The sequence below is a fragment of the Ascaphus truei genome, chromosome 5, assembly GCF_040206685.1.
Source record: "Ascaphus truei isolate aAscTru1 chromosome 5, aAscTru1.hap1, whole genome shotgun sequence".
Classification (NCBI taxonomy): domain Eukaryota; kingdom Metazoa; phylum Chordata; class Amphibia; order Anura; family Ascaphidae; genus Ascaphus; species Ascaphus truei.
In genome coordinates, this window is record NC_134487.1 from 135,009,438 (window position 1) to 135,297,795 (window position 288,358).

The following is a 288,358-nucleotide window of genomic DNA, read 5'->3' on the forward strand; positions in this document are numbered from 1 at the left end:
GTACAACTTACCCTAGCCATCATGTAGGGATTCCCCATCAGCATACTCCAGGTCTATGTCCTCCGTTGCCAGAAAGAATACAAGAAAAAATACAATCTAATCTAATGGCCTTTTCCTATGCATTTTATTCCCATGGTCATGTGACGTGGGACTTTTAAATGCACCCCATAATGGGGCCTGTATCTCGGGAAGCAGGGGTCCCCAGACCTCAAATTAACACGGTTCTGCTCCAGAGACCCACTACTCATCTACACTAGTACTAAAACTTATATTATAAAAGCTTCATTACCTTAGCGGCTAGCCGCTAATCAATGAAGGGGTTAAAGCTCAGAAGCTGTTTCTTGGGGCAGAGAGGGTGGATAAAGGGGGTAGTAGTCCCAGGGAGGATGATCAGGCCTGCCTGGAAGGATGTGGGAGGAGTAAACCCTTTCACTACCATTTCGGTGCTAACCGCTACGTAATGAAGGGTTTAACCAGTCCCGCCACCCCGCGGAAGGCCTAAACACCCATCCTTGGGGCTACTAACCCCTTCACCCAATCCCCCTACCCCGAAGAAACAAAAATCAACACAACAACCCTACTAATCACCCCCTCTACCCCCAACAACCCCCCCCCTTCCCCCTCCAAACACATATAGTACAGTAATGGGCAAAATTACTATTATCCACATATGGATAATAGTGCATTTGCCCATTATAAAATCAAATATTAGCCACCCAGCATAACTAAAATGTACAACTTACCCCAGCCATCATGTAAGGATTCCCCATCAGCATTCTCCAGGTCTATGTCCTCCGTTGCCAGAAAGAATACAATAAAAAATACAATCTAATGGTCCTTTCATTGCCTTAGCGGAAGTTGTCTGTAAATGCACTTTTATTGCATGGGATTCATGCCGGGGGCCTCCGGTGTTGATATTAATGGGTATCAGCATCAATCCGAGGCAGGAAAAATGCTTTTTTTTTCTAAGTCCTCTCTCGCTGCCTTATTGGCAGGTTCACACCACTTTCACGCCAACTTTTCCTGGCGGGAGGATTTTCAGAGCAAATCGCCATTCTAGAGCCTCAATTAGCCTCGATATCCTACTCGATGATATTAGAATTGCACAAATGTGAAATCTGCCAATAAGTGCCTTATCGCAGCTCGCTTGGAAAAATGCAGAAAAAGACACTTATCGAGGCTTACTGAACAGCAGTAGGCCTTTTTGGCGAAAAGGCCTCATTAAGTGGCTTATCAAGGCTTATAGCATAGGCCCCGCAGTCACGTTTTGGTCTTGGGTGCAGGAAGGAAGCAAGGCACGATCTGTTTTTCATATTAAAATTGTGTTTAGATTTTGATCCACAAAACCTTAGTATCTCGATAGGTTAATCATTTTAATATGTATATTGCTTCTAATGTTTCTTTAGAACACTGCATTTGGGCAGATTTCTTTAATATACGTCTTTGTCACCTACCAATACTGTATAACTTAGTTAAAAATTAATTTCCCCTATCTCAGTTTTTCACTACAATCCTGCAAATAATCCTGCTTTAAGTATTTGCAGGGAATATTTGGTTCTTGATATACTAATAAAAAATGTAATTTAAAAATGTTTAATGTCCCATGACACTTTGTAGCTCTTGATATATATATTCATACTCATAAATACTCTGTATGATACACTGTATGATGCTACAGACTGTTGATGTTCTCCTATAAGGAAAAGCACAGGAGATGCAGCTTGGCTTTAGGAATGTAAGGTTGAATATAGGGGTAATCTATATATACTAAAGTCTCTAAGCTGCAAAAATGTGTAAAAAAGATAAAACAAACTGCACACTATTTATTAAAGAAATGAAATCCCACTGAAAACAATTGGATTTGATAAATCTAATGCACTCCTTTTGACCTAGTTTTCCAGTTGAGAAGCTTTAGTAAATAACACATAAGATCTGCATCTTTGGTAGCTTCCCAAGTCTAATTTAAGTCTATTAAGATATAGTTACCATTAAAATAAAGTATTCTACCCTACAACAGTGTATCTTAAAATAAATACACGTAAGCATCTTATGAAGAGCTTTATTTTCTCTTTTCTCTTATGAACATATTTGTTTTTGCATCTTCTCATGTATGACCAGAGCATCCTTCAAGTTTGATCACAGAAAAACCATCTTGTCGTAAGTTATTGTACAGTACAGTATAATTACTGTGCAATAGATATCAGTTTAATGTTCATGCCATATTACAGTATTTACTGTTAGTCGTTTGAGGCAAAGCAGCAATATAGTTTCCAAAATTGATTCAGTTGGTTGTTTTAAACAAATGTGATGAAGTGAAGAGAGAGATTTCAAATATCTTACTTACATATTCAAACTATCTTGTTTCCCAGATATCTCAGTTGTGTTCACAGGTATTTCTCTACGTGTTTTAAAGCTGAGTGTTTTGGGAGGTATAGAAGTGAATGGTTACTCAGTAAACTGCTTGTAACTGTTTAAAAGATTAGATTGTACAGTAATTACAGTATATATTAAAGATTTAAGTTGAAAACCCACCACTATATTTAGCAAGGTTAGCAAATTTGGGTGGACAGCTTTTACATCTCTTGTTCTGCCAGTATTGAATAAAGCTTTAAGGAATGTTGCCATAAATGTCCCTACCAGGGTGAGAATTCTGGAATTGCACTTGAATATGCATTAAGGTACTCTGTGTCTTAGAACAGGGGAGCGCAAACTTTTGCTGCTGTGCCCCCGTCTTGCTGCCCTGGTGCTCGCGCTCCCCTCCACCCCCCACCTTGGAGTTGCATCAAATGACGCTGTGGGGTCATGAGATGTCATGCCACGTGGCGTCATTTGACATGTGTGACATCACATGACCCCGCTGCATCATTTGACGCCTCATTGCCATGGTGACGTGTCACATAGCCGTCTGAAGCACAGTAAGTTGAGAGTTGCAGAGGCCTCACACGATCCCCTGGCATGTAATTTAAATTACTTGGGGAAGACCGTGGGGTCCCTGCAACCGCCGAGCACCCCCAGAAAAATCTCCTGTGTGCCCCCCAGTTTGTGCACCACTGTCTTAGAACAGGGGGGTGCAAACTTTTTTCCCTGCGCCCCCCCTGCTGGCGGTCCCTTCACTCCCGCACCCCCCCTCCAACCCCCACTTACCTGCGCTCCGGCATCATGACGTCATGTTGCCAAAGCAACGTGACGTCACATGAACTCGTGGCTTCATTTTGACGCCGCGTTGCCATGGCGATGCATGAAGGAAGCCTACCGGAGCCTAGGTAAGTAAAGGTTTACAGAGGCCCTGCAGCTCCCTTGGCACGTAATTTAAGTGCCTTTGGGAAGCGCGCGGGGCCTCTATAAAAACCCGCGCCCCCCGCCGGCAGTCTCACGCCCCCCCTGGGGGTCGTGCCCCCCAGTTTGCGCACCACTGTCTTATAGCATCATGCAGACATTGCTGCTCTTGCTTCCCCTGTTGTAACTGTGGTTTCTTTCAGTCTCCCTTAATTGTCAATTTCTAACAGCAATTAGAGCCTGTTCAGTACTCTTGGAGAGGAAAGAGCAGTCACTGGAGTTAAAGAGGCTTCCGCCAATATCGAAGTCTTCTACAAAATTATGACAGAGTAAAAAATCACACACTTTAGAAAAAGCGTTTAATGTGTGTAGAAAATACACCAAGTACAGTAATAGTAGGGTATTTCTTGCGTGTAATAGCCAAATATCTACATACAGGTACAGTACTGTATTACCACCTGCATGGCACGTGCATGTAGACTTACTGAGCAAGTGGTTGTGTTTGTTCTACAGCGGTTTACTTTATTGTCAGCATCATAGGCAAAGTCGTTTGCATTAATTAGTGATTCTGACCAGTAGTGCCATTTCTTAAAGATACTAAACAACCAACCATGTAGAAATTCTCTCTTTGTTCTGTATATGGTATTAGTACCTAGAATCGTCTATTTGATAGCAGTGTCATGACTCATGAGAAGTACTTTGATTTATCTCTTTATCTTTCCTCTCTTACAGCAAAATCGTTCGCAGCTGAAGAGGCCCAAGAAGAAATAAATTGCCAGTGAATAAAAACTTTATTATTTTTTGCTGTTTTAGGCTTCACTGTTTCCCTGTTCAATAAAATTCATACTATAATTAATTCGGATTACATTTCTATCCTAATCCCTGTTTATCACTTACACATTAAATAATTGTGTTGCACAACAAAAACATTTCATTTCTTTATATATTAGGAAGTTTTTTTTTTTTTTAATGGAGGTTAAAATATTGTGGCCAGGCGGACTCTCAGGGTTCCCTCTGTCCCCTCTTTTCATGTGATAGGAGTTAGACGAAGTGCCCTTGCGGCGTGAAACACGTACTGTAGAGGGAGGACATGGTTTTTGCCTGTTCTATCTGTTTGCACTAATAAAGCCTTTATTCTGACTTTGGATTCATATAAATATCTTTGCCGGTTCTCTGCTGCTGCTCCGGTTGCCTCTCTCTTTTTTTCTGCCATCTAAGCCAGTTCCTGGAAACAGCAGCAGTGACCAGCAGACCCGGTGGCAGACCGAAAGAACTCCAGGCTGGCAGTTAGTTAAAGAGGCCAGGGTCCAGGTTCAGACAACAAGGTTTTACCACAATTTTGCCTCTTCCCTAGCACGGAAATTAAAGCCTCTGGCAAAAAAAACCTCAAATCCTGGGGTTGGTGTGTGTTGAATTCCAAAAATGCAGACTTGTTCATCTTTTACTTATAATATATGGCCAAGCCATAAATAACAACCGCATTTGCTCAGATACTACCTAACAGGAACTACAGTAGAAAATTGATACAGTACATTCAGGAGGTACTTCACAAGTCAATATTACAATCCCAGATTATTGAAAAACACAGAGCCACCACAATACCCAAGAAAAAAAAACCTTCCATAAAATACACAGAAATGGGAAAACAAATGAGAATGATAACTTTTCACCTACAGTATATTCCCCAATAGGAAGTCATGCACATAAAAGATAAAGATCTGCAACCACATATAAAGATAATTAACACTCCCAGGGTGCAAATTAAGAAAAAGTGAAGAGAAAAATGGATCGGAAAAAATACACATACATACATACACGCACACATACACGCACACATACACGCACACATACACACATACACGCACACATATATACATATATATATATATATACATATAAATATCTCAAACACACAAAAGGAAGTCACTCACACTATATATACAAAAGGCTAAACTAGGACCCAAATACAAATAATAATATCTTAGTTCTAAAAAACCAAGAGAACCAATAATGCAATAATATAGGGAAACTGGTGGTGCTAAGGGATTAGAATAATATGAAACACTCAAAAAAAGACAAACAGAATCAATTAATTCTATTTTTCTATTTTGACTCTGGTCCAGATTTTTTGTCTCTTATATATATATTTTCTTTTTCTTTGAGGTATTTTGTGAGTGCTATATTAAGGGATTCTTTTTGTCTTTTTTTGTGTGTTTCATATATATATATATATATTTGCTTTCCTGTGGAGGGTTTTTGTCACTTTTTTTACTCACCATAACTTAACTCAGTATGTATATATATATATATATATATATATATATATATATATATATATATATATATATATATATATAAATATATATATATATATATATGAGAAAGAATGACCTAGGCGCAAAAAAACCAGGGAGAGAGAGAAAAAAAGAGAAAAAAGAACCAAATATGTGTATTAGAGGACACACAAACATATATAACTAACTCACATGTAAGTAATTAAAAGCAGACTCCTCACAGCTCCGAGAGAGAGCTGCACTGACCGATGAAGGGGCTGCCATATTCCCAGTTGCTCAGAGTCCGCAGGATTACAAGAAATCAAATGGTGTTGGAGGAAGCCTTAAACAGAATGGCGGATCACTTTCGTGAAAGGGGATATGATGAGGGTGAGATAATGCTTGCCCTAGCTAAAGCCAGAAAACCTACTAGAGAGGAGTTGTTGGTGCCAGTGAGCAGACCTCAGAAGGATACTTGCTTCAATATTGTAACTACTTATAGCACGGCCTCTAAGCTTATCAACAATAGTGTGACCAGTCATTGGCATATCTTGGCCAATGACAAAAGATTGGTCAGCATTTTTCCAATCCTCCAATCTTTTGTTACAAGAGGGGTCGAAGTTTGTAGTATATATCATCAAGTGCCCCTGTGGATGATACTATGTGGGTAAAAAATACCTCTGACCTTACACCTGCTGTACAGACCAAAGTTTCTGAATGTCTCTCTGTGATATCATCCTGGATGGCCCTCCACCGATTTAAACTTAACATGACAAAAACAGAGCACCTCATTACTCCTCCCAAACCTGGCCTTACTACCTCCTTCCACATTACTGTTGGAAGTACCATCATTCACCCAGTATCACGCTGCCTAGGGGTCACACTTGACTCCTCTCTCGCATTCTCCTCTGACATTCAAACCGTCTCTAAAACCTGTCGCTTTTTCCTCAGCAATATTACAAAGATACGCCCTTTCCTCTGTTGCTCGACTGCTAAAACTCTGACTCAGGCCCTCATTCTTTCCTGACTCGATTACTGTAACCTCCTGCTGTCCGGCCTTCCTGCCTCTCACCTGTCTCCCCTACAATCTATCCTAAACGCTGCTGCCAGAATCACTCTACTTTTTCCTAAATCTGTCTCAGTGTCTCCCTTGCTGAAATCCCTGTCCTGGCTTCCTATCAAATCCTGCATATCACACTCAATTCTCCTCCTAACTTATAAAGCTTTACACGCTTCTGCTCCTCCTTACATCTCAGCCCTAACTTCTCGCTTTGCACCATCCGACTCTTGCGTTCTGCTCAAGGATGTCTTCTCTATCTAAAGCCCCCTCCTGCCTTATGCCATTCTCATTGACTGCCACACACCTCTGGAATGCCCTTCCCCAATACCCGACTAGCACCCACTCTATCCACCTTTAAGACCAACCTTAAGACACACTTGCTGAAAGAAGCATATAAGTAGCACCGTAGATACTACTAGACACATGATACATAAAGCTTGGCCCCCAGCAGAAGCACTTACCAAAATGCCCTCCTACTGTCTCTGTAGGTTCCTCCTACATACCAATTAGATTGTATGCGCCTTGGAGCAGGGACTCCTCTTCCTAAATGTTACATTTATGTCTGAAGCACTTATTTCCATGACCCATTATTTGTATTTGTTATTTATATGATTGTCACGTGTATTATTACTGTGAAGCGCTATGTACATTAATGGCGCTATATACATAAAGACATACAATACAAAACCACTAGAATGTGAAAGGACTGCATTGCCATGCACATGTGTACTATAAGAAAAGCTCTCCATGGTGCAGACGCAGGCGAGGATTTTAAACATCTACCTGTTGCTAGGCACTTAAAAGAGAAGATGTACAGCCTTGCAACTTTCAGGTGCATGCCCATATTACAAGCACATGTTCCCACTCGTGGAGGGGATAGGGGTGAACTCCTGCTGCAATTAGAAGCAAGAACTATATACAGTTTGGGAACCATGTAACGTAGGGGCTTGAATGAGGACCTCAATTTGCCTTGCTATTTGTGATTTGCCGTGTGGACATGCCCTGTGTACCTTTTGACATGTGTTCTATCAGTGTTTATGTTCAATAGACTGTGTCTGGATTCTCTACTTTGGTTCCGGTTTGCCTGGAGTTTACTGTGTTTGGTGCTCCCTGTGTGCATTCATAGTTCATTGTGTATCTCATTTTTACAGAGATCTGCTCCCTCTCCCCCTCCCTTTAACATTTGTGTTTCACTTATGCACTATGTGTCCACTGCACTCCCCCTGGTGGCTTGTATGTTATTGCAGATTTTGCATCTTGATGCCTTTCCTCAGACACTGGCGCAGCACTTGTACTGTGCTGCACTTTGCTCACTGATTTCAGGTTGTTGCCTAGGTTATGTGCTTGATCAGCTGACACATTCAGCAGCTGGGGTTCGCTCGGATCACTGACTTTAGAGCCAGCTGTGTTCAAATTGGTCATCGGCAGCAATTAGCATAGCAGGAAGGCTCCAATAAGCGTTTGCATTGTTTTCAGGTGATGGGTTCACAGGGGTTTAGGGTATTTAGTCACAGTAAGTCTTAGGCATCACTGCACATCTGAAGAAGGAGATCCCTCTGTGGGATCGAACGTCGGATTTTGTGTCTGTTACAATACAAGTCTTTGTACACTTACCTCTGAGTGCTGCTTCTCTTTGCTGTTCTGCTGCCCTGCTGGATGGTAACTTACTCTTTACATTATTTATGGGAGTAGCACCAGGCTTATTTGGATTCCAATGATGGAGTGCTTGCTGTTTTCCTTACCCTTATATATTATTTAAGTTATGAATGGTTAAAAAAGGGACAAAAAACCCTCCACTGTAATACTGTATAGCAAATGGAAATATTACTGTGGGCTCATTTGCATGTCTTAGACAAGTCTGCAACCCTGCCTTTCACCATTATCGCCCAGCATACAGTGCTCCCAATGCAGCAAGGGATTCTTGGAAATGACATGCAAATGAGCACACAGTACCACCTTTTGCTTCAAATCCATTTTCACATGGATCACTATGAGCTTATGCTTGCTGCATTGCACAGCTTTTCAGCACAGCCTGTGTTGAGATGTATAGCCAGTAAACCTACCAACAGACAGCTGTTGACCTTTTGGGTCTCATCAGTGTGAGGCTGGTTATACTGGCTTTGCCATTTGAAGCTTTGGACAGGCATCCACAACACATTATTTAAGTTATAGTGGGTAAAAAAAGCGACAAAAAAACCTCCACCGTAAAATATATATATACATAAATATATGGATATTTTTTTTTTCTCAGCACTGTATAATGTTATTAACCGCAAAAGTAATTAAGGGGTTAACCCACCCTGCCCCGATACCAACCCTTCACCCATTCATTTGTACAGTGGGTATAATATATATAACACCAATATACAAATAAATGGTTAAGGATTACACAAACATGCAGAAATAAAAACATGAAATCTCAATCTCAAAAACAGCACATTGCATCTGAAAATTAAACCAGCACATTGCATCTGAAAATAAAATGAGCACATTGCAAAATAAATTATCTCATCTCCCAACAAAACAGCACATAGACAAATAAATCTATACCAAATGGCAATCAAACAATTGCATTTTAGTGTGTACTGTACATGATGCAATTAATCTGTGCATCATGTAACACTATGCCAAATCAATGTTCAAAATAAAATAAACAATTACCAACAAGATACAATGCCATCCAAACAATCAAATAAAAACTAAGCAAGTAAACATAAAAAATATTTACCATCAATCAATTAATCAAATCAAAAATCAATTACAATCCAATTACAAGATTCACTATTCAATTCCTAAAACAAAACCATTGTGCAAAAAAGTTCAACTTCAAAGTAACCACTATCATACAAAATCTAACTACGAAAAATAAGCCAATATTAAAAAGCAAGCCCCTGAAATAAACTATTGCAGACCATGAAAAATTATATGTAACTAAATAAAAATTACATTACACACACCAATTTCTAAAGAAAGCTGCAAAATACATTTTAAAAACATCAAAGAACCTAAAGAAACATTTGCAAAACAATCATCTATCATCACTGTACGCCCATCTCATTGCCAGGGGGTAAGTAGAACTCTATTTATTTACTTTATTGATACTGTTTCATGTGTTTAATAATGGGCAAATAATCTATTATCCATATTACTGTACTGTTTGTGTTTGTGGTTTGGGGGGTATTTATTTAAATGTATATGACAGGTTTATTTATTTTACATACAGGGTTGGTTCCTTAGGTCTACGGGGACCTCTGGAGACCACCTGAGGGCCCATGGGTACCAGGCTGCGGACCCACAGGGGACACCTGCGGGGAAGAACCGTGGGCCCCACAAACCGCAGTCCCGTAGAGACCACCCGAGGGCCCCAGACCCCTGTGGGAACCTACTGATAACCCTCAGACACCTGTGGGGCTGACCCGGGGACCCCCAGATACCCACGAGCCCACCCGTGGAGGCCCCATTTGGGGCCCACAGTGACCCGCGGGGACCACCCGGAGGCCTCCAAACCCTGGAGTACTGGTACACTGTGGGGCCTGCAGACACCCACCAGGACCACCGGGGACTCCCGTGGGCCTTGGGTATTAACCCTGTATGTAAAATAATAAATCATGTATTTATGGGGGGCACAGGGGGTGGGTTATGTATTGTTTATTAAATATAGTGATGTTTATTGTGGGTAGCGGGGGTGGGGGAAGAGGGTATTGTCCCCAAGGGTAGGTGAATAGACCTCCCGGTGGGTAATGGGTGAGGGTCGTTAGGCCTCATGGCTGGGTAGTGGGGGAGGGTGTTTAAGCCTCCCTGTGAGTGGTGGGTGAAGGTGGTTAATTAATGACGCTAAGGTGATTAAGGGGTTAGGGGACATAACATTGGCTCTTTTTATTCTTGTGTATGTTTTGCAGCATCGGAGGGGGACATGGACGGTGATGAAGATGAGGATGGCCTTCATCGTGGCAGCCGGGCAAGAAGGGTGAGTGCAAGATGTCTTTATTTTATTTTATTTATTGTGATTAATGTATTTTAAATGTGCAAATGCATTATTATCCATATGTGGATAATAGTAATTTTGCACATTACTGTAGTGTATGTGTTAGGGGGCAGGGGGAGGGTTTTTTATTTATTTACAAATATTGTTTATTTTTTGGGGGCACACTATTGGTAACGCAGGCCCGCGGGGACCCTCAGATACCCGCAGGGACCCCCATAGTCCCACGGGGATCACCTGGTGACACCCGTGGTGTCAGCCGGGGACACCCGCCGGCCTGTTGTATGGATGGTGTGCCTGCAAAAATGTAAACAAATAAATAAAAGTCCTGCTCCTTTTGCACCTGCCTTGAGCTGGCGTGCTTTTTCAAGCGCGTTTTTAAAGTATGATCACTTATCGTAGCTTTGAAAATCGCATAGACTGGCAGAAATCAGCGCATTTAGCTGATCGTATGAGCTTTGTGGGACTTAGAAAATGTTCTTGAAAAAAAGCCGTTTTAAAGCGCAAAGTCCCTTTTATCACAGATCTCTAAATCGCAATGATCGCAATATTACGTTCTTAAAGCCTCTTATCACTGCTTAGTGCATTGCCCCCTTAGTGTCGCACTTTTTGGCTTTTTTTGGCACACAAAATCCTTCACATCTGATGTAGCGTAAATGTAACACACTGCATCGGATGTAATAATATGTTCTTACATACAGAATGCCGAAACGCTGCTCCAAAAATTGGAGCAGTTCATCCAAAGACCCTGTTCTTTACATTGATACATAAACCCTAGGTATTTGTATGACGTGTTCTAGTTTAATAAAAGCAATATTTCAAAAACCACTCCTGCAATCAAACACCAAACAACTTATCTTGAGGGTGGTAGAGAATAAAAAACAGCGCAAAAAACGCATATAGTGAAGTAAATTCAGTACAAATATTTCTAATAGTTAGGAAATATATCTGCGTACATCAGATCGAATAAAAACAGGCATTTCATGTACTATGACATGTGTTACCAGACACCACACGCCGAGGACAGCAGCAACAGTCTCACTGGCGACACCCTCTGATGGTATACGGCTGGCACTTCGAGATGGATCAACTATAGTAAGGTAACTGCTCACAAGTCGTCATCAAGGAGTTTCCCTCTGATGTTAGACGGCCACAGTCTCACTAGCAGTCCGGTAGCTCCACACGATTTGCGGCAAGCCACCAAGCAATGACGGCCATCAGCTGTTTCAGCGCCGCTCTTGGAGATAATAGGAGCCCGCTATCCCTCAAAGAGTGATTATATTGGCTGAGAATACCCTTAGATATTGTGTAATAACAATCCAACGCGTTTCATAGTGCAAGGCTACTTCTTCAGGGATTATTTTTTACTTAGAACACTGGAGTATTTATACCTCATGGTCACATCTGATTGGTTACGCGGGATGCCACGCACCTCCAATCACATCTCAGTCAGCACATTCACACACCTGTGTGATTATTGAGACCGTGCAGATGCCAGTGAAAAGGCCAAACGGAACCTACCACTTAACCATTCACATGTTGCTAGCAATTTATTTATAAAACAGAGTAACTAGATTAGACCTTTAATAAAAAAACAGCAATAACAATATATATAAACATTAAGTTGAGAGGAGCACTGAAATAAAACAAATAACAGTTAGTATATTGATAAGCAAGTCGATTTAGCACATAAAATAATATCACATACTATCGAAAAATAGTACTGTATCTGAAGACAATGCACAGGAAAGACATACAACAAATATAAATCATAGGTCCGAATTAGCTTTTAATAAAGACACCATATATCTATATCCTGATTAAGTCCCTTGGGGACCATGGTACCAAGTTTTTGAATCCAAAACGTCTCCTGTATTGAGAAATCCTTAACTCTGTCTCCTCCCCTTCTATTAGGTGGGACAAATTTTATCACCTTAAAGCTTAGGGAGGAGGGATCCTTATCATGGTGTGTAGCAAAACGACTTAAACTATGTTTTAGCAGGGCATTTTTAATATTTCTGACATGTTCCTGAAAGCGGATTTTCAGGCTGCGCTTAGTGCGGCCTACAAATTGTAGACCGCATGAGCATTCAAGGAGGTATATTACATGTGTAGTATTGCAATTAATAAACTCAGTAATGTCAAAAGATTTATGATTGCTTTGTGATTCAAATGTTTTCCTTACAGGGTGAAGATGTTTGCAGACTGAACAATTTCCACATGGAAAGCTCCCAGTTGGTTTGGTATTAAGCCACGAAAGACTGGGGGTCTGAACAATATCCCTGCCAATGTCACTGGGGCCAAAGCATCTTTCAGGCTTCTGGCTTTTCTATAGATTAATTAGGAAAACAACTTATGTGACCATTAAGTATAGGGCTGTTAGAGAGGATACCCCAATGTTTTTTGATAACTCCCTCAATCTGTTTAGTCATGGAGTTATAGTTCGTAATAAATGCAATATCTACTTTGTTACAGGTCTCACATGTCTTTTTGATTTTAGGTATAAGCATACTAGCACGATCCATGTTTCTGACTCTTTCCAAGTTGGCCATTCATTTTTTATAGTTATATCCCCTTTCCATAAATCTCAGAAGCAGGAATTGGGCCTGCTTCTCGAAATCCATGTCACTACTGCAGTTCCTTTTTACTCTCATAAATTGGCCTCCAGGTATGTTAATAATCCACGAATGCTTGTGGTTACTGGAGGCCAGTAGAAGATTATTAGTATCTACCTTCTTAAAGAATGTGACTGTGCTCACACCAGTTTCTTCTGAAGCTGTTAAGGTTAAATCCAGATAATCAACACTTTTTATATCCGTATTATTTGTGAACACCAAGTTAGATTCATTCTTATTAATATATTGAAGGAACTCATTAACTGACTCTTCATCACCTTCCCATACACAAATAATATCGTCTATGTATCGACGCCACACTATTATATTGGTACTAAACGGATTGTTGGACCAGATATTCGATTCTTCCCAGTTCACCATATACAGGTTTGCAAAACTGGGGGCAAAACGAGTGCCCATAGCAGTTCCGCAAACCTGCAAGAAGAACTGGGATAGAAATAAGCAATAGTTGTGGGTCAACACAAATTCAATTGCTTTTATGATGAATTGTCTATTCAAATCATGAAGCTGAGGATCCCCTTTTAGATAACAATCAACTGCTGCTAGTCCCTTCATATGCGGAATACTCGTATAAAGAGCCTGTACGTCACAAGTAAGTCACCTGTAGGTTTTTTTCCACTCAAAATTGGTAAATAAATTTAGTACAGAGGAAGAATCTTTTAAATAAGAGCGAAGTTTCCCAACAAGACTCTGTAAAAAGCAGTCCACATATTGTGAGAGGTTTGCAGTCGAAGAGAATATCCCAGATACTATTGGTCTTCCGGGTGGGTTATTCAGGGATTTATGCATTTTTGGAAGATGATAAAAAAACGGAATCTTTGGTGAATGTGTATACAGAAATGCATATTCCTTAGATGTTATAACTGTCAGAGATAAGGCCTCATCTAAGAGAACTTTAAGGAAGGTAAGAAATTCACACGTAGGATCATTCACTAGTTTTTTGTAAAAGATAGGGTCACAAAGGAGTCGGTGCGCCTCTTGTTCATAATCAGAACGATCTTGGAGTACCACACCTAGGTAAGACACCCATACCACATAGATATCAGGAGTAAAACATTCTAGACTCCTTCACTTGTGCCTCTTCCAGCATTTTACACCTGATAACATATACACAATCCCCGAATGGTGGATTTTATATAGGTAAAATAAAAATAAACAGTAGGAAAAAGAAAAAAACATAGATCATCACACCATACACTGTAAATCAGAATAAAATGATACACCTATGGGGAACAACTTTTGTATCCGTAATCATAATATCAAGGACATGCAATTAACAATTATCAAGGCAATTTTCAGAAAACAAAGAATATAAACGAATGCAAACTTTTGCTATATTGAATATTTCAACTCGACAGAAGTAAAGGGTTTATGTATTAACTTCAATGCAAATGGGATATGGAAGGAGGTGTCACAATATAGCCCCAGAGTCAAAGTTATTGGCAGGTATGGCCGATTCAGGAGTGATTCAGCAGGTTGCGCTTTGATGACTCCGGGGCATACTGTACAGTCTCCCTGTTCCCTATCATAGCCAGTAGCCTCAAACACCTCTCACCTCCATAGCAATTCCTGAGGCATTTTGCTTTGCTGTATTAAACCAACCATTTGTGCAGCTACCTCACAAAAACACACTAATTCTTGACCCATTTCTGCAGTGCTATGTCACTTCTTGTATAACACAAATTAACATCTGTATATCGAGTCTTACAAGGATGTAAACCATGGACATGCTATTTCAGCTTCTTTTAAAAATCTGCCTTAAGGGACCTTAGTAATCCTGAAATCTTGTACACATTTTAACCATTAGTTTAACAATTAAAGGTCTCACTTCTACCTTACTTTTGTTCAGTCTGTTCTTACGGATAACATGGTACCATCCTGACAATAGAATATTAATATCGAAGAAAATGTAAACAGCAGATATTTTTGGCTCTTGTCTTGATATGTTTTGTTTACTTATTGCATTTGTACTTTCAGTACATTTAATTTATTTTTACATTTGTATGCTGTGTACTGGAACTACAAAGTTGGATGAGCCTGTGTTTAATGTCCTTTCTGCATAACCACAATGTGTCTAATCTTTTACCAAGTATTTTTTTCCTTAAACGATTATTGCATTGTCTGAATCCTTAACTAAAGTATTGGTACGGTCACGTACGTTGCTATGTATTATCCAGGAGGCAGACCCGCTAGGCAGATGTGAAGAGAAGAAACCGACCCGTACCTAGGTTCCCAAATCCTGAAACAGTAGAAGGACTGAGGTCAGGGCAGGAGAAGGCAGGGTAGTCGTGGTCACAGTTCAGAGGTCAGGGCTAGAGAGAGACAGGATGGTCAAAGTACAATGCAGGCAAGAACAAGTGGGTCAGGAACACAGGCACAGAGAACCTTGAAGAGGCAAGCAGGAGAAGGGAATGAAGGGAATGAGGCATTGTGACAGGGTAAATAAAAGCCACCCGCTATATGCCTGGAAAACCTATGTCTAGTCTGCAGTGCAACACTGACTAGGTTAACTTCAGCTGGGAACCTCAGGACAATTAGTTGGATCCCAGCTGCCTAATCAAGGAGTGTTAAAACCCCAGGCTGTAGACACATGGAGCTGGCTGTTGAGGAGAGAGTAGTAAGCTACTGAAGAGATTACTGATACAAGGTCTGTTAGCAAAGTAGATGAATTATGAACTGTGTGTCCCCTGCATAGAAAAGGGTAGCTGCATTATTTTTAGACTGTCTGCTAAAGAGAAACTGTTTTGTTTGGTCTGCTGAAGAAAAAGCCATTTTCTTTTCTCTTGTCTGCTGAAGAAAAAGCCATTTTTCTTTTCTCTTGTTTGCTGATGAAAAGCTATTTTTGTTTTTGTGTGCTGTATATCTTTTAAGGCTAAATAAATAAGCCTTGTCAAGAAACCCGCTTGTGTAGTTGCATTTACTCTGCAACAGGCATGCATGCAGGCAATTGGCTCAGAAAGAGGCTGACTTCATGCCTCTGCGGCCATGTTTGTAGAGGCAGATGTCCTGCCTCCGCGGCAATGATGGGAGATCCTTATAAGTATTCAGCAGATGTTTTCATATTCTTTTAAATGTATATGTATTGTGAAAAATGTCAAGCAGCAATATGTGCTGCTGTTTTCTTATCTGAAATAGGAATTCCCATATAGCAATTTTTAGTAGCTACAATATATGGCACTGTACTTTAATTTTCTTACCAGGAGATCCTTTGGGATACATTTATGTCTACACACCATGCACCCCGGTGGTTAGTAAGGAGTTAACCAGCTGTAAATACCAGTGTCAAGTGTATTGATAGACATAATCTCTAGCCAATGGCTGAAAGGCATAAGCCCATTGGACCTTGAGGAGCTGAGATGTCATGGCAACAGGAGTATGGAGATACACAGGCAGAAGGAGTGAGCTGAGAGAGAGAGAAAGAGAGAGAGAAGAGAGTGGACCTGTCCCGAGGAGCCTGACAAACAAGACAGCGAGGTCGTAGAGACTAAAAGAAAAACTGTGCAAGCTGTGGTTCAAAGTTGAGTCAACGTCAGAAAGCAGATGGGGGATCGCTCCTAAAAAATACCAATATCCTTTCTATAGCCCTGGACATGACACCCCTTGTAAAGTTCCAGGCCTGCAACCATTTTAACTACTATATATAACAATAAATGAGCTCCAACACTGCCGGGACCTACGGTTGTCCTTTTAATTTTTACAAGCTCCACCGGGAATGAACAAGTGACTGTGAGACATTTGTACAGCAAGGTTTGTTATTATACTGTACGTACATTGCCTTAAGTGTTGTTTGTGGTCTACTGACATTTAAGGCCACTGGATGTGATTCCTTTGTTCCCTACCTGCAAAGTACTATTCTTTATTAGATATGATACATGTCCCACTGCGTGTCTGATGCCCCAGTTGTAAGGATTGGAGAGCCGTGCCATGAGCTGCACGCTCTCCGCACACTTCAAGGTACCACGCCTCCCTCACAGACCTCCCTTACCATGACCGGAACTCCCACGCTGGTTACCCGCCACCGCCGGCGGGATCGGATGAACGCCGCTCCACAGGACAAATGCGCGCACCTGCGCCGCCCTAAATAGATTGCCTCTTGCGGGCGCGTACACACACGCACGGATTCGGGAACACCACCGCATGCAGTCACTCCTACTCCTCTAGGTCACTCCCCACACATGCAGCCTGTCCTCTGGTGGGTCCTGCCTTGCACACACCTCTACTTAGAAGGGGCAGGTCGACTGGGTGCTCGACAGGCTCGCTGGGCACTCTTCTTCTCCCGATTCAATTATATCATTTCCTTTGTCCCGGACTCCAAAAACCTGAAGGCAGATGCCCCGTCATGGCAATTCTTTGCAGAGGATAGATCCGAGGAGCGGCTAGAGACGATAATCCCATCTAAATATATTGTATCAGCAAATTCCTTTGACGTCATGGACAATATCCAACTAGATCAGTCACAGGTTCCTATGAGTCTCAAGGACCCGGAGGGGTGCTTCTTCACCTCACCACAATATCAAAAGAAGGCCCTCAAGTGGTGCCACTCCTCTAAATTGGCGGGTCACCCTGAGACTTGGAGAACCTATGACCGCATTCAACAAACCTTCTGGTGGCCACAGATGCTTAAGGATGTGGAGGTATTCATCAAGGCATGTCGCACATGTGCACGCATCAAGGTTTTCCCGGGACAAACCAGCGGGTCTTCTTCATCCACTGCCAATTCCTTACCGGCCTTGGAATCACTTGTCGATGGATTTTATAGTGGACCTTCCAACCTCCAAGGGGATGAATACTATCCTCGTCGTTGTTGACCGCTTTTCAAAGCAAACTCATTTTGTCCCTTTGAAGTGTCCCCCGAATTCCTCCAGGCTCGCGGATGTCTTTGTCCAATAAATCTTCCGCCTCCATGGGGTGAAGCTAACCATCGTCTCTGACAGGGGGTCGCATTGGGCATTTCCTTGTGGTTCTCTTCGAGATACCACCTACAAACTAACAGGCAGACAGAGAGAGCTAATCAAACCCTAGAGCAATACCTATGGTGCTTCATAGCCGACACACAGGACGACTGGGTGGACCTTCTTCCTTGGGCTGAGTTTGCTCTCAATTCTCTACGTAACGACTCCACCCAGGAGTCACCCTTCTTCATAAATTACGGGTTCCATCTGTCCCATTTACCCCTGGTTTCCCAACCCTTTACCAGCAGTAGGCAATCATATCGTCCATTAACAAAACTCTTGTAAAAAAGATCCAGGAGAATCTGAGAATTGCTACTGGAAGGCAGAAACTCCAGGCAGACCACCATCGGCACCAGGTCCAGGAATTCTTCCCACGAGACAGGGTTGTGAGGATTCACCATCCTGATGGCTGGAACTCAACTCCCCATCCTACTCTTTCAGGCATTCAGGAAGCGCGATGCCACGGCAGTCCCTCTGCATGCGTGAGCGATTGGTCTGTCCCTCCGTTGGTTCCGTCTCCAATCTCCGCTCCCGCTCTGATGTGCAGCCTGCTTGTCCGGCCAGACTCCCCCCTGGATCGGTTCTCAAGCTCCGCCCCCACTCTGATGACGAACATGCGTGGTGCGCGGGTGACGCATGGTAAGGATACCAATCGCTGACGTCGGTAATGCGCACGGAGCAGGTCTCCTCTGGACCCGCCTCCAGACTCCACTTTCGCTCACGCAACAGGCATGCGTGATGCACAAGTGAAGTGTGATCGGATCGCCACCCCCTGACGTCGGTGACATGAGCGGGACGTAACTCCACCTCCAGGTCTAATCAGGCTGCACTAAAGGCACACCTGCGTGACCCAGCAGCCTATTCGTTTCTTCCTTCTGGTTCCGCCCTGGCTTCCCATTGGAGGGAGGTTCCTTAAATACCTGCCTTTCTCATTCTCTCATTGCTGAGCATAATCTTATGTGACACCGTGCCTTGCCATTCTGTCTCGTGCCTTGCTGCATCCTGTCTTGTGCCTTGCTGCATCCTGCCTAGTTCTTGCTGCTGCCTGACCCTGCTACGTTATTGGACTCCGCATCTCTCTTCTCCTGACCACCCCAATGACGTGTGCTACAGAGTATACATATTCCCACAGATTAGAGAGAGTCTGAATAATCTACATATATATCCGGAATATATCACACAATGATGGTATAATAAACGGAGCAGGTTAAGTCCAATGACATAAGCCCTAATGTGGGGGATAGTCTTGCGGTAAACGTAAAAGATGACCGGGGGAGGTTTTTCAACCGGCACCGGATCCCTTCAATATGAATTCGCATATAAGACCAATGCTCACTTCCGGTTAGTTGTTTGGGGAGGTACCCGGGCGCTATCTCTGTGTGTCTTATTTGATGTGTGGAAGTATGTGGAGAATGGTGTTATATTGCCTGTAAGTGATTTTCAGGTGATGTCCTCTTGTGACTCGGAACCCCAGCAGGATCTATCCAGGACCCTTATAGGCAATGAATATAAAAAGGGGGATGGGGGAGCACAATAGTTGGAAACAGGCAACGGTATGGATCTAATGAATGCTCTTGAGTATATACTGAAGTTGGTATCTTTTCTTCCCTCTATGGAACTCCAAAGCAAAACCTTCAGCTGAGTGTGGAAGTCACTCAGAGTGCCTTGTTAACACAGTGGAACACGGGTAAAGTGATCGTGATCTTTATTAATACAATCGATAAACAGAACCCCAACAAAAACGTTTAAAAAGCACTTAGTCAAAATGACATAAGAGCTGGGTGATCGTAAAAACAGCCAATCTTTCAGGAAAAGTTCGTGCAGGATACTTAAGTGCGCAGCTAACTTTCCGCGTCCGGTTGCTTTTCTGCGCTCTTATTTCCTGCTCCTGACGGTGGCTGAGGTAGTAAAAAAGTACTCAGGGATGCTAGCAACGCATTTCGCCCTTCTTGGTCTTCCTCATCTCAGCCACCGTCAGGAGCAGGAAATAGGAGCGCAGCAAAGCAACCAGACGCGCAGAGTTAGCTGCGCACTTAAGTATCCTGCACAAACTTTTCCTGAAAGATTGGCTGTTTTTACGATCACCCAGCTCTTATGTCATTTTGACTAAGTGCTTTTTAAACGTTTTTGTTGGGGTTCTGTTTATCGATTGTATTAATAATGATCACAATCACTTCACCCGTGTTCCACTGTGTTAACAAGGCACTCTGAGTGACTTCCACACTCAGCTGAAGGTTTTGCTTTGGAGTTCCATAGAGGGAAGAAAAGATACCAACTTCAGTATATACTCACATATGGCCGTGTGAGTTTGCTTATTATTTATGGTTATATTTCAACCTACCTCTGCCCCTTCATCTTTTTCCCACTCTTCAGTGTGAAAAACAGGAGGAGTGCATGACAGCCCTGCAGTGAAGTGCCATCAAAGACACTTCCCTCCAGAGGACACTCACGCTTGCCCGTGTGAGTGGATGCAGCATTTCTCTGCGTTTTGATTTAATATAACTGTCTACCTCAGTGATTATATACTTAATCTGTCTTGTCCCTCACATATTTGTTTTTTACTCTATTTCACTCTGAGGACAAACACCACAAGCTATCCCCGCAGAAAAAAACAGAGAAGTCTTCCTTTGGACCAGAGGAGAAGAAACGACCGCACGGAGAGAACATAGAAGAGAAAGAAGCACAAGTAAAGATACCTTGATGTGAAAGCATTTACACAAGGCCGTGTAAGTGTTTATGATATTTTACACTTCATTATACACAACAGTCCAAAACCATCACAATGTTTTAAATCTCTGTATAGTCCCTCAACTGTGCTACCCCTGTTTTCTTGTTTTCCTGTATTAACAAGGATCCTGGATAGGTCCTTTTGGGGTCTTGAGCAGCAGGAAGAGATTTGGAAGTAGATGGGAACCTTATCCACTTTTTAAGGTTGTTTTGTTCTATTTTAAGAATTTCATTCCCCCACATATTTATTTTTTAGGGTAGCGCCCGGGCATTTTCTTTCATCAACCTTATAATTTACACTGTTAAATTGCCCCTCAAGCTCACCCTCTTATGGAATCCTAGTTGGCAAATTCTGACTCCCATTTTCTATGCCCGTCTTGGTTGCTGGCATCTACCGCCCCCCTGAAGCCCCTTTACAGTCCCTGACTGATATCATCCAGTTTCTTGGCTCCATTTCCTCTCTGAATGAGAAGAGTGAACTGATAGTTCTTGGGGATTTCAACTTAAATTGGCTTGACCATAAAAACTACAAAATACAGATACAACTTGACAAAGTGAGAATATGACGTAAGGGGGGGGGGGGTCTGACATAACAACACTGGGATCTAAGCAACCATTTTAAGTCAGCATCCATCTTAGGTTTTGTCTGAGTGAACGGGTTATGAGATGAACGGTTTGAAAGGGATTTTTGCGTTCAATTTTTAAAGTGATAATAAACCAAGCAGCTAACTGAAAAAACCTTGAGCAATGGGCCAATGTTATGAAAATACGAGACTGATAGGCACAGTGTCTCATTCCGAAGGTGGGGGGGCCATTAGTTCTGTATGTAGAGTAAAAGTCACCGGCTTGTATAAGGAATATTGCTGAATCATTTCATTTAGGCATCCCATAATGTTATTAACTCGATGTGTTCATGTTCATATTTTGTTTACGTAGTGACGACACGCAACCTTGTATAGGGGGCGTGGGTTTAGTATTTTGTGTATAAATAAGGCCTGTATGCCACCATGCCGTTGGGAGGATTTTATTTTGAAACTCTCCTCTGCGTGTGCACCGCACAAAGCAATAAACTTATCTGTCATTCTGCAAAACATATCCTCAGACTTGTGTGTTTATTCACAACTTTATCAAACTCAAGTCACTTAACCTAATGCAACTCATTTCCCAACCCACACGAACAAACCTGAAATCTCACAACCATTCCTTGCTAGATTGGATTCTCTCCTCAAATCCCAGCAGAATCCAAACCTATGGCATCCTTCCTGACATTTTCAGTGACCATGCAATAGTGGTCTGTGTAAGGAAAATTAAACCATCCCAATCAAGCCCTAAAGTTCTCCTCACTAGAACATTTAGAAACTTTAACCCACAACTGTATCTAGCTGACCTTACCAAGTGCCCTTGGCACAGAATCGACTTAATTCCCAACCCTGATTCTGCACTCGACTATTTCCAATCAGAGTTCTTAAAACTCTGTGATACCCATGCTTCACTACGCAGAATAAGAGTAAGTGGGCCCACCTTCCGTGGGTTACATCTGACCTTATAGTACTCTACTATTTCAGGGATGCCATGTGGAAAAGCTACAAAGTAACTGGCACTACCAAGGATTTTAATCACTACAGATGCCTGCGGAGCATGTGCACAAGGCAAATAAGACATGCAAAGGCACAATATTACTCTGACAATCTTTACCAGAATACATCAAACCCAGAAAACCTGGAAGGTTATCAACAATATATTCCAGCCTTCTAGCCATTAACAACCAAGTAATATCACTAAGGAGGATATTACTCTGACAAACCCCAGTTACTTTGCAAATGCATTCAATGATTACTTTGTGGGGTGTGTTTCTAACTTATTAGCAAAATACTACCCAAACCACAAACATGAACCTCATCCTGTGAGTACCCCTATAGCCCCACCCTCTCCCAACACTGCTCATAAATTTCAATTTGTCCCAGCATCCGAAGAGGAGGTTACACAAGTGCTCTTCAAATTAAAACTAAGCAGCCAATCTGGACCTGATTTACTGCAATCTAAGTTCCTAAGACTGTGCCCCAACCATTGCCAAACTAATTGCTTCCATAGTCAACTCTATTATGTCTGCAGGCCATATCCCCAAGACCTGAAAAACTGCAAGAGTTGTCCCAATCTTCAAAAGTGGGGACATAAACAGTGTCTCAAACTACAGGCCAATCTCTCTTCTCCCAATACTATCCAAAGTCATAGAAAAATGTGTTCACTTCCAATTAAGCTATTACTATACCAAGACAAATTTCCCTAGCCAATTCCAATCTAGTTTTTGCCCCAAACACTCCATGGTAACTACCCTGCTAAAAGTTTGCAATGAAAACCAGTGTGGAATGGAACAGGGAGAACTTACTGGTGCAATATTCCTAGATTTTGCAAAGGCTTTTGATACTGTTGATCATGTTATCTTGCTTAACGAACTCCAATGCTCTGGAATATGGAAGCATGCTTTAAACTGGTTTCATTCCTACCTATCAGGTAGATCCCAACATCTGTCCATCTCAGGCTCTAACTCCAATTACTTGGATATCACCTGTGGTGTCCTGCAAGGCTCTGTCCTGGTGCCCCTTCTCTTCTCCGTGTTCATAAATGATCTTCCTACAGCTTGTAAGGGAGCTTCAATACACATGTTTGCAGATGACACTATCTTCTATGCACACAGCCATAGCCTCACCGACCATGAACAATCTTGAACACATACTACAATCTGACTTTTTTTTTTTTTTTAACTTCAAAGTTTTTAATTGGGTTTTACAGCTTATACTGTACATTGTTCCACATCCCATTGTTAAACATTCCTAAACCCACAGAGATTTTCCCCTTTCACTCTCACCGTTGGGGTAAAATCGCTCATAATCTGTGTAGGACGGACAACATGTACACACAAGACTAGACAAACAAGACAAACCTGACAAAGGACAAGACAACAAAGGGTGGAAACACCGGGGGGGGGGGGGGGTAGGACTTCCAGCGTGTGCACCGGGGTCGGTGGGCATTCGTCTGGTTAGTGCTTACTCTCCGGACGTCACGTGACAACTCTCCTTCATGTATCAGTTACTACTGGGAGTGGATTCCTACCTGTCTCGTAGCTATGGTATTGTATAGTCTGCTCAGTCACCAGAGAACGCACTTACAGTTATTATTGCAAGATTGTGCTGGCATCTATCCCGGGGATGTCTGTCTGGGTAATCCATGGATCCCAGACTTTTAGGAAATTTCGGCCAGAGTCGTTGACCCAGCTTGTCAACTTTTCCATCTGGCAGACGTGCCACATTCTGTTTCGAATTTTGGGGATTACTGGTAAATCTTGTTGTTTCCAAATTGCTGCGATCTCGCACCTGGTGGCGGTTGCAAAATGTGCGACCAATTTGTGTGCCGATTTCGGCAGACCCCGGATCCGCCTGCCCAAAAGGAACAGCCACGGGTCCAGGGGGATCTCTAAGTCGAGAATCCTTTGTGCCCATGCTCTAATGTTTTCCCAAATCGGGACCACCATAGGGCAGGACCACAGCATGTGAAGTAAGTCCTCTACCTCCCCGCACTGTTTTGGGCAGAGCGGGGAGTATCCGCTGACAAATTTAGAAAGTTTTAGTGGGGTGTGATACCAGCGCATCAGGACCTTATATGCGTTCTCTTTTAACATTGAGCAAATGGAGCTTTTGGCTGCCGCCTGTAAGATCCGCTCCCAGTCTTCGTCCTCTAGAGTCTCCCCTAAATCCGTCTCCCATTTAGTCATGTAGTTCAGTCTGGAGGCGTCAGGTCCGTTTGGACAGACTACTTCCCGGTACATTCTAGAGGTAAGTCCCCTTGTGTCCGTAGCTCTAGAACACAGCTGCTCGAAGTTAGTCCTAGCTGGCCTAATTGGAATTTTATTGTAAAATGCTCTGATCGGGAGGTAGCGGAAGAATTCGGTATTTGGTAGGCCCTTCTTTGATTTGATGTGTTCAAATGTTTTAATAAATGTACTCCCCTCCAGATCCTCCAGTCGCCTATATCCTGACTGTATCCAATTTTTAAAATGTCGTTCACCGGCCATCCCCGGGGCGAACTCCGGATTATCGAATAACGGGGTCATTAAGGAGTGTTTCGTCGTTAGGTTATGTTTAAATTTGGAACTCCTCCACACCGCCAGAGAGTTCACCATGGTCCGCAGCAGCATCACTGCCGTGTTGTCACATCGTTTTGGTAGCCAAATTAGGTTGTGTAAGTCTATTGGGGCACAGCAGGTTCTCTCCAGCGCCACCCATCTCCGCAGTGACGGGTCTAAGTGCCACTGGATAGTTTGACCTAATTGTGCTGCTTTATAGTATGCCATCAAGCAAGGTACCGCTAGTCCTCCTCTATTCGTTGGCCTTATTAGTATGCCCTTCGCAATTCGCGGGCTCTTGTTATGCCATATAAATTTCATGATTCTTGACTGTAAGGTGAGGATGTCGGCTCGCACCAACGGTATCGGCAGGGCCTGGAACAGGTAAAGCACCCTTGGCAGAAGATTCATCTTAATGCTATGAATTCTTCCAAACCAAGAAATTCCATACCCCGCCCACACCCTAAGATCCTCCTTAGCGTTCAGAATAGTTTGGGATAATTGGCTTTATAAAGGGAACCATAGGTCCTAGTAATGTGGATAACTAGGTATTTGATTGAGGAGGCTTGCCACTTAAAATTTAAATTTAGTTCGATTAATTTTTCTACCGGTCTTGGTAGGCTAATATTAAGGGCTGCGGATTTGGTCTGGTTAATTTTGAACCCTGAAATTTGATTAAATGTTCCCAGAATCTCGAAGACATTGGGTAGAGAAGTAAGAGGCTTTGACAGTGTCAGGATGACGTCGTCAGCGTATAGTGCCACTTTGTGGGACTGGTCCCCTACCTCTATCCCTGCTATGTCTGGGCTTAGACGGATAAGAGCCGCCAAGGGTTCTATACATAGTGCAAACAGCAGCGGGGACAGGGGGCACCCCTGTCGCGTCCCGCTACAAATTTTAAATTGCTCTGAGGGGAAGCCCTGATGGTGCACCCTAGCTGTGGGCCTTAATATAGGGCTAAGATGGCTTCTAAGATGCGTCCCTCGAACCCAAACGCTCCTAGTGTTGCCCTCAGATAGGTCCAACCGATCCTATCGAAGGCCTTCTCAGCGTCCAGACTTAACAACATAGACGGGATGTTTTTTTATTGGCCAGATCAATCAAATCTATTATCCGTCTCATGTTGTCTGCCGCCTGCCTTCCTCCGATAAATCCCACCTGATCCGGATGAATTAACCTGGGCAGGACAGTACCCACCCTGTTAGCTAGCAGTTTAGAAAAGATTTTCACGTCAGAATTGATCAGGGAAATGGGCCGGTAGCTCTTGCAGTCTACCGGGTCCTTGCTGGGCTTGTGGATCAGGAGATTGAGGCCTGGAGCATCTGGGTTGGGAAGGAGCCTCCCGCTAGAATTTCATTGAATAATTTCAGAAGCTGTGGTGCTAGTATTTTAAGATATTTTTTGTAGTACAAATTTGAAAAACTATCTGGTCCCGGTGCTTTAGCTGGTTTAAGGGATTTTATTACCTCTGACAATTCTTCAAAGGTGAAGTCTCCCTGTAGTTCCTCCCTCTCTACTCTACCCAATTTGGGAAGATGTGCCTCTTTGAGGAATTTCTGTGTTTTCTCTCCTATCTTTTGTGTGTGGCTGACCTTATCTCTGTCGTAGAGAATTTCATAGAATTGTTTAAATTCCTCTACTATTTGTCTAGAATTGGAGGTAAGGTCCACCCCCTTAGTTCGTATTGAGGAGATACTATAGTTAGGTAGTATGTTACGTAATTTGTTGGCAAGTAGGGTATCTGGCTTGTTGGCTTTGTCGTAGAACTTACGCTTAGACCAGGCCAACTCCCTCTCGCCTCTGGAGATTAGCAACAGATTAAGTTTAGTTTTGGTACCAGAGAGTTCCTTCAGGGTATCGCTCTGTTTGTTGGATATATGAAGTGCGGAGAGATGTGCTAGTCTCTCACGTAGTTCTTTTATCTGAGCCTCCTTTGCTCTTTTTGTTTGTGCTGCTAGATTCATTAGGAGTCCCCTCGTGGTCGCCTTATGGGCCTCCCAGAGTGTGGAGTGAGAAGATATACTCCCCGTATTAATCTCAAAATATTCCTTGATTTTATCTCCTATCGCCCGCTCTGATATTGGGTTTTTTAACAGCAGCTCATTTAATTTCCAGTTCGCCCCTGGCCTGTCCAGCGACCGCAGTGTGCACCGCAGCTTAATTGGTGCATGGTCTGACCATGAAATATCATGGATCCCAGAGTGGGAGACAATGGGAACCGCCTTATTAGAAACCAGGAAGTAATCTATCCTACTGTATCTGTCGTGGGGGTGTAAGTAGAAGGTGTATGCTCTCGCTGTGGGGTGTTGCTCCCTCCATATATCGATCAGTTGACAGTCTCGTAACCCTTGAAGTATGGTTAGTACGTCATGTTTCTGTGGTTGATTAGTCCCCGTGCATCTGTCCAGGTCTGGGTCTAGGGTGCGGTTCAGGTCGCCTGCTAGTATTACACAGCCTCGTGAGACCTGATGTAGCTTATCAAAGAATTTTGTGAAGAACTGCGGGGTTTGTTCACAGGGGGAATACATAGAGATTAAAGTGACATCTTGATTTTGGATTGTGCTAGTTACTAGATAGCGCCCGTCAGTGTCTACGTAAGACCTAATGACCTGGAAGGGCAGTCTGTTGTGGACTAGAATGGCCACTCCTCTTTTCTTAATCGCAGCAGAGGACAGGAAGACTGTTCTGAAGTGTTTGTCTAGGTATTTTGGGTGGTTAAGTTGGGAGAAGTGTGTTTCCTGAATAAACACTATATCTGCTTTTTTGCGGATATAATCTCGGAAAGCAAGTCTACGTTTTATTGGGTTATTGAGTCCTTTGACATTGTGTGAAATAAGGATCAGCTCATTACTCATCTGGGAGGTGGGGTGAACTTGCAATAGGGGGCATCGGTGTTCTCAGCTCCGCCGCCAACCTTCTCCTTTGCAGGATTTTGTCTGCACCGAGGGGCCCTCGGAGTTCCATGGCTGGTGGGTCCTGGGGACTGGGAGGAAACAGAAGGGAAACCTGGGGGGGAATACATATACAGCCACACACAATTAATGTCCTCAGAGCCGTGGCCCCGCCGTCTTGGCTCCAAGTCCAACGCCTTTGGGGTCTGGGGAACTGCCGCGGGACGCCCCCCGCTGTTACCACACCTCCTTTCCCCCTCCCCCCAAAGGACTTTGCTGGGTCTTCCCAACCCCAGCCCCTGGCCCATGTTGACCGCAGAGCAGGCCCAGATCCCGTAGACCCCGCCCCGCTCTTAACTAATTAATTTTATTACAACCTCTATAATTTGTAACTCCTCATTTTAACGCTAACCCTGGTATAATTTGCTACCCCTCGCCCCCGGGTCATGACTTTTCCTGGTAACCCCTGCCTCCTCACCCGTCCTCTACCTGGGACTCTGAGTTCTACGCTATCGTAATCTGCTTCTCCTGGTGTTCCTATCCCCTATATCGTCACCAGATCTCATCCTAGTGTCAGTCAGGGTGGCACATTTCTCATCCCCCTCCTCTGGTGCTCCCTCTTACAAGGAGCTTATCCCCCTCATTTGGCGCTTCTGTCCCCTGTCTTCTTCTGAGCCTTCCTCTTCTCTACACCACTTCCGACATACTCACCTATTCTGAACCTCTCATCTTACCTATCGTTCCTTCCTCTACATCCTGCTGCTCTCTGTTCACTTGCTGTACCCTCTCAACCGTTGTTGCTACACTTGATCTTACCTTCCTCTATCACATCCCCCCTTGCATACTTTCTCCTGCCAACTGCTTCTCTCCTTACTTACTCCCACCTCTTCACTCGTGCTACTGTCACTTCCCCTCCACCTTCTACTTATGTAACCACCCTTTCCCTGCCTATCACTCCACTCTTTCGTTGCCTTCGTGTCTGTTCTTGTCACTTCCCCCATCCGATCGACCTTGTATCCCTACCTCTCCCTTTCTCCTTCTCCTTCGCTTAACCTACTCAACCCTTCTTTCGCTCCGACCTCTACTTCTGCTCCCTATCTTATTTTCCTGTTCCCGGCTCACTACTGTCCTCTCCCCCGCTCATAGGCCTATGCTGCTGTGTAGTCCCTTTAATATTTGGTGATTATCCCGAGTCCCGCTGGCGCTGCATCGCTGGCCTCTTCGGTCGCGCCATCGATTTCTGCTCCGGTGTCACTTTAAGGCTGCCGCTGCGGTGGGCCTCCCATGTGTCACGTGTCGCCACATTGTGACGTCTGCTGCCGGCTTGTCTGCCCCATCCAAGATGGCCGCCCGCTCACTTCCGCTATTGGTGTCCGGACATCCGGCCGCCGCCATTTTGAGGTCGTCGTTCGTCCTGGGCGGTTGTGTTCGCGCCCTCTGCTCGGCTGGTGGGGACTTCCTGCTCCTGCATTCCAGCCTGGATCTCTGCCTCCCTCGTGGCTGCCACCATCTTTGGGCCTCCCGCCTCCATCTCTCAGGTAGGTAAGTCTTATTTTACAGGCCACCATGCGGAGGATTTCTCACCGAAGGGAAATTTGTCTTGGGCCCTGTAGAGTCTTTAAATTCCATTCCTTCTGGGCATGTTACCTCCTCAGCTATGTGTAATGCCAGCTGAGGTGGGGATGTAGCAGGGCAACTTTAAAACTTGAACTTGTAACCAGGTAACTTTGTAAACATTTGTTTTGTTTTATTTTAAGGGTCCCCCCCCCCTTCTAGCCCTCAGCTTTTATTTCTTGGTGTATGAAATTTTTTGTCTCCTCCCACCATCCAAGGTAAATATTGGCATAGGTTGGTGCACATGTCGTGCCCATCGCCGTTCCTTGTAGTTGATGGTAAAAAGTACCTTTCAATAGGAAGTAATTGTGTTTTAATAAGTAACTGAGGAGTTCAAGAGTTTATTCACTATGCTTTTGATATTCTGAACTTCTAGCCCTTAAAAAATAAGACACTGCTGCAATACCCACTGGATGTTGTATACTAGTATACCATGATTCTACATATAATGATGCCAAGAATGTGTTTTTAGAGATGTGTATACCATCTATTTTTCTCAATATATCCGTAGTGTCTACTGTGTGGGATGGAAGGCTGGTGACATAAGGTCTCAGGACATGATCCAGATAGGTGCTGGCATGTTCATTAAGGGACTCAATCCCGGACACAATTGGTCTTCCTGGGGGATTTTTTGCATTTTTATGGAGTTTTGGTATGCTTTAGAATGTCGCCACTTTAGGCTTCTCCACCAACATATATTTATACTCCTGCTGTGATATCACTTTATTCTCTAAGCCTTCCTGTAAGATTTTCCGAAGGTCTTTGAAATAAGTGATAGTGGGATCATGTGGTAATGCTTCATAACAGCTTTTATCACTAAGTAGCCTGGTGTTTTCTAACACATATCTATCTTCCTCCATAATAACAATGTTTCCCCCTTTATCAGAGGGTTTAATTATAATACCATTCATTTCTGTTAGTTCTTTCAAGGCACTCTTTTCTTTTTTTGTCATATTTTCCTGCCCTCCTCTTGAGGGTAATTGTTGTAAATCCCTTGTTACTAATTTTAGAAACATATTAATGTTGGTATCTGAGTTCATTGGTGGTGTAAAATGGATTTTTGGCCTAAGGGTGCTAAAAGGTCCATGACCCGGTTCCCTGTTGTTTTCACCCTCCATGGATATAAGGGTTCTAAGATGTTCAATATCTTTGTCATCTGCTAGCTCCAAAAATTATTGGGGTAATGTTAGTATTTCCCTCCTTTTATGGAATTTATGTAGAGCTAGTTTTCTACCAAAGAGGTTCATGTCTTTGACCCAATTGAATACATCAAAGTTACACGATGGAGTAAATTATAGGCCTTTATAAGAACCTGTTCTTGTGTGGGTGTAAGGGTAATAGTTGTTAAGTTTATCACTTGAAGTTCATTTTAATTTTTTATTGGGGCTGGCGATGATGCCTCCTCCAATTCCTTCCTCTTCCCCTGTAACCCCATATCTCTCTGTTTCTTAGTTTTTCTCTTGCCTCGTCTGGTTTTTCGCCCCTTCCTCATTGTCCACCACCCTGTCCACTCCTTCCCCTCTGTGTCTCTAAAAAAGAGCCCTGGGGATAAGTATTTAAAGTGTTGTCTGGATTAGTGGACTTTTCCTCAATATCTGAGTTTTCCCACTCAGTGGACGATTCCTGATACTCTTTATGTTGTTTTTTTATTTGGTTTGTAAATGTTGCCTGTTTTAAAATCATTAGCGTCTCTCAAAAATTTCTTATGTTTACGATCTTTAATTTCTTTTGTGAATTTTTCAATATTTTTCTTTAATTTTAATTCTAAATCAACGAAGTCAGATTCCTTAGACCACTTGTCTGTCTGTGCGATTTCTAAATCTAACTCCACAGTTGCTTTCTCCAACTTTGTAGACTCATACTGAATTAGCAAAGTCGTTAATTCGTTGGAACATGAAAAAAGTGCACTTTCCCACTTTTTAATAAAACTTTCATCTTTAACCCGAAACACTGGAAAGGTATTAATTCTTAAACCACGTGGTATTAATCCTTTCATTATATAGTTACGTAGACTGGTAGTCTCCCAGAACAGTCTGATTTCTTTTTTCAATTTCTTTTCTAAATTCAAAAAGTATGTTTTTATATAATCTGTTGTAGCGGGTGTATCATCTATATTAGGTTTTAATCAATTCATATGTTTACCTATCTTGATTAAAGATTTATTATTTTGATTAGTAGAATAGAGTAAATAAATGATAAACTATAGATATAAGAATAGGTATAAACAGTGTGCCCGCTTGAATTAATCTTTGCAATGTCTACTTGATAGAAAAAAGTTGGCAATTATGTATTGTTTTCTTTCATACTGTCAACATTTATAGGAATATTTTGGAACATTAAAGGTTCCTGTGGTTTGGACAATTTAATGCTGTTGATCCCATTTTTACTGTTTGATGATGTAGGTGTATGCTGTACCTGACTTTTTGCAATATAAAAAGAGTAGCTGGGGACTGAGGTTCATATACATCTTGATCTGAATGAGATATAGTAGTTGCAGACTTGAAAGTCAACAATCTACACTATGAAAGTTACAATTTTTGTTCTGGTGTTGGCTCTAAGCTCCTGCTACGGGAATGGTAAGTTATTACAGTAATATGTTAGAGACAAAGAATAAGTCAGTTTTGAACGGGCTGTAAAACCTTACGCATTCTTGAAGTAATGTATAACCTACATTTATTGGATGAAACTGATGTATAATATTATCTTTATCATTTGAATTAAACTGAAATGTATCTGATCTTGTTTAACTGTAATACATATGTTTATATTCCAGATGAACATTCTCTTGATGATGCATGTATCATTGACTTCTTTAAGGTATTATTATATAACAAATACATATATGAATTAGAGGGATTATAACAAAACTATTTGTACCCGACATATCATACAGTACACGATCTAGGAGATCTGAAAGATTATTAATTAAACATTACTCTTTGTTTTCCCCCCTCCCTGTAACACCTTGCTGTCTCTTAACAGCTCTTCCCCACTTTACTCTCTCCTCCGTCATGCCCTGCTCCTCTTTATACTGTACTCTCTCCTGCCCTCTTCACACTCCTTGCCTTACTGTGTCTGATCCTTACTGTGCCTTCTACATTCCCTCTTCTTACTTATCTCATCTGTCTCCTCTTCTCCTTGCGGTCTCTCTGTTTCCTCCTCCCACTGCCCTTGCTGTCTCTGCTTTCCACTCTATGCACTCCCTCTGGTCCGATGTGCACACTGCTCTCAATTCCCTTCTCCTTGTCATCCCTCTGTCTCCTCCTCTCCTTGCTGTCTCTTATCCCTCCATCATGCCTTGCTTCTCTTTGCACTCCCCTCTTTGCACTCCCTGCTTTACCATGTCTGCTCCTCTCTGTGTCAAGTGCACTTCTTCCTTTCATACTCATCTGTCTCCTCCTTTCCTTGCTGCCTCTGTGTCCTCCTAAACTTGCTGTCTTTCCTCCAAAATGTGCACACTGCTCTCTGTTGTGTCTCGTTACCACTCCTTGCTGACTCTCCTTCCCCCGCCATCATGCCCTGCTCCTCTTTGCACTCTCCCCCTCTCTTTGCACTCCCTGCTTTACTGTGTCTGCTCCTCTCTGTGCAAACTACAATTCTGTCTCTCCTACTCATCTCATCTGTATCCACTAGCATTACAATCCCCTCCCCCAGTCTCCTGGGTGAGTTGGAAACCGGTCAGTCTATCACAGAGGGGTATGTCTATTTATATAGCGCCTACAGTGTACTATGTGCTTTACCAAGACAATACAGTACAGGTTATTATAATAATACAATATGCGCAGCAAAGTCATACAATAGGAAAGGTAATCCCTGCCCCGGAGAGCTGACAATCTAAGTGGTACTTTGGGAAATTTACAGGGACAACAGGTGAGGCAATAATTGCAGTAGTAGGCTACGTTAGTTGGTAGGAGTGACTTTGGGTGTGGGACAGTAGCCACGAGTGCAGGCTATTGGGATGCTTTTGACAGGTAAGTTGTAAGGTTGGTCGGTTTAAAATTAGATGGTTTAACACCATTAGCAGGGAAAGAGTTGCAGGGAGGCGTGGGCGAGAGCAGGTGTGTATATGGCTGGGTCCAGGATTAGGAGAAATCCCCAGAAGCAAGAAGGAGGATTAGAGAGAGAGCAGAGGTGAGGATTTGTGGAGGTAGGTTTTATTGAGGGGGTGTAGAAGTTGTTGGGAAAGGTGTGTACATAGTAGTGTAGTGTATAGGCATAAGCATATGTGGAGGGAAAGAGAGACGAAGGAATGTGGTTAGGAGGAGTGTGTGAAAGTAGGAGAAAAGAGAAATGTTAACAAAGGAGTGGGAAAACGGCAAACAGATAAAGGATAGGGAGGTCATACTTTCTTTAGATGCAGGTAGAGACAGGTAGGAGGAGAGAGATCCCAGGTATTGGAGAATATCAGGCCTTGGAGAGCAGAGTAGTACTTAAGGTTACACGGTACAGTAGCTTACAAAGTTAAGTCTTTAAAGGTTTAAAAATTGTCAGAGCATTTACAAAGCCAAGTTCTTACATTTGCAGAGTTGATGACGAAGTGGAGAGTCCAATTCTTATTTTATTCTCCTCCAATTCAACTCCAATTGGATGCACCCCATACTGGGGCCTGTATCTCGGGAAGCAGGGGTCCCTGAGGCTGAGATCAACTTTGTTAAGCTCAGGAGACCCCTGCTCATGCAGGAGCGCAGGTAAAGTGACTGATTCAGACTCTCCCGTAGACCACAGTAGGATTCACACAGCAGGGACCCCAGCTGCGTTAATCCTATGGGCCATTTAGTATGCAGAGGACATTCTCGGACCACCACGCACTATAGAGCGTGATTCAACCCGATAAATGGACAGATAACGGCCGCTGCATCTGTAGGGCCTGGCAATACAGCCTCGCAGTAGGGTCAGAAACAGTCCAAACGGTATGTTTTAGGCTTTAACAAACCCTTCAGTGGTTTATTTCAATACATGCAAAAAATATAACTCAGGCACACTGTCCCTTTAAGGCAAACCAACTCATAAAATAAAAGCCTACTGTACTCAACAGTAGGAAGGCTAGCTACACAACAGTGCCCCTGACTATCCCACTGGGTAGCTAAGCTATCTTCAAGTTTAAACAAAACATTCAAATGTTTGGAACAAGAATATAAAATTAAGTCCTTATCTATGTTTTGGTATTTCTCTCCAAAGAGAATCCAGGAGATCCCTCTGGATACTGCAAAACTTTGACAGGACAGGGCAGCTCCCTCGGCAGACTAAGGACAGCTCCCTCGGCAGACTAAGGAATACCGGTTTCTCAGAGACAAGCCCTGCATCCAGCAGGCTTGTATAGTTTCAGGGAGAGTCTGTTCGTAGGTGTGGGTCCCAGGCAGGTCCAGCAGGCCTGGGGAGCAGTTCCAACCGGTGTCCTTCATGGTTGTGGAAAGTCTCTCTTAACTTGCAACTGACTGTCTTTTAAAACCCCTTTTCAGACAAGAGTTCTGCTTTCCTTAATTAGCTGCACCTGCATGTAGTATCTCCAGAGGAGTTTAACTTCCTGCAGGCTGAAAAGCACACATATTGCACCTCTTTATAACTAACAGACAGTGACTGTAACAGGTACTGAGCCGTAATGCACCTTAGGTGCATTCTTTTTGATGAGCTGTTAGGTGTCCTAAGGTTTAGCACTGCTTATTAAATATGGCCCAGTATGTCTATGCCCAATAGCACTGTGATGAACAATAATTACAATCTCTTGTTTCTTCCTTTGCATCTCGCTGCTTATGGATTTCCTTCTACATAAGCATAAACAAATCTAGCACATGAATACTGTTGCTTTATCATAGACCATTTTTGCTGCCTATAGTAAATCTTCACTTCAGTTTCTAAGATTTAATCATCTAAAATGTGTACTTGTGAATTTATACAAGATCATTTTTAAAAAGTCTGCTATTTACTTGCCGTGTAATGCAAATTTAGGATTGGGCTGTAAATGCTTATTTTGTCATTCGTAATCGGAACTAGAAAGAAAGATACATATCCCGTAATTATATGTTTTGAGCATGCTTTGTTTTGATGTGTTTTCTCCTCAACAGGTTCTGGTGGGACTGCACCTTTAAATGCCAGCAACATTACAGTATGAACTCATCACTAGTCCAATTAAATCCTTTGGAGTACTCCATTGCTTATTAGGATTATGACAAATATATGTGATGCACAATGCCTAAATATAATTGATTAAAATTGTAATTAACTATAATTATACATATTTCTAGAACAATGCGATTGAACATATTCATCATTTAAGAGACATCTTCTGCTTATACAAACGTGCACAGGTAAATAGATAAAAAAAACTTCATATCTTTATTATTTATCTGTATGTTTATATTTAAGTATTATTCCCTGAAGAACAAGGCATTACTGGCAAATAATGCCCTGTTCTGAGGGGATTATTACTATTATAGGTTAAATGTAGGCTTTTTTCATAAATAATAGACACTTTTCTGTAGTTAAGTAGATTTGTTTATTAAAATAAAATGGTAAATACATTAAACCACCTCTATATACACTCACACAGCATCTATCTATATCCACACACTGCCGCCCCCTCTGTGTACACACACACACACACACACACACACTGAAGCCACACACACACACACACACACACACACACACACACACACACACACACACACACACACACACACACACACACACACACACACACACACACACACACACACACACACCAGCTCTACACACAACACAGCAGCTACCCACACACACAAACTGCTGCTACACACAAACTTTGCTGCTGCTGCTGCTACACACACATACAACACAACAGCACACCACACGCACACACACAAACTCTGCTGCTACACCCATAAACACTGCTGCTGGCACACAAACAAACACTGCTGCTGCTGCGGACACACACACACTGCTGCTGCTGCGGACACACACACACTGCTGCTGCTGCGGACACACACACACACTGCTGCTGACACACAAATACATACACACAATGCTGCTGCCACACTGACACATACACACTGCTGCTGCTGACACACTGACGCGGAAACACACACACACAGCTACTGCTGCTGACAAACTGACACACAAACACACACACACACTGCTGCTGCTGACACACTGACTGACACACACACACACACACACACACACATACACACTGCTGCTGACACACTGGCACTGACACACACACACACTGCTGCTGCTGACATACTGACACACACACACACACACACACACGCTGCTGCTGACACACTGACATACACACACTGCTGCTGCTGACACACTGACACACACTGCTGCTGCTGCTCACACAGACACACACACACTGCTGCTGCTGCCACATTAACACACACAGACACACACACACACACACACACACACACACATACACACACACACTCACACTGCTGTTGCTGCTGTTGCTGATACACACACACACACACACACACACACACACACACACACACACTGCTGCTGCTGCTGCTGCTGCTGCTGCTGCTGCTGCTTCAGACACACTGACACTGACACACACACACACTGCTGCTGCTACTGACACACTGACACATACACACTGCTGCTGCTGACACTGACACACACACACACTGCTGCTGCTTACACACTGACTGACACACACACACACTAGACAGAAAGAAACTGTAGCTACACACACTGCAGACAGCCACTTACTTACTTACTTTGCAGCTATGCACTCTCTCTCTCCCTCCTTAACTCAACTAAGTCTGTCAGCTCTGTTCACGGAGGGAGGGGGAGGAGTCACAGCCTGCTGCTGCTTACTGACCAATCCCCTGCCCTGTCTCAGAGCTTTTCTGACAAAAGTAAAAGCTGATTGGCTAGAAATAAACACTTTGCAAGCAGCCAAAAACTCCGGGCATTACTGAATGGATAATTCCCGGAATTTTAACCAATCAGAGAGCAGGGATTTCAGTAATGCCCGGAATTTACTGATTTAGCCTATAATTAGACATATTGTACAGTAGATATATTTGGATAGTTTCTTTTTCTGTCAGCCCAAGAATATTGACAAATTCCTTCAATTTCTGTGAACAATTGTATTTGCTTTGATCTAGCGATTTAACACAAAAATAACAAAAGCGAATCTAGTGATTTTAGAGAATTTAAACAATTTTGCAAGACTCTTGGCTGCAAAACCAGAGGGGAAAAGAGCATTGTATCACAGGACACTTTGGAGCCTGTGTACCAAACATAACAAATGGCATCTGTGGCATAAAATCGATGCACGGAAATATCACATGTAATTGTCCTGTGTGTGCCTATGAACTAACCCTATTTGTATCAAGTACGCCTTAAAATGCGTTTATTCACAGAAAGGGAATGTGATTCTCACATAGATGTTATTGGCATGTACTAAAAAAATTGTAATCTGTGCACCAAAGATAAAGTTGAACATGAGTCAAACTCTTCCACCAAGTTGAATCTGGTGTAACTAAATCCTTTTTATCTATTTATATTATTAGTGCAAAATAAAGTTGCTATATATCAACCAAATATGTATTGATGCAGCACAATGTTTTTGTTACAAAGGTTAACAAAATGTACTATTTTTACAGTATGGCTATTATAAATAATATTCCAATAATAAATTCAATTTACTAACACTAGTTATATACACATACTAGAAAATACACATACTGCTGTTTTAATTTAAATTGCATCAATCAGTATTCAACATGATGCAATGCGTAAAAATTAATTTGAAGCAATGAACTATGCTTCATATGAATGAAATCACACGTCCTTCATACATCCATTGATTGCCCCTGTGGTTACCTGTGCCCTCAATGGGAGCAAAGATAACCCCAATGGCAATGAATGGACACCTTACTACCCTCCCCCTCTACCCCAACAACCCCTCCCCAGCACAATAATGGGCAAAATCCCTATTAGCCAGATATGGATAATGGAGCATTAGCCCATTAAAAATAAAACATTACCCAGCCAGCATATAGTAAATGAAAGTTGTACTTACCTCTGCCAGGATGAAGGCTGCCGTCATCCTCTTCCTCTTCTGTGAGCAGCAACATTAAATTAAAAAAAAAACGAACTATTTGCCACTAACGCCTTAATTAGCTTAGCGGTTAGTAACCGCTATAGTAATTAAGGGGTTAACCTGCCCATTAACCACCCTCCCCGGTGCAACTACCCCCACCACACCCCCTTCTAGCCATTGATTGGCACTGTAGTAAACCATGCCCACAATATGGGCATGGATTGCCACAATGTCAATAAATGGTCAACCTGAAATAAAACAACCGCAAAATAAAATACATTACATTTAAATAAAAACAAACATTTTTCAAAAAATGCATTGATTGTCAATGTGCTTATCTATACTTTCCAAGGGGCATAGATAAATACATTGCCAGTCAATAAGCATCCTAAAAAATAAATACACAATTAAATAAAATACAATCAATGTGTGTCTTACTTTTGCCGGGATGAAGATTCATCCTCCTCATCCAACAGCAGAACCAACTCTTGCCCCATGATGCAATGATCTTCAGCAGTATGATGCAAAGAATTCCATGATCCTCCGTTGATTGCAGAGGCGGCTTCCCATGTTAACCCTTCCTCCTCCCACTTTTACTGTGCTAGTATTTAGTGCTTTCAGGTTGTACTCTGTCAGTGTATACAGTACACTGACAGACTGTCTGACATGCCACACACACACAGACACACACACACACACGCACGCACGCACACACACACACACACACACACACAATTACACACAAACTCTCACACAAACACACACACTCCTGGGACCTCTTCTTTTCTCTAGTTGACCTTATCACATCTCTTCGGTTCAAATATCACCTCTATGCTGATGACACACTAATTTAACTTTCAACCCCTGACCTTACACCTGCTGTACAGACCAAAGTCTCTGAATGTCTCTCCGCTATAGCATGCATTACTGTTGGCAGTACTCGTACACTCAGTATCACAAGCATGCTGCTTAGGTATCACATTTAACTCCTGCCTCACATTCTCCTTTCATTTTAACAATGTAGGTAAAATCTGTTGATTTTCCTCCATAACATTGCAAAGATACATCCTCTCCTCTGTCACTCTACTGATAAAACTCTAACACAGGTCCACACTCTCTCCCTTATTTACTATTACAACCTTCTACCATCCAGCCTTCCTGCCTTTCATCTGTCTCCCCTACAAAGTACAGTATATTATAAATGCAGCTGCTAGAATCACTTTACTCTCTCCTAAATCTGTCTCAGCATCTCTCCTGCTGAAATACCTCTCCTAGCTTCCTATTAAATCCTGTATGTCTTATAAAAGTCTCCTCTCTTTTAAGGCTATACATTCTTATACCCCTCCTTTCATCTCAGCCCTAATTTCACGCTATGCACCTGCCCAACTCTTGCGTTTTGTTCAAGGATGTCTTCCGTCTAACTCTTTTGTATTTAAAGCCATCTCCCATCTAAAACCACTCTAACTCACTGTCCCACACCTCTGTAATGCCCTTCCCCTCAATATATGACTAGCACCCTCTGTCTCCACATATAATACCCAACTTAAAACACACCTTTTTAATGAGGCATATTGGGTGGCTTCGTTGACAGATACTATATATCTCATATGCATTTACCATGACCCCTCCTACTGTAAGGCCATGGATATAGTAGGTGTGCGTACGCGACGGAGCATATGGTGTCGCACATGACTTTCAACCGAGCGGACTTTCGCGTGTGAGCCACAGTGATGGGGAGGCATGATGGAGATGTGTCCGTAACACCACATGAGTGGTTCACCCTTATTGGCTGAACCGCTCACGTGACCCAGCCGTCGCGCGACAAACACAAAATTGTTTGTATCACGAAAATTGGGCCGCACCTTCACACTTTGTGTGTGCAGTGTCGTATGCTCTATGCCTGCCTCAGATGTACAACCTTTTGTTCGCGACACGCGCACGGTTGTGTGGAGTATAGATGCGGCCAAAGAACTGTAAGTTCCCTCTAGTTATCACTTAAATTGTAAGCTCTTAAGGGCGGTGGCTCTTTATCCTAATGTAACTTTTGTCTGAAGCGCTTATTCTTATTATGCCACGTGTATTACAGCTGTGAAGCACGTACATGAATGGCACTATATAAATACACTGAAGCAGAGGATCAAGAGCGCAAATACTCCCAAGATATATATCGTTTTGACCAATTAATTATTGGGGTGACAGTTCATAAGTATCTCACTCACAATTGTGAAGATGAATATAGGCGGTACAGTTGTTCAGAGTAACCAACTCACAGAAGATTTCTTCAAATGTTGAAGGGCATCCCTCAGGAACAGGATAATGATGGGTAGGTTCCCATGTGTGGATTTTGTGTGTTTATTTCCCATATTGTATGTGGAGATCAGAATAGAGAGGACACAGATAGTATAAATTGTTTTTATATTGATAAAAATAAAGGTAATATACTTACAAAAGTTCTGTAAGTACGGGCAAATGGACCACCCTGGGTCAAATGGTGGTTGAGGACTGCAACACTCTTTCCTGATGTTACACCTTTGCTGGCCGTCCACAGGGGATGATGTCCAGGTTCAGGAAGGGAAAGGGGAAAGAGACCAAAAGAACTTGGCCCAGGATCCTCAGAGTAGTTCACCACACAACTTGGGATCTCTAGAATGTCTGCACGCTCAACCTATGTGTTTCACTCATTGAGCTTCCTCAGGGGTAAAATCTCAGGATGCCCTTCAACATCATTTGAAGAAATCTTTTGAGAGTTGGTTACCCGGAACAACAGTATTGCCTATATTCATCTTTACAATTGTGAGTGAAATACTTATGAACCGTCACCGCAATAATTAATTGGTCAAAACGATATTGCACTATATATTCTTTTTCTTGTTTTTCACATAATCCTGGGAGTATTTGCGTTCTTGATCCTCTGCTTCTGTATACCTGATTGAATTTTGGATTGAGTCCTTCTGGAGCTGCACTACATTCATATGCAATATATTTATTTATTTGCATGACTATTGTGTTCACTGGGTTTATCACTGTAACAATATGTGCGTTTGAACCCCTTGCTGTATAAATACATACAATTAGTTTTTTCTCCATAATTTTCTAAAAATCTAAAACAAAATCCAAAACAAAAACTGCAGCCAAAGCACAATTTTTTTTAGAAACAAAACTAAAATAACAGTTAAAGTGCCGAAACTTAAATCATATGTATGAGTCACATAAAGAACTTCATACATAGGCTGCCCAGTTTATGTAGGTTTGTAAAAAACAATTTGCACTAAAACTCTGCAAATGTGATCTTAGTATATAGGCCCAATATGGTGTAGTTATTTTGCCCATTAAATTGGTGTCTTTTCACCCCCGGTTTGCAGCCAGCAGACAATGGTACTCTAAATAACCCTCTTTTTTATGGAATGATTTATGCAAATAGATTAAATACATTTATATCTACTCATATTTCAGGCTAGCTAATTTTCTATTAGATTAACTTACATATACAGCTCAACCCCATTATAGTGTGATCCGCTACATGCAGATCTGCTTCTAATGCTGTCTGAGCGTGGCTCCCGATTTAGAACATCTCCAAGGTTTTTTTATTTTTTCTATTCAACGCTTTATTGCTAATGGACACACACGAGACAGACACACACGGAGAAAGACACACCCATTGAGACAGACACACACACAGACACTCACATCATTCATTGTAGACCGTTTAACCAACTGCATATAAAAGTATTCTTAGTTGTGTCATGAATCTTGTACACGTGAGTGTGGATTTCTATCAGTGTTTTCGTTGATACAGATCATAAACTGTGAAATTGCTCTGTCTGCTCTACTGATGATCATCGACATTGATTCAATTGGTTTTACAGTTCTTTGAATTTGAAAAACTAATCAATGGGCAAATTTTGCAACCCAAACTGGAACCTTTAACTCTGCAGATCAAAAAAATAATGAACTCTGAGTCTATATCATGACCTATTGTAGTATTCTATGTACACACACACACACTTCTAGAACCAAAACAATATACCTACCCTCCAAGAACTCCCGACCCTCAGCAGCACCACTAGGCTGACCAATAAGCTTACTGCTGCCCTCCAACTAATCAGCGTGCAGTTTACTGCCACCCTCTAACTAATCAGCGCACAGCTCATTTACCAAACTCAAAATGGCCGCCATAGCTTCACGCCAGTACATTGTCACGTGTCTTCCAGAGGACAAGTAGGGACTCTGTACACATGAGCAAGAGCTGTCACTGCTCTGATTGGCTGTTCCTGATCACTTCTGGAAGCCTACCTGAGGCTGGGTAAGACCTGCGCGCACGGAACCCTTGATCGCGGCCATTTTTTCCCGCAATCCGGTTATAACGCAGTTGCATCAGGTGGACCCTGAGCACCACGTTATAATGGGATTCAGCTGTAGTTATAAAACAGCGTAGTCTGTATTTTATATGTACTATGGTTAAAGCTTGTTTGAAATAGAAATGACTACACAATCTTCAATTTTAATAAACAATTTATACTTCATTATTGTATTATTTGTGTACTACAGGGACAAAATAATGCGATATTATACAACAATGTTTCTGACGCGATCACAGAATTTGTGGTAAGATGAATTTTCTCTATATACTGTACCTGTCCAACTTTCTTCAGCATGCAGTACTATTACTTATTTCAATGATGGTATTTTAAAAAAAAATAGAACTGTTATGATTTTTAATCATAATAGCTACTTCTAATGTGACTGCATAAGTTTCATCAAGCACAATGTCTCTCTCAGTTTCACTTATTAGGTCCAATTTAGATTTTAATTTACCCTATTTTCTACTTACAATAATATCACTGTTGCTTTTTTCTCCCCATGTTGCCACGGGCTTCTTTTTCTCATAATATCTTTGCTTTCTAATGGCTTTACAGAAAACAACTGGCTGTCCCTTCAATGACCTTCTAGGACCCGCAGACACATTGGTAAAATCTATTAATGTTGTCCTTTATATACACAAACATTAAACTACTACAGTATGTTTACAAATGAAATCTAAGACTTTGAGTATGCTTTAACCATTATGACTGATATATATTTCGATAACTGTAGCACAGAAAATAATAGTACTGCATGCTACATGATGTTGTAGCCTTAAACTAGAAGTCTCTTTGAAACAGTTATGTCAGACAGAATCATTATTCTACATCTTCTTACCAATTTAATTAATTTCAGTGACACTAAAACTATTACAGTATGCTGCATGTTGTCTGTATTAATATTCTGCAATTCACCAATGTTTACAGTACCTCTTTCAAACACTGACTAAAAATAATATATGGAAATAAGCTATTGATTATTAATTTGTACTTGAATTTCTGTTATAGATAGACATTTTCAGAAAATTTATATTACGAGAGTGAAACACAAAAACTTTTTTTCTTATCACGAATGCGTAATATATTATGTTCTGTACTAGGTTCCCTGGGTCTTCATGAGAAATGACAGACAGGTAAACTCATCTCCTTGATGCAAATAGAGTCCTTCTTGGATTTCTGATAAACTTTATTATGCACACAAACAGAAATAAATAGGCATTTTGGGGATGCATAAATTAGGGGAAGGTGAAAAACAATATCACAGGGAGAGCAGTTTGGGGTACACCACTAGCAATGGCAGCAAGCTGGAAAGGACTGATGCAACAGCCTCACACCAGGAAATCAGGGAGGGCTATACCAAGTGCTAGGGATCTAGGAATATACCATACTCTCAAGGAACAGAGAAAGGATTCTCAGGCAACAGGCTGAAATTACAGCTAGGTACTTTTCATAGTGACAAGAACTAGGCCAAAAATCATGCGAGCCATAGGGGAAAGAAAACACATACAGGGGACAGGACACTCCCCATCTGGTATCAATAGATATGACTATAATAACATATGTGGAACATATAATAAACATACAATAAAACATCAGTATTAAAGTCCATAGTCCATATTAACTCCATTGTACCGGCCGGTACCACTGAGTCTCCAAAGTTATTTTTGGTGAAATGGGTGCAAAGGTAGGTGCACCAGTCAAGGATGGCTTGGTGCTCCTAAACGTCTCTTTAGGATTAATACAAGAAAATTTGTCAAATGTTCATTTTCTAGAGTCCAGGTAAGACATTAGAAGCATGGTCTCTGTAATGGGCCTGATAAAGGTTTTTGCTGTCCAGGTTTAGTAGTCTTTACTTCAACTTTATAGACCTTTCCACAAGGAATGGTCTTGACAATAAGACCCATTGGCCACTCAATTCACTCAAATTGTTTCTCTTTAGCAAGACAATATCTCCTTCTTTAATGTCTTGTTTGTTCGATTTGTGAATGAGAGATTCAGTCTTGCACACCTTTGATATTATTACATGAGTAATATACTTACGTTTAAAGTACCGGTGCTCCGTGGTTCAGGGAAAAAAACTGTCTGGTGTAATTTCTGAGTATATGGAAGTAAGAAGAAGATCCAGGGCACTACAGATTTGTAGAAAATACATTTATTCTTTCAGTGGCACACACAACGTTTCGAACTGCACAGAGTTCTTTTTTAAGAGACTGGCCACTTAGTATTTAGAGAACATTTTGTATCCTCATATTTGGTTTCACGCTCATTTGTGGATTGTTTACCTTGATATCTACATTTTTGATGCAACATTACATCTAACAACACCTTACACCCCACTGTCCTCTGTGTTCCTTTCCGTTGGAACATAGAGGTCAGAGTGTTGGTCACTCATCACCAACACTTGATGTTTGAGTGTACATATATGGGCTTTAATGGTTCGATTATTACTCGACTTAAATCTAATGTGTTGAGTAGACCTAACCTACATTGTTGCAGTTCACCATTGACATGACTTTATTAGAAGCATTTGTCAGCATGTATCTATTAAAGTTTTATTGTTAACTGACTTGTGCTTCTATTGGATCTTAGGCTATTGTGCTGATTAACCAGCCATTACTGCTAGATATCTTTTGCCCTTACAAGGACAAAGCACACCGTGCTATCATTAGATACTTTTATTACACTCACATCTTATAGTTTGGCTCCGATTTATTTTAATGTATATCAATAAATGGATTTTAACTTAATCATTAAACAATGCATATAGGACCAACATATTGTTTCTGACTACAAAACAGCTATTGAGTAAGGTTACTTTCCCTCTACAGACACTGAGTGCATCATATAGAGACTTATCCGGATGGTAGTGTCTATGCTCCATTCGGTGTTGCTTCTTTTCATTATTTATCATGGTATTCAGAAAGAATCTGAACCCCTCTCAAACCGTGAGGCAGGAAAATGCCAATACCGTTCGGCATAGCAGCAAAGTGATCTCAGTTTTTTTTTTAAGTTCTCCCCCTGCGATTTTTTTGCAATCTGAGCTGCAGAAAGAGAGCCACCTTTCCATGCACAGCTCTCATAGACAATTACAGTGTTTTTATTTAAATTTGAATACTGGTGTGCAGAAGCAGGCAGTCTATGGAGCTGAACCACATTAATTTTAGGTCTGGGGACACCCTGCTTCCCGAGTTACAGGCCCCAGTATATGGTGCCTGTATTTCCTATACATTTAAATCTCCCGGTCACGTGACCCAGGAGATTTAAACATTGCATGGGGATACCGGCACCCAATAATGGGGCCTGTAAATCGGGAAGCAGGGGTCCCCGGACCTGACATTAATGCGGTTCACCTCCGGAGACTCCCTGCTCCCGCACACTAATATTCAAATGTAAATAAAAACAGCTTCATTACCTTAGCGGCTAGCCGCTAAGGCAATGAAGGGGTCAAACCATAATAGCCTGTTTATTAGGGGAAGAGGGGGTGGATGAAGGTGTAGTTGCCCCAGGGTGGGTAGTTAGGCCTGCCGGGTAGATTGCAGGAGGAGTTAACCCCTTCACTACCATAGTGCTTGGAACCACTATGGTAATGAAGGGGTTAACCCTTCCCGCTACCCACCCGAGAGGTTTAACCACCCCCCCTTGGATCAACTACCCACTTTACCCAATACCTCTACCCCCAACAAACATTAAAAAAAACACAACCCTAATTCCCACCTTTTCTACCCACAACAGCCCCCCCAACAACAAATACAGTACAGTAATGGGCAAAATTACTATTATTCAGATATCGATGATAGTGCATTTGCCCATTTAAAATAAAACATTATCCAGCCAGCATAAAGTAAATAAAACTTCTACTTACCCCTGCCAGGATTAAGGCCGTCCTCATCACCGTCCTCTCATCCATGTCTTCCGTGGGCAGGAACAGTACAATAAAAGAAATACAAACTAATGGCCCCTAACCCCTTAATTACTATTGCGGTTACTAATCGCTAAGGTGATTAAGGGGTTAACCCTCTCAACGACCACACAGGTGGCCTAATCACCCTACCTGGGGCAACTACCCCCACCTATTGATTGGCACAGTGGTACATCATGCGCATATAAAATGGGCATGGTAAACCACTATTGCAGTCAATAGGCAACCTAAAAATAAAATCACCAAAAAACAAAAAATCAATCACCAAAAATAAACCACAATAAAAAAATCTATCGCCAAAAAAAAAAAGAATTAACTAAGCACCCAAAAAAATAATAATTAAACAAATCAATCAACACAAATAAGCCAGAATAAAAAAAACAATCACACAAAATAAATAAGAATAAAAACAACAATCAGCAAAAATACATACTGTATCAATTAAATAAAAACAAGCATTTGCCAAAAAATGCATTGCTTGTCACATTGGCAGTCAATTGGCACGTAAAAAAATTCAAAGGAAAAAAATACAATAAAGAAACCTGAAAAACAAAAATTACATACATTTAATGTTTTTCTTACCTTTAGAAGTCTTCACCCTTCGATTCCTGATGTATCAGAAAGCTCTCGATACACGACGCAATGATCTTCAGGTAAATTCTGTTCTTTCTTCAATCTTCTTTCTTCAATCTTCTTTTCTTGTAATCCATAGTAATCCACTAAAATGAAATGGGAAAGGCCTTATGTAAGGCCTATGATGTCACATTTTAGTGTAGATGGTACAGCTCCAATCCGATTGGATGCTATACCATGTGACAGGCTTCTCTTTTTTAAGGATGTGACATCATCTTCAAGGGAGGTACGTCACATCCTTAAAACCATGTGGCTGCCATCACATGGTACTACAACCAATCGGATTGTCCACAATCCGATGGGTTGAAGTACCATGTGACATGTTCCCTTTTTTTAAAAGGATATGAGATAATCTTTAAGGGATGATGTCACATCCTTTTAAACCACATGGCTGCTATCACATGGTACTTGAACAAATCGGATTGTGAGATATACATTTACCACGTGGTACACTCACAATCCGATTGGTTCCAGTACTATGTGATGGCAGCAATTTTCTTTTTAAAAGGATGTCACATCATCCCTTAAAGATGTCATATCCTTTAAAAAAAATAGAAGCCTGTCACATGGTACAGTATCCAATCGGATTGGAACTGTACCATCTGACTAAAATGGGATGTCACCGACCTTATATAAGGCTTGTCCCGTCTCATTTTAGCTGAAAATGAGACAACATCTACTAATGGATTACTATGGATTACAAGTAAAGAAGATTGAAGAAAGAAGATTCAAGAAAGAACAGACTTTACCTGAAGTGGAGAATCATTGCGCCTCGGATCGAGAGATTCCTGATACATCAGGAATCGGAGGGTGAAGACATCTATAGGTAAGAAAAACATTGAATGTACAGTATGTACTTTTTGTTTTTAGGTTTTTTTATTGTATTTTTTAATTTTAATTCTTTTGCGTGCCCATTGACTGCCAATGTATTTATCTATGCCTCCTTAGGGCTATAGATAACTACAGTGACAAGCAATGCATTTTTTGGCAAATGCTTGTTTTATTTCATTGATATGTATTTTTGTTGATTGTTATTTTTTTTCTTGTTTATTTTGTGTGATTGTTTTTTTTATTCTGGATTATTTTTGATTTGTGTAATTTTTGTTTTTGGTGTTTGCTAAGTTTAGTCTCTTCCTTGTGGTGGATGTGTGGTGGCTGTGCGGTGGCTGCATGTAAATATGAGGAAGTGTGTTTCTATGTGCGAGCGTACCTGGATTGTGAGCCTGGTGTAGTGCACCCATATGAGTGTGAGCATGTGGAGCACTGTGGTAGATGTAGCACATGCTGTAGAGGAACAGCATCTTCTTCTTGTGGACTCTCCATAGCTTTGTAGCCGTAGGAGAGAAGAGGAGCACAGCTCGCAGCGTTAATGAATGCAGAAGAAATAAGGGCAACTCCAAACAGGGAAAAAATATATTAGCCTTTGAGAAAGTCCTGAGGGATGAAACGCGTTGGTGCGTGGTCCTGTTATTGTTGCCAAGCTGACCTTTAAAGGCTAATATATTGTTTCCCTGTTTGGAATTGCCCTTATTTCTTCTGCATTCATTGACGTTGTGAGCTGTGCTCCTCTTCTCTCCAACGTCTTCTGATCTTCTCCTGAGGGCTGCACGCCGACGAATCCACTTACCTGGAACCACATCAGGAAGGTAAAGGGCATTAGCCCCTCATTCGTTACCTTCCTTTGCTGGACTGTTTTGTATCATACCCCAGTGGTGAATTTATGCTGATTGGAGACAAAGTTTTGGGGTAGCCGTGTGGGCACCACCAGGTCCCTGACTTTCACCCTGGTTTATTTATTCTACATACATTGTTCCTGTACTCTGGATTCTTCTTATGGATGTTATATCAAATGAGCTTTTTGTGGTGATGCACCAATACACCACACAATCTCCATAGCTTTGGCATTTATAACCTCCTCATCTGGTAGAGATGGTAGACTGGCATTCATACTGGCGTGACTTCTTACATAGTCTCTGATATGCTGGGCTGGATCTTCTGTAGCTATATGATTGCTTCTGTGCATCCCGCCATCTTGAATAGCTAGAATCTCCTTGCTCAGAGAGTGTACTGAAGTAATTAGACAAAAGGTGCACTAACAGAGCAGATAGAGATAATAATCGCAATAGGGAAAGTCTCTGTATATATTGCACTCCATTGTGGTATGGGTTAATGGTAACACTATAAAAATTAACTTTTCATACACAAGTTAAAATAATGTCAGTAATTAGAACATGAACTAAATAGTGAATACATATTTACAGTGAAGCACACTTAAAAATAAAAACTGTGTGCCTGCATCAAGAAGGATGAACCAGTAAAGTAATAATTTGCACAATATGGTATAAACTGGCTAAGAGGTTGCGGTAAGGGAGGACTCTGTCTATATATAAAACCCTGTGGGTAAAGGATGAAGATGACAAATATTGAACAGACTAATGCCAGATTGTATAACCTAGTGATAACAACCTGCAATATTCTGATGATGGATAGATAGACATCCAGTAAATAAACACCAGCATGAAGGAACCCCTGGCTAGTTTGCTCTGAGGGTATGCGTGGTGATAGTATATTGTGCAGTATTGTGGAGGCTGCTATAGGTATACATAAAAGCCCAGGATAGAGATGGAGGCAAGATAGAATATCTGTTTCATGGAGCGGCTGCAAATCAGCTGGTATACTGCACGGTAATCAGGACTGGCTTTAGCAATACTATTCTGGCTAGTTAAATGACCCAAATATCAGGCAAATCATAAATAAAATTCAACAATATAGCACTATTACATCTTCATATTGTGATGAGCAATAGATAGTGTATTACATTTCAAAGTAAACCGCCATTAGACCGTCGGTCTGAGTGCCAAACGGATCGGTTACTACTTGGTATTAGATCCTTAGACTCAAGCACGCTGACGCCTTGACGTCAGAATGGCGACCTGACACACGTTTCACGTCATACTGTATGATGCTTAATCTGAGGTAACCAGAGCCGCACCAATGAGCGTCCTTAAGTACCCTTCCTATCATCATGGAAACAGTTGTAAACACATTGCGTTAACCATTCAGGGTGCGGTTACAGCGGGTGTCACACTATTGAAGTAAACAGTAGCATAAAATAGTAATATCCTACATGCCACAGTGCAGCACAATGCCACCATGAGTAAACATACTAACAATTACACATAATGGTAATTAATATTGTGGACCTTGAATCAAAATGTGACAAACATTCATTGGTTTTTATTTGGAATGCAGATCAAGGTAAATCATGTTCTAAGATAATTCTAAAAATATTTAATAATAACTGCTATAGTATCCATACAGTAATGTGTAACACATGAACATAATTTATACAGTGAATAAATGCTTCGCATGTGTAATGTATCACACACAATACTGGTAATCAGTAATGCAGTCATCACTTTAAAACCAAGTAATTGACAAAAGATGGAAAAAAAGGAGAAAAATTGAAAAATAGGCAAGTAACTCAATGGTTGTTAGTCATTAGCTACTTATAGCCACTAGTACCAGAGTGGATGATTTCAATATTGCCAAAAGGAAAACCAAAAAGGATGCATATAGTGGGAGGACAAACATTATCTGTAACATGAAGGGCTAGAATGGGACATAGATGGTAAGAGACCTAGGAATGTGTGTTGCGTATGCACTTAAAAAGAGGCCCCAGTTATCAGTGGACCATTTAGTCTATAAAGGGAGAAAATTGGAAACCTTCATTGAGGCCTTGGGGGGGCAAAGTGCCTAGTTGGTAAATCCACCTAGTTTCTCTTTTTAGTATTTCTCTATCCCAGTCACCCCTCACTACTCTATCTATAGCTATACATTTAATAACACTGGTGTCACCATTGTGATAAGTGCTGACATGGTGAGCGACTGGCGTTTCCAGTTTATTTCTAATCGCTCCCAGGTGTTCCAACACTTTTCTGCGCAATTGGCGTATGGTCTTGCCTACATATCTTTTTTTAAACAGACACTGTGCCATATATATATATATACTGTATATATATATATATTATATATATATATATATATATATATATATATATATATAATCAATGCCGATTTTCAATTAAAAAAATGACAAATGTCAAATTCCATACTCATTTCAATTTAGGAATTTTTTAATTTGTAACATGGATGAACAGGCTTTACAGGTTGAACATTTAAATGATCAATTTACCTTAGATTTATTCAGCCAGGTACTAGTAGGTTCAATAGTTAGATGACTGTGTACTAGTCTATCATTAAGATTTTTAGCTCTCCTGTTGACCATAACTGGACGGTCCTTTAGTACCTCTGACAATTTCATCATTCAGCAAAATATGCCAGTGTTTATTACGTATAGATTGAATTAAATGACATTGATTGTTGTAAGATCATACAAAACGAATGACTTTCTGCTCTGATGCTTGAACAGGTTTGTCCCTCAATAGATTTTCACGTGGGGTGTACTTCGCTCTTCTATAAGCTTTTCTGAGTATTTTTCTGCTGTAACATCTTTGTATAAAGCGTTCGGTGAGTTCTAACGCCTGTTTCTCAAACTCATCACTGGTAAAGCAATTTCTACGTATTCTCAGAAATTGACCTGTTGGTATACCCCTAATTTGATAAGATGGATGATGACTGTTAGCCTTTAGCAGGCTGTTGGTAAATGTTTCTTTTCTGAAGATGGTTGTATGTAGAAGGCCTGAGGGATCATGTTCTATCTTTAAGTCAAGAAAACTCAAGGAGGTGTTGCTTACTTCAGAAGTTATTTTCAAGTTGAAACTATTGGAATTGAGTTTAGCGAGGAATACATAGTATATATGGCATGGCCCCTTCCACTGCAGAAGTATGTCATCTATATACAGTATCTGGACCATAATTCCCCATACTGTGTGTAATTTGCCATATTATCATTGAATACCACAGCCTCCTCCCACCAACCTAAATAAAGGTTGGCGTACGTAGGGGCACACGTGGTTCCCATCGCTGTCCCTTGTTCTTGATGGTAGATCTTATTTTTAAACCAGAAGTAATTTTTAGTAAGAACGTAATTCAAAAGTTTAATCATAAAGTAGTTATGTAATTTGAAATGTACACTTTCATGTTTTATACTCTGTGACATAGTCCAAAGATGTTAGGCAGCTTTCTGCCCCATTTTAGGTCAGAAAGTGCAGGAATAGTTAAAAATGATCCATTCCACAGCTTCACATTAACTCAGGCTGCTGGATGGAAAATCCAGACCACAGATTACAATGGACCTAGTTCTCCCTCACCTGCTCTTCTAATCACATGCACAGGTATTTAGAGCAGAGAGGTTTGCATTTCAGTCTCTCTCCTTAGAGCCTGGGGGCTGGAGGTGTCGCTGCTCCCCGGAATCCAGTTCGGAGTGGGCGGCCCCTTCAAGTATCACAGTACCAGAGGATTTGCCTGGACACTTGGGACCGAGTTCCCACCACGAACAGATAAGACAAACAAATCTTTATTGCTATATCTAAAAGACTATGCTTTATCTAGTGACCCTAAATGAGAGGGCATTCTTTTAAACTGGGGAACCAGGTTAGTTGGCCCAGCAGCAGTTAGAGGCTGATTCTGATGTGTATTTAGATCCCTGAATGGGATAGGATTTGGTTTATTTGATTTGGTTCTGAAAAGTGACACTGTGTGAAATGCTATAACACTGATATGAGTAAACCGCTGAATGAAAATGTCTGAGTGCCTCTAACCTACACATGTTAAAGCTGCAGTACCGTACTTGGATGAATATAAAGCAGGCAGAAGCCTGAGTTAAGCAACGTAACACTTTGCATGTTCCTGTTTGGTGTATAATTAACCCTAGAAGACTGTGTCGGGAAGAACCCAGACAGACGTCAGCGCTACAAAAGAGGGGCGTTTGTCACAACTCGTATAGAGTGATCCAACATCAAGTCCTATGATAAGAATTTTTTCGTCCACAAAGATACCATCTAGTTTTTTCAGAATATCCTTCGTATCTTTAAGATATGAGGGAAGAGTTGTTACAAAAGGGCTCAATATTGTATCAACATACAGTAGATGCTGACATTTTCTGTAATGCTGCCGATGCCAGAGACTATTGGATGTCCTGGCAGTGGTAATTTCTTCTTGTGTAGCTTAGGCTAGCTATTAAAAGTAGCTATCTTATAACTTTTATTGAGCATAAAAGTGTAAGCAGAGGGTGAGTAAGGGGATGACCCCTAAATTGGGTGCTCTAAAGAAAACCTTGCTGGCAAGTCTGAATTGTTTCTTAATATTAAGCAAGCGGAGTACTCTGTCACCTAAGGTGTATGGTAATGAAATATAGGCAGTAAGCAGTAAGTCTATCGCAATGGGTTAATTAACCCGCACACGGACGTGAAGCCGTCTAACCTGACCGGTGAGCGTGAATCCAACCGGCGGTCCCTTCTCTGGTGGGCCTCTCTGTATTCCGTGGTCTGCGATGTCCTGCAGCACTCCGTACAGCTGCTTCCTATCCGGGGATCCTGTCCTCCACTGGCGGTCTATTTTGGTAGCCCTCGCGGTACACAGCGACCTGTGACCCTCGGATGTTCCTGCTGCTGCTTCCGTATCCTGTGCGACCGAGAACAGCTCCGCTCCACTGCGTGCATCCGTCCCGATGTGAGGTATAGTAGAAAAAGGGGGGGGGATACGAGCACTGCAAAAATGACACTCTGGCTAGGGCATGTGCAAAAACATGAAAAAAGGCTTTATTGTGGCTTAACACGCCATTAAAATTACATGTCCACCGTCCTCTGACGCGTTTCGTTCCTAGCGGAACTTTATCAAAGAGTATTCCTTGTGTCTGCCAGACTCCTCATTTATAGCCCTAATTACTTAATTGAAGCAGGTGGAGGGTGTTGCCCATGTACGGCATCACCTGTTAAGTCATTGCACTATTGCAGTCCCATACCTTATGTGTTTGTTACCTTATATATGTATTGATGTGTAATTACAGCACTCGGGGGGTTAAGAAATACTGGAGAAGCATAACTATAAGTCCTCAAATTAATCTTGGTTCTAACTACAGGTTGCTGTGGCAGTATATAAACAAATATGATGGTACCTACACAGACATATAATGTTGGAGTCCGGTTTCTACAGGAATATGATACAAGGAGAATACATGAGTTTAAAACAATATAGGATACTTACAAAGAATCCACTATAAAAGACTTTCATATATATAGCTCCAGGTTATGTAAGAGGCATTTTTCTATAACCCCTACATGCAATTAAATGTAGCTCCTCACCTCTAAAACAATAACATAACAAATCTCCACTCTACAGTCTCTGACAAGAGCATTATTATCTGTAATAAGCTATAATAATGTAGTAGGGTCTGTTGTCCACAATGGTTTTTAATAATTTTTCTTATTATATATTTTTTTCATTTTTTTCATGTCTATGTTTATTTTGCTATAATATGTCTTTTTTCTTTGTTTTTTACTTATGCTTATATGTGCTTAAAATATCTTTATGTTGTCTCAATTAACAGTCTTGATGATTTGATTTTATTCTAATACGTGTCTTTCTCTGTTAAGGGAAAGTCTTTTATAGTGGATTCTTTGTAAGTATCCTATATTGTTTTAAACTCATGTATTCTCCTTGTATCATATTCCTGTAGAAACCGGACTCCAACATTATATGCCTGTGTAGGTGCCATCATATTTGTTTATATACTGCCACAGCAACCTGTAGTTAGAACCAAGATTAATTTGAGGACTTATAGTTATGCTTCTCCAGTATTTCTTAACCCCCCGAGTGCTGTAATTACACATCAATACATATATAAGGTAACAAACACATAAGGTATGGGACTGCAATAGTGCAATGACTTAACAGGTGATGCCGTACATGGGCAACACCCTCCACCTGCTTCAATTAAGTAATTAGGGCTATAAATGAGGAGTCTGGCAGACACAAGGAATACTCTTTGATAAAGTTCCGCTAGGAACGAAACGCGTCAGAGGACTGTAATTTTAATGGCGTGTTAAGCCACAATAAAGCCTTTTTTCATGTTTTTGCACATGCCCTAGCCAGAGTGTCATTTTTGCAGTGCTCGTATCCCCCCCCCCTTTTTCTAAAAGTGTAAGCAGACTGCGATATGACTGTCACTCAGGCCTTCATTAAGGATTGCTGTTAATTATTGTATTTACACTGCTGTGGGATCTCTCACCATGACAGCATAACAATTGCCATCAGAGAGGAACCTCGGATTTTCTTTAATATAGTCGTCAGTGTCAAGGACGACTATATTCCAACCCTTATCAGACTGCTTAATTGTTATGTGTCACATAGAAACAAGGTGGATGTGATGCTCCCAATTGTAACCAGTCCTGTATTGGATATCCGGTATTATTTAAATCCACAATGGGTTAATCCGTATTACGATAGAGTGCCCCCAATAGAGTTGATTGACAACTGGTGGGACAGACGTGGAATCAGCCAGACTCTCACTAGATTACAGTAAATCAAACCCAACCAGTGTATAAGAAATGAGTGGTCAATGACCATGGTAAGCAGGGATAAATAAAAGGCACTGCGGCTCTTTACCTGTACTACCAAGGGGGCACTCGTGTCGTAGGTGGCGTGCGATCCATCTGTTGAAGATCCACAAGAATAGAGAGCGTTGATAGCGCACTGCCAGGGAATCCTGTGAAAATCATTCAGGAAAAGGAAACAGCCAGGCCACTCCAAGAATGAAAAATGAAAATGAAAAAAATGCTTTGCATTTAATGCATGCTGAAAATTACACACAAAGAACGGACAGGTAAACGCACCTACGCGTTTCGTACTTAATGTACTTTATCAAGGTGACCACAGTGCATTAACGCTGCTGATTTATACTTTCCCAAACTGCATCCAAACCAATAGCGTGCCGCGTCACCTTCCCGCGTCTCGCAGAGTAAAGGCGGCTAATCCAGTCGCCTGTATCAGCGAAATCTCGCGAGAATGGTGCGCGCGCATCCACAGAGTGGGCAGTATGGGCAGAGGATAAATGGACATGGTAGTACTTCACGCTTCAGTCTACCGAGTGACGTCATTGCCGCGCACCATATAAAATGGTCGCGCCAATGTGATGTCATATTCAGTAGACAGACAGAATCTCGAGGAATATTTTTTATACAACAAAAACTTTATTAGACAAACAATGTAGAGTAAACGAATGAAATTGAAAGTATCCTGTTCTCTAACGTCACTGCGTGAGAACCCTCCTTCTGCCACTCGAAATGACTTCACCTCCGGAGGCTTTAACCCCCTCTTAAAGCGCTGATATCTGGAAAAACAAAATGGCGGATGAGCTCGGGAGAGGTTAGTAATTGAGTCAGACAACCAGTGAAGCTTTGTCAAAAACTGTTCTCTCATTTATTAAAGGGTTTACAGTCAGTTTATATAGCCATCTTGAACATAGAAAAAACACAGATACGAGTAATTTACTTCCCCTTTAAGTCATAGTCTGTCTACCTCAGCAAATGACAGTTAGACAGTTTACGATCTGGGAAGTGGCTTTGGGTACCGAGCTTGGAGGCCGTTGAAGGAAATGTTATTCTTCAGGACAGTAGATTGTGTAAGACATTCTTGTGTAACTCATGTTCAACATGGCTGGGGACAGTTCCTGTTTCTACAGGCCTAAATAAGTCTGAACAAACAGAGTTCAATTTGGCATTAAGTGGGTGAGAGGTCACTTTCTCACATCTGACTTGAGAAGACAATTACGAATGACATTAGGCATTTAGTTCGTTCCTGAAATCTAAAATGTTAGTACATAATGGTTATAGAGAAATGGTTATATTGCAATCAAAATGGAGTCCCCCCTGATATGCACATTATGAATCCCTCCTTTTGTCATCACAATGACAACCGTTTAGGAGATAGGGGTCTCGTACTGGATTTGAATATTATCATAATCCACTAAAGGTATCGGGACTCTAGTGGTGGTAGGTCCAGAGTCACGGATCATGTTTGGGAAACTATGAATGGGGGCATTAACGTTCAGGGATGCATATGAGTGATCAACTGACTTACCAAAAGGCATAATCATTTTACATAAAGATAAACACATTAATTTGCAGCATGAAAAAATAACAACTAATACTACAAATATGCAAACGATAAATATCAGTCCCATAACAATTCTCTTTCCCTCATTTTGTCATGGGTCCATAACCTAACAACTACTATATTGTTTTTGATATTGTTGATATACTTTGTCGTACTGAAATAGTGGTGCAGGTTTTGGGGGTCTGAAGAAAATAAATATATATATATATATATATATATATATATATATATGGCCACAGGAGTTCTTGTTTGTAGAGAGATATATATATTGGTGTGGCTGGTATGATATCTTTTCTGTTTACCAGGTTGACTATTACTACAAAACCTATTACCGATTTCTAAATTACTATTCACACTGCTCTTCTGTAACTACTAGCACATTATGGCGGCTAAAATTTGTGAAAATTGGTGGGAGCTAATTTCTACCGGGAGCGATTGCACAAATATCCATCTTTCACGCATCTTTCATACTGCATTTATTCAGAATGGCAAAACAGAAAAATGGCTGCTATGGTAAAAAATGGCTGACTTATGATCCTTTCCTTGTGGCTGACACACGCCTCTGGGTGACCTCCCACTTTCTTCATAGCCTCATATCCAATCTTCTTAGTCCCCTCTTATTCTTTAGAGACAGTTTATTTAAAGAACAGTTAACCATTGCATAGTCCTGCTGGACCAGGAGATTGTCCAATTGTGCCTTGTCATTCTTTTTCGGCCATTATATCGGCACAGTTGATTTCTTCTCGCTCTCTTCTTCTGGGGGACTGCTGACATCACCGAAAAGAGGCATAGCGTCGGTGGGGGTGCAACGCACTTCTGGATCAAAGTTTACTGCATATGACACATACATAGAGAGTGATGAGTAGGACAGACACACACTCAAAAGCATCCAATAGCTTCGCTTCCAGAGAACTAATCCAACCACCAAGTCCCAACAAATCCCATCCGTCATCTCTACCTTTAAACACTGGACTATTTTCCCCAAATAACATGACCTGTTCTAGTTGTAGGGTAATATTCTATCTGTCCTCCTATCACAGAGTCAATAACTTCCCTGGGGCAAACTCGTATTTCTACACCCTTCGTAACCAATTTCTTATAGATGGTTCTACAAATGTCTTATTTCATATTGTCTTTTTCTCAAGGGGTTAAATATAACACTCATTTTTCCTGGGGTGCAACCTATTGAATATAGATAATATATTGGGTTATATTATATATAAAATGGGCTTTGTTTACTAGGATTCCATTGTGTGACAAAAGGTGTGCATATATGCTATACAGTACACAAATCAATAAAAACAAAATAACAATTACTAAACAAAATATACCTGTTCCTACACTATCGTCTTTGTGTGCACATTATTTACACAAACCTAATAGACTATACATTTATAATTAAAAGAACAAAACCTGTAAAGAAAAAAGATTATTAAAAAGTTCAAAGTTCATATGTTGAGGCCTGGAATTTTGGCTGTGTCTCTAGGCTTTCCCACTTTGGATACAGTGTAGATTGAAGCAACTGTGGGTGGTGCTGGGATAAATTTCATATGCGTAACGTGGATCCAAAAAGAGACCTCTGCCATTTTATTTGCTGTAATGGTGATGAGTAGCACTTTTAATAGTAGTAGTAGCGCCTTTTCATCTGGGATGAAGAACGTTCTTGCGTAGGAAATGCTTGACCATTAACCCATCTCTCGTAGGTGCACTTTCAACTTTGACATGTGCCTAGAGAGACTCAAAAATATATTAGTTGCATTCAATACTTACTAATTGTTTTACTAAACAGTCACTGTGGTCTTGACTTTGCTACAATCTAAATTCATTCAAATTGGTGCCTCAGCTATTGCCAAACCAAAAGAAAAAATGGCTAAAATAATTCTGAATAGAACTCCAAACTAATTACTTGTAATATAATTTCTTTGAAAAGTGCCGAGCACACTGCCAACTTTAAAAGGCATTCAGCATTATTCTTAAAAAAAAAAAAATAATAATTTCAGATTTCGTTCATCCCGGGCACTAAACCATCTAACTTCTGGGCATAGACAGCTATATGATAAACAGCAATAATACCCCTCCTTTGTTCACATAATTTTTTTTATATGTGAACAATATTACAGAAAGGATAACAGCATTCAAAACATAACTAACTATTGTTGCTCGATCTGTAGCTAAACTAACTTGAATCCTTTGGGTATAAAATTTGCATTAAAAACACTGAAAACACTACTGAATATAAATATAATCAGCTATTGTCTTCTGACAGAAACATCCTGTAATATAAGAAATTATAGACACAGATTTAAAAACTTTTTTTTTTTTTTTCGGATTGGAAGAAGCTTGAAATAACTTTCTGGGCATCCTGCCAAAACCTTGGAACAAAACAGATAAGAAAAAAAACTGTTAATTACATTGCAATATAATTTGGGACATCTTAAAAATGCAGCTCCTTACACGGCCTGATTACAGAATAAAATGTGACACACAAAAGAAACAAAAATAATACAACAAAAATTATCAAGTCAAGGCAATGCAAAACTGTTTGATCCTGCCCGCAAACTATATTAATAAAACAGTTAAACCTAATTTATAGCTACAGAGCTTCGGTTAACTTTTGTGTCTCAAATGTATCTCCGCACATTTTTTCAACTGGAGAAGGGGGGCTGTCTGGGCTGCTATTCTGATTCTCTCTCTCCCTCTCTCTCTCTTGACATGGAAATAGAGAAGTTGGAAAAGGATGTCTTTCTGGTTTTAAGAAATCATCGTCTGGCCAGAACGAATAAATCCTCAAAATATACCAGTGACCGGGCTGAATTATAATTTTTTTTTTCTTTTCCTCACATTTGCCCATTCTTTGTCCTTTTCTCTATAACCAGTCAAACTCTCCCTTTCCCATTATTGATTAGTTTGTGTTATAGTGGGGGTGTTTCTTACCTTTAAAATTTACACTTAACATGAGCAATCAATTATGTTCTTATTTCAGAAACACTTGCAAGTACCTAGATAATACTTGTATATATACAATAAACCGACATTCATATTATTCAATGCACATTAAACTTTCACATAGTTAGGATTCACTCAGATTATACAAGCACACAGGGATTACTCAATCAACCTTTTTACCATATTTATAAAATTTAATAAAACATTCTGGGGAAAAACTAATTTTCCTACCTTGAATTTACATACAAAACATATTTTCCACTAAGATTTACAATACTTGATAATCTCAATACCGGCGGGAAAGATCGTCTGAATTTAGACAAAAATATTCTACTAAAAAAAATTCTCTGGTTCCCTTCTTAGGGGCTGGTTTGCAATTACTGGCAAAATATCTTGTCTCTTTACAATTATAGCACTTCCTGTCCTTTCTTTTCCCTTGCTTTCTTAGCTTCTCTGCTCTTTTTTTTTTTTTTCATTCTTACGTTATGTTAAATATAAATACAGAAGTTATAACACATTTTTTTTTTTTCCCTCCTCATTTTTTTTTTTTTTTTAGCGTTGTTTGACAGACCTGCATAAAACTGTGCCACAGTGTCAGTATCTGATTCTGATTCATCCTGTGACTTTTCCCTGTCCCATGAACGGTCTCTGACAGGGGTTCATTCCTGCCTAGAGTCCGTCTCTTCCCCATCCGTACCGATCTGCCTGGCAGGCATATCAATAGGGAGTGGTCTAGGGAGCCTATTGCTTCGGGTTCCCCATGAAGCCATAAGAACTTCTTTATCGGAGACTGCCTCAGAGCCTGTGACCTAGGAAAGGTTAAGGGCTCAGGGTTTGTTTTAGAACAGGGACACTGGGGTAAATTGGGGCTACCTATGGAAATGGTAATTGTCCCGATGCTATAGGGGCAGGGGGCAAATATGCATTTTGAGAGTTATATATATAAAAAAAAATTCAGTTGGCAGCACTTAAAAGATGCAATTTTGACACAGGCTGCAGCACATTCCTTATCAGTTTTAACAATGCTAAAATCAACCTCTGCTTCAACACAATCCTGTGTGTCAGCTTGTTCCCTTATTTGTGATGCCTGCCGTGTTCTAGTTGATATTGGGGGATCCTGTCTTGGAGAATTATACCTTCTGATTTCCTCAGAGAGTTTTATTGAATCAGCCAAAGTGTCAGCTAACACTGCTTCATATTCGCGTTTTTTTAGCAGTGTGAGTCACGTCTTTCCTAGTGGTATTTCTAGGTGTGAGAATGAATGATTGCGGTGTTGCAATAACAGGCTTGCTATCATGTGCGGGTGGTGATGTTATTGCAAATGAATCAGTCAATACATCTTTAAATTCCTTGAATTCCTCAGTCAGTACCCTTACAGAAGCACAGAAATCCTTAACTCTATTATTGCTGGCTCCTGCAGATGACTCAGACGTCACTGTAGCTGCTGAAGCAGTGGTTTCTTTAAGTTTACTTAAAGGCAATTGGCTAGTGGGTGATGGTATGTCGGAATGAGATGAATCCGAACTAGAATCTTCCCTTTCACTCTCCCCGGAGACAGGGGGTGAACCATGAGATGAAAGTCTTGTGGGGCTTACGACAGTGGGAAGCTGTCTTTTTTGGGCTTCCTTTAGAGGACGACATATGATGCTCAGATTCAGAGAGGTGTACCACCTCTGATTCTGCAGTGTTTCTCAACTCCCCATATGTGGGTTGAGAGGGTTGGGGGCAAATGCTATTACTCTCCTCCCTACGTAAGGGTGCAGGAGGTTTGGGGTGATGACTTGCAGCATAGTGTGATAAAGCTGCCAACATGGTAGGATCCAAACTTGGAAATAGTGGCACAGGTGTGATAGGAGTATACGGGGGTACTTGTAACATAACACAAGGCGGCGGTGTTGGGGGTAAAATATCTGGAGGTAAAAACTCCTGTGGGGGTACATTAGGGGCTTGGGAATAAACCATTGTAAGGTTTTTGGCTGGGGTGGCCAAATTGGCTCATCAAATTTTGGGTTATTATTTTGTTTAGCCTCATCAATGTGAGGTGCAACTTTTACCCAAATGCGGCCACATAATGCCATATAATGCATGTCCCACTCGGGATCTGGCTGAAACCATAGTCATTCAGGATCTCCCCCCAAACATAAGCCTTTTATCATTGTCATGTGAAATGGGGCAAAACTACCTTCCCTCTGGAAAGGGTTGGAAGATTGCATTTTCTCAGACCAGCCAGCCATATTATCCACAAAGGGAATTGTGTAAAAATCTGACGTACATGCACTTACAAAATCTTTAGGTGTTTCTATGTCAGGGTTATATTCTCTGTTAATGATAAGTGTAACAGTCGGTTTCTGCCTAGATGTCTTACATGCTGTGTCAACAACTTTCTTGCTCTTTTTACAATCATTTGTCCCTTAGGGCCACTTTTGCTATTTGCGCTTCCCATCATTTAGACAATACAATACACACTTGATTAAAATAACCAAAATCAAGCAAGCACTGCACTGTAAAAATATATGAGCAATACGGCTTAACCTTATGCAATTATATACTTATCACTTATGTACTTAGCACTTATATACTTAGCACTTAAATACTTAGCACTTATATAGTTAGCACTTATGCAGTTATATATCTTATATATCTTATCTTATATATATATAAAACATGCAAATGCACAATAATACAGTATTCCCTTAAAAATCCCTTACAATCCTCCTCCCCCCTTTTAAAAAAAATACACTTTTTCCACAGACACTTTAAGAGTATTTCAAGCAGATAAACACCTATATCGCTTTTTCCTTTCTCTCAGCAGGGACTATAACCATGTGTATACAACTCAGTCAAGGATTCATCTAATCCTGACTTCACCTTGAGTCCCTTACTCAAGTGTTTCTATATTTTTCCTTAACCTTGAATCATTCGGTGCAGAGGTAACACTAAAAACTTCTAAACCTTAAAACCTTAATGGGCTCTTTGGGCAAGGAGACACAGATGGATAATATACAGATAAAATGTATATCTTGTACACTGGCGACACACTTTATTCGAGCTCGGCTAGTCCCACGAATTCGGGTATACCCGGGTGTATTGAGGTTTGTGACTGTTTTCTGCCCGAGTGCATTGAGGTATTTTCCAGGCAGGGATTGAAGCATTTTATTCCCGCTGGCTGCAATACTGCACAGTATATATATATATATATATACTGCATTACAATTCATGAATTTATGCCATCTGGTAGACACGCGAAGCATTGCAGCCTATTAAATCCTAATCATTATCATTTAACAGATAAGCCGCCCGTCAGCCAGGCATGAACCCAGGCTGGGAAGGCAAACGCAACAGGGCTTGTCAGAGGTGAAGAGCAGCACATTCCAGGTATCTGCCAGGTACATACTGGGTATTTGCTCGAATAAAGTGTGTCGGTGCAGTATGCTTACCCACTGTGGCTTCTGTCCCAAATCTGACACCATCTGAAAGTATCCTGTTCTCTAACGTCTCTGCGTGAGAACCCTCCTTCTGCCACTCGAAATGACTTCACCTCCGGAGGCTTTAACCCCCTCTTAAAGCGCTGATATCTGGAAAAACAAAATGGCGGACGAGCTCGGGAGAGGGCAGTAATTGAGTCAGACAACCAGTGAAGCTTTGTCAAAAACTGTTCTCTCATTTATTAAAGGGTTTACAGTCAGTTTATATAGCCATCTTGAACATAGAAAAAACACAGATACGAGTAATTTACTTCCCCTTTAAGTCATAGTCTGTCTACCTCAGCAAATGACAGTTAGACAGTTTACGATCTGGGAAGTGGCTTTGGGTACCGAGCTTGGAGGCCGTTGAAGGAAATGTTATTCTTCAGGACAGTAGATTGTGTAAGACATTCTTGTGTAACTCATGTTCAACATGGCTGGGGACAGTTCCTGTTTCTACACTTAATATATAATAAAGTTCATATAATGTAAAACTTTGACATCAATACTGTTCATAACAGAGAAACACTTCAATGTAACAGATATTTTCTTTTCTATGTACACATATATTACATGTTCAGATTCATCTCATATAGCATGTTCATAACTATATAGTCATGAGCACCGAGTGGGAAATCTAGTGTGTTTCAAATATATATTAACATATGTATAAGACATAATAATGATTAATTATTAACATATTAAATTGTGATATAGACAATTTTTATTATTAATAGTGGTCTAATATCTATAAAGAATATATATGTGAAACTATTTATATTTAAAGATATCAAAAATAATTATATAAAAAGTGATACACTAATATATTAAAAATTATATATCTAAAAAATTCATAAATTTATAAATTTATAAAAAGTGACTTAAATCCCAATCGGTGTTCATGCCCAAGGGAGTTCTTGTTCTTAAAGTGAAAATCCAGAAGGATTCCCGTCTATCTAGCTGTTTCATCCTATCTCCTCCCCTTGTGGGCATGGGAACATGCTCTATGCCCTGAAATGTGAATGAGCCAGCACCGCCGGACGGACAACTAGAAAAATGTTTTGCGACTGGATGATTCTGATCTCCATTATTAATAAGTCGTAGATGTTCAAGAATTCTAATTTTTAAACATCTAGTTGTCCGTCCTACGTACTGTAGGCCACATCCACATCTCAGTAAGTAAACGACATAAGAGGAATTACAATTTATAAATGATTTTATAATATAATTCTTTCTTGTATTAGAAGAAGTGAAAGTTTTATTTTTGTTCATCTTAGAACAGGCTTTGCAATGGGAACATGGATATGTTCCGTGGGGTACTGTGGATCTATCCTCTCTTACAGGATCAAAGAGACTAGGGGACAAAAAATTGGACAAGGTTTTAGCACGTCTGAAAACAACATTGGGACCTGTTGCTATATAGGGTTTTAAGATGGGATCCAGGGACAGAACGTCCCAATGCTTTTTTAGAATATTTCTTATTGCTCCAGCTTGTTTACTAAAAGGGGTAATTAAGGAAGGACTTGTGTTCGTTCTTAACTGTTTTGGTTTTTTAATCAACAATTTTTTCCTATCCATAGAGGACACTTCTAGAAGTGTTGTATCTAAGTCTCTTCTATTATAACCTCTCTGTAGAAAGCGTGAATATAGATCCGATGCTTGTATCATAAAGTCATCTTCATTCGAACAATTTCTGCGGGCCCTCATAAACTGGCTTTTGGGTATCCCTCTAAACATGGCGGGAGGGTGACAGCTGCTGGGCCTCAAAAAAGTATTGCGTGAATTTGGTTTTCGATAAAGAGTCGTCTGAATGTTTAAAGTGGTGTCAATGTATAGGCATAAATCCAAATAATTAATGTGATGTGCATTGTATGTGTAAGTGAATTGAAGATTAAAACTATTTGTGTTAAGTGACAAAATAAATTCATCTAAAACCGTGACATCACCCTCCCAAATCAATAACAAATCATCAATAAACCGTTTGTAAAATAAAATGTGCTCCCTATATTTGTTCACTTCTCCAAACACGTGGAACAGCTCCCACCACCCCATAAAGAGGTTGGCGTATGAAGGGGCAAAGCTTGTACCCATGGCAGTTCCACGTGTTTGGAGATAGTGAACCCCATTGAAAAGAGAAAAATTGTGAGTGAGAAGAGAGTGAATTGAATCTAAAATAAACGTGACCTGTGCAGGTGATAAATCAGACCGGTTGAGGAAATACTCAGCAGCTGTCAATCCATGTTCATGGGAAATGACGGTGTAGAGGGAGGTGACATCTAATGTCACCCACAACAGATTGGGTCTCCATCTAACGCCATCCAGGGTACTAATTAGATGACTGCTGTCTCTAATGTAAGACAGCAATTTCTGCACCAGGGGTTGGAGAAAGTGATCCACATAGCGTGAAACACCATCTCCCAAAGATTCAATGCTGGAGACAATTGGCCTCCCAGGTGGGGAAACCAATGTCTTATGAATCTTTGGGAGATGGTGGAACACGGCAGTGGTAGGGTGGGGTCTGTATAAGAAATCCATGTCATCGTCGTTCAGTACTCCCAACATGGAGCCTAAGTCTAGTAAATGTTTTAACTCCCTTTGGTATTTTTGGGTGGGATCAGATGGTAGTACAGCATAGGAAGTCATATCTCCCAGTTGGCGTAATGCCTCTTTGAGATAGTCATCCCTATGCTGCACCACCACCGCACCACCCTTGTCTGCATTTTTGATTACCAATAATTTGTTGTTCTTTAATTTCTCTAAAGCTATAATTTCATCATTATTTAGATTATTATAATTGGTGTACCGACATGTTGAATCAAATATGAAGCCTTTTTGTAGTAACCTTAAATCCCTCTCAACCAGATTTTCAAAGGTGGAGAGGAATTTGCCCTTAATAAAGGTAGGATAAAAGATTGATTGCTTCCTCAGACCAGTGTTAGATCTACCTAAAAAATTGTTAGGGTCATAAGTGGATTCTATACCTGTATCTAATTCTTCAAGGTCCCGAATGGAACACTGTTCCTTAAATGAAAATGTATTGATATGTTCTGCCTCAATTCCAACTGACATCATATCTGTAGATGGTATGTCGTGTATCTCAACAGATATATTACTTTCTACATTATCCTTGTTGTTAAAGAATTTTTTTAAAGTACATTTCCTAACAAACTTATTAAGATCAATCATGGTCTGAAATAGATCAAAATTCGTATCTGGTACAAAAATAAATACCCTTATTTAGTAGTGACAGTTCAATGTTAGTGAGTTCTACATTTGATAAATTAATCACTGCATCACTTTCTCCTAAAAATTCTTTTTCCTCTTGCTCGGTGCTCCTTTGTAATGACTTCTTGTTTTTCTTACTCCGTCTTGTTCTTTTAAGTTTTTTGACCCAGATGGCTGTCCAGAGGGCTCAGAGGGATTATATGGACGGGTTTTATACTCTGTATCCCTATCCCGTTGTTTTTTCTCCCAAAAGGGACGTTGCTCTTTAGGAGCCTCTGTCTCAGATTGAGAGTGGTCATCTTCATGTGTATTAAAGAATGATACAGTGTCTCCCGTATTTTCCGTGTCAGATATATCTGAATCACCCTTTGATTTCAAAATGGACTTCTTATTCCATGAATTAGTAATTTTATCCTCTGGTGTAGAGTGAGTGGGAAGTGTACTGCGGCTAGATCTCCTAGTAGGTGTAACCCTCTCCCATGTATACACCTGATTGCGCTCATAATCGAGCTTGTCCCGGTCAAATTGTTGTTGTTTCCTAGATGTTATGTCTTTTTCAAGATCTTTAATTGAATTTGCAAGATTCATATCAAGGGCTCTAAAACCCTCCATTTTGGAAAATTTAGCCAAATGTGTTCGAGACATTTTAATGTCCTTTTCTAGATCGCGTTTCTCTTTGGTCTTTGCTTTCACAATCAATGCTATTAATTTAAAGGAACAGTCATTCAGAATTAGTTTCCATTCCTTTTCGAATTCTTGGTTAATAAAGCCAAACGTTGGTGTCTTTTTAACTCGTAGCCCCCTTGGAATCCTCTTAACCAGCAAGTAGTTTTCCAAAAATATAAGATCCCACCAAAGTCTTGTGTCATTGATAAGAAGTTTACTTAGTTTGAGAAAAAGGTCATGTAAGTCTGAAGAATCCTCACAATCTGCATCCGATTTGTTATCAAACAGTCTTTGGGCTTTTTTAAATCTCTGTGTATTATCAAGGTAGTTAAAAACATAATCGTCGGTGACATTTTGGGGATTAGTATCCTCTGTATCCTCAATGTCCATTTTAAACAAGTAAGGTGCTAATACGAAATGTATATATAATATATTTCAATTTGTAATTCAATATTAAAGCACCGGCTTGAAATGTACTACCCCTTGCAATAAAAAATAAGGGGTAAACACATATGTGTGAAATCAGTCATGCACAAAAAAATATTTTATATCCATAAATATTCTTCATAACGGATGGAGTGGTCAGGGTAATATGAAAGAACCAGTCCAATGAGCAATCACTTAGAAATACGTGTCACATAGAAACAAGGTGGATGTGATGCTCCCAATTGTAACCAGTCCTGTATTGGATATCCGGTATTATTTAAATCCACAATGGGTTAATCCGTATTACGATAGAGTGCCCCCAATAGAGTTGATTGACAACTGGTGGGACAGACGTGGAATCAGCCAGACTCTCACTAGATTACAGTAAATCAAACCCAACCAGTGTATAAGAAATGAGTGGTCAATGACCATGGTAAGCAGGGATAAATAAAAGGCACTGCGGCTCTTTACCTGTACTACCAAGGGGGCACTCGTGTCGTAGGTGGCGTGCGATCCATCTGTTGAAGATCCACAAGAATAGAGAGCGTTGATAGCGCACTACCAGGGAATCCTGTGAAAATCATTCAGGAAAAGGAAACAGCCAGGCCACTCAAAGAATGAAAAAAATGCTTTGGATTTAATGCATGCTGAAAATTACACACAAAGAACGGACAGGTAAACGCACCTACGCGTTTCGTACTTAATGTACTTTATCAAGGTGACCACAGTGCATTAACGCTGCTGATTTATACTTACCCAAACTGCTTCCAAACCAATAGCGTGCCGCGTCACCTTCCCGCGTCTCGCAGAGTAAAGGCGGCTAATCCAGTCGCCTGTATCAGCGAAATCTCGCGAGAATGGTGCGCGCGCATCCACAGAGTGGGCAGTATGGGCAGAGGATAAATGGACATGGTAGTACTTCACGCTTCAGTCTACCGAGGGACGTCATTGCCGCGTACCATATAAAATGGTCGCGCCAATGTGATGTCATATTCAGTAGACTGACAGAATCTCGAGGAATATTTTTTATACAACAAAAACTTTATTAGACAAACAATGTAGAGTAAACGTATGAAATACAAATAACTAGTTACTATATTAGCAGCAACCCTATGTAACTGTAAAATGTGACGCGGCACGCTATTGGTTTGGAAGCAGTTTGGGTAAGTATAAATCAGCAGCGTTAATGCACTGTGGTCACCTTGATAAAGTACATTAAGTACGAAACGCGTAGGTGCGTTTACCTGTCCGTTCTTTGTGTGTAATTTTCAGCATGCATTAAATCCAAAGCATTTTTTTCATTCTTGGAGTGGCCTGGCTGTTTCCTTTTCCTGAATGATTTTCACAGGATTCCCTGGCAGTGCGCTATCAACGCTCTCTATTCTTGCTTAATTGTTATGGACTTATTGTTCTCGAGTTTCCCGCCATCTTGTCTCACTGCTGCTTCCAAGATCTTGGCTTGGCTGTTTCCATTTCTTTATGTAAAGTTTGTTTCCAAATTTGCCATTCTGTAAGCAGAGTGTGCGGTGGCAGCAGTGGCTGTGGCAGCATTCCTTTGCTCCTCCTCTTCAATACAGACTCACTCCAATTTCACGGCTACCTCTTTGTGAGTATATGAAGCCCTTGCACATGCGGACCCTGTGGTAGCTCGCTCCCTGGTAGTGCCTGCGCTTACACTTGGTACGTTAGATCGCGCCTAGTTAAAGGACCTTGCCGAATGCCAGGATGCACTGGAGAGCTGTGATGCAATCTCCCGGAAGAGGTCCAAACTCCGAATTACAGCTTCTGTGATTCTGCTCTGAATGCAGCCGTCGCATTCAAGATTGTTTTTTTCTTTGTATGTCTCATTCTTGCAGGCTTTCACCGGTATTGGTTCTTGTCAAGTACAGATGTTGTGGCCGTTATCTGACCATTTCTCGAATTGGTTTTCGAGATCTCCCCAAAATTATGGTCACGTAACCCACAGGATTTTAATATGGCGGGTATACCACCATCCCATTACAGGGCCTGTAACTCAGTAAGTAGGGGATCCCCGGACCTGAAATCAATACGTTCAGCTCCGGAGACCCGCTGGTACAATACTGAAGTTTTAAAATTTAAATAAAACCCCCACGATCGCCTGTTAGAGGCGTGCAGGTAGAGTGACAGCCTCTCCTACTGCGGGTCTCTTAGACAGGTACACCTGGTAGGATTAACACAGCAGGGATACCTGCTGTGTTAATTCAATGGGCCATTTAGTCTGCAGAGAACCATCTCGCACTATAGTGTGTCATTCAACCCGATAAATAGTCGGATGACGGCCGCTGCATCTGTAGGTGCTATATGTTTGCAGCATTTAGTACCTTGTATGGCTGGACCTCAGTTGAGCTATAGCCTGCTTAAGTGGCTTTTCATGATCGCTAATATTTGTAACACAGCATCTGCGTCAATCTGATGCATGGTGTCTGGTGAAGGTTTAGGCTCTGCCATGCTGCAGGTGTGTTTCTGTTATCTGCATCAGAGGGGGATGACTGCCTCAGATAGTGCCGTTTACTGAAGTGGTCAGCATAGTGATAGCTGTACTTACATATGTCCGTTGCTCTGACCTGTGTCTTGGCGGATGTCCATAGCATGGCTTTTTGGTAGCCCTAGCTGTGGGGATATAGCATAGGGGTGGATCTGAGGGACTTCTCTGCCACTTGTGCTGCTGTGATGAGGTCTGTGTGTACTCACTCTGAAACTGACTGGACCCAGCCTGCCTCCAGTAGAGCTGTGTCTTACAGCAGCTGCTGTCTGTGACCAACTTCTCTCTGTAAAGCTGTTTTTCACAAGTCTGGCCTAGGCTCCCATGTGCTCAGTGAGATTTGACAGACAGGTAAACTTGTCTCTTTCTTCATGCAAATAGAGTTCTCTTTGGCTTTCTGATAAACTTTATTACTGTATAAACAAAAACAGAAATGAATAGGAACTTTGGGGATGCATAATTAGGAGAACTGTGAAAAAACAATGCTATCACAGGGAGAGCAGTTTGGGGTAAACCATTAGAAATGGTAGCAAACTGAAAAGGACTGATGCAATAGCGAACATTACTATTATTGAATCTTTATATATTGGCTTCATACTAGCTTTTTGTATATAATGCAAAACAAATATATGAAGGTGTGTGAATGACATGTAAAAGAAGGTATGCAGAAAGTACTTATGATAAACACTATCTGCCCTTTTTTGATATGCAAACATTATAAATCCACGATAATTAAATACTGAAAAACAGATTATTTTTGTCTCATACACTAAAGCACAGACACACTGATTCTGTCTAGAGATTTTTTTTATTTTGTGCACTTTTTATGTATTTTGTATACTGTATAAAGAGATTTGTTTTTCTTTTCTGTAATTTGCATGTTTACTCCACAGTGCAGAGAGACATTTTGGGTAAATTATTGCAAATTTTGAGGATTTTGTTACATTTTTGCAAGCCTTAAAAGTCTAACAGTTGCCGTTTCAAAAACTTATTTTGTCTCTAAAACCAAAAATATGTAAAATAAATAATATTACTGTAAGTGATCCACTGTAATTTATGAATGTATCATTTATTTGAACTCATCACATTTTTTAAAAAGGTTGAAGATAAGGCTGCCGATGTGGCAAATAAGTTGATAGAAGAAATTAGAAAAAACATTCTGGTAAGCTATGTTTATTTCTCCCAACTTCCTACTTGTTTCTTTTTAGTATGTTTTCTAAGTTCTCAAATGTGTAAGGTGGATACGTTACTTTTATTGATGATCTGCGCTTCTTGTCCCATGCGGGCAACACGGCTTGGCATATAGGGGTCGTGTCTAAGTTTCGTAAACAGGTTTAGCATCAGAATCCCTTTACGGTTCAGGTGTATATAAACAGGAAGTTTGATAGGTACAACAGATGTGAAATATTAATATTTTGTGTCTATTATCATCCTACTACATAAGATAGCACCAAATTAAAATGTATTTAATTGTAATAGTCATGCCATTTAAACTGCTGTATAACTACAAATACTACAAACAAAAAATACCACTCCATGTCACAAGATTGTGATCCTGTCCTAACTGTGGCCTAGTGAATTATTGTGCCAGTGCATTCTGATTTTTAATTATGCTACAATTCTATAGAAAATGCTATTGCTTTTTAGAATGTCACTGCCTTCTGGTTAACAGACTTGCATTTCTATAGAAATAGATGGAAGTCCAGTCTTATGACAAGGGGTTAGGTTTGCTATTACTGTACACACTGTACCAGAAGAAATGCACTGCTGAAAGTCCTGCTGAGTGAAAGTGATATAGTATACAGTAGTCATATTATGCATTGTACCACCAGACTTATTTGTTTGCTTTAAATTTATTTTTTAAATCTGTTATTGCAGGATAAACTGGAAATTACTGAAGACATTCTAAGTTTTCACTGTAGATTGGTAAGTTCATCTTTTTTTATTTCACATATAATTAATTGTGGAGGTCCACTCTGGTTATGGTTGTTGCCACACATGGAGTCAAAATGATTTATTGGACATTGATATATACAGTAGGATGTATAATCTATAATATGTATAAACTATAATATAGTATAATTAGTTGATTCCATTGATTAGCATTATATTATAGTTTCTGTTAGGTATAGTCTACATTAAATCTATACATTATATGTATAGCTCAAATTTTTGAAGTGAAACTTCCTTAGTGGCACCTCATTCGTGATGGGGCAAAAATGGATTGTGGAGACAGAAATGAAACGGATGTGACGTCAGTGCTGGCAGTTGAGGCCGGGCTGTGTTCTGGCTCAGCCCGACCCCAACACTGACATCACACCCGCTCCACAAATCAGATGCGGCGGCGGCGATAGCCGCCGGCGCCGCTCCTAATGGCCACCGCACCCCCCACACAGCCGCTGACATGCGGCGGCAAATCACATGCGGTGGCGGCGATAGCCGCCGGCGCCGCTCCTAATAGGCACCACTCCCCCCACACGGCCGATGACATATGCGGCCACCATTCCAACCATCCCCCCACACCATTCCCCGCCCGCTGCCCGCGCCTGCTGACATCTAACTGCCGCCGCATCCCCCACACAGCTGCTGACATGCGGCGGCGCCGCTCTCCCTCACCCGCTCCTCCACACCGGCAGCCGTCCTCCTCAACGCATGCGCAGAGGCTCTGTCCATATCCATGTTGTGGATGGCAGGTTTCGTGTGTGTGTGTGTGGTGTGGTTGGCAGAGGGCGCTGCTGCGAGGCAACCGGTGATTCGCTGTCACGTCCCGTCAGTTAAGGGGTCCCTTAATTCCCCTCATCCAGCACGGGCTCTGCAGTGCTGCCCGCCGTGGAGTACGCTGCTCCGTGGTGGGACAGCTCCGCCTGGGGTAGTGGGAGGGGGGGAGGAGGAGGGGTGGGGGGCACAACACAGAGAGACATTCACACAACACAGAGAGACATTCACACAACACAGAGAGAGAGAGACACACACTGACTGACACACACACACACTGACTGACACACACATACACTGACTGACACACACACACACACACACACACACTGACTGACACACACACACTGACTGACACACTCACACATTGACTCACACTCACACACTGACTCACACTCACACACTGACTCACACTCATACACTCACACACTGACTGACACACGCGCACACACACACTGACTGACACACACGCACACACACACTGACTGACACACGCGCACACACACTGACTGACACACGTGCACACACACACACTGACTGACATGCGCACACACACACACTGACTGACACGTGCAGACACACACACTGACTGACACACGCGCACACACACACTGACTGACACACGCGCACACACACTGACTGACACACGCGCACACACGCTGACTGACACACGCGCACACACACTGACTGACACACATGCACACACTGACTGACACACATGCACACACTGACTGACACACATGCACACACTGACTGACACACATGCACACACTGACTGACGCACATGCACACACTGATTGACACACACGCACATACATACTCACTGACTGACACACATTCACACACTGAGTGACACACACGCACATACATACTCACTGACTGACACATACACTGACTGACACATGTGTGCCGAGCACGCTCGTTATAAGTCAATTTCTGCGACAAAAGTCAAAGAAGTTTCACTTACTATGCGCGTGCACAGCACACACAGCTTTTTTTTGTCTGCATCCCCCTGCCTGCTCTCCACCCCCCCGCCCCTTACTTTTTCCCGGTGTTTTCTGACGTACAACGTCATGTGACCCAGCGGAGTCATTTTCCGCCGCATTGCCATGGCGTCGCCAAAAGCCGCCGGAGACAAGGTAAGGGTCTTAGAGGTATTTAATGGAAATGGGGAAGTGCGCTGGGCCTCTGTAAATGCTGCATCCCCCTCCCCCCAGAAAATCTGTCACCACCCAGTTTGTGCACCCTTGGTCTACAAAATACAGCTGGAAGTCTAAGTGTGCTGCTACTAGGGAGTAAGGAGTACAACTACTTTTTTAAATAATTAGTGTATCAATATTTTATTTACAATTTACAAACTTAGGGGTAGATCTTCAGAACTCCTGTTATTTTTATGTAATAACGTGACGTTCACAAAATTGGGAACTGACATTATTTTTCTTATTATTAACAGTATCCTCAGAGCTAATGAGGTGCAAAAATAATGTCAGCTCGTCACTGATTTTCATGTCTCAGACACATTCTTCCATAAACTGCACATGCACATTGTACAAATTTTAAGGCACGTAACTAAGGCAAGGCTATTAACGGCTATTTTTTGCGTTACCAAAAGCTTATGCAAAAATTGCTATAATAGAGAAATTTATATATTTTTTCACTTATAACGTTTTTCACTTAGTTATATGGTATATAATGCAATGACTGTTTAAAGTACAAACTCTATGTAGCCAGACAATGTCCTTGTGGAGACGGAAAAAAGGGGAAACCTGCTGCCTTAACACGGCCCCTCTGCGGCCACAAGGACAGCAAGTCATGCGGCCCTGAAGAATTAATGCTGCAGGGTCGCATGCTTTTGAATGGGACCCAGCAGTGTTAATCCTTCACTTGAGTGGGCCATCTGCAGAGAGAGAAATACTAGTACTCACCTTTTAGATGAGCTGTGCAGCATTCTGCAGCCATCTCTGTATCTCTCCGGCTGGATCTGTGTCTCCGCTCGCTGAAGGTAAGGGCAGCCGCTGGGGGATACAAGAGAATTGTATTCCCTAGCATCGACGCGTCACGTTGTGTGGCTGTGAGCCAATGAGGAGGGGAGGCTTCGGGAGGAGGAGAGGCTTCGGGGAGCTGGGAGGGATAGCAGTCTGTGTTTGTGTTTGTCTATGTGTGTCTGAGTGCCTGTCTGTGTTTTGTGTGTGCCTGAGTGCCTATCTGTGTTTTGTGTGTGCCTGAGTGCCTATCTGTGTTTGTGTGTGTGTGTCTGAGTGCGTGAGTGCCTGCCTCTGTCTGTGTCTGTGTCTGTGTGTGTGTGTGTGAGAGTGCCTGCGTGTGTGTATGAGTGCCTGCGTGTGTGTATGAGTGTGTGTGTGTGTTGCTTGTCAGCTCCAGCACGAGCCCGTGGAGGAGGGGGGGGGAAGAGTAGCGGGTCCCTCCGGTCAAGCCACACCCCCCCTCCCGCTCATGCCTCCCACTCCCGCCCACCTCCCGCTCCCGCTCCCTGCAGACACCATATCACGGTCTGTGTATGTCAGCGCCCCACCTGTCTGCAGCGCGGGAGCGCTGACGGAGGGAGCGGGGCCTTAGCCTTAGCAGGGCTGTGTTTCGACTATAGAGTACAGCAGTGTAAGGTTTGTAAGGATTCCCCTTTTCAGTTGAAAGTAAATACCTACAGGGGTAGCCCAAATCATTTTCCACAGAGCTGAGGGAAAATGTTTTCTTGTGCTCCAAGGAAGGTGAAACCACAGGCAGCTACAGCAGTTCCATGTTGGTGAACGGGCAGCCGGCATCTACTTTCCCACCAGCCAGGTCTGTTCCCCCTGGCTATTCTTAGCTGCAGGGAAAATAAGACAGCTATATCTGTATTCTGCAGTGGGTAGCACCGTTCTGGTAATTATACAATAGAAGAGAGAAGTAAACAAAAAAGTTATTTGAAGGTTAATTTAATTTGTTAGTGATGTTTGATAATATTACAAAAATTAATCTCAATAAATAGCACTGAAGGGAGAACTCAGGGGGTTGAAAAATTATCATAATAATATTTGTCTATTACAGTTAGATCCTCTGTTGCTCTCCGATTGTTTTGCTGAAATCATGAAGGTATGTACAGTATCATTCACTTTTTTTTCAGTTACAAATCCCTAAGGCTGCAAACAGTTTTTAGAAGACTGTTCTAAATCTTAAACGCCCTTATCCTTCCAAATCTCATCACATACTGTATGCTCTCTTCCCCTACCATCTCCACACTTTCTCTTCTGGTCTCTAAAATGTGGCTAGCTATGACAGTGACTTTAAGTATAAGGCTTTCTATAAAAAAAATTAAAAAAAATGAAACACTCCTCATTATAAAACACATACAATAAAGCCTTTTTCTCCATCAAATTTATGTTTCAATATTAATATTACCTTATGATTTATCTGTTACTTTGCATGAATAACAACATGAGGTAGTCCAGAGTATAGAAAACAAGTTCTTTGTCCTTATATTTGATGGTGTTTATTTTTTGGGGATATTTCTAGTCTCTCTACAAAGGCAACATACAACATTTATTTTATTGAGGGCATGGCCTCTAGTTGTACAGTATGTGCTTTAAAACTAAGTTACAAAATGATTTAACTCTTACTCCTACAATTTTGTATTCAAATATTGATAAATAGAATCAGTCATTGGTTACTATTCACTGCCTGATACCAATATTGTTGGGTTTAAACAAAATACAACTTGATACTACAGTACAGTGGGCACTAAACTATATGCTGTCTACTTATAATTCAAATAACTTGAAATGAATTGGTACCACTCTGGATACAACACTTATTTTGACTCAAAAATCTTTTTTGCCCAGGAAAAATTCAAGTGGGTGTCACCGGTGTATACTGTATACTGTAGGGCCTTATTTACTAATCACTATTCTGCTACAATGCACCTTCTGGCATTGCGCCATTTGCCCATATAGTTACTAAGTTGTGCTATTCCAAAATTCCAGCACGAGAAGACACCTTAGGGGTTATTTACAAGGTCTCCTGGTTACAAAACTTGGACAAAGTCTGTGCAATAGTATGATGAAAGGAAAAACTCCCATTGCTTTCAATGGGATTCCTTTTCTTTGTTGAATCTGTTTTTTGTAATTGGTTTTGACCTACTTTTAAAGCTTGGAGACTTTAGAAAATAGTCCCCTGACTCCCCTTTACTGTCTATTCAGTTGAAGGAGGTCTTCTGACAGTAGAAGGTGTCTTATAGGATAGGATCACTTTGTTAATATGGCTCATCATTTTTAAAATTAAGTAGCTCAAATTGATTTAATCCATACAAAAAAACCTTACATTTCAAATGTGCATTATAATGCACAAGTACCTGAGCCATGTTTGTGATTTATTTACGGTAAAAATCCTTCTAGAACCATGCAAAATGTATATGGACATTATAAAGGAAAATGCACTCTGTGCAGTGAAATACTATACTGTAAGTGGCCTGAAATGGTTTAATCAGCAAGAAACAACGCAGCTACGTTACATACATTTCACATGCATGTAAAGTGTATTGATACTTTTGCTAACACAGTAAAATAAATAACCAGAATGTATTAAATGTAACTTCTGGAGTACTTTGATTTATTAATAAAAAGCTGGAAGTCAAATAAGAATCTAACAGCAGCATTGTTTCAAAATGTTACCTTTTTTCTAAATCATAAAATCAAAGATCTAACCTAGTGGTTCCCAACTTTTTTTTTCTCTTGGGGCATCTCTAATCACGGTGCTCACCCATACAACAGGAGAGTCAGTCACAGAAAAAACAGGACAGTGAGTGACAGAACACACAGAACAGAGATAGACAGCCAATCAGTGACAGAAGACAAAGGACAGATACAGAGACAGTCACAGAACACACACACACGTCACTGCCTATAATGCTTCCTCCTCTAATTGACTACAAACCCCCATGCTCCGGACACTCCTCCTGATTGGCTGTTGCTGGGTAATGCAGCTAATTAGGATGAAGGAAACTACCCAGCCCCCTAGCAACTGCTCTGGGAGAACAAGGAGCAGGTAATTGGAAATCCCTGTAAGTGCTCCGTCTACATACTGTATCCTTCTTACGAACCTTTTTTGTTTTTATGATCGGTCCAGTTTTTTAAGGCCTTTAACTTCTTTTAATCAATATTATCTCCTCGACCAACATTGTGTAAATTAATTATGCAAGTTATGGCTTGCTAATTTTGTACATGATGCATTTATACTTACTACCAATGTTAATAAAAAATATATACTGTATTACATACATTAGACTATAAAATAAACACTGGATTATTTTGAATACCAAATGAATGCTCAAAATACTCTTGCTACAATATCTGCTGCAGTATTTTTTTTAATCATTCGTGTTTATTTATTTTTCTAGAATAATGATGCTGCCCTACATGATGTCTTGGCACCATATGCATGCAGGCATAACGAAGTTGTAAGAAATGTTAAAATATGAATGTATTATTTTAATATAATTACCTTAACAAATATATAGAAGCACATACCGAATGAACAGTGTAGTACTTTTTGTAAAGTGGAACAAATAACAAACAAAATGTACTCACAAGATTATCCAGTTAGAAAACATCAACAATCATGTGGAGAATGCTCCAAACAATTTTAGTGGCTGCATCATCCACTTCTGGAATGAATAAACACTAGTTCCACTGGATACGCCCCCCAAGCTGTGTCCTACTTTTAACCTACAGTAGCATCCTTTTCCATGCTTGCCCGTTAATTGCTCTGGTGATGCTCATCCCGCCACGACCTCCACGAATGTGTGCACCCATTTCACGCAGTTAGCCGCACTCTATCAGGATATAGGGACTCTGCATGTAAACATACTTTAATTAACATCCCCATATTCTACTTAATTAGATATTGAAATCATTGTATTATAGTATATTTCAGGAGATTCATCCAAACTCTTATTTATTAAGGGAAAAGGATTGTAATAATTGTGCATATAATTACATTTAAAGGATCAGTTAAACAACATAATGAAGACATGGAATGAATAAAGAACACCATTTTTGCATTACGACTATATATTATCTCAATAGATCTTCATTATGCAGCTGTAAAATACAGTCCTGCAATGATATATAATCTCAAGTAAAACATGTATAAATAAATATTTTGGAAAGATTAGATTGCAAAAAAACAAAAATGGTTCTATTACACCCACATACTGTAGATAGTGAAAAAATGGGTCAGGCTGCCTTAGTCAGAGAGAGAGAGAGAGAGAGAGAGAGAGAGAGAGAGAGAGAGAGAGAGAGAGAGAGAGAGAGAGAGAGAGAGAGAGAGAGAGAGAGGGGGAGATGGGGAGAAGGACATAAAGGGGAGAGGGGGAGCAAGGGTGAGAGGGGGAAAAGAGATCCTCTTCCTCTTTTTTATAATCATACAATTTAAGCGCACGTATATTACTTTTTATATTTGATATATATGTATACACACACACATATATATATTTATCATGCCTGCATGTAATCCAGTATATCTTTCTTCACCTACCGTTCACACATGCTCTGTCACTAAGCCTATGATTTATATATCATACTTTTATTTTGGATGTTGCATCTAAAAAAAAAGAAAGGTTTCTAGGGGAAGAACAGGGAAACTGATTTTATTAGAATGAATCAGAGAAAAAAGGCAATCACTAAACTGTATCAAATCAATTAGGAAATGAAAATATTCTGAGAGAGTTTCTCTAATCTTGAACTGGATAATCTGACTTTATGAATATAAAATATAAACATGAATTCACATTTTTAACATCAAATAACCTGGAATTCGAGGACAATATTAGAGGTACTGTAGAGAAAATAAAATGTTATTTTTGCTCACCATTTTATAATATATGTGATTACATTATGTATTGAACAACAACAAAGGAGAAAAAGGACCCCTATGGTGAGAGCACTCAGCGGCTGGTGATACTGATAACTAATGAACCTGATGGAGACAATAGGTCGAATAGTAACATGTAATGATGAATAGCTTAAAATCAATTTTAATCAGAGAAATCCTCAAATAAAATATATTTAAGTGGATAACTTCTGTGTGAGGTAATCCTGAACAATTGGCGAAAAATAAAATGGAGATAGGGGTAGGGATAAATTGTCCTATTGAAATAATAGGTGCTCTCTGAACAGCTTCACTATCCATGGTAAGTAAACATATGTTCAGTGATAGGATAGAGTAAATAGGAAGTTATGTGTGTAAGTGATAATGCTGTAATCATGCCTTAAAACTTAGATTGCAGACCATAGATAGAGTCTTACATCAACACACACAGCAAAAGGAAGTATAAGTGACTCAGAAGTCAGACAGGATTGTCCAGACCATTCATACTGCACACATGATAACTGATTGTAAAACATCCTACAGCTGAAGGAAATCTCTAAATCCAGAGCTGCGAGTCAGACAAATTGGCAGGCTATTAGTGTCTGCCAAGGTGTCTAATGACAACGTCTTGTGCCCGGAGCCCTCTCTGGTGCTAATGATGCAAGATCAGTGACAAAGTCCCAGGCAGGGACGAAACGCATCAGAGTTAGCTCTGTAGCACTTTTTTAGTGTATATGCACTCAAATAAAACAACCTTTTATTCATTCATTTTGCGTGGAGATATCGTTTCCTTTTAACCCTGATAGTAGCAGTGCACCGCCTTCTGTTCTATTTTTGTTGGATTTCCCCGGCTTGGAGCACGCTATACGTCACTTCCGGTCCAGAGATCCTGACGTCATTGCTGGATGGTGGACGCCGAACGCCGAGCGCGGACCAGTGACCCGTCGTGTCAAGAAAGTGAGTGCCTTTGCTCCTCCATCTATCCCCCGTGTATACCTCCGCTGTGAGGTCATCTTGCTCAGATATAGCACCGGGATCAGTGAGGCAGTGGCGGAGGGTGGCGGCGAACTTAGCTGTTTAGGTTCCTTCTCAGGGGACGCGGCGGTTTTGCTGCCACACGGCCTCCGTACCACACTCCAGCCCCTACCCGTGTGACGCTATGGGACTTGAGCAAGTGGGGTGATCATTAACCCATTAATTACACTTATATCACAATGGGACTCTGAACGGAAGTGTACTTTATATATGTTCATGCAGTTTATTCATACTGGACGATTAGTATTGATAGCACACAATTGGTAGCATCAGTATTTCCTTGAAGCAATTCTGTGTTTTTCTTATCCACTTAACTATATTTTATTTGAGGATTTCTCCGATTAAAATTGATTTTAAGCTATTCATCATTACATGTTACTATTCGACCTATTGTCTCCATCAGGTTCATTAGTTATCAGTATCACCAGCCTCTGAGTGCTCTCACCATAGGGGTCCTTTTTCTCCTTTGTTGTTGTTCAGTCATTTCCCCTGATTGTTGCACCTGTGTCCTAGGCAGTAGCGAGGTTTCCCTCTTCCCGTTCCTCTTCCCTCCCCCTTACCCTGGTTATATACATTATGTATTGATAAGCCTCATGTTGTTTATAACAAAGTGATAAAATGTTAACATATATATATATTTTTGTACTTTAGGAGTCTGTTTTAAAAAACGTTAGACAGCTTATGGTAAGATTAATTTATTTTGTTTAATCCCCACATCTCTTTTTTCTTATCACATTTTGAAGCAGATTTCCCAGTTCGTTAGAATTGATGATTTCCTTTGCTTATATTTCAATAGTGTATAGATCACTTCTTACTATTTCACAATGGTATTGCTTACCTCAAACACACTTCTTAATTATTACGTTAATATCGAAGACTTTTTACAAGAATTATTGGTGGACTTTGGCCATGTCATAAACTTGTAAATGTACACACTGTATCTCCATAACTCTGCCTCCTTGTGCTTCCTCATGCGTACACAAATCACAACTACTGGACTGCAATTCTCTGCAGGATGATACAGCTCAAGCCCGTTATAACGCGATCCGTAAAACGCGACTCCGCTTATAACGCGATGCCAGTGTGGCTCCCGATTTTCATATATATGTATACTTTATAACACAAATATTGGTATATTAAATTCTTTATTGTACAATGCACACAATTGTACATTATTTCTGACGCGATCCGCTTATAACGCAATGTGACTATGGACCCCAAGTACAGCGTTATATAGGGGTTGAGCTGTATCTACAATAAAAAAAACAGCGCTTTAAAGCACCAGCAATTCAAGCTGCCGTTTAAAAAAAAAAAATCTCCATTCAAAATGTGCATCAATACAATCTGCACACTGACAAGTGATTAGCTAAATTGCCGATCAACCCGGTCTCCTGTGATCGATCAGCAAAAATTCGGCTCAGGGGTTCACTAAATCACTGTCAGTGCTGTAGAAGAGTACCCAAGATGCAAAGTTCTGTTTGGAAGATCATGTGACCAGGCAGGCACCAGATACAATTGGTGCACTATTAGAGAGAGGGAAAAAGGTGTGTGCCATAGCCTGTCTCAGAAGATGAAGGGGATGTGACTGTAAATGGTTGCTATAGAAACAAAAATGCTTGTTACATTAGAATACATTAAAAATGTCTAAAAATTGTTAAATAAATCTCAATCCAAAAAAAATAAGACAAAATTAGAACCAATAACCAAGTAATAAGTCCATAATTCATTTTGATAAGAGGAATATACTCCACCCGTTCAAAATCTCCTTCTCTCAATGGTCTCGAAGATGAGAGAGACAGAGTCTGAATTAGGACGGTGTCAAAGGCCCCCCTCCTCCCACCCCCTCTTTTAATGTACTGTAATTGATCTTATCCCATATCAGACTCGAATTTGAATTCTATGTATAATTTGATGTAATTTTATATTATAACATTTGAGGGGGGGGGGGAAGAGACTGAAGTTAAGTTAATGTTGCTCTTTTGTTTATTTTATGTTGTTCCTAAATTGTTACTATACAATGTTGAAAAGCCAATACAAATTATTTTAAAAAAAATGCTACAAGTATTTTCTGAAACACATGTAGTTTATTGCTTGAACTGCAGCTTTAATATTGGATTATGTGACATTGTATTTGTGATATTGATCACTATTTAATGATGAAGTACAACACATTTAAAATGTACATCTTATGTATGAGGTAGACAATGTGTAATCTCACATCACACAATGTATAAACACTACTTATTTTTTAATCAAATGACCTCTATGTTGGCAAAGGTCAATTAGAGGCATTAGGATTTTTTTGTAATGTGAAAGCAGGCCTCTATCACACAATTCCTTGTTTTCTTATTGTTTTATAGAAAAATACTGACTGCGATGTGGATGAACTTCTAGGACCCGGTAGCATATTTGTAAGAATATTTTAATAGCTAAGCTGCCTCCTTAAAACAAATAAACACTAAAGGAGCCACAGTATGTATCAGTTTTGCGACTTCAAAAGTGTGGCAAAAAATTTAACATGAGGTTCAGCACAGAAACAATCTGTTCTTTTAATGTGATTTTTTTGCCTTTGGTAGTCTTAGGCCTTGTCCAGGGTTATTATAAACGGCACCCCATAACTGGGCCTGTAACTCGGGAAGTTGGGGGTCCCCGGACCTGAAATCAACTTTGTTCAGCTCAGGAGACCCCCTGCTCACACACACTATGAATAAAAATAAAATGTAAGCAGCTTCATTACCTTAGCAGCTACCCGCTAAGGTAATGATTTTTTATTTGGAGGGGGGGGGGTTGATATTAGTGTGGGGGAGCAGGGGGTCTTCCGAGCTAAAAAAAGTTTATTTCAGCCTTGGAGACCCCTACTTCCCGAGATACAGCCCTGTTATGGGGTGCCGGTATCCCTCTGCATTGTTTTGATTCGATCCCACAGGATTTTAACATGGAGGGTGTACCGGCACCTCATAACGGGCCTGTAACTTGGGACGTAGGGGTTCCCCGGACCTGAAATCAACTTTGTTCAGCTCAGGAGACCCCCTGCTACAAAACCGTAATTTTAGAATTTTCATAAAACACCCGTGATCGCCTGTGAGAGGTGTGCAGTTAGACGGGACTGATTCAGACTCTTTTTCTGCGCGTCTATTACACAAAGGCAGACGCCGGTAGCATTCACACAGCAGGGGTCCCTGCTTTGGGAAGCCAATGCGTCGCGGTCATTTAAAAAATAATAACGCGCCAAAACCGGGGAGAATTAGGGGATTATATCGTTTCCCAATTCGTGATCCGTTCGATAACGGCCGCTGCATCAGTATTCTACAGTAGTCCATATTGTATCATTTGCACACTTTAGGATTATATACTGTAGAAAGTCTCTTGGCATCAAAACAAGTCAAAAGTAGTGCAAATTAAGTGCACTAGATTTATCAAAGGAATATTTTTTACTACTTCAGTGGGATTCCTTTTCTTTGATAAATATGGTGCTGATTTTTGCAATGGGTTTTCCATACTTTTACTGCTGCGATAGTTTAGTAATAGATCCCTCCATGTAAAATACATGTAAAGTAATTTTTTATTTGCTCTTAACATAACATGTAATATGCTACAGAAAGAGACAATATGCTCTTCACCTGTAAATGTTCTTTATTATTGCTGTACGTGAAGGGTTTTTTATTAGTCACTTTTTACTCACCACTACATGAATATGTACCTGGTTTGTAGCCACAACTAGCTTTACAATGCAAGGCCAGCAGCTTTGTTAGAGGTAATGAAGGGGTTAAAACGAAAGTACCTGGTTTGTTGGTGGTATACTTCCACAAGGGGGTGGGTGAAGGGGTAGTTGCCCAAGGGTAGGTGATTAGGCCTACCGGAGGAGGAGGGAGTTAACTCCTTCATTGCCATAGCAGTTACCACTCTTCCCACTATCCTCTCGATAGGCCTAATCACCCACCCCGGGGCAACTACCCCCACCAATGGACAAATGCATAGTAGACAAATATGAATTTTGCACATTCAAATACAGTATACAGTACAGTAAATACAAATTAAATTAATAAATGTTTTACTTACCCCTGCCAGGAGGAAGTCATCCTCTTCATCCTCCTCTTCACCAGCATGGAGTTGGGTGATGCCCAACCATTAAAACACCAGTAACCACTTAATTACCTTAGCGGCTGCTAAGGTAATTAAGGGTTACTGGTATTTTAATGGGGTGGGTGAAGGGTGTACTGTAGTTGCCCCGGGGAGGATTTTTAGGCCAATTCCATGTTGGTAAAGAAGAGGAGGACGCCTTCATCAAGGCAGGGGTAAATAAAACGTTTATTATTTTAATTTGTATTTTACTGTACTGTATACTGTATTTGAATGGGCAAAGTGCTAGTAGCCATATTTGCCCATTCCTTTGTTGTGGGGGGGTTGGTGAGGGCCCCAGCATGGGGTGCCGGTATCTCTGCATGTTTAATTCTCCCACGTCACGTGATATTTACACTTGCCGGAGATACCGGTACCCTATACTGGGGCCTGTATCTTTAGAAGCAGGGCCCAGGGCTGAAATTAATATGGCTGATACCACCTGCTTCAATACTATGTTATTAAAATAAAATCAGCATGGTCGCCTGTTAGAGGTGCCCAGAGAGATTCTGTCTATTCACACTGTGAATCTCTTCCAGACAGATGTAGCCTGGTAGGATTAACACAGCGGGGGTCCCATTCAGAAGCAGGGACCCTTGCAGTATTAATCCTCATGAGAAATTAGCCCATTAACATTGCTGTAATGATTCGGCCCATATCTTGATGCAGGAATAAATGTGACCGTTAATAATGTAATACCACATTGCGTTAACATTTCTATCACAGGTTAATGTTATTTCGATCAGAGACTTCTGTAATAATAGAGATTACAGAAGCCTCTGATCGAAATAACATTAACCTGTTTGATACCGATGGTTACCAAGGTATATTATTATCATTAACCAAGGGGTTAAAGCATTAAAAAATTACACTATCTAACCCTTTTGGCTAGTTTAGTGCAACATTGTCTTGTTGAAAATCCATGACTAGTTGACCCGTGGGCTACAAAGGGTTTAATATTTACGGTAATGTGTTTAAATTTATAATTGTATAATCTATTTCAGGTAGGCTTAGATTATCTTGCCGTAGATATAAAGGCCACTATATTGGCCTTTATGTACATACTGTAGGAAAGATAGGGCTAACTCCAGAGTGGGTGATAAAATATGTGCAGTCTTTTTGGCAGTCAATTCTTTGAGTCAGGAAGGAATTAATGTTTCCCCTTATGAGATATCATTGAATGATATGACTCTGGGGTTTTTTGTTTGCCTTCCTCTGGATCAATACGTATAGATATAGGATAAAGTATCTGTTGTCTAAATTTAGCATAGGTTGAACTTGATGGACCTACGTCTTTTTTCAACCTCATCTACTACTTACTGGGGATCTGGGAGGGTGGGGGGAATCTACGCTTTCCTAGGCACAACCGCTACGTTCGATTTGTAGAACTTGCAAAAGATAGGAATTTTCTCTGCGAGGCAGACTTTCCTAGCTTCAAAAATGAAGGCGGTTGCTCTGTTATTTGCATCAGAGCAACTTTGAAAAGCCCACTTTAGCTTCATCGACACAAGTCACTGGATGGTCTGGTTCTCTGCCTCGGCCATCTTCTTAAATACCCTCCGCTAAGCTATCCTTAGCTTGGAGGAAGGAGGAGCGACCAATCAGAGCATGGGAATCCTATCCCACTAGCCAATAGAAACAGGAGCTAATTTCTTGGCTAATGTCAGAGGGGGCGTGCCAAGCCGGCGCGGGATGCCCATGGGCGGGACATATGAATTGACCAATGGAGAACGTGCCGACATTCTGCCACTTCCCCCAGTCAACCCATTGCCACCTACTGGGGAGGCTCCACTGAGTCTGGCAGACATGAGAATCCTCCCTGCAGGGGGTCTCTGTTCTCCAGACTCAGTACTCTGCCCTGTCCCGTCCGCATAGCACCCCGACACCTCTCAACATCCCGTCTCCTCTTTGAACTACGGACTTTATGCAGACTTGCAGGCACCTTAAGCAGATGCCCTGGCTGACTGCAAAGAGCCTTATAATAAAGTGCAAAACATATAAAACATATTTTAATACATGAGGGATCTTGGGGAGACTCATGACTGTAAGGGGCATAGGACTGAGATATTGGGGCTCGAAAACCAGGAGTCTGGGGAACACTGAACAGCCCCTGTGTAATTCCACCCACATACCGGCAAATCATGTCTGCTCGCCAGGTAGAATTAAGGTACTACCAGTAGCTCCAGTCCCCAAACTCCTGCAAACAAATAATTGTATTCTTACCCAAATATCCCACCAAAAAATTACAATCATAAGGTTTCATGAGTCTGGGACAAAGAGAATATGGAAAGTGGAAAAGCAGGGGTCAATTTAACTTTGCATGTTATGATACCTGGCCCCTGGCTTATAATGCTGGGTCTCTGCCAGGGACCTCACAGTTTCAGGGGTTATCAGCGGGCTTAATCTTTATTATATTGGTTGGTCACCCCCATCCCGTCACAAAATTATATTAAGTATCTCTCTATGCTTCTCACATCATATAAAGTTGACCAGATGCAGCCCTGAAGCAATGTTGTCATACTGAATGTATATTACCCTTAACGTAGTCGCCTACCCAGTGTTGTAACCAACACCACAGGTTATAAAAACAAAAAGCTGTGCATTGGGACACGTGCGTACATTGGAAGATAACCGATTGTATTTTACACCATAATAATTAGGGATACATATAAACAGGTTAATCCTAAAGGTGAGAAGAATTCCAGATACAGGGGAAGAGGAAGGGTAGGGTATCTGTTAGAACTACAGCAAAAAGGAGCAGGGGAAAAAATAACACGCAGAGAAAATGCAGTGGTGATCAATGTGCAGTTTTTCAATCAGCAGAATTGGGAAACCAACTCCTTGATAAAGCACTCATGTGCGAAACGAGTAGGAGGGTCCTTACCCCTTGTTTGTCAATTTGATTGGGCAATAAATCCTCATTTACTTTTTATCCACCTGTATTCCTTATTTTTGGCAGTGCGCTGCTGTGTGCTATTTGCACATTTTTTTTCTGAATTGGGAAACCAATACTGGAAAGCCTACTCTCCCAAGTGACAAATATATTCTTTCACTTTCCAGTTATTGGAAAGAATGTTTTTTAGGGATCATTCCAAAGAATCTTTAGGTGACAGCCACTTAATTTCAAGTTAACATTTGCACACTGTCAGTTTACTGTATATTGTTTACTTTGAAATATCACTATATATAACAATAACACAATTTATTTCAGGAGACTCTTGGTGGCAAGGTTGGAAAGGTTGTTGCTGAGAAACTGATTAACGGCCTGGTGGTAAACAGGGTTTTTTCCCCATCTCTTTGTTGTTACTAAATGTTTACTATTCAGGTTAAAAATGGGTTACCTCCGTCTGCATAATCTAGCTTTCCGTAGAACAATATAAACTAGGGTTTACTTCTGGGTTACATAAGTACTATATATTAGGGTTTAAGTGAGAGAAACTGAAAAAATGTTGTGTTAGAAAATTATGATTTATTATTCCCATATACGATCTCACTCACCGAGAATGCATTCCATAGTTTTAATTGTCTATTAGTTAATCTAACTGCATCAAAAGTAAACTGTTTACCACTCCTGATTTACTAGTCTGTTTCTCTCAATGTTTCTGTGTTGTAATGTATAAATGTGGCAGACGTTATTGCACCTGTTAATGCAATCTGATGCATTAATGCTAACATTGATCATAAGAAATACTGCATCTTTAAAGCACACAATATTTTCCACATTATTTCTTTCATAAACAAGTGTTACTTGGGTGGGGTAATAATGCCCGCTACATCTGTAGACACCTTCTGTATTTTAAATGTGCTTAATGAAAAGAATGTAAGGTAGTGACCAATCAAGTAGAAACAATCACAGAAAAGCATTGGTTGCAATTTAAGCATTTATTTCTGTTTTTTTTTAAATATTTTATCATGCTGTATTATGTAACCTGTTTTTTTTTGTTGCAGGACACATGGTTCTTTTCAGAAATATTTCTATGTGTACATACAGAGGTAAGTCAATTCTGCCTCTGCGCTTCAAATAAACTATATACTATATATTTTTGAAGGCCAAGTCAAAAACACAACAGAAAGAACTCAGAACTAGGAAATAACTGTAACCCTGTCCCCCCCTCCACCCCCCAATCTCACATAGGGCCTCTCATGGGGAAACCTGCACTGGTTACTTATGGTAGTGTGGTGCAGACCTGCTGGTAACAGGGGCCCTGAGTCTCCCGCATGGGGTTATAGGGGATGGTCAGGACAGACTTCTGGGGTCTTGCCCGAATGGTACTCACGGTGACAGGGCCTCCATGTCTTGCAGCCCCCCCATGCTCCAAACCCTCATCAAGTAACATATTCTTTCCTCTGTCTGGAAATCTGAATGGCTACTTTTAGAGCTTAAATAATCAATCAGTTTCTCGGAGCCAGGTCTCTCTCTGTTCTTCTATTTCTAACATAATGGGTTCTGGTACCTAGGGATACTCAAACCAGTGAGACAGACGGTACCTTGCTGTTACGCCGGTGCTGCCCGCAGACCAGACCCGTCCCCTGTGCTGAAGGGGGAAGTAGGAATACACGCACCCGCAGCAAAGGGAGCATGTCCGGAGTGTGGTGTTAAGCATTGCCAGGCCAGATGTAAGTAACGTAGACAATACTTGCCGGTACCAGGTATAGGAGTAGAATAGTGATTGCCTTGCCGAGGTCAGGGAGCAGAGAGATGAGGAAGGTTGAAGTCCAAGCCGTGATCGTGAGATGCCAGAGTATACGTAGTCAAAGGAGAGCCGAAGTCGGGAGCCAAAGGGGGTAGTCGTACGAGCGTGTCAGAACCTGTAGAAACACTGAGAGTACACCAAACAACTTCCATACAGAGAGCGATGAGTGAAGGCTCAGAGATGCTAGATAAGGCTGGGCTGACCAATCAGGGATGGGGGCGGGTCATGAAGACCGCAGGGAGCCACTCTGATTGGTGTGGCTGATACAACCCAGGTGAGCACTGGTTGTACTCTGATTACACCCGTGTAACCCCGTACGGGGGCATAGCTCACAGCAGGAGTGAAAGTAGAAGAGTGGATGCTGGGCGTGCGCTCTGTAAGCTGCGTGTGCACACGACCAGTGTTGGAGGAGGACACGTGTGCGCGCGGGACGGAGGACCCGCGTCTGCCACTGAGAAGGAGGAGGAGCGGTGGGACCACCATGGGGAGGGACCCTGCGGCGACGGAGGAGCTGACGGCCTGTGGAGGCAGGATAAGTGGAGGTTGCGCTGCGTGCCCTGAGCCTCCTTGAGGGTAGTCTGTGTGTTGTGCGGACGGCGCTGAGAAATCAGATTCCTAACAGTACCCCCCTCTTCAGGAACAGCCTCTGTAGGTCCTCAAAAGGCTTCTCCAGAAACCTCCTTCTGAAGGCTCTAAAAAAAGCCGGAGCGTGAATGTCCTTTAAAGGAACCCAAGACCTCTCCTCGGGTCCAAAACCTTTCCATTTCAACAGGAACTGGAGTTGACCCCTGACACGCGGGAATTCAATAGAGATTGAACCTCATACTCTTCGTTATTTTGGATGGTAACTGTATCCGGCTTGCGAGTCTGGTCCGGGAAGAAGTGACTGGTGATGAAAGGTTTTAAGAGAGAAACATGAAAAACATTGGGGATCTTCATACTGTGTGGTAGCTGGAGGCGAAATGCCCAGTATTAATCTGTTCTAAAATAGGAAAAGGACCCAGGAATTTAGGTGCCAATTTTGGGGATGGTACCTTTAAGTGGATATTTTTAGTGGAGAGCCATATCAAATCCCCTGGCCTGTACATGGGCGCAGGACGACGGCGGTGATCGGCCTGAAGTTTAGATCTGCGGGAGTAGTCGAGAAAGGTAGTCTGAATCCTGGACCATGCTTCTTGGAGAGAAGAAATGCGTTCGTCTACGGCCGGTACCCCAGAAGGAATGTTGGAGATGGGCAAACAGGGAGGGTGAAACCCATAATTTAATTTTAAAAAAAGGACGACTCACGGGTGGCTTCATTCTTGGCAGAATTAACAGCATACTCTGCCCAAGGAAGGAGTTGAGTCCAATCATCCTGGGAATCAGAAATAAAGCATCTTAGGTACTTTTCCAGGGACTGGTTGATTCTCTCCGTCTGTCCATTGGACTGTGGATGATAAGCAGAGGAGAAGGAGGAAGAGATGCCAATCTCTTGGTGAAAGTTCTCCAAAACTTGGACACAAACTGGGACCCTCTGTCAGAAACAATTGAGGAAGGAATCCCATGAATCTGAAAAATGTGATCCGGAAAGATATCAGCAAAGGCGGGAGTGGTGGGTAGTCCTTTCAGTGGAATAAAATGGGCCATCTTAGAGAATCTATCCACGACCACCAAGATTGTGTTCATTCCTCGGGATTTGGGCAACTCCGCGATGAAATCCATCGGAATATGGGACCAGGGACGGTTGGGGACTGGTAGAGGTAACAGAAAACCTTGGGGATTTTGACGGGGTGTCTTGTTCTGTGCTTGTAGGGCAAGCGCGGGTAAATTCTAAAATATTTTGGGACATTTTAGGCCACCAAAAATTCCAACGAATAAGGTCAACAGTCTTTTTAAAACCTGGATGACCTGTGGATTTAGAAGAGTGGCCCCAACTCACGACTTCAGGAACAAATTTGGGGGGTACGAAGAGTTTGTTGTCAGGAACCGCCAAGTGCTTAGGAATGCGTCTCTGAGAATACATAATCTTATCACGGTTCTTGATGGTAGATGTGGCGAGAATCTTCTCTCGTGGAAGGATGGTCTCCAAAGACTCCTCTGGTCTCTCCTCAGGGGAATTTTGTCTGGAAAGTGCGTCCGCCTTTACGTTTTTTGTCCCGGGAATATAAGAAAGGTGAAAATCGAATCTGGAAAAAAAAAAAAGAGACCAACGAGCCTGTCGTGGACCAAGGCGTCGGGCGTTCTCGATGTAGAGAAGGTTTTTGTGATCCGTGAGGATAGTAAACGGCTCTTTTGACCCCTCCAAGAGATGTCTCCACTCTTGGAGAGCCATCTTCATGGCTAGGAGCTCCCTGTTATCCACATCGTAATTCCTCTCAGGAGATGAGAACTTCTTGGAGAAGTATGCAAAGGGGTGTAACTTGTCTTGGGGCGTACGTCTCTGAGACAGAACTGCCCCTGCACCGCAATCGGAGGCGTCGACTTCCAACACGAAGGGAAGATCGATGTTAGGATCATGGAGGATAGGAGCAGATACAAAAGCTTCCTTGAGTACCTTGAAGGCGGGCAGAGCCTCGGGTGACCAAGCAGCTGGATTGGCCCCTTTCTTCGTAAGAGCTGTGAGGGGTGCCACAATGGTAGAAAAATTAAATATAAACTTACGATAGTAATTCGCGAATCCCAAAAAGCGTTGTATGGCCTTGAGGGTATTGGGTCTTGGCCATTCAGTCACTGCCTGAAGTTTACCAGAATCCATCATGAAACCCTCGTCTGAAATTATGTAACCCAGGAATCGAGTAGAGGTCTGATGAAAGGTGCACTTCTCAAGGTTGGCGTACAGATGGTGTTCACGGAGACGAGAGAGAACGTAGGAAGTGTGGCAAATATGATCCTGGATATCTTTGGAAAAAATCAGTATGTCATCCAAGTAAACTATTACAAAAATGTTGAGTACCTTACGAAAAACGTCGTTAATGAAGTCCTGGAAGACTGCTGGAGCATTACATAGGCCGAAGGGCATTACAAAGTACTTGTAGTGGCCGCTACGTGTGTTGAAAGCTGTCTTCCATTCGTCCCCCTGTCTGATGCGCACCAGATTATAGGCCTCACGTAGATCCAACTTGGAAAAGATCTTAGCCCCTTGTAATTTATCGAACAGTTCGGTAATATGGGGAAGGGAGTAACCATTCTTAATGGTGATGCAGTTCAAACCCCTGTAATCAATGCAAGGTCTTAACGAGCCATCTTTCTTTTTCACGAAGAAAAAGCCAGCCTCTGCTGAGGTGTTGGAAGGGCGAATGAAACCTTTCTTGAGGTTCTCCTTGATATATTCATCCATGGCCTGTGACTCTGTAATGACAAGGGGTAGGTCTTGGACTTGGGCAAGCAGTAACCTGGAACAAGATCGCTCAGGCAATCGTAGGTCCTGTGAGGCGGCAAAAGATCTGACTGGACCTTATTGAAAACGTCCCGGAATTGATGGAAGACAGGGGGAAGGGTAATCTCAGGGACGGAGGTATTGGCCAAGAGTTGGAAAGCCTCGCCTGACCTCAGATTCCAAGTGATGGGGAAGAGGAAGTCCAGTCAATATGCGGATTGTTAAGCTATAACCAGGGAAGGCCATGGGTTATGGGTGTTCCAGGAGCATGGATGGCATCGGGGACTAAGGTCTCCTTGTGAGGGTGTGAGGTCAGAAGGAGAGGAATTGTCTCTAAGGAGATGTATGCCGGGGTAAGAGGAAGTCCATCTATACCGACCAGTGCAATGGGACTTTTCTTTCTCACGAGCGGTATGTGGTTTTGCCTGGCGAATTCTTGATCCACAAAGTTTCCTCCTGCTCCAGAGTCAATGAACGCTGCGGTCGAGGTCTGAAATTTATCGCCTGTAAGAGAGACGGGTATGGTGAGGTTCTTAGGGAGTTCTCCCTTATGGAGGGGACGAGGAGACATGACACCCAGAGAGAGCCCCTTCGTACTCACTGGGTGTTCCCATTTCCCGGCCGCAGGTGGCATTCCCGGATCAGGTGTTCAGTGAATCCGCAGTAGAAACACAATCCCTCGGCATAGCGGAATTGCCGTAAAGGTGTGCGGATGCGTTGTACCCTCAATTGCATCGGCTCTGGTGTCTCCAGGGCAGGATGAAGAGGAGTGATAGCACTAGTAACCGCAGAGGTACTGCCAGAAGTACTGAGGAAGGGAGGTTGAAAATTATGAAAGCGAGTGCGCTGATGCTAGGAGCGGCGTACCTGGATACGTTGATCAACTTGGACTGCTAGTTCGAGGAGAACCTCCAATTGATCTGGCCTGGGTTGACGAGCGAGTACATCCTTGATGGGATCTGCCAGAATACAGAGACGAAAACCTCCTGCCCCCAGTTAGTCTCAGCTGCGAGGGTCTGGGACTCCACGACATACTGTGTCACCATTCGTTGCCCTTGGGTAATCTGTAGGAGAGAAACAGATGCCATCTCCAGGCGTGCGGGAGAATCGAACACTTGCAGGAATTCAGCATTAAAGGCCGGGTAATCCTGGGTAAGGTCAGAACGTCGATCCCAGCCCGGGGAAGCCCAATCCAGGGCGCTGCCCGTTAGGAGATTATAAATGTAGGCTACCTTCTTATGTCCAGTATCGAAGAGATGGCGAGCCATTTCAAACTGCACCTCACACTGATTGAGGAAACCCCTACATTCTTGCGGTTCGCCTGCGTAAGGCTTGGTGGCGGAATTTTTTTTCATCAGAGCTGCTAGCTGCGCTTGCGGGCTGGAGATTAACAGCAGGAGAGGAAGTGGCTGGTACTCGGGCCGAGAGTACGGCGACCTGACGTGTACACTGGCGACACACTTTATTCGAGCTCGGCTAGTCCCACGAATTCGGGTATACCCGGGTGTATTGAGGTTTGTGACTGTTTTCTGCCCGAGTGCATTGAGGTATTTTTCAGTCAGGGATTGAAGCATTTTATTCCCGCTGGCTGCAATACTGCACAGTATATATATATACTGCATTACAATTCATGAATTTATGCCATCTGGTAGACACGCTAAGCATTGCAGCCTATTAAATCCTAATCATTATCATTTAACAGATCAGCCGCCCGTCAGCCAGGCTGGGAAGGCAAACGCAACGGGGCTTGTCAGAGGTGAGGAGCGGTGCATTCCAGGTATCTGCCAGGTACATACTGGGCATTTGCTCGAATAAAGTGTGTCGGTGCAGTAAGTGCCACAATTTGATCCGCCATGGCCTGGTTTTGCTGAAGCAGATCAGAGAGAAACTGCCTTACTTCAGTCTGGTCTGCGTCTTGTGGGCTTGACATAATATTACGCCGGTGCTGCCCGCAGACCAGACCTGTCCCCTGTGCTGAAGGGGGGAGTAGGAATACACGCACCCACAGCAAAGGGAGCATGTCTTGAGTGTGGTGTTAAGCGTTGCAAGGCCAGATGTAATTAACGTAGGCAATACTTGCCGGTACCGGGAATAGGAGTAGAATAGTGATTGCCTTGCCGAGGTCAGGGAGCAGAGAGATGAGGAAGGTTGAAGTCCAAGCCGTGATTGTGGGATGCCAGAATATACGTAGTCCAAGGAGAGCCAAAGTTGGGAGTAAAAGGGGGTAATCTTATGAGCCGTGTCAGAACCTGTAGAAACACTGAGAGTACACCAAACAACTTCCATACAGAGACTATGTCGAGCGATGAGTGAGGGCTCAGAGATGCTAGATAAGGCTGGGCTGACCAATCAGGGATGGGGGCGGGTAAGGAGGACTGCAGGGAGCCTCTCTGGATTGTCGTGGCTGATACAACCCAGGTGAACACTGGTAGTACTCTGATTACATCCGTGCGGTGTATGGGGGCGGAGCCTCACAGCAGGAGTGGAAGTAGAAGAGTGGATGCTGGGCGTGCACTCTGTAAGCTGCGTGTACACGCGACCATCGTTGGAGGAGGACACACGTGTGTGTGCGGGACGGAGGATCCGCGCCTGCCACAGAGAAGGAGGAGGAGCGGTGGGACCGCCGAGGGGATGGACCCTGCGGTGACGGAGGAGCTGACGGCCCATGGAGGCAGGTAAGCAGAGGCTGCACTGCGCGCCCTGAGTCTCTCTGAGGGTAGTTTGTGTGTTGCGCAGATGGCGCTGAGAAATCAGATTCCTAACACTTGCCACTATGGCTCTATCCGCTCTACTCAATTTGGTGAGCTTCCTATTTCCAGCCGTGCCTGGCAGTACCCAGTGCAAGGGTTACTCATGAGCAATCTCATCATATAAAATGGACGGTCCCTTAGGGATCACAATTCCCTGCTTTATCCCTCGTAGACTTCTAATGAGCTCATTAGCAGTTTCCTCTTTTGAATAGGTGCCCTTGTCCCACCAATGGTCTACTATGTCACCATTCATTAAGATGAACCGGGTACAGTCCATAAATCTGGAAAACCCCTCAACAAAGGAGCCCACCATTTCTTACTGTGGTCTTCTAGTCCAGAGGAAGACACTGACCCTTCTGTGCCTCCCCGAGAAGAAACACCAGACGTACCACTGGAATGTGAACCCCCAGCTTTGCCTCTAATTACATTTTTATATACAGTAGGGTTCATTATTGGGGTTCCAGGATTCACAGAACCCTCCCTCTCAGAAGATGTCCCCTTGGGTTTATCCCTAGACACAGGTTTGAACACCGTAGGGTTTGACACTAGTATCCTACTTAACCACGGTTTTTCCCCATTAGACCCCTCATCACTGGTCACCCAGTCCCGCCAGTGCATGGAGAGTGTGGGTGTCTTACCCTTACTAGAACCCCTGTGACATGAATGTGACCCGGAACTGGATGGGGCAAGAGCAGTGGCCTTGGCAGTTGTGCTAAGGGCGGGGATGAGGGATTTATCAGAGTCCAGAACAGTGTCCTTAAGTCGAGCTATGCCACGACCGGTAGAAGTGTTTGGGGAACTGGAGTCTCCCGACCTTCCCTTTCCACAGCCCATAACAGCTTTATTGTACTGTTACATATCTTCAGCGGACAGGCTGGTACTAACGGGAACAGGAGCCGCATGCTTCCGGTTCACTCCACTGGTTGAACCGGATGTGATGTCATCATCCGCCGATGTAGCTTAGTCACGGTACAGATCCTGGTCCCACACCAGAAGCTCGTCATCCGCTGGGCTCTGCATCGGAATTTCTGCGTGCTTCTCAGACAGAAGTAGGCACCGGGTTGGGCCTCATCTTCGGACTCCTCCATCGTAGCCTGTCGGGAGTAAGGTGGTGGTTTCTCACCGCTCCGCTGACTCGCGATGATCCTTGGTTCCTCCGGAGCAGCCTCAATCCTCTCCTCTGCACTAGTGGGAGTCTCCACAGCCGTGGGACTTTGACGCGGCTCCAGCCGCACCAGCGCCTTCTGTCGTGGAGTATCAGGCTCATCTGCTCCACATCACAGGTAAGTGACTCTTTCTTGGCAGCACCGCTGGAGTGATCCGCCGGTTGGCGCATCACCACAGACAAGATACTGGCATACTCATCGTCCGACAAGGAAGGCATGGACATCTCTGCAGGGGAACGACAGCGGGGCTCCGCACTTTAACTGGAGATTTTGTGCACAAAACAGTAGTGATCCCCCTTTTCCCTGGGCAGTCACCTTCTGTTTAGCGAGTTCTGGCTGCATGGTCTCCACCTCTGGAACCAACTCTTGGACAACAGGTAGGGTTCACAAGGCCAGACTGGTATCCACCTCAAGGTTGTCCACCTCCGTCAACTTCGCTTGTGGGCCGTCCGGCTTGGCAACAACGGTAGGGAATGGATCTACCGACCATAAATAGTAGATCCCACACTGTGGACACTGGGCAGGGGTACTTGGCTCAGCCCCCAGGAAGTCTGCATTGTAGGCACAGATACCTGAGGTATTCTCGGCCTCCCACCTCCACCACCAGGAAGCACCATGGGAGTTGATAGGTGGTAACATGGCACGTAGCCATACTGCTGGCAGTGAGGATAGTATACAGCATAGGAGGTCGACAATTTGCTCTGTCTTGATCGCCAGCTCTGCAAGACTGAAGGTGCGACAGCTCACATTCTCTCCTCCTCTAGTCTGGGTAGAGCTTCGTGATTGGCTTTCACTGTGACCCCTGCCTCTGGTGGAGATTAGAGGAGGGTCACTTGGTATCACATTATGACGTGGACTCTTCTCTGAGCCAGTCACAAAACAGGGGGGCGCAGCTCCTGCTTTCGTGCCACTTCCCTTGCCACGGTGGGGCTCCGACTTTCACCTACCGCCATTTTAGATTCTTTGCACCACGTGGTGCACCATCAAGCATAGCAGCCGCCATCTAAACTCCACATAAATCTTCACCCATTGCGCTTCCTTGCTGGGCAGCCGCCATTTTAGCTGAACCCACAGTTTTCAACAAAGCACGACCCTCACGGTTTGGAAGGGGGTCCGCTCTCCTGTTAACACTGCAATCCAAATTAGCATCATCTCAGTGGTAATTCAGCATAACCCAGGCTAGGCAAACCTCTTTCTTATTGTACACTGCACACGATGACAGTCTAGTACAAGTGCTCTACGGTGACAGTCTGGCTAGTAGTGCTTTTGGGGCATTCCTGACCCATGTTAACCAGGCTACCCCCTTTAGGCATCATACGCCTCAGGGATCTAGAACAGCTATAGCCCTGTTGCCAGCTCTATTCACCTCTTTAGGGCCATCTAGGTCATGCTTTGCAAGGTGGCGTTCCTCCTGACTACACCTAGACTCCCTCCTTCCTCAGCACTTGCTCTGGAAGCATACATTTCAAACTTTCTGTTCTGCTTTGCTGAAAGCCTGTCCTGATTGATCTCAGCAGTGCCTCCATATGTAACCCTGTTTCCCCCCCACCCTCCAATCTCACATAGGGCCTATCATGGGGAAACTTGCACTGGTTACTTATGGTAGTGTGGTGCAGACCTGCTGGTAACAGGGGCCCCTGAGTCTCCCGCATGGAGTTATAGGAGATGGTCAGGACAGGCTTCTGGGGTCTTGCCCGAATCGTTCTCACGGTGACCGCGCCTCCATCTCTTGCAGCCCCTAGGGATGTGGGGAGAAGTCTCTGCAGCAGAATCTCTTTACCTTCTTCCCAATAGACTTCACTCTCAGGACAGAAGTATGGTAAAACACAGGTCTCTTTATTCAGCACAGCAGACAGTTCTCAGCTTTGCAGGGTTTTCACCCTCAGGATGCCCCTGGACATTCACTCCCAGCCACTAGCCACCAGGAGCAGTCCTAGCTCTTCCCTTACACCCTGATGGAGTAAGGGGAACAGTCTCCCACCTCTCCCCGGAGGGAAGGCACACAGTTTACGGAGCCCTGCACACTGTTCTCAGGTAGACTAACCTCTCTCAAGGGGGAGAGGCAACTGGCTAAATACAGGAAGTAAAGTGCATTAAGTACAGATCCAGTAATTACCACCCCTGTGCCTTTGATTGGACACAAGGCCTGATTGCAATACCTTCTCTGACTCACCGCACTGCAGGATTTGGGGAAACCCCATGATTACTCCTGGCTAACCTACCCTAACTAGGTTTTACTGCCAGGAGGAGGGCATACCTATAGCCCAAAACCAATCAGGGCTACATAACTATTAAACTTTATATGGCAGAGCAATGTGTTACTGGATCCTTTATAATTAAAGAACTGTACAATGTGTGATCACACACAGAGATGCTAACTGGCAAATATATTAATGTGGTGGCAGAGACTGGGACAGTGACAGACAGAAATACATAAGAAAGTAACTTAACCTGGTTAGACAGAAATATAAGAATAATGACATCAACACTGACAGAAATAGCAACAGTCTGCCTCAAACTCAAATGGTGATGCAGGAAAACAAGGGAATGAAGAGTGGGGGTATACCTGTTGAAGAGTGACAACTGGCCTTGTATAGTATGCTGTGGCTGCAGCGGAAGGTGTGAGAAGTCTAAGCAATTATAACAGGAAGACAGTAAATAGCACATTTGCAAAAAAAAGTGTAGATACTGTACAGATGGAACATGAATTATTTCCACCCTGCCCTACACTTGGAGCGAGTGGACCACAGATCAAGTGCAGCCTGATCACAGGCCTGATCACTGATAGAAAAAGAAAGGGAACAAGGTCCCAAAATGTGCTTGTCTCTTTAAGTGTAGTAACACTTCCAAGCATACAAAACAATAGAGAAGAGGCAGCACTTAATCCAAGGTGGACGTCACTCACAATTCGTAGCAGAATATCCGGATTCGTATCAAACAGCACACATGGCTTGTGATGTAAAAGGTTACCTTTATTTAAGAAAGAACCATACTGTACCACACAGCAAGCAATATTTCAGTCATGTACACTGTCTTTCATCATGATATATGGGCCAGAAACATTGCTTGCCGTGTGATATGTTCCTTTCTTAAATAAAAGGTAACCTTTTGCATCACTAGTATTACTAGTGATACACCCACCTAGGATTGCGTGCTACCTCTTCTCGATTGTCTGAGATACAATGATAACAATTAATGTATATAACATATTGAGACACAAATCCCTTATCCCAGTTGAGTAATGTATTTAATATATGAACCTTTGCAGTGCCAAGGGTCCATGCACTATACCCCATGCACTTCAACGACTGAAGCGATTACTTAATACTACAGGTGCCTGGATGCAGATTGTGCTAGTGACTTCAGAGCTGCCAACCCAATCTGACTCTACAAAGCCAGCAAGTACCCCTTACATGATATTCCTAGTACATCATAAGGGTCCATGCCGTAACAAGTATGTCATTAGGGCACACTAAAGGCTAAAAGTCTGCCAAAAGCTTATATTCCCATGTTTCTCTCTCTCTCTCTAACCTCAGTGATCTGAAATGTCTCTTTGCTAACTGGTACATTCACGACATTGATATTATAATGGTGCCTAAAGAAGAGTTGCCCTGTACTGTACGTGTATCTATTTTTTCCTGATTGATAGTGCTGCGCTGCACATTCATTATGTTTCTTACTGTTTGTCTTGCTTTGCTCTTAGAAAATCCACCATTGGGACATTGCATGCTCTAATCGTGGATAATAATAAAAATGATAATACAAATAAAAGTAATAATAGTAGTTTTAAAATACCATATCATCAGTTTTATTTTCTTCATTCTTTATAATGCTTTGCAACATTGAATATTGTTTGCCTGGGTGTGCATGTACAGATGCAGCGGTCGTTATTTGAATATATCACACGTTGTATACCTCGGAATACCCATTTCATGGTGCGTCATGACACGTGTTGACTCGTTTTTATCCAGTGCAGAAAATGGCATTTTAGTGTTCTGGTTAATAAACACCTGCAAATTGACACATTACTGTACTGTACACATTACAATTCATTTATTTCTGCCACGGAAACGTGAAGAATTGGACCCAAAGAAAACGGGATCCATGATATTCAAACAAAGCAACCGCGTGATTGGCCGCGTGGAGTACAGCAGCGCACAGGAAAACGGCTCCGTGATATCTTCGAATAATGGCCATTGCATCTGTATGTATAATTTTATTTATAAAGCACCAATAGGATACTGACACAGTAAAAGTAAAAAGTGCAGTATTAAAAGTGCAGTCAGGGAGGTAAGGTCAGTAGATAATTTAATGAAATGCTTCTTTTAAGAGGTGAATTTTCAGCTGGTCTTTGAATGTAGAAATTGAAGGTGCTTGACGAATGTTGAGTGGGAGAGATCTCCATAGGTAGGAAGAGATTTGTGAACCAAATGTAAGATGGGAGGCGGCTGTAAATGTAAAATGTGCAAATAATATGAGGCACTGTTGTTTGATTAAGAAATATTTAATTACGATATTGATGATCTCTGATTTTTTTTTTTTGGTTTGTATCACAGTAAATCTTCCTTTACAGAATGCACTTTTTCTTTCAAATAAACTTCTCTCATGTAGGAAACGCCTGTCACCATTGAGCAAAAATATAACACTGATGATGATCTTTTAAACCAATAGAAAAATGCATCTAAGTGTAAGTTATGTCTGCTAACAAATATATATTTATTAATATAGAGGTATGGCTGAACACCTACTGCTATTTAGTTTGTTATATTAAAGATCTTTTACAATATACCCAAAAAGAGAGAATGGCTTGTAATTGGAGAGGGTCACTTTTTTTTGCGGATTTGGATCCGCCTCAGTTTGGACGGTACCTTTGGTCAGCGGTTTTCCTCGCATCACTCTCCAAAAGAGTGATCCACAATTTAGGATTTTTTTTTTCAGACACAAAGAACAATCAGTTTCCATACACATTTGTTAGAATCCACATCTACAATGCCATAGGTGGATGCATGCAATATTTGCTACATACATAGCTACAATCTAGCCAAAAATGATAGTAAAAAGGCGCGGAGGCCAAACGCCATACGAACCGTCTCCTCGCCGGGAGACTCCTTCTGGTCCGTTCACTGTGTGGACGTCAGCGTCGTGACATTGCATGCAACCCATAGCAGTGACATCATGATGCGGACGTTCACACAGTGATCATTTATCATTTTTGGTTATTTTGTAGCCGTGTCTGTAGCAAATATCGCATGCATCCGCCTATGGCATAGTAGAGTTACACTAATGGTAGCAGCAGACATACTGTACAGTATAACGAGATGTGGTACTGAACTCTGCAGTTGCGGGCACTCTTTATTGAAATCACATGATAGATAACTCAGCTAGTTTTGATGTTTGAGTGCTAGAGGAGGGTTGCTTCTGTTTGAGTGTCTTAACGTCTGATCATTGATGGTAGCTGCATACTGTTAAACTATCTGATTAGGTGTTGTTTAACCCTGTCGTTTATACACCATGTGATGTTATGTAGTAAAAGAATATGATGGCCCCGCTCAAAACCACTCCTTGTCAAAACCCGTGGGCAGTCTAGGAGATATAAGCATTAAAAATAAACAGTACAAAGAAGTACCACAGAAAAAGCCTCCCAAATTGCGGCGCACTACAGTACATATACTTAATGAAATGATATAAAACGTAACATTTACTTAGAAACCCTCTAAAATAAAACAGCTTATGTGTAAACAAAATACATTCTAAAAAAACAGTACTAGGTGTTGACTGTATATACCTGTTTGGATATGTTTACAGGAAAAGAAACATCTCAAAAAATGATCATATAGTTATAGACATAAAGTTGTCAGTATGTAAACTCAAGAAACAATGATCAGGGTGAAAGTGTTCCTGGACAACCGGTGTTTAGATAAATTATCAAACAGCCTTAGTTCTTAATCACCTATTAGTGCTTCAGATTCATAGTCACAGTTGTATGTATCACAATCTATTATAGCTTTGTACACATCATGTGAATAATGTAATTCCACATTGAAGCTAATCCCTGTAAGTGCCTCGTTTAAGACACATCAAATACCTACCCCTAATAGATGCATCAGGTGACATATGAGTCAATGCTCAGCTTAATACTGTACCCATGGAACTCTTAGGTATGATTATAAACACACCCAGCTCATTAGACATACAGCACTAAATTAAGGGTTACAGTTTTAGCCATTTAAAATTAAAACCCTGTCTGAGTCTCTTGTGAAGCAAAACCTGATGATACTTAGAATCCTAATCAATGCATATGTTGCACACTCACAATTCTGAACAAATGTATCAGCAATTCATTAATAAACAAAAAAAGGTTCAAAATCAGCCAAACAAAACTCACATTGCCCGTAGTTTGTAATCTTTGGTCATTCTATATTCCTTAGAGATGCAAATATAACTTTATAAACCATAATGAGGCTAAAAATGTCCCTTTCAGTGTCCTTGATTATTGCTCATTTTTTGAGATGTTTCTTTTCCTGTAAACATATCCAGACAGGTATATACAGTCAACACCTAGTTCTGTTTTTTTAGAATGTATTTTGTTTACACATAATCTGTTTTATTTTAGAGGGTTTCTAAGTAAATGTTACGTTTTATATCATTTCATTAAGCATATATACTGTAGTGCGCTGCAATTTGGGAGGCTTTCTCTGTGGTACTTCTTTGTACTGTTTATTTGGGATGTTATGTAGTACACAGGTTTAGGGGAATAAGATACACTTCAACCATGTAGTGACCGTTAGTGTCCATTTCCTTTCCCAAAGCATCATACGACAGGTATATCATTACACTTTCAATTGCTGATATTTGTTATGATGATTTTACTAAGTCAGTGTACAGTACTGTATAACCATCAGTAAATACGATTGAAGGACAACACCTTACTCTACTATATACCATTTACCGCCTACTTCTTTATATAGCTGTTTTGACAATGGTAACATCCTAAATAAGTTTTTTTTGCCGCTGTTATATCAGTTGCAAATATATATTAGTGTTAGTGCAATTATGCACGAGATAGCCTAGATCAGCGTGGGTAACATCCTATTCTACCTTATAGGGCTACCTCAATTCTTATTGCACCACTGATACCACGTATATAGATGGTCCAGTTTCACTGTGGGGATTTTATTCACATTGTATATAATTTTTCACTTTGTCTGTTGATACTACATCTATGTTAATAATATTTTATTATTTTTAATACACCTAGTGGGGTCTCCCAGAGTTATCCATAGCTCTTATAGTCTTGATATAACATGTATCTGTTTGGCACTCTGAGCTACTATTGCCTAATTGAATACCTGAAGGCATGAGTACAATTTGAGAAGGACTCTTTTTTGTGACCCCTATTGGGATTCACAAAGTTGTTGCACATAAGTATTTAAAAACTGTTTGTTTTGGAAAATCCAGTTTCGAGTCTCAAAAAGTCAGACTGAAGTATGTGTTCAAGGTCAGAGAGGCTATGGCTGTGTGCATATGGGATTGTGTCATCTGCATGCATGTGTATTGAAGCTTCCTTCCTGGGAAGATCATTAATGAACACTGAGAAGAGTAGGAGCCAAGAACAGAGCCTTGTGGGACACTACAGGTGATATCCAAGGGGTTGGAGTTACATAGAGCATGAGATGGACACATGTCGGGATCTACCTGATAGGTAGGACTGAAACCAGTTTAAAACATGCTTCCCTATTCCAGAGCACTGAAGTTTGTTAAGCAGGATAGCATGATCAACAGTATGAAACGCCTTTTCAAAATCTAGGAATATTGCATCAGTGAGTTGTCCCCGTTCAATGCCACACTGGATTTCATTGCAAACTTTAAGCAGAGTAGTTACCGTGGAGTGTTTGGGGCGAAAGCCAGATTAGAATTGGCTAGGGAAATTTGTCTTGATATAGTAATCGCTTAATTTGGAGTGAACACATTTCCCCGTGACTTTGGATAGTATTGGGAGAAGAGAGATTGGCCTGCAGTTTGAGACAGTGTTTTTGTCCCCACTTTTGAAGATTGGGACAACCCTGGCAGTTTTCCAGGTCTTAGGGATATGGCCTGCAGACAGGATAGAGTTGACTATGGAAGCAATTGGTTTGGCAATGGCAGGGGCACCAAGTCTTAGGAACTTAGATTGCAGTAAGTCAGGACCCCATTGGCTGCTTAGTTTTAATTTGAAGAGCGCTTGTGTAATCTCCTCTTCGGATACTGGGCCAAATTGAAAATTGTGGACAGTGTTGGGAGGGGATGTGGCTATAGGGTACTCCCAGGGTGAGATTCATGGTTGTGGTGTGGGTTGCGTTTTGCTAATAAGTTAGTAGCACACCCCACAAATAATCATTGAATGCATTTGCAATGTCAGTGGAGTTTGTCAGAGTAATATCCCCCTTAGTGATATTTTTTGGTTGTTGATGGTTATAAGACTGGAATATGTTGTTGATAACCTTCCAGAAGTTAGCTGGGTTTGATGTATTCTGGAGGAGATTGTCAGAGTAATATTGTGCTTTTGCATGCCTTGTTTGCCTTGTGCACATGTTCTGCAGACATCTGTAGTGACTTAGATCCTTGGTAGTGCCAGTTACTTTGTAGCTTTTCCACAAGGCATCCCTGAACTGGTAGAGTGCTATAAGGTCAGTTATAACCCATGGAATCTGGCCCCCCTGTACCCTTATTCTGCATAGTGGAGCATGGGTATTACAGAGTTTTAAGAACTGTGATTGGAAATAGTCGAACGCAGAATCAGGGTCGGGAATTAAATTGATTCTGTGCCATCGGCAGTTGGTAAGGTCAGCCAGAAACTGTTGCGGGTTAAAGTTTCTAAATGTTCTAGTGAGGAGAACTTTAGGGCTTTATTGGGGTGGTTTAATTTTCCTTACACAGTACACTATTTCATGGTCACTGAAAATGTCAGGAAGGATGCCAGAGGATGCTACCAGATATCTGCCCCTAGAATGGGGATTGATACCAAGGGTTTTGTATTAGGAGTACTGTCATAATAATCAAAGCTCTGCATTAATGGACTTAATCTTCTTTTACAGGGGACACCTGATCTCATTCATAGCTGAAGAAAACCAGCAACGCATATACAACTAATTACTTTATTCTTCTACTTGCCTGCTGCAAGGAATTGCCTTCTCTATTCCGATGCCCCATACAACTTATTCTCTGATAACCTTTAATGATATTTCTGTCCCTTGTATCACTTTTGTAATAAACAAATGCATTGCAAATTAACTTTAACCTTCTATTGCGTATATATTACAATGTATTTATTGATTTTAAGGGTGTTTTTAGCAAGTGGGTTAGTCCAAATATATATTTTTTATGTTTTAAAGCTGCAGTTCAAGCTGCCTTTTTATTTTAATATATATTTTCCCATTTCAATATGTGCATCAATACAATCTGCACACTGACAAGTGATTAGCTAAGCTGCAGATCGATCCGTTCTCCTGTAATTGATCGTTTGTTCCGGGTTATTTAATTCAGTTCTTTCACAGCATTTTGGGCAATGTAATCCTGGAATATGATTGACTGGGCAGTTACGAGATTCAATTAGTGCACTGCCGGGGGGAGGGCGAGGCTCAAGAGCCAGAGCCTATCAGAAGGGGAAGGGGGCTGTCGCTTTAGAAATGCTTCCCACATTAGAAACATTAAAAAATGTCTTTAAAACATTTTTTTTAAATGCTACAAGTATTTTCTCATAGTACAGAACTGATTTATTTAAAAAAAAAACACACATGCAGGATATTGCTTAAACTGCTGCTTTAATATACAGTAAGTAGTACGGCTCTTAAAAACAAGACACGCATTTATACAGAGTTCAAGCAAATGTTACAAAAAATAATTTTTTGTAATAAAAAAATGTGAGTGATTAAAAATAATATTAGTAATGTGACACAGTGCACTCAAATACAGTATACATCAAACTGTGAAACTGCATACAAACAAATGACAACACAAATAATGGTATATTTACTGTAGGTGAGTCAAAAAATTCCTTTCCATAAGATGCCTTGCAAGATAAATATACTAACCATACAAGTGATATCTATATACAGTATTAGCACAGATTTATGTATACATAACTTGTGAGATACCGCTCACCATAATATACATATAGTCATAAAGCAAATTTTAATTCCTGCTGGTGCAAAGAGGATGATGCTAACAAACATAAACACATAAGAGGACAAAGTGCTGGGAGCGATTGCTTACCTGTACCTCACAGCTAATTTAATTATTCATGCAGTGGGTATTTAAACCCTGCTTAATATTCCTAGCTTTGTTGTGCAGCTAATGAGGATCTTTTCAGGAGGATTCTTTGTCCTCTTATGTGTTTATGTTTGTTAGCACAGGTTTAGCAAACTTGTTAATGTGTGGAGATGTGTGTGCATGGAACAAGTACAGTATGTGGATATATATATTGTTTGTATTACAGTATAATGATATTATTTTGATACTTATTGTACAAGTAAATGGAAGCAGCACAAATATCGCTCTTTCTGCTTGCCTTGATTAATCATGTACATTTATTGAGAGATATACAATGTAGTGTGTGGGCCATACCGATAAGAGACTAAAGTAAAATGCAAAATGCTTATTGAGTTGTACACACACATTTATGTTGGACAATCTTTCTTTTTAAATTGTTCAACCTTGATTTTCTATACATGGAGATAGTGTCTTTAAACTATTTATGTAGAAAACTCAAGAACCCAAAGAATGATACAGTGTAAAGATCAGATTGAGTTGACTCATCTGATGCACATTGTATGTGGTGTGGTGAAAGTCATTACTTCACAAAAAGATGAACTCCAGACATTTTTTAGTACTTCGGAATCTACAGAATTAGGGATACATTCAATATACTCCAATAGCATGCTCCATCGTCAAAAGTAGAGGGTAATTTATGCACATAGAAAAATCTTGCAAATACAGCTTCATATTGTAACGGCTGCTAGCCACAAACCAGGACGGGACCGCAGGACCGAGGTGGGGATAATGAAACACACGCCTGGAGCTGCGCAGCCGAGTCCGGATTGCGGGTTCCGTAGTCATGGGAAGCCAGGTCAGTGTAGGAGAGAGCAGCTTAGTCGTGATCCAGGCAGGAGGTCAAGGCAGGTGGCACAGGAGTGATGGTCAGGTCACAGGCTGGGGTCGGCACCAGAGAAGCTGAGGCAACAGAGAAGGCTTCCGCAATAGAGTCTTTAGCACAGTGAAGGCCTCAGGGACAGAGAAGGCTTCAGCAACAGGGGCTTCAGCACAGGGAAGGCCTCAGGAACAAAGAAGGTTTCAGCATAGGGAAGTTCTCAGGAACAGAAAAGGCTTCAGCAACAGAGGCTTCAGCATAAGCAAGGACTCCGGAACAAAGAAGGATTCAGCAACAGAGGCTTCAGCAGAGGGAAGGACTCAGGAACAGGCAAAGCTTGTGACAAGCACAGGTTACAATGATTATGCTCAGCCCCTTCCTTGTGAGAGAGTCTGACCCTAAATAGCAAGGAGAGCCAATAGATGCAGAGCTGCGCAGCAGGCAGCAACAAGGGAGACTGCAATTTAAGTCCAGGAAAGCTGTAGCCAATTACTCAGTTCAGGGAGGGGTTTGTCAGGAACCAAGATGGCAGCTACAGCCATGTAAGGGCAAGTTCCAGCCAAACCCCGGATTGGAACCCTTAAACATATTAATCTTCATATGGCTTTGGTGGAGGACCTAACTTTATTTGAGAGGAAATGTCGGGAAAGATATGTTATATACTAATGTATAAGTTCTTGTGTATATAGAACACTTTAGTTATAACAAACTGAAAGCAATTAACAAACTAATCTTAAAAAAATTCTTAAAGTTAAATTTATTGCTTAGCCTATATGGTCCCTTTAAGGGCCAGATCCACAAAGCTAATTATATGCAAAAACAACCATTCCTTATAACATATGCATAGGCTTAATGGCATATTACATTATTTCAAACAATGGAATGAAGTACTCAAAGTTGAAAGTTAAAAAATGTATATTTATTAATTGGACAATATACTGTACCCTGAAACTCTTACAAAAAACTATATGAAACAAACAATATGGTTAAGGTTAATATATATATATATATATATATATATATATATATATATATATATAAATAAAATATATGACAATTCCAATCTAGGGACAGTGATACAGTGTTAACAAAATCAGTAATAGGGAAAAATGGAAAAAAATCAAAAATCAAAGCTTTTCTTAGACAAAGAGAGGAAAAACATGACAGGACATAAAAACACGGACCAAGATAGCAGTCCCTATAAAATGTAAGCCCCCACCTATCCCACAGATCCTTATTATGCTAGAGGGGATAGGGAAAAACAAGACATCCTTAAAAAAAACATCAAATCACCATGAAATCATTTTTCTATCTATGCTCCAATTTTTAAAAGAATGATCGTCATCTAAATCATTCAAAACCCCAGCAGTGAACCAAAATTCAGTAAAACATACACATTGTGGAGAACCCACTGCATCAAATATATACTGTATATATTGGGGGGAAATCTCTATCAAACTTTATCTCTGAGAGTGCAAAGAGTCAAAATTGATGTTACCATATACCCTCCCTTACATGGCTATACTGCTATCCAAAATAGAGGAACTTATTCCCTGGCCAACCACTCTGTCTTAGTATATTTTAATCATGTCTGATGTCGCACTATCAATGGAGATATTAGCCACCACTTGGTTTAACTATGGGAAATGGTTTTCTATTTCCATCCCTTCTCTCTACACTGTCCCCACACTTTTTATAGGAAGTGTAGTAACTAAAAGGCCTCATTCATGCCGCTTGGTACTCTACAGTCTAGTTTATTGATCCATCTGGTTTCTTTTTGTTTTAATATTGTAAATATATCTCCGCCTCTTATAGGTTGGGGTAGATAATCAATTACTTGAAATTGTAATTAATATTATGCCCAGCAGACTCAAAATGTCTAGCAATCAGAAAATGTAATGACTCCAAATTGAGTAATTCCTTCCTTATAGTTGTTTTATGTTCCCCAATATGTTTTTAAACAACTCGTGTGGTCTCCCCAATGTATATCAAACCACATGGTCACTTTAGCAAATAAATCACACAGTCTGAATTATAAGTATATTGTAGTATCTCTAATTTTATATTTAGTCCCTCTAATTACACTATCATAATGTGAACATGCCAAGCATGGAAATGTCCCCAGTAGTTAGAAATCTTTGCTTCTTCTGCTTCCCTGTACCAGTCTCTGCTCATTATTTTATTTTGCATACTTTGATCATTTTTATAAGAAAATAATGGGGGTTCCTTAAAATTCAGTGGGAGTAAGTGATCAACCTCAAAGATCTTCCAAAGGTTTCTTTTAATTCCTTGTATCCTTGTGCTCAGTGGATTATAAATTGATATAAAAGTAATTTGTTCTCTATTTTCACAATTTTCGTTATTATGTTTATTCCTCAAAATACTGTAGTCCCCATCTAATTTGCCTACAGTATCTCTATGCCTATCTAGTACACTGTCATCATATCCTCTATATCGAAATGTAACCCTCATCTCTTGCGATCTTTCTATTCTACATGAGGGATCACTTACCATTTGCTGTTGGATATATGGGAGACTGGTTTTGACATGCCTGGGATGAAAGCGTTCATAATAGAATAAATTATTGCAATCGGTTTCCTTCATATACATCCGTCTCCAGCTTACCTGCCCTCACATATACTTTAGATTCCAAATAGTTTGCACTCTATGTAGTAGAAGTTCATGTAAAGTATACCAAAAAATCCTCTAAACGCACAACACTCCCAGCCCACATTACTAAAATATAACTGATATAGGGCACGCACATATGACAACGTATTCTATATGACTGTGATGAATAAACATATCAATCTTCAAAGAGATTCATGAACATGTTGGTGTAGGCAGGTGCCCCATTTGGACCTATCGCTGTACCCTGTATTTAATTGAAAAAAGTGTCCTCAAGATAATTGTTAATAATCTAAGTAGAAACAGTTTTGAATGCTCATCACAACTCAAGACTTCACTCCGTAAATAATGCTTAACTGCCCCAATTCCCTCATCATAGGTTTGTAAGACTCCTTGGTGAAGCCAGTTTCCTGAAGTTTATGGTTCAATACTATATCAACACCTCTGATCGAGGAGGAGTCTGTTCCTTCATGGCGAATAAAGATTTTTAACAATAAGAGTGATCAGCACGATGTGCTGTGGCGGATCCGATCTGGATACATCTGTATGTATCAAATTATCCACAGGTACTCACAAAAGGAATATGAAACTGTGGCAAATAGCGGGCTTTGGGGTTAGTAAGTCAGACCTAGATGGATAGACCTTTAGGAGGTGCATGTAGAGGTAGAAACAGGAGACTTGCTTTGGGAAAAGTAATAGGCTTTTATTTCACCAAAATGTAAAAAAAAAAAACACAGTCAAGGTGCAGCAAAAAACAGGGCAGTAATATAAAGGATGAGGTTTACTAGGCCAAAGCTCAGTTTCCCAAGCGTATGAAAGTCCATAGACATCTGTAGATGTCTATACTGTATTGATCTGGTGTCCCTTGGCATCAAGGACACAGAGATATGGTCTGCATGCCCTGGTATAACAATATGTCAATGACACACACATGAGGTCTGTACTCAGATCAAAGAGAGAAAGAGAAAAAGTTCCCTTTCCTGCCTTTTAAACCCTTTTCTAGTCTTACCTGGGCTCGTTAGTAGTTCTGCTAAAGCATTGCCTTTTCTCTCCATGTTCTAATAGAGATTACATAAAACACGTTTTCTGAGACACAATTAAAAACTAGGTCAAGCACAGCTGTGACAGTGATGCTATCCATCAGCAGGTTTAGCTCACACTGCTAGAGCTGTGGCCTACAAAAGTAGTGGTTGTGGTTTCTAGTCCTTTTGGTCCTAACACCATCCCAGTCATTAGGTTGGTGCATTAGGCTTACTATCAACTTTATATAGTTGGTAAGGAAATCATTTTGAGGAAGTGTGAGATGGGACTCATTTAAATATGTTCGCATAACCAATAGCATATCTCACATCCAGGTACCAAAGGTGTGCTCCTTTTTCAGCTCAGGCTTTGGAGGGACATTTGAGGGTATATCTATACACAACTGGTGATTGCTAATAAATTAGAAATTAGTCTCTCTCTCTCTCTTGTTCAGTCAGTCAGTCTGCCTTTCGGTCTTTCTCTCTCGTAACGGATTGTTCTTTGCCTCTGATATCCGCGTTCCAGAGGAACCGACGGATCCAAATCCAGAAAAAAAATGTCACCCATCTCTTGTACTTAGGACTTGAAGCACAAATATTTTGTGGCCATGATGTGTAGTCGTGTTTGAAGAGAACTCCTGTGACAAATTCCTTGTAAACTGTGTAGTAGAACAGTGTCTCTTCAAGTACTCGCTCTAGCTTGGCGCCCTTCAGTCGCTCGCTGAGGATTTCTTGCTCAAGCTTATCGTTCCGTTTCTCCAACTCTTCTTTTACTCTCTTGGCAACAAGTTCTTCCACACGTCGTGCAATATCCTCTTCCCCGTCACTAGTGTGACCATCTGCATCCAGCTCAAGCTTGGCGCATTTCTCAAGTACAGCAAACCATGGAGTTGCTGACAAAAGGCCCACCAGAATTGGAGATGAATTGTGACCCTTGATCCGAAACAATGACCTGTGGTGCCCCGTGAAGTCGGATAATCTCCCGGAAAAACACCTTGCATAAGGTGGCGGCGTTGGGAAGGCCCTTCAAAGGGATGAAGTGAGCCTGTTTAGAAAAAGTGAGCCTGTTTAGAAAAACGATCCACGACCACTAGGATGGTGGTAATGCACATGTAAAGGGTAGCTCCATGATGAAGTGCATCGATATGTGGGACCACGGACGGTCTAGAATCAGGAGAGGGTGTAACAGACCTGTAAGACAACTTCTAGGCATCTTTGTTTGGGCACAGACAGGGTAAGCAGTCACGAAAGTCCTCACATCTTTCCAGATCCCGGGCCACCAAAATGTCTGCTCCAAATCCACAGCAGTCCTCTCTTCAGGATGCCCAACTCTCTTGGAGCTTTGACCCCACTCCAAGACCCTACGTGAAAAGGGTAAGGGTCCCTCTGGGTTCTTACTGTGCCTGAACAATGTCCTCCAAGGCGTCAAAGGAGGCACCAGAAATGTGTGGATGTCATTGTTTGTTTGTTTTCCTGCTTAATGGTAATACAATGTTTGAGATTGGTGTTAGTTTGTAGTTAATGTTGTATTATGTTAGCTACTGCGTTTTATGGTTATTTCAGATATTGTTTGAATTTTTTCTATTTTAATGTTTAAAGTCATTAATGTAGTAATTAATTGGTTTGATTGGTTAGTGTTACTATTCATTTTGAGTTGTTTTAGGAATTAATTGATTTGATTGGTTAGTGTTACTATTCATTTTAAGTTGTTTTAGGAATTAATTGATTTGATTGGTTAATTGTTTAATTAATTCATTGTTGATGTTGTTATTGCTTGTATTGATTGGATTAGCTGGCTACTGTTTTTATTTAGTGAAGTGTGTTTTTTTTGGAGTTTAGTTATGTTTTATTATTGTGTATCTTGTGTATTAAAGTATTGTAATTAGGGTGCCCATTGAGTGCTATAGAGGCTTATCATGCCCATATTATTATTATATGGGTATGATGTACCACTATGCTACTCAATAGGTATAGGGTGGGTATAGTCAGTCCAGGGTGGAGTCAGTCCGGGGTGGGTGCTTAGGCCTCACAATGGGTGAAGGGGGTATTAGCCCTAAGGATGGGTGTCTAGATCATGCGGGTGGGTAGCAGTTGGGTTAACCCCTTTATTACCTTAGCAGTAATAACCACTAAGGTAATGAAGGGGTTAAGCCCCCCCGCAACCCCCCCGCAAGGCCTAAACAGCCACTAAGGGCCAAATTCCCCCTTTACCCACCCTCGCTAGCCACAGTATTGTATTGTATTGTATGTTTCTTACAGTAAGCCTGGCACAGGTGTTTAACCCCTTCATTACCTTAGCGGTTAGTCGTTAAGGTAATGAAGTTGCTGTAAATGCATTTTTCCTGCATCGGATACATGCCGGGGGGCTCCGGTGCTGCTATTAATGGCTATCAGCTCCGGAGCCCCCCGGCATCAATCCGAGGCAGGAAAAAGGACTGATTTTTTCTAAGTCCAGACATATCGCAGCTCATCGAGGCATCTCCCCACCAATTTACCAAAATTTTGAGGTGAATTGGATTTGGGGAGAAGATCGCCTTTTAGGGCTGTGATAGGCTATGATAGGCGGTGACAGCCGACTTGCGGGTACCTGAATCGCACAAATTTATGATCCTTCCGAAAATGGTCGATAAGCGGCTGATCGCTGCTCAATTGGCGATTTTCTTTGGATCATAAGATTTTGCGTCGATACAGGCTGTTATCGAGCAGTTATCGAGGCTTACTGAATACGAGTAGCCATTTTGGTCGATAAGTGCTCGATAAGTGCCTTATCGAGGCTTTCTGAATGAGGCCCATAGTGTCCATCACGAGTATTGAATGTCGTTTTCCACTCGTTGCCCTGGCGAATCCAAACCAAGTAGTAGGTTCCTCATAAATCCAGTTTTGTGAAAATGGATGCTCCCGGCAACCGATTGAACGGTTCAGCGATAAGGGGTAACGTGTACAGGATTTTAATGTGATCTTGTTTATGCCCCGGTTGTTGATGCATGGCCGTAGTGATCTTTTTTTTTATTTACAAAGATAAAAACAACCCTGGCAGAAGACGACTTCCAGATGATGCACCTCTGAAGGTTTTCCTGAATTACAGCTTCATGCCACGGGTCTCTGGAAGGGAGAGCGGATTGGAGCAACCCCTGGGAGGAACAGTCCCAGGTAATAGGTTGATGGGGCAGTCAAAGGACCGGTGCGATGGTATTTCATTGGACTGGACCTTGTCAAACACATCACGGTAGGTGGCATAGATCTTGGGCAGATCCGACGGTGTCACCTTCAGCGGTAGGGTAATCCCTAAAAGAGCATGGATCAGTACCGAGCAGGTGTCAGGCAGCGAGGACTCCAGTGAATGAGCCGGGACTCTGTCCAATCCATGGAAGGATTATGATGTTATATCCAAGGCAACCCTAGAATGATGTCAAAAGCTGGGGAGCGAATCACGACAAATCGTATGTCCGCCGTATGATCCTTGCCTGTCTTAAATTTTATCTGCAATACCGGTCAAAAATGATAGTAGGTTCTAGATTGCTATTTTGTCTTAAAAATCAAAATGCAAAGTAACCATCCCTTATTCACATTCATTTTCGTATGATCCGATATATCATACTGTATGTAATGTTATTAAAATGTAACCCACCACTTATTCCCCTAAAATCTTGAGATAACTATCAAGTAGTTTAAAATAAGTAATGTAATAACATATGAAGTATGATAATATAGATAACAGTAATTGGCTTTATGAAGAATACAATAATTCAAATTTCTAAACTCTTCTTTCAAATCTTCACCTGTAAAAAGAGAATATTCTATATTAATCACGCATAAATACAGTAGTGTACTGCACGAATTACATGTGGTGCAGTACATGTGTGTTTCTACACATGCACGTCTCTATGGAACCTGGGTGAAATGCATATGAGTCATTGAATTTCTGCACATGCGTGTCTCTATGGAACCTGCTCGAAACGCATATGTGTGTCTGTGATGGAATGGCCTGTAAGCGAGGGCAGTAAGACGTATAGACTGAGGTTAACCTTAACTGGATTGGTTTATTAACCAAAAGACAAATTAAAACCTTGGATACACTGTACCTTTAAGCAAAACAAATCATAAACCAAAATCCTATTCCCGTTAGGGAAACTAATTACACAAGCAGATCCCTAGCTAACAGGCTGTCAGCTAAGCTGGTTGTCAGCCAAAAAACATGTCATATTGTGTGCAAACAAAACAGTCTTTAGGCATAGTAGTATAGTTTTAGATCTTACCTGGTATGTGGCAGGGATTCCTTCACAGTGTCTACTTGTCGCTCCTTCACTCCATCAGGAACGCCGGTTCTGGGGAGCAATCTTTATCCTGGGTGTGATTCCCAGCTGGACCCCAAAGGCCTGCTTCCTTCAGTCCTAGGGTATGAACAGCCAGACTCTCTCCTGGCTGGGAGAAGTTTAACTTCCTTTTTCTCTCTGGAGGAAAGCAGTCTCTCTGTCTCTGACAGCTTTCTGCCTTTTATCCCTGCTTAATCAGGATTTCATTGTGCACACCTCCCAGTTAAGGTATGAAATCCGACACCCATTCAGTTTAACCCTCGACTCCCTTACATACCTTCCCCCTCAGAGTGTATCCCCGCGCACACTCGGCCATTTAAATGCCCCCCCCCCTTCTCGGGAAACAGCTCAGCCTCACGTGGGAGTCTTTTGGACCCCTTTTGTTCTTCTTCCTTGACTTCCAATTTTTACTACAACCAGTCGGTTGTTCTCTGCATGGCAATTACCGTGCTTTCTAGGCCTGCAGAACGGTATTTCGCACCTCCTCTTTCATGTCAGCCAATATACTCAACACAGAAGCAGCAGATTCTACCTCCATTTCCAGAAAACGTTCTATCTTTTCAGCTTCATCAGATAAGAGTTCTTTTGGTTTTTATTCTTCATTCATGCCTTTGTGTGTTGCCTGCTGGGCAACTGGAGGTTTAGTTTGTGCTTTCTCAAGCAGTTCTCACTTTGCAATCTCGTTTTGCAGTTCCCCGGTGTCCCCAGCTCTCACTGTACCCTTGTCTTCCTGGGCATTAGTCTCTGTGGGATACAGATGCTTGGGCAAGGCCAATACCTTTTCCTGTAATGGAGACACCTGTACTTTACTGGTCGGCAGAGCCTCACTTCTCTACGCCCATTTTTTCCATGGACTCCTGTGGCCCAAGTGTCTGTTTTAGGTTTGTAACCTTTTTCTCTAGCTTCACCTTTTTAGACTCCAACGTTTTAATTGTGGGCCGAAATGTTTTTGTAGACTCTTTCTCTCTCTGTAGCACAGTAATTTTATGTCTGTCTTTTGATCGCTTTTTTTTTCCCCGTCATCAAGGCACTGATGATGGCTACGGATTTCTGTAGAGAAACTTTTTCTTCCTCAAATGCTTTCTTAAGGGTTCTCTCTTTTCCATCTCTAGCAAATGACTATTGAGTACTGAGCTTTCCTCTTTGCTTTTTCCCAGTTACTGTGTAAATTTGAGTTTGTCGTCCTGCAGAGCTGTTGGGATGTTGATTTTGCTGCCAGTTTTAGCTCTTCCACTTCCCTTTTGAAGTTTTTCATTTTCACACAATCTGCTTCTAGTGCCTGGTGTAAACCAGATATCTGTTCATTGTAGGCTGAACGGATATGCTGATTTTCCTCCTCTAGTTTCCCAAACCCTACTTTTAGGTTCAATTCATCAGCGAGAGACCTCTATTTCTTGAGCGCATCTTACAGTTCTCTACTTACGGTCTCCACCTCTGAATTTGCATCGCCATTTTCGTCATATTTTGGAGCTCAGCCGATTTCGCCGCTAGGGTCACAGCAGCTTCAGTTTTCCATGCCTCTTTCTCTTTGGCGTACTGACTTTTGGGGATGGAGCAGCCTCTCTGCTCCTCCAGCTCTCGCTCCAGTTTCTGGACCGCCTCCTGCTCCCTCTCATACAGAGTTACCTGGCCTCTAAGTTCCTCCTCTAGAAATGCTCTGGTTATGCTCAGTGTGGCCTTCAGCTCGTCATGCTGCTCTGTGGGGACAAACTGGGTACTCAGACGATCCTGTAGCACTTGCTGCTTCTCCTCAGAATCTGCCTGTTTCTCATTGGCCTCCTGCAGACACGTGCTGACCTTGCAGCTGGCTATGCAGCTTCTGTTCTGCTTGTGTGCGCTGCTCCAAGGTGACACGTTCTCCTTGAATTACTCTCTCTCTGTATTCTGCAGTGCTTGCTGCATTTCTTGCTTTTCCAGGGCCAATTGTTTCTTTACCTTTTCTGCTTGGTGAAGCTCTAATCTCCTTCACTGACCTGGTTAGTCAAATCTGAAACCTTCTCTTGTTGGTTTTTCTTCTCTTCTCTTACAGTCTCTAGATTTTGCCCGACCTCTTCAAGGGCATAATCATATAAATGCAGCCCTGCAGTGGGACGGTGAATCTCCTTCAAAAGACATCCAATTCAGCCTTTACCTCTTTATCCCTGGTGGCAGCAGATGCATTTGCATTTGACCGCTCAAGGTTAGTCCTCATGTCCTGTACCTCGCTCTGCAAGTGACGCTTTGTATTCTTCAAAGTTACACACTTGGCGATCGCTGCGGACAGACTGCTCTGTAGCTCAGTCAGCTTCTTGTTCTTTAACCAACTGTATGTGGATGAGATAATAGTAATTCTTGGCACTTTGCAATCCATCTTTAACCAGGCTCAAGGAATCATCAACTTTTTTCTCATCTTTTTCCTTTGCTGTCTCATTTTGAATCCACGTCTTCATCACTGGAAATTCTGCCATTCCCAGGAGGGAAATTGCAATTCCGAAGGGAGCAAAGATGTCCTGCAGCCTATAGGGACTGGCGGAGTCCTCCTGGAATGGCGGAATATCCAGTGATGAAGATGTGGATTCAAAAGGAGATTGCAATGAAAAAGATGAGAAAAAGTTGATGATTCCTTGAGCCTGGTTAACCAACCATTTAAGCAAAACAAATCATAAAACAAAATCTGATTCCAGTTAGGCAAACTAACTACACAAGCAGATCCATAGCTAATGGGCTGTCAGCTAAGCATGTTGTTAGCCCCAAAACATGTCTTATTGTTTGAAAACAAAACAATCTTTAGGCATAGTAGTATAGTTTTAGATCTGATCTGGTATGTCGCAGGGATTCCTTCACAGGGTCTCTGTGTCACTCCTTCATTCCTTCAGGAACGCCGGTTCTGGGGAGCAATCTTTATCCTGGGTGTGATTCCCAGCTGGACACCACAGGCCTGCTTCCTTCAGTCCTAGGGTCCGAACAGCCAGACTCTCTCCTGGCTGGGAGAAATGTCACTTCCTCTCTCTCTCTCTCTCTCTCTCTCTCTCTCTCTCTCTCTCTCTCTCTCTCTCTCTCTCTCTCGCTCTCTCTCTCTCTCTCTCTCTCTCTCTCTCTCTCGGAAAGCAGTTTCTCTGTCTCTGGCAGCTTCCTGCCTTTTATCTCTGCTTAATCAGGAGTTCATTGTGCACACCTCCCAGTTCAGGTATGAAATCCGACACCCGTGAAGTTTCCTGCCCTGTAAAGGAAGTTTTGACCCCTTGACACTCTTACAGTGTCATTGAATTCCTGCACATGCATCTCTGTCAAAAATTAAATACTGTACTGTACATTACCTGACAGTGTCGCTGGATGTGCTTCTTGCACAAACACTGTGTTGTAATCGGCCCGCTTAATCTGCAAAACATGAATGTGCACAATAATTAAACAATGACTACATATATACCTTTATGAATATTTGCATTTTTTAAATACAGTACTAGAATAAGAATAAGAAAATCTTCTTTAACCGCCAACTGACATTTTATTGCTGTGTCATTTACATGTTTAAATGGTACATACCGTACTGTAGATGCGTGAATTAAAGTACAGTACATTACCTGGCAGTATTGATGAATGTGTTTCCTGCATGAACACAGTGCTTTAATCAGCCCGTTAAACCTGGAAAACATGAATGAACACAAGAATTAAACAGTGACTACAAAATTTTGGTAGTACATTTTGGCAATACAGTACTATTGTAGAATAAGACATTAATAAGAAATGTTAAATAATTAAATAATTAACCACAGAGACCTGCGGGGAGGAACTAGGGGGATACCCGAGAGCCCCCAGACACCCGTGGGAACACCCATAGACCACGTTGGGGCCCATGGACGCCTGTGGGGACCACATGGATGCCCACGGAGCCTAGCGGTCTCCCCTAGTGGGCCTAGGGTCTACGGTGCTGAAATCAATGGATATCAGCTCCGGAGACCCCGGTATCAATCTGATGCAGAAAAAATGCCTGATTTTTTCTAACTGCCATCTCGTCGCTCATCGGCAGCTTCTCACCACCTTCTTGACAACTTTTTGTGGCGAGGTGATTTGGAGAGAAAATCTCCAATTCTAGAGTGGCGATCAGCTGCGATAAGCTGATCGGGACTACTAGAACACAGCGAGTTTGAAAAGCTGGTGATGAGCGGCGAAAAGTGGATTATCGCCGAGCGTTTGGCAATTTTGATTTTCGGCAAAAAAAACCCGCGATTTTTGCTCTTATCGATAGTTTATTGGGGCTTACTGAATTACTGTAGGCTTTTTTGGCAATAAGCTGGTGATAGGGGGCTTATGCCTATACCATGAACTCCATAGTGATGTTATAACCTAGAGTGATGGTATACTCTCTTATGGAGATTAGATTGCCATATATATTTGGCTGGATGCGTGTGGGGGAACAGATATTGATTATGAGAGAGCACCTGCGATTCTCAAAGACTGCTGGCAAAATGGTGATCCTATTTCAAAAATGTTTAATCAAAAAGGCTCCCAAATCAATATCTATATTTAGACCTTTTTGGTGGAGTGTCTTTAATGTATGTATCCATCTTGTCCAACATTCACAATATCTCCTCCCCTCCAACTAGTCTGAACCTATGCAAATTAACCTTTGTGGGTCTTGTGAGTGATTTTTGGAAATGTTGTGCTGAAGAAACCCTTTTTAAATACCCTATTTCCTCGATTGTAAGACGCCATCGATTCTAAGACGCACCCTTGATTTAATAAAAAAAAAAATGGGAAAAAAATCCCACTATATTAAATGTGCAGAATTGTGTTTATTTTTTAACTAGCAGGGTCACATGACACTTCAATAAGCAATGGGGAGAGAGAGGCAGACACAGAATGGGGAGCAACAGGCAGAATGGGGGGAGAGAAAATGGAGGGAATGTGAGGGAAGGGGGGGAGTGTGAGGGAAGGGGGGGAGTGTGAGGGTAGAGGGGGGGAGGGAATGTGAGGGAAGAGGTGGGAGGGAATGTGAGGGAAGAGGGGGGGATGTGAGGGAAGAGGGAGGAGAGAATGGGAGGGATCGGGAGAGAATGGCAGGGATGGGGGAGAGAATGGGAGGGATGGGGGAGAGAATGGCAGGGATGTGGGAGAGAATGGCAGGGATGGAGGATGAAGATCCTTCTTTGTAGAGGTTCTGGTATCTAAGGTGTAGCAACCTTAGTCAATAAGAACACGGAACGAATTCTCTCCCAGATTTATTCAGAGACAAGTTCAGAGTACAGCATCACAGCGTCAAATTATACAGGCATCCTTAGCACAGGTATGGATGGAGAATTATTCAATTATAGGCAGTTGTAAATCCTAACGAGAGGATGATAATTCTGACAGCTTCTTAATAAATCTGAAGTCTCCTCCCACAAGTCCAAATCTTTATACCCCTTTATCGGATTTCCGATAAAGCCAAATAAGTACTTGTTTTTCTCAAAAGTGTTACTTTTCCAGGTGTTCCTCATCAAATTGTGTCATACATTCCTACTCTGTCTCATCCTCATTATTTCTTAACCCGTTTAACCTTTCTTGATACCTGGCAATATCCTGTTTTTCCAATTATCTCTTTCTTCTGATATGCTTGAACTTCATCCCAGAATTTTATCTCTTAATGGTCATACATTTTAGCATGATATATTTCTTTTAATAAAACCATTTTCCCTTTTTAACTTCATATGTACCAGATAGTTATAAAGAGACAATATGGCGTCTCTCTGGTTTTAGATATACATGTAAGAATAGTGTGCAAGATATATTTGTATTTCAGAATATGTGAAGAGATCTCATACTATATCTCTTTATGAGTTTCAGGTTTGGCTTTCTTTTGTCTAGTTAATATCACACCATTCTTCAGTCCCCCCTTTAGTTCATAAACGAACCTGCATTAATGAACTACCCTTTTGTTCCTCTGAATACAAGAGATCTCCGAGTCTCATGTGCGTCCGCTATAAGATTTCGAGTAGATCCCACCAAACCTTTCAACTTACAGTACAAATACAGAAGTATAACAAAAACTAAAATCATAGATAAAAAGAGTACGATTATAGGGTGCAACATAAAATGTAGTATACCTGCACCTATTCCCTTGTTTGGTCCTTTCTGTAGTACAGATGTCCACCAGGAAATGTCCTGTGACTCATATTCCATTCGTATGTGTAACAATTCCTTAGTATTGTGGTCTAGGACTACCTTGGCTTGTCCTAACTCTTTGTTACCTCTGTCAATCACTTCTTTCAGATTGTCGGCTTCAATCAACCATTGGTACATTTCTTTCCCAAAACCAAGATGTTCCACCCAACCTTTTGTTCTATAGTATTCAAGATTGTGTGTGCTATGTTTGTCATGTTACATTTCCCAATTACTTCAATATTACCCATCATATTAGCCCATATAACCACTCTTCCACTGCCGTTTCCTGTTGTCTGTATGCATACTCTGTCACCTTCAGTAATCGTTATTGTCCATGCAGATTCGTCAGTGGAGTTTAAATACGGTGGGTCACAGTGACGTATGGTGTACCAAAAGAGACCTCCGTCAATGTATTCACATCTTTCTCTGTCATCTAGACCTAGTCCTGCAATGTGTTCACACATAAGAATACATATTATGGTGTAACATAGTGTTAAATGTCCTTAAATTCGCTTTTTGTATAGATTTACGTCAGTATAACAGAATTCAGCATTCTTGTCGTTTTGCACATAAAAACAAAACGTTTATTTTGAAAATAATTACTTACATACAAAAATAGTAAGAATGACGATGATGTTTCAAATAGATTGATATTCTTAAGAATAGTTGCACATAGTAACCTTCTTTCTGTTAATCTCTCCAGGTATTAACATTTCTTTCTCCTCTTCATGATATCACCACTCTGGCCTGGTCTTTCTTCCTCTGGCCTATCTTCTCGTCATCCTTTCTTCCTAAACTCACTAAGCTCACTGCTGTATTTATCCATAAAGACCCACCCAGTCAGCCTTTAAAATGTTATATCCCAACATGGTATTCACCTACATTACTGATGTCATATGAACTACTTCTGAACATATAAGTAGTTTCAAACTTACTGAATTGAAAAGTCTTATGGCAGCATTTTTCCCAGTTAGGACTTGCAGCTGTTCAACAACTTGAGGCCACGAATTGACCTTTTGGGTCAATTCTGTCTGTCAGAATAGATCTGACCTTTTACTTAAAATACTGCACATGTAACAATAACTGAATATACAATCAGATATAATATATAGATATGAAGGAAAGTCCAGACTATTATACTGTATACTTTAACATTCTGCCTTTGATAACAGATTCATTCATTACAATATAATTATTGCTAAATTGGATTTCTTACAGCCCCCCTAAATTAGATTGTAATAGAATCACTATAAATCTTTCAAACAACCATACATATCACATTCAAAACTTATCAAACAGAATGTCAGAATAAAGCATACAATACATATTACCAATTGCTGAAAAACAATATATCATGTTATAACAACGTACAATGATGAAGACAAATGAAATATTTCCCAATACTGATACATTATAACAGATTTCTTTAAAACTTTGCCCATTGAGTCTGTAATTACTCATCGTGTTCTATCTCTTTTAGTTTACCTTCTTCATGTTGAAAAACAATTTCTGCTTTTTATTGTTTTTGTAACATCTGAAGTAAACCTTCATCTTTTTAAAGTTCTTCAGTCCATTTCTCTCAAGAGAACTCAAACTCATTTATTTGAGCTATATTAAATTGTAATGGAAGCATATTTACATCTCTCAAAAATGTGTAAATATATTCCTACTGATTTCCTCCAATACAATTTAATTCTTCAAACATTAAATGTTTTTACTGTTTCAATACAAAGTAAGCATGAATGATAAATAATCTTGACCTGGCGTAATAAACAAAGTATTTTAGAATAAAAATGTAAACAAGCGTAAAAAATCTATCCGTTAATTCTTGCTATAATTGTGTAAAAAATAAAAATCTGTATATTGGAGACTATAAAATAATAACTGAATATTATTACCACTATTTCTAGTACTGTTATAGGAAATAAAACTCTTTCTTTTCCCAATATGGACTTTTAAAGAAAAAATAATAATACTTGTACATACTGTACATCGCACCCATAAATCTGTATAATTTTGAACCAATAACAATTCTTCTAGCAAACTTTGTTGTACTCCTAGAGATGTAATTCCCCGTTGTACTTTTTCAGTATTGATTATTTCTTTCAATAGTCCCAGTAGTAATAAATATAATAAAAATAGTCATTTTGTTCTTTTTCCTAAAAAATGAAAAAATATTCAGTCCCATCGGTGATGACTCTTGTTGATTTTCCTCATTCTTCTTGACTCCGATCATCCAATCGTATTCTTTATTCATCACACAATTACATATGACCTGTAAAAATATAGCAGTATCATTATATTGGTAAATATATTTAACCTTAGTCCATCTGGACCATACACTTACAATCGACATATTACGTAAATAAATCACAAACATAACCTTTATCATAATGTTAATTATATCATAAGATCCTTCTCAATTTGTTTACCAAATACTTTTTTCATTAAAAAAAACGATCATAATTGTCATCTACTTCACTTCCCCCCTTTTTAAATTTTGGAAATACAGAAGATCTATTTTAATTCCTAAATTTTAAATCCTATTCTACCAACTGATTATGGATGATACTTTAAATCTTTATTTAATCCCTAAAATTTCACATGTAACTTTAATCACTAAACCTGTGAAATGAGAACCCTTATCTGACTCAAGAATGCGTGGAAAACCCCATCTGGAAAAAACATGATTCCAAAAAACTCGTGCTGTAGTAATTGCATCATTTTGCTTGACCAGAATGCTCTCAACCCATTTTGAAAAGACAGCTCTCGTAATCCAAGCATGTTATAACCTATTCTTCCCTGAGGGTAAGGAACCATTGTGATCAATTTGCAATGTGGACCCTGAGCCATCTGCTGGTGCAATACATTGGAAAGGTGGTTTTTGTCTTTTGAGCCTAGGATTTCCTTTTAAACTTTCCAAAAGTGTCTCTTGTCCTACGTGACCCAAACTTTCATGATTTATGGCCTTTTCTTTATGGACACGAGAAGGCTTTAAATCAACCCGGGAAATAGCAATGGACGTATCCTTTGCCTGTTTCTCTGTAAAGGAAAAGAGCTGCATATCTTTGTGTCTGACTGTCGCTGTGGCACTAGTCTCTGTAAGCACTACATTCTGTTCTGTTAAAACCTCTTCCTTAGCCAAGGAATCAAATATTGCATTTCCTTCAGTGAGAAAATCCTGTCCTGTTTTTTGTGTTATTTGGAAATCTTTCTTAAGTGTTGGCTTGACACAAAAATTATTACTGATTTCATGTAATTGAAACTCACTGGTGACCATTTCAATTGGACAAACACTTCTCTCGTTACCATATTCAGAAGGATTAATTAACACAGGCTTTCTTCCTTTAGAATCTTTCCAAATTGCCTTATTGCCTAAATCCACAATATTACAAAGAGGTGTTCCTGACAACATTGGTAACTTTTCTTTTGTTACACTTAACTGTGCCCCGGTATCTATTAAAAACTCTGTATCAAACCCCCCTAAGGTTCCTTCTTTATCCAAAGTTACTGGAGTTAATACTTCAAGAGGACGTGGTATCCGATAGTCTAGTCAGGATGAATTAACTCTTTCGTCTATGTGAGTTATGTTACAAACCTGTTTGTGTGTGAGATCATTAGTGTCTGTGTGCTGAACAAATACATTCTCTTTCCGCAAACTTTTTTGTAGATCTAAGAATTTGTCACAGTTTCTTCTATAATGCCCTATTTCTCCGCAATGAAAACATTTTAAACTTTGCAACCGCAAAGGCTTGTCTGTTCTGCAGTTGTCACTCCTGTCACTCTGACTGTTCCAAGAGCTTTTACCCCTCTGAGTGTCATAAAAGGCATTTCTATCATTAACAACTTCTGAGATTTTAAGTCTGGGATTATTCTGCAAAAGCTGACGTCTAATATTATCAATAAAAAGAGCAGCAACGTCTAATGATTCTTTCTCAGAAGCAATTGCTAATGTTACTGGATCTAAAAATGTAATTTTTTTTACAAATGCTCTAATCATTTTCTCTTCAGACTCTTGATCAGAAAACAGTAATTTGTATGCAGTCTGGAATTTTAACATAAACTCAAAAGTATCCTCTGTAATTTTGGGTTTAAGATCTTCCAAAATATCAACGGTAATGGCATGTCCGGTGGAAATGTAAATTAATTGATTAAGCCTGTCTATGCAAGACCCTTGTATAAAATCACCGTTATCATCCACTTGAGGCATGCTGACAGGCATTTTTAACCTTCGACTCATGTGAGTTGGTAACCACAGTTTGTAAATCTTATTTTTCTGTTCCTCAGTCAAATTAAATCGATCTGTATAAGATTCAAAAATGTCTGCATTATGAAATGCATCCAGGTGATTTTTATAATCAGGTATATCTTTTAATACCTTCATTAAATGATCGTGAATCTTTAAATTCAGTGTAGCTGCTTTATCATGGAACTTTTTCCTTGTCAGTTCTGTGCTGCTAATGTCAGTCATATCTACGTCTGCACTAGAACTAGGAATAAAAGACGCCCCTTGAGTATCTTTTTTCTTTTTGTCTTTACCAGCAGCGCATGCAAATTTGATATTGGATGTTTCAATTTGTTTTTCTAACTCATGTATGCGTTTATGTAAAATGTTACAATTTGAACATTGATCAGTTTTTACAACTTCAATTTTATGCGAATTCTCATCATTGAAAACCATCAAATTAAACACTTTGATCATTTTCATGACATTTCTTAATTTTTTCTTATCTTTATGCATAGTTAGTATTTTCTTATCTATTCTCTCATTTTCTATTTTCACCTGATTCCACAGAGAACTCCACAATTCAGTGTCAGTAGATGTATGAGGTAACACTTTTAACATCATATTACTGTCATTTGCATATGAATTAATAAATTCCATTACTTACGTTTTGTTAAGTATTTTCTTTCACCGAAAACTTGTGCTCCAAGACTCGAATTGTTCCCCCACAAACGTCGCAACGTTTCTTTGAAGAAATTCCACGCTATTTCATTCAGCGCATACAAATGCTCCAGACAATGCTCCCTGCACGTCCCGCAAATGTACCTTCTTCCTTGGAAAACTTGACCAGACAAAGGCAACCCCCGAACAGTCCGTCTCCCTCTAGGACATTCGTGAAACGTGGTTCTCTGTCTCTGATCTGTTAATCAACTGTAGTCAAATCTACCAAAAACTTGACACTTCTTTTTTTCTTCGGTTCGTTTCAATTTTTTCTCAAATCTTGGATCCAGGATGTATCGACCACACCCCCTCTAATCCAAATGTGATGAAAAAACTGAATGAAGGCTGGCTCGCCAATGTTAAATGTCCTTAAATTCGCTTTTTGTATAGATTTACGTCAGTATAACAGAATTCAGCATTCTTGTCGTTTTGCACATAAAAACAAAACGTTTATTTTGAAAATAATTACTTACATACAAAAATAGTAAGAATGATGATGATGTTTCAAATAGATTGATATTCTTAAGAATAGTTGCACATAGTAACCTTCTTTCTGTTAATCTCTCCAGGTATTAACATTTCTTTCTCCTCTTCATGATATCACCACTCTGGCCTGGTCTTTCTTCCTCTGGCCTATCTTCTCGTCATCCTTTCTTCCTAAACTCACTAAGCTCACTGCTGTATTTATCCATAAAGACCCACCCAGCCAGCCTTTAAAATGTTATATCCCAACATGGTATTCACCTACATTACTGATGTCATATGAACTACTTCTGAACATATAAGTAGTTTCAAACTTACTGAATTGAAAAGTCTTATGGCAGCATTTTTCCCAGTTAGGACTTGCAGCTGTTCAACAACTTGAGGCCACGAATTGACCTTTTGGGTCAATTCTGTCTGTCAGAATAGATCTGACCTTTTACTTAAAATACTGCACATGTAACAATAACTGAATATACAATCAGATATAATATATAGATATGAAGGAAAGTCCAGACTATTATACTGTATACTTTAACATTCTGCCTTTGATAACAGATTCATTCATTACAATATAATTATTGCTAAATTGGATTTCTTACACATAGTATTTGTGTTATGGTATGAGATGTGGCACCATATTGGGTGTTATATGATTTGTTTCGTGGCAGTGGTTTGCTTATTGTGTCAATCGGTATAGTCTTTTTCATTCCCGATTGGAATTCTTCATTCACACTTCTTGGTTGTGTTGTCATCACTGGTGTTGGTTCCAGTTCAGTTGTCATCTCTGGTTCCGGTTCAGGAATTAGTCTCTGTACTTCATGGAATGGAAAGGGTGGGGTCCCGAAGAGCCGTTGGTACCATGGCTGCGGTGGTACTTGTGGGGTACCTACATCAGATCGTCTGGGGTCATCTGGTACCATATGGTGAGGGTATCCAAAGAACTTTCGGTACATCCACTCCGGATCCATATCCTGAAAAACAACAAGTACAACATCACTCCTTATCAGTGGCAACCTGAAGTGGCAGAAGCCTGCCTTTGTACAATTTACATTGATCAATGTGTACCCACATAGTGGTACCTTTATGAGGTTTACAACATTTGCTGTGTCTCCGAGACACTTTTTCCACATGTATCACTGTAGAGCCCAATTTATCAAGAATTTTGTATGGGCCTTCCCAATTTGCCTCCCAGGGGCCTGGCTTAGGAAATGTCTTTATCATAACCACCCCCCCTTTGATAAATTTGTCAGCACCGTTGGCGGTAGTAGCAACTGGTTTTGCCATGTTGCAAGCTGCAAATTGAGACAAACTTTGAAGTTGTGTCTGTAAATCTTTCAACCATTCTGATCGTGCAGCCGCTGCGATCATTGGTCCAGATAAAGTTGGTTCATTAGGGAACCACACTGGCATTTTTCTTCCTGTCATAAGTTCAAATGGTGACACTTGTGTTGCCTGGGATGGTGTTGCCCTAATGCTTAATAATACTGCGGGGATGTGTAGGGCCCAATCTTTACCTTGGTCTAAAAGGCATTTGCGTATACGTGTCTTGAGTGTACGGTTCATACGCTCTACTATTCCTGCAGATTGTGAATGGTAGGGTATGTGGAATCTCTGTTGTATTCCCAGTAAACCACATAGGGCCTTTGTGATGTTTCCTACAAAATGTGGGCCATTATCACATTCCATTACCTTTGGAAAACCCCAATGACTGAAAATATGAGTCCACAGGGCCTTGGCTGTTGTTAGAGCAGTGCAATTACGCACAGGAATAACCTCAGGCCATTTAGTGAATACATCTACAACCACCAACCCATAGGCATACCCACCCTTAGCTTTTGGAAGTGGGCCTATAAAATCAATTTGGATGTTTTCCCATGGTCCACCTGCAATAGGTACTCTCTGTACCTGGGGCTTTTGACCCTTGGGTCTCGGATGTGTTTGGGCACAGATAAGACATTCAGCACAGACATTTTTACATATCTGCACTAGTGTGGCACTCCAAAACTTGTCTTGCATTACTTTAGTTAACAAATCTGTGCCAATGTGGCCCATTGTGTCATGATTGTACTTGACTAATAAAGGCTCTAAATGTGCAGGCAAAATGGGTAGTAAGCAACCCGTGTTAGTTTGTTTACACAAAATTCCTTCCTGATCAGATAATGAAATGTCAGTGGACATTGTGTTTCTCAAATGTTTGATGTTAGAATCTTTTGCCTGTTCTCCTTCAAATGCAACTGACTCAATAAAGATTGTGGGTAGGCCCTTACTCACAGAGCTAATATCCTGTATTCTCACTATAGGATATAAAGTTTCCCCATATCTGGCGGCATCCTTGGCTGCAATGTCCGCCTCAAAGTTTCCCATAATTATAGGATCCTCTGAAATTCCTTGATGAGCTTTTACTTTTAACACTGCTACTCTGTCTGGTGCATCAAGGCCTTCCTGGTACAGTTTTTCTAGTATGGCTGCATGTTGTAAGCCTTTACCTGATGCATCAACTAAACCTCGTTTACACCACAGAGGTAAAAGTTCTGTTAATGCTCGCACTACATATGAGCTATCACTGTAAATGTTTATCTTTCCTTCCACATTCTCAATAACCCATTTAACAGCTTCAAGCTCAGCACACTGTGCGGAGTATGAAGGTGGCAGCTGGAATTTAAACATTTTCTTTCCCTCAGGGTCGTTCACTGCAAACCCTGTCCAAAACTGCCCATCCTCCCAGTAACGAGCTCCATCTACAAATACAGCAGGAGCCGTCTCATCCTTTTCCTTAGAAAAGGGAGAGGCTTTTTCCCGCTGGACTTGAGTGTGACAATCGTGTAATGTACCCTCGTACTGCATAAGCTGAGGTAGAATGTACTTTCAATAGCATGTGTTTTTGTTCTGGAGGGCTGGACCCTCCAGATACATGTATTAGGATAATCAATAAGCCATCTTTCTCTCTGCATGACCTCTGAACCCAAGATAGTAGCATGCATAGCCTCCGTTTTCCACATTGCAACACAGATAACATGATCTTTTAAATAAACCACTACCTCCGGGCACAAAACAGCCGGGGTAGCTTTGCCATTGAAGCTCACCAAGACCGCTTCTTCAGCAGCCTCGGGGACCCTCAAAGGCAAACCTGTTGTAGAAACGGATGCCCCACTATCAATGAGTATTTCAACCTTTATCCCCTCTATCACTCCTAGGAGATGTGGTCTCCCGTCACCTGCTAAGGATATATTTGCAACAAATGACAGAGTGACAGGGGGGCCACACCCCTATGCTGAACTCACGGGGCTGCCCTTCTCCGTGTTTCCCATTCCCTGCTCCCCAGTCCCTACTATTGCTTCTAGCATTTTCTGTGCCTGGTGATAGGGACTTGTGTTTGGCATGGGGCTGTGTTGGTCTTTATATTGTGGTACTGATGCGGGGGTGAATACTGTTGTTGCATAGGGGGCATGGGTGGTGCTGTGGGCTGTGGGGGTCCCCTATGCTGTGGGTAAAGCCCATTCTCATTACCCTCTGATCCCCCTTTGTACCCTTCTTGTGCCTGATCATACATCAAAGATCTACAATCCCTTCTCATGTGTCCTGGCTTGCCACAATAATAACGCACAAAAGGAGCATTTTGTCCCTGTCCTCCCCGCCCCCTCCCCATACCTCTTCCTCTACCACGTCTGGCGTTTGGATTGTATGTGGGATTAGGGTAGGTCGGGTTGTAGTCATTACCATAGGCATCAGGACCTGTATTATTATACCCAAAAAGTTGTCTCAATTGTGTTCCCCCTTCTGAAACCAACCCTTTGTTTATCAAAACTTGTGCAGCTGCTTCTACACATGGGGCTGCCATAGCCAACACTTTTATGGCAGGGTCAAATTCCTTTATTTTCTGCAAAAACTCAATTATGCATAGCTTGTTATCTTCCTCAGTCATTTGTACAGACTCTTTACCCATAACCAATTTCCAAGCATTTTCCCAGCTTATAGCACATGCCTGTAGATCATCATGTGGACCAATTTTAAAGGAATCCAGGGCAGTATGTCCCAGTTGGGGTACATCCTGTGACAGCCTTTACAATGGTGTGCAATCTTTGACCTGCATTCATGTATGTATTGGTACCCAAACCTGCTGTACCTTCTTCTATGGGTTTTCCCACCTGTTCTACCTTGTTAGCAACATGCAATGGGAGCCACAAAATCAGTGCTTGGCAAGCCATCTGATCTGACCAATTTAGCCTGCGTCTCCATCCCTCAAAACATTCCATATTCTGAAAAGGTCCCTTAGCATTGTCATAAGGTGTTATAGATTTGACTGCCTTCATAATATTCTGACCCTCTGTCAGTGTGTCGATGTCTGGTTTAGATGAGGGTGTGGAAGACTTTCTAGGCATAGTGAATCCCTTGGGAGTTAAAGGAGAGGCAAGAAAATCTTTGCTTGCAAACCCTTTAAACTCAGACTCTGCATTAGTGGATTCCCTAAACCTTTTAATGCAATCATCTTTGTTTTGTAACTGGGCTTGCATTTCCCTCAGTTCATCTTGTAACTGATGTAAATGTTGATTGGCTCCTTCTCTATACTCAGCGTATTCTTTCATCGTAATCGTATGCTGTTGCCTTAAAGTTTCAAAGTCCTCATCCCTATCCACTTCTGCTTCCTCCCCCTGTTTTGCCTCTAACCCAGCAATGTTTCTTGTGTGTAAATTACTTCTACTAGTCATCTGATCCTGCAAGAATTTTAATTGCCGCCATAAATCAGGACATCTTGTGCAATTTGGATCAGTTTGTACAGCCTGCGCATAGCTTTGAATTAAAGCTGTACCTGTCATTTGCTGTTCATAAATAAAAACCAGTTTAGTCATTAGCTGGAATTTTTTTATGTTCTTATTCTTGCTTAATTTTTTTGCATCAATATCTTTAAAAGCATTCATAACCTGTTTCAACAGAGAGTACCACAAATCTGCACAACCCACATTCTCTGGGGGTGTGAGGGGTAATTTACTCTGATTAGCCTGTTCTTGGATAAAATCCATACTGTAAATTAAGTGAATCAACGTTACTCACGTACTGTTTTAGTGATGCTGCCTCTAGGAGCCCTGGCGCTGGAAGATCCTTGTCGACTAGGATCCTCACGAGCTATGCCAGGCTTTCAAAATGCAGGCGATCAACTCCTTGCGAATCCTTGATTGCACAGACCTGGAGTGTCTCTCCGTGATCGCGTTTGGTCTTGGTGGCCACCAATAAATTCCACTGGTCAGGGATATCCGTCCGATGCTTCTTTCTTTTCTTTTCCTCAGGTTCTTTTATCCGGACCCCTACTCACACGATTGTGGGTGAGAGGAAGAAGGACTCACCCCTCCTGGGGCTCACCCCTTCTCCCCCCCTTTGTGAGTAGAGTTAAGTCACGGACTCGGGCACTGGCTCACCATTGAAGATCCTTCTTTGTAGAGGTTCTGGTATCTAAGGTGTAGCAACCTTAGTCAATAAGAACACGGAACGAATTCTCTCCCAGATTTATTCAGAGACAAGTTCAGAGTACAGCATCACAGCGTCAAATTATACAGGCATCCTTAGCACAGGTTATGGATGGAGAATTATTCAATTATAGGCAGTTGTAAATCCTAACGAGAGGATGATAATTCTGACAGCTTCTTAATAAATCTGAAGTCTCCTCCCACAAGTCCAAATCTTTATACCCCTTTATCGGATTTCCGATAAAGCCAAATAAGTACTTGTTTTTCTCAAAAGTGTTACTTTTCCAGGTGTTCCTCATCAAATTGTGTCATACATTCCTACTCTGTCTCATCCTCATTATTTCTTAACCCGTTTAACCTTTCTTGATACCTGGCAATATCCTGTTTTTCCAATTATCTCTTTCTTCTGATATGCTTGAACTTCATCCCAGAATTTTATCTCTTAATGGTCATACATTTTAGCACGATATATTTCTTTTAATAAAACCATTTTCCCTTTTTAACTTCATATGTACCAGATAGTTATAAAGAGACAATATGGCGTCTCTCTGGTTTTAGATATACATGTAAGAATAGTGTGCAAGATATATTTGTATTTCAGAATATGTGAAGAGATCTCATACTATATCTCTTTATGAGTTTCAGGTTTGGCTTTCTTTTGTCTAGTTAATATCACACCATTCTTCAGAGGAGAGAATGGCAGGGATGTGGGAGAGAATGGCAGGGATGGAGGAGAGAATGGGAGGGATGGGGGAGAGAATGGGGGTGGGTACACACAGACCAGGGAGAGACAGATATGGCAGGGGCAGTGGCAGTGTGGGGGGGATTTTTCTTAACCCTTTTGCTGTCAGAGCAGCCAGCATCTGATTTCAAAGCAGTGAAACAGGGGAGCATGAGAGAGCAGTATGAAATGGATGAGTAGGAAGGTGTCCTGGATAAATAAACACACTAGCCATTTACATTTACTGGCCCTTATTATGATGTTTCCAAGTACCTTTTATATTCCTGTACTCATTGCTTTCCTTAAAGTAAAAATAACATGTTCTAACACTCTCCTATCTTGCTTTTGCTAGCAGAGACACACACACACACACACACACACACAGAGACACAGAGTGACACACACAAACACATACAGAAAGAGACACACACAAACATACAGACACACACAGACAGAGAGAGACAGACACAGACAGAGACAGACACATACAGAGACAAACACACACACACACACACACACACACACACACACACACACAGACACACACACAAACACATACAGAGACACAGACACATACAGAGACAAACACACACAAACACATACAGAGACACACACAGACAGAGAGAGACACGCACACAGACATACAGAGACAAACACACACACACACACACACACACACACACACACACACACACACACACACACACACACACACACACACACACACACACACACACACACACACACACACACACAGAGTGACAAACACACACAGAGTGACAAACACAAACAGAGACACAGAGAGAGACACACAAACACATCCAGAGAGACACAGCTACCTCTGCACCTCCTGCATTTCACATGGGGATTCGGGAAGGGGGGGGGGGGGCTTCTGGGCAATGTTGATGTGCCCTGACAGACCTTTCCGATCCTTCTGCACCTCATGGGAAGGGGAGGGGAGGGGAGGTGATTGCAGCCATGTGCTGTTCATGCACACTGTGAATATCCTGGCCGGCATCTGCAGCAGCGCCCCCTAGCGGATTTTTTGTAAAATACATGGATTCTAAAACGCAGACCTATTTCAGCCTGTGAAAATAGGAAAAAAAGTGCGTCCTAGAATCGAGGAAATACTGTATTTGTAATATGTTCCACTAATCCTGATTTTTAGTTTCCTGGTTGTCCGTCCTATGTATTCTTTGCCATATGAACATTCCAACAAGTAAATAATGTTTTCAGAATCACAGTTAACATGAATTTCTGTTTAATACCTCTTTTTTTAACTGTGAAGTAACATTCTTTGACATTTTGTTACATGTGACATTAATTTGCACATTTTGCATTTCAAACACTTATAGTATCCTTTTAAATATATTATGTTACTTTGTCTTTTTTCTACTTTTTTCAAACAACTGGATGCTATTTTCTATTTCAATGTTTCTGCTTTTTTGACCACTACTGTACTTTGGGATGACAGAATTTAATTCTATAATAAATGGGTCACAAATCTCCTTGTTTATGTAGTTTACCCTTTTTTAGTTTTATTAGCAAGGAGATCCTTCCTATCTAATTTCTTGAGCTTCTCATACTGTATACTTTTTCTACTAGTTTAGTTTGATTATTATTTATCTTCAAATATTTTCATAATAGTTTTTGCTTGTTCTTCAAAGATATCCGCTTTTGAACAATTTCTCTTTAGTCTTCGTAATTCTCCATAGGAAATATTGTTCACCCATTTCTAATTGTGGCTGCTCTTTGCCTCTATATACTGTAATTACAGCAGCTTACTAATTTAAACATTTTTCTGCAACTTCTATCCTGTTCTATATAAATTAGGAGATCAAAAAACTATTTCTCTACTACTTATTATGTATGTGAATATTAGATTATAAGGGTTGTTAAGCAAATATTTCAAAACATCCAAAGATGTTGTTTCGCTGCCATTCCATATAAACACCACATCATTAATGTAGCGTTTCCAGAGCACCAGGCCTGTGCTGAGCCCATGCACTGACAAAATATATTATGTCAATCCCTGAAGGAAACACACATTGAATTAACTGTCACAGCCATTGAATTCACACACAAACACACACAATTATTTTTGGTTTTATGAAGAATATTATTTAAAGATCAAGGGCACAGCGATGGACAACAGGTTTGCACCGAGCTATGCCAATCTCACCATCGGCATGTGTGAGGACCAATACATCGGTTTGGGGCATGAGCCGTTTTTTAACGACTCCATGTTTAGAAAAAAGTGTTAATAAAGAAACCTTGATTGAAGAAACAAATATGATGCAACACATTCCAAAAAATGTCTAAGATCTTGCAGTAACCTCAGCAATACTACTACTCCGGATGGTTATGACATTGTTTACAAAACAATAATGATTCGATTTTCTCTTATTTATCAAACTCTGTATTCTTAAAAAAATCTGTACAGTATCTAGACTAATTACATAGAAACAGTTCTATTTAGCATTTCATGTTAGGGCCCAATTTGTTTTTTTTAGTATTGTTTATTTAGTAAAATAAACAAAATTATTTTATGTAAAAATACTGTTTTTTTTTTTAACAATCCCTTTCATACGTACAGTAGCTATAAAAAATGAATTCAGTATTTATACAAGGTCAGCAAACAAAGGAATGACATCTGCTATAGACAATTTTGACAGAATACACTTTAGAAGGTCAGGTTACTTCTAAAGGTCTGAAAAGAGCACCTCAGAACAAATAACAAACAATGTATTCTCAATTAAATAAACAATATATTTAATAGATACTGCATGGTAAGATATTACGTGATAAGTAAAACTGTAAACAATGTGTGAACTTTTATGAATAAGTCAGTAATCTTGGAAGGAACCAGAAACAAAAAGGAATGTATTATGATTTGTGATCCTTTAACACTTGAAGTGTAATTAGAGGAACAACAAAGTTGCCTGTGGTTTGGCTAAAGTTTATGATCTTTATGTGTAATGTCTTCTAATGATGTAAGAAGATCATGCAGGCTTCTTCTTATAGTATAAATAGAGTAGCCCCGAATGGAAGGTTCACACCAGCTATTTACACTTTCCTGAATGTTGTACAGCAGTTGAAGACTCAACATATAACATTAATCAACATGACAATTGGCATTGTATTTCTGATGATGGTGACTCTAAATTTCTGCTTTGGTAAGTAAGATAGAAATGGCACTTTTTCAAAAATGTTTCCTAAATTGATAAAGAATAAGGGACAGAAACTGCAGTGTGGAATTGTCTAAATCTTATACAATAGTTCCATACCGTATAGCTACCATCATGTTTAATATGTAACACTTTTTAGATCAGCACCTGGAAAAAAAATATTATGGCCAAAGTGTCATCTGTCTTTCTGTATGCTAATTAGTTAATTAGGTGAGGTTTTAGCCATTCTACCTAGGCCAGAAGATGCTTTCTTGATTACCTGCTTTCACTAAATAACATGGCTGTAGGACAAACATTTACAGATAAAATCCCACTTACAGTACATCCAAAATAAAATAATCACACAATTTACTGTACTTTAAGAGCTCGAATATGGGTGCTTGTTGGTTTACTTAAGGTATTAAAAAAGTAGATTAATAAAATTAAAGGGTATATGTATCAATGTGATCATGAATGTCGTAAATGTGTACGTGTGCACAAATTGTGCGAAATATATTAAGCACTTTTTAATGGGAATGTATCATTACACATTGAACAGGTTTTAAACATTTCACATAGTTAAAGTGCAATTATTGGGGTTTAAGCATGAAAAACAAATAGACAGAGACCCATGTTGGATGTCACACAGTATATGCAGATGCAGCGTCCGTTATTCGAACAAATCTCGAAATAGAATTTTGAGATATGCCCGTGATCCTCACAAGTTTTGCCGTGGCAGACATAATGGCCTAATGGATTAACACAGCAGTGGTCCCGATTCCTACTGGGGTCTGCCATTCTGTAATAGAAGCGGAGAAAGACGTAGGTTGAATTAGTCACTCTAACTACGCGCCTCTCACAGGTGATTGTGGGGGTTTTATGAAAATGTTAACATTATAGTAATGTATCAGAGGGTCTCCTGAGTTGATCAAAGTTGATTTCAGCCTCGGGGACCCCCTATGTTCCGAGACACAGGCCCCGGTATGGGAAGCCGATATCCCCCTGTTGTGTTAACATACAGCGGTCACGTAACCCACAGGATTTTAACATGTGTATACCAGCACCAGTGTTAATCCGATGGGCCATTACAGTATGTCTGCAACTGACCATCTCGGTCCACCACGCGGCGTAACGCCATATGTACCCAGGTAAATGTTCGAATAACGGCCGCTACAGCTGTATAAAGCTAAGTACAGTATTACTGTATGTGTATCAAAACAGATGCAATCGGTTAACCTTAGCCTGGCAATTTATGTCAACTTAGCCTGGCAATAACACACTAATTCATGACAACAGCAATAACATTTTGTTGTGTTAGCTGCCAAATAAAAAGCTTTTTTTTTTCTCATCAAAGATATTCAACCTTTATGCACATTGTAGTTAGCATACAGATCCTATGTGTACTGTAAGTCAGACTGAAAAAAAGGGAAAACCTAGTAATTATTTTCAGGGATTATCTGTGTCCTATTTTAAATATTTTGTATAAATAAAAAAAGTAGCAAAGTATGTTATCAACATCATACTGTATTATTTGACCATAAATTGATACAAAGGAACATTACTTATTTATTGTACAGTGAGCAATAACAGTTGTGCAATATAAAAAGTCACACATTTGAAATTGGCTGTGTATGAAGAACAGAAAACAACATTGAAATTACTCAAGCATTTTTCTCATTCGTAGTATACTTTTCAATCACTGCAGCGGCAGCAGCAGGGACAGTGACTATGGCATTCAAATTATTTTAAATCACGTTTTAGCAGCCAAAGAAACCATAAAATGTGCATGCCAATAAATTAAATTCCCCTATGACAACTACAGTAGAGATGGGCGGATTTTCCTCCAAAATCTGAAACCACCTGGGATTGGCCAGTTCCTTTCATCTATGGAAATCCGCAGATCAGTCTCAAAAAGATAGATAAATGTTTCTTTACTATCCGTAAAAATACGACCAATGTATTGCAATAATTTGAGTGGATACTGTAAGGACACTCCGTCGCCGTAGTGCTCCTATGGGACTAGCACCCTGAAGCAAGATTGCCGAAGTGGCCTCAAATGCCCTCAGCCAAGATGGAGACTGAGATTGGCTATACCTGGGCTAGGCCTTTATAAGGAAGCTATTTCCTTTTAGCGTGTTGTCTGATCCTTGTGCTCCTTGACCCCCTCTCGTATCCTGCTTTAGTAGTTTGCCTTTCTTTTGACCACCACTTGGGTTCAGACTTCTACTTGCATGAAAACAGATGCAATGGATTAACCTTAGTTTAGTATGTCAATTTAACCTTGCAATAACACACTAGTTCCCGACAACAGCAATAACATTTTGTTGTGTTAGCTGCCAAACGAAAAACTTATTTTTTTCATTGAACATATTTCAACCTTTATGCATGTAGCCATGTCCCCCGTTGTTTCCCGGTCCTCCGGTGTTTCCCCCTTACCTCTGTTGTCATGGGAAAAGTGTGGGTGGCGGCAGGCTCGCCGGCGGCTCCCTCTGTAGGGCGCCGCCATCTTGCGCAAGGTTGCGCATGCGCAGGGCGAGCCGAGGTTCGCGGCGGCTATTACAAGGGTCGCGCATGCGCAGGGAGGATTGTGGCGGCCATTAGAGGTTGCACACGCGGCACCAATAGAAAGAAGGTTCCGCTGGGACTACAACTCCCAGCAGCCCCAGGGGCTGAGAGTTACATGCAGCCAGATAGCCAATAGGGCTCTAGGATTTCCCTGCTAGAGGATATAGTCATTAGATAGAGCCCACGCCAGTCAGTTGGAGCTGGGACACAGGTATTGGAGGTTAGAGTTGCACGGGTCTGTGACCCTCTGCACTAGGACAGAGATCCCCTAGGCCCCAGCTAGGCCCAACTCACCCTAAGATTGTTGCTGCTTTAGGGGAGGCCCATGTAGTTAGCGACCCTGTCCATTAGTGGTCAGCCAACTTAGGGCCACAACTGTTTCCATGAACATTTTGCTAATTGCAGTCTGGGACCAGACTGCAAAAGAGAGAGAGACCATCACCGCGGTGGTCATTCTAGTGGGAGGCGTTCCATTTGGCAGAGGCTATAGTCGGATCGGTGGATCCCCTGCTTCTCTTTGTCAGCACGCCCGGGTGTGGACACACCCGGCAGGTACCGTTCACCAAACGTGCACCATCATACTGTACAGTAAGGGTTAGGGTTAGGGTGTGACTGTGGAATGGGACAATAGCCATGCGTGCAGGCTATTGAGATGCTTGATTTGTAGGGTAAAAAAAGCCTGCCATGGGAGACCAGCACTTTTAACACCTTTTACCTTCTGGGATCATTCACTAGGCAAAACAAGGTAGTGGAATAAAATGTCGTTTATTTGGGTAAACCTGCGTACACATAATGAATATACAAAATACAGACGAAATACTGTACACACACCAGGGGTCTGTGGGTTAAAACTTGACTCACATATGTGCAGGGCGCCTGTTTTGGAAGGCTTACTCTGTCCGGGACCTAGTCCCGAGCTTCCTGGTACTCTTTTCGGGTAGAATACCCAAACCGTGATGTTCTATTCTGAGAACCTGGTCCTCGCGTCTGACTTGGTCTCAGCTGGACAGACTTTCCTAGCTCCAAAAATGAAGCCAGTTGCCCTGCTATTTGCAACGGAGCAACTTTGAAAATCCCGCCTTAGCATCACCGACTCAAGCCACCTGGGCTAAGTCTTTATGAGGAAGCTTTTCGCTCTCAGCCGTTGCCTGAGCAAGGTGTCTGATCCTTGTGCTCCTTGACCCCTTTGGTATCCTGCTTTAGTACTTTGCCTTTCTTTTGATCACCATCTGGGTTCAGACTCCTACATGAATGCCCTTATCTTGTAACCTGAACCTGATTACGCTGTTGTACCCGGTCTAGGTGTCAGCATGTGACTCTGACAGTCTACTCGATCAGGACTCTGTTCAACGGCCTGTGTGGTTGGTCTCCTATCCTAGAGCTGAGAAATGCAATATTTTGTTCAGGCTATGGACTTCTCTGAGGTAGGAAAGGCCAGTACAACCCAAGACTCCCTACTGGGAACTCTCAAGATGCATTTGTCTTGCCAGGACAAGCAAACCATCTCAACTTGCCTCAAAACTCTACAGACTGCTTCCCTCCCCCTCCCACAGGGGGCTCCACCCACTACCCCAACAAATCCGTCTATCACACTCCATGAACCTTGGAACCAGGTTCCACAGTGGTATAAAGGAGACCCATCTGCATACAGGGATTTCTAAACCAGTGTTCCATACAGTTCCAGCTTCATCCATCTAAGTTTATCACACATCGCTGCATTGTGGCATACATATCCCTCTTGGCTGACGAGGATTTTGTCATGGGCCTCTCTTATCTCCACATGAACCTTCTGATCCGAGAGCAACAGAGTAAGATGATCCAAACTCACGAAGTGTCCAAATTTTGAACAGCAATGCATCCTCAACATCCAAACACTTGCTGCCTGAATAGTACCTAGAGTTCAGGGACATCCTCACCAGAAGACAAGCCAAGAAACGACCCCCAAATCAGCCCTTTAATTGCCGCATAAACCGTCTCCCAGGCTCCGTTACTACCCGTGGTCATTCATACCCCTTCTCTCTGAACCAGAAATGAAGGCCATGTAGGAGATTATCCAGAGAACCTTGATAATGGATTGTGACGGTAGGGATAAATTTGACTGCTTTTAATAAAGGTCAAGTCTGCCATTACCCCTACCTGTCAATAATTCATCTGTATTATACATACACATACATATACATACAGTATATATAGCCTGGTTCCAGCACTTCAGGGAAGAGGGGTTAATTTTGTTTTCAGCTAGAATGTGGCCAAATGGTCTAATATTTCCAAGTAACTTTTTGCATGTAAATGGGTTTGTTGTTGCATTCCACGCACACCAATCAAGGAATGGGTCATATTACAAACACATGGGGAAAGGAGACAGATGAGATAAGCTCATCTCAGTTTTAGTTGTGGAAGAGACGCTGCACAGGGGAGACGCTGCACAGGATTTTACAGGGTAGGAAGCACAGGGTAAATCTCTTTAGGGAGATCCCTGCACCTAGATTTAGGGGTTCCAGTTTCCCAGTTGTGTGTGTGTGTGTGTTGATTTACTATATAAATAGGATTTCCTGGTGAGAAAAAGATTAAACGAGGTAATGTTAATGGAAAAACTGACAGCATTTCTCAACCATTCAACGGACCGGTTCTATACCATATGGGAGCCCTGGCTGACGCATTAATCTTTGAAAACGCCTCGATTTTCACCACTACTGACCGAGAATGAGGCCCGCCAGCGGACGGAGTGGACCCCCCCCCTCCCTACCGCCCCCCTCCCCTACCCCTTCCAACTCTACCCCCTCCTCCCTATGCTCCCTTCTTTCCCTCTCTTTTTCAGGAGTCTGTCACCTGGGACCACTGAGTGACCCGAGAGGTCGACCACACCCTCGGGTGGGTTATCAGTGCCCCTCCCACCCCATCTTATTCCCCTCTGTCAACAAAAAGTAAAAAATCAATGTTATGGTATTGTGTAACCACTACTCTATCTGTTTATTATGTAATGTATCAATACCTAATAAAAATGTTTGTGGAAAAAAAAATAGGATTTCCTTTTTCTGGTAAATTGATCCCTGGTGTGTTAGTCCTGTTCTTCCATGATAGGGATTAATAGCAAGTTCTCCTCACCAGCAGGGGCAGGGTTCATTTCTTACAGAAGACAGTCGAATCCTTGAGACCCTGCATTGACTACATAGTTTGGTGAAGGAATGGTGCTCAGAAGTTCTTTGGTCTGTGTACATTAAATGGAAGGGAGCACATACTGGGTAATGACTATTAAAATAATCACAGTAGTAAGCCTATAAGGGGCCTCCAGGATGACCCTGAAGGTTGGGGTGGGTTGCCCAGAGACTACATGGTATGAATAAAGTCACTCTTGTTATCCTCTTAAGAACTAATATCCTCTTCCCCTGATTTCCGAATTGTTTGACCAACTTTGAGGAGCTACACTCTTTACAAAACTCGACATCTGAAGCCAACATCCTTATTCATATTCAGAGAACAACAAATGGAAGATTCAATACCAGAGGTGGACACTATGACCATCTAGTCATACCCTTATGTAACGCACAAGCTGGGTTTCAGTTTTTCATTAATGAAGTATTCCAAAATCTCATGTCATTGTATATTTGGACGATATCCAAATTTTTTCTGGCCTACCCTGTGGGTCTTAAGCCAAAGATTCTTGTGCTTGATGAACTACTATTACTGGTACATCCAGAACTTCTCCCAAGTTACGGCTCCCATCATGGCCCTCAGAAAGAAGGGGATGAATTAGTCTCACTAATCACCTTATGCTTTCACTGCCTTCCAGAAACTCAAGACAACCTTCTCTACATCATCCATTTTAATTCACACTGATCCTACAAAATCTTTTGTCCTCAAGGTAGATGCTTCTGACATTGGGGCTGGTGCAGTTATTTCTCAAAGGACGCCCATACACAGGCAAGATTGACCTTGTCCTTCACGCAGTTTAACTTCATAATTTCCTATCGACCTGATTCAAAAAACATCACGGCCGATCTCTTCTCCATCAAGCAGAAATTGTCTGGAGAAAGAGAGACAAAGAAAGGACCTATTGTCCCTCCGACACACATCATCTCCCCTATCTATTTGGAATATATACTGCAAATAATTTCTGATCAGCTTGATAATTATGCAGTTCTTCCTGTGCCTCCGGCTAAACTTTTAATTCCCTAATGCATTGGGGATACAGATCAAAATATATAGGACACCCAGGTGAGAGGAAGACATAGGATTACATGTTCCCTCTATTCTGGTGACTTGAGATCTGTCAGGATGTCAGGAAGTTGGTTGTCTCCTGAACTGTCTGTGCTCAGACAAACAATCCCAGAGCATAACCATATGACTTACTCCAGCTCCTGACTATCCATGGACTCACATGTCCATGGATTTTATAGTGGAGCTACCCCTATCCAAAGGAATGACTACATGGTTGTAGTGAACTGTTTCACGAAGCAGGCCCACTTTGTTCCCCTGAAGAAATTACCATCTGCAGCAGAGCTATCTGACATTAATATTAACCAGATCTTCAGGATGCAAGGAGCTCTGTCAATCATTCTTTCGGACAGAGAATTTCAGTTTCTCACATTCCCCTTTTTTTCTTTGCCCACGGTTACCATCCCATGTCGCTGCCAACTTCCACTGCAAATTCAAGTTTACCTGCTATAGATTTGAGGCTCCATAAGCTTAAAAATTTCTGGAGGGAGATTCACCATAACCTCTAGATGCAGAAATCCCAAGCTGACTAGCAGAGGAGACCAGCTCCAAATATTGACCCTTGGGACCAAGTGTGGCTGTCAATAAAGAATATCTATCTAATGATGCCTTCAGCTAAGTTGGATCGCACGTTTATTGGGCCTTACAAGTTCAGGAGACAGGTTAATCCTCATTTTAAAATTTTCTGCCTCCAGACATGATGAGCCCTTGTGTATTCCACATGTCACTACTCAAACCTGTGTTACAAAACTTTGCCCCTCCTGTGTCCCTCCCTCCCCCTAGTCTTGAAGTAAAAGAGTATAAGGAGTTTGATGTGGAACACATCCTCGACTCCCACTAATCATGGGTTGGGGGTGCCCAGTTCCTTGTCCATTGGGTCAGGTGTGGCCTAGAGAAAAGGTGTGGGTAAGTAGCAGACATGTCCCTGTTTCCAATTTGGTGAAAGCGTTCCACCAAAGGTTACCCCTCAAACCTGGAGTTGAGTTTCCGGAGATTACTCCTGGAGGAGTGGATACTGTAATGACCCTCAATCATGGCCATGCTCCTTCAGCACCAGCACCAGAAGCAAGATGGGCTAAGTGGTCTCAAACACCCTCAGCCAAGATGGTGACTGAGATTGGCTACAGATGGGCTAAGCCTTTGTAAGGAAGCTATTTTCTCTCCACCAGTGCAGAGCATGATGTCTGATCCTTGTCCTCCTGGGCCCCCTCTGGAATACTGCTTTAGACCTATGCCTGCTTTTGACTGCTGCCTTGATTTTGACTTCTATTTGCCTTCACACTGGCCTGATCTTGGACTGTGACCCTGACTATGTTGCTGCCCCCTACCTTAATCTTGGCCCACGGCCCCAACTATGCTGCGGCAACCCGTCCCAACTTCGGCCTGTGACTTGGATATTCTACACGATCAGGACTCAGTCCTGAGGCCTATGTTTAGTCTACATATCCTACATCAGTCCTGCAGGTTGGCATCCTATTTAAAGATGAGCTGCATCACAGAAACCTCAGAATCCCTAATTGGATCCAAACTAGTCTGATTCTCTCTTGAATTCGAGTTCGAAAATTGTCTTGAATTCGAGTTCAAATTTTGTCTTAAATCAAAGTTTGGATTTGAGGAGGAAGACTTTTTAACATAGCCGGATCTCAAAATGTTAATTGTGACTGTACCGATATACTGTAGTGCCCACGGTTATTATAACACAAATCAGTGGCAATTGCCAAAAAGACCCAGGTACACCAAGGTACATGCTGGATACATGCCTTAAACTTGCCTTAAACTAGACCCAGCATTTCTGCATTGATTAATGGCCCATCAGATTAACAGCGGGGGTCCCTGGCAGTCCCATTCAAACTGAATGGGACTGCCAGGGACCCCTGCTGTGTTAATCCTATGGGTCATTAGTCAATGCAGAAATGCCTTAAACTTGCCTTAAACTAGCCAGGTTACACCCAGCATATACCCAGAATGTAACCGGGCTAGTTTAAGACAAGCTTTAGAATGCTCATGGTCTCGTCTGTAGCATTAGCTACATCTGCAGAACATACAGTAATAACAAATAGTTTGGAATAAATAAAAATCCACGAATGCACTGCCAGTGTACTATTCAAATGTAAAAATCATGGACATATTAGTCCGCTTCTCAGGATCGACTTATAATTCTCATTTTAAGCCAATCAGTATTATTCTACAGAACTAAATCTGAAGCTTACGCAAATACATAGTTATTAGGTTAAGCATTTTATATAGCTTACAATCATAAATATAGATAATGCATATTATTGGACATCATTTCACTGTTGAAAGAGGGTGGTATTAATTATTCCATTACAAGATGACTTGTATGCAAGGTTTACTTCATTTTACTATGTAGCTATAGTAAAGTTTCAGTCATATCACAAATTTACAACATACTTTATAGACAGATTAAGTTCACTGTTATACTTTACTTAATAGAACAAAACATTGAGTATACTGTATGTCCCTTAAAAGTTATGGTCACACAAGTATTCTTGTAAAACGCTGGTGACACACATAATGGTCATGTTCTTTATTTGTGCTTTCCGTAGGAGACAATGGACATGGCATTCAGCCATGGATACTTACTCCGCTTGTTAATCCAAGAACACGAGCAGATATAACATACAATACTTCTCATCATTCAACACCCACTGTTATTGTGCGTACTTTAAGTGTCTTAAAAGGTCACTGTAGATGTTTTGAGTATTCTGCAGGGATTATAAAATATAATCCGGAAAAAGTGTGCAAAAGTATTTTAGTATGCGGCATACTGCATCATATTGCAATCATGCAACATTTCCATATCAACTACATTGCTGAAGATCTACTTCCAAATCCTGAAGTCCAAGCTGCATCTATTGATAACACACAGGAAGAACATCTTGTTAGAGACCAGGTGATTCAAGATTCTTTTTCATGTAAGTTGTTTTGATATCATTATTAAAGATGGGTAACAGTAATTGAAAGAAACAAAATCGATAAAATAAAAAAATAAAACATTGCTACACATACTGTAGCCTTCAAACATCACATATTTCCCTCCATAAATATGTCTGTAAAATATGTAGTATTCTTGGACCTAAATTCTGAATACATTAATCTAACAGTTAGTGCAGCAGAGATTTAATATACAGATAATTACACCTAAGTGGTCAGCATCATGTCATTTTTTATATTGATATACTGTTACAGTAATGTTATTTCCCAAAGTACAAAGCACTTTCCATTCTGGTGCTTTGGATAGAAACTGTTCTGTAGATTGGTAAAATAAAAAAAATGGTGTCCATCATTATTATATTTCATGAGTCCCTATTGATACACCGATTCAGTAATGTTATATTTTTAGTTGTTTTATAGCATTAACAATGATAATCTAAGACACACAATTTGAAACTACTTACAACTGTTATGATAGATTCTACAGTATTTATAAATGCTTGTTCACGTAAAAAATCATTTTAAGCTTGAGTAAAACACAAAACATATGTCAAAGAAGAGCAACCCCAATGGAATCAATATTTTTGTCCTTCCTTTTATACACGTGGTGCTGTTTTTGCCACAGCCTAGTTTTGCTACCAGGATAGTGGAGACGGACTCCAAATGACTAAAATCTTTAAAGCAGCAAACCCCCTTTCTCGTTATTTTTATATACAGTATACAGGTTTTTTATACATGATGGAAATGGGAGTGCAGGTTTCCCCTGAGCTGAATCATGCCATCTTCAGCTCCGGACACCTTGTTTAATCCGAAAATTCCTAGATTATGCCAATTAACAAAAAAAAATCCTTTCATATGATGTTTTCTATCAGGTTTCAAATTATACTTCTGCAATACCTCTGTTTTGCCATCACTCTTCCAATTCTTTGAAACAGCACTTATTTTAAGAGATTCAAGTTGTCTTTTTTTGGTTTGTTGTACAATAGGTAAAATCTAAGCATTGTATGGGGGTACAAGTAGGTTGATTTTCAGGTGTTAAATGTACAGTAGGCCATCATGGTATCACAATCATGGTGTTTCAGTGCAACCTGTGTAATGATGTGCTTTTAAGAGGCATCAAAGCCATCAGGAAATTGATCATCTCCTTGATAAAAATCTGAAGATTGCTGTATGTCCCATAAAATATTAACGAAATGTCACTAATGCAGTACTCATATGTCCACTCACATCTGTTAAATGATATATAATGGAAGATCTTGCAGTACCATTAATAGAGACCAAAACACATACAGTATTTTTCTGTGGTAATTTTTCCCCCACCTGTAAAATTATATCACCTGTCTTACTAAGATGCGATGCCATTGAGTGTTCAAATTAATTTGAATATTCCCTCAATTGTATCTAAAAATAATAGACTGTTGTAGTATATTCCTTTCCATGCTACTTCTGTAGATTAATAATCTTGACAAAACTGTTTATTTAACTTTAGTGTTTAATTTGAGTGTTCTTGTGCATTTTGACCTGTAATAGTATTTAGAATCACGCCAGTTACAAATATGTTTGATGCATGCACAGTGATTAACTTGTTGAGGTTTTCCCATCACTACAAATTATTTGTTGGGGAAGTGTTACCTATACCATTTGTACCCCTTCCTAATATAATGAGTGCCTGTGAAGAGGGAGGTTCTTCAGCTATACAAAGAGGACCCTAAGGTTACCCAATTATTTGTGTTTTATCCTTCTATATGCAGTACAGTATGTCATGCCATTTATTCTTCAGGGCTATTCTTCAGAACATCCTCTACTGCATTTAATTTAGTTGGTATGCTTGCCCAAATTTTATTTTTATGAGAATACTGGTTTTAAGACATACTGTAGATCACTAAACAGGCAATGATGATACTCGTAGTTTGCCTGAATTTAGGATTAATATACTGTATAGTTATTTATTTATTGATGTAGAGAAAAGTGTGTAGAAAGGCCATGCTCCCTTTCCTGGAGCACAGTTTCATCACATGTGAGAACAATGTCTCACATCTAATGCAGAATTTAAATTTTACGCCATTTCAGAAACTACAGATTTTGTTTGTGCAAGAAAGGGAGAAAGAATGGCACTCAGAGAGGAAAATGTGATGCAGTACTGTTCATTACAACATGTGCACAATGTAATGTCCCCTACAGATACTCCCTGAGTTGCAAGCTGGAGTAGATGGAGTAAACTTGTGCAAAGTAACTTATACATACAGTAGGTACAGGATGAAAATGTCCCATTTTTGTGCCAAAATTGCCTTGATACATACTGTAGACCCTATAGTGAAGTTAACCTATTTTTGGTTGTTACATTGTGACTGTCAGAAGATATTATGGGACCTTTTAAAACATTTAAAAAGATTAATTATATATGGACTTACATTATAGGCCGACCTACATATCTAGCTGTACACGTAAATGACACACAGTAGAGGAAGGGGAGGGGAGATGCAGCACGCAACTGAAGTTAGGGAGTCTCCAAAAGAGATGATGGAAGGGGAGAGCTATAGCAAGCGGAAAAAGAAAGAGGAAAATGAGGGTAAGTGACAAATGACGCTACTAATGGAACGGAGGAGCCGCAGGAGCTATAAGGATGATGAGACCACACTTGAACCAGGTACCGGTACACTACTGGCAATTAATGACTTACTGTGCTTATCATTAATTGAATATCAAATGAACAGATGAGTGGCTGTACACTGATAAACACAATTATCGGAGATTAAGCCCTACAATTGTCACCTGATGTTTGAATAAGTAGAGTCATGTCAGCTATGGAATTTTGGTGTCAACCACTGGATGACTTTCTTTTAGTTTCATCATACTCTAGAAGGAAACTTTCCTTCCTTTTTTTCCTCTGAGAAATGAGATGCATGCCTCAGAAAAAATATTCCCTAGGGTAAAGTCTAGTGCAGTACCACACCCTGTTTTTATATATTTATTTATACCTGGGGAGTGGTAGTAGAGCCTGTTTCCTACAGTGTAGATCATTTCCACTCTTTAAAGAACAATGAGAATGTCTTTGCAAACGTGAAAGCTCATCAAGACGCTTAAATATTGGATGGAGTGGGGGAAACATAGGGAGAGAGACTTTCTTCTTTGCTAGAGTCCCAAGTTGCTTATATAACATCCCAAATGCACATTTAGATCACATGTGCACCAAAGGGGAAACCGAGATATCTAGGAAATATGCATTTCAGTCATTTAAATATACTTTACATATCCAAATTAGCATATTTCTCAGTTGTGCTCCTTTTTGTGCACAGGTCTCTCTCTCTCGTTTTAAACTTTGTTGAAGTGAATCTTATTGGCCAAGGCAGAATTGTATGCTTTCACTCACCTTTTTAAGTTAGTAACAGGGAGAGAGGAAGTAATGTAGATGGTATAAAGTCTTTTATTGGACAAACAAGTAGTTGATATGTTACAAGTGTAACGGGTGTATCCCCCCTAGTCTGACCGACCCAATCTCAAATTGGCCCGTGTGGTCTAACCAGGTCCCTATTACGTGATCGTGTGTGGTGGTGCACCTGCCAGTAACAGGACTCTTGAGTCTCCCGCTTGGTGATATTAGGGGATGTCATCAGGACAGGTAGCTGAGGAGGTGGGTACGAGTCCAACTTACTTCACGTGCAGCGCCTCCACCTCATCAGGATCTATGCTTCCGCAGGGAGATGGTCCTGGTGAGGAACTCCTTCTCGGTGCCACCCACTGTAGAGTAATCTCACACTCACACAGTGGGGATATCTTTAACAAGGCCAACTTTATTGTGGAGTTGGATGTAGCAGACTGCCCCATGCAGCTGCCGGCTCTAGCCGCACATTTCTCCGTGCTGTCCCTTTGCCAGGTACGCCCTCCCGTATTGAAGTGGGATTCCCTCTTCTCCTAGGGAGATCACCTCTGTGCCAGGTCCCTGGACACAGAGTGGCCTAGACAGACTTGATTGGTCAACCTGTACCGCTAGTTACTGCACTAGGGTCACAAAGTTTTCCTACAATCCCTTATGCAGGAGTCATACACTTTACTAACTAATCTTCACAACAACACAACTGACAGTGTTGTGCCTTATTTACTTCAGGAGGCAGGCACAGCTCTGATGTCACTATCCAGGGACTCAGAGCATACGGCCACTCCCCTCCATACATAGGGCACCTCACCAGGGTGTGAGGGAAAACCTCCATAACTACTGCTGGCAGGCCTGTACTTACCAGGGCTTACTGCCAACAGGGAAGAGGTCTGCAGTCCATTATTATGCATGGCTACATACTCCCCCTGGTGAATCTCCACCGACCCGGCTGGTACCTAAATTTGGTGTACCTTTCTCCAGGAAACACAAAAGAACACACAAATTAAACGTCAAACATTATCACATTTTCATAATAATGTAGGAACACCTCGCTCACTGACCAGCAGGGAGCGCTAAAGAAAAGGCAGACCACTCTATCTCGGGACCTAATAATAGTGTCGAGGGTCTGGTTTCTTCACCTCCCGTCCCGCTGCATATGTGACTGTCACGCTATACTCCCGGGGCAGGCCTCGCTCATTACAGTATACTACTTTGTGCATGTAGACACTGCGCCCGATCTTCCAAACCCTCATAAGTTGGGAAACCCTCTGTTCAGCCTGAACTCCCTTAATGGCACCTCCCTTATTGACAATATAATATTCTATGTCAGTCCGGAGCCATTTCTCCCGATTATCCTCTAAGAGGTTCGGGAACATAAGGGTACTCAAGCCCATGAGACCTCTTATATTTCGTAGCAATAGCTCGCTCTGCACGGCAGTGCCTTATATACTTCAGGAGGCAGGCACAGCACTGATGTCACTATCCAGGGACTCAGAGCATACGGCCACTCCCCTCCATACATAGGGCACCTCACCAGGGTGTGAGGGAAAACCTCCATAACTACTGCTGGCAGGCCTGTACTTAACAGGGCTTACTGCCAACAGGGAAGAGGTCTGCAGTCCATTATTATGCATGGCTACACAAGCTTTAAACATCTCAGGGTCCTTCATCGAGTATGGCAGAATTAAAGAAACAAAATATTGAGGCATATTCACTAAACTTCGATAAGTGCATTAATAAACGAAAAGTGTTTGTCACGTGCATAAGCGTCCACACAGGCACACGCACATGTGTGCGCACTCACTGTATTACGGGCCCAAGGCTTAACATCCTTTGTGGATCTGGGCCCAAGTGCTCTCAGTACAATTTTCACATTGGTCCAGTTTTCGCAGATGTTTCCAATAATTGCAGCGTTTTCCCCAATTTAAGACGGTTGCAAACCCATATGAAGATTTCACCCATCTTTTCAAAATAAGAAACAATACAGTTAGAAATATACTGTCTTGTTCCATTCCACTCCCCCTCGCGTCTCCTTTCTGTCTAGGCTGTTTTTGCATTTCAATAGAGAAAAGCCTTTTAGGTCTCTGGTGTTAATTTTCACTCTGGGTTTCCTGTTTGTACCTCATCTTATTTCCCACTTCCTATCAGTGTCCCATTAGCACTGAATAGGTTAATGATCACTTCACAGACACTTGCTCACATTAGGATTAATATTTGGAGGCCCCGTTGAAAAATCAATATGAAATATTTGTTTGCATTATTTCATAGGAAAACTTTTATTAGAACTTCATACTGTACTGTATGTTACACTTTGTCAGAGTGTATTTTTTTAAATTTTGTATATCTTTAAATGCCTACCATTCAGGGTCAAAATCTTGCTATTTCTTCCTGAAATAATCCCACAGAATACCTGGTATGTATTTTATGCAGTCGCAGCATAACTAATGAAAGTATGCATGCATTTCCATTAGATGTAGTTATGTTGCACACCTTTTTTCCAGTGGTACAGTATGTTACTGTAACTCCTATTCCAGGCCAAGCAGTCTGGTCATGCCTTGTCACTACTAAGAAGCTCTGCCCTATATCCTAAAGATTAGCAATGTGTGAATCAGTCTCGGTTTGCTTCACAAAAGTTTCTGCCACATCTTCAAAAAGTTTGTGATTTTGCAAAACAATTGAGAAAAGTATCTCAGCTCAAAGAATATGTTTTTATTGTTAAAGAGAATATTAGACAATTAGTCAGACGAAGCGCCTTATAGGTGTGAAACGCGTAAGAGAAGGAGGCTTTTTGCACCCATCCCTGTCTGCACCATGAAGATACAATAAAGGACTTTTATTTTACTGCTGCTGTTCCGGTGTATCCTGTTTCTTTGCTGTGCACTGCATCACCTGCATTTGTGGCTACCATATCCTCTCCTATCTATCCTAGCACGCATCCTGGAAGGCTACAAGGGCATGGTCACGTGAGTTGGTACTTTATCTGTACTTTGGGGTATTTTATTGGTGTTATCAGGCAGTTGTCAGACCCAGTCCACATTGGCAGTGAGGGGGTGGGGCTCATATATCTCCATCACCCACACTCAACAGGACATTATATTTGGGCACAGACACTCATGCTCACCCATATATACCTCATGACTCACCTTTATACCTGCACCTAGCCATTACCAATCTTCAATCAAGCATTCATTGCATCACTAGATGTACTGCTGCGGCCAAGTTTATTCGAGCATTTGCCCGTTCTTGGCCGCAGCAGTATCCTGGCGCGCGCCGGAGGGTGTTCCACCTCACTCGCAACTCTTTGCGGTACGCGTCATCGTTGAACTCCCCTGGAGCCCACCAATAGTCAACTTTCCCATCCCTTTCTAAAATGAAACGGGTGCGATCTATCCATGCTACATATCCCTCATATAGGGGCGCCCACCATCTAGTCTCCCGTATCTCTTCTTGTCTGGATTCTAGTGGCTCTTCCTCTTCAGGCCCACCCGAAGATACCCCCGAAGTACCCTCAGAAGGTGTAACAATTCCCCGGTACTGTGATTTGTTCCCCACTGTAATCCTCCCTCCTCCCACCGATCCATCATCCGAAGTTCCCCAGTCCAGGCTTTCAGTCCGATCCTCGGAAGGACCCCGGGAATCCCCTGACATCCCTAAACTAGAAGTGGACCCGAATGAAAAAGTGACTGGGACAGGGGCTTTAACTAGGGCCTTGGGGCTAACTTTGGGAGTGGATGGGGTTTGGGGATGGGACCGGACCGTAGGTAAAGACAGGGTCACGACCTGCTCCTCGGCAATACCTGACATGATTCCGTCACAAAGTCTCTCCTTTTCTCCGGTAGCTGGGCTTCTTGCTCTCCGACTCGAGCTCCCATTCCTTCTGGCAGTAGGTGATCGATTTCCGCTGCTCGACCGCAGAGGCGTGATCATTTCCCACTCGATGCCACTCTGGTCGTCAGGAATCTCCTCCTTGCACGTTTTCCAGGGCTTACTGCCAACAGGGAAGAGGTCTGCAGTCCATTATTATGCATGGCTACATACTCCCCCTGGTGAATCTCCACCGGCCCGGCTGGGACCTAAATTTGGTGTACCTTTCTCCAGGAAACACAAAAGAACACACAAATTAAACGTCAAACATTATCACATTTTCATAATAATGTAGGAACACCTCGCTCACTGACCAGCAGGGAGCGCTAAAGAAAAGGCAGACCACTCTATCTCGGGACCTAATAATAGTGTCGAGGGTCTGGTTTCTTCACCTCCCGTCCCGCTGCATATGTGACTGTCACGCTATACTCCCGGGGCAGGCCTCGCTCATTACAGTATACTACTTTGTGCATGTAGACACTGCGCCCGATCTTCCAAACCCTCATAAGTTGGGAAACCGTCTGTTCAGCCTGAACTCCCTTAATGGCACCTCCCTTATTGACAATATAATATTCTATGTCAGTCCGGAGCCATTTCTCCCGATTATCCTCTAAGAGGTTCGGGAACATAAGGGTACTCAAGCCCATGAGACCTCTTATATTTCGTAGCAATAGCTCGCTCTGCACGGCAGTGCCTTATATACTTCAGGAGGCAGGCACAGCACTGATGTCACTATCCAGGGACTCAGAGCATACGGCCACTCCCCTCCATACATAGGGCACCTCACCAGGGTGTGAGGGAAAACCTCCATAACTACTGCTGGCAGGCCTGTACTTAACAGGGCTTACTGCCAACAGGGAAGAGGTCTGCAGTCCATTATTATGCATGGCTACACAAGCTTTAAACATCTCAGGGTCCTTCATCGAGTATGGCAGAATTAAAGAAACAAAATATTGAGGCATATTCACTAAACTTCGATAAGTGCATTAATAAACGAAAAGTGTTTGTCACGTGCATAAGCGTCCGCACAGGCACACGCACATGCGTGCGCACTCACTGTATTACGGGCCTAAGTCTTAACATCCTTTGTGGATCTGGGCCCAAGTGCTCTCAGTACAATTTTCACATTGGTCCAGTTTTCGCAGATGTTTCCAATAATTGCAGCGTTTTCCCCAATTTAAGACGGTTGCAAACCCATATGAAGATTTCACCCATCTTTTCAAAATAAGAAACAATACAGTTAGAAATATACTGTCTTGTTCCATTCCACTCCCCCTCGCGTCTCCTTTCTGTCTAGGCTGTTTTTGCATTTCAATAGAGAAAAGCCTTTTAGGTCTCTGGTGTTAATTTTCACTCTGGGTTTCCTGTTTGTACCTCATCTTATTTCCCACTTCCTATCAGTGTCCCATTAGCACTGAATAGGTTAATGATCACTTCACAGACACTTGCTCACATTAGGATTAATATTTGGAGGCCCCGTTGAAAAATCAATATGAAATATTTGTTTGCATTATTTCATAGGAAAACTTTTATTAGAACTTCATACTGTACTGTATGTTACACTTTGTCAGAGTGTATTTTTTTAAATTTTGTATATCTTTAAATGCCTACCATTCAGGGTCAAAATCTTGCTATTTCTTCCTGAAATAATCCCACAGAATACCTGGTATGTATTTTATGCAGTCGCAGCATAACTAATGAAAGTATGCATGCATTTCCATTAGATGTAGTTATGTTGCACACCTTTTTTCCAGTGGTACAGTATGTTACTGTAACTCCTATTCCAGGCCAAGCAGTCTGGTCATGCCTTGTCACTACTAAGAAGCTCTGCCCTATATCCTAAAGATTAGCAATGTGTGAATCAGTCTCGGTTTGCTTCACAAAAGTTTCTGCCACATCTTCAAAAAGTTTGTGATTTTGCAAAACAATTGAGAAAAGTATCTCAGCTCAAAGAATATGTTTTTATTGTTAAAGAGAATATTAGACAATTAGTCAGACGAAGCGCCTTATAGGTGTGAAACGCGTAAGAGAAGGAGGCTTTTTGCACCCATCCCTGTCTGCACCATGAAGATACAATAAAGGACTTTTATTTTACTGCTGCTGTTCCGGTGTATCCTGTTTCTTTGCTGTGCACTGCATCACCTGCATTTGTGGCTACCATATCCTCTCCTATCTGCAGAAGCACGCATCCTGGAAGGCTACAAGGGCATGGTCACGTGAATTGGTACTTTATCTGTACTTTGGGGTATTTTATTGGTGTTATCAGGCAGTTGTCAGACCCAGTCCACATTGGCAGTGAGGGGGTGGGGCTCATATATCTCCATCACCCACACTCAACAGGACATTATATTTGGGCACAGACACTCATGCTCACCCATATATACCTCATGACTCACCTTTATACCTGCACCTAGCCATTACCAATCTTCAATCAAGCATTCATTGCATCACTAGATGTACAACCATCACGGTCATTAGAGCACTATCACTGAACTTTGTTCACTTACCTTACTACACAAATATGTGCCTAAACAATCAAGAGATAGTATTCACCAATTGTTTTGAAACATTGGGAACAAAGGCCCATATCCACAAAAGGGTGCTAAACTTTAGCATGCCTCCCTGCTAGTGTGCAGTTTAACATCCTTTTGTGTCTCTGAGCCCAATTGCTCTTTTTTTCACAGTTATCAAGTTTTATGAGATATTCCATATAATTTCAACATTTTCTCCAATTTACCAATATGAAGATTTCACCCATCTCTACGAAAGATGAAGCAATACAGTTGGAAATACTGTATTTTTAAATATTTTATGTTTCTTTAACATCTTCTAAATCTTCTAGATTCTCCTGCTGTTAATACATCATGTCTTGAAAAACTATTGCAGGTAGGCATATCTGTTCTTCAAATATTGGGAGAGAGTGAGAGAGAGTGAGAGAGAGTGAGAGAGAGAGAGAGAGAGAGAGAGAGAGAGAGAGAGAGAGAGAGAGAGAGAGAGAGAGAGAGAGAGAGAGAGAGAGAGAGAGAGAGAGTGTGAGAAGTATACTGTACATTTCCAAAAAAATGAACCTACAGTATGCTCCAAGTGAGAAGACAGAACACACGTTAGAGATCTACCTGTAAAATATGCAAACATAATTTGAATACATACTGTAACAGAAGAAACACCTTCAAATTCTCTTGAGCTTCCTTTATGACTGGTATTGTTACATACACCCCTGTACCTTGGTGCTAGTTGCCAATTTCAGCATTTTACAAATGTAGAGTAAGAAGACCTGTCCTGACACAGTGTCAATGGAATTGTGATTTAACACTTTCTAGATCAGTGGTTTCAAACCTTTTGTTGTTAATGAACCCTATACTTACATTGTGAAATTATGAGGAACCCCAACCCTCTCTAAAAGCGCATCTAAGATCAGATGCATTTTAAGGAACCCCAACCCTCTCTAATAGAGCATTTGAGATCTGGTGCATTGTACGGAACCATATTTAGATATTTGCTGTACACCAAAACAACAGTTCAAAAGTAGTGATACATATAGTATACCGGTGCTCCTTAATCCCAGGGAAGACCTGTGTTGCATCCGATGAATCCAAAGCTATGAATGGACAAGGACAGACAGATTTTTTAATCATAAAGCATTTATTGTGCCATAGAGAACACAATGTTTTGGCCTGCTAGCCTTTCTCAAGTGAAGCATTGCCACTTCACTTGCGAAAGGCCAGCAGGCTGAAACGTTGTGTACTCTATGGCACAATAAATGCATTATGATTAAGAAATCCGTGTGCCCTTTTCCATTGATAGCTTTGGATTGTATGAAAACCGAACCCTCTCTAATAGTGTGTCTGCGATCAGATGGATTGTAAACTTTTCTGTATTCGGTACAATTTTTAAATGACCAGAAAATTGCAGGGAACCCTTTAAGGATGCCTGGGGAACCCTTGTTTAAAAACACTGGTCTAGATCTTTATCATCATACCTCGACTGCAAAATGCTATGCTATGCTATGTTATGTGAGGCTTATTTGTTCATGAAATTAAAATAAAAAAATATATGTAGTCTAGCGCTGCTACATTAACATGCACTACAGTTTATTATTATTATTATTTTATTTTTTTCCCAGAAGGATGTTCCTTCTCTTCTTCTAAAGCTTCAAAATATTCTCTGCCTCTATAAACAAGGAATGGTAAAACCTTTACTTATATTTTACATGAGAGAATCAAGGTGTGGTAAAACAGTTAATAAAATGATATACAATCACCTCTTATATTTCCATTATGGAATATTAAAGCATTTGTCAACTCCTGTCCCCAATGACCACCAACAGGTCAGGTTTTAAGAGTATTCCTGCTTCAGCACAGGTGTTTCAATCAGAGGTTCAGTCGGTGACTGAGTGACTTATTTAGCCACCTGTGTTCACCTAATTGCATCACCAACCTGATCTGTTGGTGGCCCTTGAGGACTGGAGTTGGCCACCTCTGGTCTATATATTATATGACATATACAGATACAGCAGCCACTACTGCACCAAGTAACAAAATAGTCCCTCTATAAATAATAGTCAGAAAACATTATCAATCAAAAAAGCAAAATGTTATCAATAAGGAAATATGTTAGTGAGGAATTAATAAATCACCTATGCTACATATTTTTATATACCACATACCAACTAATATATAATTTGAATATACAGTAATGAATCCATTAGATAAAGGAAATTTCCTAGATTATAGGAAAAGATCACATATTGTTAAAATAGTTATATTTTGTTTCTGTTTTTGTTTTTTTATTGCAGGATGCCCATAACGAAGCATTATACAAAGAATTTCTAAAGGAATTGAATCTAGCTTTGGTACGTTAGATTTCTTACCTGTATTCCTCCAATCATGATCATATTACAGGTTACACAATCTGAATTTATTACTTTCAAAGGCAGTTTCTTCAGTCCCTTGGCAACGAGGACCCGAGTGGTAACCACTAGCTATATTTCCCAATTTGTCTAGACTTGTTTTGCAAAAAAACTGCTGAAACTGCCTCTCTAGAGCTTAAAGAATATGCCTTGATGTGAAATAAATTTTAAGTCATCATCTCTTTTCTGTTTTTAATTTGTCTTCTAGAAAGATGCCGGCTGTTCTCTCGATGAGGTTCTGAACACAAAGGGCACACTGGTAAAATCTTTATTTTACTGCTAATTGCCTGGGTACATACAGTACTGTGTACATAATGTAGCTCCTGTTATAACAGATACATAGAAAAGGTATTAACACAAACATACTGTAGACATGTCATTTTGCTTGACTGGTAATACAGAGCTGTTTGTGATTGAAAAGTTTAATTATTTTACACAAGAAAACAAATGATAAATGACATGAACATCTTACCAACATATTCTGGATTTCTTACACTAAATCAGAACAAATATTTTTTATTTATTCATGCAAAAATTGACAAATCAATCCTTGCTCCCATCACCCTGCCTTCACCAACTGTATACCCTCTCTGTTGACAGCCTTCTAATTATCATGTAACATTGCATCTTCCAGGTTGGTTCCGTAGGTCAGTGGCCAGTGAGTGTGGTTACACAAACCCTGGAGAAGGAAGTTGTTGTTATTTCATTTATAGTCTAATCACTTCATAATTTGTCATTGCTAACAGTGTTCATTTTTCTTTCCTTTAGGAACAAATTACTGACAATGCTGGGAAAGTTGCTGACAGACTTGTCTTTGAAATTCTTAAAATTGCGGTAAAATATTTAGCATTCTGTATCTTTGCATGTCATTGTACATAATGACCACTCATGTGCAATCATAGGCAAGTAAACTTAGCAAGATGAATTCACTATAAATCTGTAAAGCCTAATTCAGTAATACACATATAATTTGACCTCCCATGTCAAACTTAACTTAATGTTACTTGACTTTTAGATATTTTGGACCATATTTACAAAGTTGGGCTAAGTCATAAGATACAGTACATCGAATTGTGGGACTGTTTGCAAATACTAATAGGTTATGTTGACTATCTAATAATTCTGTTTATCAACACACAGGAAAACGTGTATTGACTTAGTGCACCATTTTGTGCTCCAAGCTGTATTTAATGAACCAGCTTGTTGCTCAAGTTTCTTATATTTTGGGCAGAATTCCAAACTAAATGTTTATGCCATATCTAACAGAGAGGATTTTTTATGCAGTAAGATTGGACAAAACAGTGCACAATTTAATACAACACGTTACAACTCCTATGTAACGCCTTCCTAACTCATTTTATTGTTACTCTCTAAATCACATGAGCAAAAAATTGGGACAAAAGCCAGTATTCACTATGTTGTGTTAACGGTCAGTGATTTAAATAGCAGTTGTCACGGGAGACCAGGCAATTTACACCCTTTTACCAGGATCATACATTGAGCAAAATACGGTAATTACATAAATTGTAGTTTATTCGCTTAAATTCGCTTACACACAATGGAACACAAAATACAGACAAAAAGACACACTTACTGGAGAGTCTGGGGTCGAAAACTAGACTTTCCTTGGTACAGGGAACTATAAATAAGAGTTTTACCCTGACGGGACAGCCTGGAATCTCCTGGTTCCCAAATCGGCGTGAAGTTCCACTCGCTACCACTCCTTTGTCTCCTGAGAACTTGGACTTTCTTGACCGCAAGATACTGCCAATCTTCTGGAACTCAAATCAGCATCAGTTCCCAGCTACATCCGCTAGACTCGATTTTGAGAACTTGGGCGCAAAAGTTGGGACTTAGTTTCTGGCAGGCAGGCTTTTCAGGCTTGAAATCAAAGTCGGTTGCTCTTCTATTCAAGCAAGAGCAACTTTGAAAAGCCGCCGCGCTCTTTCTACCCGAGAACTCCAATATGATTGGCTTACTGGTTCTTTATAGTATTCTGAGTTTCATTCACAAAACTCAGCAGCCAATCATCAGGTTGGAAAATTCCCACCAACCAATCAGAGTCAAGCTGGCTAAAAAAAGCAGTGTCAGTGGGAAATCTGAAATAGCGAGTAGACATGGCAAGCTTGACACCTCACTCCCTGGCTATCTCAATGTCACCCACTGTGGCAGGCTCCTCCAGGTCTGGCAGAGGAAGTGACATCCTAGATAACTGCCATTGTTCTCCTGACCTGGGTACATAGTCTTTTCCTACTGACCAAATGCTTTTCACACCTCTGGGTATCCTCTGGTTCTTTGAACATCAATGTCCAGAAGACTTACTGGCACCTATGGGTAGCCTGTGCAGCCTGACTGGACATGGTTCCGAATGTAAAAACACATTACATTACATACACTACAGTACATTAATAAAATATACTTGTATACATTTCCCTGAGTCTCTAGGTATAGAGGATTGAATAGGAAAAATGTTACACTTTATTTTCTATCTCCCTTTTCTCTACACCCTTTACTTTAGACACATTGTGGACTATTAAAGTCAGACTGGACTCTCAGTCTCCTCTCAACCTTATATACGGTTGAAGCACCCACAATCCCTCTACTAGTTCTGTGCAACCTGGGTAATAGCTGGGGCACCCCCCTTAATTAAGGTATATATAATAGATGTGTTATCCCTGTACCCCATTCCCCTTTCTGGGCTCTGCTGAAGCAGGGTACGCTAGTGGTGAGTCGTGCTTGTGTTTTCAAAGGGAAGTATTGCCGGGACAATGTGCCAACATGCATCTGAGAATCAGGCATGATTCCCGGGTACATCTATTGGGGATCCGACAATGCTGGATCGCAATCTCCTAGGCACATTCTGTTAACGGTTCCTCCGCAAAAAAAAAAACTTGAAACTCATAACCTAGCAATGCCTGCGTAATTGCATTCCTGAAAGGGGAAAACACAAAATATACTTTAATACGCAAAGTACAGCTAACTCTCTTGTACCCTTATACAAGTATCAGGTGTAACCAAAATTAGGCTTTACCTTTATTCGAGAGCCTGGTTACCCCCTACCATGACAGCAGTTAACGTTGGAATGGGGTTTAACACAAAAAAAAAAACAAAAAGACAGAACTTCAAAGCCCTAGATAGCGTTAGTACATCTCTCTTGCATCTCTGCTGTGGTTGGTTTGTTTGCTGCTCAGCTGTTTTCTCGTCACCTATGATGCTCTTAGAAAAAACAGCAGAGACGCATCAAAGATATCCCCCCCCTAAGAGAGTTTCCTCAATATGCACCACCTTCACTGCTCCTGTTTACTAAGTCAACATGGACAGGATTAACATCATGAGGAAAAGATAGACACAATTTCAAAGACCTGCAGCTTGTAGGCACCTCCCCCTGCATCTCTGCTGTGGTGGGATTGTTTGCTGCTCCACTGTTTTCACTTCACCTCAGACACTCTTAGAAACAACACTCATAGCAAATGCGACAGCTGAAGGGCAGCCAAAGGGCAACCAAAGGGTGTCACCATTTGCTGCTGTTACAGCTGCTCGATTATTGGGTTGAATAAAGTTTTTCTGATATATATTGAAGCATTTCCAGCTCTACCTCTGCACAACCCAACTTACTACTTCCCCAATGCCAACTCCTTCAATTAACAAGCAGCTATCTGAAACACATCAAATTTCTCATCCCCTTGTTCTTTATGTTTCCACTTACCATCCCTTATAGATTATAAACTCCTTGGAGAAGAGCTCTCCTTACCTTCTGTAGCAATGTATGTTCATGTTTTATATTTTTTGTTTTGTTCTTCAACCCTATTCAACCCTAATGCGCAATGGAATATGTTGGCGTGTAAATACCTGACAATGTACCTTAGTGCATCCTGACCAAAGACCTAGATATATTGATGAAAATATTTGTTCAATTAAAAGAGCCCTCTTTGTATTAATTTTGCTCCAAAAATTGCTCTAATATATGGAACCCACTAAATGTTAACTTAATGCAGTTTGTTGTGTTCCAATAACATGTTGTGTATAATTAAATACTGTAATTTTATGTAGGATAACCTGGAGATTACAGGACAACTGTTGAATGCTGTATGTACTTTGTTGGTAAGGCATTTTTAAATTATCTTTAAGCATGTACTTTTCAGTTCATTTGCATGATTGAGTGTCAAATTAAGGCAGAAAATGTAAGAAATGTAGTTATTAAAGCGTTATATAGATAAAAGCGTTATATAGATTATAACTAATGTAATTCTTAATAATCAATGTTTTAGATGTAATCTACTATACTTAATATGCATCATAAAGAAGTATATCTGTAGTTAGACACTTTGTCTGCATTGTACTGTACTTGAAGGTTGAAAGTTTTAATTGATCTGTTAGCAAAATACAGAAATTCTGTAGTACAGTAATGCTCTAATCACAAATGTTTATTTCATAACTAGGGAGAGACGCTCACCGGCCTGAGTAATGCATTGGTAAGGATTGCTTTGTTTTGTTTATTTCTCTTCTGCATTACAGATTTAAAATGTAAACTAATTTATTGAATCTGCAAATGCATTATGTAAATGAACTGAGAGATTAGCAAGTATTATGTGCAATTTTTAATTCCAAATCCAAATATTGTAAGAAAGCTTCCCACATAGAGATGTGGAAACTGTTTGCTTAAAGTCACAGTACACGCTGGTCACTATTCTTTTTGTATTTTATTTCATACAAATATATTTTCTTGGCCTTTCCAACACTCATGTATTTAATATTGAATTCTCCATTCAGGAGATATGTGTTTAACATTATAAGCATTTTTGCACATGAAATTATTTATTTTTCTACTAATTGTGCTTGGTGTTTTGTCTACACCCACCGGGCGGCAGTGATCCACCATTACAGCATTTTTTCCAGCTAGTTGAAACAGACCAGCTGAGTGTGAGTAGGTTTACTGGCTATAAACTTATTTAACCCTGGATGTGCTGAATATTTTGCAACAATTTATGTTAAAAAGACTATTACATTTGGTATTCTGGATAATGCGTTTCATAACTTATTTGACACAGTATTTTAATTGTTCTGTGTTACAATACAATGCAATGTTCCCCAAAAACACTAAGGTTTAAAGAACTACAGTATGATTCCCACTGTCTATTACAAACAATCATGTGTATTATGATAACGTAATATACCGAATACAGCTTGTCTTTTTTATATCCATTGCTATAGGTACAGTTAGATAAAAGTTACCAAATGAGACAAGAAATGTCTCAGGCCCCTGTTTAAGTTGCTGAAAGTGTAATCACCTTATTAACAAAAGCTCTAAACATAAATGGGGCTTAATCTATACAGTAGGCAATAGGGACTATTCAACATATTAGATAAAAACAACAGAAAGATATTTTGGGTCAAGGTTTAGAGAACATGTCCTCAAAACAAACAGATAGAGGAAAGAACGATTGTAACTGGGCATTTGGTACTGGGAGAAGGTCTTCAGAAACTTCAGCTGGGGAAAGATGTTGTTAAGGTAAGCTGAGACATCACCATATTTCCCCAACTTTTATGATTTCCTGAAATGCCAAAATGTAGACAATCTCAACACCATTTATTGTCTCATTCAAATGAAATTTGGAAAGTAGTAGATGACAGAATATTATTAATATCCAAAAAAACAAATTGCATAGGCTATAGGAACATCTTATGGCTTTATAAATTAGTTGCAGTGTGAGACAAAGAGTATTCCATTAATAAGACCTACAGTATTAGGTGAACCTTAACCACTGTGATAACCATGAAAACTTCAACGACTGTAAAGACTGTATTGTATCTGTTAAATAGCTTCTATCATTTAAAAATGTGTGCCCTATGCACAAAACTGATCATGCATATGACTTTAATCGCTGTTTCTTTTAAACATCATAGAATGAAACATAATGAAAGATTACTTACTTAATGTGGGATACAGTATCTGTCTTTCTCTCCTTCAGCATAGTGAAAGTAGCAGTTATTACTGTATGTATTCGAGATGTGCGACTAAAATATATATTTTTAAAATAGTTTGCAAACAGTGAAATTAGCAGCTTTTTAGTAAACTTTTTTAGTGAACATTTTGGTCATGTGTCCTTGTTTGTTTTCTTTACACAATTTTCACACAAAAATTGACAAACATGACAACATTCCACATTTTTGCCAAACTTCAAACATAGATTGTAAGATTCTTAGCAAATAAAATAGTGAAATGTTAAATAAATGTGAGTGAAAAATGTGAGAACTGGAAAATGACCATTTTGCATATTTCTAATATGTACAATACAAATGTGCTACATTTGAAGGACTCTTCTTTATTTGAATTTTTCCATAATATCTCCATTAGGCTGGTTTGGACATAAACCTTGATTTGGGTGTGAAGGCCCTTGTGGGAGGCCTTTTAGGCTGAAAGACAGACATCTCGGTATGAGTCACACTTAATGATACTAACATTTTAAATTATCCTCTGATATATAGATATAGATATATAACCAATGATTGCCATGGGGTATAAAGAAAGGTTAACAAATATAATTTCACTTTGTTGTACAGACCAATAGATTTTTGCCCATTTGTGTCAGTGTTCATTGAAGACTGAAAATCCCACTGTGTATCACAAGAAAACAGAGTTATTTATAGAACACCATTTTAATGTTTAACTTTATTATTACAATTTTACTGTAGATTAAATATGGTTAAGTGTTATCCTGAAATATTTTCTTTTACTTTGTGTTTCTAACCAATGTTTTAATTTGTGCTTCATACAATCTTCTCAAAACTAACAATTTAAGGAAAATAATGAATGATTTTGTTAAAATATTATTACTGTGACTGTTTCATATATTTACCAATCTCTGTACATACTGTATCATTTAACAAAGTAATTCCTTTCATATTTCATCATCTCTATTTACATACCTTTTCTGATTTGTGTTGCACTGATATTGTTCACAACTGGATGCTTACTTTTTTTTATGTTTTGCGATATATTTTCCAATATATAATTGAAAAAAAAGAGTATTTTCAAAAATATCCAGCCTATGAATAATTATACCCAGAATAGGTCCCCAGGCTGTTGCCATAAATATGGAGCACATATTTTAATAATTGTTTGAAGCAAGACTTTTTGAAATACATAATTTTATGGTGTTAAGAGAAAACCTGATATTTCTGCCTTACCTGACTCTGGCCTCAATTAATATAATGCAGTGACTGATCTGAAACTGTATATAAATATGAAGCACATGGAGCAGATAAATAGAAATATATCGAAGCTGCGTGGAACAATTATCTTACTTGTTAAAAAATCGATGACATTCTGCAAGTAATTCTGCTTTATTTATTGTACAGTATATCGCTTCTCTCTTAGGGAGCACCGGTTTTCAATAACATCGTAATGAAAGCAGAAGAATAAAGTCTAATTCAATAACATCGTAATGAAAGCAGAAGAATAAAGTCTGATTCAATAACATCGTAATGAAAGCAGAAGAATAAAGTCTGAGTGATTAACACTTTACTTTTACATTTATGTTAGTGATTTTGTTTCCAATTCTACCTGTTAAGCTTTAATAGTCGCATTGTATGTTTTTTCTTTCTACTTGATCAGTACTTTGAAAATTAAAAATATGTCAAAACTCATCTTAAGTTCGCCATTTATTTGTACATTATTTGCTTTTGCTAATTTATTTGTATCCTTTTTGAAACATGATTATTGTATACTGTAGCATACTTTCTGGTTTACCTGTGGATATTCCATTGCCATGCCCTGGTCGCAGGCTTACTATGATCCCTAGCACAAATTACCTTCATGCTGCAAAAGGCCAAGTTCACTAAACCCTACTTATATTACTCAGCCTCTCTACAGCTTTTGATACCGTGGACAACCTTCTTCTGCTCCACATTCTCCATGCTCTGGGTATAAATAGCTGAGCTCTCTTCAGGATTTCAGGTTACCTCTACCATCATACTTTCAGTGTCTTCTTCGCTAAAACTTCTTCCTCTGTCTATCACTCTGTCAGTGTACCACACTTGTCTATTAGGTTCAAATGTCACCTCTATGCTGAGAGCACACAAATTTACTTTTTAACCACTGCCCTTACACTTGCTGTATATTCCAAAGTCTATAAATATATTTCTGTTATATAACTCTGAGTGTCCCTCTGTGGACTCAAACTTAACAAGTCGAAGATGGAGCTCCTCATACTTTCTCTAATGCCTGTCCTTACGGCCTAATTCCACATTACTGTTCTCATCACCATCATACTCACAGTATAACAAGCATGACGCCTAGTTGTCACATTTAACTCCTGCCTCAAATTTGCCTCTTAGGCTGCGCTTATAGTGCTGCCGATGGCGACGGCAATACGATGGGTGACGTCACCCATCGCCGTCGCCACCGGCGAAAGTTATCTTTCGCCGACCGCATCGCGGGATTCCCGCAATTTGATTGTGACGGCTCTTGAAAAATCAAAATTTGCCGGCGGCGGGTTTTCGCGACGGCGACGTTGCTCCGTCACTTGTCACCGTAGCGTGTACTATAAGTGCACGCGGCGGCGGCGGCGGCGGCGGCGGCGGCGGCGGCAATGCGTTTGTTTTCAGGCGAATTTGCGTCGCCGTCGCCGGCACTATACGCACGGCCTTATATTCACAATGTGACTAAAACCTGATGATGCTGTATTTCCACCGTAACATTGATATGCCCTTTCCTCTGTCACTCTGCTGGTGCAGCTGGAGTCACTTCACTTTCTCCTAAATCTGTCTCAGATTCTCTTCTGCTGAAATCCTTCTCATGGCTTCCTATTAAATCGTGTATGATTTACAAAATGCTCCTTCTCCCTTTTATGACTGTTCTATCCTATGTCCCAGCCCTAACTTCTCACTAAATACCTATGGTGTGCTGCTCAGGGATGTCTACTGACTATCCCTTTTGTATCTAAAGCCCTCTCCTGCTTTTCTCCACCTTTAAGGACAATCCTATATTGTACCTTTTAAAGGAAGCATTTAGGTATCTCCCTTGGTTAGTAATATACATTTCATATGCATTCATCATGACCTGTTGCTTACTTAACTACTAGAACACCTCCTATGACCTCTGTAATTTCTGCCCTTAGATTATAAAATCTTCGGGCAGGGACTACTTTTATGTCTGAAGCTCTTAATAACATCATGTCTCATATTATTTTATATCACATGTACTGTATAACTGCTGTAAAGCACTGTGTACATGGATGGTGCAATACAAATAAAGATCATTTAAGATTGGAGTAAACTTTATCAAAGAAGCTATTAGGAAGGTGTCAAGTTGTTGCTTACAAAAAACACATATTATGGACATCAAAAATAAGTAAAACATCTTACATAAACTTTACTAATAAGTTATCTACCCAGGGGGCACCCTTAGATTTTATTAAGCTCCTTGCTCAGACCTGAGGACTTGATCGGACAACTAGCCACATAATGTTATCTTATCCATTGAGCCTTTCCATGTCACCTCAGTGCAGCACAGTAGTATGGCAAGTCCTACTGTATCTGACCTTTAAATACTACTGGGTAACACTATGGTGCATTCAATTGGGTTACACTGTCAATGTTACTAGGGTGCATTGCAATTGGGATTTGTTGTCAGTTTTCCTAGGGGGCCCTGGAAGAAGAAGTAAACCTACTCACAGAAAGCTTGTTGAAACAGACCAGCTGTCTGTGAGTAGGTTTACTGGCTATGCACTTATTTAACCCTGGACATGCTGAATATTTTGCAACAAATTATGCTAAAAAGACCATTAAATTCAGTATTCTGGATGGTGTTTCATAACTTCTTTGACACAGTATTTTAACTGTTCTGCTTTACAATACAATGCAATGTTCCCCCAAAACATTAAGGTTTAAAGAGCTACAGTATGATTCCCACTACCTATTACAAACAATCACGTGTACTGTATTATGGTAAAACATACAGGACCCCTATAAGCTCATATTGAACCCCCAAATAACCACAACATATATATATGCGTATGTGTCAAAGAGGAGTGCTACTGAGCATGGCAATATTTATTTAAAACCAGAGACAGAACATGAAACACAGACTGACCTCAGTGCTACATCCTATGACACAAATACACAAAACAGTGCCTATATATATATATATATATATATATATATATATATATACCATAAAGCAAGCAGTCAGCACTCTAATGTAAGGCAAAAGGCAGTTGCTAGTCCCATAGGAATCCACATAACATACGAACCAGCCCAAAGACCAGTAGAGAGACAGCAACCAAATAATTCTTCCTGATAATGCACAGGTTATTTAGAATCTATTTTAGTGTTAGGACCCTTGAGATGTGGTCTGCCTTGGAGGGGCTCAAGGGCTTACAACACTTTGGCCAAAGAGTTAAACTAAAAGACCATTTTATTCAAAAGATATCTATATCTATATCTATATATATAGGCACTGTACCGTGTGTTAGTGTCTTTGGATGTAGCACTGAGCTCTGTCTCTGTTTCATGTTCTGTCTCTGGTTTTAAATCTGTATTATGGTAACATAATATACCGAATATAGCTTGTCTTTTTTTATATCCATTGCTATAGGTACAGTTAGATTAAAGTTACCAAATGAGACAATAAATGTCTCAGGCCCCTGTTTAAGGTGCTGAAAGTGTAATCACCTTGTTAACAAAGCGCTAAACATAAATGGGACTGATTATATACAGTAGGCAATAGTCACTATTCAACATATCAAATAATAACAGAAAGATGTTTTGGGTCAAGGTTTAGAGAACGTGTCCTCAAAACAAACAGATAGAGGAAAGAACGACTATAAGTGAGCATTTGGCACTGGGAGAAGGTCAGCTGGGGAAAGTTGCTGTTAAGGTATGCTTAAACATCATAATTGTTCTACTACTTTGATGATTTCTTGAAATGACAGTTTACACTGAAAACAATTTATGGCTTCTTATCAAATCAAATTGAGGAAAAAGTAGATGTCAGAAAATTATAAATATCCGGAAAAAAATTGCATAGGCTATAGGATCATCATATGGCTTTATGAATTAGGTGCAGTTTGAGACATAAAGAGTATTCCATTATTAGGTGAACCTTAAACACTGTGACAACCACAAAAAAAACTTAAACGACTGCAAATACTGTTTTGTGACTGTTAAATAGCCTGTGCCATTTAAAAATGTGTGACCTGTGCACAAAACTGATCATGCATTTGACTTTAATCGCTTAAGTAATTACTTATTTAATGTGGGAGATTTTTTTTCTCTCCTTCAGCATAGTGAAAGGAGCAGTTACAACTGTATGTTTTCAAGATATGCAACTTTAACATTTTTTTTAAACAATTTGCAAACACAGTGAAATTAGCAGGTTTTTTAAAAACTTTTTTTAGTGAACATTTTGGTCATGTGTCCTTGTTTGTTTCCTTTATACAATTTTGACAAACATGACAACATGTCATTTTTCATAATTTCGAACAGATTGCAAGATTCTTAGCAACTAAAGAAGTGAAATGTAAAACAAATGTGAGCAAAAAATGTGATAACTGGAAAATGACCAGTTCACACATCTATATATATAAGACTGAAATAATGTTTGGATGTGTGTTTGCACACCTCACCTCATTGGCCTGCGGGGTGGACTGACGTCACGGCCACACCTACGCAGGCCATGACAGTCACACCACCCTCACAGCGTGTGCCCCTCTTGGCCTCACAGCCCATTTTGTGACTTGCTAGACCGCACACTTACTCCTTCTCCTGCCAGGACCCCACACTCACTGCTACTGCACAGCCTCCCTCACTGTCTCCCTCACTGTCTCCCCTTCCCCCGTGCTGTCATCCTCCCGCTCACACCACCACCCCACTACACACACACGTCCTCCCACCTCCCGTCAGCTGCGCCTGGTAGGGGCTCCGCCGCTCGACTCACCCTGCTTCAGCTGACTGCCAGGAGCACCACCGTTCACCTCACTGCCCCCGCACCGCCGTCCTCCTGCCTCCCTTCAGCTGTGGCTGCCACGGCCGCCTCACTGTGCCTCACAGCCCCCGCGCGGCCGTTCTCCCCCCTCTCTACAGCTGAGACTGCCATGGCCGCCTCACCGTGCCTATCAGCCCCCGCACCGCCATCCTCCCTGCTCCCTACAGCTGCGGCGGCCACGGCCGCCTCACTGCGCCTCCCTCCCTACAGCTGCAGCTGCCACGGCCACCTCACCACGCCTCACAGCCCCCGCGCCACTGTCCTCCCCACTCCCTACAGCTGCGGCTGTCACGGCCACCTCACCGCGCCTCACAGGCCCCGTGCCGCCGTCCTCCCCCCTCCCTACAGCTGCGGCTGCCTGCCAGGGGCGCCACCGCTCACCTCACCTCACATCACCGCCCTTTCCCAGCTCCTACCTGCAGCCTCCGCCGCCGTTTCTGGTATGGGGACAGGAGGGGGGGAGAGATGCAGGAGGGGGGAAGAGATGCAGGGGGAGTGGGGAAGAGATGCAGGGGGGGAGGGGGGAAGAGATGCAGGGGGGGGAAAGAAATCAACATCACCCACCCACGTCACCCATGTCACCCACCCAGTCACCCAAGTGTCACCCACCCACAAACTCACCCAAGTGTCACCCACCCACTCACTCACCCAAGTGTCACCCACCCACTCACCCAAGTGTCAAGTCACCCACCCAGTCACCCACTCACTCTGTCACCCACCCACTCTGTCACCCACCCACTCTGTCACCCACCCACCCATGCACTGAGTCACCCACTCAGTCACCCACCCATTCAGTCACTCAGACACCCACCCACCAACTCAGTCACCCACCCACTCTGTCGCCCACCCACTCTGTCACCCACCCACTCTGTCACCCACCCACCCATGCACTGAGTCACCCACCCACTGAGCTCTGAAGGGGGGTTGGACATGTGAAGGGGGGGGGACAGAGGTGTGAAGGAGGGGGAAGGGCTGGAACTGTGAACGTGGGGAAACCCAGCTGTTAACACGGGTGGGGGCGCATTCATGTGCAAGGGGGCCCTGATTGCTGTCAACGGAGGAGAAAGGGGAAGGGGGGAGAGAGGGGAAGGGGGGGAGACAGGGCAATGGAGAGAGAGGGCAATGGAGAGAGGGATGGCAATGGGGGGGAGAGAGAGCAGAGAGAGAGAGGGGGAGCGGAGAGAGAGGGGGAGTGGGAAAATTCAATGCCGGGCAATGCCTGTATTACTGCTACTGCTAGTTTCTTATACATACAATACAAATGTGCTATAGTATGAAAGACTTGTTTATTTTAATGGTTTCATAATATCTCCATTAGGCTGGTTTGGACTTAAACCTTGATTTGGGTGTGAAGGCCCTTGTGGGAGGTCTTTTAGGCTGAAGGATGGACATCTCAGTATGTCACACTTAATGACACAGCGCTAACATCTTAAAAATTATCTTCTGTGAAATATATATATATATAAATATTTATATATATATATGGCTATCACCAACAAGATCCGGGTACATGCTGCAACATTTCAGTGAAATTTCTACAGAGACCAATGGCCCATCGGATTAACACAGCAGAGGTCCCTGGCAGTACCATTCTGTTTGAATGGGACTGCCAGGGACACCCGCTGTTAATCCGATGGGCCATTAGTCTGTCTGCAGAAATGTCACTGAAATATTGCAGCATGTACCCAGCATGTACCCAGCATGAACCCAGCATGTACTTGGGTCTTGTTGGTGATTGCCCCAGATTTGATTTAGAATACTCGTCGGCACTACAGTATATATATATATATATATATATATATATATATATATATATATATATATATATATATATATATATATATATATATATATATATATATATATAAATTTATATATATATATATATATATATATATATATATATATATATATATATTATACACACACACACACATATATATATATAAAAACAGAAAGAAAAAGATCCCAAAATAGCACTCTAGTGTACAAAAATATCAAAATTATTAAACATGTAAAACATATACAAAAGATCCACAGTGTCCCCAAAGCTGTCTAATCTGAAACACTGATAACAAAACTAAGCTAAACACTGGAGTCAGCAAAATAAAGTCAAAAACTAATAAAGGTGAGAGACCCCGCCCCCAGAGTGAGACGGATGGCAGCTTAAGCCTTGAGCTCCATCCCTCATCCCCGACAATACACTCATAAAGCAAGCAAAACGAACCTTTATCACCCCTAACTACTTTCACAATACCATTAAAACATTAGAGATGGCACCGATGCAGGCAAAAAAGAAAAAAGAAGGAGACCTCCGCAAATATCTGGGCCGATCGAGCTCACGGAGCGTGGCAGCAACAATGGCGCCGGATTCAAATGCAGGATCAGAGTCAGAACGAGATGAAGACACAGCGGAGGGACCAGAGCAATTACCTGTCCGTCGCTGTGATTTTGAGAGGTTGTATAGAGACATGAAAGCCCTTATACACCTGGAAATGCAGGACTTAAAAAAGGAGGTGCAGGGGCTTGGTGAGCGCACCGGAGCCCTGGAAGAGAAAATCAGCACCAATACAAAACTGATCAAAAAAGCTGATAAACGATCCTCATACTTACAAGCACAAATTTCAGAATTAGCTGACAGACAGGAAGATGCGGAGAACAGGGACCGCAGGAATAACATTAGGGTACGGGGGATCCCTGAAACCGTCACCGATGTGGAGGATTTCATCTCAAGATGGATGGCGGAGTTACTCCCTGACTGCCCACCCAATGAAAGAATAATGGATCGCTGCCATCGCGCCCTAAGGAGCAAACCAGCAGCAACAGAGCAGCCGAGAGATGTAATAGCCCGGCTGCACCATTATCGCACCAGAGATGCTATCCTACAGAAGGCCAGAGTGGCAGAAGCCTGCAGATTCGAAGAGATCACATTGCAACTCTTCCAAGATCTCTCACCGCTTACCCTGGCCAGGAGAAGGAAACTCCAGCCCATCACCCGCACACTGAGAGACAGAGCCATCACATATAGGTGGACCTTTCCGTTTGGCCTACTGGTCATCCGCAATGGAAGGGCCATCTCCATGAAGGAGATAGAAGAGGGAGCTGAGTTCCTACAAAAACTAGGGATCAAGGAGAACTCACCCGCGAGCCCTAGAGTAGAAAAGCCCAGAGAAACGGATTTATGGCGGCGGGCGGTGGAACGCAAGCAGCCCATCATGGCGGAAGAGCTTGATGGAGTCCACGAGGCGGCTTCACGGAAGTGCTGCAAGTTTTGGCGGGAGAGCTAGGGGAGTGACGACCTTCCTCGCGGGCTTCGGGTGAGAAAATGGCGTCCCCCGGAACAGCGTCACCGGAAGTGTGCTGGGCGCCATCTTGGAGGAGGCAAAAGAGAGATTACCACTGACATCATCTCGGAGCGCCGAACACCATCTAGTCTCGCGAGAAGAGACTCTGACCGATAAACCGGAGGAATAAGGAGGAAGAGGATAAAGTACCAGGAATGCAGCAGAGGGACAACTCTATACCCGATGGCAGAGGAAGAAGAGAAGGAGTGGACAACACCCTGCAGCGATCCGGACGGAAGGCCCACGAACCACCACGTTACAAGCAAGCAAGGCCCTTCATGCTAGTAGCGGAGTAGCGGAGATAATAAACACTGTCCCCTGGCAAATGTAGCTGTGTGCCCATTCATTCCCCTAGGGGATAATCCCCCCACCCAAGGACACGATACCAAATTGGGGGTGCTGGGAGGGTCATAAAGCCACACTAGCTTATTAAAGTGGCAGTCCCCCTTGAAAAAAAAAAAAAAGGGAAATAAAATAAAATAAATAATAATAAAAAAAAAAGGGGGAATAAAAACAAATATATAAAGAAAAGACTCGGGACCGAGAGGGGGTGGGGGAGAAAAAGTTGCAGTATCTCAGTTAAACTGCCAAAAGAAGGGTTCTGTTTTCCTGTTTGTTCATTTATCTATATTATCTGTAATGAAGATGAAGCACCTAATGTTGTCGGGGGGAGGGTGGAGTGCCCTCCAATCTCAACGAGGGCATGAGCCTCCACATGGGCGCGGGGGGTAACTCCGTCCGGAGGCCCATGAAAGTCCTCACTGAACCAGCAACGAGGAGCGGTAGAGGGGGATGGAGGTCCATCCCGGACTACGCTCGTGCTGTACGTTTAGGAGAGGCAGAGAAGGCACTTGGGGGGGACTGGTCTCGCCCTATTGCCGGAGGTGCTAATTTTGTGTTTTTATGTTTCGTTACATGTGTTTATCTGTTCCCCCAGTGTACTTTACCTTGTTCTTCCCGGCTGCAGTCCAAGTCCTCGGAAAGAAATAGAAGATTCTCGACGCTGACACCATGGGCTCGGGCGGTTGATTACAATCGAGTAAAGGTTTGGAAATACACTCATGAGTAAAGGGATCACTATTATTTCACACAATGTGAAAGGCTTTAACAGTCCAGGGAAGCGCAGGCTAGCTATGGCGGATTATAAGAAAATAGACCCTGACAAAATTCTATTACAAGAAACACACTTTTCGAAATCCAGTTACCCGAAATATATTGACTATAGGTTTAGGAATTGGTTCTCAGCTTCATCTAAAAAAAAAAAGAGGAGTAGCCATTCTACTACTTAACCGTTTGCCCTTTGCGATTAAGACCATTAAAAAAGACAACAAATGCCGATTTCTGATTATAAGCGGCGAAATAAGAGGTCAGCCGATCACATTGGCAAACGTTTATGCTCCAAGTGAAGGCACAGAGGCTTTCCTGGAAAGGTTCTTCTCCATCCTCCAGAGGATGGCAAAGGGATGCGTAACACTAGGGGGCGACTTTAATCAGACACTAGATCCAGTAATGGATAGATGCACCCCGAGCAGTAAAGCTAACTCAAAGGTCAGACAAACCTGGAATAGAGGGCTGAGAACTAATAATCTTTTAGATATATGGCGGGAACAGCACCGCCAAAACAAAGGATTTACATTCTACTCCCAATCGCATGACAGATATAGTAGGATAGACTACCTCTTCGTATCCAGTAGAATGGTTTCACAGATCTCCCACTCGGGCATCCACGATATTTCGTGGTCAGATCATGCGCCGATAGAGCTGCGGTGTTCCGATTTTATTCTGGACAGACCAGGAGCGAACTGGAAACTTAACGAAGTTTTACTAAAAATCCCCGAAATTGCACAAAATGTGGGGGATAGGATCAGGGAATATTTTCAGGAGAATATGGGAAGTGTGACTTCGCAGGCTACCCTATGAGAAGTATAAACGTAGAGATTGACGCTCATACAAGTGTATGGACTCACAAACTGTATTACAGCATATAGGTAGATAGGAACTTCTATAAATAATTCCAGCAATTATATAATACTAGGTCAAGGGGGGACATGAACATGGGACCTAGCGGTCAGTCAGCGCGACTACCGCAGATATGGTTTACCCTGCTTACCCCCCTTAACATATACTGCACCGACACACTTTATTCGAGCAAATACCCAGTATGTACCTGGCAGATACCTGGAATGCGCCGCTCCTCACCTCTGACAAGCCCCGTTGCGTTTGCCTTCCCAGCCTGGGTTCATGCCTGGCTGACGGGCGGCTGATCTGTTAAATGATAATGATTAGGATTTAATAGGCTGCAATGCTTCGCGTGTCTACCAGATGGCATAAATTCATGAATTGTAATGCAGTATATATATATATACTGTGCAGTATTGCAGCCAGAGGGAATAAAATACTTCAATCCCTGCTTGGAAAATACCTCAATGTACTTGGGCAGAAAACAGTCACAAACCTCAATACACCCGGGTATACCCGAATTCCTGGGACTAGCCGAGCTCGAATAAAGTGTGTCGCCAGTGTACACTTCCCTAAATAGGGACCAAGGTAACATAGAATGAGGGCTACTGCCCATTACCTTTCCATTGAGTGTATAGGAATAGGAAATCCATCCAGGCGAAGTTCCACTGCGTGCAATCCTGATCAGGGAAATCAGAGTGTAGGGAAGCAAGGAGCACAGCTGAAGTAGAATTCTGCAGGGAAAGTCCTGTAGAAAAAATGAATAAGGGGCACAACTCCGTGCTAAAACTGAGGGTGATTTATTGGATAATTGCACAGGGACAGAAACACAGCCCACACACCGACATGTTTCGTCCCACGGGACTTTATCAAGGTGTGGACTGTGTTTCTGTCCCTGTGCAATTATCCAATAAATCACCCTCAGTTTTAGCACGGAGTTGTGCCCCTTATTCATTTTTTCTACAGGACTTTCCCTGCAGACTTCTACTTCAGCTGTGCTCCTTGCTTCCCTACACTCTGATTACCCTATGAGAAGCCCATAAGGCGACTCTGAGAGGAGAGCTCATAAGGATTGCAAGCAGGCGAAAGAGGGAGAAGGACAAAAAAATCAATCAGTTAAAGAAGGAATTGGCAGTCCTCTCAGCTCAACATAAAAATAACAAAGACGCAATGACCCTTAAGGAGTTGCTAGACACCAAAACCAAACTTAATATCTTGCTGACCTCCCGTGCTGAAAAGGAGCTGACATGGTCTAAGCGGAAATTTTTTGAGAAAGCAAACAAGCCAGATACCCTACTTGCCAACAAATTACTAGACAAAAACCACGTCTCCCAAATTCAGATAATTCGAACAGAGCAGGGGGATATGACCTCTGACCCCAAAAAAATAGTTAATGAATTTAAAACATATTATGAAACCCTATATGATGGGGCGAAGGTGGCACACACGCCAACCACAAAAGCACGACTAAAGATGTTCTTAACACAGGCCCAATTGCCTAAAGTGACCAGAGAGGAGAGGGACGCACTTTACTATCGAGGAACTCCTAGAGGTAATGAAGTCATTAAAAGCAGCCAAGGCCCCAGGCCTGGATGGCTTTTCCAATATCTATTATAAGAAATTTCGCAAAATCTTAGCTCCTCATCTACTAAAACTGTGTAAATCTTTCCTGGATGGTGCAAAGCTCAAAGCTGTGACCATGCAGCAAGCTTAAGCCTATAGGCACCCATGTTAATAATGGTTTTTGAGGCAAAAAGTGACACTGTGTGCTCATTTGCATGTCATTTCCCAGAATTCCTTGCTGCAGTGGAAGTGCTGTATGCTGGGTGATGATGGGGAAAGGCGGGGTTGCAGACCTGCCTAAGACATGCAGATGAGCATACAGTTGTATTTGCATATTTGCTTTCCTGTGGAGGGTTTTTGTCACTTTTTTTACTCACCATAACTTAACTCAGTATTATGGTATAGCCTATCCCATAGCCTCTCATGCATACCCAGTTAAAATCAACCCCACACTGATGAGACCCATCAAGGTCGAAACAGCCGTCTGTGGGTTCTCTGCCTTTTGGCTAAGATCAAGTGTAGGGTCTGTCCTGTGAAGGATAGTCCCGTCGTGACTGCACTTGGTCCTCTGGTCATGGCCGGGAAGGGCGGATATGTAGCCCGGGCTATTTTATCACGGCACCCCAGGAGTGGTTAACCTGGTGGAGTCAAGTGTTCCCACACGCACTTTGACTTTTGCACGGATAATTTGCACACCCCTACATTTTTCTACACTGGCCACCCTTATTGCCTTCCGCTGAGGGGTTCGCCACTATTTTTTTACCCGCCAGGCTTCCGGGTCTGGCGTGCACTTGTGCACATTTTGTTGTTTCGTCTGAGCACTTCCTGCACTGCATTGCACAGCGCACTGCAGCACTCGCACCATGGATTGTGTTTTTGTATTTTTGGGTTATCAGTCACCTAATTTTCTTCGGAGAATGCAAGACTGTGTGCTGGTCGGTGGTCGCCATTCCCTCGGGAGAAGACTGCGGTGGGCGAGTAGGCGTGAGCTGAAAGCCCTAAAGACTTTGACCCTCCTGCGGCGTCTGCTGCACTAGGAGGGAACAGGATGGACGTCGGATTCTTCGGATGACGACGTCGGTGAAACATCAGAACTTTTCCTGGCCCTTGTGGCTGAAGAGGACTGACCATGTCATGGACTTGCAGCTCTCCGGAGCTTATAGTCACAAGTTTTGCGCACCTGGTCTCACTTGACCATGAGCACGGTTTTTAGAGGTGAAATCACTTTTTCACCACCCGGGCTAAAAAAAAAAAAAAAGCTGTCTGTGGGTGGTTTTCTGGGTATGCACCTTAACCCTGGCTGTGCTCAAAGCTGTGACCATGCAGCAAGCTTAAGCCTATAGGGAACCATGTTAATAATGGTTTTTGAGGCAAAAAGTGACGCTGTGTGCTCATTTGCATGTCATTTCCCAGAATCCCTTGCTGCAGTGGAAGTGCTGTATGCTGGGTGATGATGGGGAAAGGCGGGGTTGCAGACCTGCCTAAGACATGCAGATGAGCATACAGTTGTATTTGCATATATATATATATATATATATATATATATATATAATATATTATATATATATATACACACACACACACACACACACACACATATACAGTATATATATATTTCCACAATCAAGTAAACATTAGGCAAACTGTCCCTTTAGGGCAAACACAAACCATAAAAATAAAGCATACTCCCACTTGGGAGACTTACTGAACATTAAAGTCCCTATCAACCTGTTTGTCTGGCTTCTATCAGTTACCAGCTCCAAACATATCACACAATATTAGGGAACATTATTAAAGTCCTTATCTGATTGTTGGGGGAACTCGGTCCCCAATAGTCCAGGAAATCCCTCTAGATACAGCAACCTGGACAGGACAGCAATAGCCTCCTTATCAAGCTGCCTGACAAGTGCCATAATTCAGCCCTGATTGCCCAGGTAACTCTGACTGGGTTAACCCTCTGACTTCAGGTTTCAGCTGTCAGAGGTATGTTCCCCAGGCATAATTATCAGCTAACGACTTCTCCTGTCACAAGGCCTCACAGTGTCCATGACAGCATACAGTACATCATGTGGCTACCTACAGTATGCTCTTCTTTATTCTTTTTTTTTTGCTGTGATTTAATTAAGATTTTTTTTTTAATATGTAATTTTAAACTTATATTCTGTATCAGTGGTCTTTATTTATTATGTTTTAGCTTTAAGTCCCTTTGAAAACAATACATCACTTTTGTTTGTATTTTCACTAGACCAAAGCCGTGTTTAGGATATGGAAATTCTGCTACTTATTATTTTACACAAACTAAAACATAATTTTCATTTTAAATCTCGTTGGATAAATGATTAAATAAAGATATTATCAACTGTAGGACAACACATGTTTATTATTTATTAGAATGTCCACTTACTGTAAGTTACAATATGAGGGAAGAACAAATGGGAGACAGCAGAACAGAATACACACAAAATACTGATCATGGGAACAGAAAAGGAGTTTCGAAATATTTTAAAATTGAGCACAAGGCAGACTAAAATATAATTAATATTACAGGGATCAATATATTGCGTTTCAGATTAATTGTCTTATTCTATGTACTCTGAACATTCTGTCAGGGCCATTTTTGGCAATGTGGCCCTAATGATGTCAATGAGCGTTTTTTTTAAAATTGCCCAAATGGCTGCTTTAAAGTACGTATATATAATTACCCGGTACATCTAAATGAAAATATTGGTGAATCAAAAAGCCCAACCAAAAAAAAATATTTTTTAGGTAATACTTCTTGTTTGGAGATTTGAAACTACTTCTTTAGTCGGCATCCTGGTTCAAGTATGATTAATCTGTAAGAAAATATTAGTCCATATTTATATTTGAATTAAACTCAGCTCAGATTTACACATAAATAGAGATTGATTTCAAACTTTACATTTGGCAAGGGAAGCTGTGTTTAACAAGGAAAAACTGTAATCTGAGTATGAGCATCAAGGCACTCCTGTCAGCCGTTGATTCCTACAGTATTTAATACAAATAAAGTCAATCACATATATGCAAGCACACAAACACAAACACAAACACACACACACACACACACACACAAACACACACACATATATATATATATATATATATATATATATATATATATATATATATATATAATATAAAAAAATAAATAGATGATACCGTTCTGTGGCTAACGAAATGCTTTTATTTGTGCGAGCTTTTGAGATACACTGATCTCTTTTTCCAGCGATATTACAATGAATGAGGCAAGCAAAAGGTATACTTAACAACAGTGTCTATTGGAATGTTATCTGTGCTGGTCCTTCGGTGTGGATGTGTTTTATGGCTAGAGGTGTCAAAAGGTTCCTGAAAGCAAGTGATGTAAGAGTGTGTGTGTGTGTATCAGTGTGAATAAAAATGAATGGAGAGCCCACAGTATATACAGTGCTTTACAAAAGGTGTGTGTGGAGTGGGAGTGGATATAAATGGTGTGGGTGGGTGTGGAAATGTGAGAGATGGTAGCACAACTAAAAGTGTGTGTGGATACTTTGTGGTCCCTATTGGTGTATAGGGATGGAAAAACAAGGAGTATTAGTATGTGTAAGAGACAGCTGTGTGTGCATACATATAGCACAGTATGTACAGACATGCCTTTAGCACTCATGGGAAGAGAGTTCACTTGTGTCAGTAATGACTCATAAAATTTTGATCTCTGTTTAGGCCACTGCTAAGTGTCCCAAACAGTTGCATAAATTTGTACATATATATAAATACAAGGCTCCTTACCAGGCAGACCATAGGATCCAGAGAACCCAGGGAACACACACCAAGGAAGAGGCAGCACACTTAGTAATGATAAAAAATGTATTCAACAGCAGGCACAATCACAGACGTTTCGGTCCTAGGGACAAGACCTTTATCAAGGGAGTGCTCACGACACAGTGACTTCCACCACCTACAGTATATATACCCAACAACACCTATCAGCAATAACCAATTAAATAATACCAAAAATACATACACCTGTGTGACTGCAGCCATCTCCGTAGAGTAGGCGATGACATCACTACCACGCATCTATCACACACATTGCCAACACTGAGGAGCATCATAGGTAGCTAAGGAAACCCCCCACTGCCAGAAATCCCTCTCCTGTGCACGTGTGGCGCTCAAGTCCTTGCTGCATAGCAGTGAATGACATAATAAAGGAGAGAAGGGGGTTCCCGAAGTGCTCTGTCAGAGTTGCTCAAAAGCGCATGGAGTCAGAGGCAGCAGACTGAATTACACAGGATCTGTATAAAGCACCCAATGTGAATATGAATAAAGTACCTAAGTAAAGACACCAAGGCTGGGCAGGGGAAATGAACAGGGCAAGGGGAGAAAGGGGGAGGGGAGGGAAGGGTGGAAAGGGGAAGGTGGAGAACAGGGATGGAAGGACATAATATCAAGGGGGAAACTCCTAAATTAAGTCAAACATGAATTAAGGGCAAAAGTGAAAGCCCAGGAAAAAGGCCAGAACAAAAGGCCAGACAAAGGCATCGCAATGATCACATATGGGGGGCACTGAAATAAATGGAAACACTCAAATGAAGCACCCAAGTCTGAAGTCCTCATTGAGGCCAAAAGGGGACATAGTTTTAAGGTTGTGTATCATTTTAGCTTCAACTGCAACAGTCTATTCCGATCTCCACCTCGGGTCGAGGTGACGGCTTGTAGGATGGGCATACATCTTAGTGTTGACAGACTGTGTTTCTCCTGTCTGAAGTGTCTAGCCAAAGGAAGAAATTTGTAGTCCTCCTCTTTGTTCGAGTCCATCAGTGCTTTTCTAATCATAGACCTATGGACAGCCATGCGTTCTTTTAACATATGGCTAGTTTTGCCTATGTTGTAAAGCCGCAAGGGCATCTGATGAAATACACAACGAATCTGGTCTCACAGTTCATGGAACTTTTAATGTGTATTGGTTTTCCATTATGGGGATAAGCATAGGACTGGCCAATCTGCAAAAAAACGCAATTGATACACCCATGACATTTATATACACCAGGCTTCTTTTGTAGCCATGTGCTTGTGGGTGCATATTTTGTCGATGGATCAGCCTGTACCAGGAAATCCCTCAGGTTCCTACCCCGGTGGTAGCCCATCCTAGGTGGTGGCTGGCAAATACTGCCTATTTTAGGATCATTACTCAGGATGTTCCAATTCTTTTTGATGCTGCGTTTGATGATATTCGATGCAGTTGTGAAGGTGCTGCTTATGTTGATGCGGCTGGCCTCCATTACAGCTGTATGTGGTGAAAGCAGAGATTTCCTATCCACGGCCCGGGCTTTAGTAAGGGCCCTATCTATTTCTGATCTTGAGTATCCCCTGTCGAGAAACATGTTGGCCATTTTGCATAATGCACCATGTACTAGCTTAGGGTCGCTAGTGATGCGCTTGACCCTCAACCTTGTGCTACGAGCCATCACTATGAGTCTCTCAAATGGGGTCTCCCCTGCTCCCAGATGCTGTTGGTCAAGTATACCTGTTTGAAGAAATTAATCAGAATGTAGTCCAGATATTCAGAATGCATCCATGATTAAAGAAATAGCAATAAATCATCCAGAGATGATACAGTAACTCCAAAATTAACTCTTCAGACACTTTAAATGTGACACTTAAGATGTTACACAGCTATAATTAAAAAGTATATACAAAACTCTATTATATATAAAACATATAGAAATTACAAATAATTAGTCAGATAGTAAAGCTATTTGTAAACTGTTAAAAAAGAAAGAAGATCCTAACTCCACTTTAATGCTATACCTTATTTGTTATATATCCAAATATATGATGACTCGGTATGTAAAATCTTGCTTATAATAAACAAACTTGGAATTAACTTTATTAGTAGAAAAAGTTGACAAAGTGAGAATTTGACGTAAGGGGAGGGTCTGACATAACAGCACTGGGATCTAAGCAACCATTTTGAGTCAGCATCCATCTTAGGTGCCTGATATTGTCTATTGTCTGTATGAAAGTGGAATGAACGTTAGTTTAAAATACATTTTTTTCTTCTGAAGTTCCAATTGATATTGAGCGGTTCAGCTAAGCCAAAAACCTTGAGCAAAGTGCCAATGTTATGAAAAAGGCCAGACTGATAGGGATGGGTTCTGTATGTAGAGAAAAGGTCACCAGCTTAATAAAGTATTATTGCTGAATCATCTCATTTAGACATCCCATAATGTCATCAACTCAATGTATTCGTGTGCATAATTTGTTTACCTTTTACGTTTACGTAGTGACGACACGCAACCTTGTAGAGGGGGCGTGGGTTTAGTATTTTGTGTATAAATAAGGCCTGTATGCACCATGTCTTTGGGAGGGTTTTATTTTGAAACTCTCCTCTTCGTGTGCACCGCACAAGCAATAAACTTATTTGTCTATTCTGTAAAATATAACCTCAGACTTGTGTTGTTATTTCACAGAGCTTTTATCAGATGGCGCACCGAATAGAAACCCAAAAAACACCGGAAGCTGAGCACCTGGAAAAACCACTCCTCGGTCACTCAAATCTGAGCGCTCGTAAGAATCAAGGTAAAAGGCACCTTTTGAGGAAAGCCTGAGTTTAAAAGTTGTTTTGAGTGATGTGTAGAGAGATGTGTTTTGAAGGGTGTCTCAATCTGTGTTGACGGGTTAACCTAGCAGTGTCAAATAAGTTTATTTGTCTGTTCCTGTATCCATTTTAAAGTGTTAAGTTTTAAGTTTTATTGGGATTAAGGTGAGAGTCCCATTAAATTTTTTGGTGTTTTGGTGATAAAGGTGAGTGTTTGTATGCATAAGGGATTGTTTTTCAGACTGTCCTGGGTTGTGATAAATATTTTTGTTGTCTGAGCAGGAAGGGTCCCTGATTGTACATTTGCTCTGTCTTGTCATTAACATACCAAATGAGGTTATTTATGGATATCTGTTTAGAAGGTCTTATCTGTATCCATGTTATAGAAGTATAAGGTTTATCAGGGCTGGGTTGGACCCGCTGAAGTAATTCAAGTGTTTTCTTGGGTATAGTTATGGTGAAAAAATCAGAACAATAACATGCCAAAAGAGTTGTACGTGATCAGCTTGCGCTGATTATTGTATCAGGTGTATTGTACAGGTCAATTAAATTTGATTTCTGTAACCGAAGAAGTATTGTACAGGTCAATTAAATTTGATTACTGTAACAGGAGAATAATGGGAAACCAAAGTTCTCAGAATTTGCCGTTAGAGGTTGTGTGTCTGCAGACAAAGATTATAAAGAATGGATACAGAGAAAAAAAAGAGACAATATAAATATGTTTTGTTGGCCAATGAAAAATACATGCAAGTTCAAATGAAAATACACATGCAAGTCCCAGTGAAAAACATGCCACCCCAATGAAAAAAGTTTGTTTGCAATAAATTACTATAGAAGGAAGAGTGAAACTATGAGTAGCCGCACCGGTTTTCTTATCCGTAAGAATGCGAACGCAAGGGCTCATAGTGGAACCTTCTAACTTTCAGTAATCCCTGTGTGTCTGTGGCAGTATAAATCTTTGGATTTTATGAGGTTTTTGTGGCAAAAGTCAAGCATGGCGTGACCGGCTAGCGGACACCGCAGAAATCAGTTGTGAACGTATAAGCTTTTCCTTCCATTTCCCCACATGCAATAAGTGGTTATAAATCATTTCCTGATATAAACTCAAGTTTCGGTGCCGGCAAGTAAAACTGTTGCGCCCTTAATGGAGAGTGGTTAGATGGATTTGATACCCTAATGAATTTTTCCTGAATGATTACCTGTGTGAAAGATAAACCATGCTAAGTATCACGTGTGCACAAATCACCATACAAAAACTTGCAAGTACGTACGAAAACATGAATATTTTTTGCTCACAATGAAATCAAAGGTCTGAAAGAAAGAGTTTCAAAATCGCAGCAGCACAGAGCATGCCCCCACTTTTTTCTCCAGCGCGAGGAATGTGCTAAGATACGAAAGTTTAACTCAGAAAGCTCCGGAGCATCAGAGTAGTTTTAAAGTCAGGTTATTTATGAGAATAAAGAAAGAGAAGAGAACTTTTATTAATAGTTGCAGGGTGAAATTGTGTGGTAATAGGGGAGAAATGTCTTTCTTTTATTTGTTTATTATTTTTGTGATGTTGTTTGGCTGTGTATGAGAGAAGTTTTTTGTATTGTGTGTGTTCTGTATTGTGTGTAACCAGTAAAAACACATTTCAATTTTATTTCTAGAGGATTAAGAATATTTTGTGTTCAAAAATGTGGGTAAAAGATCATAAGCATTGTTTGAAGTATATATTGTATTGTATGTTTTCATGTATATAATGCCAGTAATATGCACAGCGCTTCACAGAAGTGGTGCACGTCGTAATCATATAGGTAGCAAAGGGTAAAGGTAAGAGGTCATGAAATAAGTGATCCAGACATAAAAGTAACATTAAGGAAGAGAAGTCCCTGCTCTGAGGAGCTTACAATCTAATTGGTAGGTAGGGAGAGCGTACAGAAGCAGTAGGCTTTGATTAGAAGCCAGAAGAGGAATTTCAGGAGGGGAAATGCAGAATCAGAGTTTAAAGAGTAGAGTGATTCTGGCAGCAGCGTTTGGGAGAGATAGTAGTGAAGACAGGTGAAAGTCAGGAAGCTGGGATAGCAGGGAATTACAGTTAGCAAGAGGGGAGAGAATGAGGGTCTGAATCAGAGTTTTTAACAGTTGAGCAACAGAGGAACAGGTGTATCTTTGTGATATTGTGGAGGAAAAAGCGACAGTTATAGAAATGTTTTGAATGAAAGAGGAGAATATGAGAGAGGACTTGAGGGAATGACCCCTAAGCAGCGTGCTTAGAGCTACTGCATGGAAGATTCAAGAGTAATGTGGAAGGAGATAATAGGGTCAGGTTTGGGAGGAAGTATGAGGAACTCTGTTTTTGCCATGTTAAGTTTAAGGCAAAAGAGGGTCTTCCAGGATGAGATAACAGAGAGACATTCAGAAACGTAGGTTTGTATGGCAGGTGTAAGGTCAGGGGTTGAAAAGTAAATGAGGGTGTTGTCAGCATATAGGTGATATTTAAACCTAAGAGATGTTATTAGGTCACCTAGTGAGAGTGTGTACAGAGAAAAGAGAAGAGTGTGGTCCACAGAGGCAAAAGCTGCAGGGAGTAATAGGAGCAGAGTGGAATGACCTCTGTCTGGGGCAGCATATAGGTCATCAGTTATTTTAGTTAGAATTGTCTCCGTGGAGGGAGCAGTGCAGAAGTCAGATTGTAGAGGGTTAAGGAGAGAATGGGTGTTGAGAAAATGGAGCAAGCAAGAAAGTATAAGACAAGTTCAGTAGTTAGAAAGACAGGTCAGGTCAAGCTTGCTATTTTTGAGTCATGGTATAACTATTACATGTTTTAAGGAGAATGGAAATGTAGCAGAGTAGAGGGAGAAGAGGAGATCAACAGTGATGGTGACATTCTCTTTTGAGACAGTGGAAAAAGAGTCAAGGAAAGCAGGAAGAGAGTAGGAAGCGAAGTAGGATAGGAGGAAAAAGAGGGAATATTCTGGTGTATGGATTCAACCTCTTGCTTAAAATAGTCTGCAAAGTCCTGAGGTGAGATGAAAGAAGAGTTCATGAGGGTTAGACTTGTGAGTGTTGACTAATGGAGAGAAATAGGTGTATATAGCTTGAGAAAGGACAGAATTGCAACAGGATAGCATACATTTGTAGTGAATGAAGTCAGTGAAACTATGAAAGTTCAAAACAGAGAGATTAAAAAGAACTGAGTGGAGGGAAATAGCATGAGCGTGTGGAGTTATTTGTGTGTTAAGAAGTTATATAAACCTCAGCTATATAAAAGCCTGTTGGTTAATTTTTGAGAGGCCATAAAAAATGTAGTTCTTAGGGCTCTGGATAAAGCTCCATGTATTTAAACTTTAAGCAAAAGTTCCAATCCAATAATTATTATTTTTCAGGAAGAAGCCGTGGTGTACCTTATCTTATCTTTTCAGGGTCAATTGGCGAAACGCCCAGAAACAAAATGGCTCTTTGCCCAGAAACAAGTCTTATAGAAAATATTTTTTCTTTAGTCAGATGAATATGCAGAGTGTCTTTAAAATTATAAAGCTGACCATGTGCTCAGCACTGTGCAAAAAGATTATATAAAGCAAGACATTAGTGTGAAGTCTTATACAAAATCATTTGTCTATTAACTGAATATGTGATGTATGTTATAACTTTTAACCATTTATTTTTTCCAAAGGTGTCCGTAAGCAGTGGTTATTGTAAAAATTGCTGTGTAATCTAGAATGGGTTTACCAGGAAGTGGTGAATTTGGGAGTCACCTCTCATTTGTGGGTGTGTCTTTGTGTATAGGGTTAAATACAGGGGATACATAGTTGCAAAAGCAGTTACATAAGTGAATAAGGTATGCATTATGTAGAAGGCATTTCAATTTTTTAACAGAATAGTTACAGTGGAGTGTTTGGGGTAAAAGCCAGATAGGGATTGGTTAGGGAAATTTGTATGGGTAAAATAATGGCTTAATTGGGAGTGAATATTTTTCCATAACAGTGGATAGTATTGGGAAAAGGGATATTGGCCTGTAGTTTGAGACAGTGTTTTTTGTCCCCACTTTTGAAGATTGGGACAAACTCTGGTAGTTTCCCAGGTCTTAGGGATATGGCCTGCAGACAGGATAGAATTAATTATGGAAACAAGTGGGTTAGCAAGGGATGAGGCCCTAAAGTTTCAGGAACTTAGATTGTATCAAAGTCAGGTTCACATTAGCTACTTAGTTTTAATTTGAGGAACATTAATAGGGAATACCTCTGTCTGTATGTGGATGCTAAGACAGGGGTAAACACATTGATACAAGAATTTAATCCTAGGTATAAATTATCTCCCTATGAGACACATATGGGATGACTTATGACTATCAACAGTCCAAAGGAAAGAATTAAGGACCATGTTATTGGTAATAAAACAATAAGTTGTATGCAACTAATACATTTTTTGAGTCTCTCTAGGCAAAGGTGAAAGTGCACCTACTCGAGATGGGGTTAATAGTCACATATTTCCTGCGCAAGCATGCTTTTCATCCCAGGTGAAAAGGCCTAAAGTAACCACCAATACAGCAAAGTCAAAGTAGCAGAGTTCTTTTCCTGGACCCAAAGTACAGTAAAGCTCGTTCCAGCTCCACCAAACATTCCAGCGCCACCAAAGACCAAAGTCACCTAAAGCACAGCCGCATCAAGTTAACGTCTTGCCGAGTCAAAACTCTAACCGTTAACCAACGAGGAAAATAAGACACCAGGCTAAGGCCAGGTTTTATCAGAACATTTCATTTTTTCAGAGACTCAGTATAATTATTCTTTAGAGTGTGTTAAGTTAGAAATTTAAGGTGTATGTAGAATTGAACCTTGATGGGAGGATTGGTTTCCTGGAAGCGTGGCTTGTGAAAGCTCTTGTATGTGTTTTGGCAGTACTCTTCACTCTCTATGTATGTGTCATGTGCAGCAAAACTTTGATCCAGAAGTGTGTTGCACCTCCACCGAAAGGAGGGGGTCACCCAGGGGCGTGTGTCAGCACAAGGAAAGGATCATAAGTCAGCCATGTTGACCATCGCAGACATCGTCTGTTCTGATATTCTGAGTGAATGATGTATACAATGCGTGCAGGGTGAGGATCATGCATTCGCTTCCACAGATACCAAACCCCCTCAATTCTCAGTAATAGAATGTTGTGATAATTCTGAAAGTATATGATGATAGAGATAGATGCAATTTCTTTTATCTAGCAACTGCATATCCAAAGAAAGGTTGCTTGCATAAAATAAGGTTTTTAGTATTATGTGTATAATTTCTGTATTTTTTTCCAATTTTTTAAGGGAACATCTTTAACGGGTGTATCACACACTAGGAACAAGAATCAATTTATGGGTGAAGTGTCTCCACCAACTAATGAAACCTGTGTAAAAATGTATGTTTAGTCAGATAATAATTTACAGGAAGGATGTGGCCTTAATTTTGCAGTTTTTAATTTTCATCATTAAACCAAGAACAGGTTACAAAACAGAATTGCTTTAGACTATGTGTTAGCTTCAAAAGGAGGGGTATGTGTCCTAATTGAGGAACAATGTTGTGTTTTTATTCCAGATCAGTGTAGCAATGTGCAGCATGAACTGGATGAAATACAAGAGATTCAAAAGAGGGTTACAAAGGGAAGTGACAGATTATCACCCTTGGGGTTAGGTGAATGGCTTAGATCACTTGGAGCAGAAACTTTTGAATGTTTTGATGTGTTTGGGAGTGTTACTTGTTGTTATATGTGTGTGTCACGTGTTGCAAAGGTATGATCCACAGGTGTGCGACCCCCTCCCCCATTCGGATGCCACTCTTTACAGATGCCAGAAAACAGCAGTACCGTGAAGAAAGAAGATGCCGACCACAGTTATTCAATTCATCAAAAGACATATTGGCCACAGCGCCTTACGAGACTATGACAGTGAAGGGCACGCGCCCTTGTCCTCTGAGTTATCCCTGGACTATCATCATGAACTTAATTCTCAAAAGCTATGTTTTAAGAATAAAAAGGAGGGAGTGACAAAGTGAGAATTTGACGTAAGGGGAGGGTCTGACATAACAGCACTGGGATCTAAGCAACCATTTTGAGTCAGCATCCATCTTAGGTGCCTGATATTGTCTATTGTCTGTATGAAAGTGGAATGAACGTTAGTTTAAAATACATTTTTTTCTTCTGAAGTTCCAATTGATATTGAGCGGTTCAGCTAAGCCAAAAACCTTGAGCAAAGTGCCAATGTTATGAAAAAGGCCAGACTGATAGGGATGGGTTCTGTATGTAGAGAAAAGGTCACCAGCTTAATAAAGTATTATTGCTGAATCATCTCATTTAGACATCCCATAATGTCATCAACTCAATGTATTCGTGTGCATAATTTGTTTACCTTTTACGCTTACGTAGTGACGACACGCAACCTTGTAGAGGGGGCGTGGGTTTAGTATTTTGTGTATAAATAAGGCCTGTATGCACCATGTCTTTGGGAGGGTTTTATTTTGAAACTCTCCTCTGCGTGTGCACCGCACAAGCAATAAACTTATTTGTCTATTCTGCAAAATATAACCTCAGACTTGTGTTGTTATTTCACAGAGCTTTTATCAAAGTGTTCAACAGAAAGGAGAAACATCAATTGTTAACCAGAGTATGTACAGTAAATAATATTTCACATGTACAAATATAGTAAGCAAATGAGATATGTAAGATTAATTCATTTTCTTAATATTCATATTCATATAAACAAATTAACTGACAGTTGTTGGGATCTCTGTGGGTACAGTAATTGAATTATATACATGAAGGTCCACATCACCCAAGGTATACACACCATGTCTACTTGTATTTCTACTGATGTAAACACTACATGTGTGAATTCTATATAAATTATTATCCATTTTATTAATCTCCTATTAACAATTGTATTCACTTAAAAATAGCCAAAGAAGGCTAATCTCATACATTCATGGTGAATGAATGATCATAAAAAGTGACCGAGGTCCCAGTCAACGTTGAGGCCCATTGGAACCCTCATTTTGAGTGTGTACAGTATATCCAATAGGCCTAAAATTGATTCAGGGTCCTAACACGGTCACCTCATCTTTGAGGGTGTGGAACAAATTCAATCCCTTGAATACTAACATTTTCAATATTTCCTCTTGAATAATTGGAAATGTGCTTTGATCCGGGATGATGGATATCATATTTAATAATCAATCTGATGTGCTCCATAATCCTTATTTTCAGTTCTTTAATTGTTCGCCCAATGTACTGTTGTTTGCATCCACATTGAAGTAGATAAACAATAAATTGGGACTTACAATCAATGAATGCCTGCATTTTGTGGCCTTTGCCAGTGACGTGGGATTTAAATAATCTGCTTCTTTGAGGTTCACCCTGACCAGTTTTTCTATTTTCTCTCTGTGCACGTGGCAGTCATCTATAGACCACCTACCTCTACAGTCTCTACCTCCACCTTTCTCACTGTTTGAATCCTAGCGTTCCTTCTTTCTCTCCTCCAACTTTCCTATCCTTTTACTGGGGAATTTCAACTGTCATACTGTATTGATGATCCCTTAGTTTCCTGGACATCTCGCCTTCTATCTATAACCTCGTTCTTTCACCTCCACCAATGGTCCAATTTCAGCATCAACAAGGATGGTCACTACTTAGACCTGGTCTTTACTAAAAAACTGTTCCATATCTATTCTATATCTGATTTATCTATCTCTCCCCTGTCGCTCTTTGACAATCACCTCATCATTTACCACCACTCATTTACCTCACCCTCCTCCTACCTATTCTACTCGGTACTCTTGAGAACATTGCTCCATTAATCTCTCTGACATCTACCCTAAACGCTAACTTCTCTCGTCTCTCACCTTCACCTGAAACTCACAATCTTGTTAACTCATACAAGTCTATCCTCTCGATTTATATGCCCCTTCTCAACTCTGACACATGCGTCCCGCTATTTCATGGCCTTGGCTAAAGTAACCAACATGCACCTTTTGCACCTATGGAGGAAATTTCACACTGGCTTATTTTCTACACTATAAATTTCTCCTCTACTGTTTTAACAGTACTCTCTCTAAGGCCAAACAGCACTACCTTCCTTAATCATCAACACACAAATTCAATCCACGCTGTCTTTTCTCTGTATTTGACTCCACCTCTGACCTCTTCCCACTTTCCATCCTTCCTTCACTTCTCCTCAAGGCTTTGCCAACTACAATAAAGGCACTATGTAAATAAAGTTATTATTATTATTATTAATAATTCCCATGCCCTCCTGAATGCCTTACAATCTCGCTAAACAAGGGCTTTTCTCACTAAATAAACAATGATCTACATGAAGTCAAATCCCAAGGTCACTTTTCACTAATAATACCACTTGATCTCTCTGCTGATTTTGATAAAGGTGATCACTCTCCTCTCCTGCATATTCTACACTCTCTTGGTATCCGCAACAAAGCTCTTTACTAGTTCTCATCATACCTCTCCCATCGCATTTTCTCTGCCTCTATTGCTAACGTGCCTTTGTCTCCTGTTGATCTTTCTGTTCGTGTACCTCGGGACTGTTCTGGGACCTTACCTGTTCTCTCTCTACACACTATCACTTGGTGACCTCATCAACTCTTTTGGACTTAGGTATCATCTCTATGCAGATGATACGCAGATGGATCTCCTGCAATCCAGTCCCAAATCTTGCCTAATGGCTATAACCTCACGTATGGTGCTCTCCTGCCTTAAACTGAATATGTCTTAATATGGCTAAGACTGAGTTCTTCATATTTGCACTTAAACCTGATCTAATATCCCTTTTCTCCATCACAGTATATGGTACTGGCATTTATTCAGTCGCCAAAGCATGTTGCTTAGGTGTTACGCCGGTGCTGCCCGCAGACCAGACCAGCCCCTGAGCTGAAGTCGGAAGTGGTAATACACGCACCCACAGCAAAGGGAGCGTGTCCGGAGTGTGGTATGAAGCGTTGCCAGGCCAGGTGTAGTAAGGTAGACAATACTTGCCGGTACCGGTTGTATAGATAGAGTGAATGATGCCTTGCCGAAGTCAAGGAGTGGAGAGTGGAGATAGGTCGTAGTCCAAGCCGTGTTCAAGGGGTTACCAGAGTGAGCGTTGTCCAAGGAGTGCCGAGATCGAGAGCCAGAGGGGGTAGTCGTACGAGCTGCGTCAGAACCTGTGAAAACACTGAGAGAATCCAGAAGTACTTCCATACAGAGACTATGTCGAGCAAAGACTGAGAGCAGAGAGGAGCTAGATAAAGCAGGAAGGTCCAATTAGGAACGGAGGCGGGACAGGAAGAGCTACAGGGAGACACTGCAGATTGGTGCAGGCATAACAGGCCAGGTGAGTCTTGTTAGTAACCTGAGTATGCCCATGCAGTGTGCGGGGGCGGAGCCTGAGTTCCGGGGGACGGGCATAAGAGTGTGCAGACTGAGCGTGCTCCGTAACTCGTGTACGCATGTGAACCGAGCCAGTGGATGGTGCAGGTGTGCGTGCGCTCGCACGGCGCTGAGCAGAGGAATCGCCGAGGGGAGTGATCCCGCGATGGCGGCAGGGGCGAGGAGCCGTGGAGGCCGGTAAGGCAGGATTGTTTTGTGTGTCCAGGGTCTCCCTGCGGGGAGGGAGTGCTCTGTGTGGGAAGCGAGGAGAACGCCGATTCCTGACACTAGGAGAAACATTTCACTCTTCCCATTCCTTCTCCATTCACATCATAGCTGAAATTTGTCACTTCTTCCTCTGTAATATTGCCAAACTCTGCCCTTTCCTTTGTCAAACTATTGCTAAAACTCCTCTCCCATCTGGATTATTGTAACATACTGCTAAAAGGCCTCCTTACCTTACAACTTTCTCCTTTGCAATCTATCCAAACATCCTGGCTTCTCATCAACTTTCACTTCACCTACAAAATTCTCCTCCTGACCTTTAAAGCTCCCAACATCTGCTCCATACAATCTTTGATCTCTCGATTTTTACCTGCTCATATCCTGCGCTCTACTCATAAAGTATCACTTCTCTGCCACTTTCACCTCTATTGCTCTCTCTCCTTAAATCCTTTACCCTCACTGCTCCTTAACTGTGGAATTCCCTCACTTTCAGTATACGCCAAGCACCCTCTCTCGCCACCTTTAACACTAACCTAAAAGGTACTATTATAAATAAATATGGAAAAAATGGGGATTGTTGCTTTAAGTCCAATTTCTGTTTGTATATATTTGAGGACAATTTGTTCCTTTTCAAAAAGCTTCCTACATTTTAAAATCACAAGTTCCATATGAGAAAACAACTCAATTGGTTAATTTGCACCAAAACTACTGTAGCTCTAAATATAACAATGTAACGAGTGCGCACCCAAACAGGACGGGGCCGCGAGTTCGAGGTGGTGATTTGTAAATACTGTTCTGACCTGTCATCGAGAGTGTACAGGTTTGTCATTGTGTAGCCGGGTCAGGGTTTGGAAAATTATGGTAGTAGATATACACACTGTGATTGAGGGTATGAGACTGGAGGAGATTGAGGTCACTTAGCTGAGGTTGAGTAGTGGAAGGTAGAGTGGTAGATATCCAAGCCGAGGTCAAGGGTTGCAGAGGGCCAGGAAATAGGCGTCCGTGGTCAAGGTAACTGGACTGCAAGACAAGGTAAAGCAAGACAAGCAAGGCAGGGTAAGGCAAGCAGTAGCTTGTGGACAGCACTTCATCAGTATTTAGAGACAATTCTGCTCAGCCGATTTGAAGCAGTGATCGCTGAGCATATAAAGGTAGGTGAACAATAGGATGAGAGGTACACAGCTGAAGCAGAGGATTAACTCTTGATTTAAAGAGCACAGCTGAACGCGATAATCACTATTATACCACTTGATCGTCACGAGGCAGAGTTAGCACTGCAGGTGTCCTAGATGAATCAGCTGTTCTGCTGTCAATGCTAACTTGTGTTTAGATCCTGTGTCTGCCAACCCATGGATGGCGCATGGGCACAATCCTGTCAGCGCGAGGTGCGTCACCGGCTGCGTCACAAGAAATATCACGGAGGTGTGGCCTAAGCCTGATCCCCACACATAAGAAGTACTCTATCTTGGGGTAATAATAATAATAGCATGTTTTTGTATAGCGCTGCTAGTTATACGTAGCGCTTTACAGAGACATTTTGCAGGCACAGGTCCCTGCCCCGTGGAGCTTACAATCTATGTTTTTTGGTGCCTGATAAAGTGAGTTGCCCAAGGTCACAAGGAGCTGACACCGGGAATTGAACCAGGCTCCCCTGCTTCAAACTCTCAGTGCCAGTCAGTCTTTTACTCACTGAACCACTCCCTCTCCCATCTCAGGTTTAGCACTGGGGTAGTGTGGTATAGGAACTAACGGGATCTCCTTATGAAGTCTCCACAACGACCTCACCAGGTATTGACCAACACACACACATTCTTATAACCAATATAATTAATTACCTATGTTTATGGGAAAAGGCCCAAATAGTGCTGTTCTTTAGTCTGAGTATGAGAGCATGAAGCAAGAACCACACCAATTGTTACAAAAATAAATATAACATTTATTGCCATACTGAAACTCCAACAAATGAATTGAACATAAATATTTGCAATTGTTTTATTTTAACTTGGCCAGGGCTTAGATTGATATACAGTATGGAGTGTAAATATAAGATGGAGAGGGTTGGTATTTCCTCTGTAAGAGCTTTATAAAGCAACCCTGAAGGTTTAAAATGCCTATTGTATATAGGCTAATTGGGGGAACAGTTGGTAATAAGCAAGTGTTGCTACTTACTGTAGGTGGATTGTTGCTGTACTGAGGAGACTCTAGGCTAATATGTTCCAGTTACTTCTGTATACATAGGTTCTCATTTATTTGTAATGTGGCTGCAAGTTAACTGCATCTGAAGGGAGCCTGACTGTGGCCGAGTCGCAGCTTCCCCAAGCCCCAAAACTCAGTAGACTAATTTCCTATAAGGATTAACAAAGCGGGATCCCTAATTCTGAATCGGACTCCCACTGTTTTAATCCGAAGAAAAATGGAGGAAACCCCTCCCAATAAAGGCCTTGAAAGTGCATGAATAGGCAACTAATTGAATGCATATATATTCAAATGCAATGAAAAGTAGAACATGTCCAATGTTATTCAGCCAAAATACTGTCAGCTGTATCCCATTATGCTCCTATAGTGGGTATGTCACAAGATAATAATAAGGGGAAGTCTAGGGAGACCGTAATGAAAAGATCAACCCGACCCCCCAAAGAACTAATGAACAAATCTCTGGAGCTGGATCAACCAAATATATAAAGATAAGTACTAACAAATCTACGTAAGTACCAGCACTCACTGTCTAATAGCTAAATGATGAAAACAGTTGTAATGCAGAAAATACATTTAATAATAAAACAAACCAGAAATAAATCAAATGTGTTTGCAGAAACCAGTATCACAAATGGGCATGTCACAAAGTGAGGGGTGGGGGGGGGGGGGGGGAAGGAAAAGGTGAAAAAACATGAAACACAAGGAATATACCTAAAAAAAACGGAGAACGGAAAGTATGCTAGGGGGGTGACGTTTCAAGGGACTACCTCTTCATCTGGCCCATTCCCCCTGGTCTAAAAGGTCCCAGAGGTACTTCCCTAAGCCTCCCTTCCCCTATGACTGGTCAAATCAGACACCCCTGAAAATAGATAGCAAACATACAGTGTAGGCTAAATACAGCTAATAGCAGGGCAGCTAGAATCCACTAAAGTCAATGCCAGTAGTTCAAGTACCACAAGACACTGTTGGCAATAGTACAGTAAAGGCTGAACACAGCTTGCAAAAAAGCAGCTTGCAAAAAAGCACCAGGAGTCCACAACAGTCAATAAAAGGTTAATGAGAATAGCAAAAGAAAACAGTAATCAACCCCTGTGGCTCTGCTTCTTGTGCTCGTGTGGAGTGGCTCCTTCCCCCAGTGTGTGCTTTCGTGGTGGAAGAGCAGATACGGAGCACACATACAGCATCGCTATGGGTCTGCAGACGCCTGCCTGCTACAGAAAAAACAGGAGCTTCTGTTAAAGTTGGACATACATGCTTGTTGTAAGTAGGATTCTGGTTTTAACCACCTCAACAGACCATCTTCTCCATTTTATGGAACTTTTTTGTCCATTTTATATTTAATAAATTAGCATGACTGTATGTACAGCCTTGTTAGTTTATATTTATATGTTGAGTGTTGTGTAAGTTTTATGTGTGTCAGTGAGTGTTGTATGTTTAAGTTATATGTTTTATAACCAACAGTGTACACTATGATTTTTCTTTGTTTTTAACTCCACATATCCCGGGATGTTATCCACGTAGACACAAAGTGATCCAGGTGTACAGGATTTGATTACATTACAAGGAGTTTAACAACTTACCAGTACATCTGGACATTCATTGGACTTTATCTTTCTATGCGCCGGTCTGTATCTGTTTTCTTTAAATCCCATTGGAGGATGAAACATGTGATGCTTACACTTTTTGGGGTGATCTGACGTCACCTTAGAGGGAGGGAAGCACAACCAATGAGGTACAGTACCATATGCTTCCCTCCCATTAAGGTGACATCACATTATGCATGTGATGCCTTCACTTTTTTGGGTGATGTGATGTCACCTTAAAAGGATGGAAGCATACGGTACCATATTGGTTGTTTTTCCCTCCCTTTAAGGTGACGTCACATCACCACAAAAAAGGGAAGGCATCACATGGTACATCCACCAATTGGATTGGTGGATGCACTACTGCATATGATGACATCAAGTTTTGTAGAGAAGTAATTCCCTGCCAAACTTGATGCATATGTATGCAGAGGGGAAGACAAAAGGATCAAGCGCAAATACTGTGTTGAATATAATTAATTTAAACCAGGTGAACACACTGGTGAAAGTGAAAAAATGGGTCATAGGACCAAGTTAGCGCCAAAGGGATTTTTGTGGTAGAATCTCTTTGGCATAAACCTGGTCCTATGGTGCCGCTATATAGAGAAGTTTTAATTAATTGTTTTCTTATTTAAACACGAGCACTTTAAATTTAACCTTTACTTCAAATTTTAGTTAAAAAAGAAATCCCCTTTTTGGATCCGTGTGTTTATATTCAAAATAATACAATATACAGAAAGACATATTTTAAAACTGTCGATTGCAACAATTTTCTCCTAAATTCCTGTTGCCACCAAAAAAGATGGTTAAATAATATCCCTTATGGACAACTTAGAAGAATAAGGAGAAACTGTTCTGATTTAGAAGAATACAATGAACAAGCAAAAAATCCGCAAAAAAAGATTAGTTGAGAAAAAATATGATCGATCCATAATAGAAGCTGCAAAAATAATGCAAGAAAATTAAATAGGGAAAGTCTGCTAAAAATGGATAATAAAAAGAAAGAAACCAAGCATAATTGTATTCCATGTATTACTCACTTCAATAGAGAAGCAGATAAAATACAACAGATTGTCCAAAAGAGGAACCTGACGAAGCATCACTGTGAAACGTGTAGTTCCCTGCCGGAGCCCATTGACTGAAGGACCCAGCCAGCCTGCTGACATCCGGTAAAACCTCCTCTTCCGGTCCCGCCGTCGGACGCGACCACGGGAGGCACACTGGTGAGAGGAACAATACCGGACGATCGGGCTGATGCTGGGCTGTTTCCAAAACTGTATCGTGAGTGTTATATTGTTTTTTGTACCTAATAAATCTTATTTGCTCACTCACCGAGTTTGGCCCTTTTCTTTCAAATTGGGCACCCGGGAGAGAAGCAACTCACATACTGCCTCCACTGGGAGCGTGAGAAAGCCATTCATTGCTTCTGGCAGCACTCCGTGAAGGAAAGACTGCACATTATACTCTGCTAACCAGCCCCATTATCCCTTTTAACCCCAGACCAACAGCAGGCTATACAAACATACAGAAGCCCCGCTAGTCATCCACTTATAGCACACATTTTGCATTTGCCCACAAATAGCTCAATAAACCACACAATTTTATTCAAGAATTTTATTTAAGGAATTTTATTTAAGGAATTTTATTCAAGAAATTCTCTCTTTTTGAAAAATATTTTTAAAAAATATTTTTAAGAATATTAATCTTTCTACTCTCCATTGTACTGTTTGGCTACCAAAACACTAATTCCGTGTTCCATATCTTTTTTATCTCTTTTTATCTCTACGTTTGAGCAATATTCCATGCGCTGACCAACCCTCCAACTCCACAGATTGTCCAAAAGCACTGTTATATGCTAAAGCAAGATCCTATCTTGGGAGAATTCTTTCCAGCTGCACCACAGGTGGTGTTCACCAAGGCACAAAGCCTTAAGGACAACTTAGCTCCCAGTGCCCTAAACGAAAGTAGAAATAGACAGGAATATAATTGGCTTGAAGACAGACCAGAAGATTTTTTTAAATGCAATACTAGCAAACCGTGCAAATTTGGAAACAACAAAACAGACACTTTTACATCAAACGTGACAGGAAAAACATCTAAAATCATTCGTTTTATTAACAGCGGAAGTACCCACGTGGTGTATGTTTTTACATGCCCTTGTGGATTACACTACGTGGGGAGAACCACTCGCCCTCTGCGGGTGAGGATTTTAGAACATCTAAGGAATATTACATTGTCTAGATAATCATAGTGTGCCACTTCATTTTAGAAAATATTATAACTCAGAACCCAAAGGCCTTCCATACTTAGGTATAGAACAGGTATAACAACATTGCAGGGAGGGCAATAGAATGCTAGAGTTATCACAAAGGGAGTCATTTTGAATCCATCATTTAAATACATTGCACCCTAAGTGTCTTAAAATAGACCTTGATATGAACGCATTTTTGGTCTAACTTTGGTCTAACTTTTATTGGATCCTACTGCATTGAACAAACTTTTACTTTTACTACTTTTTAGACATGAGTAATCCAAATGTAATCAATCTACATTGATTAATTTGTGCTCTGTTAAATCATTTATTTTATAGAAACCTTTTTTTAAATAAATGTAGGTTTAATCTAAACCTCTCATCGAAACAAAATGTTTAACATTTTGCTATTTTAATTAAGATATTAATATATTAAATTTACTATATACATTTATAAACTCATTTACAATAATATTTTTATTGTTCATTAATTGAAATATCAAATTCTGGCCCAATTTTCCAATCACATTGTTTATTCATGTATTATCAATTGCAAATAATATTTTTTATAATATTTATATATTTTATATATTATATATTTTATATATTTTTACAATTTGTGGTAATCAACATTCCAAAATAAAGTTGTTTAATTATACTACCGTATGTTATAACATCCCATTTATTTTTTATAGAGATTCCAATCATAGTGTATCTGAAATTCACCTGGTTTTAACTACGTCTGTGCCATATATATCTTTTGTGTTTTCTTTTAATATGTGTGTGATGTTCTCTGTGATATGCATCTCTTCTATCTTTATAGAGATCCCTTTATAATATATTTGAACTTGCCTGTTTTTTTAATCCACATCTGTGTGCCATATAACATTTCTGTTTTCTTTTAAATATGTGTGTGATGTTCTCCGTGATACACATCTCCGCTACTGTACCATAGATATCCCTGGTTGCCAGTGTCGGACCTTAGTGCCATGTATACATCCCCATTTGCAACATTATATTGCTATCTCCCTAGGACTCTATTGAGACACGTGTCACGTCATGACGTCATTGAAAAGCATCGCGCGCCGTGCATAATGACGTTGCTGACCCCCAACGTGCATCGTGATGTCACGAGAATCGTCGGATGCGATGACGTCACGCTATGCCCAGCCAATACACACAAACCAGATGAGGACTTTCAGGCCTTGGTGTACCTTGAGTGACATTCAGGAAATAATTTAGTCCTTCCTTCCCTGCAAACTCCATTGTGGTCGGCCACCACAGGGGGATCTCCAGCGAAGGAGGGAGTGCTGGACTTTCATCATTGTCTGACCCAGGGTGGTCCCGATGCTATACAGAGAGGCCCTGAAGCTTAAGAAGAAGGGTTCACATGGATGGATTATGAGTGGGCAGTGCAATGGGAGAGGGAGTGGTTAAAAGGGCAAGAAGTTATATATAAGGGGGTCTGGGTGTGCTCCTACCTCTTCTTCATCTAAACCAGTGAGAAGTAGGTGCAGCAGCAGCAGCTCAAAGCAGAAGAGCACCAAAGCAAGCATGAGTTCACCAGCAGTGTGGGACATTGGTGAGGAGATCAGGTAGAAGAGTCGGTTTGTTTTTAGATTAACAAATTACACTAACTACACTATATATTTATAGTATATTTATACACTATATATTTAGATAAACAAACGACACTATATATTTTTATGTATTTTTCCACATATGGTGAAATCTGCGCTCCCTAAAGCTTTCTTTGGATATCTGCATAAGGAGAGTTGGACCGCCTCAAAAGGGTTGAGTTGCGATTTGTAACACATGTTTTATTAACACATTTGCACGTTTAATTTAAGAGAACACAAAATTATTGTTTTATATAAGGAATATTATATTTATATTTATTTAATATTCACAGTATTTTGCCTTGTAGAGGAGCGCCTTAATCACACTTTTTTTTGAAGGGTCTGTTAGCTGATATGGAGAGAAAAGGTGCGGCCTGATTCCTGAAGATTATGGGCCTTGGTGCAGCAGCCTTCGGTGAAGGATGGTCGAAGGCAGTGTGTAGATGTTCACTGAGCATGGGGGTGGTGCAGAAATGTTGGAAATAACATAATGAGGACTGCAGTGGTCTCTGGCACTTTGATGAGGACGAGGACTTGAGATGCAAAGAGCAGACATGAGGAGCCCTAGACACAGTCTTGGGCAGTGGCTCGGGGTGTAAGAGGCAGCCTGTGAGAGCAGGGCTAGAGGAGAGGTGGGGACATAAGGGATCCCGCCCCACAGATAGCCTCAGCCTTCATGCAGGGAGGACTGTGATTGAGAGAGTACTGTGTGTGTGTGTGTGTGTGTGTGTGTGTGTGTGTGTGTGTGTGTGTGTGTGTGTGTGTGTGTGTGTGTGTGTGTGGGTGTGTGTGTGTGTGTGTGTGTGTGTGTGTGTGTGTGTGTGTGTGTGTGTACCGGCTGTGGGTGTAGGGAAAAAGAATGGAGGTTGCACCTTGTTAGAAGTGGTGCATCCAGGAAAGGATCTAGTAGGTCTGATGAGAGCAGTCATCTAGGGGATGAAGAGGGCAGTGGGGGGCGCATGGGAGGGGTAAGACTAGCAAGGTACCATGGTCTAGGGGTATTCATAGCATGGTAGCAGCATAAGTGTGTCAGGAGTGCAGTGAGGCGGAAGCAAGAGCCACAATATATGAGGAAGGTGTCGAGGCTGCAGGTAGGTTTGTTCTGGGTTCAAGGGGTATGGGGCCACAGAGACTGGCACCAGCATGAACAGGGGCAGCAGATATGGTAGTGTAAGGAATCTGGTGTCTAAGCGCCGTCAGCGCGACCATTACTCACCTCCCGTCGGTACTCAGGCGTCCAAGCGTCTGCAGCGCAATTCCCACATACCTCCGTTGTCTGCCACTGGCACTCTGGCTCCTTGCCATCACAGGATTGCACCAACCGAAGAGGTGCCTGTTGAACCGCAGCCTCTGCGTGTGTCCCCAGCTCTGCGCTCTATGCGCACACGTGCGTCTGTCTCTGACCCCATGCGCATATGTGCGTCAGTCACCGAATCCACGCGCACACGCACGCCAGCTCCAGACGTTATGTGCATGCATTCCCAGCTTACAGAGCACACGCCTAACAGAGCACTTTTAACTGCTCCTGCAGTGAGGCGTCGCCCCCAAGCATCACACAGTCCCATGCAAATCAATAACTACACTCAGCTGGGCTGTAACACCTCCCTCCTATCAGGGAAGACTCTTTGCAGTCCTCCAGGCCTGCCCCCTCTTCCCATTGGCCTGTCCAGCTTTATTATGCCTGTGCTTCCCATCACTCGTCGCTCGACATAGTTCTGTATGGAAGCATTGGTATACTCTCTCAGTGACTCCTCAGGTATTGACGCGGATTGGACGACTACCCCCTCTGGCTCTCGACTTCGGCTCTACCTGGACTTCGTGACTTCTGGTGTCTCTGTAACACGGCCTGTACCTTCGACCATCCGCAACTCTCCAATCCCTGATCTTGGCAACGGCAAATACTACTCCTCCTCTACTACCGGTACCGGCAAGTATTGTCTTCATTACTATACCTGGCCTGGCAACACTAACACCACACTCCGGACGCGCTCCCTTTGCTGCGGGTGCGTGTATCCCTACGTCCCACCTCAGCACAGGGGACGGGTCTGGTCTGCGGGCAGCACCGGCGTAACATTATGTCGAGCCCACAAGACGCAGACCAGACTGAATTAGATATGTGGATTCCTAACCCCAAACCTTACGCAGGTGAATCTCAAGATTTTCGGGGCTTCATTAATCAATGTGAAGTACAATTTGAAATGGCCCCCCACCAGTTTTCTACTGGCCGAAAGAAGGTGGCCTACGTTTATAATCTGTTGACGGGTAGCGCACTGGCTTGGGCCTCCCCCATCTGGGAGCGGCGAGATGACCTTACCCAGAATTACTCAGCCTTCAAGACGGAATTCAGGCAAGTGTTTGATTCCCCCGCACGTCGGGAGGTGGCGTCTTCTTCTCTTTTACAGATTACTCAAGGACGAAGACTGGTGACTGAATACGCCATAGAGTTCCGGACCCTTGCAGCAGAGACCAACTGGGAACAGGAGGCCTACGTCGCCGTATTCTGGCAAGGACTGTCAGACAGCATCAAGGATGTACTTGCTCTCCAACCCAGGCCAGGTCTTTTGAAGGATCTCATCACTCTGGCGATTAGAGTGGACCAACGTATTCAGGTACGCCGCACGGAGCGCCAGCGCACTCGCTCGGTAACCCCTTCGTCTCTCTCTCTCAGCACTACTACAGTCCCCAGGTCCACTTCACCGCTCCGTCCTTCCTTGGACTCGTTCGAACCGATGCAGTTGGGGGTTCAACGGGTTCGCACACCAATACGGCAATTCCGCCGCGCCGGGGAATTGTGCCATTATTGCGGACCTGCAAAAACATCGGACCCAAGAATGTCCTCCATCTCTGGAAAACGGGAACACCCAGTGAGTATGAAGGGGCTCTTCGTGGGTGTTATGTCTCCTCGTCCCCTTCCCCAAAAAGGAGTCCCTAAGAAACTCACTATACCCGTGTGCCTCTCAGGCCGTAAGTTCTGCGTCTCCACAGTAGCCTTCATAGACTCCGGAGCCGGAGGCAATTTCGTGGATCAAGAGTTCGCCAAACACTATCAGATACCGTTCGTGGTGAAAAAGATCCCCATCGCCTTGGTCGGAATTGATGGGCATCCACTCACGCCTGCATTTATCTCATTAGAGACGGTTCCGGTTGTACTTTCCTCTGATAATCATAAGGAAACCCTGACCCTCGACGTAATTCAGGCTCCGGGAACACCCATAACCCTAGGTTTGCCATGGTTACAACTACACAACCCACGGATCGATTGGACATCCACCAACCCCATCACTTGGGAACCAAGGTCAGGCGAACCACAGCGACTCCTAGCAAATACCACCGTTCCTGAGATGAACCTCCCTACGGTTTACCACCAGTTTCTGGACGTATTTAATAAGGTACAATCTGACCTTCTACCCCCACACAGGTCATATGACTGTCCTATTGACCTGATTCCTGGTTACACATTACCTAAGTCCAAGACTTATCCTCTGTCTCTCCCCGAAACTAAGGCTATGGACGAGTACATCCAGGAGAACCTGAAGAAAGGTTTTATTCGTCCATCTACTTCACCAGCTGGAGCAGGGTTCTTCTTCGTAAAGAAGAAAGATGGGACTTTAAGACCTTGTATTGATTATCGAGGGCTTAACCGCATCACCGTAAAGAATCGCTACCCACTCCCCCTTATCACTGAACTTTTTGATAGGTTGCAAGGTGCCAAAGTCTTCTCCAAGCTGGACCTCAGGGGAGCTTATAATCTTGTACGCATACGTCAAGGAGACGAATGGAAAACGGCCTTCAACACGCGTAGTGGCCACTACGAATACCTTGTGATGCCTTTCGGATTGTGTAATGCTCCGGCCGTTTTTCAAGATTTCATTAACGATGTCTTCCGTAAAGTACTCAACGACTTTGTCATAGTCTATCTGGATGATATCCTGATTTTTTCAAAGAATTTACAGGACCACATCTTTCATACATCTTACGTACTCTCTCGCCTTCGTGAACATCGCTTATATGCCAAGATGGAGAAATGTACCTTCCATCAGACTTCGACCCAGTTTCTAGGCTACATTATTTCCAGCGATGGTTTCATGATGGATCCGGACAAATTAAAAGCTGTTACTAACTGTCCTAGACCCGACTCTCTTAAATCCGTCCAGCGCTTCCTGGGATTTGCGAACTACTACCGCAAGTTTATCCGAGATTTCTCCAGAATTGTTGCACCTATCACAGCCCTTACGAAGAAGGGGGCCGATCCGTCGGTTTGGTCACCAGAGGCCAATACCGCCTTCAACACACTTAAGGAGGCTTTTGTGTCCGCACCGGTTCTCCATCACCCCAACACTGATCTCCCTTTCGTGTTGGAGGTGGACGCCTCTGATTCTGGCGCCGGTGCCATTCTATCCCAGAGACCTTCACCCCAAGAAAAATTGCATCCCTGCGCATTCTTTTCGAAGAAATTTACCTCAGCAGAGAGGAACTACGACGTGGGGAACAGAGAGTTACTGGCCGTTAAAATGGCACTTCAAGAATGGAGGCATCTCCTGGAAGGGTCGAGGGAACCATTCACCATCCTCACAGACCATAAGAATTTATTATATATAGAGAACGCTCGCCGTCTGGGTCCACGGCAAGCCCGCTGGTCTTTGTTCTTTTCCAGATTTAATTTCCAACTGTCATATATTCCTGGGACTAAAAATGTCAAAGCCGATGCTCTCTCAAGACAACATTCTTCCGAAGAGAGACCAGAAGATTCCATGGAGACCATTTTACCTCACGAGAAGATTTTCGCCGCATCTTCCTTCAGAAGCTTTGACAAGATTGTCAAGTCTCAAAGGTCCATTCCAAAGAACCTGAAGGTCCCCAAGGGCAAGCTCTTCGTGAGACCTAATTTCATACCCGAGGTTCTGGATTGGGGACATGCCTCGAGAGCAGCTGGTCATCCTGGCTACAAAAAGACTTTGGACCTTATACGTCGCAACTTTTGGTGGCCCAAGATGTCCAAAGACATTTTCGAATATACGCACGCTTGTCCGGTCTGTGCGCAAAACAAGACAATTCATCAAAGGCCTCACGGTCTTCTCCTTCCTCTGCCCATCCCAGAACGTCCATGGTCACACATTTCGATGGATTTTATTGTGGAGTTGCCAAGGTCCAAAGGGATGAATACGATTTTAGTGGTGGTGGATCGTTTTTCTAAGATGGCTCACTTTATCCCGCTCAAAGGACTTCCCACCTCACCCGCCCTTGCTGATGTCTTCACTGATCACATCTTTCGCATTCATGGTATTCCTTCGTCCATCGTGTCTGACAGAGGATCACAGTTCGTATCCAGATTTTGGAGAACTTTTACCAAAAGACTAGGGATCTCTTCTTCTTTTTCCTCAGCTTACCATCCTCAGTCCAATGGTCAAACAGAAAGGGTCAATCAGTCCCTGGAAAAATACCTGAGGTGTTTCATTTCCAATTCTCAGGATGATTGGGCACAACTTTTGCCATGGGCCGAATATGCTTTTAACTCCGCTACCAACGAGTCCACCCGAGAGTCGCCATTTTTCATCAATTACGGTTTTCATCCCCCATGTCTTCCCGTCTCCAACATTCCTTCCGGAGTCCCGGCTGTAGATGACCGTGTCACTTCTCTGCAATCAGCATGGTCCAAGATTCAGTCTGCTCTTCTTACCGCCTCTCAAAGGGCCAAACATCAGGCAGATCGCCACCGCCGTCCGGCACCCAGATACAAGCCAGGGGATATGGTATGGCTGTCCTCAAGAAACATTTATTTGAAGGTACCTTCCCCAAAATTGGCGCAGAGGTTCCTGGGCCCTTTTCCGATAACTGAACAGATTAATCCGGTAGCATTCCGGCTTCAACTTCCCGACAGCATGAAGATACCAAACGTGTTTCACACATCTCTACTCAAGCCTTTCGTATCCAGTCATTTTTTCCCCAACCATAACCGTAGGCCTGATCCGGTTATTACCCAGAATAGGGAAGAATATGAGGTCCAGTCCCTGCTCGATTCTCGCATATCCAGGGGTCAACTGCAGTTCCTCGTGCACTGGAAGGGTTTCGGCCCAGAAGAAAGGTCTTGGGTTCCACTTCGTGATATCCACGCTCCGGTTCTTCTGAAGACTTTCAGGAAGAAGTTTCCAAACAAACCATTTAAGGACCGTCCCGAGGCCGTTCCTGAAGAGGGGGGTACTGTAAGGAATCTGGTGTCTAAGCGCCGTCAGCGCGACCATTACTCACCTCCCGTCGGTACTCAGGCGTCCAAGCGTCTGCAGCGCAATTCCCACATACCTCCGTTGTCTGCCACTGGCACTCTGGCTCCTTGCCATCACAGGATTGCACCAACCGAAGAGGTGCCTGTTGAACCGCAGCCTCTGCGTGTGTCCCCAGCTCTGCGCTCTATGCGCACACGTGCGTCTGTCTCTGACCCCATGCGCATATGTGCGTCAGTCACCGAATCCACGCGCACACGCACGCCAGCTCCAGACGTTATGTGCAGGCATTCCCAGCTTACAGAGCACACGCCTAACAGAGCACTTTTAACTGCTCCTGCAGTGAGGCGTCGCCCCCAAGCATCACACAGTCCCATGCAAATCAATAACTACACTCAGCTGGGCTGTAACACCTCCCTCCTATCAGGGAAGACTCTTTGCAGTCCTCCAGGCCTGCCCCCTCTTCCCATTGGCCTGTCCAGCTTTATTATGCCTGTGCTTCCCATCACTCGTCGCTCGACATAGTTCTGTATGGAAGCATTGGTATACTCTCTCAGTGACTCCTCAGGTATTGACGCGGATTGGACGACTACCCCCTCTGGCTCTCGACTTCGGCTCTACCTGGACTTCGTGACTTCTGGTGTCTCTGTAACACGGCCTGTACCTTCGACCATCCGCAACTCTCCAATCCCTGATCTTGGCAACGGCAAATACTACTCCTCCTCTACTACCGGTACCGGCAAGTATTGTCTTCATTACTATACCTGGCCTGGCAACACTAACACCACACTCCGGACGCGCTCCCTTTGCTGCGGGTGCGTGTATCCCTACGTCCCACCTCAGCACAGGGGACGGGTCTGGTCTGCGGGCAGCACCGGCGTAACAGGTAGATATTGGGAGAACCAACCTGTTATGTTGGTGAAGTCTGGATAAAAGGAAATGGACATCTGCCATTGATAATTTTGTACCAATACACTTTAGAAGATCAACTTACTTCAAAAGGTCTATAAAGAGCTCATCTTACTATTAGTAACCAGTATTGGATCAGGATGCTCAGTTCACCATGAAGGAACACGATACAGTATTAAAACGATAATACATTATAAGAAAAATGTAAACAACGTGTGAAGTTGTATTAATATTCTGACTTAATGGAAAGAGCAACAAACAAAAAGGAGATCATTATTATTTGTATTACTTTTCTTCTCAATTGTAATTTGAGGACCATAATTGGATCAACAAAGGTGTGTGGTTTGGACAAAGTTCAAAAACTCCAGTGATAAGGATGTTATGTTTAATGTCATGTCGTGATGTAGGCTTCTTTCTGCAGTATGAATACTGTGGCTCTGGATGGATAATTTATATCAAACCTTCAGATCTTCCAGAAGTGTTGCATTTGAAGACTCAATATCCCACCATTAGCATCATGAAAACTGCTGTTGCCTTTCTTTTGGTGGCTCTAAGCTGCTGCATGTTTTTCTTTTTCACTGTGGGAAACTTAGGGGATATGTACTAAACAGCAGTAAAGAGACTTTTATGACTCAGTAAAAAATGTTACGGCTACCATCGTGTTTCTAAAGATGTAACAATTCTTACAGCAGTTTTAAAATGTTTTTTTTTTTTTACTGTAGCTCCACAGAATGGGATATTGGAGAAGTCTTATGGCTAAGGGATGGTATGATTTTCAACATGACAATAAGTTAATTGGGGAAGGTTTTATATTTAAGACACTGGTAGCCATAACAGTGAAATAGAAAAAACAGGCGCAAATAATATTACTAATATATCAAATAACATAAATGATATACTGTCCTTAACGAGTGCAGCTCCCGACGTAGAATTCAAACCAAATTCAATCAGCAAACGAAGGAAAAACAGGTGCGCAAATCACATCAGGACATGGAAAAGAAAGTGAAAACACAAAATAGTGCAATATTGTCTACCCCAACAGATAATTTCAATGCTGGAAGTTCTATAAAATTTGCACTCACGTGTTTAACGTGAAATGAAAGCGTTGTGGTTATTAGAAGTTTCCAACTTATGTCTCCAGACAGGTACTACAGATCCATATAGAGGGGGGTAATCCATATACAAAAAAAGGGGGAAAGCAAAAATAGTATAGTACTGTTTTTAATGTTAAAAACACAAAGTAGTGCTGTAACTACCCCCATATGAGTGGCTATCCCTTTGCAGTTACCCCCCTACTCCTGCCCCCCCCCCTGGGATCTTGCACATCTTTGGTCTCATCTTTTAAAAAAAAAAAAAAAAAACACTTGCAAACACCGAAACACCTAGAATCACATGTACTCTCTCTCAGAGCCAGGCAGCATGATGTCAGAGCGCTATGAGGGCAATACACTTAGCTCAGTGGCAGGTGTATCAGCAACTGCACCATGCTGCCTGGAGGAGAGGGGAGAACAGGGGACAGCAACAGCTGGGCAGCAGTGGCACAGTTCAAACAGCCGGGGTCGCCGGAGCGCATAATGTATATACATAGATCCGTGGGGTGACGTCACATCGTGCGATCACCCGATGGGGACCAGCAGTGGCTAATCCACTGCCCCCCGGCTCCCTACGGCGCCCGCGGGAGAAGCCTCTGCACCTGGGGCCACTTCGCGGCCATCTTTGGGCGCTGCCGCGTCATCCTCCCGCGCCGTCGCTCCAGAATCCTTCTGCGCAAGCGTCGCTGGCCAGGTCTCGCGAGAAGGCGACGGGAGCTTCCGGGGAACTGGTGACATCACCGCTTCAGCCCGCGAAGAGCACAGTTGTTCCCGCACTCCCAGGAGAGGGAGCAGGACAAGATGGCCGCATCGCGAAAATCATGACACAAATGAAATATCAGACCATGAAAAATCATGACACAAAGAAGTAATCGAGTCTGCTGTATGAACCGTGTGGATGGGAGAAGAATGTGTAATCTCTATCCGCTGGGTGCAATTCCCTCCAAATGTCTGATAGCTGGTTAATTTTGAGGCCCCTGATTACCGATATGCCTGCCCCTTTGTTGTGTACCCCAGCACCTCCTGATCATAGGTGGGTGCATGACCAAATTAAAGTCACCTGCTAAGACAATGCTTCCTTGTGCTATGGAGTCTAGGGTTCTGAAGAATGTTTCGAAGAAGTTTGTGCTCCTTTCACTAGGGGCATATATGCATGCTATAGTAATCTTCTGTCCCCTGATTGCCCCTACCACAATTATATACCTGCCGTCAGCATCTCGCTTAGTTAGCTGCCCTTCAAATGGAATGCTATTTCTGAAAAAATGGCCACACCTCTTTTTTTGACCTCGGGAGATGCGGAGAAGACCTGGGTAAATTTTTTGTCAAGGATTTACTGAAATGTGTCTCTTGTAAGAGCAACACATCGGCGTGCTTCCTTTTATAATCAGAGAAAGCTAATTTGCGCTTGGTTGGGTTATTGAAGCCTTGCACATTGTGGGAAATAAATGTTAACGCCATCTATTAATGTGAGTGTCTACGCATCATGGCATTAGTTGACTTACCTGTGACCTCTATGGTCCGACCCAGCCGGACGACCACCCCGACACGCACCTCTTCAACTTGCATTCTGTTTTGTCCAGACGGATGATATTCCTCTGGTTGAAGGAGAGGAGGGCGGGAGAAGGGGAAGGAGGGTGGGTGGGGGAGGGAGGGTGGTTGGGGGAGGGAGGGTGGGGGAAGAAGGGTGCGTGGGGGAGGGAGGGGAGAGGGCGGGAAGGGAAGAGGGGTCGGATGAGACACACAGGGAACATGACAAGAGTGTGCAAGCGATACAAAAATAATTCAGAGAATACAACTGTACGAATAACAATTAAACACTAAAAGACAAGAGCCCACTTCGGGGGCCCCCAGAGGTGTCTCTTGCGCCCAAAGGGTTGGTCACGTGGCCCAGACTTATGACGGGATCTCCCCATGACATGATATTTCATGGTCTGACCATGCAACCATAGAGCTACAGTGCAATAATATTCGACTAGATAGACCAGGGACGAACTGGAAACGTAATGAATCGATCTTAAAAATCCCCGCGATTTGTGATACTATTAGTACCGAGATAGACCAATTCTTTAAAATAAATGCAGGCTCTGTCACCTCGCATTTGGTTCTTTGGGAAGCGCATAAAGCGACTCTCCGCGGTACACTAATCAATATCACAGCTTGACGGAAAAAAGAGAGAGAGGCCAAAATTGTTACACTTCAAACTAAATTACAGGTTCTCTCATCTAAGCACAAACAGACTCTGGATTCACAAACCCTACAGGAGGTAAAAGACACTAAAATTGAATTAAACATGCTACTGACCTCCAGGGCTGACAATTCGCTCAGTTGGTCAAAGAGGAAATTTTACGAAAAAGCAAACAGGCCGAATACGATGCTGGCCCGCATGCTGAAAGACAGGCAAACTAAATATAACATTCAAGCTATACGATCAAAATCTGGCACCCCCACAACCAATCATCAGAAGATAGTAGATGAATTCGGCTCCTTTTATGAGACGTTGTATAACGGAGAGAAAGTGGTACATAATGCTAAAACGAGCAGTAAGCTAAGAGATTTCCTAGCCAGCTCGGATCTAGTGAGATTGACAGCATAAGATAGAGAGACGTTAAACGCCGATTTCTCTATAGAGGAGCTGTCACAGGCCATTAAAGAACTCAAACCCTCAAAAGCCCCAGGGCCAGACGGCTTCTCGGGGCTCTATGATAAGAAATTTGCCAAGCTGCTTGCCCCAAGGTTGCTCCGAGTGTTCAACGCAATTTTAGCGGGAGCCCCCATCCCCAAAGAGATGTTACAGGCGTCTATATCAATAATTCATAAACCTGGGAAGGATCCGCTGGACTACAAAAGCTACCGGCCTATATCACTAATCAATACTGAAATCAAAGTATACGCTAAATTACTGGCCAACAGATTATGTCTCATGCTACCCAGACTTATACACACAGATCAGGTCGGTTTTATCAAAGGTCGGCAAGCCGCGGATAATACACAACGTTTTATTGATCTTCTGGATTTGGCCAACATTAACACCACTCAAAGTATGTTGCTAAGTCTGGATGCAGAAAAAGCCTTTGATAGGATAGACTGGCCCTATTTAAAAGAGACGCTTGCGGCATTTGGCTTTGGGGATCGGGTGAGTGAAGCGATCCTCTCGCTGTAATCTAACCCTACCGCCAGGGTTGTACACCAGGGCTACCCCTCTCTGCCCTTTCAAATATGGAGTGGCACGAAACAGGGTTGTCCCCTCTCACCCCTCCTATTTGCCCTATGTATTGAACCCCTGGCGGCACAAGTCAGAGGAAACCCCGACATCTCAGGGTTAAACGCATACACCCAAACACATAAAGCGGCCCTGTACGCAGATGATATCCTCTTGATTATCACTAAACCTCTCACTTCCCTACCAAACCTATTCAACCTGCTGGACCGATTCTCTCAGATCTCCAGCTTTAAAATCAACCAATCTAAATCAGAGGCCCTAAATGTCAATCTCCCTGGACACACAGAAAAATTATTAAAATTAAACTTCAAATTTCACTGGCAACAGAGATCTATCAAATACTTAGGAGTCCACATCAGCAAAAATGTTAAAGACATATACAACGCAAATTGCCCCAACCTAATCCGGGCCCTAAAATCTGACTTGCAGAAGTGGACATCCAAAAGGATCTCCTGGATAGGACGAATCCATAGTGTCAAAATGAATTTACTACCCCGTATCCTATACCTCTTCCAGACACTCTAAGTACCACTCAGATTGAAAGATCTACAGTCACTTCAATCTGACATCTCCAAATTTATATGGAGAGCTAAGAGACCAAGAGTAAATAAAATTAATATGAAAAGACCTGTCCTGGCTGGGGTTTTATCGGTACCCTGCCTGCTCTCATATTATAAAGCGGCACAATTAAGCCAAATTGTACAATGGCAATCCAACCCGGGATTTAAGACATGGGTTGAATTAGAAAGTGCTGCTTGTGCACCTCTAGAACTCAGCAGCTTAATCTGGCTTCCCAAAACAGCGCGAAAAGGCGCTACAATGCCGCTCACCTCAATGGCCAACTCGCTGTCAATCTGGGAGGCCGCAAAATTCAGACACTCCCTTACAACGATAAATAATGTCGCAGCCGAGCTTATTCTAAAATTTGCCCGGTCTCGGCCGCGACAGATACCGGGCGCGCGCCGAGTGTTCTCGCACGCGCGCCGGAGCCTCGGAGGATCGGTCCTCAGATCGAGGCATTCCCCTCCCCTTTCCGGGTCCGCCGGGTCCCCCGGAGCCCCTCACCGCCATCCCCCACATTAGGAGCAACCCAGGACTCCCTCGGGGAGCCCTGGGCACGGGCGCCATGCGCGCATGCTCCCAAAGAAGCGTGACCGCGCATCGATGACGCGTGGCACAACGACGGAAAACAATTCAAAAGCCGGGAAACCTCGTGGCTTGCGGCTCTCGCCGTATTAGAATAAACAGTGTCGCCACTGTACTATGATGACACCCCTATGGAACAATTCTGAGTTTGTAACAGGTCTATCGGCCAGTAATATATCGATTTGGCGACAGAAGGGTTAATCTCGGATTAAAGATCTGGAAGGTCACGACAGGAAAATTAAGACGTTCGATCATGTCAGATTAGAACAAGAGATCCCCCACTCAGAATTTTTTAGATACCTCCAGATCAGGGCGTTTTATAACAAATTTGCCCCATACCCCCCACTGACATCCTTCGAAAAGCTCTGTCTGGCAGAGACCGACACAAAGGGACTCACATCACGGTTATACGGAGAAGTAATCGGGTCTGGCGAACAGGAACAAAAGGTACCCTCATTTAGATCACAATGGGAAACAGACATAGGGGAAAACCTAGAAGACGAGGAGTGGCGTGCTATCTTCTTGGCCACGGCAAAGAGTTCCATATGCACCACTCTCAAGGAGAACGCATATAAGGTCCTGATGCGATGGTACCTTACCCCACTGAAATTATCTAGGTTTGTTCCGGGATCCTCCCCTCTGTGCCCCCATCAGTGTGGAGGATCGGCAGACCTGTTACATATGCTGTGGTCTTGCCCGCGGATCTCTCCACTTTGGGAGACTATTCAAAATTGGATACATAGATTATTTGATCTCTCAATTCCCCTGGACCCGTGGCTATTTCTATTGAACAGACCACTGGCGGGCCTCTCTAAAGCACACAATAAGCTAATTGCTCATTTTGCAATTGGTACGCGGTGTGAGATCGCAGCATTATGGAAACGCCCAGATATCCCAACCATCCCAAAAATTCGGAATCGTATTTGGTTTATTTGCCAGATGGAAAAGTTAACGAGTTTAGTTAACGACACTGGCGACAATTTTCTAAAAGTCTGGACGCCTTGGTTGGCACAGACAGATATCCCGGGACTTGAAAGGACATCAATTTGGCTGTGATAAAACCCACATATAGCTAAATCACGTTATAGCGCGATCCACACACACTACGCGCACTGCACCCTGCGCACGTGCGCGCAGTCACACCGCACCCTGCGCACGCGCGCGCAGTCGCACCGCAACCTGCTCGCGTGCAGTCACACCGCACCCTGCTCGCGCGCAGTCGCACCGTACTCTGCTCGCGCAGTCGCACCCTGCGCGCGCGCAGTCGCACCGCACGCACCTGCACCGCATGCTGGGCGCACACAGTCGCACCGCATGCTGCGCGTGCACAGTCGCACCGCACCCTGTGCGTGCACAGTCGCACCGCACGCACAGTCGCACCGCATGCACTCGCACCACACCCTACACGTGCACAGTCGCACCGCACCCTGCGTGCGCACTGTCGTATCGCACCGCGTGCATTTGCACCGCACACGTGCACTTGCACTGGGCGCGCGCAATCGCACTCGCACCGCACACAGCGCGCGCGTGTACACCACACACCACACACACCCTACACCCACCGCTGTCAGCTGCTGGGGCATCGTTGGGCTTCCTGCGGGGGATCGGTGCGGGGTGTGGTGGGGGGTTATCAGTGCCGGGCTGGGGGGAGGGGGGCAGATTGGTGCTGGGCTGGGGGTGGGGGGGTCGGGGGTCAGTGAGGCTGCCGGAGTACTCTGATGCTGGTGATCTGATCAGTGTCGGGCTGGGGGGCCGTGGGGGAGGAGAGGGGTCAGTGAGGCTGACGGAGACTCTGCTGCTGCTGAACTGATCAGTGTCGGGCTGGGGGGGGAGGAGGGGGGTCAGTGAGGCTGACGGAGACTCTGCTGCTGCTGATCTGATCAGTGTCGGGCTGGGGGGAGGAGGGGGGTCAGTGAGGCTGACGGAGACTCTGCTGCTGCTGATCTGATCAGTGTCAGGCTGGGGGGGAGGAGGGGGGTCTGTGAGGCTGACGGAGACTCTGCTGCTGCTGATGTGATCAGTGTCGGGCTGGGGGGTCAGTGAGGCTGCCGAGAGAAGTGCAAATGGAATGCCGGGGAAATCCGACATTGGACCGCAAGTACTAAAATATTTTGTCGGATATATTCTGACATTCAACCGGAAAGGGTTAATATGAATCAATACAAATTTAAGTTACAAAAAAAAAAACACAAAGTATTCCACTTACATAAGTGCCTTTGTTTGTGGGCATTCAGACCACCCTGGGTCATATGGTCAGACAAGGATATTCACAGCAACAGCATCTGCTCCGCGGCCATCACAGCAGGTACTGGGCTGATTAAAGTTGTCCTCCACTCTGGATGTCATCAACTTCTTAGCTTAGCAATACAGATTCTTAGTAATCAGAGTAAATCAGAGATTACTAAGAAGCCATTGTTGATGACATCCAGAGTGGAGGACAACTTTAATTAGCCCAGTACCTGCTGTGACGGCTGTGGAGCGGATGCTTTTGCTGGTAGCCATAAGACACATTGCAGCTAGGTCTGTAATACCATTTACATTCAAAATAAATAAATCGCACTGCTTTGCTAAACAGCTGAACAATGGCTGATTGCTTGTTTAATTGAATAAAATAAGTATATCAATAATATCACATTTTAACAAAACAGATTCAAATTTAAATAAAATGAAAAGTAATTTGCTTATTTTTAAGTTAAGACACGTTGGAATGAGCTGCATCTCTCTTCCCTTAAGTCCTAAAGTGGTTTCCAGAGTAAAATAAAGCAATACGCAATATGTTGCAAGATGCATTAGCAATGAAGGGGTTAATAAGTACTTCGTTAGAACATGCTAACCCCATTAGGATGTGCCCCCATCAGTGTGGAGGATCGGCAGACCTGTTACATATGCTGTGGTCTTGCCCGCGGATCTCTCCACTTTGGGAGACTATTCAAAATTGGATACATAGATTATTTGATCTCTCAATTCCCCTGGACCCGTGGCTATTTCTATTGAACAGACCACTGGCGGGCCTCTCTAAAGCACACAATAAGCTAATTGCTCATTTTGCAATTGGTACGCGGTGTGAGATCGCAGCATTATGGAAACGCCCAGATATCCCAACCATCCCAAAAATTCGGAATCGTATTTGGTTTATTTGCCAGATGGAAAAGTTAACGAGTTTAGTTAACGACACTGGCGACAATTTTCTAAAAGTCTGGACGCCTTGGTTGGCACAGACAGATATCCCGGGACTTGAAAGGACATCAATTTGGCTGTGATAAAACCCACATATAGCTAAATCACGTTATAGCGCGATCCACACACACTACGCGCACTGCACCCTGCGCACGTGCGCGCAGTCACACCGCACCCTGCGCACGCGCGCGCAGTCGCACCGCAACCTGCTCGCGTGCAGTCACACCGCACCCTGCTCGCGCGCAGTCGCACCGTACTCTGCTCGCGCAGTCGCACCCTGCGCGCGCGCAGTCGCACCGCACGCACCTGCACCGCATGCTGGGCGCACACAGTCGCACCGCATGCTGCGCGTGCACAGTCGCACCGCACCCTGTGCGTGCACAGTCGCACCGCACGCACAGTCGCACCGCATGCACTCGCACCACACCCTACACGTGCACAGTCGCACCGCACCCTGCGTGCGCACTGTCGTATCGCACCGCGTGCATTTGCACCGCACACGTGCACTTGCACTGGGCGCGCGCAATCGCACTCGCACCGCACACAGCGCGCGCGTGTACACCACACACCACACACACCCTACACCCACCGCTGTCAGCTGCTGGGGCATCGTTGGGCTTCCTGCGGGGGATCGGTGCGGGGTGTGGTGGGGGGTTATCAGTGCCGGGCTGGGGGGAGGGGGGCAGATTGGTGCTGGGCTGGGGGTGGGGGGGTCGGGGGTCAGTGAGGCTGCCGGAGTACTCTGATGCTGGTGATCTGATCAGTGTCGGGCTGGGGGGCCGTGGGGGAGGAGAGGGGTCAGTGAGGCTGACGGAGACTCTGCTGCTGCTGAACTGATCAGTGTCGGGCTGGGGGGGGAGGAGGGGGGTCAGTGAGGCTGACGGAGACTCTGCTGCTGCTGATCTGATCAGTGTCGGGCTGGGGGGAGGAGGGGGGTCAGTGAGGCTGACGGAGACTCTGCTGCTGCTGATCTGATCAGTGTCAGGCTGGGGGGGAGGAGGGGGGTCTGTGAGGCTGACGGAGACTCTGCTGCTGCTGATGTGATCAGTGTCGGGCTGGGGGGTCAGTGAGGCTGCCGAGAGAAGTGCAAATGGAATGCCGGGGAAATCCGACATTGGACCGCAAGTACTAAAATATTTTGTCGGATATATTCTGACATTCAACCGGAAAGGGTTAATATGAATCAATAAAAATTTAAGTTACAAAAAAAAAAACACAAAGTATTCCACTTACATAAGTGCCTTTGTTTGTGGGCATTCAGACCACCCTGGGTCATATGGTCAGACAAGGATATTCACAGCAACAGCATCTGCTCCGCGGCCATCACAGCAGGTACTGGGCTGATTAAAGTTGTCCTCCACTCTGGATGTCATCAACTTCTTAGCTTAGCAATACAGATTCTTAGTAATCAGAGTAAATCAGAGATTACTAAGAAGCCATTGTTGATGACATCCAGAGTGGAGGACAACTTTAATTAGCCCAGTACCTGCTGTGACGGCTGTGGAGCGGATGCTTTTGCTGGTAGCCATAAGACACATTGCAGCTAGGTCTGTAATACCATTTACATTCAAAATAAATAAATCGCACTGCTTTGCTAAACAGCTGAACAATGGCTGATTGCTTGTTTAATTGAATAAAATAAGTATATCAATAATATCACATTTTAACAAAACAGATTCAAATTTAAATAAAATGAAAAGTAATTTGCTTATTTTTAAGTTAAGACACGTTGGAATGAGCTGCATCTCTCTTCCCTTAAGTCCTAAAGTGGTTTCCAGAGTAAAATAAAGCAATACGCAATATGTTGCAAGATGCATTAGCAATGAAGGGGTTAATAAGTACTTCGTTAGAACATGCTAACCCCATTAGGATTACAGTAAATAGATTGAAAGGTAAAATAAACTACTATTGACACATTAGAAATTCATACCTCACTCTAAAAAAGTTGCCACTTATATTACTGTAGCCGGGACCCCTTTTTGCCAGTTGTTGTTGTGGGGTGGGAGATGTTGAACCTAGGAACGCTCCGATAACGGAGGTTCTGCGTAGAGGGAGCCGCCATGTTAAGGTTGGCACCGGCGCAGAACTGGCTTACTGGAGGTTGCGCATGCGCAATCGAGGTGAGCAAAGCCCACGAAGGAGGAGAGAAGAAGAGAGGGCGGCAGATGGCCGGCCAAAAGGAAGAAGTGAGTAATAATCAAGAAATGGATGTTATAAACATTTCGGGGGAAGATTTAACCACCGCAGAATTATCACTCCTAAAAAAGGGACTTAAGTATGCACCAACAATGGACTTTGACCTGTTCAATACTCCTTGATAAAGGACCCGTGGGTCCGAAACGCGTAGGAGGTTTCTGTCTTTGTCCCCCAAGGGGGGGAACTTGTCTCTCCCCATGCACAAATAGTGAAAAGTTTTTTACTCCACACCTGGCTCCCTGGCTGTGCGCCATTCGTTTTTTCTTATTATTATATTCCAGAAAGATGCAGGCTGTTCCCTCGACGAAGTTCTGAAAACACATGGAGTATTGGTAAAACATCTTTATTAGTGCCAGTTAACTGTGTAACTCATTATTGTAACGAGATAATGGGGTGTACTCCTAGTTAGAGTCGAGGTATGGGATAATTAGAAATGTTAAAGTGCCCAGAGACCAAAGAAGCGATAGATCTATACAGCATATGTGATCATCAGCAAAGAAAAGAAGAAGAAATATCCACACTGAATTTTTCTACTTAGAATAAAAATGTTGTGTAGGAGAAAACATATCTAGTTTCATCATATAAAAAAAGGGGAGAGAAAGCATACCATACAGTATGTACAAAACAATTAGCTCACAATGGCAAGTCATAAATTAAAGTAAAATAAAGTCATGGGCCTCATGCAGAGAGCAGCGCTATTTAAAATTGGAGAGGGGAATAAAAAGAAGCTTTAATAGAGAGTTTTTTTCTCCATATGCTGAAAGGTCCGAAAACTGCATTTAGAATCCTTTCAGCATATGAGAGTTTCAACCAGCGATATGAGCGCTGTTGAAACGTGTTGAAAAAAAAACGCGTTTTTTTTTTTTTCTCCCCCACCGGCCGCCGACCTCCAGCTTAGTGCCAAATTTTTTTGGCGAAGGTAAATAGAGAATATCTCTCCATGTTATTGGCGCGATCAGCCACTAGATGGCGATCGCGCCTTTCTGAATATGGATATTTTTTCAACAGGGGAGATTTAGGTTCTCGCCGGTAGAAAAGCGAGTTTAAAAAAAAAAAAAAAAAATGGCGCGTTTTCCCTAGCTCGCCATTTTCACCTTTTTTTAGCGCGATTTTCACGGGAAAATGGCGAGATTTCAAATAGCGCTGCTCTCTGCATGAGGCCCCATATGTACAAAACAATTAGCTCACAATTGGCAAGTCATAAATAGTATAAGGAGACAAAAAAACAGCGCACGGGGGGCGTGGCCAAGGCACCGAGCAGGCAGACGTGTGGGTATACAGCTCCGTCCCAAGAGAGGACAAAATAAAGATAACAGGGCCCAAGAAACCCCTCAAAAAATACTTTAAAAACTGGGGGAAGGTAACTTCTTAATGCTGAATGCCCCGGCGGCAGTGTATTATACACAAACCACAAGTATACACGCACATACCGGGTCCCCCGGGCCCCCTCTCTCAAATTGCCGTGTGGCTAAGATGGCTGCCAAGCAGGTCTGACTTCCCTGGATCGGTGCCAAACCCCGCAAGGTAGTCACTCTGAAACCCCCAAACCATCTGGGATCCGGAGAGCGGAGCGAGGATCTGACCGGCGGCCTGTTCTGCATCAACCCTCCGCTGGCTCCGGCGGAGAGAGGTGAGTGCCGCACGGGAGTGGTGACACCTGTCGGGCCTTTGATTCCCCCACCTAGGCAGCCTGCAGGGGGCGTCCCGCTCTGTCCCACTCTGCGCGACGGCCGCACCTGGTGTCGGGCCCCGGCTGTGAGCGGCAGAGGTGATCTGTGGCGTGCAAGCCCGATCGCCGGGGGCTCTGGAGACTGCCCAAAATAAAAATTCTATGCAGGCCAACATGAGGCTAATTAAAATGGCCACCATGGCGCTGTAGCTGCACGCCGCGCTTGCATCGCCCGGCCGACCGAAAATCCTATCAGCGCACCTCCCTGCCATCCCCCCCTGCCTACCTGTGCTGCCTTCTATCTGCCTGCACTGTTGCGGTGAGGAGGGGGGCTGAGATCAGCTGCTGCCCGGATCGGAGCTGCCTGGATCCCTGCGTTCCAGCTTGCGTGCCAGCGAAATCCAAGATGGCCGCCGCAAGTTGGATTTAAAGGTATATCTCCCCCCAAGCACATAAATAAATAAATAATCACCAAAACACAAAAAACAACCAGCCCGGGGATCACACAAACCTATGCAACCACTGAACAACTGAAAAACAAGGCTCTGAGTTTTTTTTCCAATACACTCTCTCCCCATCCCTAATCCTAACAATAAAAAAATTTGAATGATCATGGTGCTTCAGGAATGAGGGGTTTATGTCAATGTAAAAAGTCAAAACGAAACTTACATCACCCAAACAATATCAGCTTCAACTATAAGCCTACGACCAATAACAATAAATATGCCACCTACCAAAACACCAAAAAAAAACCCGCGGGAGGCCGCACTCTTCTTTAAAAAACCAAAGACAGGAACCAAAGATCAAGACGCGTCTATCGCTGGCGAAGACGCAGAACCAGATCCCGACTCCGAAGAAGAGATAGATATTCCGCTTACTCGCAAAGAAATGTTGCGGTTTGTCCAAGACATCAAAAGTTCCTTCCGCTCCGAGATGCAGAGTTTCCGTCAGAGTGTCAGAGAGGAAATAGCGTCTATAGGAGACCGTATCGTGGACTTGGAGGAGAAAGTGGACACCACCACCTCTGCCCAGGAGATCCAAGCCCAAGAAATCCACGAGTTAAAAACGCAAGTTAAAACAATTTTCGAAAAATTGGAAGACACGGAAAACCGATCAAGACGCAATAATCTGCGGATCAGGGGGGTCCCGGAGGAAATGGACAATGCTCAATCCATCCAGCTCTTTGGGTCTTTGGTACCAGAAATGACGGAGGACAAACTCCAGATGGACAGAGCACATAGACTGCCTAGACCTAGAGGCCTGGACCCAAAAAAACCACGAGATGTGATTACACGTCTACACTACTTTCGTAGCAAGGAGGAGATACTGAGAGCCGCTAGATCTGTTCCAAGGATAGAACAAGACAACGTCCAGCTTCTCATTTTCCCAGATTTGACTCAAATCACGTTGAACAAGCGTAAAATGTTCGCTCAGATCACAAACACATTGAGAAATAGTAAAATACGCTACCGTTGGGGTTTTCCGTGCAAGATAATACTTACCTACCAAGAACAAACACGTATATTTCTCTCTCCAGAAGAAAGTGAAGAGAAATTGAGAGCAATGGGTCTCCTTGAGCCAGAGGACATGGAGGCATCCCAGCGGGCCCAGACCCCACCTAAACAACAACGCCCAACATGGGTAAAGACCCCGACTTCACAAAGAGAAAAGAACCAGCCCGCTTGAAATTTGGAGCTGATCATTTATTGAAGTTTCCAGTTAATTTTACTGACTGGCGGAATGTTGTTCAGAACATAAGACATAGCTGAACTTGTCGTTTACTCCAGATAAGCTCTCTTTTTTTGAACAGGAGTGGAGACACCTGGCGTCAATTCACTAACTTGAACCACTCCCAAAGACCAAGGCGCTCTGGTTATCAAGAATCTCCCGAAGATAACTTCCCATACTGTGAAAGGTTTTAGTTTTAAAATACAGGCTACCTCGAGGGTTGCTTTGGAAATGTTTTATTCAAAATTGACTGTGTTTCTAAATGGACTGAAAGTCCCAAAGCACCTAGAATCAGATAGACAGCCTAATCTAAGTTGAATGTTTTGTGCAGTTGACACATGTTGGCCCGGGTTGGGGGTTTTCGGGCGCGGTCCTCGGGGGCCGTCGGCGGGCCGGCTTCTGTGGGTGTCCCGGTTTCGATGCGGGTGGCTCGGACGGTGGCTCTGTCTTTGACTGGGTCGCTGGATGGGCCGCCTGTGCTGGGGGGCGGCCCGCTGGTGGCTCTTGGGGCGCGGGTTTGAACACCCTGGGCCTAATTCGAAACTGTTTCCTAGGTAAAGGTATGTCCTGATTGCAGGATATCTACTGTATGTTATTTAATTTTTGCACTGTTCCGTCTGTGTTTCTCCTCCCCTATAGACTACATATAGATTTTGAGATGGCCGTGCACTGGATGCCAGTCTGATCTACTCAATGTGAGAAAACTAAGGAAAGATAAGGTGATGTAAATAGTTACGATGTTTCATTTCCCCCTCGTTTTTCTGTATCCTGATGTGTAAGACTACACACACAATCCACCCCGTACTTACCGGGGTGTTGCTTTTGCTTTTGTTTTCTGAAAATTTGGCTCCCAAACAAAGGAGCACTGCAGCATTAGGCCGTTGGGCTGCAACCCGCCCCCCACAGGTTTGCGCATCCCGTGACTGCGATAAACTCGCTTCATGGGTCCTGAGATGGTTGGTCCCCCCAAACATAGTTTGGAAACCGGGGTCCTCTTTTTACCCCACCCTACCTTGTCCACCCTCCCCCACACCCAGTTTTACAAGCATTTGTTACTGCAGAAAGTGAATATGTGTATCTCTCAAGGTGTATGTTCACGATACAGACTGTTTACAATAGTTAAGACTCTGTTTCTTCTGCTATATATATGTCATCACTCTGTTCACCTGTATCATAGACCTTTCAAGCATCGCTATGCCGATTAATATAATTTCCCAAAACACCAAGGGCCTCAATACCCCCCGTAAGAGACGAATAGCCCTTTCAGAGGCCAAAAGACTAGCAGGAGATATCATTTTATTACAAGAAACGTATCTGAAAAAGGAGGATCAATCACTGCTGTACAGTAGCGACTACCCTCTAATCTATCACTCATCATCCCATACAAAAAAAAATGGGGTGGCTACACTTTTCCACAAAAATCTAAATTTCAAAGTAGACAAAATTAAAAATGACCCTGCTGGGAGAATTCTAATTGTTACAGGATTACTAGACTCTACCCATCTGACAATAGCTAACATATATGCCCCTAATGAAAATCAAGAATCCTTCTTCCAGGAGCTCACAAATTTAATAACCTCTGTCCAGAAAGGTTTTCTAATTCTTGCAGGGGATTTAAACGCAATCATGGACCCAAATTTAGATACATTTCCCAGTCTCCCACTACCACCAAAGATAGCTCCCTCAACTCGTGGTCTCGTATCCATGACCAAGGATCTGATGGTAGTAGACTCCTGGCGATTAATGAACAATAAGGAAAAATACTTTTCCTTCTTCTCTCACCCCCATAACAGTTACTCACGCATAGACTATATTTTAATTGACCAACAAGTTAGCGATAACATTTCCTCTGCAATAATTGCCCCCTCTGCTTGGTCAGACCATTCTACAATTATAACCATATGAAACCAGGTAACCAAGAGGTTAACTATCCAGGCGCTTCCAAGAGTCTATAGAAGACAGCTGCATCCTGATAATAGGTAAATGTAATGCTGACCAGATCCCAAAACAACCAATTAACACAGTCTTAGCAATAAACAAATAGCTCTCCTTAGAGCACCAGTGAAATTGTAATTGTAGACTCACGGTTCTGAAAAGTGATGGGAGGCCAGTAGTAAGAATAAACAGCAGCACCGGCAATCTGAGAACCGGTTGCAAACTTGGCTCTGCTCGCATCAGGTGTATCCCTCTATGTCCTGGAATGACAGGAACAGCATCCGTCCGGCGCGCAGCCAGTGAAGATCTGCAGCATGAAGACACTCCCTCCGTGGGAGGCAGGAACGGCGCACAGCCCAAAATGAAACCGCAGCAGGCAATGGTGATGAAGCACACGATTTATTCAAACATCAGGGTAAAAGAGTCTGGCGGATCCTCTTACGCATTTCAGCCCGTGGGGCCTTTTTCAAAAAGGCCCCACGGGCTGAAACGCATAAGAGGATCCGCCAGACTCTTTTACAATTATAACTAAACTGGATGGCCTCACCACCAAAAACAAAACAAGGTTGTGGTCCTTAAATGAATCATTATTGTCGAACCCACAAAATCTCCAACAATTGGAAGAGGAACTGGTCCAATATTTTGATATAAATAACACCCGGGACGTTTCCCCTTTTACCCTATGGGAGGCCCATAAATCTGTGCTTAGAGGTAAGCTGATTGCTCTGGCTTCTCGGAAAAAGAAGGAAAAAACGGAACACATTGTGACATTAACACAAAAGTTATCAGAACTAGAAAGTATCCATAAAGCAAATCCCTACCGAAAAACTATAGACAAATAATCTCAGCTAGAGGGCAATTAAATCTTTTGTTAGTGACAAACGCAGAGAGAGCTATACGATGGACCCAACAGAAATACTATGAAAAAAGCAACAAGGCAGATAAAGTGCTGGCACGTAAGCTAAAACAAAAGCAGGTTAAAGCTAGGATCCATAATATTTATACTAAGAATGGAAAGATATCAAATAGCCCCAAAGTTATAAGTGACGCTTTTAAGGAATATTATACATCTCTTTACAATCTGCCTGGCCCAGTGGGAGAATCGGCTAAAAACAAAAAAGCGAAAAAAAGTCAAAACTTTCTAACTCAATGCCGGCTCCCCACGCTGGAACCAGAAGATATAATAAATCTTGAAAAAACTATAGAACCCCCTGAAATCTTGGAGGCTATGAAATCTTTGAAAAATGGGAAGGCCCCTGGTCCGGATGGATTTTCAAATCTTTACTATAAGAAATTCTCCATAACACTCCTCCCACACTTAACCAAAGTATTTAATGAGATGCTTCTAGGCCTCCCCCGACCCAGAGATATGCTACGAGCAACCATAGTAGTAATCCCAAAAGATGGAAAAGATCCCATGATGTGCTCTAGCTATCGACCTATATCTTTATTAAATACAGATCTAAAATTATATGCGAAAATTTTGGCCACTAGATTAAACAATATTCTTCCAAGATTGATCCATCCGGACCAGGTTGGTTTTGTCTTGGGCAGACAAGCACTTGACAACACAAGGAGGACGGTGAATTTAATACATGTAGCAAAACAAACCTCACGCTCATCATTACTACTTTCACTAGACGCTGAAAAAGCTTTTGATCGGCTGGATTGGCAGTTTATGAAGGCCACACTCTCACAAATGGGTTTTACTCCCAAAATCTTAAACAGCATAAACACGTTATACTCTGTTCCAACAGCCATAGTAAAAACGAATAACTCCTTGTCTGACCCTTTCCCAATATCGAACGGAACCAGACAGGGGTGCCCACTGTCCCCCTTGTTGTTTGCTTTAGGCATTTGAACCACTAGCCTGCCAAATAAGAAGGAACCCCAATATCACGGGTATCAATGTTGGACAGAAGGAATTCAAGATAGCTCTCTATGCGGATGACATACTATTGACGCTCTCAAACCCTCTTATCTCCCTCCCCAACCTTTTCCAAGCTCTATCGGAGTTTGGCTCCCTCTCAGGATACAAAGTTAACCACTCTAAATCTCTGGCTCTGAGCTTAAACATTCCCAAGGATATGGTAAAGTTACTTCAACTTAATTTTGACTTCAAATGGAATCAGACCCACATTAAATATTTAGGGGTTCAAATAACAAAAGACTACTCATCCCTATACAAAACAAACTTTAAACCTTTATTTGACCAAGTAGCAAAAGACTTGTCCACCTGGGATCCATACAGCAGCGGCAGCTCTTATTCGAGCAAAAACCGCTGGCTGTATGCGGCTGGGAAGCGGATAGCCGCGGCGTGTGGCGGCGCACTGTGACGTCACAGTCACATGCGCGCCCGGCTTCCCCGTCTTCCCCGGCTTCCCCAGGCTTCCCCGACACCCCTGGAGATGAAATTAAGGTAAGCGGGGGTGCGGGGAAGCAGAGGGGCATGACAGAAGCCGGGTTCGGGGTCCAGAAGGGGGAGTAATTGCGCGCGATGTGGAGGGGGGGTGCGTGGGGGAAACGCGGCGGCCCGCGTTTTTCACTGGCGGCAGCTGGGGTAGATCCCGGCATGCCGCCGGCATTTGCTTTAATAAAGTATGTCGCTTCTGTACATCATCTCTTGGTTTGGAAGGATCGCCACTATTAAAATGAACATCTTAACTAGAATCCTGTACCTCTTCCAAACTCTCCCAGTTAAGATTTGTCAGAAGGACCTAAATAACATTCAAAATAAAATTCTGAAATTTGTATGGCAACATAGACGTCCCAGAGTCCGCAAAGATATCCTTTATAAATCTAAGCTAGAAGGAGGCTTAGCCCTCCCAAATCTACAAAAATACTATAGAGCGGCACAACTAGGGCAACTAGTTAGTTGGCATTAAAACCCAACCGAAAAAAGATGGGTCGAACTAGAAGAATCGATCTGCTCCCCATGCGAAATTAAGACTCTCCTCTGGCTTAGTAGAAAATCCAGACCAGTTGAGGTTTACACAAACCCGGTGTTATCTTTTGCATGTAATCTTTGGGACTCCCTTAAAGTTAGGTTCCAACTGACTGGTACCCCATCCCTCATGCAACCCCTGTTTTCAGATCCCTCCCACCCTTTTTACACTAATAACCAACAATCCAACCTTTGGGTCCAAAAAGGACTCCTAAGTGTTAATGATATTCTCATCAAAGGTAAAGTCCCTCCGTTCATCTCGTTACAAACGAGCCACGATATTCCCTCCTCTGAATTCTTCAGATTTCTCCAAGTTAGGCACTATATCCAATCCATCTACAAGCCAAACCAACCACATGTGTTAATGCTATATGAAGACTGGTGTGTACGTCAGCCTGTTATGAAGGGCATTACTTCCAGGCTATACCATAGTTTGACGCCTGTCAAAAATAGTCAAATCCCTGATAAATGGTGTCCTGGGAGGAGGAGTTAAATACCAATTTAGACCTTGATGTCTGGAAAGATGTTTGGGAGGCCGCCTCCAAAAATTCTTCCTGTGTGGTGATTAAGGAGAATATTTACAAGCTAATATATAGATGGTACATGACTCCCACCAGGTTGAACTCTTTTCTCCCAGGTGTCTCTCCCTTATGTTGGCGTGGTTGTGGCGAAAGGGGGAATATACTGCACATATTTTGGTCGTGTCCAAAAATTCAGCAAACATGGACGGAAGTGTTTGCTTTAATACACAGGGTTCTGGGAATCACTGTCCCACAGGACCCGATATATACAGTCTTGGGAAAACCAATGGCCAATTGTAACAAAAAAGAAATTAAAGTTATGTCCCAAATTCTAAATGCTACTAGATGCACCATCGCCAAAAACTGGAAACAACCGACTCCCCCATCCCTTAACCAAATCAATAACAAAATCTGGCATATAGTCTACATGGAAAAACTCACTGCCTACCTAACTGGTTCCACTTCACAATTCTCCGAAACATGGGCCCCTTGGTTAAGACATGCAGGTCTTTCCCCTTATTTAGACTAGGTTATTCTGAACAGAGTGATTTACAGTATGATTTATGATTTATGTTGTAACTCGCCTGGTAGTTAATATGTTACGTGGTTTCAAATGCTGTCCCCTTCCCCCCCCCCCCTTCCCATACTCTCCTCCCCTCCTAATGTGTAATCAGACTATTTGCAATTCTGTACCGTTGTATTGGTCCCCCCCCCTTTTTTTTTCTTTTTGTACCCCTCTTACTTTTGGAAAAATGATGAATAAAAACTTAAGTAATAAAAAAAAAACAAAAAAACAGCGCACAACGCAAATAGTGTAGAATGAAAGTAACAAGTGTATATTAAAATAGGGGATAAATATTCTGCGTACATCAAGGTATTAGGACATAAACATTGAGTGTGTTAAACACACAAGTTATCACTCGGCGGCCGCTCATACAGGAGTATGTTTCCCTTGGCAGGCGTCTGGGACAGCAGCTGCGATGCTTTTCCTTCCTAGGAACACCTCTGCATTCGGTCACCGTCTCTGTGGGAAACTCCCCTCTGGTCAGCTGGGCTCCAGACGGATCGAGCAATCTGCAGCCTGCAGACGCACTGGGATGGTTCCCGGATTGGTCAGTGAGGACCTGGGTGGTTCGCAGAGCTCTCCGTTTAGTGCAGCCACAAGCAGGGGTGAATTGGCTGCGAAGTGACGTCACAGTGGCGATTTCAAAAGTACACAGCAAAAGCGGAAAAAGTCTCTAAAGTGCCCAAATTGCACACATAGGATAGAGTAGCAATAAAACACTTGGACCAATTACATCCTACATGTTTCGTAGTCACAACTACTTCATCAGGGATATAAATTTAGCATTTCCCAGAGGTACTATATACCTCACAAACACATCCCATTGGTTATTCAATTGAAAAAATAGCCAATCAGTCACCTGGGTACTGTGCTAGTCAGAGAGACTTGGGAAATGCAGACACCAGTTAAACAACACCTTTATTTAACAATGAAACTTAAAATACATCCTAGCATATAAAAACATCATAAATAAATTAAAATGAATTCTGTAATAAAAGAAACACATGATTAGTATATTAAAAAATTGACAAAACATTATCAGCATAAGTAAAAAAGAAAGGAGATCCACGTACTAGAATAAAAGGACTATAGTAATTAATAAAGTGCCCAGATGTCAACATCTTCATTTAACCCTTTAGGGGACATCGTATCTAATTTATGTATCCTGTACGTTTCTTTTGAAGATAATATTTTAACCCTATCTCCACCTCTCCTATTGATAGGAATCTGTTGGATCCCCTTAAAGGTCAAACTTGAAGGATCTTTATTATGGTGAGTAAGGAAGTGCCTTGACACACTATGCTTGTCAAAGCCATTCCTAATATTTCTGACATGTTCTTGTATTCAAACTTTAAGGCTGCACTTAGTCCTACCGACATATTGATATCCGCACGCACATTCCAACAGGTATACAATATATGATGACGTAAATACAATAAAATCATCAATGGGAAACATTTCATTATTAATCTTAGAAGCAAACCTGTTCCTATCTGGGTGTAAGTATTTGCAACTGGAGCACTTTCCACAAATATGATTACCCTTAGGTTTAGAGCCTAACCAACTCCTTTGAAAGGATGAATCCGCAGTTTGATATATATCACTCGGTGCTAGCACATTCTTTAGGTTTTTTCTCTCCTATAGATAAATCGTGGTTTTGTGCTCAAATGTGACCCCAGAATTTGATCATTGCACAAGATGCCCCAATGTTTTGTAAAGACTTTTTCTATATCCCTATGCACAGAGTTAAAATCCGTAATAAAAGCCACATTAAGAATATCGCTGTTTGTTGTCTGTTCTTTATTTCTCCTATCTCTGGATCCACTTTGAATTAGCATGCCGCTACGATCCATACTGCGTACCCTCTCAATCTCTTTCTCAAGCAGTTCCCTAGGGTATCCTCTCTCTCTAAACCTATGAAATAGTTTATTAGCCTGAACATTAAATACATCTATATTGCTGCAGTTACGTCTGAGTCTAACAAATTGTCCTCCTAGTAAATAATTTTTCCATGAGTTTTTATGGTTACTATTTGCCATCAACAGATTGTTGGTATCAACCTCCTTAATGAAGGTCTCTGTCTCTACAGTTCCATCTGCTAGGGCCGTGAGTCTCAGATCCAGGAAGTCTACCTGAGCTGCATTAACCTTATGTGTGAACACAAGATTATAGTCGTTTACATTAAGATGGGCTATAAATGCATTAGCTGACTCATGGTCGCCATCCCACACACACAGGATGTTGTCTATATAGCGTCTCCATACTACGACATTCCTGTTGTAGGGTTTGTTTGGCGCGATGACATGTGACTCCCACTCTCCCACGTACAGGTTTGCGAAACTGGGGGCAAATCTTGTCCCCATGGCAGTTCTGCAAACCTGCAGGTAGAAGTTGGATAAAAACAAGAAATAGTTATGCTTCAATATGAAGCCTATTTACTGGAGGATGAATTCCCTATTCAATTGGTGCAACTGGAGATCTGCTTCCAAAAAGGAACTCACAGCATCCATTCCCTTTTGATGGGGTATGTGCGTGTAGAGGGCTTTAATGTCACACGCAATCCATAAATAGGAGCTTTTCCATTTGAACCTATTAAACAAATTTAGAACTGCAGTCGAGTCTTTCAAATAAGATGTTAATTTGCCCACGTATGGCTGGAGAAAAAAATCTACATATTGACTTAAGTTAGCTGTCATCGATTGGATACCCGATACTATTGGGCGCCCAGGTGGATCCACTAGGGCCTTATGCATCTTAGGCAGATGATAGAATATCGGGATCCTGGGAAATTCAGAGAATAGGAAAGAAAACTCTGTTGCAGTAATAATAGACAAAGAAACTGCATTGTCTTAAATCTTTCAAATATTCCGTTGTGGGATCCTTAGACAATTTGGCGTAAAACGATATGTCATTCAGGAGTCTCAGTGCTTCTTTCTCGTAGTCACATCTGTTTTGTACTACTACGCCCCCACCCTTATCTGCCTGTCTTATAATAAGGCTTTCACTTCACTCGCACTGAGATTATGTCTTATATCTCCTGACTTGAAATTACGTGCCAAAACATTAAAATCATTAGGGACCATATTAAAAAAGGTGTCTATATGGTGACCCTTGGAATGTGCGGTTGAATATTGTATGCTTAATATCTAGTTCTGTCTCAGAGTTAGTAATTGGATTAGTCGCAGCCTCATCAGAAATATGATCCCTATCTTGTTTAAGAAAGTGTCTTTTTAGGGTGATGTTACGGGTAAATTTATGAAGATCTTTGAACAACTGGAAGGAGTTTGGTCCATAAGATCTAGAAAAACTCAAACCCCTTCCAAGTATATTCAGTTGATCTCTTGTCAAAATAGTAGAGGAGTTTCTTTTATTACAGAATTCTTTTTAATTTATTTATGATGTTTTTATATGCTAGGATGTATTTTAAGTTTCATTGTTAAATAAAGGTGTTGTTTAACTGGTGTCTGTATTTCCCAAGTCTCTCTGACTAGCACAGTGCCCAGGTGACTGATTGGCTATTTTTTCAATTGACTAACCAATGGGATGTGTTTGTGAGGTATATAGTACCTCTGGAAAATGCTAAATTTTTTCCCTGATGAAGTAGTTGTGACTACGAAACATGTAGGATGTAATTGGTCCAAGTGTTTTATTGCTACTCTATCCTATGTGTGCCATTTGGGCACTTTAGAGACTTTTTTCCGCTTTTGCTGTGTACTTTTGAAATAGCCACTGTGACGTCACTTCGCAGCCAGTTCACCCCTGCTTGTGGCTGCACTAAACGGAGAGCTCTGCGAACCACCCAGGTCCTCACTAACCAATCAGGGGACCCTCCCAGTGCGTCTGCAGGCTGCAGATTGCTCGATCCGTCTGGAGCCCAGCTGACCAGAGGGGAGTTTCCCACAGAGACGGTGACCGAATGCAGAGATGATCCTAGGAAGGAAAAGCATCGCAGCTGCTGTCCCAGATGCCTGCCAAGGGAAACCTACTCCTGACTCCTGTATGAGTGGCCGCCGTGTGGTAACTTGTGTGTTTAACACACTCAATGTTTATGTCCTAATAACTTGATGTACGCAGAATATTTATCCCCTATTTTAATATGCACTTGTTTACTTTCATACTTCACTATTTGCGTTGTGCGCTGTTTTTTTGTCTCCATATCTTCAGTGTTTGGGGGGTGCCGAGCCACCCCCTGTTTAATAGCAGCAGATGCTTTCTACATCACATTACACGGTTATGTAAAAATAAAATTATTTTTTCAAACTGTGTTTTTTTTGTGGTTTTACCAGTTGAGTAAAAATTAGAAGGGTATATGTTAATACACATTGTATCACTGATTATATTAGAGGTTTATTAGTTGCGCACGATATATTTTGTTTATAAATAGTATAACAAAGATACTTCACCAAAATTTAATGACCAGGGAAGTACTGTAGATACAGCACTATGGGTAGATGAAAAAATATGAAAGGGTGTTTAATCCATTTCCACAGGTGTGCAATGTTTCGGAGCCATCTCAGGGCCCCTTCTTCTGTGAGGAGCAACATTGTTCCCATGTTTACTTATTTGGTATATCCCTGTATACCTTTCCTTGCTACAAAGATGTCCAACCTTTTTTTGAACATATATATTGTACCTGCCTTCAAAGTCCAAAGGGTAATGAAATCCACATTTTAATTGCACTGCCTGTAAAGAGCCCTATCCTCGTGTGTCATCTACAGCAGCGGTGCGCAAACTGTGGGGTGTGCCCCCTTGGGGGGGCGCAAGATTATGTAGGGGGGCGCGGGCTGCGTGCAGGGAAACCTGGGGGCGGGCAGTGCTGTGCACGGGCGGCCAGAAGCTCCGTGCTGCTGCTTCTATGTGTTTGTGTCTTGCAGAGGGGGTGGGGCATCTCTCTGCACACAGACAGCCCTTCCTTCTCTTCCTGTCTGCTTCCCGCATCAGTTTTCAGCAGCATGGGGGGTTGGGGGATCGGAGCATGTCGCCCCCCCCAGGTGAATGAGTGTGTGTGTGGGGGGAAGGGGATAGTGTGTGTGTGGGGGGGGGGATTGAGTATGTGTGTGTGTGTGGGGGGGGATTGTGTGTGTGGGGGGGATTGTGTGTGTGTGTGGGGGGGGGGGGGTTGTGTGTGTGTGTGGGGGTATTGTGTGTGTGTGGGGGGGGGGATTGTGTGTGTGGGGGGGAGTTGTGTGTGTGTGTGTGTGTGTGTGGGGTTTGTGTGTGTGTGTGGGGGGGGGATTAAGTATGTGTGTGTGTGTGTGGGGGGGGTTGTATGTGTGGGGGGGGGGATTGTGTGTGTGTGGGGGGATTGTGTGTGGGGGGATTGTGTGTGTGGGGGGGGTTGTGTGTGTGGGGGGGATTGTGTGTGTGTGGGGGGGGGGGGATTGAGTGTGTGTGTGTGTGGGGGGGGATTGTGTGTGTGTGGGGGGGTTGTGTGTGTGGTGGGGGATTGAGTATGTGTGTGGGGGGGTATTGTGTGTGTGTGTGTGGGGGGGATTGTATGTGTGTGTTGGGGGGTTGTGTGTGTTTGTGTGTGGGGGAGATTGAGTATGTGTGTGTGTGGGGGGGCATTGTGTGTGTGTGTGTGGGGGGGATTGTGTGTGGGGGGGTTGTGTGTGTGGGGGGTTTTGTGTGTGTGTGGGGGGGGAATGTGTGTGTGTGGGGGGCTTGAGTGTGTGTGGGGGGGGATTGTGTGTGGGGGGGGTTGTGTGTGTGGGGGGGATTGTGTGTGTGTGGGGGGGCTTGAGTGTGTGTGTGGGGGGGATTGTGTGTGTGTGGGGGGGTTGTGTGTGTGGGGGGGGATTGAGTAGGTGTGTGTGTGTGGGGGGGGGAGATTGTGTGTGTGGGGGGGGATTGTGTGTGTGGGGGGATTGTGTGTGTGTGGGGGGGGGTTGTGTGTGTGTGTGTGTGGGGGGGGATTGTGTGTGTGTGGGGGGGATTGAGTGTGTGTGGGGGGATTGAGTGTGTGTGTGTGGGGGGGTGGATTGAGTGTGTGTGTGTATCGAGTGTGTGTGTATCGAGTGTGTGTGTGTATTGAGTGTGTGTGTGGGGGGATTGAGTGTGTGGGGGATTGAGTGTGTGGGGATTGAGTGTGTGGGGATTGAGAGTGTGTGTGGGGGGGGATTGAGTTTGTGTGTGGGGGGGGATTGAGTGTGTGTGTGTGTGTGTGTGTGTGGGGGGGAGGGGGGATTAAGTGTGTGTGTGTGATAGATTGTGTGTGTGTGTATGTGGTGAGTGTGTGTATGTGGTGATTGATTGAGAGAGAGTGTGTGTGTTGTAATGCAGTGGTGCGCAAACTGGGGGGGCAATGTGGCGCAAGATTATTTAGGGGGGCGCAGGTGGCATGCGGCAAAAACTGGGTACGCGGGCCAGCAGACGCTGTGTGCGGGCCGGCAGATGCTGTGCGCGGGAGGACGAGAAAGCTGTGCACGAGGGCAGCCGAAGATGTGTGCGGGTGGCTGAACAGGATAGTGCAGGTGGCGGCAACGTGATGGTGTGTGAGCGCACGAACAGGGGCTTCGGAGGTACGGGGAGGAGCACGCCCGAGCATGGTGAAGTCAAACGCCCCTCCCGGTGTTTGCCGTGCAATAGCGCTGTGGTTATGCTCTCGTCTGCTGGCAACCTGATTCGCTGTGATCCTCTGCAAGTGAAAGGGTAGGCTGCCACTATATCAATCACACTATGAATGTAAAGAAATAATAAATAAAAAGTGAAAACACAACAGTGAAAATGGAAAAAAAAATAATAATACTGTAGGTAGGAGTGTAGATGACAATGGGGATAGCAAGCCAAAGAGCAGGGAGGGGAAGGTAGAAACAAAAAGGGGGGGGAGAGGGAGGGGAGGTAGCAAAGAGGTGGATGAATGCCCCCCAAAAGTATTGCCTTTGTGCACTTTGAGCTTGCGTGTGCTGATTGATTTGTGTGGTTGATTGAAGTGCTGGTTGGTTAAAGTGTGTGCAGTTAGAACCAGAAGCAGTTTGAACAAGGAAACAGTTAAACAAGGTATAGTTTATTGAAGTACAGTTTACTGTTAGTACTTCTAAACTTCATAGTTGCTAGAATGAGCAGGATTGAAAATGCCACTCAATGCTCATCTTGCCACATATATGTGCACTTGGAGCAGCTGTTCCAAGGAGCATACCGCTGTGAGAAGTGTGAGCAGGTGGTCTCTTTAGAATCAGAGATTGCTGATCTAAAGAGGCAACTTGCAATATTGAGGGACATTGGCAATCTTGAAAGGGAATTAGAGCTCACTGAGCAGGCTCTTGCTTCGACTAGTGGTGCAGATGGTGGCGCTGTTAGTGAGGAGCAGGTAGGTAGCTTAGTTGCTGTTAATGAGGAGCAGGTAGGTAGCTGGGTGACAGTTAGAAGGGGAAGCAGGGGCAATAGGGAGAGGCAGGTCGTTTCTGAGCTGACACATCCCAATAGATTTGCCATGTTGAGTGAAGATATTGGGAATGTTGGGGCAGAAATGGCAAGGCTGGGGGAGACTAATTCCTCTAGCAGCCAGGGGAATAGTTCCTCCAGCACAGTGGGGACTCAGGATGCTCAGATGCAAAGAAATATTGTGGTGGTAGGGGACTCAATTATTAGGAAGGTAGATAGGTCAATCTGTTGCCAGGACCGCATAAACCGAACAGTTTGTTGTCTCCCGGGTGCTCGGGTTCGGCACATTGCGGATTGGGTAGACAGATTGCTGGGGGGGCTGGGATTGACCCGGTGGTCTTGGTACATGTTGGCACCAAAGACAAAGTTAGAGAAAGATGGAGGGTCCTAAAAAATGATTACAGGGATCTAGGCCAAAAGCTTAAGTACAGGGATCTAGGCCAAAAGCTTAAGGCAAGGACCTCCAAGGTTGTATTTTCTGAAATACTACCAGTGCCATGCGCTACCGCAGGGAGACAGTCAGAGATAAGGGAGGTTAATGCATGGCTAAGAAAGTGGTGTAGGAAGGAGGGGTTTGGGTTTTTAGAGCACTGGGACTCCTTTTCTGAGAGGTACCATCTATATTCTAGGGACGGATTGCACCTCAATGAAGAGGGATCTTCTGTGCTAGGGGGGAGAATGCTAAAAAGGTTGGAGGAGATTTTAAACTAGGATGGAGGGGGGAGGGGAATGAAACAGATAATGAACTAAATGGAATAGATGAGGATACAAGGTGGTATGGAGGTAGAATGGGGGCAAGTGCAAGTTTGACAAGAAGTGAGATACCCATAGTAAATAGAGATAATACTAGAAAACTTCTAAAGACTAAACCAAATGGGAGCAGAAAGGAAGGAGCAGATAAGATAATAGTACAGGCTGAAAAAAAAACTTAAATGCATGCTTGCTAATGTAAGAAGCCTGACAGATAAAATGGGGGAGCTTGAATTAATAGCTACAAGGGAGCAGTATGATATCATAGGCATTACTGAAACATGGTGGGATGAAACTCATGACAGGACAGTTAATTTAAAGGGGTATTCTCTTTTTCGGAAGGATCGAACAAATAGAAGGGGAGGTGGAGTATGTCTATATGTTAAACCAGATCTAAAACCTATTATAAGGGATGATGTCTATGAAGGGAATGATGAAAATGTAGAGACCTTGTGGATAGAAATTAGCAGTGGAGGTAAAAGTATAAAGAAAATGTTTGTGGGAATATGCTATAAACCACCAAATATCTGTGAGATTTAGGAAGCTAAAATACATTTGCAAATGGAGAAGACATCAAAACTGGGTCATGTTTGCATAAAGGGGGATTTTAATTATCCAGACATAGACTGGGGCAATGAGATTAGCGTTACAACAAAAGGAAACAGGTTTTTGGGGGTGCTTAAAGATAATTATATGACCCAAATTATTGAGGAACCAACCAGGAGAGGGGCAGTTCTGGATTTGGTCATATCAAACAATGTAGAAGTAATAACAAATATTCAAGTCCTGGAACATTTGGGTAACAGTGATCATAACATGGTCTCAATTGAAATAAATTATCAAAAAACAGATTACTTGGGTTCAACAAAGACTTTAAACTTTAGAAAGGCAGATTTTAATAAACTGAGGTCTTATCTACTGTAGTAGTAATACAATGGGATGATGTTTTTGCAGGGAAAAATGTAGCAGATAAATGTGCAGTCTTTAAAACATTGTTAGAAAAGCACACTTATCAGTGTATACCCTTGGGTAATAAGTATAAAAGAAATAAGTCGAAACCAATGTGGCTAAATAAACAGGTAGGGGAGGAAATGGACAAGAAGAGGAAGGCGTTTAGATTCTTTAAGTCAGAAGGGACAGAGACATCGTATCAGAATTATAAGGAATGTAACAAAAATTGCAAAAGGGCAATTAAATTAGCAAAAATGGATAATGAAAAAAGGATTGCAATAGAAAGTAAGGTCAACCCTAAAAAGTTATTTAAGTACCTTAATAACAAAAAAATGAGAAAAGAAAATATAGGACCCTTTCAGTGTGAGATGGGTAGGCAAATTATTGGAGATAAGGATAAAGCAGAGGTATTAAACAAATTATTTGCCTCTGTGTTTACCAGGGAAGAATCAAGTTCAATAGTAGGCCACAGAAGGAAGCCACAACCTCAATATTAATGACCAATTGGTTAACTGAGGAACAAATTCATAAGCGACTTGAAAAAATTAAAGTAAATAAGGCACCTGGCCCCGATGGCATACAGAGGCGACACGTTTAATTAGAGTAGGGCTAGTACCGCAAGCCTGCGCCCCCTGCACGCGCCTCCAGTGCTCCCCGAGGGAGCCCTGGTGTCCCGCAATGTGGGGGATGGCGGCAGGGGGTTCCGGGGGACCCGGCGGACCCGGCGAGGGGAGGGAGAAATCCCCGATCGGAGGGCGCTCCTCCGTGTCTTCGGCGCGCGCCCGGCACACTCCGGCGCGCGCCAGGTTACTGCTGCGGCCGAAACCGGGCAAATGCTCGAATAAACTCGGCCGCAGCAGTACATCCAAGAGTACTCAAGGGGTTAAGCTCAGTAATAGCAAAACCATTATATTTAATATTCAAGGACTCCATTTCCACATACTCAGTACCACAAGATTGGCGTAAAGCAGATGTGGTGCCTATATTTAAAAAGGGAGCTAGATCACACCCGGGGAATTACAGACCTGTAAGCTTGACTTCAATAGTAGGGAAACTACTTGAAGCTTTAATACGGGATAATATTCAGGAATACCTAATGGAAAACAAAATTCTTAGTAATAGTCAGCATGGATTTATGAAGGATAGATCTTGCCAAACTAACCTTATTTGTTTCTTTGAGGAGGTAAGTAGGAATTTAGAGCAGGGTAATGCAGTTGATGTGGTCTACTTAGATTTTGCAAAGGCTTTTGACACGGTTTCACACAAGAGGTTGGTGTACAAAATAAAGAAAATGGGACTCAGTAATAATATATGCACCTGGATTGAAAACTGGTTAAAGGACAGACAACAGAGGGTTGTCATAAATGGAACTTTTTCAGGTTGGGCTTAAGTCGTGAGTGGAGTACCTCAAGGGTCGATACTGGGACCCCTGCTTTTTAACTTGTTTATTAATGACCTTGAGGTTGGGATCGAAAGCAAAGTCTCCATCTTTGCTGATGATACTAAATTGTGTAAGGTAATAGAATCAGAGCAGGATGTAATTTCTCTTCAGAAGGACTTGGAGAGACTGGAAACATGGGCAGGTAAATGGCAAATGAGGTTTAATATAGATAAATGTAAGGTTATGCATTTGGGATGCAAGAATAAAAAGGTGACTTACAAATTAAATGGAGATATATTGGGGGAATCCTTGATGGAGAAGGATTTAGGAGTGCTTGTAGACAGCAGGCTTAGCAATAGTGCCCAATGTCATGCAGTAGCTGCAAAGGCAAACAAGATCTTATCTTGCATCAAACGGGCAATGGATGGAAGGGAAGAAAACATAATTATGCCCCTTTACAAAGCATTAGTAAGACCACACCTTGAATATGGAGTACAATTTTGGGCACCAATTCTAAGAAAAGACATTATGGAACTAGAGAGAGTGCAGAGAAGAGCCACCAAATTAATAAAGGGGATGGACAATATAACTTATAAGGAGAGGCTAGCTAAATTAGATTTATTTACATTAGAAAAGAGGGACAATACACGGAGCTTTCAAAAGAACTATTCATCCCACGAGCAGTACAAAGGACTCGGGGCTATCCCTTAAGGTTTGAGGAAAGGAAATTTCACCAGCAACAAAGGAAAGGGTTCTTTACAGTAAGGGCAGTTAAAATGTGGAATTCATTACCCATGGAGACTGTGATGGCAGATACAATAGATTTGTTTAAAAAAAGGTTGGACATCTTTTTAGATGGGAAAGGTATAGAGGGATATACCAAATAAGTATACATGGGAAGGATGTTGATCCAGGGATTAATCCAACTGCCAATTCTTGGAGTCAGGAAGGAATTAATTTTTCCCCTTAATGGGTTTTTTTGTTTGCCTTCCTCTGGATCAATAAGTAAGTTTAGATATAGAAAAAAGTATCTGTTGTCTAAATTTAGCATAGGTTGAACTTGATGGACGTATGTCTTTTTTCAACCTCATCTACTATGTAACTATGTAACTATGTAACGTACACTCTCCCAAGCTTGGCGCTTGGGGAGGCAAACAAAATTGACTTTGAAGTGCGCTCAACAGCAGTCAATACACACACACAGCCACACACAGCCACACACACACAAATAGCCACGATACACGCTTGCAAAATTATGCAGGACACCCTGCCCACATGCTTGGAGAGTTGGTGATGTCACCGCTGTCGGCGGCAGCGTGCACTCAGCCTAATTTTGCAAGTGCAAGCTGTTGAAATATGTAAGTATTTAGACATATTTTATTTACATTGTATACCATTTAATAAAGGTTTTTTTTCATGTGATTTTGATTACATCAGGCAAGGGGGGCCCGAGAAATTTTACGGATGATAAGGGGGGCTCAGCATAAAATGTTTGCACACCTTTGATCTACAGTACGATGAAACTGTGAAACAATTCAGCATTTCAAGTGTGTAGTGCTGGCTGCTGCCAAAATTTGTCTTAACATTTAAAAGTGTCTGGATAATTAAAGCTTTGTATGTGTCAAATATTTCACTAAAACTAAAGTGTATATGTATGTTAATAAAATAACAAAAGGATCATTCTAATTTTGACTTAAATCCCTAAGTTCAAACTAATAAATGATGGTGTTTGAAATTAACAGATACGACAAGATAAGTAAATTCTGAAGCATTCTCTTTTGTTTTCTTATTTGTAGTTAATGTATTTCACCATTTGTTTCTTAACAGTAAAATATTTACTGTTTTAATATTTAATATTTTTCTCATTTAGGAAAACGTTGGCGACCAGGCTGGGAAAGTCGCGGACAAAGTTGTCTTTGAAATTCTTGAAACGGCGGTAAAATATTTGCATTTTGGACATTGCATTGTTGATCAATATATTTTGTATTGTGTGGGTTTTTATACTGTAGATGATGTAAAATTGTGGGGCACATGTGGACAATTAAACTTGTCAACAAGTGCCAGTTGGAATCATGTTTAATCTCATTCAGGTACTCACATAAATACTGAACACTGTCTGTCAATGTCAAACTTAAATTCATATTATTTTACTTGAATATACTATGTGCTTGTATGTATGTATGTCTTTATTTATATAGCGCCATTAATGTACAAATTTCTAAACTACTTTACATATATCCACTCAAACCAGGAGAATGTTTTGATGTAAAAAGAAGGGAGAAAAAGTGTGTATAACACACACACCAAATAAATATACAACTTGTGAGTACATTCACGTCTCAGGCAGGTCTGCAACCCTGCCTCTCCCCATTTGCTCAGAGAATATAACAATTTTACTGAAGCCAGGAATTCTGGGAAATGACATGTTTATGAGCACACTGTGTGTCATTAGCTGTGTGTGAGTAGGTTTAGTTGCTATGCACTTCTTTAAAAAAGGCTGTGCTGAAAAAGCTGTGTGAAACGGCAGCATAAACTTAAAGGGGGCCATGTTAGAATAGACAAGAAGCAAAATGTGACACACTGTGTGCTGAAATGGCATGTCATTACCCAGAATCCTTTGCTGCAGTAGAATCATTATGCTTAGAGATAATGGGAAAAGGCAGGGTCTCAGACCTGTCTGACACATGCGATTGTATCCACGTGGTATTTTTATTTGCTGTATACTGTACAGAGCAGTGTTTTTGGCAATTTTAACTCATAATATCTAATTGTGTGTGTGTGTGTGTGTGTGTGTGTGTGTTTGTGTGTGTGTGTGTGTGTGTATGTGTGTGTGTATGTTTGTGTGTGTGTGTATACACACCCACGGTACCAAATTGGAGTAAAGACTATAGTACAAAAATAACACTAATAACTGAAATATTCAAATGTGTGAAGTGAAAATTGACTTACTAGCACAGAGAGCAATATGAATGTTAGAAACATGTCACCCACATAATGATTTATAACATACTGTATATTAATTTGTAGATTAAAACTCTATATTGTAGGATGACCTGGAAATTACTGGACAACTACTGGGTGCTATATATAAATTGTTGGTAAAATAAATATTTATTTATCGTTAAAAGAAATCACACATTTTGAATAGTTCGGTCAAAAAAGAACATGAAGAGAGTAAGACAAACTGTATAGCCACTGAATAGGATGTATCTGCTAGTATCTGTAATTACGATATCAGACTATGCACTTTGAATTCTTGGTCCAGATCCACAGAGCTCTATTAACTCAGGGCTCATACTATTCTAACATGGCCCCCTTTTAAAAAAATCATTTACAGACATTATTTTCTCTGAGGTAAACGTGAATTCACAAAGCATATAATAATTATATGCAAAAACCACAGCCATGATAAGCACAGGCACAATGTTATGTTAAGTCAGCAGAGCACTGCCTTGTGTTAGCTTCAATAAGATGGTGTGAAGCCTGTCTGACTCCCATCTTTTCCCTGAATACGTGTTTAAGTAATGTAATAAAAGGAAGAAAGAATACAGGAGGGGGAAAGAACCCGTAAATAACAATGTATTCTTTATATCTTACCTAATGCTGGTCTTACACTCATCCAGACCATGTAAAAGACCTATTTAATGTTCTGAATGTGAGTAATACCAAATCTAGCAATGACCTAACAAAAGTCTCATTAAATCCCTGTGCTAACCATAACGGAGCTCTGTGATTATGAGTTGTTAGAGGGAACACCTATTTTGTATATCACTAGCACTAATATCCCTTATAGTTAACAAAATGTCCTCTCCAGCAAAAAAACAGCACTTTTGCGTTATTGATCTTCGAAGATCCCCGTTAGCACTTAATGATGTACTGTATTAACTTAACATACTGCATCATCATTGTCATTAACAGAGCACTGTGGATATGGGCCTTTGAGAGCCATAAAGTCATTTATGACTTCGGAAAAGCCTGAAAAAAATGTTTTGCTTGTGTTTGTATTTTGTTCTAGTCTATGGAAAGATTAATTCTGTAATCACTCATTTTTATTTCACAATTAGGGAAAGACTCTCCTTGGCCTGAAAGAATCATTGGTAAGAATGTCTTTCTTCTGGTTATTTTCCTATCTCCTACATTACAGATGTAAAATAAATGTACCCAATTATGTCAATTAACCAAAATATTAGCCCTCAGAATGCTGTAAAATAGTTCACCTATAAGTTAGTTTCCGACAATGGAAACAAATGTTAATTAGAGGGAAATTTCAAGGTTGTAGAATATTTTATAAAAATTCTCATTCAAGATTTTGCCTTTTCCTCTCAATGCTTTTGTCCACACCTTAAATAATAGAGCATTTAATTAAACTACTATACTGTAGTGGCAGATTCAATAGACTGTAGAAATTAAAGTTTTGGTAAAAAATATATAAATTAAATCTTTTAAATCAACCGTTGTTGGGCAGATAATTTATTTTAAAGTGAAGTGAATACATTTTGAATTCTTTAAACAGTAAAATATGTTTCTTTTATGTGTTCCAAATCCTTTAAAAATATCACCAAATAAAAATACCACTTGTGAGCATATTCACATGTCTCAGACAGATCTGCAGCCCTGCCTTTCCCCAATATCTGGGTACTTTGTGCTGCCAGAATGTCTTCCTAATTCCAGCTGGGGAAGGATGTTAAAGTGAACTGAAAGTTAGACTTTATTTTGTCCTACTGTGATGACATCCTGAACTGACATATACATCCTTATTTCAAAGGAAATGTATGTGTTATATGTGGCAGATTATTATTTATTAAAAAACTACATTTAGCTATAGGAACACCCTACATAACAATAAGGATCAATTACAGCTTGACCCATGTGAGTACATCATAGATATAGTAATGGGTATCAAGTAACTCTTTAATACTGTGAGCACTATGCAAACCTCCGGCATGTAATCCAACAAAGTCTCTATTGTAACTTTAAAATGGCTTGTACACTGCTAATTGAAATATTCCTCTGGTTGTCATTGCACTGATCCCAATGATTATTGTGCATATAATTCTATACACTAAGCTGATGCTTTACTATACCGGGGCGACACATACAGTATTGAAAGATGACTTGATTAATCGCTAAAAGATGTCTCGCATACAGGTGAGTAGAAGGGGCCATTTTAACAAGCAGATGTATAATTGAAATATGCTAATAGACCCTTTTGTTTATCTGGACTTTCCTTTAATCTCCCAATCAGGCCAGTTTAAAGATAGACAATATTCTACCAGGATTTTTAGGATGAGGAACAGAAATCCCAGTGTAAGTGACACTTCATGACATCAACATTTAAAAAATTTCTCCAAGAATATTCCTATGGATTAACCAGCTAGACAAATAAATATATACAGTATATATCTATATCTATATATATATGTAGCGGTCATGTAAAATGCCTACAGTCATCTCTCCTGTTGGCAGTAAGGCCTGGTAAGTGTGGGCATGCCAGCAGTAATTATGGAGGTTTCCCCTCACACCCTGGTGGGGTGCCCTGTGTATGGCTGGGACTGGTCACATGCTCTGACTCCATGGTTAGTGATGTCAGAGGTGTGTCAGCCTCAGAAGCTTACATAAGGCACAGCACTGTGTTTAAGAGTTAGTCGTGAGTCGTTCTGCTGAGAGGAGGAGGGTTAGTTCAGTTGAGGAAGAGTTCCAGCTCTTGTCAGAGCTGAGGAAGGAGTTCAAGTTCTATCAGAGTGTCAGTTATGTTATAGTAACTCCATGGGAGGCTGTGTCCAGGGACCTGGCACAGGACAGTGATTCCTGCGGGAATAAGTGAATCCCTGATCTAGGAGATATACCTATCTAAAGGGAGCACGGACGAGATGATTGGCTGAATATACCCATTGTGGAGGGCAGCTATGCCCACCGTGACAATAAAGATGGAGCTGATCAGAGAAACCCCTGTGTGTGAGAGTCCAATGATTACACAGGAGGTTGCACCACCGAGGAGTTCCTCGTCAGGATCATCCCCATGCGGACGCAGGGACCCTGGTGAGGTGGAGGCGCTGCACTGGAAATAGGTGAGACTCAGCACACTACCTCAGCTGCCTGTCTGACGGGTCCTCCCCACACACCATCATGCGGGAGACTCAGGAGTCCTGTAGCCAACAGGTGCACCATCAGGCATATCTACACTGTAATGGGGTCCGGTTAGACCACAGGGGCCAATGTGAGATTGGGTGGGTCAGGCCGGGCCAGAAATACCGTTACATCTGGAGGCGCTGCTGAGATCAGATCTGTCATCAGGACAGGCTCTAGCTAGGCACACTAGGAAACAGGGAGAGAGTCTGCTGCCACTCTGTGCTGTGTAGGGACGGACCTAGGGGTGGTCAGGGGGCTGACGGGATATTGTCAGTTCGCAGGGACAACCTAGGGGCCTGAAAGGAGTGAGGGGTTTGGAGCCGGGTTATAGCTGACCGAGTCACCTTGAGGTAGTGCTAGTTGGTAGGACGCAAGAAGGGATAGCCTGTTAACATGGTCAGGAGTCCTGGAGAGGGTCTGCGCTAGGCTGACCAAGAGAGGTAGATGCCCCAAGTACTGCATGGCAGAAGCCAGAGTACCTAGCCCATTCCAGACACTTACCATAGGGAGCACAGACTGGGAGGAAGGAGTCACAGCAGACACTGAGAGAGTGAGCCTAGCCTGAGGTAGTGCAACACTGGGTCACACCTAGATAAGGTACACATGTGGTGGTGCATCTGAAGCTAATCTTTATTGTACTGGTGTGGTGGCTGCCCCGCAGAGCGGAGCCCCATGTACAGTAACAGCAGCGAGAAAATGGCGACCGCAAGAATGGAGGATCCGCGCGGTGCGGATAGCCCAAAATGGCGATTAGAGGCTGATGGGGAAGGCACCCGTGGCGTGCGCCCCACTGAAGAGCAAACTGTCGCTGAGTTGTCGCTATCTGATCTGCTCTGGAGTGGAGCGAAGGCGGTGGCTGCCCCGTTTTGGTCCATCTTAGGACCGCCGGGTACTACCCTGGAGGACAGTATTGAGGACATTGTGATTGGGGCTGATGGAAATGAATTCCAAAATGGCGGTTCCCGCTTCCCCGGGAGACCGCGTGGGCCAGTTGCAGAAAATTCTGCAAATTCGGGACTTGCAGAGAGTTGGCCAGGAGTGGCGCCAACAGGAAAACCCCGCCCTGATGGGGGTTATGGCGCGAAAGCTGCAGCCGCGCCCTCATGGACAGTGACTAACTCAGCCCCAGTGCTGGGTCACCCGATTAATCTATGGGACCTCCCCCTAATCTCAACCAGGGGGAGTGGTTTCCAATTATGCCCCGTGGGCATGAATCCAGCGGAGCAAGGAGCTGGTGAGCCGGCGGTACTGTTACCAAAAGTAGTTCCTGCCGCTGGTACTGCATGCAAGAAGGAAGGGTATTTTGCACGCAAGGCAGCTGAAAGAAAACGGCTGGAATTGGCGGCAAAAGAAGGACCCCACCCTGTTGGGGATAAGGGCGCGAAATCGGAGGCCACGCCCCCCAGGACTGTGAAAAGTTCAGCCCCTGTGCCGGGGCATCCAATTAACTTGGGGGACCCTCCCCAAATATTCACCAGGGGGAGGGGTCTCTATCTCTGCCAGCCAAGACCCGAGTTGTCTGAGGGAGGAGCTGGGTGTGAGCTTCCTGTCCCACAGTTGCGAGCTGGTGAACAGGAGAGACCATTGTGCAAAGTTTCTCCCGTAACCAGCACAACAAAGAGCGAGATGGACATTGGGGTATATCCCTATTTATTGCCAGGAGGCTCCCTGGTAGTCAAGGCGGGGGCGGACACAGCCATGCTGACGGCTGAAGCCCCGCGTGCGGCCTGCACCGAACCAGTTGATCCCGGAGAATGGGGATCGCTCCTAACGAGCAGAACGGAGCCAGAAGAGAAAGGGGTCTACAACCGCGGTGAGAACCCGGAACCTCACCGTCGGTCCCCTGCGGCAGTGCCACTCCCCGAGTCGGAGTTCGGCTCCTTGAAAGAGGAACAAGCGATCCTAACGACGGTGGTGATGCGCCTACCGGCGGACCACTTCAGCGGTGCTGGAAAAGAACCGGCACTTACCTGTGTCGCGGCGGAGCGGAGTCTCGTGTCGCCGGTGCAGAACCAACCCGAGAGGAGGAGTCCCACGGCCGTGGTGACTTACAGCGCGGAAGGAGGAGAAGATCCCATCCCGAGCCGGCGGAGCGGTGAGATACATCCTTACCCTCCCCAGGCGCCGGTGGTGGCAACGGCGGAGGAAGGCCTAGCCCAGGCCCGAGCGGAGCGGAGAGCAGACCCATCACTTCCGGCGGCGGATGTCGTTGTGGAGGAAGAGATCCCGCTTGGGGATCCATCGCAAGATGGCGGAGTATCCAGTTCCGGTGATGACGTCACTTCCGGCGGAGGTAGCGGAACGACCAGAGAGAGAACCACAACGCCTCGGCGATCGGGCAGTGCTTCCCGATCACCTGTGTCAACACAGAGCTGGCAGGCTGCGAGGAGAGCTGAGACGGGTGAGGCCCAACCAGCGGCACGTCCGCACAATGATACGGGACTATCCGAAGGCAGAGAGCGGGTCGGAACCCCGCGGGTGCCCATTCCCTGTCCCTATGCCCAACCCCACGCCCTAGCTAATGCCCCTGTCCCAGTCACCTGTTCCCGGAGATCATCATCCAGTTTGGGGGTGTCGGAAGGATCTTTGGGGGTTGGTGAGAACCGGACTGGGGAAAGACTGAGCAGTTTTGATTCCGGGGAGGGCTCAAGGGAAGGAGGACAGTTGGGAAAAGTATCCGAGTCCCGATGGGTACCTAGTGTGGCCGTAGTTAAGTCTCAGGATAGCTCCAAACAAGAGAGGTGGTCTAGGCCTCTTTCATCAAGAACCTCTGGGGTATCTTCTTGGGGGGATACAGAGGAGGGGGACTCACTAGAGTGGGGGTCTGAGGAACGTAAGGAGACCCGATGGTGGGCGGTGGGAGAATTTACACCGGCCCAGAAGAAGAGGAAGATGCAGGAACGATGGTTTCAGATATGTCAGCATAATATAGAGCCTATGGGGCCTGGGATATTATCTGACCCCGTGGACACAGACGAGCCCCTGTCATGGGTGTTGCCAGGGAGGGCAGGGAACGCGGAACTGACTAGGAGCAGCCGGGCAGAAAGGGCCATTATTGCCAAGTACAAAGAGTCCCACAGGTTGGAGTACCTGTATGTCCCTGAACCCCTCATGGAGGGAGGAATTGAGTTTAAAATGGGTTCCACTGGTGAGGATAGGGGATATGGCACTGATGAGGAGGAAGGATCAGGGGAAGAAGATTGGGATCCTGGCGGGTTAGATGAGAGGTGTCACCCAGAGGGTTACAGCATTGCTGCTTTAAGCCCAGTGGACCATGCTGTGCGCAAGCCACCGTAAGAGGGTATGGTAGTACCACTAATGGATACTCCATAAGGGAGTAACCCTGGTTGTTATACATCTATGTTAGGATGTATCTGTTATGTTTATGATGAAGATATGTACTGTAATGTTGTGACTAATTATGTGTGTTCCATTTTACAGTGCTTCCTGGAAAGAGGTATACAAATTTAGGTCCCAGCGAGGACGATGGGATTCACCAGGGGGAGAATGTAGCGGTCATGTAAAATGCCTACAGTCATCTCTCCTGTTGGCAGTAAGGCCTGGTAAGTGTGGGCATGCCAGCAGTAATTATGGAGGTTTCCCCTTACACCCTGGTGGGGTGCCCTGTGTATGGCTGGGACTGGTCACATGCTCTGACTCCATGGTTAGTGATGTCAGAGGTGTGTCAGCCTCAGAAGCTTACATAAGGCACAGCACTGTGTTTAAGAGTTAGTCGTGAGTCGTTCTGCTGAGAGGAGGAGGGTTAGTTCAGTTGAGGAAGAGTTCCAGCTCTTGTCAGAGCTGAGGAAGGAGTTCAAGTTCTATCAGAGTGTCAGTTATGTTATAGTAACTCCATGGGAGGCTGTGTCCAGGGACCTGGCACAGGACAGTGATTCCTGCGGGAATAAGTGAATCCCTGATCTAGGAGATATACCTATCTAAAGGGAGCACGGACGAGATGATTGGCTGAATATACCCATTGTGGAGGGCAGCTATGCCCACCGTGACAATAAAGATGGAGCTGATCAGAGAAACCCCTGTGTGTGAGAGTCCAATGATTACACAGGAGGTTGCACCACCGAGGAGTTCCTCGTCAGGATCATCCCCATGCGGACGCAGGGACCCTGGTGAGGTGGAGGCGCTGCACTGGAAATAGGTGAGACTCAGCACACTACCTCAGCTGCCTGTCTGACGGGTCCTCCCCACACACCATCATGCGGGAGACTCAGGAGTCCTGTAGCCAACAGGTGCACCATCAGGCATATCTACACTGTAATGGGGTCCGGTTAGACCACAGGGGCCAATGTGAGATTGGGTGGGTCAGGCCGGGCCAGAAATACCGTTACATATATATAGATATAGATATATACTGAAAATATAAAAAAATTAAAATTAGTAGATGATAGCGTTCTGTGACTAACGAAATGCTTTTTTATATATATATATATATATATATATATTTATATATATATATATATATATATATATATATATATTTATATATATTTAATATATATAGAAAGAAGTGGAAGACAGCGCCCTTCTTTTTTATATATATATATATATATATTTATATATATATATATATATATATATATATATATATATATATATTTATATATATATATATATATATATATATATATTTATATATATTTAATATATATAGAAAGAAGTGGAAGACAGCGCCCTTCTCCAACAACACCCATATTGCTGCAACCCCGATGCAATCCAGCAAGGTGATACACCCAGCACAGATGTCTAATAACAAAGTAAAAATAGTGTGAAAATAGTAAAAATACAATTAGAATTATAAAAATTACTAATGGTTAGGAACTGGTGGTTGGGACTAATCCCATCTATACACTAAATGAAAAATATATAAATATACTAGAAAAAATGTATTAATTATGTGGAAAAATGTGTGTGTATAAAAAAATGATTAGAATTAATAAAAAAGTGTATCAGTGAAATGATCTTAAAATTGTGTTAATATGTGGACAAAAAATGTGTAAAAAGAATAAAAAATAGAAAAATGAAAAAATGCTCAAAAAGAAAAATGTGTTACAATGAAAAATAAAAATAATAAAAAAATGAAATGAACAATACTTAAGTCCACATGTGTCCTTGATATTGACAAATAAAAGGTCCAGGCAGCTTCTTCATGGGCTCACCAACCTCCCAACGAACCTATAGAAAAGAGAAAGAAAAAGCGCCCAATCCTTGTATAAAATCAGATATATAAGGTTTAATAATCCATGGACAAGACAATTGCACACTCACACTTTGTCAGTAAAATAAAGGCATTTTATGGGACCAGCCCATGCACCAGATGAACGTGAGGATTCACCGCCGTCCTCCGTTTTGGATGCGATGGAAGTCACTGCAAGTTGGTGTTGCTGCTGCTGTATTCGCTGAAAAAGGTTTTAAACCTTTAAATCCGGAACACCTCTGTTCACTGCGGCCGCCATTTGCTTCTCACAGCTCCGGGACCAAGGGAATCCTTCACTCACGTCCTCTCTCCTCACTCTGACGTCTGAACTGCTCAACCACCGTAGTTCCTATGCCACGTGACCCTACGCGTTTCTTCCGGCTCAGCGGATCTCATCAGGGGATGAACTCCAATTGAATAGACTGGTAATTTATAGTCCCACAGTCCAATACTATGTAGAGGTGGGTACGATTCAATTAGAGTACTAAAAAAGGTCATCTGTGCTAGATGTGGGTAATCAATGAATGAATGAATACATAATATAGAAATAAGGACAGTATTGAAAATGACAAACAATTACAAAATATATGCTTAGTATATAATACATAAAATTAAAAGAATAATGTAAAAAATGAATAATGAATGAATGAAAAAAAACATGAAATAACAATAAATACATAAGTAACACTAATGTATACATTAAATGAAATCTCATTGCGTATATAGATGTTAACTTGAATACAGAAAAATACAAAGCTAAACCACCTGTGGCTAGTAAATTGAGTAACTTAATTAGCATAATTAGCCATGATGTCTTCAATCAATCTCAGCACTAGATATGTCAGTGTTTTTGATATAAATATAAGCTATGATTCTAACTGAATTTTGCAATTTATCATACTAGATTAAATGACTTGTATGTAAAATTAAGATATATATATATATATATATATATATATATATATATATATATATATATAATAAATGATAATAAACATAAATATAAAAATATATGAAGCAAGCTTGAATTAATCACCAAGAGTCCAAAATTAGTTTAGCTCTGTGTGATTTAAAAGGAAGGGATGAAACTATGATCCGATTATGTTTGATTGGAAAATCCAGATCTATTTTTGTTAATGATGCTAAATAGAATTGTGAAGATATGGGACTGTGAGATAATTTATGTATACTAACATGATTACTATTACAGATAAGTGTATTTTAAGATCTATATGATGCAAGGACAAATACAAAACACCACACTAATCCACATGAAAGATGAGTATTGTTTGGAATACATACATCTAAATGTATATACCCAAAATAGTTATAAACTAATATATTGCCAAATAAATTGAGTATTGCCAAAATAATTTGGTGCTATAAGAGGAAATGACATGTACAAATTGTATGCAGAAAACTTGAATGGAGACTCCACAGGGAAGGGAGAACAAACTATATATATCGAGCTGCTTTTAAAGTAGAGGGTATGTAACTAGAGACATAATGTCAAAGAGCCAGCAATCCAATAAAATGAACATATTATTAATAGTGTTATGTGTACCACAAATTAAATATCATGATGATATGTGCAATTACTGTGTTTAATAAATGTATAATTGTGATTTAAATTTTATATAAATAAATAACAATTGTTTGTGTTAATAAGTTTGTAATATTGATTTGAATCAAAATAATTGTGATCTAGATAATAAAACTTATTTACTATTAAATAATTTGTGTTTGTGTGAATATCAATCATAAAATGCAAATCCGACCAGGGGACCCCCACTGAGCCTGCCGTCTGGGGGACAGATTGAACATGCTGCACATGTTCAACCCAGACCTCTGGCACCCAACGGCATACTGGAGGGAGGAGATCAAACAATAGTACTAGTATCAATATAGTCATTGAGACCACACGGACTCAATGTATCTAACATATATATCCAGTAGGTCTCTCTTAAATTTAATCTCTTAACTCTATCACCACTGAGTAACGTTGAAGGTATTAATTCTAGACCCATCACTACCAAGGAAGAGGGATCTTTACTGTGTTTTTCCAAAAAGTGTCGAGACAAATTGTGAGTAGTGATCCCATGAATAATGTTTCGTCTATGTTCCAAGAACCTTGTGCTTAAAGTCCGTGTGGTTCTCCCTACATATTGATAGCCACACGGACAAGTGATGATATATATGACAAAAGTGGATAAACAATGTATATGACCTTTGATAGTGTCAATGGATTTATTATGGTGAGAGATGACTTGGTCTCCCCTACTTATGTGTCTACATGTAAGGCATCTACTGCGTCCACAAGTAGAATTACCTTTTACTGTTAACCTAGATGTGGGAGAACCAATATGCTGCTTTAATCGACTGGGGGCAACAATGTTTTGAGATTTCTTGCTTTCCTGTAGATGATAGGAATATTGGATGGTAACTTCTGACCAATGATAGGATCCCTTAACATGATGTTCCAGTGTTTGTTTAGAATGGATACAATACTCTTTGCTGTGTTGTTGTATGTAGAAATCAATAAGGGTGATTTGGTAGATCTACCTATTGTATCAACATTGGCCACTTTATCTTTCAAATAGTTTGACTTAGATTTATTTAGCAAAGCCTCCCGATCCAAAGTACCTACTTGTCTAAATGTCTCCAAAATGGTGTGAATGTTATAACCTTTTAGCCAAAAATCTTTCTACTAATATTTCTCCCTGGGCCAAGAAATCAGAATCAAGAGAGCAATTTCTCCTGATTCTGAGAAATTGGCCCCTGGGGATATTGTCCAGCCATCTTTTATAGTGGTTGCTTTTTTTGTGTATATAACTGTTTGTAGAGACAGTTTTAAAGTGAGTTTTAGTGATAATCTCACCAGTGTCACTGGCCTCCAAATCTAAATCCAAAAAAGTTATATATTTTTTATTGAGATTGAATGTGAATTTTAGATCCATGTCATTATCGTTAAAGGAAAGCAATTTATGTTCCAGATGTTCCAAATGTCCGTCCCAAATCAAAATAATATCGTCTATGTAGCGGCCATAGAACACCAGGCCGGCCCTCAGATCCGCATCACCCCAAACATGGAGCTCCTCCCACAAGCCCATGTAGAGGTTCACATAGCTGGGGGCAAACCTGGTCCCATGGCCGTCCCACAGACCTGTAAATAATAAGAATTCTGAAACAAAAAATAATTGTGCTCTAAAATAAAAGAAATAGCCTGCAAAATAAATGTGGATTGTGAATTACATAGGTTGACTTCCATGTCCAAAAAGTGTTTAATGGCCTGTAAACCTTTGTTATGCTTGATGCATGTGTACAAGGATGTTATATCACATGTTGCCCAAATGTATGTGGGCTTCCATTTAATTTCAGAAATGGAGTCAAGGACATGCAGCGTGTCCCTAAGATATGATTTTAATTTGTTCACTAAAGGTTGTAAAAAATAGTCGACATGAGGCGCATGCGCGAGGCTGGAGCGGATGGCAGCATAGAATCTGAGCTCCATCCCCCACCTCCCATAACAAAGTAAAAAAGACAGTAACCGACAACATAAACACCCGGTAAACGTAGTGTCAGCACGGTAGATACTCCCGTGATGGCCCCGCTTACCGCTAAGAAGAAAAAAGAGGGAGATTTAAGGAGATACATGGGTCGCAAAACCCCACGAGGCGCTGGTACAGCGATGGCGCCGGAATCAGCAGCGGGGTCTGAATCGGAGAGGGAAGAGGACCCCCCAACTGAGCCCACACAGATGCCTGTCCGAATCTGCGAGTTGGTCTTTAAATCAATACTTTCCTCATTTTGTTCTAACATATCTATTTCTGCAGATACAGCATATTGTTGTCTCCTAATAAGTCTCTCCTTACTAGTTTTCATCATCTTGCTAGATGAACCAGAGCAACAATTGCAGGATGGGTGTGGGTGTAAAAGGCAGCTATCCAAATAGGATGTTAGAATAATGGAAAGAAGTGGAAGACAGCGCCCTTCTCCAACCACACCCAAATTGCTGCAACCCCGATGCAATCCAGCAAGGTGATACACCCAGCACAGATATCTAATAACAATGTAAAAATAGTGTGAATATAGTAAAAAATACAATTATAATTATAAAAATTACTAATGGTTAGGAACTGGTGGTTGGGACTAATCCCATGTATATACTAAATGAAAAAATATATAAATATACTAAAAAAAATGTATTAATTATGTGAAAAATGTGTGTGTATAAAAAAATGATTAGAATGAATAAAAAAGTGTATCAGTGATATGATCATAAAAATTGTGTTAATATGTGGACCAAAAAATGTGTAAAAAGAATAAAAAATAGAAAAATGAAAAAATGCTCAAAAAGAAAAATGTGTTACAATGAAAAATAAAAAAAATTAAAAAATGAAATGAACAATACTTAAGTCCACATGTGTCCTTGATATTGACAAATAAAAGGTCCAGGCAGCTTCTTCATGGGCTCACCAACCTCCCAACGAACCTATAGAAAAGAGAAAGAAAAAGCGCCCGATCCTTGTATAAAATCAGATATATAAGGTTTAATAATCCATGGACAAGACAATTGCACACTCACACTTCGTCAGTAAAATAAAGGCATGTTATGGGACCAGCCCATGCACCAGATAAACGTGAGGAGTCACCGCCGTCCTCCGTTTTGGATGCGGTGGAAGTCAATGCAAGTTGGTGTTGCTGCTGCTGTATTCGCTGAAAATGGTTTTAAACCTTTAAAACCGGAACACCTCTGTTCACTGCGGCCGCCGTTTGCTTCTCACAGCTGCGGGACCAAGGGAATCCTTCACTCACGTCCTCTCTCCTCACTCTGACGTCTGAACTGCTCAACCACCGTAGTTCCTATGCCACGTGACCCTACGCGTTTATTCCGGCTCAGCGGATTTCATCAGGGGATGAACTCCAATTGAAGAGACAGGTAATTTATAGTCCCACAGTCCAATACTATGTAGAGGTGGGTACGATTCAATTAGAGTACTAAAAAAGGTCATCTGTGCTAGATGTGGGTAATCAATGAATGAATGAATACATAATATAGAAATAAGGACAGTATTGAAAATGACAAACAATTACAAAATATATGCTTAGAATATAATACATAAAATTAAAAGAATAATGTAAAAAATGAATAATGAATGAATGAAAAAAAACATGAAATAACAATAAATACATAATTAACACCAATGTATACATTAAATGAAATCTCATTGCGTATATAGATGTTAACTTGAAAACAGAAAAATACAAAGCTAAACCACCTGTGGCTAGTAAATTGAGTAACTTAATTAGCATAATTAGCCATGATGTCTTCAATCAATCTCAGCACTAGCTATGTCAGTGTTTTTGATATAAATATAAGCTATTATTCTAATTGAATTTTGCAATTTATCATACTAGATTAAATGACTTGTATGTAAAATTAAGATATATATATAATAAATGATAATAAACATAAATATAAAAATATATGAAGCAAGCTTGAATTAATCACCAAGAGTCCAAAATTAGTTTAGCTCTGTGTGATTTAAAAGGAAGGGATGAAACTATGATCCGATTATGTTTGATTGGAAAATCCAGATCTATTTTTGTTAATGATGCTAAATAGAATTGTGAAGATATGGCACTGTGAGATAATTTATGTATACTAACATGATTATTATTACAGATAAGTGTATATTAAGATCTATATGATGCAAGGACAAATACAAAACACCACACTAATCCACATGAAAGATGAGTATTGTTTGGAATACATACATCTAAATGTATATACCCAAAATAGTTATAAACTAATATATTGCCAAATAAATTGAGTATTGCCAAAATAATTTGGTGCTATAAGAGGAAATGACATGTACAAATTGTATGCAGAAAACTTGAATGGAGACTCCACAGGGAAGGGAGAACAAACTATATATATCGAGCTGCTTTTAAAGTAGATGGTACTGTATGTAACTAGAGACGTAATGTCAAAGAGCCAGCAATCCAATAAAATGAACATATTATTAATAGTGTTATGTGCACCACAAATTAAATATCATGATGATATGTGCAATTACTGTGTTTAAAGGGTAAAGCCACAAGGGTAAGTGTACAAACTTAATGGCTTAAAAAATAATAATAAATAATGAGGGTAAAGCCACAAGGGTAAGTTTACAAACTTAATGGCTTAAAAAATAGTAATAAATAATGAGGGTAAAGCCACAAGGGTAAGTTTACAAACTTACCCTTTTGGCTTTACCCTCATTATTTATTATTATTTTTTAAGCCATTTGGGTATTTTCTGCTGCATGTTACACATCTCCCCCAGCAATTATTATTCTGTGACTGTTATGTTATTGTGTTATTCTATGCTATATTTGTAATGTCTTTGATATCTGATTCACAGTTTTTTGACTAATTTTTATGTGCTCTGGTTTGTCCATTTATATTATCTGTTGAGTTCTCACTTTGATCGGCCGATCATTGTTACATTACTAGGGGAATTTTCTTTCCCCTGGTTCTGTTATGTTCTGTTGGAACTCTTACTATTTGGTCTTTCCAGGTTAGGGGTTGATTTGTGTTAAGTTATTATTAATTATATTTTGCAGCAGTTTTTCATGTGGTATGTGATCGAGTTTGTCTCTTGTGTTTTTATGATGCATTGCTAATAAAGTACATTTTCAATTTTTCTATTACATACTATTTGAATGCTCCCTTATTTTGACCCTTCTTTTTTCTTTATGTGTTTATTAATTTATTTGGGTCGGTAGCACCGCCAGAAGGTTACTTTTACCGTGATATCTGGTTTTGTGTATTATTAGGTCTCTCAGAGTTGATTTGACTGCGGCACCATTTCTGTGTTTAATATATATATATATATATATATATATATATATATATATATATATATATATATATATATACAAGTAAAACAGTGACAATGAACAGCATGGAGGGGGAATGGGATGCTGTGATGGGGAAATATGGATAAGAGGAGAGGCAGGCAGGATAATTACAAACAATTTCCATTTTAAATATATATGCAAGAATAAAGACAACAGCGCACAACCCTAGTGCAGCGTTTCCCAAATGGTGGGTCGAGACCCAGCACCGGGCCACAGAATCAAAATTGCCGGGTCGCAGCGAGGCTGGCCACGCGGTGAGTCGTCCTCCCCCCCCCCCGCTCAAGTTAAAAAAAATTGCGGTGATTCCCCCGCGGTCCTGCGCGCATGCGCAGGGCAAGCAGGGGCTCCCCCACCGCTCCCAATGTGGGACCGAAGAGGAAGTACCAGCTCCTCTGCGGCCCGCACATTACGTGAGATGGAGGGGGAAGTACTAGCTCCTACTGCGGCCCGCTTCCCCCCGCGGCCAGCTTCCCGCGCTCCCCCCGAGCTCACCTCCCGTGGCCGGCCCTTCCGAGCCCACCTCCCACGCCCCCAAGCCCACCTCCCATCCCGGGCAGCTGCCGCGGGGATATCGGGGGCAGCAGGGGAAAGCGTCCGTCAGCAAGGTATGTCACCCAGTCAAGGTAAGTCACCCAGTCACCCAGTCACCCAGTCACCCAGTCACTGTCACCCACCCAGTCACTGTCACCCAGTCACTGTCACCCAGTCACTGTCACCCAGTTACTCTCTCCCACCCAGTCACGGTCTCCCACCCACCCAGTCACTGTCACCCACCCAGCCACTGTCCTCCACCCAGTCACTGTCACCCACCCAGTCACTGTCACCCACCCACCTACCCACCCAGTCACTGTCACCCACCCAGTCACTGTCACCCACCCAGTCACTGTCACCCAGTCACTGTCTCCCACCCAGTCACTGTCACCCACCCAGTCACTGTCTCCGACCCAGTCACTGTCACCCAGTCACTGTCTCCCACCCAGTCACTGTCACCAAGTCACTGTCACCCACCCAGTCACTGTCTCCCACCCAGTCACTGTCACCCACCCAGTCACAGTCTCCCAGTCACTGTCTCCCACCCAGTCACTGTCACCCAGTCACTGTCACCCACCCAGTCACTGTCTCCGACCCAGTCACAGTCACCCAGTCACTGTCACACACCCAGTCACTGTCTCCCACCCTGTCACTGTCACCCAGTCACTGTGTCCCACCCAGTCACTGTCACCCAGTCACTGTCTCCCACCCACCCAGTCACTGTCTCCCACCCAAAGTCACTGTCTCCCACCCACCCAGTCACTGTCTGCCACCCACCCAGTCACTGTCTCCCACCCAAAGTCACTGTCTCCCACCCACCCAGTCACTTTCTCCCACCCAGTCGCTGTAAACCCAGTCACTAAGTCACTATCTCCCACCCAACCAGTCACTATCTAAGGTCACTATCTAAGTCACTATCTAACGTCACTATCTAAGTCACTTTCAAGTCACTATCTAAGTCACTATCTCCCACCCACCCAGTCACTATCTAAGTCACTATCTTCCACCCAGTCTCTATCTAAGACACTATCTCCCACCCAGTCTATAAATTCACTGTCTCCCACCCACCCAGTCACTGTGTCCCATCCAGTCACTATCTCCCACCCACCCAGTCACTATCTAAGTCACTATCTCCCACCCACCCAGTCACTATCGAAGTCACTATCTCAGTCACTATCTCCCACCCTGTCACTGTCTCCCACCCAGCCACCCAGTCAGTTGGTGTGGGAGATGGGCGCGGTGGTGGGCAATGGTGGGTGCGCGGTCGCTGGTGGGCAGGGGGAGGCAATGGAGCCGTCTGCTTGGATCGCAACCTTTCCTCTCTTCCCTGCCCCCCCCCTCCAGTCACTCATATCTGTCACTGCCTGTAATTCACTGTGTGTGTCTGTGTGTATATTGTGTATCAGTGTCTGTGTGTGTGCGTGTGTGTATCAGTGTGTGTGTGTGTGTGTGTGTGTGTGTTTAAGTGTGTGCGTGTGTGTGTGTGTATCAGTGTGAGTGTATCAGTATCAGGGAATATGTGTGTGTGTGTGTGTGTGTGTGTGTGTGTGTGTGTGTGTGTGTGTGTGTGTGTGTGTGTGTGTGTGTGTGTGTGTGTGTATCAGTGTCTGTGTATGCGTGTGTATCAGTGTGTGTGTGTATCAGTGTCTGTGTGAGGCTGCATGTGTGTCAGTGGCTGTGTGTGTCAGTGGCTGCGTGTGTGTCAGTGGCTGCGTGTGTGTCAGTGGCTGTGTGTGTGTATCAGTGTCTGTGTGTGTATCAGTGTCTGTATGTGCGTGTGTGTCTGTGTGTGCGTGTGTGTCAGTGGCTGCGTGTGTGTCAGTGGCTGCGTGTCTGTCAGTGGCTGAGTGTGGGTGTATCAGTGGCTGTGTGTGTGTGTATCAGTGGCTGTGTGTGTGTGTATCAGTGGCTGTGTGTGTGTCTGTGCAGGGCAGTAGTGGCTGTGTCTGTGTGGGTATCTGTGCGTGGTCAGTGTCTGTGTTGGTCAGTCTCTGTGAGTGTCTGTAGGTCAGTGACTGTGTGCGTCTGTGCAGGTCGAAGAGAGAGAATGGGGGGGGAGAGAGAGTAGAGGGGATTGGGAGAATATATGAAATCTGATTGGACATTCATAACTGTTTTATTTTACCTATAGGCGATAACATTTTTAGTGGGTCACGAAGGAGAAGTTCAAAAATAACCGGGTCACGGAAAAAAAGTTTGGGAAACGCTGCCCTAGTGCAGGGGGGCGCAAATATTTTCCCTGCGCCCCCCTGCCGGCTGTCCCCTCACTCCCGCGCCCCCCTCCCAACCCCAACTTACCCGCGCTCCGGCGTAATGACGTCACGTTGCCATAGCAACGTGACGTCACATGACCGCGCAGCGTCATTTTGACGCCGCGTTGCCATGGCGACACAGGGAGGAAGCCGCCGGAGCCACGGTAAGTTAGGTTTACAGAGGCCCTGCAGCTCCCCGGCACTTAATTCAAGTGCCTTCGGGAAGCGCGCGGGGCCTCTGTAAACCCCGCGCCCCCCGTCGGCAGTGTCACCCCCCCTGGGGGTCGCGCCCCACAGTTTGCGCACCGCTGCCCTAGCGCATTACCAAAAATAGGAGTTTATTATAAGGTAAAAAATGGTAATGTGCACTTACAAGAAAACAAGAGGTAAAAATCACACAAGGGTTTCCTTGCTTTTAAGAGGTACAATACCACTGCTGAGGCTTGAAATCATCTGGCACTCTGTAGGGAAAGTCAGCGTTTATTTGTGTCAAATGACACTGCTCCAACTTCCACACAGCACCAATGTGCTCAGCTTTCCTCCAGCCTCTGTGTTAAATCAATAGCTTTATAACAGCTAATTACAGCAGCACAAGCAGAGTCACTCAATACACAACACAGCACCTCGTGGCAGCGTGGTCACGTGGTCACGTGTGCGTGATGATGTCACCTGATGGCGTTTCGTCAGCTTCAGCTGACTTTCTCAAGGGATATATATATATATATATATATATGTGTGTGTATGTAACACACAATTTTTTTGTAGATGTGTTTAATTAAAATATTCTTTTGATAATCTTTATTACATATCTGCGTGCTTGTTATTGAGTTTCTTTTTTGTGTGTGTATATATATATATATATATATATATATATATATATATATATATATATATATACAGTGTTCGACAAATCACCCAAAAATCTACTCGCCCAACCAAAAAATCTACTCGCCACCTAGTCCCGCCCCCAACTCCGCCCCTAGTCCCGCCCCCAACTCCGCCCCTAGTCCCGCCCCCAACCCTGCTTTAAAATAAAATAAATAAATAAAATACATTTAATAAATTCCTAGTCAGAACAACATTCATTTTTGACATAAATGTATTTATTGTATTACATTATACTACAATTAGACGTGTGTGTGTGTGTGTGTGTGTGTCAATGTCGGATCTAGAAATAAAAGCCAGATGTGAATGACTAGTTTCCTGAACCCCTTAACCAGTGTCTGGACGTCGTCGCTTCACAGAGAGAGACAGACAGAGAGAGACAGACAGACAGACAGACACACAGAGAGCGGCACACCCACACACACACACAGAGAGAAAGAGAGACACACAGAGAAATAGAGAGAAAGAGAGACACACAGAGAAAGAGAGAGAAAGAGAGACACACAGAGAAAGAGAGAGAAAGAGAGACACACAGAGAAAGAGAGAGAAAGAGAGACACACAGAGAAAGAGAGAGAAAGAGAGACACACAGAGAAAGAGAGAGAAAGAGAGAGAAAGAGAGACACACGGAGAAAGAGAGAGAAAGAGAGACACACAGAGAAAGAGAGAGAAAGAGAGACACACAGAGAAAGAGAGAGAAAGAGAGACACACAGAGAAAGAGAGAGAAAGAGAGACACACAGAGAAAGAGAGAGAAAGAGAGACACACAAAGAAAGAGAGACACACAGAGAAAGAGAGAGAAAGAGAGACACACAGAGAAAGAGAGAGAAAGAGAGACAGAGAGAAAGAGAGAGAATGAGAGACACACACTGAGAGAATGAGAGACAAAGAGAGAGTGCGACAGAGAGAGCGAAGAAGAGAGTGCGACAGAGAGGGAGAGGGAGACAGGGAGAGGGAGGGTGACACAGAGAGAGGGAGGGTGACACAGGGAGAGGGAGGGTGACACAGGGAGAGGGAGGGTGACACAGGGAGAGGGAGGGTGACACAGGGAGAGGGAGGGTGACACAGGGAGAGGGAGGGTGACACAGGGAGAGGGAGGGTGACACAGGGAGAGGGAGGGTGACACAGGGAGAGAGTGACACAGGGAGAGGGTGACACAGGGAGAGGGAGGGTGACACAGGGAGAGGGTGACACAGGGAGAGGGAGGGTGACACAGGGAGAGGGAGGGTGACACAGGGAGAGGGAGGGTGACACAGGGAGAGGGAGGGTGACACAGGGAGAGGGAGGGTGAAACAGGGAGAGTGTGACACAGGGAGAGGGCGACACAGGGAGAGGGTGACACAGGGAAAGGGTGACACAGGGAGAGGGAGGGTGACACAGGGAGAGGGTGACACAGGGAAAGGGAGGGTGACACAGGGAGAGGGAGGGTGACACAGGGAGAGGGAGGGTGACACAGGGAGAGGGATTGTGACACAGGGAGAGGGATGGTGACACAGGGAGAGGGTGGGTGACACAGGGAGAGGGAGGGTGACCGGGAGATGGAGGGTGACAGGAAGATGGAGGGTGACAGGGAGATGGAGGGTGACAGGGAGAGGGAGGGTGACAGGGAGATGGAGGGTGACAGGGAGAGGGAGGGTGACAGGGAGAGGGAGAGGGTGACACAGGGAGAGGGAGGGTGACAGGGAGAGGGGGAGGGTGACACAGGGAGAGGGAGGGTGACACAGGGTGAGGGAGGGTGACACAGGGAGAGGGAGAGAGAGGGTGACAGAGAGGGAGAGGGTGACAGAGAGGGAGAGGGTGACAGAAAGAGGGAGAGGGTGACAGAGAGAGGGAGAGGGCGACACAGGGAGAGGGCGACACAGGGAGAGGGTGACACAGGCAGACGGAGAGGGTGGGTCACACAGGGAGAGGGTGACACGGAGAGGGAGGGTGACAGGGAGCGGACAGGGTGACACAGGGAGAGGGAGAGGGTGACACAGGGAGAGGGAGGGTGACACAGAGAGAGGGAGGGTGACACAGGGAGAGGGAGAGGGTGACACAGGGAGAGGGTGACACAAGGAGAGGGTGACACAGGGAGAGGGTGACACAGGGAAAGGGTGACACAGGGAAAGGGAGAGGGTGGGTGAAACAGGGAGAGGGAGGGTGACACAGGGAGAGGGAGGGTGACACAGGGAGACTAAGAGTGACACAGGGAGAAGGTGGGTGACACAGGGAGAGGGAGGGTGACACAGGGAGAGGGAGGGTGACACAGGGAGAGGGAGGGTGACACAGGGAGAGTGACACAGGGAGAGGGAGAGGGTGACACAGGGAGAGGGTGACACAGGGAGAGGGTGACACAGGGTAAGGGTGACACAGGGAGAGGGTGACACAGGGAGAGGGTGACACAGGGAGAGGGTGACACAGGGAGAGGGTGACACAGGGAAAGGGTGACACAGGGAGAGGGAGGGTGACACAGGGAGAGGGTGACACAGAGAGAGGGAGGGTGACACAGAGAGAGGGAGGGTGACAGAGGGAGAGGGAGTGGGTGACACAGGGAGAGGGTGATACAGGGAGAGGGTGACACAGGGAGAGGGTGACACAGGGAAAGGGTGACACAGGGAAAGAGAGAGGGTGGGTGAAACAGGGAGAGGGAGGGTGACACAGTGAGAGGGAGGGTGACACAGGGAGAAGGTGGGTGACACAGGGAGAGGGAGAGGGTGACACAGGGAGAGGGTGACACAGGGAGAGGGTGACACAGGGTAAGGGTGACACAGGGAGAGGGTGACACAGGGAGAGGGTGACACAGGGAGAGGGTGACACAGGGAGAGGGTGACACAGGGAAAGGGTGACACAGGGAGAGGGAGGGTGACACAGGGAGAGGGTGACACAGAGAGAGGGAGGGTGACACAGAGAGAGGGAGGGTGACAGAGGGAGAGGGAGTGGGTGACACAGGGAGAGGGTGATACAGGGAGAGGGTGACACAGGGAGAGGGTGACACAGGGAAAGGGTGACACAGGGAAAGAGAGAGGGTGGGTGAAACAGGGAGAGGGAGGGTGACACAGTGAGAGGGAGGGTGACACAGGGAGAAGGTGGGTGACACAGGGAGAGGGTGGGTGACACAGGGAGAGGGAGGGTGACACAGGGAGAGGGAGAGGGTGACACAGGGAGAGGGAGGGTGACACAGAGAGAGGGAGAGTGACACAGGGAGAGGTAGAGGGTGACACAGGGAGAGGGTGACACAGGGAGAGGGTGACACAGGGAGAGGGTGACACAGGGAGAGGGTGACACAGGGAGAGGGTGACACAGGGAGAGGGTGACACAAGGAGAGGGAGAGGGTGACACAGGGAGAGGGTGACACAGGGAGAGGGAGAGGGTGACACAGGGAGAGGGAGGTTGACACAGGGAGAGGGAGAGGGTGACACAGGGAGAGGGAGAGAGAGGGTGACACACTCACAGACACACAGACACTCACTCTCACTCAGACAAACACACACACACACACACAGTTTGTCACTCACACACACACACACACACACACACAAACACTCACCTGCACGGCAGTGGGCCCCCCACACGGCAGGAGGGGTCGCACATGGTAGCGGGGGCAGCACCGGTTGAGGGATTTCCCCTGAGTAGAGCAGGCTTAGAGCAGGGAGTAGCTCCGGTGAGGGGATTTCCCCTGCTTAGAGCAGGGAGTAGCTCCGGTTAGTGGATTTCCCCTGCTAACATCTGAGCTGGCCATCAGAGCAGGAGAAGAGCAGGGCTGATGGATTGCCCGATGGGAAGGGGGGGCGGGGGCGGATGGCCCGATACGAGGGGGGGCGGATGGCCCGATGGGAGGGGGGGGGCGGATGGCCCGATGGGAGGGGGGGCGGATGGCCCGATGGGAGGGGGGGGCGGATGGCCCGATGGGAGGAGGGGGCGGATGGCCCGATGGGAGGGGGGATCGGATGGCCCGATGGGAGGGGGGGCGGATGGCCCGATGGGAGGGGGGAGCGGATGGCCCGATGGGTGGGTGGGGGGGTGACGGATGGCCCGATGGGTGGGAGGGGGGGGTGACAGATGGCCCGATGGGAGGGAGGGAGGGGAGCGACAGATGGCCCTGCAGGGGCTTGAGGCAGACAGGCATGGAAGCGGCTGGCTGCCGGAAGGGGGAGGAGTGAAAGCGCTGAGGAGGGAGGCCACTGCTCAGAGAGCCGGAGGCGGGGTAATCTCCCCCAACAACATGAACCCGCCTCCGGCTTTTTTTTTTTCTCCAGCGCGAGCGCGGGAAAAGCAGCAGAGCGAGCGCGGGAAATTTAAAAAACACATGTGTGCTGCTTGGGCCAATATTTACTCGCCCGGGGGTTAAATCCACCCGCCCCGGGCGAGTAAATGTATATAATTGTCGAACACTGTATATATATATATGGCCTACTTCCGAGCAGCACAATTGACTCAAATCGTACAGTGGCACATGCCGACGGTTCTCCGGAGGTGGGTGGAACTGGAACGAGAATGTAGCTCCCCTGTAGAGTTACAGGACTTAATTTGGCTTCCGAAACGGGTACAAAAATCCTTAGGGATACCGCTTGCGACAATGAGGAGCTCGTTGGCAGTTTGGAGGGACTCCAGACTCAGATGTGCTCTTACCACTCAGCACACATATATGACCCCGTTTGTAGGGAACCCTGATTTCGCTCCGGGCATGTCGGGTGGAAACCTGGGGGCCTGGAAAAAAAGGGCCTCACGAGGTTTCTACATCTGAAAGGTAGCCCACTATTAAAATCATTCGACCAAATTAAATCTGAAACCGGGATACCAAATTCCGAATTCTTTAGATACCTCCAGATTAGAGTCTTCTACAATAAAATCCCTGAACGCCCGAGGCGTACCAATTTCGAGCAGCTGTGTTCAAGAGGAACGGACACCTCGGGACTTACTTCTACGATCTATAGAGCGGTAGTCTGCCCTGGGACCACAGACGATACCAAACTGAATTACAGACGTGCATGGGAAACTGACTTAGGGGAGACTTTAGAAGACGACGACTGGGACTCTATAGTGCTGGCAGCGGCTAAAAGCTCGATCTGCACAACCCTGAAGGAGAACGCATATAAAGTCCTCATGAGGTGGTACCTCACCCCAACACGATTAGCAAAGTTTGTGAAAGGTTACCCCCCACTGTGTCCCAAACAGTGTGGGGAACAAGCAGACTTGCTGCACATGCTGTGGGGTTGCACCAAAGTGGCAACTTTATGGGAGGAAATCCAAAATTGGCTAGAGAGAATTCTCGGATGTCCGGTCCCCCTGGACCCTTGGCTGTTCCTGCTGGGCAGGCGCAGGCGGGGGCTAGGCAGACCGGCACAAAAACTGATTGCACATTTTGCAACAGCCATGAGGTGCGAACTTGCAGCGTTGTGGAAGCAACCAGACTTACCCACGATGATGAAAATTCGGAACAGAATCTGGTACGTTTGCCAGATGGAACAATTGACGAGTCTGGTCAATGACACTGGCACAAATTTCCATAAAATATGGGCCCCTTGGCTAGACAAATCTGACATCCCTGGGGTGAATGCCACCAACATTCTGCTGTGATAATAGGAAATGCACTCTCCTCCGGGGCAGCGGCATGGACAGTGACAGATTAGAGCACCGATAGAGCAGACTTACGATGATTGTGAAAGGACTAGCAGTCGACTCCCACAGAACAAACACATTGCCGGTGGATCAAGAACACAGTTTGGAGACACGCCTTACCTGGCCGTTCTCGACCCCCCCCCCCCTCCTCTTCCCCTGGGTTTGTCTTGTAGGTCTTGTATGTCAGTTACCTTTCTTCTTCTTGCTTTTCTTTTCCCCCATTGTACGTCAATATTTGTAACAGTTGATATTGAAAAACAAAATGTTGGGCACGAGGGCACTCATACAAGATAATGGGTTGTCAGATAATATGTGAACTGTACCTTGTCCCAATAAAAACTTTTTTTGTTGAAAAAAAAAGGGCACTTTAATGTGACAAAAGACCCATCCAACACGTTTCGAACGTCACAGCGTTCTTTTTCAAGGTCCTTGATCCTTGAAAAAGAACGCTGTGACGTTTGAAACGCGTTGGATGGGTCTTAAGTCACATTAAAGTGCCCTTTTAATCAATTTTCGTTTTGGGTCCTTCCTGCTCCGTTTATGCTGGTGCACTTTTGGTCTCCTTTTTCCCTGTATTGCATTTTGTAGCTGCACAGCCTGCCAACCTACCTCACCAGGATGTGAGTATTGCTTAATTTTCAGGGGAACCTGCCAATGAGACTTATGGTAAGTGGGCTTGTACCATATGCCACCTGTCTTCAGGAGGATAGTACCCATATATTACACATTAGGTACTATTTAATTATTAGTACCCTGGTTTAGTGGTTTGGCTTATTTTGATTTATTACACATGCATTGAGCGCTTCAGCTATTTTCTACTAATCCAGGAAAGCACAGCTCTCTGGACACTACCTACTCTGATCCTGCTTCCCTACTGACTGGCCTTGCACTGCAAGCAGGCCAAATGTATTAATCCTAGGAGCAGGGGATTCAGCCACGCTATTGGCTGTGCTTGCCCTGTTAATCCAATGCCCTGGGGCTGCTAGGGATTGTAGTTCCCCTGCGGAGCTTCTCTGTAATGGCCGCCGCTATTCTGATGGCACTACACATGTGCCCCGCTCCTGAAATGGCAACCGCAACTCTCTTATCTTTGCGCATGCGCAATGGCTCTAATGCACATGCGTGACCGGCAAGATGGCAGCCACCAATAGCAGGATGCGCCGTGGTGCTGTCGGAGCACCCAGGTCCACCTGCCACTCCAGCGGCACCTGGCGTCTCCTTGCATGCGCCTTGGGCTGGTAGGTAAGGGGGCACCAAGGTGGACCCAGAGGGGACCTGGCTATATTTATATACATATATCCTCTCAAACCACCTCCAGATACTGTAACGTGTAGAGACACCTTTTCTCAAAAAGGAGCACAACTGAAAAATATGTGAAGCATATTTAAATGAATCATCCCTACCTCCTAAAATATTTTCATATGAGCTACTGTATACTGACAAGCTATTGTAGGTCCTAAGGCACTTAGAAGACACATTTGAGGATGGGGTACTAATATAAGGCCGCATAGGATCAGAAACTTATAGCCTCTGCAATTCAGAGCAGCAGCTCAATCAGTGAGCTAATAAATATAATGAAAAATAACCTGGCGCTTGTGATTTTAAATATTATAGTGATATATTACTTATTATAGTAATGTGTATATAGTGAAGCGGCTCAAAAACCAACGTTGAACTATCTCTTAGTTCATAAAAGTTAAATAGATAAAAAATATTGGAGAGTGCTCAAAAGTGCAAACTTATACTTGCAACTTATGTATAGAGATGTGAACAAATATAATAAAGTGAGTAATCACAATAAAGTTAACTACTGTCACAGCCCCTTTTAATCTCCCTGAAAAAATTTGGGGATGTTTTCCATCTCTCACAGGCCTTTTCCACGCAGCCCGAAATCAACAGATAGCGCTAATAGTGTTAGACAGTGAAAGCGCTTAGCGCTACACAATGAAAATGCCCGCAGGAGCCCAAAACTGCCAAAAACGGCCCGCATCAGCCCGCATCAGCCCGCGATTTTTTAAATCGCGGGAAAAAGGCCGCAGGAGGCTAAAGGCGGCTGCCACTGTGCAGCGCAAAGTTGAATAACATCAAGAATTTTCAACCATAAAATCTATGGTGCTCCTTTGTTCTTTTTCACGTAGAGTAGCTTTATTCTTCCAAGGTTTTCATAGAAAAAGAGAGAGAGAAAAGGCCCAATGGTGCAGATAGTAATACAAATAGTTTTCACTTAATGTTTACAGTTACTATACACTCAAATGTTCATAATTCTTTAAAAGCAGTGCATGAGAGTACACTGGCGACACACTTTATTCGAGCTCGGCTAGTCCCACGAATTCGGGTATACCCGGGTGTATTGAGGTTTGTGACTTTTTTCTGCCCGAGTGCATTGAGTTATTTTCCAGGCAGGGATTGAAGCATTTTATTCCAGCTGGCTGCAATACTGCACAGTATATATATATACTGCATTACAATTCATGAATTTATGCCATCTGGTAGACACGCGAAGCATTGCAGCCTATTAAATCCTAATCATTATCATTTAACAGATCAGCCGCCCATCAGCCAGGCATGAACCCAGGTTGGGAAGGCAAATGCAACGGGGCTTGTCAGAGGTGAGGAGCGGCGCATTCCAGGTATCTGCCAGGTACATACTGGGTATTTGCTCGAATAAAGTGTGTCGCAGCAGTATCTAGAGGTGTCTCTGGCTGTCCCCGGTCTCTGATCTCTCTGTCCCCTTCCTCACATCCCTGAAGGATGTCGGCTTCCATCCTCCGTTGTTCACTTCCTGGTTCTGACATCACAGATCTCACATCTCGCGATGTTTTGGGATATAATCACTGGAACCGCTCACAGGTTCTCAGTCGCCTCCCTGTCCACTTTGACTGGCTCTTGACTCTAGGCGTTTTGCCTATGGCTTCATCAGTAGATTTCCATTACTAACATCACAGGCTTCCTGTAACAGGGGAGTAATCCCTGTTCAAGTAATGTGCCTTTAATCTAGCAGTGTGGTGTTAACTGCTGGTAGTCAATTAATAAACACCACCTGCCTGATCTAGATTGCTTACAAAAGCCTGTCTGTTGAGACAGGAAGTGACTCCTTAGCTCTGACTGAGAGCTGAACTTTTGAGACAAGAGCAGTGGTTCTTGAGTCTCCCAGGAGAGACTGACCAAGAGAACACAGATCTCTGGAGCTGACAAAAAAGACTTCTAAACCTGGATGCTGATATTTTCTGTGCACGCACGGGTGCGGTTCCAGGAGAGCAGAGAAGCTTACTCTAAAGCAGCTAGCAGATAAGACTTTCATTATTAAGAGACTGCTTATATCTGCTTATTTCATGCTATATGTTTTGGGGCTGCGAGACATGCTTGACTTAGGGAGTTGTGAATTAATTGCATGGTTTTTTCACTAGAGATACTCCCAAGTGAATAGAAGCTTTGTTCCCCGCTCTGTGTTTGGATGATTTCCTGATGAAAAGGAAAAGGCACAATAAAGTCTTATTATAATTTCACCTTATAAAAGTCTCCAATTGTGTACCTCTGTGAACGTCCGTCTACACTTCCCTTATATATCTTGATTTGATTCATGTTAAATACAATTCTATTATTAACTAACTGATTAAAAAAACTAATTTGTTAAAATATATTCAAACTGAGAAAACCTAACAAGCAATAAACTAAAATGCGCATTATTAATATAAGACATACAAATGAAATACATTACTGAATCACCTATGAGTGTTGCAGCGAGTATGGAATAGCAGTTTAAAGTATCAATCTCAAAACAAAGTAACTATTTACCTTGAGATTAGTGACACAAAGTTGAAAGCAACTTGCTATCAATTACGAATCATTATTTACTAAAATAGACAAATACAGTCTAACTATAATAAATATCAATACGTTAAATTGATTATACTGTACTAAGAAATAATATGTATACAGTACATTCATTATATAAAAAATATAAAATCCTTCATAACTTAATGGAACTCAGATAGATGTAGAATATATATCTCAAATTTACACACACACATATATATAAATATACAGTTGTGTGAAAAAGAAAGTACACCCTCTTTGAATTCTATGGACATAACAATCACTTGTTCCTAAGCAGGTCTTAAAATTAGGTAAATACAACCACAGATGAACAACAACACATAACTTTTTACACTGTTTCATGATTTATTTAACAAAAATAAAGCCAAAATGGAGAAGCTATGTGTGAAAAATTAAGTACACCCTTACTGCTTCCATAGGATGTAAGATGCTAAGTAGGAGACAGGTGCTGCTAATCAAATGCCATTGATTAATTGATTATCTGCAAGTGTGACCACCTCTATAAAAGCCGAAGTTTTAGCAGTTTGCTGGTCTGGTGCATTCAGGTGTGTGTTAACACAATGCCATGGAGGAAAGACATCAACAATGATCTTAGAGAAGCAATTATTGCTGCCCATCAATCTGGGAAGGGTTATAAGGCAATTTCCAATCAATTTAAAGTCCATCATTCTACAGTGAGAAAGATTATTCAAAAGTGGAAAACATTCAAGACAATTGCCAATCTTCCCAGGAGTGGATGTCTCAGCAAATTCACCCCAAGGTCAGTCAATGCAATGCTAGGAGAAATTAAAAAACAAAAACAAGAGTTACATCTCAGACTCTATAGGCCTCAGTTAGCATGTTAAATATTAAAGTTCATGACAGTACAATTAGAAAAAGACTGAACAAGTATGGTTTGTTCGATAGGGTTGCCAGGACAAAGCCTCTTCTCTCTAAAAAGAACATGGCAGCACGGCTTAGGTTTGCAAAGTTGCATCTGAACAAACCTCAAGACTTCTGGAACAATGTCCTTTGGACAGACGAGACCAACGTGGAGATGTTTGGCCATAATGCACAGCGCCATGTTTGGTGAGAAACAAACACAGCATATCAGCACAAACACCTCATGCCAACTATCAAGCACGGTGGTGGAGGGGTGATGATTTGGGCTTGTTTTGCAGCCACAGGACCTGGGAATCTTGCAATCATTGAGTCGACCATGAACTCCTTGGTATACCAAAGTATTCTAGAGTCAAATGTGAGGCCATCAGTCCGACAGCTAAAGCTTGGATGAAATTGGGTCATGCAACAGGACAATGATCCCAAGCACACTAGCAAATTTACAACAGAATGGCTGAAAAAGAAAAGAATCAAGGTGTTGCAATGGCCCAATCAAAGTCCATACCTCAACCCGATTGAAATGCTGTGGCTGGACCTTAAAAGAGCTGTGCATAAACAAATGCCCACAAACCTCAATGAACTGAAGCAACATTGTAAAGAAGAGTGGGCCAAAATTCCTCCACAACGATGTGAGAGACTGATAAAGTCATACATGTAACACATTTTGTACCCCCCCCCCCAAGGACTTAGGTGTTACCAGGTGTGGTGCAATACCTGATAGGCTCACAGGAGGCCTTAACCTCCACCACTGTGAGCCTGGGGTGTATCCTGGGATGTAAGCTTACAGTGCCTCCACCTGTGCAGGGATTCCAGGCATGTACAATGACCCCTGACACAGGACCCACAAATAGGAAACACATACAATGAAGTATATATAAACTGTTTACTATATGGGCAGAACAATAGTATCACATCATATACAGCAACATAGCCGTGTCAGCCCTTAACCTGGCCTCACTGGACCTCAACCCTACTACTATACCCAAGTGTCCCAATAGTCCAGCAACCAACCCACTAGGCGTGATCAGTGCCTGTAAGGAAACCGGTATGTGGGTTAAAGTTGGTGCACTTGTAGAAATACCTGCCCGGGGCTCCTGCACCCGGGGGCAGTAAACATCAGGAAAGGACCCGTCTGTGTCCAGCGCTGAATCCGCAGCAATGGCGTCTGCTTCCAATCCGGATAATCTCACCACACAGATAGTCCCTATCTTGAGTGATGCAGCTCTGATCCCAGACACATTTGTCACACTGCTCACTCCTTTTCAGAGCACGCAGTTACAGTTAGTCATGTTCCAGTTGGGTGGACACACACTTACTCTTGTGTGCCCCCAGACACGTAGCAGCCCTAATTTTTTCTGAGCCTGAATGAATAGGACAACAGCCGCAACCCGCAAGCCGCAACACGCTTTTTACATCTCCGTGGAGTGCCAAGCACCAGCGTCATACCGGTTGCGACGCTAGAGACTTCTAGCCTGACGTAATTTCCTGTGAGCCCTGTGAGGAGGTAACCAGCACCAGCCAGCCATAGGATTTAGCAGCTTTGAAGCAAGGGAGGAAGCCGACTGAGGCAAACACCCCAGGAGACACTCCCCAACATAGCAGCAGCACTAATTCGGCATCTATTTGGCAAGCTGAGTTTCAACTTTCATCCACAGAAGCATCACAAGCTCATTTTGGAGTTTCATATACCAACTCCATTTCTATATCAGGCATATCGGCACCAGTCCTTACATAGCAGGCAAAACTTTTCATTTTTTTATTACAGTATATTTATATTCATTTTTCATTGCAGTTTATCTATTTGCTTTTTGTATATTTGCATTATGTGCTTTTATATTTTCCATTCTAACTATAAACAAACCACTTTTTGCCAAACAATTGTGCCTTTTTTCTTTTTTTCTTTTGATGCAATTTCCACACTAAGGATTTGTTATCCTTAGTATTTCTAAGGCAGCATTTGTTTTTTGGCAAAACTACAAGGACATCAACCTCAACAAATCTTTTTATGACTGACCTATTTTACCAATTCTTTCATTAATTCCAGTCTGCTTATCTCCCACTTAGTAATTCCCTTTGGTTCATGTCACACACATTCATGTGTTAAATGTTCATTCTGTCGTTGTATTTATTCTTACATATTTTATACTATTTGTGTATATTTTATTTTAGCTTTCTACAATTGTTCAAATTGTCAGTATTTTCACATAGGCCCATTTAATCTTCCCTTATTTCGATTTAACTATTTTCAGGGTCCATTTTATAAGCGCACCATTTTTTTCTCTTTCCAGAGAACGCAGTACTGCACCTATCTCTCTGACTAAGCTAAAAGGGCAAAGTCCCTACCTTAGGGCCTTCCCTACACAGCAGCTACACATCTACTGGTGAGTTGGGCCTAGCTCTTGCTCCGTACACACACACCTCCCCACCTTTATCCCAGCTCCAACTAAATCATGTGCTTCACTGCCTGCTTCCTGACACTACACAAAACAATGTATCCAAATGCAGCATGAGAATCTGTCAGCCTTAGTGGCTTTCTGGCTGCATGTGATCTGGGTGAAAGAGCAGTCCCCAGAGGCTGCTGGAAATTGTAGTCCACTTGGAGCCTCTTTAGCATTGGGGCCGCGTGCGCGATGTGTAATGGCCACCGCTACTCTGCACTGAGCCTGCGCAACTCTGTAATGGCTGCCACATCGCCCTAACTGCACATGCGTGACTTCTAGGGGTCCCTGCACTACGGAGTGCCATCTGTGACCTGCATCCCTCTCTGTAATGGACGCTGCTTCGCATCTGCGCATGCACAACCCTCTGTGCATGCTCGGACACAACCAAGATGGTGGCCCTCTGCCTCCATTACCACCGGGAGCCCCCGGCGATGCACTCGCCTCTGCAACTGCCTGACATACCACGGGATCCCCGCTACTCCGCGCAGGTGAGGGGGGCCAGGGGAGACCCTGCTACACTCTCCCCCTAGTGAAATCACCAACGAACTCATTTGGGACAGTGTCATACAGCAGAGAGTTATATAATAAAAATGCATTGCAATATATATACAACAGATCACATACACTTTATCATCAATGGTACATAACTCAATAATCCCATGGATAAAAGAGACCAGCTGAGACTCAAAGTGGGGTACCTCTAACTGATTGGGTGAGGGCACCTCCCTCGAATTTAGGTGAATCACTGCCTAGTCAGTCACTGGAATGATAGTCTCTGGGTTAGAGTTACTTCCTCCCCCTGGTGGAGGAAACAGCAAGGGGTCTTTGGTTTTGACACCTGCCTTGTCACCCGCATCGGTCTCGTGGGAGACAGGGAGATTCAGTCTCTTGCCTCGGTCCACCACATGGCGGAGAGAGCGCTCCATGATACGCTTAGAGGAGGCAATTTTCACTGAATCACTCACAACACAGTCCTTGTCCCTAAACACTTGGGAGGCTTCCACTAGGAAGCGAGCGATTAGCAATGTCTCTGTACTCAAAATCTCTGTTACATCCTGCAGGGGGTAAAGGGTTGATACCTTACCACTGCATTGATTCAGAGTGCACAAAGTCTGCTCAAGAGATCTGTGACTTATTTGACATCTCTTTCCTCTTGACCAGCCAGAAAACATCATAGATACCAGAAGCACACAGTGTTGCCATTCCCCATATCATTTATTCCATTTTAACACAACTCAATGTGTTTCCACCAATACTGGGATACAGTACACACTAAAGAACTTATCATTTTTGGATTTTCTAACTAATAGTTCTAAGTGGATGCACCTGTTATACTAGGGTGGACATTAGAAAATCTTTAAGATTGTTACCCATGTACAGTATATGCAAATACAATATATGTATGCTTAATCATTTTGCAAGTAACGAGGGTTTGTTTTAATCAGCCCCTATTAGGGCATTTTTTTGATTAAGTTTTATGAGTTTAAAGGTTATTTGGTTTATTTATTACCCAGGTGGGATAATTTCAAATTTGTATTTTATTTTCAGAACTATTAGGTTTTTGATATTATTAAAAGTATATTTGTATCGCACACGTTTAGAGTGTGGTCTCATTTGAAATCTCTTGACCTCTAAGAACTAGGTTTCTTTTTTAACTGATTCCGTGCGCAGGAGTATATATAACTTTTTTCCTTAAGGATATTCATAGCATGGCGGCAGCATAAGTGTGTCAGGAGTGCAGTGAGGCGGACGCAAGAACCACAATATACGAGGAAGGTGTAGAGGCTGCAGGTAGGTTTGTTCTGGGTTCAAGAGTTATGGGGCACAGCGACTGGCACCAGCATGAACAGGGGCAGCAGATATGGTAGACATTGGGAGAACCGACCTGTTATGTTGGTGAAGTCTGGATAAAAGGAAATGGACATCTGCCATTGATAATTTTGTACCAATACACTTTAGAAGATCAACTTACTTCAAAAGGTCTATAAAGAGCTCATCTTACTATTAGTAACCAGTATTGGATCAGGATGCTCAGTTCACCATGAAGGAACATGATATTAAAACGATAATATATTATAAGAAAAATGTAAACAACGTGTGAAGTTGTATTAATATTCTGACTTAATGGAAAGAGCAACAAACAAAAAGGAGATCATTATTATTTGTATTACTTTTCTTCTCAATTGTAATTTGAGGACCATAATTGGATCAACAAAGGTGTGTGGTTTGGACAAAGCTCAAAAACTCCAGTGATAAGGATGTTATGTTTAATGTCATGTCGTGATGTAGGCTTCTTTCTGCAGTATAAATAAAGTGGCTCTGGATGGATAATTTACATCAAACCTTCAGATCTTCCAGAAGTGTTGCATTTGAAGACTCAATATCCCACCATTAGCATCATGAAAACTGCTGTTGCCTTTCTGTTGGTGGCTCTAAGCTGCTGCTTTGGTAAGTAAGATTGAAGCAGTAAATTATTGAACATGTTTTTCTTTTTCACTGTGGGAAACTTAGGGGAGATGTACTAGACAGCAGTAAAGAGACTTTTATGACAGTAAAACGTGTTATGGCTACTAAGGTGTTTCTATAGATGTAACCATTCTTACAGCAGTTTTAAAATGTTTTTTTTTTTTAATGTAGCTCCACAGAATGGGATCTGGAGAAGTCTTATGGCTAAGAGATGGAATTGTGTTCAACATGACAATAAGCTAATTGGGGAAGGTTTTATATTTAAGACACTGGTAGCCATGAGACACATGTAGCTAGGTGATTGTGATTTACAGTAGAATTACTTTTTAAATCTGTAATACCTTTTCAATACAATATAAATAAATCGCACTGTTTTGCTAAACAGCTGAACAATGGCTGATTGCTTGTTTAATTGAATAAAATAAATATATCAATAATATCACATTTTAACCAAACAGATTCAAATTTAAATAAAATGAAAAGTAATTTGCTTATTTATAAGTTAAGACACGTTGGAATGAGCTGCATCTCTCTTCCCTTAAGTCCTAAAGTGGTTTCCAGAGTAAAATAAAGCAATACGCAATATGTTGCAAGATGCATTAGCAATGAAGGGGTTAACAAGTACTTCATTAGAACATGCTAACCCCAGGAGGATTACAGTAAATAGATTGAAAAGGTAATATAAAAGGTCTATTGACACATTAGAACTTCATACCTCACTCTAAAAAAATGTTGCCACTTGTATAATTTTAAATTCTTCCATTCTGGCTCACAGTATTTGCTAAACCAGTTTCTAAATTGTGCATTCTGGCTGAAGAATACAGAAACAGGAAGAAACATATACTACAATATGAGTCTTCTGCGTGTTATCCTCAGGAAGACACCGCTTGTATAGGGACAGTTGCATCCATATCCATGAGACATGGATTGTTTGCACAAAAAAACGTTTGTAAATACAGCAATATGAAATGTCCCATAGAATACCACATGGTCTGGCCATGATACAATGTGTTTTGACACCTTCCAAACCACTGCTTAGAAAATATTCTTTTAAGTCCCATAGATATATTTGCAACTTTTTTCAAGGCTTAAAAATACATAATTTGCTAAGGTTTTCCCCATTTTAAACAAAGGTAATTCATTCAGTAAGAAATAAATGTAATGTTCTTGTTTTTTGTAGATGTTTACAAAGTTTGTGTATTGTGCTATATGTCTAAGTTTTGTTATAATGTCTGTTTCAAAGTGATTATTTTAAATGGTGCAGGTAGTGATAGAAGTACCTCCTTTTGGAAAATGTCATGAAGATGCTGTGACAAAGCATTCAATATGCAGTAAACTGCTTCTCCAAAGTAGGCTTGGTCCTTCCATATTGAATAAGGGCCTTAGTTCTAAACATTAAGAACATAATCAGAAATACATTTATTGATCTCTAATTCATGAAGATGTTGCTATGTTTATGTTAACTTATTGTCTTTGAATTCTAGATTCTTCTGCCGCCACTAAAATCAAGGCATCATGTCTTACCGTTCTATTGCAGGTATAATATTGATCTGTTTTTCATGCATGCTGTTTATTTTATAGACTGTTGGACTGTAGATTAACAGAAAATCTTGAATTGACCATGAACACATTTTTCAAAACGAGGCTCTGTGCGGATACGAGTGTATCTTTTAATCTGTGGTATAACTGTGATATGAATACCCTGTCCCTCTACCCTATACCTTGACTTACCCATGCCTCAATCTGGTCCCTTCCCCCAAGTCCCCAAGAACAACACTAAACAATTTCTTGGGATGAAAAAACAGTTTATTATAATAACAACCTTTTAAACAAAGCATGATACTCATAACAATTATCCATACTAGGGACCCAGCCAGATGACTCGGTTACTATTAACAAAGAACTTAAAGGATACTTTCATCTCATACCCACATCACCACTCACCTCCCAGGCCACATGGCACAAAACACAACATACAGAAGTAAACCACCATCCGAGCCGGGAAAAGAATCATGTTCATCAATCTTCCTGGTCTAACACAAGGAGCCAATACTAATGAGGTCCTCCCCCCCACCCCCTATATTACAATTCTCGAGCTATAACATCCCCAAGCTGTGACGTTTTAACTGAGATATGACAACCCCTTTTGAAATTGCCATCCCTTTAATATCATAAAACAGGGTGGGTGTGTGGGAAATTCTCTTCAGTGAATTCTTGCAAATAGATGGAGGTAAGATTGCTTCCCCCCTCCTTACATACCAATCCTAACTTGACCTAACAGCTGTTTAGGGGAGAGGACCCTCTGCATTAAGCCATACCACACATTCCCTTACAGGTTCAGGGCTTTGTTAACCCTTATTCTTTAAGGGGATAATAAAGTGGGATTTATGCCATGTATAATAGCCAAAAAACAGAATGCAATTTGAGGTGATGAAATAAAAGAAATCTCTCTTCCTGTCTCTCTTTCCAACAAAACTGGGGAGAGGTGAGATTAATGGCTCTGACTTTCCAGGTGATATGCAATCTCAGACCTCTGGATATGTGTAGTTAGAGGGAAAATCTCTTTTGCGCTAATGACCATTATAGTTAAAGCAACAACGTTTATAGAAGAAAACAACAGTTACCCTTTGTTAGTGAGCTTTAAAGACACATGTACTGTAGCATTTAATGCTCAACACCTCGTTAACTGAATAATGGAGCTAGTATGCAATGTTATGATCAAGCCTAATTTGGATATAATTTGCCTTATAGTTAGCGGTAGGAAACATGGCTTAACGTTATGTTAATTTCCTTTTAACATACATAGTTAAGAATGTGACGTTAAGTTCCCATCATGTTCAGTCACTTAATGTAACTCTGTGGATGTTGACCTTTATAGAGTTATAGGGGTTATTTATTTAAGTCTCCCAGCTGCAATATTCCCCTTCGTCTCTCGCTCCAAACCATTCAGCACTTCGTCTTTATTCTATTTCTGCCTTTTACGTGTGACGAAGGTTTAAGGCTATATTTATAAGAAGTGCTACTCCATATAACACCATCTATGCTGGAAGTCATTTTAAGACCACAGTTAAGGCAATAGGCAAAGAAGGGACATATTTATTCATTAGTGTCACTCCACACAGATATCTTCAATACAAGATGCTACCTTACTGTCAATCACTTGAATGGATCATAAAGCGCTATATTTATTAAGCCATGTCTGAATGTATCTTAAGTAGTAGCACATTTTAGTAATTATGGCCCTTAGGCTTTATGAACATGATTGCATGCAATGGATCACTTTTTTACTCACTTGCGTCTTCAATTTTGTAAATCATGAATTTCTTTATAGAGAGATGCTCCTGCCCTTCTTCTGAAGCTACATGATCTTCTCTGTCTCTACCAGCAAGGAAAGGTAAAAACTGTACTTAAAAATGTACCTAATCATTTTTTATTAAATGTCATTTTGATGTAACGCTACAAGTGAGATACAGATTAAATTCATAGTAAACAGTAAATAAAGAATTATACACTATGCTCTTCCCTACTCTACTGATTACTTTCCATTAAGGGTCAAGTATTGTAACTAAAATAAAATGCCTTATTTCTCTATCCTTTTATAATTTCTGTATTAATTTAACCACATACAAGAATCATTCCATCTCTTTCATGAAGCCTACGTTACTGTACTTATTATGTATCTCTAAGCTCTTCTGTCCCATTGTTACAGCCAACACTCTGTAGCAAACTGTTATTTGGGAATAGAATCGTACAAACTGTTAGTTATACGGCCACAGCAAAGGAAGAAATAGAATAAAGCGAATAATAAAAGGGTAAGGAGGGTAGAATAAAAAAGCTCCTGTGCATATCAAAAGTGAACATGTCAGTGAGAGCAGCAAGAAGTAATAAATAACAAGGGGATTGGCAATTGAGGAATAATTACATACATCTGAATTAATATGTTCAGTTTCTTTACAATATATTTCAGACCATTTAATAAATATTTGCAGCAAGATATGAAATACATTCCGTAACTTAGATGTAAGAAATAGCCATGACATATTGATAAATGTGTTATATCTTATCTGTTTTTGTATAATTTTACAGGATGAAAATAATGAGGAATTATACAAAAGATTTCTTAAGGAATTGAACATAACTCTGGTAACATAGATTTAATCTTTTACTCCAGCCTTGTTCATATGACTGATTATTCAATGTCAATTTATTTCATTTCAAAGTCATTTCTTTTTTCCTTCTTTAAATTAGGGCATTGATAATTTTCTTGTACAGTATCTATATGAAATGTACTAATTTATATAAACCGCTGATTGCTAGAGTATATAACAATTAGGTTATTTAAATGTAACTATTCCAGTTCTTAGTCCAAAGTGAAAATGTATTTAGGCTTAAACTACATGAATTCTAGAAAATATATTATTGCTAATATCAAAATATTGTAATGCTTTTACACAAAGGTAAACCATAAGAATTATTTTTATAAACCCCTTTTGAACAAATTCCTAAAGTCTTAAAAATGTTTGAAATTAAATTATTTTCTTTTAGTCATTTTTCTAAATCTAAAACAATTGTCATGAAGCCCTAGATAAAACGACATAAATAACATCCTATTCTGTAATGTTCTTTTTTATAATTACTTCGTTTCTTAATTTCCTTATTATCTTCCAGAAAGATGCAGGCTGTTCCCTTGACGAAGTTCTGAAAACACATGGAGTATTGGTAAACCGTCTTTATTAGTGCCAGTTACATGTGTAACTCATTATTGTAACGAGATAATGGGGTGTACTCCTAGTTAGAGTTGAGGTATGGTATAATTAGAAATGTTAAAGTGCCCAGAGACCAAAGAAGCGATGGATCTATATAGAATATGTGATCCTCAGCAAAGAAAAGAAGAAGAAACATCCACACTGAATTTTTCTACTTAGAATAAAAATGTTGTGTAGGAGAAAACATATCTAGTTTCATCATATAAAAAAAGGGGAGAGAAAGCACAACATACTGTATATACAAATCAATTAGCTCGCTCACAATTGGAAAGTCATAAATAGTATAACAAAGATACTTCACCAAAATTAAATGACCAGGGAAGTACAGTAGATACAGCTCTATGGGTAGATGAAAAAAAGGAAAGGGCGTTTAATCCATATTCACAGGTGTGCAACGTTTCAGAGCCATCTCAGGGCCCCTTCTTTTTGTGAGGAGCAACATCCTTCCCATATTTAATGATTTGGTATATCCCTGTATACCTTTTCTTGCTAAAAAGATGTCCAACCATTTTTTAACATATATATTGTATCTGCCATCAAAATCCAATGGGTAATGAATTCCACATTTTAATTGCACTGAGTGTAAAGAAACCTTTCCTTGTGTGTCATCTACAATAAACCTGTAAAACAATTCAGCATTTCAATTGTGTAGTGCTGTCTGCTGGCAATATTTGTCTTAACATTTTAAAGTGTCTGGATAATTAAAGCTTTGTATGCGCACAAATAATTCACTTCAACTAAAGTGCATATTTATGTAAATAAAAAATCAAAAGGATCATTCTAATTTTGACTTAAATAAGTAAGTTCAGACTAATAAATAGTGGTGTTTGAAATGAACCGATACGCCAAGCACCATATAAGTAAATTCTGAAGCATTCTCTTTTGTTTTCTTATATGTAGTTAATATATTTCACCTTTTTGTTTCTTATCAACAGTAAAATATTTACTGTTTTAATATTTAATATTTTTCTCATTTAGGAAAACGTTGGCGACCAGGCTGGGAAAGTCGCGGACAAAGTTGTCTTTGAAATTCTTGAAACGGCGGTAAAATATTTGCATTTTGGACATTGCATTGTTGATCAATATAGATTGTGTGGGTTTTTATACTGTAGATGATGTAAAATTGTGGGGCACATGTGGACAATTAAACTTGTCAACAGGTGCTAGTTTGAATCCTGTTTAATCTCATTCAGGTACTCACATAAATACTGAACACTGTCTGTCAATTTCAAACTTAAATTCATATTATTTTACTTGAATATACTATGTGCTTGTATGTATGTATGTCTTTATTTATATAGCGCCATAAATGTAAAAATTTCTAAACTACTTTACATATATCCACTTAAACCAGGAGAATGTTTTGATGTAAAAAGAAGGGAGAAAAAGTGTGTATGACACACACGCACACCAAAAATATATACAACTTGTGAGTACATTCACGTCTCAGGCAGGTCTGCAACCCTGCCTTTCCCCATTATCTCAGAGCATATAACGATTTTACTGCAGCCAGGGATTCTGGGTAATTACATGTTTATGAGCAGACTGTGTGTCACTAGATGTGTGTGAGTAGGTTTAGTTGCTATGCACTTCTTTTAAAAAAAGGCTGTGCTGAAAAAGCTGTGTAAAACGGCAGCATAAACTTAAATGGGCCCATGTTAAAATAGACAAGAAGCAAAATGTGACATACTGCGTGCTGAATTTGCATGCCATTATCCAGAATCCTTTGCTGTTGTAGAATCATTATGCTAAGAGATAATGGGAAAAGGCAGGGTCTCAGACCTGTCTGACACATGCGATTGTATCCACGTGGTATTTTTATTTGCTGTACACTGTACGGAGTAGAGTTTTTGGCACTTTTTAACTCAAAATACATTAGTGTGTGTGTGTGTGTGTGTGTGTGTGTGTGTGTGTGTGTGTGTGTGTGTGTGTGTGTGTGTGTGTGTGTGTGTGTGTGTGTGTGTGTGTGTGTGTGTGTGTGTGTGTGTGTGTGTGTGCGTGAACACACCCATGTACCAAATTGGAGTAAAGACATACATAAATAACACTAATAACTGAAAAATGAAAATGTGTTAAGTGAAAATTGACTTAGCACAGAGAGCCATATGAATGTTAGAAACATGTCACCCACATAATGATTTATAACATACTGTAAATTAATTTGTAGATTAAAACTCTTTATTGTAGGATGACCTGGAAATTACTGGACAACTACTGGGTGCTGTATGTAAATTGTTGGTAAGATAAATATTTATTTATCCGTAAGAGAGATCACACATTTTGAATAGTTCGGTCAAAAAAGAAGATGAAGAGAGTAAGACATACTGTATAGCCACTGAATAGTACACATCTGCTAGTATCTGTAATTACGATATCAGACTATGCACTTTGAGTTCTTGGTCCAGATCCACAGAGCTCTGTTAACTCAGGGCTCAAAAAGGGCATTTTCAAAATCATTTACAGACATTATTTTCTCTGAGGTAAACGTGAATCCACAAAGCTAATTATAATTATATGCAAAAACAACAGCCATTATAAGCATAGGCTCAATGTTATGTTAAGTCAGCAGAGCACTGCCTTGTGTTAGCTTCAATAAGATGGTGTGAAGCCTGTCTGACTCCCATCTTTTCCCTGAATACGTGTTTAAGTAATGTAACAAAAGGAAGAAAGTATACATGAGGGGGAAAGAACCCGTAAATAACAATGTATTCTTTATATCTTACCTAATGCTGGTCTTGCACTCATCCAGACCATGTAAAATCCCAATTTAATGTTCTGAATGTAAGTAATACCAAGTCTAGCAATGACCTAACAAAAGTCTCATTAAATCCCTGTGCTAACTATAACGGAGCTCTCTGATTATGACTTGTTAGAGGGAACACCTATTTTGTATATCACTAGCGCTAATATCCCTTATAGTTAACACAATGTCCTCTCCAGCAAAAAACAGCACTTTTGCTTTATTGATCTTCGAAGATCCCCGTTAGCACTTAATGATGTACTGTATTAACTTAACATACTGCATCATCATTGTCATTAACAGAGCTTTGTGGATATGGGCCTTTGAGAGCCATAAAGTCATTTATGAATCAGCAAAAGCCTGAAAAAATGTTTCACTTGTGTTTTTATTTTGTTCTAGTCTATGGAAAGATTAATTCTGTAATCACTCATTTTTATTTCACAATTAGGGAAAGACTCTCCTTGGCCTGAAAGAATCATTGGTAAGAATTTCTTTCTTCTGGTTATTTTCCTATCTCTTACATTACAGATGTAAAATAAATGTACCCAATTATGTCAATTAACCAAAATATTAGCCCTCAGAATGCTGTAAAATAGTTCACCTATAAGTAAGTTTCCGACAATGGAAACAAATGTTAATTAGAGGGAAATTTCAAGGTTGTAGAATATTTTATAAAAATTCTCATTCAAGATTTTGCCTTTTCCTCTCAATGCTTTTGTCCACACCTTAAATAATAGAGCATTTAATTAAACTACTATACTGTAGTGGCAGATTCAATAGACTGTAGAAATTAAAGTTTTGGTAGAAAAATATATAAATTCAACCTTTTAAATCAACCGTTGTTGGGCAGATAATTTATTTTAAAGTGAAGTGAATACATTTTGAATTCTTTAAACAGTAAAATATGTTTCTTTTATGTGTTCCAAATCCTTTAAAAATATCACCAAATAAAAATACCACTTGTGAGCATATTCGCATGTCTCAGACAGATCTGCAGCCCTGCCTTTCCCCATTATCTGGGTACATTGTGCTGCCAGAATGTCTTCCTAATTCCAGCTGGGGAAGGATGTTAAAGTGAACTGAAATTAGACTTTATTTTGGTCCTACTGTGATGACATCCTGAACTGACATATACGTCCTTATTTCAAAGGAAATGTATGTGTCATATGTGGCAGATTATTATTTATTAAAAAACTACATAAGGCTATAGGAACACTGTTGCAGGGTACATGCAACTACACACGCGGGTCTCTTGACAAGGCTTATTTATTTAGCCTTAAAAGATATACAGCACCAAAAACAAAAATAGCTTTTCATCAGCAAACAAAAAAAACCTGTCTTTTTCTTCAGCAGACAAAACTAAACAGTTTCTCTTTAGCAGACAGTGTAAAAATCAGGCAGCTACCCTTTTCTATGAAGCAGACAGACCGTTCATAATTCATGTACTTTGATAATCTCTTCAGTAGCTTACTCCTCTCTTCTCAACCAGCACCCATGTGTCTACAGCCTGGGGTTTTAACACACCGTGATTAGGCAGCTGGGATCCAACTAATTGTCCTGAGGTTCCCAGCTGAAGTTAACCTAGTCACTGCTGCACTGCAGAATAGACATAGGTTTTCCAGGCATATAGCTGGTGGCTTTTATTTACCCTGTCACAAACACTCTACATAACAATAAGGATCAATTACCGCTTGACCCATGTGAGTATATCATAGATAGAGTAACAGGTATCAAGTAAGTCCAGCATGTAATCCAACAAAGTCTCTATTGTAACTTTAAAATGGCTTGTACAATCCTAATATAAATATTCCTCTGGTTGTCATTGCCCTGATCCCAATGATTATTGTGCATATAATTCAATACACTACGCTGATGCTTTACTATTACGGGGTGACACATACAGTATTGAAAGATGACTTGATTAATCGCTAAAAGATGTCTCGCATACAGGTGAGTAGAAGGGGCCATTTTAACAAGCAGATGTATAATTGAAATGTGCTAATAGACCCTTTTGTTTATCTGGACTTTCCTTTAATCTCTCCATCAGGCCGGTTTAAAGATAGACAATATTCTACCAGGACTTTTAGGATGAGGAACAGAAATCCCAGTGTACTGTAAGTGACACATCATGACATTAACATTTAAAAAATTTCTCCAGGAATATTCATATGAATTAACCAGTTAGACAAATAAATATATACAGTATATATAGATATATATATATCTATATATAGATATATAGATATATATATATACTGAATATATAAAAAATTAAAATTAGTAGATGAAACCGTTCTGTGGCTAACAAAATGCTTTATATATATATTTATATATACGTGTAAAACAGTGACAATGGACAGAATGGAGAGGTAGGGGATGCTGTGGTGGGGGAAGATGTGGATAAGAAGAGAGGCAGGCAGGATAATTACAAACAATTTCCGTTTTAAAAATATATGCGAGAAAAAAGTCAGCAGCGCACAACCCTCGTGCATTACCAAAAATAGGAGTTTATTATAAGGTAAAAAATGGTTATGTGCACTTACAAGAAAACAAGAGGTAAAAATCACATAAGGGTTTCTTTGCTTTTAAGAGGTACAATACCACTGCTGAGGCTTGAAATCATCTGGCAATCTGTTTGTAGGGAAAGTCCGGGTTTGTTGGTGTCAAATGACACTGGCTCCAACTTCCACACAGCACAAATGTGCTCAGCTTTTTTCCAGCCTCTGTGTTAAATCAATAGCTCTATAACAGCTAATTACAGCAGCACACACAGAGTCACTCAGTACACAACACAGCACCTCATGGCAGCGTGGTCACGTGGTCACGTGGTCACGTGTGCGTGATGACGTCACCTGACGGCGTTTCGTCAGCTTCAGCTGAATTTCTCAAGGGATATATATATATATATGTGTAACACACACTTTTTTTGTAGATGTGTCTAATTAAAATATTCTTTTGATAATCTTTATTACATATATATTACATATATATATATAATTATATGTGTATATGTGTATATATATATATATATATAAAAAAACGTGACAATTTTGCACTACAAGACGATGACATGTCCATGATGCAGATTTGCTGCTGATAATGTATACAACTCAGAAGACCACATAACAGTGTTTATCCTAAGTAGGAAAAATATTTTACATGTAAAAAGTTATTTATATGGAATTCTGCATCGCTTTATTTAAATGTACTTTATATATTGTGTCTGTTTTTTTTTTAGGAAAACCCGGTTTTCTGAAAACAGAAAAACTTCATTCTTATAACTAAATACTAAATACTTGACTCTACTCAGTGGTGTTAGTGCTTTTGTTTCGCTGATGATTTACAGTTTTCTGGATCATGACTTTAATAAAACAGTCTATTTCAAAATCCATCATGAATTCTGTATTTATTTGCATGGTGTGTTTTTCTTTAATTATATTGTATTGTTTCAGAACAATGTTAATAGTCATTTATATTTCCATGGAGCCTATAATCCTACACAGTATTATAGAATAATAACAGAGACGTTATGAGTATGATTATAAATTATGGGGATAATAACAGTTGACAAAAAGTGAACATTGAGAGAAGGAATAATATTTTGAATGCAGGTTTAACCGTAAAGTAAAAAGAAGCCGGCGGATCCTAATCTACAGCATTAATATTGAGTGGAACAGGCAAGCATGCTGACATCATTATATCTTCCTGGAAGATGAGATTAATGATGAGAGACAATGATGAGATTAATGATGAGATACCTGTTTTGCATTCCTATCAATCTGATCCATTGCTCAGTTACACTTGTCCTCATACCATAGCCGTTAAATGTATGCTCAGAAACTACTTATCATTCAAGACTCCCAAATATGTCCAACCTGTCTTTTTCTAGAT

At 42.1% G+C, this 288,358-nt stretch overlaps 3 protein-coding genes and 1 long non-coding RNA gene across 5 annotated transcripts; 2 read left to right on the forward strand and 2 right to left on the reverse strand.

Annotated features, from left to right (window-relative positions):
- The first annotated feature begins 31,956 nt into the window (after nt 1-31,956).
- Nucleotides 31,957-106,756, forward strand: LOC142495422 (uncharacterized). Of its 2 annotated transcripts, XM_075600910.1 has the most exons (16): nt 31,958-32,107; nt 32,305-32,348; nt 35,774-35,836; nt 43,120-43,176; nt 43,488-43,538; nt 44,033-44,065; nt 71,891-71,953; nt 72,670-72,717; nt 76,552-76,596; nt 78,896-78,955; nt 82,054-82,086; nt 83,763-83,813; nt 88,733-88,792; nt 89,470-89,514; nt 102,098-102,173; nt 106,561-106,756. In XM_075600910.1, the coding sequence occupies exons 1-15, from the start codon at nt 32,053-32,055 to the stop codon at nt 102,155-102,157; spliced, it is 768 nt and encodes a 255-aa protein (XP_075457025.1). In that variant the 5' UTR covers nt 31,958-32,052; the 3' UTR covers nt 102,158-102,173; nt 106,561-106,756. The 2 variants fall into 2 exon arrangements, with proteins under 2 accessions (XP_075457026.1, XP_075457025.1); XM_075600911.1 differs by lacking the exon at nt 35,774-35,836 and having other exon boundaries at nt 31,957-32,107.
- Nucleotides 69,665-120,192, reverse strand: LOC142495423 (uncharacterized). Its single transcript, XR_012801734.1, has 5 exons — nt 120,132-120,192; nt 119,868-119,928; nt 76,170-76,330; nt 75,432-75,521; nt 69,665-71,204 (listed from the first exon to the last, which is right to left on the reverse strand). It is a non-coding gene; the product is annotated as an uncharacterized LOC142495423 (long non-coding RNA).
- A 3,060-nt stretch (nt 120,193-123,252) lies between these two features.
- On the reverse strand, nt 123,253-131,692 carry LOC142495424 (protein NYNRIN-like). The gene is made up of 2 exons (XM_075600912.1): nt 127,584-131,692; nt 123,253-124,966 (listed from the first exon to the last, which is right to left on the reverse strand). The coding sequence occupies exon 1, from the start codon at nt 130,961-130,963 to the stop codon at nt 129,113-129,115; it is 1,851 nt and encodes a 616-aa protein (XP_075457027.1). The 5' UTR covers nt 130,964-131,692; the 3' UTR covers nt 123,253-124,966; nt 127,584-129,112.
- A 145,099-nt stretch (nt 131,693-276,791) lies between these two features.
- Nucleotides 276,792-287,833, forward strand: LOC142494451 (ranaspumin-like). Its single transcript, XM_075598970.1, has 10 exons — nt 276,792-276,943; nt 278,446-278,498; nt 280,293-280,355; nt 281,048-281,104; nt 281,630-281,680; nt 282,706-282,771; nt 283,915-283,965; nt 284,916-284,948; nt 286,515-286,581; nt 287,706-287,833. Exons 1-9 carry the CDS (start codon nt 276,895-276,897, stop codon nt 286,557-286,559), a joined length of 468 nt encoding a protein of 155 aa, XP_075455085.1. The 5' UTR covers nt 276,792-276,894; the 3' UTR covers nt 286,560-286,581; nt 287,706-287,833.
- The last annotated feature ends 525 nt before the right edge of the window (nt 287,834-288,358 follow it).

Bases quoted from the DNA above. Each gene is read 5' to 3' on its own strand.
- LOC142495424 (XM_075600912.1), bottom strand. From the start codon at position 130,963: ATGCAGTACGAGGGTACATTACACGATTGTCACACTCAAGTCCAGCGG.
- LOC142495422 (XM_075600910.1), top strand. From the start codon at position 32,053: ATGAAAGTTACAATTTTTGTTCTGGTGTTGGCTCTAAGCTCCTGCTAC. The intron at 32,108-32,304 runs GTAAGTTATTAC...TTTATATTCCAG, and splicing joins AAGCTCCTGCTACGGGAATG to ATGAACATTCTCTTGATGAT. The intron at 71,954-72,669 runs GTAAGCTATGTT...CTGTTATTGCAG, and splicing joins AAATTAGAAAAAACATTCTG to GATAAACTGGAAATTACTGA.
- LOC142494451 (XM_075598970.1), top strand. From the start codon at position 276,895: ATGAAAACTGCTGTTGCCTTTCTGTTGGTGGCTCTAAGCTGCTGCTTT. The intron at 281,105-281,629 runs GTAACATAGATT...ATTATCTTCCAG, and splicing joins AGGAATTGAACATAACTCTG to AAAGATGCAGGCTGTTCCCT. The intron at 281,681-282,705 runs GTAAACCGTCTT...TTTCTCATTTAG, and splicing joins TGAAAACACATGGAGTATTG to GAAAACGTTGGCGACCAGGC.